This window comes from Chlorocebus sabaeus, chromosome 9, assembly GCF_047675955.1.
Source record: "Chlorocebus sabaeus isolate Y175 chromosome 9, mChlSab1.0.hap1, whole genome shotgun sequence".
Lineage (NCBI taxonomy): Eukaryota > Metazoa > Chordata > Mammalia > Primates > Cercopithecidae > Chlorocebus > Chlorocebus sabaeus.
In genome coordinates, this window is record NC_132912.1 from 22,900,001 (window position 1) to 23,188,358 (window position 288,358).

The 288,358-nt window shown below is 40.0% G+C and overlaps 2 protein-coding genes, 1 long non-coding RNA gene and 2 pseudogenes across 4 annotated transcripts; 4 read left to right on the forward strand and 1 right to left on the reverse strand.

Moving 5' to 3' along the window:
- Positions 1-26,774: 26,774 nt before the first annotated feature.
- ARMC3 (armadillo repeat containing 3) lies at positions 26,775-148,309 on the forward strand. Of its 2 annotated transcripts, none has more exons than XM_008002495.3 (19): positions 26,775-26,857; positions 30,599-30,647; positions 44,831-44,948; positions 65,040-65,165; positions 68,302-68,370; positions 68,631-68,806; positions 71,188-71,382; positions 77,601-77,784; positions 90,857-91,009; positions 91,113-91,218; positions 107,859-108,108; positions 111,610-111,746; positions 113,208-113,376; positions 116,248-116,345; positions 117,960-118,058; positions 118,499-118,615; positions 140,323-140,523; positions 142,572-142,734; positions 147,052-148,309. In XM_008002495.3, the coding sequence occupies exons 2-19, from the start codon at positions 30,600-30,602 to the stop codon at positions 147,259-147,261; spliced, it is 2,619 nt and encodes an 872-aa protein (XP_008000686.3). In that variant the 5' UTR covers positions 26,775-26,857; position 30,599; the 3' UTR covers positions 147,262-148,309. The 2 variants fall into 2 exon arrangements, with proteins under 2 accessions (XP_008000686.3, XP_008000688.3); XM_008002497.3 differs by having other exon boundaries at positions 118,520-118,615.
- A 57,908-nt stretch (positions 148,310-206,217) lies between these two features.
- On the reverse strand, positions 206,218-210,167 carry LOC119618763 (uncharacterized). The gene is made up of 2 exons (XR_005235114.2): positions 209,650-210,167; positions 206,218-206,413 (listed from the first exon to the last, which is right to left on the reverse strand). It is a non-coding gene; the product is annotated as an uncharacterized lncRNA (long non-coding RNA).
- Positions 210,168-210,357: 190 nt separating this feature from the next.
- Positions 210,358-242,624, forward strand: MSRB2 (methionine sulfoxide reductase B2). Its single transcript, XM_008002499.3, has 5 exons — positions 210,358-210,537; positions 218,947-219,047; positions 225,020-225,096; positions 235,643-235,790; positions 237,070-242,624. The coding sequence occupies exons 1-5, from the start codon at positions 210,420-210,422 to the stop codon at positions 237,172-237,174; spliced, it is 549 nt and encodes a 182-aa protein (XP_008000690.3). The 5' UTR covers positions 210,358-210,419; the 3' UTR covers positions 237,175-242,624.
- Positions 242,625-252,310: 9,686 nt separating this feature from the next.
- LOC103238003 (14-3-3 protein zeta/delta pseudogene) lies at positions 252,311-255,038 on the forward strand (annotated as a pseudogene).
- A 31,709-nt stretch (positions 255,039-286,747) lies between these two features.
- On the forward strand, positions 286,748-286,864 carry LOC119618860 (small nucleolar RNA SNORA40; annotated as a pseudogene).
- The last annotated feature ends 1,494 nt before the right edge of the window (positions 286,865-288,358 follow it).

Genomic DNA, 288,358 nt, shown 5'->3' on the forward strand with positions numbered 1-288,358 from the left:
GACTGTCATGTGGTCTTCAGAAGAATATAAATTCTTAGTGGAGTCAGAGGAAGCTAGCTGTGGTCTATCCCTGCGGGGAGAGAGAGTTCAAATGGTCTTGCTCAACATTTGCCTCTTTTTCTTCTTTCAGAGCCAGGCCACAGCTGGGCAGAGGAAAACCCATCAACACCCAAGTGAGGTTTTTGCTGGCAGATTTTATAAGCCCAAAAAGGACCTGAGATTAAGGTTCTTTTATCTTGTGGGATAATTAATATTCCCCAAAATTGGCTATATAAATAGATCTTAGTCCCCAAAATCCCAGTCAACAGTTTTCTGGTGCTGTACTACTTTAGGATGTTTACTAGAACACCTGAGTAATAATATTTTCATTTTTTATTTTTTCAAAGGTTGCTTTTATTCCATCCCAGTTCAATGTGGTTTAATCTGGGGAGAAAAACACATGGCAGTACTTGGAAAGGGCTTACTTCTGTTCCTAGTGCTTGGCTGCTCATTGAGCTTTTGTACCAACAGAGAGAACAACTCTCCAACTTTCTCTTAATGCTCCTTCCCTCAAAAAGACCATGTTTAGTGGAAGGAGAAGGGATCCTTGTACTGGTGATACATACATCTGCCTGTGCATGTAGGATTTCTTTGGTGCAAACTGGTCTAATTTTATGAACTTCAGTTGTTTGCTTATTTTATAAAGTAGTTTCCCAAAGTCTGAAGTATGAGTCTCATAAAACTCAAAATGCTTCCACAAACCCCTTGGGTATAAGGTACCATCCTGTCTCCCCAGCCACATCTCCTGTCCCTTCTCATGGGCTCCATCAGCTCATGTCATGATGACTTTCTTGCCATCTGCAAAATGTATTTTGTCAATATTATTTCCTCTGCCTGAAATAAGATATATCCATTGTTAACCTGGCTAAAATGTGATAATTTCGTGGAATTCAGCTTAAATCACCTCCTCCTAAGAGCTGTCTTCGGAGCTGACTCTTTCTTTCCTGAAGCTGGCAGTTTTCTGTCTTCTTCTCTGACTCTTCTCTCCTCTAATCATCTAGACTGAGAACTGGTGACTTAGTGATAGGGTTTATATAAAAGACTAAAATTTTCTTGTAAATATGGTACATGTATCTCTAGCCCTGTTCATATCACTCAAGTGAAGTATGAAACATTTATAAAATGACAATGCTTCTTAAATAAAATACTGTATTAGTCTGTTCTCATGCTGCTAATAAAGATATACCTGAGACTGGGTAATTTATAAAGAAAAAAAGTTTAATGGACTCAGTTTCACATGGCTGAGGAGGCCTCACAATTATGGCAGAAGGCAAAGGAGGAGCAAAGACATGTCTTACATGGTGGCAGGCAAGAGAGAGAGTGTGCAGAGGAAAGGCCCTTTATAAAACCATCAGATCTCATGAGACTTATTCACTATCATGAGAATAGCATGGGAAAAACCTGCCCTCATGATTAAATTACCTCCCACCAGGTCCCTCCCACAATATTTGGGGATTATGGGAGCTACAATTCAAGATGAGATTTGGGTGAGGACACAGCCAAACCATATGAAATACCTTACTAAAACAAAGCAGTGGTATAAATATCATAATTGCTATTCTCTTTAATAATATTACTGAAAAAGGAGGTATTTAGTTCAGAAATATATGATGGGCCAAAATCCTGGAGGAGAAATGAAGAGAGAAATTTAATTAATCAAATTTAAATTTTCAAGACTCTTTCTTGGTTTTATCAAAATTTTGCTTCTGAATCTCTATTTATCTAATGAAGGACTAGACTAACTTTCTAATTCCAGAGATAGAGTGTGGGCAAAATACAAGTAAGTTTTTTGCTTTTTCTTATCCTCCTGAGATGCAGAGGGGAAAAACAAGAAAGGTCACTGGCGAAATAGACAGTGGAACATTCAACTTCCTTACAGTGCGGGATAGGGTAAGTGCCCACTGGCCGTAGAGAGATGGGGATAGATTTGTTTCCAAAATTCATAGATTTCTAAGGAATTACAGTCTTTCTTGATGGTTGGATCAGGAGAACACTGGCATGGTGGTCTCAGCAGCAGAATGGGCTGGCTGTGTGTCCTATCACCTTAGACTGCCCCTACGGGGGAGGACCATTATTCCTGCGTTATGGAGTCAACTGGATACACCCCTGGTTTTGTCAAGGCTGGTGGGGTATTTTGGGTACAGGCTGCCTACACACAGCCTGTTTTGCTTTAATTTTCAATTTAAACATTACTTTGTTTATCTTTACATAGGTAATAGAATCATGTTACACAAAAGGTACCAAATATTATACCATAAAAATCAGTCTCTTTCCTACTCTCTGTAGCCATCCAATTCTCCTCCCAAGATGGGACAGCTGTAATTACCTGCTTATGCATCTTCCTCTCCACCAATGGTAGCATAAATATTCACATGAGTCTGCACCTTGTGTTTTTTACCTAATAGCTCTGTGAGATTATTCCAAACCGATACCTACATGTCATTCTTTTTTTTTTTTTTTTTTGAGACAGAGTCACATCCTGTCACTCCAGCTGGAGTACAGTGTCTCAATCTCAGCTTACTGCAACCTCTGCCTCCCGGGTTCAAGCGATTCTCCTGCCTCAGCCTCCCAAGTACTCCCAAGTAGCTGGGACTATAGACACATGCCACCACACCCAGCTAACTTTTGTATTTTTAGTAGAGACGGGGTTTCACCATATTGACCAGGCTGGTCTCAAACACCTGACCTCAAATGATCCACCCACCTCGGCCTTCCACAGTGTTAGGATTAAAGGCGTGAGTCACTGTGCCCGGCCTGTCATTCCTTTTTTTAAAACAGGTGCATAGTATTTCATCAGTAAATAACTCATTTATTTAATCAGTCCCCTCTTTAGAGATTTTTTATGTCAATTTTGTTCCCTTGCAATTACAAATAATGCGACATGAATATTCTCGAACACATGTCATTTCTTATATGTGTAGGTATGTGCATTTAATCTTTGATATTAGCAATTTATTCTACAGAGGTTGTACCTATTTAAAATCCCACAAGCTTGAGAGTGCCTGTTTTCCCACAATCTACAATCTAACAGAAAGCATTACCAAACTTTTGATTTTTGATGTTCTGATGAGTGAAAAATGGTATCACATTATGGTGACAAATTACATTTCTCGTATGTACAGGGCTGCCATATGGTTGTGCAAGTTGTGCACTGCATAAATCTGGGAAGATTGTTTTAAATGCACCCCGATATGAATAGTGCCTTCTCAAATTCTTGATGTCCAATTTGTATAACCATGGGCAGTGGCCCTATTTCACGTGAGGTTGAAGTTAAGTCAACTTCACATGATTGAAAGTCATTATGTAGTAGCTCCTTTTCTATTAACTGGCGTATTCCTTATTCATTTTCCATAGGTTGTCGGATTTTTTAAGTTGTAGAAGTTTTGCATATATTATACAATATTACCACATAGGTAGTAGTATACATTTGAAATATATTTTTCTAGTTCGTTGTATTTTGATTTTGTGTATGAATAGTGCTTTCATGTAAGGTTTTTTTTTTTTTTTTTGGTTATATGCTTAAACTTATCAATCTTTTCATTTATGGCTACTTTTATTTTTGGCCTTGTTTAGAAAGCTCTCCTTGATTCCAAAATTTTTGTTCAATATATATTCTCCAATATTCTTATGTAAATTGAGGAAAAAGGAGAACTCTTTTTTTTTTTTTTTTTTTTTAACAATACAAGTCAATTAATTTGTGGTGAAGAAATGATAGAAATAATTTATTGTTAGGCAAACAAGATAGTAATAATTGTAGGCAAGAATCACTGTTTGGTGCTAAAATTAAGGGTAAACTTGTGATGAGAAACAGGATATTGCAGAGATTCAAAGTATCTCTCAACAGGTGCTCACTAATTACAAAGGGAAAAAGAGTAACTTTATAGTGGAGATGCCACCTTAACAAGTGATTAAATGCACACTATCCATAGAAAGAAACTGACACCACGTACCTCCTGATACGATGTGCTGAGAAGGGCACCTCATCCCTTCTGTGGGATTCTTGCCAAAATTACATAATCTCAATCTAATCATCAGCAACCGTTGACAAACCCAAACTGAGAAGCATTCTACAAAATAACTGGTCAATGCTCTTCATAAGTGTCGTGGTCGTGAAAGACAGAAAAAAAAAAAAAAAAAAAAAAAAAAGCTGGGTAATTGTTTCATATTGAAGGAGACTCAGGGAATTTGGCAACTAAGTGCAATATGGGATCTTGGAACAAAAACAAAGGACGTTAGTGAGAAGGAGACCCCTTCCAGTTTGTGAGAAGCCCCTGAACAACCTTGTGTTTTTCAGAGACTCTCTGCTTTTTTCTTTAAACCCAATCTGCCCTCTTTTTTTTTTTTCACAGAGGACACTGAAGTTCCATTAAGTCTGGATCCTGAATCATTAGTCCCCAAAAAAACAAATTTCCCATTCTCCAAGGGTAAGGAAATGTTAGCATTCAACTTTCTGAGGTCAAGGGCATTCCAGTGCCTATATATTTCTATTTCTTCTTTATAAGGCAAATGGAGAATAAACAAACAGAACAATCTGAATGATAATATCCTGTCACTCTCTCTTCTTCATAAATATTTGTGTTTCTACAAAGAAAACTTATTTCCCATGTGGAAGTTCTCTTCTCCCTAACTGCTGGGGTTGAGATGTTGATCTTTGCCTGAATTAGAGTTTCAAAGACAATAAACTTCTCATATTTAAAACAGCACCTTTCTGCATGTGATGTTTTCTAGGGATACCCAAGAGTTACACTGAATAAGATTTTAAAATAGAAGTAATGGCTTTAATATCAGTTTTGTGTCTACTGAAACAACTCATGATTAATTCTCTCTTTAAAAAATGATGGGCTCACGTTTATTAAATAAGTAAATCTAACTCCTGTAAAAAAAAAAAAAAAGAGCAAGAGATGCAACTGCAGTCTTCTTTAAAATAATAAAAACAGAAACAAACACAGCTTTCAAGATATGAATAGCAGAAGATAAGTTGATGAAATTCTCCAAATGAGAGATTCAGGTTCCCAACAAAGAGAACCACTGGTTCTCTAATGTATATAAAAAAGATGTTTATGAATGAAAAGAGAAAAGAATTTCTGAAAAAATATGATGGCTTTTCATTGTTTATTCTCTCTGAGGTTTTTCAGTTATTTCCTTGATTTCAGCTATTTCCTATGATCCAGTAGTATCAGAATTCTAGAATAAATGAAGGGACAAGTAAATAATCTCTCTTGAATTACATACCAATAAACTGTGGAAATTATTAGGGACATATGACATGCTCAGATAAGTTTTAATTTGTACATTTTAGGCATTATTCTCATGACTATTTGCAACTTGTACTTGGTTCTATAGTGAGTCATTTTTATCTGAAAGTTCTTTACACTTCTATTGATATATCCTTTACTTAAGGAGGGTTGGCCAGGTGTGGTGGCTCATGCCTATAATCCCAGTAGTTTGGGAGGTTGAGGCAGGAGGATTGCTTGAGCTCAGAAGTTCAAGACCAGCCTGGGCAATATAGTGAGACCCCATCTCTATAAGAAAAATTTTAAAAAAATAGCCAGGCATGGTGGGACACACCTGTGGTCCCAGCTACTCAGGAGGCTGAGGTGGGGGGACTACTTGAGCCTGGGAGGCTGAGACTACAGTGAGCTATAGTTGTGCCACTGCACTCTAACCTGTGTGACACAGCAAGACCCTGTCTCAAAAAAAAAAAAAAAAAAAAAAAAAAAACGGGGGATGGGGGGGAGAAAAAAGCAAGCAACAAAAATAACCTCCCAAACACAGGGTCAGCAATTGTATTTTCAGCATTTATTCAGACCAGCAGTTCTAATAACCAAAGAGTCAGTCAGTGGACCCTATTTTTACTTGATCATTTAAACTTTCAGTTCATCGTTTCTTATTTGTCAATAAAAATGTTTATACATTACTTAGTATTTTTATATGTTTATAGAAAATCTTCAAAATTCAGTTCTTTTACCTTAAGGCATGGAAATGTGTATAAATTATAGAATATGAATATTATTTTAAAGAATTTTTGTTTCTCTAATATTTCTGGTATTACACAACAATGCTTTATAAGGTAGTTTTAACCATCACATAATTTTTCTAATAGTTATAATATTGGCAAATCTACATTCATGCTTAATTACATATTGACATATTTCTACCAGTTACATATATCCAAAACATTGGATGCTTTGCTTGGGTCATGGGGCAAATTGTCATGGAAATGGAATCTAGTGGCCTTGGTTTTAAGGCCAAAGTAATAAATGACAGCTTGACTTTAGCTCTTAAGGTGAGTTTTGTCTTGATTGAAGATACCTGGAGGATCATCTTAGATCCTTCACATCCTAAGTTGCTGTATTCAGGACTAGTGGATGATGGAACTTCTAGTGTCAGCTGCTTATTGTTCATTTTGATGAGCCAATTACAATTCAAGATTTTGTAGTTAGAGTATAGAAATTACAAATATTTATTTTCACAAAACTAATACTCTTTAACACAGTTAATTTGCATAAGTACAAAGTATGCATTCTATTCATGTTAATTAGTTTCCAAGTGATGCAATTAGTAATGCCAACCTTAGAATAATATTTTTTGAGTTGTATTATGTTCACTGAAGTGCTCAAAGATGTGTATGGGAGGTTGAGTTGGGAGGATGCTTTGAGTGCAGGAGTTCTATACCAATCTGGGGAAACAGTGAGACTCAAAAAAAAGAAAAAATGCTCAGCAATGTAATGAACATCCAAAATTGCAAGCCCACATGAAAAATAATGTGTACAATCAACATTAATCGACTAAAAAAAATCACAAGTGTTGTTTAATGACTGTTAGAATTTGAATGTTAAACAGTAAGACCAGTGTATTAGTCTGTTCTCATCCTGCTCATAAAGACATACCCGAGACTGGGTAATTCATAAAAGAAAGAGGTTTAATGGACTCACAGTTCCACATGGCTGGGGAGGCCTCATAATCATGATGGAAGGTAAAAGAGGAGCAAAGGCATATCTCACATGGTGGCAGGCAAGAAAGAATGAAAGCCAAGCAAAAGGGGTTCCCTTTATAAAACTATCAGATCTTGTGAGACTTATTCACTACCACGAGAAAAGTATGGGGGAAACTGAACCCATGATTCAATTATCTCCCACTGGGTCCCTCCCACAACACATGGGTATTATGGGAGCTACAATTCAAGATGAGATTCGGGTGGGGACAGAGCTCCATATCATTCTACCCCTCACCTCTCCCACATTTCAAAGCCAATCATGCCTTCCCAACTGTCCCCCAAAGTCTTAACTCATTTCAGCATCAACTCAAAAGTCCATAGTCCAAAACCTCATCTGAGACAAGGCAAGTCCCTTCTGCCTATAAGCCTGTAAAATCAAAAGCAAGTTAGTTACTTCCTAGATACAATGGGGATACAGGCACTGAGTAAATACAGCCATTGTATATGGGAGAAATTGGCCAAAACAAAGGGACTTCAAGCCCCCTAAGTTCAAAATCCAGTGGGGCAGTCAAATATTAAAGCTCCAAAATCATCTCCTTTAAATCCATGTCTCACATCTAGGTCACACTGATGCAAGAGCTGGGTTCCCAAGGCCTTAGGTAGCTCCACCCCTGTGGGTTTGCAGGGTACAGTCCCCTCCTGCTTTCATGGGGGGTGGGCATTGTCTGTGGCTTTTCCAGGTGCATGGTGTAAGCAGCCGGTGGATCTACCATTCTGGAGTCTGGAGGACGGTGGCCCTCTTCTCAAAGCTTCACTAGGCAGCGCTCCAGTGGGGACTCTGTGGGGGATCTGACCACAGATTTCCCTTCTGCACTGCCCTAGCAGAGGTTCTCCATGAGGGCTCTGCCCCTGCAGCACACCTCTACCTAGACATCCAAGTGTTTCCATACATCCTCTGATATCTAGGTGGAAGTTCCCAAACCTCAATTCTTGACTTATATGCACCCTCATATAAAGTGTACATTGGCCCCTTTTAGCCATGGCTGGAGTGGCTGAAATGCAGGGCACCAGGTCTCTAGGCTGCATGCAGCAGGGGGACTCTGGACCCAGCCCATGAAACCATTTTTTCCTTCTGTGCCTCTGGGCCTGTGATGGAAGAGGCTGCCATGAAGATCTCTGACGTGCCCTGGACACATTTTCCCCATTGTCTTGGTGATTAACATTTGGCTCCTCATTACTTATGCAAATTTCTGCAGCAAGCATGAATTTCTCCTCAGGAAATGGGTTTTTCTTTTCTATTGCATAGTCAGGTTGCAAATTTTCTGGACTTTTATGCTCTGTTTCCCTTTTAAAGCTGAATGCTTTTAACAGTACACCCAAGTCACCTCTTGAATGCTTTTCTGCTTAGAAACTTATTTTGCCAGATACCCTAAATCATATCCTTTAAGTTCAAAGTTCCACAGATCTCTAGACCAGGGACAAAATTCTGCCAGACTGGTTGCTAAAACATAGCAAAAGTCACCTTTACTCCATTTCCCAATAAGTTCCTCATCTCCATCTGAGACCACCTCAGCCTGGATTTCATTGTCCATATCACTATCAACATTTTCGTCAAAACCATTCAGTAAGTCTCTAGGAAGTTCCAAAGTTTCCCACATTTTCCTGTCTTCTTCTGAGCTCTCCAAACTGTTCTAACCCCTGCCTGTTATCCAGTTCCAAAGTCACTTCCACATTTTCAGGTGTCCTTACAGCAGCACCCCCACTCCACCAGTACTGATTTACAGTATTAGTCTGGTCTCATGCTGCTAATAAAGACATATCTGAGACTGGGTAGTTTATAAAAGAAAGAGGTTTAATTGACTCACAGTTCCACATGGCTGGGGAGGCCTCGTAATCATGGTGGAAAATGAAGGAGGAGCAAAGGCATGTCTTACATGATGGCAGGCAAGAGAGAATGAGAGCCAAGCGAAAGGGATTTCCCCTTATAAAACCATCAGATCCCATGAGACTTACTCACTACCACAAGAACAGCATGGGGGAAACTGCCCCATGATTCAATTATCTCCCACCGGGTCCATCCCACAACATGTAGAAATTATGGGAGCTACAATTCAAGATGAGATGTGGGTGGGGATACAGCCAAATCATATCAACTAGTAGCCCAGTATTGTATGTATAAGGTCTCATGTATAAGGACTAAGTAGTCATGCTGTGACTGCAATGAAAAAAGTTACGTAAGAAGTGGAATATATGTAGAACTACATTTTCCTTTTGGCAGAGGTAGAAATATGTTTACAAAAGGTAGAGATGAAATTTGAAGTAAAAATCTCACCCTATTTTGAGTAACAGAAAATGAAATCTCTTTATTTTGGTATTTTTTTCTTTTTGGACTTTTTCTTTATTTCAATATATCAGTTTCATGATGAAAAATGGATTAATGTGATATAGAAAATTCTTTCTATTTAATAGTTTGTTTTGTTACTTAGTCTTTGTGTGAAGTTGGTCTCAGTCTTTCATTAAAGAAACATTGCAGAATATTTTATTCCTCTTTAATTTTTTAATTCTTACAAGAGTCATCTTTAAAATAAATCCTCCATGCCTGCAATCAACTGTTCAAAAAGTTATTAACTCCTTCAAGATGCCTTGAAGTTTGAGGTCTATTAAAAATTTAACAAGTTTTAACCTTTTGACTTGGCAACTAATCTCTTGAGAGTCATAATTTTCATCACCTTATTTCATTTGTTAATATCACACATTATACTCTTCTTGAAACTAAAAATTAAAACTTTAAATACTTAATAATTAAAACTTTTCACTATTAGATATATCTAGCTGCTATAATAATAATAAAAAAAAACAGTGGGAATCTTTCCCTTCCACTTATTTCAAAAGATCCTATAGTTGATCATCACACATCATCTTTGCTTATTTTTTCTATTGTACAAGTATTTGAGTCAAACCTTAGTTAATTGTAAGTGTTAAGTGTTTGCATATGTTTTAAAATCTTGAAATGGTGATGGAAAATATAACAATTTTGAAATGAAAGTGTATTAGTCCATTCTCACATTGTTATAAACAAATACCTCAGATTGGGTCATTTGTAAAGAAAGAGGGTTAATTGACTCACAGTTCTGCAGGCTGTATAGGAAGCATAGCAGCTTCTGCTGCTTGGGAGGCCTCAGGAAACTTACAATCATCACAGAAGGTGAAGGGGAAACAGGCACATCTTACATGGTCAGAGCAGGAGTGAGAGAGAGAGTGGGGAGGTGTCACATACTTTTAAACAACCAGATCTCATGAGAACTCACTATCGTGACAATAGCACCAAGGTGGGGATGGTGTTAAACCATTCATGAGAAACTGCCCCCATGATCCAATTACCTCCCACCATGCCCCACCTCCAGCATCAGGGATTACATTTCAACATGAGATTTGAGTGAGGATAATTCTGCACAATTTTAGACCCCAAACTCTAATAATTTGTGGAAACAAAACTTACTATGCCCCAAATAATGCTGCTTTGTAACCAGATGCAAGCAGACTGGCCTGGGCCTTCAAACACCAAGGGCCCTCTAAAATCAGGCCATAGGACCCTCTCTAATCAGGGTGATAGTCACCACATGTTACTGGAAAGACTCAAGCCCAGACTTCCTTTTCTAGCAGTAATCTTGTATCGTCTTGATCAAGCCAAAATCTCTGGCCCAATTTGGCCAGAAAACCCTAGAGAGACCAGACCCAGGATCCTGGCCTCAATAGTTCCACATGCTATAGAATTACCTTACAGCCCACCACAACAGGCAAAAAGAAGAGCTTATTGATCCATTCCCTCTACTTTCAACACACTGGCCTTCTTGGGGGAGCCCCTCAACCACATTCTACTCAGTATGGTTTATTCCGCTGGTTCGGAACTGGGTTTTAGATCAACCTAGTTCTTCTCAGTTCAGGGGATCCTTTCTTAAACAAGCACAATTATTCTGGGTTTTGTTTGTTTGTTTGTTTGTTTAAGACAAACTAAATTTCAGAAGCCAATCTAGGGGAATCACTTTTTACCAAGACGTTGCTCTGACAGGAGTACCTACTGTTTATCCACCAGTATGGATTACACATTCCAGGTAGAAGGATTTCTTCCACCACTGGAATAAGCCATTTTGGAGCATCCCTCACAGAAGATATTATCTCAAAGGAGTAGGTTGTCTCAGACATCTGTTTTCACTCTTTTTCTAAGTGAAATATACCCTATTTTCTCTTAAACTTCACAATCACTAGCAAACAAGCTGCTATCTCCACAATGCAAATTACAGAAACCAAGTTCAGAGTCAAAAGAAGGTAAAAACTTGTCTAAGAAGTAAATGATTGCTACTTAGGGACCTCATCCACTAAGTTAAGCTGATTTTAAAGGCCCAGAGTCAAGTACACAATGAGCCTTATTTACTTTGAAACTCTATCATTCAGGCTTTTAAATGATCTTTTTTATAGAGTGGTTGCCTCTCATTTGAGGGGATCTTATTTTTCGCTGTGGGCACTTGGTAGTCTTATCCTTCTGAATAGCCAACAGGGCTTCCCACTGTTTCATGACCATTTGCAGAGTAGTGTCAGTCTTTGGAGCTGTTAATTTTTTTTTCTCCTTGGTACAAGAATACAAACACTCTGAAATTGTGCCAAGATTTTGCTTCCCCCATAGCATGAGGTAAAGAGGATTTACAGGCAAAGAGCTCCCTTGAACGGCAGCCAACAAAGCAGATAACTTTTAAATAACACAATGTAGTGGAAGAAACTGCCTTGTGGCAATCTACTGTTGAGAGAAATAGCAACTATTTATGGTACATGTTAGCAAACTATGTATGCTTAAGCTCTAGAAATGGTGAAAGGTTACCATACTGTTTATGGCTTTCCTTTCATAGGTAACATTGAACTGAATGTGAAAGAAGACAGAAGTCTTTACATTTTTATTATGTATCTTTGACTAATTTCAGTTGATTTACAACAATAAACCATATGACTAATTCAATTTGGATGGAAATGAATTCAAAGACTGCATTAAAAGGAATGTATTATGATCATCTACCTAGTATTGTACAGATGTACCCTTTCACTTGAGGCAAATTTAGATTTCAAAAGTAGATAAATAATAGACAATTGCTTTCTTTACTGAAGAGTTATCTTAGTCAGTTCAGGTTGCTATAACAAATACCACAAGTGCCTTAAACAACACACATTTATTTCTCAGTTTTGGAGGCGACAAGTGCAAGATCGAGATGTGAGCAGATTCAATATCTGGTGAGGGCTCTCTTCCTGGTTTGCATACAGCTGCCTTCTTGATGTATCCTCATGTTGCAGAGAGAGATCTCATGTTTTTTCTCTCAAGGGCAGTAATCACATCATGAGGGCCTTACTCTAATGACCTAATATAATCCTAATTATCTCCCAAAGGCACCACTTCTGAATACCATTGCACTGGGGATTAAGGATTCTACACATAAATTGTGGGGGGACACTAACATTCAGTCCCTAGTAAAGGTTCTTTGCTTTTTGTCTGTGAAGTAATTCATTCTCAGATTTCTCTAAATAATAAACTCTCTTACTGCTCTCAAAGTATAATTAGATTTCAAAAATTCTTTTTTAAAAAAACCTATTTTCTAGAGCATATCTACTGAGTCAAATGAAGTTTTTTGTGCTAAGACTCTTGGGTTGCTAAAAATGGGAGAGCTGATACGATCATGTGGTTTAATTAGTTTCTGAAACTAACAGCACCAAAGTACTTGTGGGTAGTGCATAGGAGATAAAACATCATCTAGACATGGAAATACATATGTGGACTATGACAGTCTAGGGGAGAAAGATGCTGAGTCTGAAGGTCCATAATAACTTAGATGCAGCAAGAGTGTTTTCTGGGGTGGGGTAGGAAAATCCATCATTATTTCTCACCTCCTCTAGTCCTAGTTTATGTTCACCTACAACTATAACATTGCAAAATTAACATGAATTAACATAGTTAATTTCCTGCTCAAATACTTCAATATCAGGAAAGAAAATTGGCTGATTTAGGGAAGGTAAGACTAAATTTCATTAAAAATTACATAAAAGACACATTTCATTATTTCTGCATGTATAGATAATGCTAAGTTACTAGACTAGGACTGTCGGGAACAAAATTCTATAGATCCAACCAGGAACTTAATGGTGGTTGGTAAGGCTTTAGATGAGTGTCTCTCAAACTTTTTCACGCCAAGACACGATAATATTTGTAAGTCACACTAAGCCTTCCAGTCAAACTGGAAGAGATTTGGGGAAGTCAATAGGTTAGAGTGCAGTGGCACTATCATAGCGCGCTGCAGCCTCAAACTCCTGGGCTCAAGTGATCCTCCTGCCTCAGCCTCCCAAGTGGCTAGGACTATGGATGCAGTAATTTCTCATCAAAATCTTGCATATTCTCAATAGTCACCTTGCTCACTCCAGCCTGGGCAACAGAGCAAGACTCTGTCTCTGAAAACAAAAATATAAAAGAAAATAAATTATATGCTGCAGTTTCAACTTGTAAATGAGATTGTGTGTGTGTGTGTTTGTGTAAAATATTTGCAGGGGCAAAGCCAATGATCTCATTTAAAAATATGAGGCTATTTGTATTAGTAAATGTTTTACAAAATCAGTATTTAATATATCCACACTAATTTTTATTTCATTTTCTTTATCATAAATATATAACAAGCAATATTAAATAATTTTTTTCACTAAGGTGATTTGGTCAGAGACTTTACACAAGTAAATGTAAAAAGTTGCAAATTCTTGCTTTGTCTTTAATAAATTAAAACTGCTTTCTTGCTCTTACCAGATCATTTGTTCTCTGATCTTTTAAAATCATATTTCATAGGCTTATCACTTTTAAATACAACTCCTTTCTTTGACAAATCCAACATTGAAATAGTTTGTGATAACAAACGGTTTTGAACCTTTTAAAATGTTTGCTTATTATTTCAAAATTTTAATAAAGTGTTTTTTCCAGCAAAAATAGATACTGCTTAACTGGTCTAATTCTTTAGCATACAAAGTCCGACACTTATTAAACATCAGTAGTAGTTTCTTAAATCCATGGATATTGACAGTGCACATTACTGTATTTCTTGTGGTCCTTCCAAACTTGGATCATGTGTATTAAAATGCTCAAAATGTTAGTTAACACATTTTTTTAAGCTGACAACTAATCTTCGACTCTGTAAAGTAAGAATAATTTATACTCACATAAATTTCAATTGTTATTTGAGCTCAGCTATTCTTAACAAAAAATTTCATTGGTTATCGTCTGTGCTATGAACCAGGAAAGAGTGGTGTTTTTTTTTTTTTTTTTTTTCTTAATTCTTTGCATAGAGCTGAAAACAGATATAACTATAGTGGCTTGGATTCACTATCTTGAGAATATCATTTAATGTGGACTGTAGATTCACAGAAAAATTTTTACACTAACATTTTTGTGTAATTAAAATGATGGATTCTTTTACTCAGAGTATTTGAAATAAACTTTTTATGTAAAGCCTCTAACCTACCACAAAAGTGGTATCATACCCATTTCAACAGTGTTTCTAACATATCTTATTTGTTCTGGCATATTCACGTAGTACTTTAAATATCCTATTTCAAGAACTTTGTTTTGGTACCTCTTTGTAGGACAAATAATGTTTTTTTCCAAGCATTTCTCTTTAGGCAGTCCTAACTAGATTTATTACCTGCACATTACTAGAAATGTCCACAGAGTCATTAGTCGTTCTTTGATTTAAATATTTTCTAGAGTAGTAGCTTCCTCTGTGTCAACTCACATGTCATAAATGCATCTACTAATGGTACTATACAAAAGTGACATCTTTTCTATGACTTTGCCTTGCTGTTCTCAAACAAATTTTCACATAGGCTGTTAAGTTATATGATTCTGCAATTATGCATAGAACTTCGCTTTAGCTATGAAATTAAACTTAATATAATACTGGTGAATCTGATTTCACAAGAGAATTTTGTTTCTTATTTTGAACTTGGCACATGCTTTAAGAAGTTCAAAGCTTTTTCTCTTTGAGATATAAATTTTGTGGGGTGGAGCTGGCCTGATTTGCTAGGCACTATTGTTTCACTTAACTTTTCCAAGACCAAAAAAATAAAAAAAATTAGCCTAATTAGGGTGAGGAGGAGAAAAATTAGTGAACATAAATGCCAAATCAAGATTATCTTCATTATTCTGCTTGAAAGTGACTTAAGCCCCTAATCTCTTGGCTTTCTTGGTTGACCATTTCTGCAATGTTATTTTGAAATTCTTCTCTCTGGCCAAGTGCGGTGGCTCACGCCTGTAATCCCAGCACTTTAGGAGACCAAGGCAGGAGGATCACGAGGTCTGGAGTTCGAGACCATCCTGGCCAACATGGTGAAACCCTGCCTCTACTAAAAATACAAAAAATGAGCCAGGCATGGTGGCATGCACCTGTAGTCCCAGCTACTTGGGGGGCTGAGGCAGGAGAATCACTTGAACCCGGAGGCGGAGGTTGCAGTGAACCCAGATCGCGCCACTGCACTCCAGCTTGGCAACAGAATGAGACTCCGTTTTAAAAAAAAAAATTCATCTCTCAAGCTGAGCCTAGAAACTGTTCCTCCAGCCCTTGCAACCATACTACAAGTTTAATTCCCTGCTAGTTAGAATTGATTTTGTTTTCTGCAACAGAATTATATAATACTTGGAACCAGAGTGGTTTTTGACCTTAGAAGCTCAAAGACAGAAATCCAGGACTGGTCATTTGACCTGCTTGAATTTGAAAACAGTGAGAATCTGCTTAATTTAAGAGAATGCCTTTAAAAATTGGAAGTCATCTGTGGTTTTCTGGGAAGAAGTACCTATTAGACACTTTTTTTTTTAAGAGACAAGGTCTCACTCTGTCACCTAGGCTGGACTGCAGTGACATGATCGTAGCTCAGTGCAGCCTCCAACTCCTCAGCTCAAGTAATCCTCCCACCTCAGCTTCCCAAGTAGCTGGGACCACAGGCATGTGCCACCACACCTGGCTAACTTTTTTGTAGTGATGGGGTCTCGTTTTGTTGCCCAGGACATATTGGACACAATTTTGAAAGACCCAGTGGCTACTGCCATAGCACAATGTAGTAAACAAAAGAACTACAAGGGACATGGGATGGGCAGATTACTTCTGATTATACCTGTTAGTTCTGAGACAAAAAGGATAGGTTTAGAGTTTTAAATGCCTAGTAGAAGCCATGGCTACAGGACAAGAGAGTTCCTATGACTTCCACACACTGATTATCTTACCTCTCGTATCCAGAGTTTGGACCTGTGGATTTCTGGTTTATAATGTGTGCTGAATGTACTGCTTCACCAGGCTTCTGAAAAGGCTTAGAAGCAATGATTGACCTCGGAGCAATGAGCAACCTAGTGTCTAGATTATGGTTTCTAAATGTCATTTTCCAGTATAATGAACCTAGGTTCTTTGGATTCCAGTTTGGGGACATAAAAGATGTAAGAAGAGCTGGAAACGTGTTTCATACTAAAGAACTGGGAAGCTATCAAAAGCTACTGGAGTCACATCAAAAGGACACTGGAAATTAAAGGGGCTCTCAGGCTGGGTGAAGTTGTTCACACCTGTAATCTCAATACTTTGGGAGGCAGAGGCAGGAAAATTGCTTGAGGTCAGAAGTTTGAGACCAGCCTGGGGAACAGGGTGAGACCTTGTTTTCGCATTTTTTATTTTTTTTTAGTGTGCCTATAATCCTAGCTACTCAGGAGGCTGAGGTGGGAGGATCGCCTGAGCCCAAGAATTTGAGGTTGCAGTGAGCTATGATCACACTACTACCTTGCAGCTTGGGTGACGGAGCCAGACCTTGTCTCTAAAACAAACAAATAAATAAACAAAAATTTTAAAAAAGGGCTCCCACTGACCAATATAGGACAATTTATCAAAAAGAATAGTGACTATGATTGATTTTAATATATCTGTTAGAAAAACATGTGCTCATATTGCTAATAAACAAAGAACCAAAACTCATTAATTACCTTTGGAGGTTCTGGGTAACAATGCATTACCCCAAAAAACTGGTAAAAATAAGGAAAGAATTGAACATTTATCCTGCCTTTCCTATATGAACTATATTTCCTGTTAATCAGATAGTTGATAAGAAAAGATCTTAGAACTATAACTAATAAATTCAGAAGTAATGGAGGACATAGAAGATCACCATTCTGCAGACATCTAATGAAATAATGGACCCAGAAAATTATGCTCAATGGCTACTCAAGCTAATAGATAAAAAAGAAAACTGAGTGGAATTTTATAGTGGAAATATCAGGCTAATAACACCTGAATCCACTCATTAAGTCATTAAAAGGGAGATATCCAGAAATTTTATGTTTTCTGACGTGACACAGTAGGAAATATATAGCATTGCCTGTGATGGGTTAATGTCAAAAATTGCACCTGAATGTATCACCCTCTGGATATAAACACCCATTTATAGAATAAAACAGCCTACAGACCACCATGTTAAATGGCATTATGGAAAACAATCAGGAAAAAAAGGACAAATAAGTTACCCGGTTTCTTTAATAAATAGATAGCAAGATTTAACAAAGAGCAGGGTGAAATTGCTGTATGTTTTTTAAAACAAAATTTTAAATTTAGAATAGTTTTAGAGTTACAGAAAAGTTGTAAATATAGTATGGAGAGTCTCCATATGTGCCTCACCCAGTTCCCATTGTTTGCATTTTATATTACTATGACACGTTTGCCACAACAAAGGAACCAACATTGCAACATGACTGTTAACTAAACTCCATAGTTTGTTCAGATTTTACTAGTTTCCCCCTAATGTCTTTTTTCTGCTTCTCAGAATGTTTCTTAATTTGGGTTTTTCTGATGTGTTTCCATGGTTAGACTGGGGTCATGGGTTTCGGAAGGAAGACTGCAGAGGTGAAGTGCTGTTCTCATCACATCTTTGTTGCTTTATTATTATTATTATTATTATTATTATTATTTATTGAGACAGGGTCTTGATATGTCATCTAGGCTGGAGTCCAGTGGCACAATCACAGCTTACTGCAGCCTCAACCTTATAGGCTCAAGTGATCCTCCCACCTCAGACTCCCTAGTAGCAGGGACTACAGGTGCATACCACTGCTCTTGGCAAATTTTTTGTTTTTAGTAGAGATGGGGTCTCACTATGTTGCCCACACCAGTCTTAAAGTCCTGGACTCAAGTTATCCTCCCACCTTGACCTCCCAAAGTGCTGGGAGTACGGGCATGAGCCACCATGCCCAGTCACCATAACATCTTATCAAGCTACATTCTACAAACATGACTTATCATGGATAATGTTAACCTTGACTACCTGGATGAGGCATTGTTTGCCAGGTTCTGTACTCTAAAGTTACTGTCCCTCTCTCCTTTCCATAATCTACTCTTTGGAAGCAAGTCACAAAGAGCAGCTTACACTCAAGAGTGGGGATATAGGAAGAGTTAAGCTATACCTCTGAGGAGGATTATCTAATAAAACATTTGGAAGTCTTCTGTAAGGCAGATTTGTTTCCTCATCCCCATTTCTTTATTCAATTATTTATTTAAATCAATATGGACACATGGCTATTTATTTAATACTTTGTGTTACAGTCCAGTATTATGCTATTTATTTGGGTGCTCAAATGCTGCCAGCTTTGACCTCTAAAATCTCCTTCAGGTTGACTCCTGTGTCCTTCTAATATATCCTCATCTTTTTGTTTTCTGAGCACTTCCTTACATTCTAGGAATACAAGATGCTCCAGGTTCATCTTGTATATATCATGCCCCAGACTTAGAATAAACTATTTTTCTAAGGAGTCTGGTTTCCTTTGTTGGAGAATGGTATTAGAAACAAAGACCTGGGTGCTAGATGTACTTATTACTGGAATGTCACTGCCTCTAGGTCCTCTTAGTAGACAGCGTTACGGAATATATGAATGTATACTGACCCATAGAAACACATTTATGATTATTTCTGTATCTATTCATCTGTGCATATGTTAGGCTAAAACATGAGTTTGCACCGATTCTGATCCAATTCTACATAGTTTGTTCTAGTCCTCTGCCTTGCTTATCTGTAACTTTTCTTTACAATAGTAGGAAACATGGCTCCCACCACTTAGCATATATTTATTTACTTGCTCAACCCCAAAATAAATGCACAATCACTCCAGAATTATTAACCTTCATAAACTCTATGAGAAACAACTTTTCCTGGTAGAATACACTATTTATTTACTGTTCCATTTGCTTTTAGTCTTAGAGTTTCCATTCAAAACATGGTTTCCCAAAGTTAATTAGATCAGTTCATTTTCCCTGCCTGCTTCAGTGAGGTTATGTCAGACATTTGTAACACAGTTAAGTTCTTTTATCACAGTTTGTTTTCCATCCTAGGCTCTTCCAATCCCCTGATTACTTTTTTTAATTTGCATGCATTTAGGTTCACTTCTTATGCCGTAAAGTTCTATGGGTTTTGACAAAAGTATAGCCTCATGTATCTACAACTACAAGATCATGTTAGTTCAATCACCCTAAAAATTCCCCATTTCCCTGTGCTTCCCCTAGTCAAATACTCTTCCTGCTATAAAACTCTAGCAACCACTAGTCTGTTTTCATCCCTACAACTTTGCCGTTTTAAAAATGTAGCATGAATGGAGTCATAGAATTTTGTAGCCTTTTTGGTTTGGCCTTTTTCACTCAGCAAAGTCAATTTATGATGCACCAATTTTATTATGTAAATTAATAGCTCATTACTTTTATTGAGGAATAGTATTCAATTGTAAGAATATACCAGTTTGATTATTCAATCCCCCTTGGCTGCTTCTAGTTTTTAGTGATTATAAATAAAGCTGTTATAAACTTTCATTTGCAAGTTGTTGTATGGATATATAATTTTGAATCCTTTTTTTATTATACTTTAAGTTCTAGGGTATATGTACACAACGTGCAAGTTTGTTATATAGGTATACATGTACCATGTTGGTTTGCTGCATCCATCAACTCATCATTTACATTAAGTATTTCTCCTAATGCTATCCCCACTCCCAGCCCCTCAATCCCTGACAGGCCCCAGTGTGTGATGTTCCCCTCCCTGTGTCCAAGTGTTCTCACTGTTCAACTCCCACCTATGAGTGAGAATATGTGGTATTTGGTTTTCTGTTCTTGTGATAGTTTGCTGAGAATGATGGTTTCCAGCTTCAGCCATGTCCCTACAAAGGACATGAACTCATCCTTTTTTATGGCTGCATAGTATTCCATGGTGTGTATGTACCACATTTTCTTAATCCAGTCTATCATTGATGGGCATTTGAGTTGGTTCCAAGTCTTTGTTGTTGTGAATAGTGCCACAATAAACATATGTGTGCATGTGTCTTTATAGTAGCATGATTTATAATCCTTTGGGCATATACCCAGTAATGGGATCGCTGGGTCAAATGGTATTTCTAGTTCTAGATCCTTGAGGAATCACCACACTGTCTTCCACAATGGTTGAACTAATTTACACTCCCACCAACAGTGTAAAAGCGTTCCTATTTTTCCACATCCTCTCCAGCGTCTGTTGTTTCCTGACTTTTTAATGATCACCATTCTAACTGGTGTAAGATGGTATCTCATTGTGTTTTTCATTTGCATTTCTCTGATGACCAGTGATGATGAACATTTTTTCATGTGTCTGTTGGCTGCATAAATGTCTTCTTTTGAGAAGTAACTGAATCCATTTTCAAATTAGCAATATCACAAATGAAAGTGGGACATCACTATAGATAATACAGATATTAAAAGAATAAGTTGGGGAAATACTATGAAGAAATTCATACCAATAAATTTGACAACTTATGTACACTGAACAAATTTCTCTAATTACATACACTACCAAAGCTCACTGAAGAAGAAATAGATAACCTGAATAGCTGTGTACCTACTAAAAATAAAATTCATAATTAAAAACCTTTCCACAGAAAAAATAAGATAGCTTCACTGATATATTCCACCAAATATTAAAGGGAGAAAACTTACCAATTCTACATAAACAATTCCAGAGAATTGAAGAAGAGGACATGCTTCCCAAATTATTTTCTGAGGCCAGCATTATCATGAAACTATGATCAAAGACATTATGAGAAAAGAAAGCTACAGACCAAAGTCCCTCACGAGTATAGTTGCAAAGATCTTTAACTGAATATTACCAAATCAAATCCAGTTTTGTGTAAAATGGTAATGCATAATATCCAAGTGGGACTTTACCCAGGAATGCAAGGTTGGTTCAACATTTGAAAATAATTCCATGTAATATCAGCATGTTAACAGACCAGAGAGGAAAAACCATGTAATTATTAAAGTAGATGTTAGCAAACACAGTTGACAGATTTCAACTTAATTCACACAGTAATTCACCAGCAAACAAGGATTGGAAGGAAATTTTCTTGACTTGATTAAGGGCACATTTTAAAATCTTATAGTTCATGGTGAATGCTGAATGCTTTCTCCCTAAGATCTGGCATGAGGCAAGATGTTCTTTTACACCACTTCTATTCAAAATTGTATTAAAGATTTTACCTTGAGCAACAGGGCAAGACAATTTTTTTTTCAAAAAGAAAGATAGCCAGATTGGAAGAAAAATGTCTTTAATGGTAGATAACATGATCATCTACACAAAAAATCCTAATGAATCTACAAAAAATTTTCCTAGAATAAGTGAGCTTAACAAGATCACAGTAGACAAGACCAATATAAAAATAAAATGTATTTCTTATACTAGAAATAACCATTTCAAAATTGAAATTTAAAAAATACTCTTTACAATACCGTAAGAACTTACAAAAATACTCAGATGCAAGCTTTTAAAAATGTGTGAGAACTGCACATGAAGAAATAAATTTTAAAATACTCAAATAAATAAGGAGCTATACTATGTTAATAATTTGGAAAACTCAATATTATTAAGATGTCAATTCTTCCTGAATTTATCTATAGATTAAATGTAATTCTTATCAAAATTCCAGCAGATTTTCTGATGAAAATTAACAAGCTAATTTTAAAACATGTAGGAAAATGCAAAGGACATACAATGGCCAAAACAATTTGAAAAATAACAAATTTGTTCTTTTTGATAACTCCTGTTATTTGATTTAAAGGCTTTCTGTAAGCTACAATAAGCAAAAGGTGGTGATGTTAGTGTGAGGGCAGATATATTGATCAAGGAAGCAGAATAGAGTCCAGTAATAGATCTACTTACAAAGGGTACATTTATTCTTGACAAAGATGCCAAAGTAATTCAATACATACAGAACAGTGTTTTCTTCAAGTGGTACTAGAACATTTGGACATTCATATGCAAAATTGTGATTCTCAAACCATCTCATACCATATACAGCAACTAATGTGACATGGATCATAGACCCAAATGTAAGAATCAAAACTGGAAGACTTCTAAAACAAAACATAAAAGGAAGTCTATTTTTTTCCCTTTGGACTCAGCAAAGATTTCTTAGGTAAGGCAAAAGCAAAATGAAATAAAACAAAACAAGACTAACCTTTGAAACAATGAATGAATTGAACTTTATCAAAACTGAAAGCATCTGGTGTACAAAAGACATTTTTTAAGAAACAAAAAGATAAGCCACATACTGTCAGAAAATATGTCCAAAATGGAGATATGACAGATGACCTGTATCCAGGATACACAGGAACTCTTACAATTCAAGAATACAAACAACCCAATTAAAAGTAGGAAAAATATTTGAACAGGTACTTCACAAAAGAAGGTACAGAAATGGCTAACAATCACATAGAATGGGATCATCATCGCTAGTCATGAAGGAAATGCAAATTAAACCCAGAGGGAGATACCATTACACTCCCACTAAAATGGCTAAAATTAAAAGGACTGACAACATCAAGTGCTGTAGAGCATATGAAGCAATGGCCTCTCTCATTTTTGCTGGTGGAAATGCAAATACAGTATAATTCCTTTGGAAAGCAATTTGGCAGGTTGGTATAACATTATGCATACACATGGCATGAGACCCAGAAATTCCACTCCTGGGTATTTTTCCAAAAAGGAGAAACATGTTCACACAAAACTTTGTATATTTAACCAGAATTATTTATAACAGGCCTAAACTGGAAAGTACCAGAATGTCCATCAATCAGCAGATGGATATTGTACATCTATGCAGTGCAATACCACTCAGCCATAAAGTGAGACAAGCTATGGATAAATGCAACACCATGGACAAATCTCCTAAACTGTGCTAAATTAAAGAAGCCAGACACAAAAGGCAGTAGATTGCATGGTTCTGTTTATAAGACATTCTGGAAAAGTAAAAATGATAGGGAGAGAAAACAGAGCAGTTGTTCCTAGGGAAGTTGGTTAGAGGGAGAGATTTGACTTCAAAGAGGCATAAGGGAAATTTGGGATGATGGAGATGGTCTCTGAAACTTCCCTGGGGTGATGGTTACACAACTGCAAACCCTTGTCCAAACCCATCCAACTGTATATGTTAAAATAAATATGATCCCCTGCCCAAATTTGACAAAGACTAACTCTAAAAAACAAGAATTAAAGCAGTAGTTTTAATTATTTAATAAAAACACACCACAACTTGTTATAACACTGTAATTTCAGGATGGGCTGGTATAATGTATTGGTGCAGAACATAGCTATAAAAGTCAAACTGACTTTAGTTCAAGTCCTGTCTTTACCATTTACTAGTAGAGTGACCTTCTGCTAATCACCCTGTACTTCATTCAGACCTCGCAGGATTATGGTGTGAATTTAATGGTGCGCTTTAACCACTTCATAATTGCCTGTCTCATAGTATTAAAAAAACTTTAGTTACTTGAAAAACATTTAGAAACAGCCAAGGTGGGGAGACATACATGTAAACAAATAAATTACAATATCTTGTGAAAACAACAGAGCAAGTGTAAGGTACAGCTATAGCAACAAATGAGAAATGCTTCACTCTGTCTGAAAAAGCTAATAAAGACTTTTTGGAGGAAATGATGACTGAGTTAAAATTTGAAAGATGAATAAGTGGTTTTCAGGGTGATTAGGGGAGTGAAGGGCACAAAATGTCATGGTGTACTTGGAGAATGCTGAGCAGTTTGCTATATTTTTGAACAATGACAGAAGCTATTGTAGTAGGAGGCAGTCAGAACAAGAAAAGATCTTGAGTGTCAATTTAAGAATCTTGTTGCATTTCATCATTTGTGTGTTAGAGCTATTGGAGCCAGCAAGGACACAGACAAATTAAATTTGCATCTTAGAATGATTACTTTGATTGCCTTGGAGAAGATGAATTGAAGCTAGGATGAGTCTAGAGGATAGAAGACCTGCCAGAAGGCTTGTTAGATGAATTCAGGTAAAGGACAGTGACTTTCTGTACTTGGGCAATGGGAATGGAAAGGTAAGAATAAATTCAAAAAACTTTTAGGGGAATCGAATAATTAACTGTATGAAAAGGGGAATAAGTCTAGGATGCCTGTCAGACTTGGTGGTCTCTTTGGGTAGATCATCTGTTGGTACCCCTAGATAAATGGAAGAACATGTCTATACTGGGAAAATGATAAGTTTAGGTAGGTAGTGTTGACGATTGAAGTGCCTGTGGGTATCCAGGTGGAACTGTGTAGCAAGCAGAAGGATATATGGGTCTAGAGTTCAGTATCAGAGTCTGATGGGGAGCTACATATGTGCAATAGTTGAAGTCACAAATATAAATAAGATCACCTAGAAAAGCACATAGTGTGAAAAGAGAGCAAGGGACAGATCCCTCAGAAATTTCAACATTTAAGATACTGTAAAAAAAAACCACAACTGGGCATATGTGCCTGTAAACCCAGCTACTCAGGAGGCTGAGTCAGGAGGATTCCTTGAGGCCAGGAATTCAAGACAAGCCTGGGCAGCATAGAGAGACCCTGTTGTATAGAAAAGATCTTAAATGATGGTCATAAAAGAAAGTAGAAGGAAGATCAAGAACAAGTAGTATCAAGGAAACTAAGAAAAGGGTTTCAAGAATGAGGTGTCATTGAGTGTTATATACAGCAGCAATGTTAAGCAACATGAGGACTAAGAAGCATCCAATGGATATGGATAGTTTTAGTGCTGGGACAAAAATAGGTCACTATAGTCTGAAGAGTGAATAGGAAGTTAAAAATGTGTAAGTATCTAATGCTGTCTACTTTTTTTTGAAAAGTCATGACCAAGAAGAGAAAGAGAACAATAGAATAATGGTTAGAAGGAACAACAAGATCAAAGGGATTTTATTTGTTTTTGCATTTTAGATGAGGCATGGGAGAGGCTTCCACATAATTATATACTGACAGAAAAAAACATGGAAGACAGAGAGCAGCTGGAAGATACAGGTGTATATTTTTCAAAGTCCAATCATATAACACTTGATGACGCTTATATTCTTGAAACTCCCTCTTTGGTTTCCTTGATACTCCTTGGTCTTAATCCTTTTCCTACTTCCATGACCATTACTTAAGATCTTTTCTATACAGAAATCACACCGGGCATTTGACCATGGAAAACTGAAAAGAAATAATTGTTATAAAGCTGTTTATCAGGCAATTTAAAGGACGAGAAGAGAACATAAGATACATAAAAGTAGCAATTATAAGAAGCATCTATCATTCTTAGGACTGGGAGACCAACAGGGGTCAGTAGGAGATGGAATTTGCAAAGTCAAAGAGGAGAGGGAGAGACTCTTTGCTAAAAGCAATCAAAAAGTATTTTATGAAGATGGCATTTGAGCTGGGCTTAATTAGCGGAAATGAAAGAATATTCCAGGTGTTGCACATGACCTGGAAAATAGAAGCTACTTTATAAGCATTTGTTGAAAAATGAAGTGATGAACAGATAAGCAAAAAAATCTAGAGAAAAGTGTGGAAAATTTTGGTAACAGTAAGTTTGGCTGGAGCTTGGGTGGTGGAGAGCGGTTGAAAATGAGGTTGCACAGATGGAACAGAGATGGAGCAGACAGTCTTGAATTCCAGGCCAATGTGTTGAAAATTTATCTTAGGATGCCGCTGACATTTGATTAGGGAAGTGACAAGACTGAGACGATGATTTCTGGAAGGCCAATTTGCCTGTGATATTTAGAAAGAACTGTAAGGAGAGAGGAACTCAAGTCATCAGCCAGAAGGCCAAAAAATGACGAGCTGGATTGAAGTGACAGTAAGGATATGAAAAAGAGAACAAGCAGGAAACAAAATGTAAGCCGCCAAGAAGTGGCTGAAGTGATGACTGTGGTTGGGGGGCATAGGAGGACGAAGGGAAATTGAAGCTCCCTCTGAGTCAAGGCGATTGGAAGAATGGCAAGAAGAGGAAAGAAAGAGGAAGAGAATGGGCTCTGAAGGGCCATGAGAAGTTCTGTGGGAACGGATTGGACATCCTAGTGCAGGGAAACGTGGCAGTGCAGGTCTACAGCTTAACGGAGCCTGGGCGGGAGGTGGCTGATGTGGGTTTCATCTGCACAAAGATTCTGGCTGACGCCTGTATTTGGAAGAATGCAATAGTGTTTGCGCATTTGAACCTACAGCCAGTCCTCAGGCCAGAAGCTGAGGCTGAACTGCCTCCTGATTTACAGCTTCCACCCCCAGTTTCCATTCTCCCCTAAAGCACTGGATTCAGTTCATCGCGGACGCACTTGGCTCCTCCCACACTGACTGCTGCCCTCGGCGAGACAACCGGTGCCCTCGCAGCCCCGTGCGTTTCCAGGGCTCAGGCGCGCAGGCGCGGCGCGGCGTCGCCTAGCAACGAGGCACAACAAGGGACTGGGGGTTCGCGCCCGGGGCGTCTGCTGGGTTTGTGGAGCAGCTACTCGGCGGGATCTCCCGGCAGGTAAAGTTAGCCCTTCAGGGTAGGGAGGCCCAAGGCCTCCTACCTGGGAAAGGAGAAGATGCCACGTGGGCGCAGACTGCTGGGGTCAGTGAGGCAACACCTTGCTGGGCGTTGTTGGTTCCTGCCCGTGCCCGCAGGGTTAGACGGGGCTTGGGGTGGGTTTCGTAAGCATCCCGCCACCTCCCATTCAACAGGTGACAAAACTGAGGCCCAAGAGGGGATCTGAGGTGAGATCAAGTCAGATTCCGTTACTTGACCGTGAGCAACTCAGAAGTAGCCTCGATTTCTCGAGCCCTACTCCTCCTTAAATCTTCTCAAAGCAGAACTCATTAGAAAATATTTAAAATCATAGGCTGAACGTTCACGAGGAACAAATACAAAGGACCAATCAACTCGTGAAAAAAAATGGCTCCAGTAGTCAAGAAGATGCATTTTTAGAGAAGAATTGTTTGCATATCCAATGCCCTGAAGTTTTCACACAGTTAATTTACTGTTAGAGATTTATCCTAAAGAAATAGTTGGGGATATGGATGAAAATTTTATGTTCAAGGACGTTCTTTGCAGCCCTGTCTATATTTGCAGAAAATTAGAAACAAATTTCAATAATCAGAGACTGGCTAGATAGCTAATGGATTTTAAAATATTTGAAATGGCATGTTACGCTAATCCACTGGAGATGACTGAAGAAACGAAGGGAAACTGAGACTTCATGAGTTTGTTAATTTAAGAATTTAGTAGGAATATGAACCCAGGAAGGGAAGGTGAAAGTAGGGGATAGAAATTCAGACAGAGATGTTAAAATTGCTTTAGAAAAACACACAAAGCCGGGCACAGTGGCTCACGCCTGTAACCCCAGCACTTTGAGAGGCTGAGACAGGTGGATCGCCTGAAGTCAGGAGTTTGAGACCAACCTGGTTAATGTGGGGAAACCCGTCTCTACTGAAAATACAAAAATTAGCTGGGCGTGGTGGCAAGTGTCTGTAATCCCAGCTACTCAGGAGGCTGAGGCAGAAGAATCACCTAAACCTGGGAGGCGAAGGTTGCAGTGAGCTGAGATCAGGCCACTCTCCAGCCTGGGCAACAGAGTGAGACTCTGTCTCAAAAGAAAAAAGAAAAAGAAAAAATAAAAGAAAAGAAATAGTATTGATCTCTCTGAGCTTATCTTTAGGTGATTTTTATTTTATTCATTGTGCCCTTGTTTTCCAAATTCTCCACAGTGAAATGTATTACCCTCGTAAGGATCATCTCCGTAGCTCATTGCCACTGGCCTATGTCAGCTGTTCAGTCTCTCCTCCATTAACTATCATACCCAGTATGGTGATAAAACACATAGGCTTTTTTCTGGGGGGGAGACAGAGTCTCACTCTGTCACCCAGGCTGGAGTGCAATGGTGTGATCTCAGCTCATTGCAACCTCCGCCTCCCGGCCTCAAGTGTTTCTCCTGCCTCAGCCTCCCCAGTAGCTGGGACTACAGGCACATGCCACTGCCACTCCAGGGTAATTTTTGTATGTTTAGTAGAGACAGGGTTTTGCCATGTTGTCCAGGCTGGTCTTGAACTCCTGACCTCAAGTGATCCACTCGCCTCAGCCTCCCAAAGTGCTGGGATTACAGGAGTGAGCCACCATGCCAGGTCATGATAAAACAACTTCATTCTCTAGTTTAGGAGACATTGTATCATTGCAATACTGTCTGTGTAAGCTCTTCTAACCTCTGCACTATGCAATTGCTCAAAAACACTATCTCGAAGTAGGAAAAATTAGTTCCTACGTGAAAATCAGATGATTTAAAACAACTTTATGCAGGTGTAATTTAATTGCTTCCTGAATATTATTCATAAGCAATTCTTTTATAAATCAAAGGCTGCTCTGTCTTGGAACTGGTTATAGAGTGCTATAAACTCTTTTTTTTTTCCCAGAGATTAACTGTAGGATAGATTCTCATTTGCCCAGAATAGTTTCTGCATGTCTGCCTGAAATATTATAGGCACAAGGTCTAGGGCCTGTTCACTTTTCAAGCACCTAAGGAAGATGTTTGAGATTTGGAAAAAAATGCTTATACTGACTCTAAAATATGAAAAGAGAACTGAAAAATTAAGGTTAATTAAATGTTTTATTAATATAAATGTTTTATTACATTTGAAAACAATTTTCTCATTTTACAAGAATTTCCAGGTGTATGTACTGTTTGCTGAGTAATTTTGAATACAAATTTCAAAAGTTTTTATGATGCAAATGACATTTAATGGGCGATGCAGGCACATTTTAATATTTTAGTATATTGGCTATAGTGTGAATAAGCTTGCACAGATCCTCAAAAATCTTAAAAGTAGTGTGGTCTGAAGTTAGAGACCTGGAATAGATGCCTTTCAGAAGCATCTAGGAGTTTCTATGAAGACGTGGCTTTTTAATGTATGTGATAAATTCTGGTGTCTTTAATGCTAGGGGTTGCTTTTGATCCTTGACATGCAATTTGAGCTAACCCTGACACTGTAGATTCTCCCCAAGGATTTTCTACTTCCTAGGATTTCTACTGAGACTATAGTAATTTCCTTAAGGCTACGATATACCATTTAAGATGGCTCTGATGCCGAACATAATTCCACAAACTCTCATTGAAGAAAACTAGATAGATTTCCTGGGTTATTCTAATAGACATTAACATCTTGAAAAAAAATTTTTTTTTTTTTTTTGAGACAGAGTCTCACTCTGTTGCCCAGGCTGGAGTGCGGTGGCACGATCTCGGCTCACGGCAGCCTCCACCGCCCAGGTTCAAGTGATTCTTATGCCTCAGCCTCCTGAGTAGCTGGGACTACAAGGCACATGCCACCACACCCAGCTGATTTTTGTACTTTTAGTAGAGACAGGATTTCACTATGTTGGCCAGGATGGTCTCAAACTCCTGACCTCATGACCCACCCACCTCAGCCTCCCAAAGAGCTGGGATTTACAGGTGTGAGCCACCCGCCCGGCCTGAAAAGTTCTTTGAACCCTGGCTGGGTTACTCCTCTGTGGTATGTTAACTAAGAATAAATCCCATTCCTTTCACTTTTTCCACACAGACATGGACACATGAGGACAAGTAGAAAGGAAGTAACCTCAGTTTTCCCAGGATGTATCTCTTCAGATTTTTTTATTGCTTTTTTACTGAGCTGTGGATTATATGAGAGAAAACTTTTTATTATCCAGGGAAAGGACAAAAATGTTGATTCAGATCTGGTAGATTTTGTATACCATTTATAAGATCTTTACTCCTAGGAAAAATGGAGTTAATGAGGTTTATAAATATCAAATGCCGATTATGTACCAGACACTGTTGTAGGTGTTTGGGATACATCAGTAAAAGAAAATAGACAAAAACCTCTGCCTTGTGGCACAAACACTCTTGCAGGTCTCAAAAGTAACTTGATGGGCTTAGTCTCTTAGGCCCATCATAAGCAAGCTATAAAAAAGCTAAATGATTTCTTGTTATTTAACTTATGCCACTAATATATTCACCTCGTTTCTAAACTGAAAGCCAGGCCTAACGCTCAATGATCTTATCAATAAGTTCCTTAAAATTGCAGAGTTTGAAATTGGGATGTAGGTGACATATTTGTATATATGTGATAATTTCTACACGTATTGCATTGTGTTTTAGGAGGTAAAAATTTAAAGGAGAAAAGAAACCTCCTGTCAAGGGCACAGGTAATTGAGAAATGTATGTGCAAATGTCACTTTAACATATATTGCATCTTTTTCCAGGATGGGTAAAAAGATAAAGAAGGAAGTAGAGCCTCCTCCTAAGGATGTGGTAAGTTTCTGATTTGAATATTAGTAGCACTTTAACAACCAGTTATAAAAATAAATTGTTCACACAGTTTGGCATGTACCAGTATATACATGAATACGCGATGGCAGAAGTCCAAAGTCTGACTAATGATAACATTAGTCAGAGAAATCTAACATTATATAAACAAACATTTACAACATTGTCATTATATAATTAGCACAATTAGAGAGTAATTATTAGCTTTTCTAGTATGTAGATGGCAGGTTTATAGCCTAGTTAATGAATAAATAGTTTGGGTTGTTCTTTTAAATACTTACCATTTACATTTGCCAGCCTCTCATTTATGTTAATTAATGAAGTGAATTTTCAAAAATAACTGGAAGTTCTGCGATAGCTATTAGATATGTGTATAAGGTTGTCTGGTGATGACCATTGCACATGAGAAGTCCCTATCCTTTCCAGTTCTATCGAGCGACTAGTCTGGAATCCTCATCTTTATTCCAAATGCTAATTCATTCCCCACTAAAAGTTCTTCTCTCCCTTTAAAAACAGGATTTTATCTTATCTCTTTAAAGTTTATCAATTATTGAAAGGTTGTGTTAAAAGTGAAAAATGACCTTTGATAATTTTCAGTTTAGAAACTTATTTTGAAACGGACATTTGGTGTGATTTCCTTCAGATAAAACAGGATTAGAAAAGAAATGAGTGAGTCCACAGACTCACAGAAATTTCAAATTTGAAGGAAACTGGGCTAATGGCAGAAGTGTGCCCCCAGCCTTGAGAGCGTTGTGGTTAAGACCCTGGGGGCCTTGAGCCAGCTCTGCCTCTTGCCAACTGTGTTATTGTGGCCAATTTGCCAAATTTGGCCAAGTTATTTGTTTTTTTTTTTTTTTTTTAAATAGCTCCAAAATGGGAATCGTAATATCCAACTCATTCCTGTTGTTGTATGATTTAAAACAGAATAAGTTACATAAAGGTCTTAGTGCCTGGCACATAGCACTTGGAAAATAAGATCTATTATCATGAGAATCCTCTGGACTCTGCTTCCGAGACACACACACACACACACACACACGCGCGCGCGCCCCTGTGCAATCCTCTAGGTATGATACTTCAATACACAGTTGGGAACAAAATCTACAGAAGTGCCTGTCTTCCTGGGTCCAGGAAGCCTTTGCAGGGGTAGGCATTGTGATCTCATGATATTTCATCATTCTGGCTGCTTCTCTTAGGACACATTCCTAAAATGTTGCAGATTCTCTTATTTTTTTCATCGCATCCAAGGTTTGTATTACCCCTCTTTTTGCTACCAAATAGCATTATTGGCATATTATTAGCAAAAACATATTCTGATTAAAATTAGAATTACGGGACTAATAAACAATAGATGTATGTGTCCAACACACTTTCTATAACTTCATAATGTCTTGCTGATATCCTCCTCTGGACTCCAATCCTTGGGGACACAATGGAGAACCTGAGAAACACAGTCCTAGTGGTTAACAAAATAGAGCTCTTGCTCCCTCAGCTCCCAACAGCCTTGGAGGTAGCCAGTGGCGGGTGTAACATTGACCAATGGTCCTTACTTTTCCTTGTCTTTCCCAGGGGACTTTCACCCTTCTACTCTGACTGTAAAACTGACAGAGTGTTGGGAGGCCCGGGCGGATCACGAGGTCAGGAGATCGAGACCATCCTGGCTAATGCAGTGAAAACCCATTCCACTAAAAATACAAAAAATTAGCCGGGCGTGGTGGCGGGTGCCTGTAGTCCCAGCTACTCAGAAGGCTAAGGCAGGAGAATGGCATGAACCTGGGAGGCGGAGCTTGCAGTGAGCCGAGAGCCCGACACTGCACTGCAGCCTGGGCGACAGAGCAAGACTCCATCTCAAAAAACAAACAAACAAACAAAAACTGACAGAGTGGTATTAAAATAATATATAAGCCCTTTTCTACAGTATTTGTTCTCATACTTCAAAGCAGTATGCCACAATTTACAGTATCTTAACCTGGAACTTGTTCCAGAATATACCTCTAAAGTCAATAAAGATTTCTTCTATACATTGTAAATGAAAACCACATTTAAAGAGGAATATAACTACTTAAGAAAATAAACTTTTCTCTGTCAACTAATGGTAATTTGCTTCTTATATGTTTCCTAGATATATTATTTCCAAAGACTTTAATTTTTATCAGGCTTTCCTCTACAGGTTAAAATGAGTAATAAAGACAGCAAGAAAAGTGTTGGCAATAGGATTAAAACAAAAAGCTCCCTTTGCTTTTCTTAATATTCTCATTTGTAGTAACATTAATATGTGCATATATGGTACTGATTTACATCTTCTTCTCATGAAAGAGACACTAACAAAGAAGATGCCTACATATGGAAAAGATATAGCTTGATCAACCAATACAACTATATTCTTCCTTTCCAAATCATTTTCATATCTGGCCAAAAGGCTGTTTGTGATGCTTTAATAAAAGGAAAATTTACGGTGGAATATTGCATAAAAGAATTCCTAACAGAAATGACTCTACTAGGCATGATTTAGTATAAGGCAAGATATCCAGTGACTAAGAGTACAGGCTCTAGGGCTATCCCACCTGAGTTTGGGTCTTTACTCCATTATCCACTTCTGCCCATCTATGAACTTGGGTGAACTTTCTCACCTCTGTGCACCACAGTGAGGATGTGACACTGCTTAATTCATAGGAAGACCCACTCACATCGGTGAAGTAAGGTTAGATAAATGTAAGATGCTTAGAACAGTGCCTGGCATTAGGTAAGAGCTTGGTAGATGTTGTTATTAACGACGTAGTCGAGGGTGCTGTTCATCATTCTACAGAACTGAACAAGTTTGTATGAACTGTCAAAGGAGACAGGGAAGTCAGGGATGAAGCATGGAAGACCAGCTGGCCACTGAAGTCCCCTGAGGCCTGGTGTGTGGCCATCATAATTTATGGTCAGATCTTTGAGTTTGCAAGCATGGAAATTGTAGTCTTTTAATATTTCAGAGGTGATTGAGCTTCAGTGGATAAAGCCACAAGATCTAAACTCCCAAGAGACGATGACCTGGCCCTGGAACCATAATGATTAAGTATCAAGTTAACTGAATATTTATGCTAATGAGTCAGGACTTTCTTTCCTTAGTTAAATGCACACAGGAAGCTAAGCAGGGTGAGTATAGAATCACAGCAATGGAAAATAGTAGAACATGCCCCCTCAGCCGCACAACCAAATCCAATTCCTGGGAAGAGGGTAGGTCTCCTGGGTTTTCCTGGGCCTCCTTCATCAATCTCAGAACTCAACCTTTCATTCTTTGTCATAGACTGACAACAGTACTGTGGACTTTAAAAGATAAATAAATAAATGGCCTGTGCCTGCCCTATTGGGCAGCACAGAATCAGAACATTTTTATCATTGAAAGCCTATTGGACAGCACTATTCTAGATAGTATTATTCCTTAACAGAGACATAAAAATATTCTAGAAGCCTATGGCCACTCAAATTGACTGGGCTTAAAATTCAAAGTTTAGCCAGAATGTTTCCATTTATTTTCATTCTTCTTGTAAATAATTTTATCATTTATTTTGCTATGTAAAGAAGTTGTACGACTTCTTTTCCCATCTTTCTCCCTTCTCACAGTTAAACACTATGAATCAATAAAAAATATAAATTCATAAACAATATACATATATAAAACCATATAGATAATTTTCAGCTTGCTCATCTTACTCTAAAAGTTTGCTACTTTGATCAGGTTATAAAGCAAACTAAAAGCTATTTTAGCCACTTTCATTTTAATCTTTAGACATTTTAGCAAATTTTTACTGATGTCCAGATATTCTCTACTGAAAGTTCCTATTAGATGAATGCTGTCTACCTCCTCCTGTTTATCTATCTCTCTTTCCCTATATAATTAGTGCCTCATGATCTGGGACCACTGCTGTTGTAAACACATTGAAATTGAAATTTTAAAAGCCTTTTATTTGTACTTATTGGCACCGTAAAAATCACTCAACTGTGATGATCTCTCTATTTTCACTGAGGTCATCTTTGTAATTTTGTATTTTTTTTAGACCTGTGCCAATACTACAACCACTAGGCACATGTGGTTATTAAAATGTGAACTTATAATGATTAAAATTATTAATTTTAAAGGCCAGGTGCAGTGGGTCACATCTGTAATCTCAGCACTTTGGGAGGCTGAGGCGGGAGGATCGCTTGAAGCCAGGAGTTCAAGATCAGTCTGGGAAAAATAGCAAGACTCTGTCTCTATCTTTTTAAAAAGAAGTTAAAAATTCAGATTTTCAGTCACGTTAGTTACGTTTCAAATGCTAAAGAATAAAGAACCGCTTGTGACCTGTGACTACCATATTGGGTAGCACAAAATCAGAACATTTTCATTGCTGAAGTACTATGGGACAGCACTATTCTAGACAGTATTATTCCTTAACAGAGACATAAAAATATGTCTAGAAGCCTATGGCCACTCTAATTGACTGGGCTGAAAATTCAAAACTTAGCCAAAATGCTTCCATTTTCTTTCATTCTCTTTGTAAATAATTTTGTTTTATCATTTATTTTTGCAAAGAGTGTGAAATTATAGTTTCTCAACAAGCTTGTTGGTGACTGTGACTTTCTTATGGGAAAGCAGATGGGATATGTAATGGCAGCACAGTATTATTTATTTAGTCCCGTGGCACTCTGTTATCACTATCATTTTATTCTCAGTGCCCTTTTTAATAAAAAATTACTATAATGGTGCAGGCTCTGTAGGAGAAACAAGTGTCATTCCAAGTTTCTCTACTCTCTGCCAAACATTGGTATTTCTTCTTCTTTGTCAGCCCATTGGATGGCAACTCTTATAGTCTCAAGCTTCCCTTTAAGCTTCTCATCCCCCATATTATCTTTTTCTTCTTTTTCTTTTTCTTTTTTTTTTCTTTTTTTGGAGACAGGGTCTTGCTCTGTCTCCCAGGCTGGAGTGCAATGGCACAATATGGCTCACTGCAGCCTCCACCTCCCAGGCTCAAGAGATCCTCCCTGCTCAGCCTCTTGAGTAGCTGGGACTAAAGGCACACACCACTATACCCGGCTAATTTTTGTATGTTTTGTAGAGACAGGGTCTCACTCTGTTGCCCAGGCTGGTCTCAAACTCCTGGGCTCAAGAGATCTTCCCACCTCGGCCTCCCAAAGTGCTGGGATTACAAGCATGACTCACTGCACCTGGTCTTTAAAAGTAATTTTAATTATTATAGAATCGCATTTAAATAACCACATGTGACTATTACATGATATTTACTAAAGCTTATGTTTAAATGTATTTTCGTGTACTCTACCTACTCCTCTGAGACTTGTTTTTCTATGGCGATCATGACATACCTGTGCTTAACCATTGTATCCTTATTCACATGCTTATATAATCAGCTTGAAAAATATAGAAACATGAGAGGTCTCTGGGATGAAAGTTCCAAGAGGGAAGGGAAATCTGTTTTGGATGTGGGTTGGTAGAGAAGATGGCCAGCTGGGACACGAGGGAAGGTGCCGTAAGTGGTGAAGACGATCTAAGGCTGTGGTTTTTAGGAGTTTGCGGGGCAATCAAGGAGCCTTTTGGAGGTAGGTTGGGAACTGTGGACCCTCCTCCCTCTGAAATGTATTCCAAGTGTTTTACATGTAATTTCACATAGAGAATGTACCGCCAAAGCCTACTGATAGCCCCATGGACCTCAGATTCAGAGCCCTCTCTCCTGACATCAGCAAACAGTACACAGTTAAGGCACTTTAAGGTCACAAGAATAGAAAAAGTTTCCAGGGGCACTTTAATACATTCCTTTACAGACATTTTCCAAGTACTTCCATCTTCCAGGTATTGTCCATAGGTGATGGAGACAGAGAAACAGCATGGTCCTTTGCCTGAAGAAATGTATTTATTTGCTGAACAAATATAGAGTGCCTACCATATGCAAGCATTCTTCCACATCCTGGGCATAAAGATGGGGAGAAAGGAAAGTTCAGGCCCCAAGGCAGCTTATATTATAGTGGGAGAAACAGTCAATTAATAACAATATAATTCAGGTAGTGAGACAATGAATGAAGAAAAATAAAGTCGGATATGGTAAGGAGTGTGATGGGGCCTCTTTAAATAGAATCTTGGTCAGGGCAGGCCTTCTTGGTGGGATCTCAACCAAAACACACTTAAATGAAACGAGGGGGTATTCTGTGCAAATATCTGGGAGGGGACCCCAGCCAGACCACACTGCCTTATGCAGTGTGTTTGAGGAATGCCAGGAAGGTTAGTGTGGCAGGAGATTAGTGAGCAAGGTGTAGGAGGGGGTCACAAAGATGGCGAGATGGTGACGACCATGTAGGACATTAGGCTATGTTAAGCAAGTTGGATTTTTTCCTAATGTGCACAAAGGAGAATTCATTGGAATGTGACAAAGAGAGGAGTAGTGACATCTGATTTGTATTTAAAATGAAAAATAAGATTGTTCTAGCTACAATGTGGGAGAAACATGAAAACTGGAAGAGCAGCTTGGAAGTTGTTACAAGTCAGATTGGATATGTGCAGTTAAGATCTAATGGCAGCTCGGACCCAGGAAGTCGCCATGAAGAAGATGAGATGTGGCCAGAGTGAGGAGGAGCTTTGAAGGTCGAGCTGGCAGGATGTGCTGATGGGTAGGACGTGGAATGTGAGAAGGGGACAAGTTGAAAAATCAAGCCTGAGCAACGGAGCGAATGGAAGTACAATATACTGAAGCAGACATGTAAATCAAAGACATAATGCAGTGTGTTAAACTCAGAAAAATAACAGCTGTGGAAGAAGAGAAAGAAAAGCAAGCAGGCAAGCCCAGTCATCCAAGGAATTTCAACCCCCAAACCACCATGAATAAAAACAATAAAAAGAGAGATGGAGGCCTGACAATTAAATACACCCTAACTCTCTATAGTTTCAAGTATTATTGTATTATTTTCTTTAGAAATGAAATAAAACTCTCAAGAAGTCCTGGGTGACATGGTGCTCCCACATGGTGGCTTTAGTGAGAACTATTTTGGTAAGTTAATGAGGGTGAAAGTCAGATTGGATATGTGCAGCAAGGAGTGAGAGTGAGACAAGTAAATATTCGTAAGGTTTTTGATTGTGAAAGACAAGGATGTGTAATGTGGTATATGGAGGATGATTACTATCTAAGGAAAGTTGGTTTTTATTTTAAAATAAAAGAGTTTCAAGAAATCAGAGTTCAGGGAGGATAAGGTGGCTGCAGTTTGCAGGGTAGAGTACCAAAAAGAACAGACCAACATACCGCAATAGCTCCAGAAATCCGGTTAATGGTCCTGTGGATTCTCTGAATTCTAATTTGTATGGGATGAAACTCCACATGGCGAAGGACATGCATGAACAACTCTCAGGGTGCTATAAGTCACATCCTTTCTAGAGCTCGCACCAGTCTGGGAAGCACGTAATTTGCTTGGAAGGTATGGAGGGTCTTACTGAATACCTGGGGCATTGAGAAGAGTCCCCAGAAAAGTCATGCCTTAATAGTCGTGTGGCTAAACCCAGCCCCACAGTAAAGGTTTCTCTAGTCCTGCCCTACCTAATAAAGCTTAAAGACAGGCTTTAAGTAGATTAACCTGATCCATAAGTAAAACAACTGCCTGCCAGAACAAACTTCAATATACTTTAAGGAACACTTCTCCTCCCCCAGCCCCCAAAAGAATCTAGATGCTCAGTTACATAATTTTCACAACGCCCAGTATCCAATATAAAATTATTAGGTATGCAAAAAAGGAAAATGTGACCTATAACCAGGAGAAAATCAGTTAATAAGCCAACAGAGGAGGTAAAATGGGATACTAAAAAATACCAAATTAACTGAGAAAAGGCAGGATAAAAGGAACAGGGAGCAAATGTGACAAAGTGAAAACAAATAGCAAGGTGATCAATTAAAACCCAACCATATCAATAACCACATTGGATATAAATAATCTAATATTCCAATAAAAAGTGATTGTCCAACTGAGTAAAAAAGCAAGACTCAACTCTAACCTGTCTATAAGAATCCTCCTTTACGTATAAAGGTACACATAAAAATAAAAACATAATAAAAGATATATACCATGCAAACACTAATCATAAGAAATCTGGAGCACCTATGTTAATACCAAATGAAATATATTACAATTGCAGGACAAAGAATATTACCTGAGAAAAAGATGGACATTTTATAATGATACAAAGGTTTATTTTTCTAATGGTCCTAAGTGTTATTCACCTAATAACACAAGTTTAAGATACATGATGGCAAAAAAGGCTATGTGATGGCATAAGAAACAATGAAATACTTAGACATTTGTTTAACAAAATAAAATAAATACCTATATGCTGAAAACTGTGAAACATTCCTGAGACAAATTAAGACCTAAATAACTGAAGAGATAAAAGTACTATGTTGGATACAGATACATTGCTGATGGGAATGCAAATGGTAGAACTACTTTGGAAAACTAAATTGTATTTTTTTCTTTTTTGAGACAGGGTCTCACTCTGTTGCCCAGGCTGGAATGCAGTGGTATGATTGTAGTTCACTGCAGACTTGAACTCCTGGGTCAAGCAATCCTCCCACTTCAGCCTCCCAAGTAGCTAGGACTACAGGTGCGCGCCACCACACCTGGCTAATTTTTAAACTTTTTGTAGAGATAGGGTCTCACTATGTTGCCCAGGCTGGTCTTGAACTCTTGGCCTCAAGTGATTCTCCCGCCTCAGCCTCCCAAAGTGCTGGGATTACAGCCATGAGCTGCAGTGCCCCAAAATTATATTTTTTTACAAAGTTAAACATGCACTTGCCAGACAAGCCAGAAATTTTACTTCTAGGCATTTGCTCAAGAGAAATGAAAACATTTGTCCATAAGAAGACTTGTATAAAAATGTGCACGGCAGCTTTTATACATAATGGCTCCAACCTGAAACAACCCAGAGGTCCATCGACAGTTGAATGGATAAACAAATTGTGATATACAATGGGATACTACTCAGCAGTAAAAAGAAAGGCAAAAACAAATGAGATCCCTGAAACATGGATCCCAAAAATATTCTGCCACATGAAAGAAGCCTACACAAAGGGTCCCTATGTAGTAATTTCATTACTACTAAATTATAGAACAGGCGAAACTGATCTGTAGTGAAAGAAAGGAGATCAGTGGTTGTCTGGGACCAGTCATAGGAGGGGAATTAACTGCAATGAGTCAAGAGAGAATGTTTTGGGGCATGGAAATCTTCACATATTGTTTGGAGTGGTTGGTTACACAGATCTGTTTCTTAAAATTCTATACAGATGTATACATTCCTCAAAACTCATCAAACTTACACTGAAAATAACTTCATTGTATTGAATCTAAATTGGCCTTCTGTAAGTTGGATTCAAAAGAAGTAATGGAGGAATTTAGTAGACAGGGAGGAGTTGACTACTCGTGAGACAAAAGGGATGATTAATAATATAAAGTATTATTAATTTATATTATATTAATAATATAAAGTATTATAAGACGAGAATGTGTCCATTCTGTGAAAATAGGAGATTGAGTTATCTAATGTGCTAGTCTTAGTGTCTGGCACTTAATAGGGATTCAATAAATGTTTATTAAATACATGAATTAATTAATGAAAGTGAGTGAGTAAAAAAAAAGCCAAAGCACCTATTAGGGATTGGCCTTGGATATTTTCTCTGATGTAATAGAAGAACATGTGCAGATATAGGTAGATTTGAATTTGCAAGTTGGAAGTTGATGGAGTTTCCGTCTGGTAACTTTATTTTTTCTGAAAATTTTGCTGGGTGAGGAGGAAAGAAAGGGGGAAGTAGGAGTGTTAAATGTTCAAGGATAGTATAAATGTTTGAAATAATTTTGTTCTTTTGAGAAGGAGAAATCAAGTTTACAAAAGAAATGTAGAAACCTGGTGTGCAGTGAGGCCCTCTCAATTGCTGGTCATGAATTTACAATGATACTAACTTTCTTCTAGTTTAACATTCTTTGAGAATGGTTGGACACTTGGGTACAAATGCAAAGAAGAAAATACTAGTGTTCACTTGTGGTATGGGTTTCAGAAGATTCATCTGATGATAAGACAGACAAGGAGGTTTAGGGTTTAGCGGAAGTGTTATTCAGATAATAGAACGTACAATCTAAGCAACTTAAGAGGGGAAGAAGGGAGAAAGCTGATAAAGGGAGAGAAAGCAGAGGGAGTAAATGGACTGGGGATCCAAATGCAATTGAAGAATCCCTGTAGTGGGAGTAGTTGAAAAAGTCAAGCTATATCTCTCACCACTTGCTGGTTGGCTACCAAGAACCCCTCAGAACCTGTACACTGTGGGTGCTGTAGGAAACCAATCTATAGGCAGATAGAGAAAAATTAATGGGTTCTCAAGCATAATAGCAGAAGACAAAGCTGAATGATAGATGAATGCTACTGAGTCAGAATTAGCGAAAGAGACAGGAGAGAACTTTCAAAAGTGATGAGAACACTTCTCTTCTGTCTAGATATAGTGGTAGCAGGTAGCAGGTAGCAGCAGGCATTTCTCCAGCTACAATAACTATGAAAAGCAGATGGACTTAAAACTACAATTGAAGAGCTTTGGAAAGGCAAATTAAAAAGACTGATAATACCAAGCACTGGTGAGGATGTAGAGCAACTGGAACTCTCATTCATAGCTGGTGGGAAAGTAAATTGATAAAACCGCTTTGGAAAACTGTTCAACAGTACCTATGAAAGGGAAATATATGTCTACCCTATGACTCATCAATTCCATTCCTAGATATATACCCAAGAGAAATGAATGTATATATCCACAAAAAGACATGTAAAAGAATATTCATTGTGATTTATGATTTCCTCAAACTGGAAAGAAAAGAACCCAAACTGGTATATTTATATAATGGAATACATTATATAGCCATAACAAATATGACTTAGCTATATAAGCAAAAATGTGAAAGAACTGCAATAGGTATTGCACTGAGCTAAAGAAAACAAATAAGAAGGAGTGAATGTTGTATGATTCTTTATATGAAGTTCAAAAATGGAAAATTAAGTGATTATTTTAAATAACTGAAGAGATAAAAGAATAATGATTCTCATGGGGGCAGGGTGGCTTAGGAAAGGAGTGTGAGGAAACCTTCAGAGATGCTAGAAATGTTCTATATCTTAGTTGGAGAGATCTGAATTAATATTCTTTAATAAAATTAAAGATCAAGTGGAAGAAATACCTAATAACACAAACAAACTGAGTCAATTTTGCTTTTTAATCCAATCTAACAGACTTAGTTGGATTTATTTACCCTAGTGATGTTTATTTTGATCATTGACATATTTTATTTTATTCCTATCATTCTATTTGAAGTTGTGGTTTTTCTTTGCTATGTTTTCATCTTGTAATTTCTTTTGTATTTTCTGTCCCTTTTCTGAATTGAGCAATTTTCCTTTGTTTCCCTTTCTTTCTGGCAGTGTGGAACTTTGGTTACTTGTTGGTAGCCTATCTATTAAATACACATTTTAACCTGCATTTTTTCTATTAATGTAAAAATAAAAAATAGCTAGGCAACATGCCTCCTTTTTAAAAACCAAAAATTTTATTTACCTGTTTTGTTGAAAAAAAAATCTGTTTTAATTCCAAGCTGCTATTAGTTTTTTTTTTTTCCTTATAAATCATTATTACTTCAGGAATCTTTTCTTAAGAATTGCATTGGCCGGGCAAGTTGGCTCATGCCTATAATGCCAGCACTTTGGGAGGCTGAGGCGGGCGGATTCCTGCAGTCAGGAGTTCGAGACCAGCCTGGAAAACATGGCAAAACCCCATCTCTACTAAAAATACAAAAAATCAGACACCTGTAATCCCAGCTACTCGGGAGGCTGAGACAGGGAGAATCGCTTGAACCCAGGAGGCGGAGGTTGCAGTGAGCTGAGATCGCACCATTGTACTCTAGCCTGGGCAACAGAGCGAGACTCCATCTCAAAAAAAAAAAAAAAGAAAGAAAGAAAAGAATTGTATTATGATTCACAACATCATCTGCAACATTTAGTAAGCTAAACAGCAGAATACATTTTACTGCATTTTTTGATCTACCACTGTTGTTTTTATATTTTGGTCCTCCCAAGTTTTGGCTGGAGATTTTGCCTGAGCAATTTGTTTAAGAGCGTATGGTTGATACACTTTTTGAGTTTGTGAATGCCCGAACATCTGAAAGATAACCTAGCCAGATATAAACCTTCCAGAGTCATAATCCTTTTCCCTTGGACCTTTGTTGATTATCTTCCATAAATAGTCAGGAGAAGGAAAGGTATAAGGTCATTTGCTGAGGTCTTTTTTCTTATTATTCAATATTATTTCTGCTTCTTGTTGTATATTTTCTGTTTGGTCAAGCTAATATTTTATCCACCATAAATAAACATTTATTCCCATTTTAAACCATCTTGTGTTATTTTCCCCATTTGCATATCCTTCCTTCTTATCGCCATCCATCCCATTTTATCTGTTCTTCAAATCATATCTGAAGTTCTATCACATCCATGGAGCTTTCTCTGTTTACCCCAGTTTCAAATTAATTTCCCCACTCTCATCATAGTATTTATTGTCTCTGCCATATGTTTTGCACTTCATAAAATCCTAGAATTTTATATCTGGAAGAGATCATACTCCAACTTCCTAACTTTTCAGATTGAAAAAAGCTGTGGTCAGTGAGCCACACGTGTCACTTGGGTGATGTGAAGTCCTCAGGAATTCTGGGGCTACCCTTTAAGACCTAAAGAAGATGGTTCTCAAGCCACAAACCCTAACTACATTCAGAAGTCCTTCCTTAAGATTTCTGTGGATTTCCAGGGCCTTCAGCTCTCCTGATCAGTGTTGCAGCCAGCATCCCAGCCATTGCTCTTGGCTCAGCTAGAGGCCAACTTTTCTCATTGGATCATGTCGAGAAACACAAGTGCCACCAACCTGTTGTACACAACTGACTTTTTACTGAAGATTTGTCTTCTCTAAAAGGGTCTAAGAGGTTTAAGAACAAGCAAGACTTTCGTAACTCTTATAGCTTCTAGTTTAGAGGGAGCCATAGAAAAATAGCAGCTTTACTTTCGGTGTTAGACAATGCTGTTCTGAAATTCAGCAGCCATTTCTCTCCAAAAGGGAAGTTTTATCCTGGCTATGTCCTTTCAGGTCATTGTTTCTTGCCATCTTCTTTCTTCTTTACTCTTCCAAACTCACACAATTATGTTTCCTTGGAGTAATCAGAGTAATGTATTTCTCCATTCTCTACCTAAAATGAAACAATCTTAAAAATATTCCATGACATAGTAAGATGTCTATCCAACACAAAGAACCAGCTAAAGCTTTGAAAAACAGTTTTTTCCCCTTATCCTAAGGAGAACTCCATCCATCATTAGTCTCTGGAAATGGAAGAAAAATAGTGTAATAATTTGCTTTCTCCTCAACCACAGAAAGCCTCTATGTGCTATGAACAACAGTTCATTTCAGTTACACATTTCGTTTCAATTACACATGAATTCTCAGGACACAGGTCTTCCTAGAGTCCTATACTTTTCTTTAGACTATATTATCATTTTCCCTGTTCCAGGTTTTATTCAATTTTACATTTTGTTATATGCTCTTTTCTAGTGCTTTATTGTTCTACATATGTAATTCCTGCTTTTCTAGAGTGTAGTGGTTGGAAAGCAAGTATTAATTATTGAGATGGTCATGAAATAAAATATATACAGGTATTCAAGGATTTTGTGTATTGAATAAGCATTATAATATGTCATTTGGTAAACATCTCTCATGCGCCAGATGACATGCTAAGTGCTTTACATACATGGCCTCTACTCCTTTCCTTGCTCCTTTGAGATAGTCATCAAACAGAAAAAGAAATTAACATTCTAGGAGCATAATTCACTTGATTCCACATGGCTAAATTGAGAAACTAGACCTGTCAGATTCCAAAACATTTTGCTCTTCCCACCATACCCCAGGCATTCCAGTGCTGACAATTGTTTCTCTAGTGGCTGATGTTTTTTAAATGAAAAACTTTGCGGTGCACTTATTGGGCAGTGACCACATCCTTTTTGCAAGATTACATTCTCTCTAAGTTTTAAGACCCATTCATTTTTAATGTGATTTTTAAAGCTCATATGTGAACCTGATAGTTTTCTTTCTGCCTTTCAGTTTGATCCATTAATGATTGAAAGCAAAAAAGCAGCCACTGTGGTGTTAATGCTTCGTTCTCCAGAAGAGGAAATTTTGGCTAAAGCATGTGAAGCCATTTATAAATTTGCTTTAAAAGGTTTGGACTTTTTTCAGTTTATCTTTCCATTTCATTAATTTCTTAAAATATTTACTACCTCTTAGGCACTTTTCTTCCTAGTCTTTAACTTATTTGCTGTCAGATGAATTATTTCAGATAACCAGAATATTATTTAATGCATTACCTAAAAGCAATCTCTCTCCCCGAGTGCCTAGCTTAATCTTAAGGAGTAATTTAGTCACTGGGTAGAACAGTCATTCTGAAAGTTTCATTGTGGTTTTAGAAATTGTAAATGTCAAAGAAACTAAAAGAACTCCTAATAGTCAAAGCTGGAACAATTAGAACAACAAAGTAAAGTAGTACTGGCTTATAATCCAAGTGGAAAATATGTATCCATGAGTCCATACTGATATAAACAAATGAATGAATAAATGGAAGAGAAGAGACAAATGATTCCTAAAAGTTTATGTAGACACTCTTGACTTCAAGAAGGTGAAATATAACTCCCCACTCTTTGAGTGGGAGATGCACAGAGTGATTTATATCCAAACAGTACAACATAGAACTGGGGGAAAATAAGCTTATAATGGATAAATCTGACAAACACTACACCTCAGCTAGGTGATCAAAATCAACACCACCCATCTGGGCATGGTGGCTAATGTCTGTAATCTCAGCACTTTGGGAGGCCAAGGTGGGTGGATCACTTGAGCCCAGGAGTTTGACACCAGCCTTGGCAATGTGTCAAAGTCCCCTCCCTACAAAAAAAAAAAAAAAAAAAAAAAAAAATACAAAAACTAGCCATGTGTGGTGGTGCATGATTGTAGTCCCAGCTACTAGGGAGACTGAGGTGGGAGGATCACTTGAGCCCAGGAGTTCAAGACCAGCCTTGGCAACATGGCAAAACCCCACCTCTACAAAAAATAAAAACATAAGTCATGTGTAACGGCACATGTCTGCAGTCCCAGCTACTCAGTAGCCTGAGGTGGGAGGACTCTTGACCCTGAGAGGCAGAAGTTGCAGTGAACTGAGATTGTGCCACTACACTCCAGCCTAGGCAACAGAGAGAGACCCTGTCTCAAAAAACAAACCAACCAACCAACCAAAAAAAAAAAAAAAAAAAAAAACCCACCAACTGTGATAAGTCCTAATAATAATAAGTGCCCTTGACATGTGATAAAAATGACACTTTATTTCTGTGTCATTTTTCTTAAAAATCCATAACCCCAGTCTAATAATGATTTTTAAAAATCAGACAAATCCTGGTTCAGGTACAAAATACCTAGCTGATGCTCCTCAAAACTGTCATGGCTATCCACAACAGCCAAGTTTGAGAAACTCACATAATGGAGGCATTATGACTAATGACATAGGACCCTGGGACAGAAAGAAGATGATAGGTTAAAACTAAGGAAATCCGAATAACTAAGTACTTTAGTTAATAATAGTGTCTTCATATTAGTTCATTACTTGTAAAAAATGTACCATACTAACATCAAATGTTAATAATAGGGGAAACTAGGTCTGAGGTATGTGCAAACTCTTGGTACTGTTTTTGTAACTTTTCTGTAAAACTAATGTTATAAAACAAAGCTTAAACACTGTAAACATTACATATCAGGTTCTATTGAAAAGTTTATTCATAGAGGATTTAAAAACATACAAGATGCTTATATTTTAGTGCTCATATTACTACAAATGGTAAGATTAGACTTTTATTATGTTGCATGACAGTTTAATTGAGAATATTAATTTAATTGAGAGTTTAGTGTAACTAAACTGATTTTTGTAATAAAACATTTCAAACTAATATAGGGACAATTTTGTTTTAAATAAATGATATTTGACATATTGTGTTGGAAATTGAATTAGAGAACAACAAATCATTCAATTAGCAAAGGGTACAATACTCACCTTGCTTTGTCACTCAGGTTATCATTGAGGATCCAGATTTAAACCAGAGTGTTTCTGGAAGGTACTATATCTTTTTGAATGGATGGTGTAGAATCCTGGGTCAAATTTCAGGGAGATATTGGATTGTGCATCTATGGCAGCATGAATCCCTTTCAGTCTAATAGAGTCATTATACATCATCTGGCTATCACATGTATCTAATTATATATCTCTTTTTGCATGACATGAAGAAATAAATAGGAATGTATTTCCTATGAAATCAATACAGAAATAATTTTAAATCTGATGTTTTATACCAGTAATGTTTTCTAAAATTAAAAAAAATATGATAGGACTTTGGCTTCTGGCCAAGATGGACCACTCTACTGCCTGAAACAATGAATGAAACAGACCCAATATGTGAAAGTAGAGTAGACTTACTCTATTGGTGGAAACAATGAAGGAAATAAACCAGATACATGAAATAACAGTTGACAAGACTATCAACATCAGACAATAAAGGGCAGTGACCACTGAGAGGCAGGAAACAAGGGAAGTAAACCCTATAATTGCTTCAGATTCTTGACTTCAGAGAGCTTTTTGGCCATAGCACTGGAACTCTCTGAGTTAAGAAGACAAACATGAAAGTCCAGAGAAATAAAGGCATTTAGAGTTTTCAGAACAGAGTAAAGGAGAGGAATGAGTTTCACAGAGGGAGAACTCAGGAGATCTGTAAAGGGTCCCATTCTTGTATTTAGAAGAGTAGTGAGCAGCATGTATATGTAAGGTAAATAGTTGGACAAAGAGGCAGCCAAAGGATTGGGGTAACAGTGCCTGGTGCTCACAGAGGTCTAGGAGTAGCGTGCCTGTTCCATTAGTCAGGCAGAAACCTCAGAATTCATGGAGCATTATGTAGAATACACAAAGGAGTCTTGCCTCAGTATGAGAAATAATTAGTCCTAGATTGCGCACTGTTCTAGTACCACCTAGTAAATATTAAAAGCAAGACTTGAAAGGATCAGGTTGCTTCCAAGTAACTTAATTTGTCCCTGAAAAAAATCTTAAGAATACAGAAATATCCATTGCCCAAGAAGGTAAAATTCACAATGTCTTGCATCCAATAAAAAAATTACTAGGCATGAAAAAAAGCAGAAAAAATGCATAAGATATAAATCAATGAGTAAATCAAATTGACCCAGATGTTAGAATTAGCAGGAAAAGACATTGAAAGATTAATTACAACCATGTTCTATATGTTTAGAAAGTAAAAACATGGAAGACCCGAATACAACTTCTAGAGATGAAAACTTCAATGTCTGAAATGAAAAATACATAGGCTTTGATTAAGGCAGATTAGACATTGCAGAATAAAAAGATTAATGAACTTATATGTGTAATTGGAGTCTCTGAAAAAGGGAGACAGAGACAGAAAAAACATTTGAAGAAATAATGGCCAAAGTTTCCCTAAGTCTGATGAAAACTCTAAGTACATGGATCCAAAAAGTTTGTCAAAACCCAAGTGCAAAGAATATGAAGCAAACTATGCCACAGTACATTAAAATCAAATTGCTTAAAACCAGTGATAAAGAGAAAATCTTAAAAGCAGCCAGAATCAGTAAAAACATGTTACATTCAAAAAAGATAAGGATGACAATAGATATTAAATAACAAATTATAAATAAGGATGATTTATCATCAGAAATTTCACAAGTGAGAACTCTATAGAGCAACAATCTTTAAAGAATAAAAGAAAAATAAAAACTTTCAACCCAGAATTACTATCCAGAAAAAAACTTTCAAAAACTTAGGTGAAATGAAGTTTTTTTTAAACATAAAAAAACTAAAATAATTTATTTCCAGCAGATCTACACTACTACTTATAATAAAAACAGGCCTTTTAGGCAGAAGGAAAATAACACTAGATGGAAATATGGATCTACAAAAAAGAATACAGAGTGCTAGAAATGACAACATATATGTTTTCTTTGTTATTTGAATCACTTCAAAAGCAAATTTATTATTTTAAAACAAAATAATCATATATTGTACAATTTGAAACATATGTATAAACAAAATATATGGCAACACCAGCCCCAAGGCAGAAAGGGAAAAAAATGGAAGTATACTATTGTTAGGATCTCATATGTGAAGTGCATTAATAGCACTTGAAAGTAGACTGTGATACATTAAAGATGTATACTGCAACCCTAATGAAACCACTAAAATAACAAAATAAAGGATAATATTAAATAAGAAAATGAAATAAAATGGAATAAGTAATATTCCTAGAATACATAGAAAAGAAGGCAGAATATGAAGAAAAAAGAAAACATAGAGGGGGCGGAGCAAGATGGCCAAATAGGAACAGCTCCAGTCTCCAACTCCCAGCGCCAGCGACACAGAAGACCGGTGATTTCTGCATTTTCAACTGAGATACTGGGTTCATCTCACTAGGGAGTGCCGGACAATTGGTGCTGGTCAGCTGCTGCAGCCCGACCAGCGAGAGCTGAAGCAGGGTGAGAGCTGAAGCAGGGTGAGGCATCCCCTCACCTGGGAAGCACAAGGGGGAAGGGAATCCCTTTTCCTAGCCAGGAGAACTGAGACACACAACACCTGGAAAATCGGGTAACTCCCACCCCAATACTGCGCACGTGGGCACACCAGGAGATTATATCCCACACCTGGCCGGGAGGGTCCCACGCCCACGGAGCCTCCCTCATTGCTAGCACAGCAGTCTGCCATCTAACCGCAAGGCAGCAGCGACGCTGGGGGAGGGGCGCCCACCATTGCTGAGGCTTAAGTAGGTAAACAAAGCCGCTGGGAAGCTCGAACTGGGTGGAGCTCACAGCAGCTCAAGGAAACCTGCCTGTCTCTGTAGACTCCACCTCTGGGGACAGGGCACAGATAAACAAAAGCAGCAGAAACCTCTGCAGACGCAAACGACTCTGTCTGACAGCTTTGAAGAGAACAGTGGATCTCCCAACACGGAGGTTGAGATCTCAGAAGGGACAGACTGCCTGCTCTAGTGGGTCCCTGACCCCTGAGTAGCCTAACTGGGAGACATCCCCCACCAGGGGCAGTCTGACACCCCACACCTCACAGGGTGGAGTACACCACTGAGAGGAAGCTTCCAAAGCAAGAATCAGACAGGTACACTTACTGTTCAGCAATATTCTAGCTTCTGCAGCCTCTGCTGCTGATACCCAGGCAAACAGGGTCTGGAGTGGACCTCAAGCAATCTCCAACAGACCTACAGCTGAGGGTCCTGACTGTTAGAAGGAAAACTATCAAACAGGAAGGACACCTACACCAAAACCCCATCAGTACGCCACCATCATCAAAGACCAGAGGCAGATAAAACCACAAAGATGGGGAAAAAGCAGGGCAGAAAAGCTGGAAATTCAAAAAATAAGAGCGCATCTCCCCCGGCAAAGGAGCGCAGCTCATCGCCAGCAACAGATCAAAGCTGGACGGAGAATGACTTTGACGAGATGAGAGAAGAAGGCTTCAGTCCATCAAACTTCTCAGAGCTAAAGGAGGAATTACGTACCCAGCGCAAAGAAACTAAAAATCTTGAAAAAAAAAATGGAAGAATTGATGGCTAGAGTAATTAATGCAGAGAAGGTCATAAACGAAATGAAAGAGATGAAAACCATGACACGAGAAATACGTGACAAATGCACAAGCTTCAGAAACCGACTCTATCAACTGGAAGAAAGAGTATCAGCGATTGAGGATCAAATGAATGAAATGAAGCGAGAAGAGAAAACAAAAGAAAAAAGAAGAAAAAGAAATGAACAAAGCCTGCAAGAAGTATGGGATTAGGTAAAAAGACCAAATCTACGTCTGATTGGGGTGCCTGAAAGTGAGGGGGAAAATGGAACCAAGTTGGAAAACACTCTTCAGGATATCATCCAGGAGAACTTCTCCAACCTAGTAGGGCAGGCAAACATTCAAATCCAGGAAATACAGAGAACGCCACAAAGATACTCTTCGAGAAGAGCAACTCCAAGACACATAATTGCCAGATTCACCAAAGTTGAAATGAAGGAAAAAATCTTAAGGGCAGCCAGAGAGAAAGGTCGGGTTACCCACAAAGGGAAGCCCATCAGACTAACAGCAGATCTCTCGGCAGAAATTCTACAAGCCAGAAGAGAGTAGGGGCCAATATTCAACATTCTTAAAGAAAAGAATTTTAAACTCAGAATTTCATATCCAGCCAAACTAAGTTTCATAAGTGAAGCAGAAATAAAATCCTTTACAGATAAGCAAATGCTTAGAGATTTCGTCACCACTAGGCCTGCCTTACAAGAGACCCTGAAGGAAGCATTAAACATGGAAAGGAACAACCAGTACCAGCCATTGCAAAAACATGGCAAAATGTAAAGACCATCGAGGCTAGGAAGAAACTGCATCAACTAACGAGCAAAATAACCAGTTAATATCATAATGGCAAGATCAAGTTCACACATAACAATATTAACCTTAAATGTAAATGGACTAAATGCTCCAATTAAAAGACACAGACTGGCAAACTGGATAAAGAGTCAAGACCCATCAGTCTGCTGTATTCAGGAGACCCATCTCACATGCAGAGACACACATAGGCTCAAAATAAAGGGATGGAGGAAGATTTACCAAGCAAATGGAGAACAAAAAAAAGCAGGGGTTGCAATACTAGTCTCTGATAAAACAGACTTTAAACCATCAAAGAACAAAAGAGACAAAGAAGGCCATTACATAATGGTAAAAGAATCAATTCAACAGGAAGAGCTAACTATCCTAAATATATATGCACCCAATACAGGAGCACCCAGATTCATAAAGCAAGTCCTTAGAGACTTACAAAGAGACTTAGACTCCCATACAATAATAATGGAAGACTTCAACACTCCACTGTCAAAATTAGACAGATCAACGAGACAGAAAGTTAACAAGGATATCCAGGAATTGAACTCATCTCTGCAGCAAGCAGACCTAATAGACATCTATAGAACTCTCCACCCCAAATCAACAGAATATACATTCTTCTCAGCATCATATCGCACTTACTCCAAAATTGACCACATAATTGGAAGTAAAGCACTCCTCAGCAAATGTACAAGAACAGAAATTATAACAAACTGTCTCTCAGACCACAGTGCAATCAAACTAGAACTCAGGACTAAGAAACTCAATCAAAACCACTCAACTACATGGAAACTGAACAACCTGCTCCTGAATGACTACTGGGTACATAACGAAATGAAGGCAGAAATAAAGATGTTCTTTGAAACCAACGAGAACAAAGATACAACACACCAGAATCTCTGGGACACATTTAAAGCAGTGTGTAGAGGGAAATTTATAGCACTAAATGCCCACAAGAGAAAGCAGGAAAGATCTAAAATTGACACTCTAACATCACAGTTAAAAGAACTAGAGAAGCAAGAGCAAACACATTCGAAAGCTAGCAGAAGGCAAGAAATAACTAAGATCAGAGCAGAACTGAAGGAGATAGAGACACAAAAAAGCCTCCAAAAAATCAATGAATCCAGGAGTTGGTTTTTTGAAAAGATCAACAAAATTGACAGACTGCTAGTGAGACTAATAAAGAAGAAAAGAGAGAAGAATCAAATAGACGCAATAAAAAATGATAAAGGGGATATCACCACCGACCCCACAGAAATACAAACTACCATCAGAGAATACTATAAACACCTCTACGCAAATAAACTAGAAAATCTAGAAGAAATGGATAATTTCCTGGACACTTACACTCTTCCAAGACTAAACCAGGAAGAAGTTGAATCCCTGAATAGATCAATAGCAGGCTCTCAAATTGACGCAATAATTAATAGCCTACCAACCAAAAAAAGTCCAGGACCAGATGGATTCACAGCTGAATTCTACCAGAGGTACAAGGAGGAGCTGGTACCATTCCTTCTGAAACTATTCCAATCAATAGAAAAAGAGGGAATCCTCCCTAACTCATTTTATGAGGCCAACATCATCCTGATACCAAAGCCTGGCAGAGACACAACAAAAAAAGAGAATTTTAGACCAATATCCCTGATGAACATCGATGCAAAAATTCTCAATAAAATACTGGCAAACCGGATTCAGCAGCACATCAAAAAGCTTATCCACCATGATCAAGTTGGCTTCATCCCTGGGATGCAAGGCTGGTTCAACATTCGCAAATCAATAAACATAATCCAGCATATAAACAGAACCAAAGACAAGAACCACATCATTATCTCAATAGATGCAGAAAAGGCTTTTGACAAAATTCAACAGCCCTTCATGCTAAAAACGTTCAATAAATTCGGTATTGATGGAACATACCTCAAAATAATAAGAGCTATTTATGACAAGCCCACAGCCAATATCATACTGAATGGACAAAAACTGGAAAAATTCCCTTTGAAAACTGGCACAAGACAGGGATGCCCTCTCTCACCACTCCTATTCAACATAGTGTTGGAAGTTCTGGCTAGGGCAATCAGGCAAGAGAAAGAAATCAAGGGTATTCAGTTAGGAAAAGAAGAAGCCAAATTGTCCCTCTTTGCAGATGACATGATTGTATATTTAGAAAACCCCATTGTCTCAGCCCAAAATCTCCTTAAGCTGATAAGCAACTTCAGCAAAGTCTCAGGATACAAAATTAATGTGCAAAAATCACAAGCATTCTTATACACCAGTAACAGACAAACAGAGAGCCAAATCATGAATGAACTTCCATTCACAATTGCTTCAAAGAGAATAAAATACCTAGGAATCCAACTTACAAGGGATGTAAAGGACCTCTTCAAGGAGAACTACAAACCACTGCTCAGTGAAATAAAAGAAGACACAAACAAATGGAAGAACATACCATGCTCATGGATAGGGAGAATCAATATCGTGAAAATGGCCATACTGCCCAAGGTTATTTAAAGATTCAATGCCATCCCTATCAAGCTACCAATGACTTTCTTCACAGAATTGGAAAAAACTGCTTTAAAGTTCATATGGAACCAAAAAAGAGCCCGCATCTCCAAGACAATCCTAAGCCAAAAGAACAAAGCTGGAGGCATCACGCTACCTGACTTCAAACTATACTACAAGGCTACAGTAACCAAAACAGCATGGTACTGGCACCAAAACAGAGATATGGACCAATGGAACAGAATAGAGTCCTCAGAAATAATACCACACATCTACAGCCATCTGATCTTTGGCAAACCTGAGAGAAACAAGAAATGGGGAAAAGATTCCCTATTTAATAAATGGTGCTGGGAAAATTGGCTAGCCATAAGTAGAAAGCTGAAACTGGATCCTTTCCTTACTCCTTATACGAAAATTAATTCAAGATGGATTAGAGACTTAAATGTTAGACCTAATACCATAAAAACCCTAGAGGAAAACCTAGCTAGTACCATTCAGGACATAGGCATGGGCAAAGACTTCATGTCTAAAACACCAAAAGCAACGGCAGCAAAAGCCAAAATTGACAAATGGGATCTAATTAAACTAAAGAGCTTCTGCACAGCAAAAGAAACTACCATCAGAGTGAACAGGCAACCTACAGAATGGGAGAAAATTTTTGCAATCTACTCATCTAACAAAGGGCTAATATCCAGAACCTACAAAGAACTCAAACAAATTTACAAGAAAAAAACAAACAACCCCATCAAAAAGTGGGCAAAGGATATGAACAGACATTTCTCAAAAGAAGACATTCATACAGCCAACAGACACATGAAAAAATGCTCATCATCACTGGCCATCAGAGAAATGCAAATCAAAACCACAATGAGATACCATCTCACACCAGTTAGAATGGCGATCATTAAAAAGTCAGGAAACAACAGGCGCTGGAGAGGATGTGGAGAAATAGGAACTCTTTTACACTGTTGGTGGGATTGTAAACTAGTTCAACCATTATGGAAAACAGTATGGCGATTCCTCAAGGATCTAGAACTAGATGTACCATATGACCCAGCCATCCCATTACTGGGTATATACCCAAAGGATTATAAATCATGCTGCTATAAAGACACATGCACACGTATGTTTATTGCAGCACTATTCACAATAGCAAAGACTTGGAATCAACCCAAATGTCCATCAGTGACAGACTGGATTAAGAAAATGTGGCACATATACACCATGGAATACTATGCAGCCATAAAAAAGGATGAGTTTGTGTCCTTTGTAGGGACCTGGATGCGGCTGGAAACCATCATTCTTAGCAAACTATCACAAGAACAGAAAACCAAGCACCGCATGTTCTCACTCATAGGTGGGAACTGAACAATGAGATCACTTGGACTCGGGAAGGGGAACATCACACACAGGGGCCTATCATGGGGAGGGGGGAGGGGGGAGGGATTGCATTGGGAGTTATACCTGATGTAAATGACGAATTGATGTGTGCTGACGAGTTGATGGGTGCAGCACACCAACATGGCACAAGTATACATATGTAACAAACCTGCACGCTATGTACATGTACCCTAGAACTTAAAGTATAATAAAAAAAAAAAAAAGAAAAAAGAAAACATGGAAAAATGGGGCATATAAAAAACAAATAACGAGATGGTGGATTTAAACCTAACCATATCAAAAATCAAATTAAATATAAATGTCCTAAATACCTTAACAGGGAGAAATTGGTATACTGGATAAAAAGCAAGAGTACACCACATGTCACCTTCAAAAATTGCACTTTATAGTTTTAGGTCTAACATTTAAGTCGTTAACCCATCTTGAATTAATTTTTGTATGAGATGTAAGGAAGGGATCCAGTTTCAGCTTTCTACATATGGCTAGCCAGTTTTCTCAGCACCATTTATTAAATAGGGAATCCTTTCCCCATTGCTTGTTTTTGTCAGGTTTGTCAAAGATCTGATGGCTGTAGATGTGTGGTATTATTCGTGGGGGCTGTATTCTGTTCCATTGGTCTATATCTCTGTTTTGGTGCCAGTACCATGCTGTTTTGGTTACTGTAGCCTTGTAGTATAGTTTGAAGTCAGGTAGCGTGATGCCTCCAGCTTTGTTCTTTTGGCTTAGGATTGTCTTGGCAATGCAGGCTCTTTTTTGGTTCCATATGAACTTTAAAGTAGTTTTTTCCAGTTCTGTGAAGAAAGTCATTGGTAGCTTGATAGGGATGGAATTGAATCTATAAATTACCTTAGGCAGTATGACCATTTTCACAATATTAATTCTTCTTATCCATGAGTATGGAATGTTCTTCCATTTGTTTGTGTCCTCTTTTATTTCGTTGAGCAGTGGTTTGTAGTTCTCCTTCAAGGGGTTCTCCTTCACATCCCTTGTAAGTTGGATTCCTAGGTATTTTATTCTCTTTGAAGCAATTGTGAATGGGAGTTCACTCATGATTTGGCTCTCTGTCTGTTATTGGTGTATAGGAATGCTTGTGATTTTTGTACATTGATTTTGTATCCTGAGACTGCTGAAGTTGCTTATCAGCTTAAGGAGATTTTGGGCTGAGACGATGGGGTTTTCTAAACATACAATCATGTCATCTGCAAACAGGGACAATTTGACTTCCTCTTTTCTTAAATGAATACCCTTTATTTCTTTCTCTTGTCTGATTACCCTGAACAGAACTTCCAATACTATGTTGAATAGGAGTGGTGAAAGAGGGCATTCCTGTCTTGTGCCAGTTTTCAAAGGGAATACTTCAAGTTTTTGTCCATTCAATATGATATTGGCTGTGGGTTTGTCATAAATATCTCTTATTATTTTGAGATATGTCCCATCAATACCTAGTTTATTGAGAGTTTTTAGCATGAAGGGCTGTTAAATTTTGTCAAAGGCCTTTTCTGCATCTATTGAGATAATCATGTGGTTTTTGTCTTTGGTTCTGTTTACATGCTGGATTACGTTTATTGATTTGTTTATGTTGAACCAGATTTGCATCCCAGGGATGAAGCCAACTTGATTATGGTGGATAAGCTTTTTGATGTGCTGCTGGATTTGGTTTGCCAGTATTTTATTGAGAATTTTTGCATCGATGTTCATCAGGGATATTGGTCTAAAATTCTCTTTTTTTGTTGTGTCTCTGCCAGGCTTTGGTATCAGGATGATGTAGGCCTCATAAAATGAGTTAGGGAGAATTCCCTCTTTTTCTATCGATTGGAATGGTTTCAGAAGGAATGGTACCAGTTCCTCTTTGTACCTCTGGTGGAATTCAGCTGTGAATCCGTCTGGTCCTGGACTTTTTTTGTTTGGTAGGCTATTAATTATTGCATCAATTTCAGAACCTATTATTGGTCTATTCAGGGATTCAACTTCTTCCTGGTTTAGTCTTGGGAGGGTGTATGTGTCCAGGATTTTATCCATTTCTTCTAGATTTTCTAGTTTATTTACATAGAGGTGTTTATAGTATTCTCTGATGATAGTGTGTATTTCTGTGGGATGGGTGGTAATATCTCCTTTATCATTTTTATTGCATCTATTTGATTCTTCTCTCTTTTTTTTTTAAATTTATTTATTATTATTAAACTTCAAGTTGTAGGGTACATGTGCACAACGTGCAGGTTTGCCACATATGTATACTTGTGCCATGTTGGTGTGCTGCACCCATCAACTCGTCATTTACATCAGGTATAACTCCCAATGCAATCCCTCCCCCAGATTCTTCTCTCTTTTCTTCTTTATTATTCTTGCTAGCAGTTCATCAATTTTTTGATCTTTTCAAAACAGCAGCTCCTGGATTCATTGATTTTTTGAAGGGTTTTTTGTGTCTCTATCTCCTTCAGTTCTGCTCTGATCTTAAGTTATTTCTTGACTTCTGCTAGCTTTTGAATGTGTTTGCTCTTGCTTCTCTAGTTCTTTTAATTGTGATGTTAGGGTGTCGATTTTAGATCTTTCCTGCTTTCCCATGTGGGCATTTAGTGCTATAAATTTCCCCTACACACTGCTTTAAATGTGTCCCAGAGATTCTGGTATGTTGTGTCTTTGTTCTCATTGATTTCAAAGAACATCTTTATTTCTGCCTTCATTTCATTATGTATCCAGTAGTAATTCAGGGGCAGATTGTTCAGTTTCCATGTAGTTGAGCGGTTTTTAGTGAGTTTCTCAATCCTGAGTTCTAGTTTGATTGCACTGTGGTCTGAGAGACAGTTTGTTTAATTTCTGTTCTTGTACATTTGCTGAGGAGTGCTTTACTTCCAACTATGTGGTCAATTTTGGAATAAGTTTGATGTGGCGCTAAGAAGAATATATATTCTGTTGATTTGGGGTGGAGAGTTCTGTGGATGTCTCTTAGGTCTGCTTGGTCCAGAGCTGAGTTCAATTCCTGGATATCCTTGTTAACTTTCTTTCTCATTGATCTGTCTAATGTTGACAGTGGAGTATTAAAGTCTCCTATTATTATTGTGTGGGAGTCTAAGTCTCTTTGTAAGTCTCTAAGGACTTGCTTTATGAATCTGGGTCCTCCTGTATTGGGTGCATATATATTTAGGATAGTTAGCTCTTCTTGTTGAATTGATCCCTTTACCATTATGTAATGGCCTTCTTTGTGTCTTTTGATCTTTGTTGGTTTAAAGTCTGTTTTATCAGAGACTAGGATTGCAACCCCCCTCTTTTTTTTGTTTTCCATTTGCTTGGTAGATCTTCCTCCATCCCTTTATTTTGAGCCTATGTGTTTCTCTGCACATGAGATGGGTCTCCTGAATACAGCACACTGATGGGTCTTGACTCTTTATCCAATTTGCCAGTCTGTGTCTTTTAATTGGAGCATTTAGTCCATTTACATTTAAGGTTAATATTGTTTTGTGTGAACTTGATCCTGTCATTATGATGTTAGCTGGTTATTTAGCTCATTAGTTGATGCAGTCTCTTCCTAGCATTGATGGTCTTTACAATTTGGCATGTTTTTGCAGTGGCTGGTACCGGTTGTTCCTTTCCATGTTTAGTGCTTCCTTCAGGAGCTGTTGTAAGGCAGGCCTGGTGGTGACAAAATCTCTCAGCATTTGCTTGTCTGTAGAGGATTTTATTTCTCCTTCACTTATGAAGCTTAGTTTGACTGGATAGAAAATTCTGGGTTGAAAATTCTTTAAGAATGTTGAATATTAGCCCCCACTGTCTTCTGGCTTGTAGAGTTTCTCTCAAGAGGTTTGCTGTTAGTCTGATGGGTTTCCCTTTGTGAGTAACCCCACCTTTTTCTCTGGCTGCCTTTAATATTTTTTCCTTCATTTCAACCTTGGTGAATCTGACAATTATGTGTCTTGGAATTGCTCTTCTTGAGGAGTATCATTGTGGCATTCTCTGCATTTCCTGAATTTGAATGTTGGTCTGCCTCACTAGGTTAGGGAAGTTCTCCTGGATAATATCCTGAAGAGTGTTTTCCAAGTTGGTTCCATTCTCCCTGTCCCTTTCAGGTGTGCCAATCAGATGTAGATTTGGTCTATTCACATTGTCCCATATTTCTTGGAGACTTTGTTTGTTTTTTCACTCTTTTTTCTCTAAACTTCTTTTCTTGCTTCATTTCATTCATTTGACCTTCAATGACTGATAACCTTTCTTCCAGTTGATGAAATCGGCTACTGAAGCTTGTACATGCATCATGTAGTTCTTGTGCCGTGCTTGTCAGCTCTGTCGGGTGATTTAAGGGCTTCTCTACACTGTTTATTCTAGGTAGTCATTTGTCTACTCTTTTTTCAAGGTTTTTAGCTTCTTTGTGACGGGTTCGAACAGCCTCCTTTAGCTCGGAGAAGTTTGTTATTACTGATCACCTGAAGCCTTCTTCTCTCAACTCGTCAAAGTCATTCTCTGTCCCGCTTTGTTCTGTTGCTGGTGAGGAGCTGCATTCCTCTGGAGGAGAAGAGGCACTCTGATTTTTAGAATTTTCAGCTTTTCTGCTCTGGTTTCTCCCTATCTTTGTGGTTTTATCTACCTTTGGACTTAGATGATGGTGACATACAGATGGGGTTTTGGTGTGGATATCCTTTCTATTTGTTAGTTTTCCTTCTGACAGTCAGGACCCTCAGCTGCAGGTCTGTTGGAGTTTGCTGGAGGTCCACTCCAGACCATGTTTGCCTGGGTATCACCAGCGGAGGTTGCAGAACAGCAAATACTGCAGAATAGCAAATGTTGCTGTCTGATCCTTCTCCTGAAAGCTTCATCTCAGAGGGGCACCTGGCTGTATGAGGTGTCAGTCGGCCCCTGCTGGCAGGTGTCTCTCAGTTAGGCTACTTGGCAGTAAGGGACCCACTTGAGGAGGCAGTCGGTCCATTCTCAGATCTCAAACTCTGTGCTGGGAGAACCACTACTCTCTTCAAAGCTGTCAGACAGGGACATTTAAGTCTGTAGAAGTTTCTACTGCCTTTTGTTCAGCTATGCCCTGCCTCCAGAGGTGGAGTCTACAGAGGCAGGCAGGCCTCCTTGAGTCGTGGTGGGCTCCACGTAGTTGGAGCTTCCGGTCTGCTCTGTTTACTGACTCAAGCCTCAGCAACAGCTCCTTCCCCAGTCATGGTGTCACCTTGCACTTCGATCTCAGACTGCTGTGCTAGCAGTGAGTGAGGCTCTGTGGGTGTGGGACCCTATGAGCCAGGCACGGGATATAATCTCCTGGTGTGCCATTTGCTACCACTGTTGGAAAAGTGCAGTATTAGGGTGGGAGTGTCCCGATTTTCAAGGTACCATCTGTCACAGCTTCTCTTTACTAGGAAAGGGAATTCCTTGACCCTTTGTGCTTCCTGGGTTGAAAAATCTTAAACAGTTATGTACCAAATATGAGATCTTCAAAATACATGGAGCTAAAAATGCAAGGAGAAATAGATATCCACAATTAGAGCTGGAGATTTAAATACTCCTCTCAATAAATGAAAGAACAAGTAGACAGAAAATATATAAGTATATAAAGGATTTGACAATATCAATGGATTTAACCTAATTAATATTTATAGAACACTTTAAGAGCAGTAGAGTACACATTTTTTTTCAAGTGCATACAGAACATTTATCCAAATAGATCATATTCTGGGCCATAAAATAAGCCTCAATAAATTTTAAGTGATTCCAATAACACAAAATATATTTTCATACCACAGTGGACTTAGAACTCAATAATGTAGAAAACTCTGGATAATTGTTAAGTAGTTAGAAAATAAATAACATACTTTTAAATGACTCACAAATCAAAGAAGAAATCAAAACAAAAATCAGAATTGAAAATTAAAATACAGTAAAGGATGCCACTAAAAGTATTTAGAGAGAAGTTGATTGCACTAAATGCCTATACTGGAAAACAAGGAAAGTCTCAAACCAATAACCTCAACTTCTATCTTAAGAAAGTAGAAAAAGAAGACCAAGGCTGGGTGCAGTGGCTCTTGCCCGTAATCCTGGAACTTTGAGAGGCTGAGGTGAGCAGATCATGGGGTCAGGACATTGAGACCATACTGACCAACATGGTGAAACCCCATCTCTACTGAAATACAGAAAATTAGCCAGGCGTGGTGGCACACGTCTGTAGTCCCAGCTACTTGGGAGGCTGAGGCAGGGGAATCTCTTGAACCTGGGAGGCAGAGGTTGCAGTGAGCCAAGATCATGCCACTGCACTCCAGCCTGGCAATAGAGTGAGACTCCGTCTCAAAACAAAAACAAAAAACAAACCAAAAGTTAGTAATAAGGATGTAATAGATATCTCAGTATAAATCAGTGAAATAGATAACAAAAAAAATTGATGAGCCATAAAAATGAAAAGCTGCTTTTTGAGATCAGTAAGAAAGATAAACCTCTAAATGGACTGATAGACAAAATAAGAGAGAAGACAAATTATCCATATCAGGAGTGGGAGAAGGGACATCACTAGAGATCCTACAGATATGAACAGGATAAAAGGAATATTATCAATAAATTAATACCAATAAATGCCACAACTTAGATTAAGTGGACAAGTTTATTTCAAGATATAAATTTCCAAGCTCACTAAGAAAAAGATAGTTTGAATAGCTCTATATTACAAAAACTGAAATTTATAGTTAAAAACTTTCTCACAAACAAAACTCCAGGTCCAGATGATTTTACTGGTGAATTCTACCAAACATTTAAGGAAGAAATAATACCAATTACACACAAATACTTTCAGAAAATTGAAAAGGATGGCGTACTTCCCAATTCATTCTGTGAAGCCACCACTACTGTATAAAGGCCCAAACAGAAAAAGGCAAGAAAGAAATCTGCAAGTCAATACGCCTTAGTAACATAGATGTAAAAATTCTAAACAAAATGTTAGCAAATTAAATTCAGCAATGTATAAAGAAAGCTAACACATCATGACTAAATGACTCTTATTCCCAGATTGCAAGATTGGTTTAATAACTGAAAATCACTCAAGGTATTTTACCATGTGTGGTAGGTAGAAAAATAACCCCAAAATATCTACATCAGAATCCCTGGAAGCTATGAAAATAGTGTGTTACCTGACAAGGGAGAAATAAGAATGCTGATAGAATTAAGGTTGCTAATCAACTCTCTTTGAGATGAGGAGATTACCTTGGATTATCTAGGTTGGGCCAACACAATCACAAAGGCCCTTATTGGTGAAAGAAGAAGGCAAGAGAGACAGAATTGGAGACAATATGATGGTGGAAACAGAGGTCAGAAGGGTGTGATTTCTGGCTTTGAAGATGAAAGGGACTCAGTAACCAAGGCATGCTACCTGGAAAAGAAAAGGAAATGGATTCTGCCATAGAGCTTAGCTCCCAAGGAGCATAGATAAGCCCTGTCAACATTTTGAATTTCACCTACTGAGATATATATCAGGCTTCTGACTTTCAAACCATAAGATAATAAATTTGTGTTGTTGTTAAACCACTAGTTTCGTTATTACAGCAGCAATAAGAAAAAAAAATTTTTTTAAGAAAAAAGAAAAACCATATCATCATCTTAATACATGCAAAACAACCTTTTTGGCAAAATCCAACATCCACTCCTGATAAAATGTCTGTAAAGTAGGAATAGATATAAACTTTCTGCCTAATAAAAGATATCTACAAAAAAACCCTATGCCTTACATCACACTTAATGGTAAAAAACTGAATGCTTTTCCCCTAAGATCAGGAGCAAGAGAAGGATGTCTTTATTCAACATTGTATGGGAGGTTCTTGCCAATGCAATCAGGCAAGAAAAAGAAATAGAAGGCATCCAGAAAATTTGTAGTTAAAAACTTTCTCACAAATTAGAAAAAGAGGTAGAACTATCTCTATTTGATTTATAGAAGATGATATCATCTGGCTCTGTTCACGTACCTTAATTATTTTGAGATTAATTCATATTGTAGCATTTCTTTTTATTGCTATTCCATTATATGGATTTACCACAGTTTGCCTGGGTCATATGGTAGGTGTACATCAACATTTTAAGAAACTGCCAAACCATTTTCCAAAGTGATTTGTACATTTTATATTCTCACCAGCAATATATGAGGGTTCTAATTTCGCTCTACACTAGCTGGCACTTGTTGCTGTTCATCTTTTTGATTATAGTAATCTTTGTGGCTGTGAAGTGGTATCTCATTGTGGTTTTAATTTGCATTTCCCTAATGACTAATGATGCAGAGAAAATGTACTTTATCATCATTGTATATCCTCTTTGGTGATGTATCTGCTCAAATCATTTGTTCATATATATTTTAAAATTTGCTTGTTTTCTTATTCAGTTTTAGAAATTATATATTCTGGATACACATTCTTTATTTCTGTATCAGACATATATTTGCAGAATTTTTCTCACAACTTATAGAATATATTGTTTTTAAAAATTCTAGACTTTTTCCGTAAGCAGTTTTAGGTTTATAGAAAAATGAGGCCAGACACAGTGGCTTGTAGAGCCTGTAATCTCAGCACTTCGGGAGGCTGAGGCAGGAGGATCACTTGAGCCCAGGAGTTTGAGACCAGCCTGAGAAACATAGTGAGACCCCATCTCTACAAAGATGCAAGCACATCCATGCAAAAAGAAAGTTGAAAAAAAAATTAGCTAGGCATGGTGGTGTTTGCCTGTAGCCCCAGCTACTCAGGAGACTGAGGTGAGAGAATAACTTGAGCCCAGGAGGTTGAGACTGCAGAGAGCCATGATCATGCCATTGCACTCCAGCCTGTGTGACAGAGCAAGACCCTGTCTCAAGAAAAAAAGAAAAGAGAAATGAGAAGTAGAGTTCCCATAAACACCCCTCCTCAATTTCAGTTTTCTCGATTATTACAGTTATCTTTTGCATTGTATTAGTCAGGATTCTCTAGAGAAAGAGAACCAATAGGACATATGTAGAAATATATGAAAAGATTTGTAATGGGAATTGGCTCACATGATTGTGGAGGCTGAGAAGTCCCATGACAATACCATGTGCAAGCTGGAGAATAAGGAGAGCCAGGGGTGTAATTCAGTCTGTGTTCTAAGGCCAGAGAACCAAAGCTGCTGTAAAGTCCTGGAGTCCTGAGGCCTGAGAACAGGAGCTCCAATGTTCCAGGGCAAGAGAAGATGGAAGTCCCAGCTCAAAAAGAGAGAGGATTTTTCCTTTTTACACTCTCTGTTACTCAAGCCCTCAACAGATTGGATATTGCCCACTCACACTGGTGAGCGCACGTCTTTACTCAGTTTAGAGATTCAAATGCTAATCTCTTCCAGGAACACGCTTACAGACACACCCAGAAACGTTTTAGTAGCTATTTGTGCATCCCTTAGCTCAGTCGCTTTGGCACATAAAATTAATGTGATGTGATGATATCTATAAACAATTCTATCAAATCTACAGAAAACGGCTAGAACTAATTAATTATGCAAGGAAGTATTTGTTGAGTTTCTGTTACATGACCGGCACCGTGCTAGGCATCAAGGTTATGAGAGAATAGGGCAGAAAGGGCATCTGTCCTTATGGGGAGTTATTGTGGAGTAGGTAAGCAAAACACAGAGGTTGTTAAGTGATATGACAAAAATACAACAGGATAAAAAGGGATAAGAAAGACTTGGATGTGGTGACAGTAGATAGGGTGATTGTGGGGGACTGCTCCAAGGAGGTGCAGTGTGAGCTCAGAACTGAAGACAAGATGAAGCCAGCTTTGTAAACAGGGGAAGGAAGAGGAGGAAATGTCCGGGATGCCTGTCCTTTAAGTTTATTCTGAGGGAAATACGAGTGTAAGCCAAGAATAATGTGAAAGGCAAATGGCAAATAAGAAATTGGAATGGCACAAGGCAGAATGCTGATGAGATCGATAATATCCATGTATGATTTTGTTTTACGTGTGATGTCAGGTGAGGAAAATAAAGTAACCCTCCTTGAACTTGGAGCTGTGGAACCTTTAACTAAGCTACTCACCCATGAAGATAAAATTGTAAGAAGAAATGCTACTATGATATTTGGAATCCTGACTTCTAATAGTAAGTATCAACTTTAAAAAATAATCAAATAATCCCATGTAATGCATTATCACTTTTAAATTTAACATTAAGGAATTTGTTTCAATTTTATTTAAACTGACTTTAATGTTCACAAAAACATTTTATCAGTATAATGCAGCAAATGTGTGATTTCATATTTTAAGGGATAATTTTAAAATAGGAAAATATGTGCAAGCACATCCATGCAAAAACTCCTCTCAGAGTTGGTGAGGTAGTCCTACAAGCTGAGATAGCAATCATTTTCTCTTAAAGTTTTTTTCTTTAGTGTAATGTAATTTGCCTGCCTACATGTATGTTACATTTCATATATATTTCTTAGTGAACAAAGCCTAAAGAGTTTTGATAAACTGATTTTTTTTGAAACTGCAAACTATATTTTACAAAAGATAAATTTAAATGCGCATTTACCAAGGTAGGCAGATCACTTGAGGTCAGGAGTTCGAGATCAGCCTGACCAACATGGTGAAACCCTGTCTCTACTAAAAATACAAAAATTAGCCAGGCATAATGGCAGGTGCCTGTAATCCCAGCTACTCGGGAGGCTGAGGCAGGAGAATCACTTGAACTCAGGAGGTGGAGGTTGCAGTGAGTTGAGATCGCGCCACTGTACTCCAGCCTGGGCGACAGAGTGAGACTGTCTCAAAAGAATAAATTTTAAAAAGAGCATTTACTTCTTAGACCTATTACTTGCTTGGAATCATATATGTCATATTATTATTCTCTTAATATATAATATATACTATGTAATATTAATCATGTGTACATGATTAATATTAATATGTGATTAATATCAAGAATACAATTAATATCAATTATATTATGTATCATTAGTATAATATATTAATATGTAATTATACATTGTATATCAAATAACATATTCGTATCATACGATATGACGGTATAATAATATTAAAAGACACTATTAGGTCCATTAGAATATCAGTTTGACCACCATGCCAATAAAGGCAGTCTCTGACTTATGAACAGGATATGTTTTCCTTGTCATTTTCTAATGGTAGTTTTTGAGTCAGCCACCAAAAACCCTGCAACTCATAATAAATTTTAAATGACACTCTTAGTGGAGACTGAATTCTAACATTAAACGTAGGTAGCTATGAATAAACACATGCCTATCATGGTACATGGCTAAAATCATTATACTTTCCCATCTTATGATAATCTCAGCAAAACACAAGCACGAATTCTTTCCTAGTTTTCCTGCCTACCCGCTGCTCGCCATTTTCCCTGGACCCCGTGTGATGACAGTGAGGCCTCCTTATTCCATGTCCAGCAGGGATTTGTGGTGTGAGTGTGTTCAGGGACAGTTATGAATGGAAGTTGGGGAGAGACGTGGAAGGGCGGTTTTATGTGGCGTCTGTGCCATTACAGCCTCAGCTACAGAGACTGCTTTTGCAGGCAGCTGCGGTGCTGGAAGCAGATGGGACCCTCTGCCAGGAGTCAGTGGAAGGCAGTGACTTTGGGAGCTCTGATGGTAGTTGTGCTCTAAGGCAGCGGCCTGGGAGTGTTTCCCGAGATAGCAATAGGATGAGGACAGTCATGGCAGAGTGCATGTCCCACCGACTTAGACTATGATAATAATACTAGATAACACTTACATGCACTGACAAGGGGCCAGGCACTGTGCTAAGTGCTACTGATATATTAAATCATTTAATCCTATCTAACAGCCCTGTGAAGTAGGTACTATTATTATTTCCTTTACATCTGAGCTAACAGAGGCATAGAGAAGTTAAAATAAGGCAGTACTCAATTGAATTATGGGCCCTCCTAAATTTATCACAAGGATTATCTGTGTAACAATTCTATATTAGTATCATATTGAATGTTTACCCAAAAACAAAAAAGGAAAATTATAACCAAAAAAGGGAAGTTTTTTTTATTTCTTATGTTTTATTCTATTTACATACCATGGAATTTGAGAAACAAAAATGTTTTGTGGCCAGGCATGGTGGCTCACGCCTGTAATCCCAGCACTTTGGGAGGCTGAGGTGGGAGGATTGCTTGAGCCCAGGAGACTGAGGCTGCAGTGAGCCATGGTCACACCACTGCACCCCAGCCTGGGTGACAGAGTGAAACCCTGTCTCAAAACAAACACACACACAAACCTTTGTAATACCTCTTATGCAACTCTTTATTTTAAAAGTAGAATAGATACCTCAAAGCATTCGTTTATTTGCCCAAAGTCATGCGGGTGGTTAGTAGTGGCACTGAGGTTAGAGCCCTGCACACAGGCATACCTGTCTAGCTTTAATTAGGCTGACAAAAATAGTATAAAATGTACTTTACAACAGTCAATATACTTATTTTTAAGCATTTTTGGCATTTCTAATAATCAAATTGAATATAAGCAATCAAGATGTATTAATTGAAATAAGCTGGATAATTCTTATTTGCATTCTGTACAAGATTTATTAAAATCAGAATTTAAAAATACCCTCCCAGCAAAACACACACACACAAAGATTACTATTACATAATAAATAAATGTAGGACACAGTAACTCAACTCTTCTGATATGTGTTCTAGGCACATTTTGCACTTTTATGGTTATTGTTTCTAGTGTCTTAGAAGGAAGTACAGCTCAGGATCGAGAAATATAGCAGGCTAGAGAATGTGTTGGGTTGGCCCCACCTAGGCAAGAAACCTACCCCACCATTTGCTGTGTGGTTTTGAGCCTCAATTTCCTCATCTGTAAAATGAGATAATAATATTACCTATCTCGTAAGGGAGTGTTCAGTAGATACTGCCATTATCATTATTATTTTGAGACAGGGTCTCACTCTGTTGCCCAGGCTAGATTTCAGTGGCGTGATCTCAGCTTACTGCAACCTCTGCCTCCCAGGTTCAAGCGATTCTCCTGCCTCAGCCTCCCAAGTAGCTGGGATTACAGGTACAAGCCACCACACCTGGCTAATTTTTGTATTTGTAATAAGGTAGGGGTTTCACCATGTTGGCCGGGCTGGTCTTGAACTCCTGACCTCAAGTGATTCACCTGCCTCGGCCTTCCAAAATGCTGGGATTACAGTCATGAACCACCATACCCGGCCTATTATTATTATCAATAAACATCAATATTCTGTTTCTTCCTTTGTAGATGATGTTAAAAAATTGTTAAGGGAGTTAGATGTCATGAATTCTGTCATTGCCCAGCTCGCTCCAGAAGGTAACTTTGCATTCTATATCTGTTTTAAAAAATGGAACTGATTTTTTACAGTTGATCAAACTATATATTGAAAATCATTCATGAGCTATTGTGAAGTGTTATTAAAATCTCTCAAACCACAACTCAATTTTGAGTTTATAAAAAAGGTGAGCTATAAGCAAGATACAATTTGTGGAGCTTTGGTTTCCAAAGCATATTTTAAAGTAGTGACTGAATAATAAGCAGTTAGCATACTTGTGTTATTTATTTTTGATACACAGAAGAAGTAGTTATCCATGAGTTTGCTAGTCTTTGTCTAGCAAACATGTCTGCAGAGTACACCAGTAAAGTGCAAATATTTGAACATGGGGGATTAGAGCCACTCATCAGACTACTGAGTAGCCCAGACCCGGATGTAAAGAAGAATTCTATGGAATGCATTTACAACTTGGTGCAGGTAAGATTAATTTCTAAAAAGTGTTCAGACGAAAGCTGATTTTAGAATTTATTTTCCCATTAAAAATAGAAAAAAGCTTTTAAAAACTCACCAGTTTTGCATCATTAGATCTTCTTTTTACTGGTATTTATCATTCAGAGAAAAAAATAACGGAAGCTTAATGTAGATATCTTTCAATTTTCACATAAGTCATTGTTTCCTATGAAAAAGTATTTTGGAAATATATTTCTATTTTTAAAGAATAGAATGGCATGCAAATAAAATGTACTTCTTTTGAAACAAGAAATCTAATATGTGGAACCTGGGCAGTTACTATTGATTGAACCCTGGTGGTCTAAGCACATCAGATGTAATATATCCCCTATTCAATGTACTGAGATTTTGGTTTAGGCTTTTTTGTTGCTAAAAATCTAATGATCTGAGTGTGCAGAACAGAATTCATTGTCCACAATAGCAAGACGCCACCTCACTGTGCTGTTTTCCTTTGTCATGGAAATAAACTGTCAACCTTCCCCTCCCCTACAGTCCTGTCCTTTGAACCCCCACCCCGGGAACACACACACATACACACACACACACACACACGCACGCACGCACACACCCTAACGCCCACAGCAGGTCAGCTTCCTGATACTTTGAACAGCCTTCTCTGCTGCTTAGATTCCTTAACAATTATCATGCACATTTGATGAACTTTAGATCACCTGAAATTGGAAAGACACAAATTTTAAATGGCCATCAATAGAGTAAGAAATGAGGAGATATCAAAACGAGAGTGAAGAAGAGGATTAATGGAGAGGCAACGTATCCAGGCAGAGAGAGACAAACAGGCTCATGTCAAAAGGCAGCAAAAGCAAAATTCCTGGCCCAGCATGCAGTTGCCACTCCTCCTCCCTCCCTAAAAAAGACATCCTAAAGAGGAAGCTTAGTCCCTCTTTTCCCTTCTCCCATTACTTTGGCTTTACATCATTTGATTAAATATTCCTGTAAGCATATTTGTGTTTTAAATCCAAAGACTCCTTACAGCAATATTTCCCTATTGTTTTAATCAAGAAGAAATAAAAATAATTACCTCCACGGTTCTTAACAGCAGTACTGGCTTAAAAATGTGTATTAGTTTCCTCGGGCTGCTGTAACAAAGTACTACAAACTAGGTGGCTTAAAACTACAGACAGTCACAGTTCTGGAGGCCAGAAGTCCAAAATCAAGGTGTCAGTAGGACCACATCCCCGCTGAGACTACATAAGACCCTTCCTCTCCTCTTCCCATCTTCATGTAGTGGCCATCCATTGGTGGCATCCCTGGGCTTGTGGTTGCATTCCAGCAAGCTCTCCCTCTGTCATCTCTCTCTCCTAAGGACACTAATTGTACAAGGACACCACTAAAGGCCCACCTTACTTTGGGACGACCTCATCTTAACTAATTACATCTGCAATGACCCTGTTTTCAATAAGGTCACATTATGAGGTACTGGGGTTAGGACTTCAACACTTATTTTGGAGGGATACAATTCAATCCATGACAAAAAGCAACCTACAATTGTGTCTAAAGGAAGCTGAATATTAGTGATCAACTGAAGGATGGACAGGGGAAAGCTAAGCTACAATTGGAGCCTTTTCTGCCTTATAAATATATATAGTAAAATAGTAAAATATAAAAAATAGTATAAATATAAAATAGTATATTTTATATATGTTTTGATTATTTATAAATGTTTTGATTAAAGGTGTCATGTCTTAAAAGAGTTTGGGAGCTTTTCATGGCTTCTTGGCTTGTTTTCTTAAGCTCCCCCAACCACCCACTTCTTCACTCACACAGAATCACAGACATACAAGCACAACAATTGTCTGGATTACAATGACCTCTTGATTGTGTAAATGTCTTAAATAAAGGTCATGTATCTGAATAAACCTGCTTTAAATTTGCATACAGAGGGCCTGTCAACAGTACTGCATGCTAATAGGTATTTCATAAATAATCCATTTGAATGAGATAATAAGGAATCAATGCCATATCATTGTATTAATTACTATTTGAAGCAGTGTATCCAAGTGTGAAAAGAATTTTATTATGCATAGATTTTATTATAATGCTGTTTAGAGTAATCAGAATTTGCTGTATAATAAACAATAGATACTACAAAAGACATAGACCATGTATATTTTGTTGTAGACAATGTCTACATATTACAGTTAAAATAAATTTTGGTGTTGTCAATGGAAAGATTTCTTATTTTTGTGAGTTATTTTGGAAGGGAATCTGGAATAAAAGATGGGAAAATTATAACTTACGTTCTTGTGTTAGAAAATAGAATTTCTCCATTCTTGAGAATGTATTTTGCTTAAAAAAATATTGTTTTGATTATCTGTATTTTGTGGCAGGATTTTCAATGTCGAACTACACTTCAAGAACTAAATGCAATACCTCCTATCTTAGAGCTCTTGAAGTCAGAATATCCAGTGATTCAGTTGTTGGCTCTCAAAACCTTAGGTGTTATTACAAATGATAAGGAGTCTCGAACAATGCTAAGAGACAATCAAGGATTGGACCATCTTATTAAGATCCTAGAAACTAAGGTATTTAGTTTCATTCATTTGACTCTCTATGAGGAAATGTATCTCTCCCAAATGTTTAAAATGAAATTTTATTATATTTAATGTGTATTAAGTGTAATGGATTAATTTGCTTATTGCTACATAAAGGTTATTGGCCTGTTTAAATCAGGCTAATTGTAGGGACCATTATAAACTAATTTTAAAAGCCTTCTGGTTTATCAGACTTAAGATTTTTAAATTCTTGTCTATGATCTTCCTCTTGATTTCCTGAAACCCCTAGGGTGAGTCTTTTAACCTTCATTATGGTTTTCTCTGGGATAAAGCAGAAGCATAATTTACCTTCTATATACATTTTAATAATATTGGAGTTAAATGTCCACAGTTGCTAATAAGCCCCTTAAGAATCAAACTTTAAGAATATCTGTGCCTTCTAGGATCTCTTGGTTACAAAAACTCATCTAGCAGTTTATTGAAAACCATTTAATTGACTTGAGTGGTCCAGATCGCTTCTGAATGTGTCCAGTGTCTTTAGCCACTAACTCCTTAGTGAAACAGTAATAAACAGATTTCAGATCCAGTATCCCTACTTTAATATTTAGTAAATTAAGTTAATTCTAATAACAGAAATCTGCTTGAAGTACCTCTTAGAGATTCCAGAGATAGGAACATATTGAAGGAGTACAATAGAGTAATAACTTTGTATTATGTTTCAAACTATCTAATTGTTAAAATTTTTCTAAAAAACCAGAACTCAGTTTGACTATACAGCACTGGGAAAACGAAGTACAATATAAAAGAGCAGAGATGGCACAAGCATGTTCCCAGTCATGTGGACCTACCTGCCTTTGATTTGTGGATCCCATATGTGATCCCCTATAATTACATTTGTGATGCAAAATGCTAGTAACACTGTATAGCAAACATTTTATCCTGTTTAAAAGGGGAACTGAAACCAGAAATGTTACTTAATTTGCCTCATGTCACACAGGTAGAAAGTGACAAACCACAGGGTTTATCTGATATGCCACATATTCTCGCCTATCTGATATTTTACCTGTCTTTTTTTAATTAGGAAAAGGGATGGAAGCACCTACTAGGTGGCAGGCATTGTGATTTTATTAAATTTGTAATTCTTTGAGGAATGTGATGGTATTTTTATCCATGAAATGAAAGTATTGGTAATAATTGTATCATTACGTATATAATCATATATAACTATTATAGCATTAATCCTATTACACCAATAAGGAAAATGCCTCTCAAAGAGGTTGAATAACTTGCCTATGGTTAGAGCTAGGAAATATGTGAGAAGTATTTTTTAAGAACTGATATGTATATATTCTAATGGGAAAAACTCAAAGAACACAAAAATATAGAGAGTGAAAAATAAAAATGCTCGTCCCCATCCTCACCTAAGAGTAGGTACAAGGCACAGGTGTCTGCTCCCATAATTTTTATTCAGCATTGTCCTGGAGGTTGGAACAAGGGCAATAAGGCCAAATAAATAAATAACACAAAAGACTAACAAACTGGGGCCAGGCACAGTGGCTCACACCTATAATCCCAGCACTTTGGGAGGCTGAGGTGGGCAGATCATGAGGTCAGGAGATCGAGACCATCTTGGCCAACATGGTGAAACCCCATCTCTACTAAAAACACAAAAATTAGCTGGGCATGGTGGCAAGTGCCTGTAATCCCAGTTACTCGGGAGGCTAAGGCAGAAGAATCGTTTGAACCAGGGAGCTGAAGGTTGCAGTGAGCCGAGATCGCACCACTGCACTCCAGCCTGGCAACCGAGCAAGACTCCATCTCACAAAAACAAACAAACAAACAAAAAGACTAAGAAACTGGAAAGGAAGAAGTAAAACTGTATTTATTCACAGATTGCATCTATATTTATTCAGATTGCATGACCACATATACAGAAGATCCTAAGAAGACTACAGAAACTTACTAGAACTAATAAATAGATCTATCGAGGTCACAGGATGAAAGTTCAATACATAAAAATGTATCGTATTTCTATATGTGAGCAATGAAAAAAACAGCAAAACAAAAAGTACAATTGGACTTATAATACATTCCTAAAATATGAACTACATGGAGATAAATTTATCAAAATTTTTGCTAAATCTGTACACTAAAAAATATAAAATACTTTTTAAAAGGAACTAAAGAGATAATATATGTATATGGAGTGAACACATATTAATATGTCAGTTTCTACTTAATTACCTTTTGCTTAGTTTTCAATTATCATATAATGATTGATTTGGTTATATTTAAGCTTGCCATTTGTTTATTTGTCTGACCTGTTGCTTTATTCCACAGTTCCTCTCTTCCTGCCTTTTGTAGTGTTAATTTTTTTTTTTTTTTTTTTTTTTTTTTTTGAGATGGAGTCTTGCTCTGTCACCTAGGCTGCAGTGCAGTGGCACGATCTTGGCTCACTGCAACTTCCACCTCCTGGGTTCAAGTGATTTTCCTACTCAGCCTCCCAAGTAGCTGGGATTACAGGCATGTGCCACCACACCCAGCTAATTTTTGTATTTTGGGTAGAAACGGGGGTTTCACCGTGTTGGCCAGGTTGGGTCTCAAACTCCTGACCTCAGGTGATCCTCCTGCCTTGGCTTCCCAAAGTGCTGGGACTACAGGCATGAGCCACTGCACCTAGCCCCTGTAGTGTTAATTTTTTTAGTGTTACATTGTAATTCTTCTCTTGGCTTTTTTGCTATATTTGTTCTATTTTTAGTGGTTGCTGTAGTGATTACAATATGCAACTTAACTTTAACTTATAATAGTCTAGAGTTAATATTGAACTACTTGAAGTAAAATACTAGAACCTTTTAACAATACCTCTACTTACTTTTCCTACTGTTAATATTGTTACATATTTTATGTCTGTGTCCATTATAAACCCAACCACACAATGTAATAATTGTTTTGAAGAGTCCCATATCATGTGTCCTCAAGATATTAAGGATTATACATTCATATGTGTTTGTCTAGTACTTATGCATATATTCATCTGTCCATCAATATTTAATATTTTATATTTACTCACATATTTATGATTTCTGGTTTCATTTTTTCCTGTAGATCCACGTTGTCTTCAGGGTCATTTCCTTCTGGAGAACCTCATTTAGCATTTCTTATAGTGTGACTATAATGGCATGAATTCTGTCTTTTAAATTTATCTGGAAGTAGCTTCCTTTTGCCTTTAATTTTGAAAAGATATTTTTGCTTGATATAAAATTCTTGGCTGCTAGTTTTTTCTTTTTAGCATTTTAAAATTTCTTCTGAATGCCAATATTTCTGATGAAAATTCAGCCATTAAGCTTAACTATCTTCCTGTACATGATGTGTCACTTTTCTTTGGCTGCTTTTAACACTTTGCTCTTTATCTTTGGCTTTCTGCATATCTCTTCTGCATAGAAGTGATATAATTGTATCTCCTGCTTGGGGTGCTTGACCTTCTTAGATCTGTAAATTAGTGTTTTCTGCCAATCATGGAATTTTTCAGTCATTATGTATGCAAATATTTTTCCTATTCCTTCTTTCCCTCTGGAGCCCAATTACACATATGGTGTCTCGCTTGATATTTTACAAGACTCTAAAGCTTTGCACATTTTTCTTCAATTTTTTGGATTAAATAATGTCTTTTTATCTCTATTCAATTTATCTGATTCTTTTGGCATCTCTACTCTGCTGTTTAGTCCATCTAGTGATTTTTTCTTTCTAGTTTTTGTACTTTTCAAGTCTTAAATTTCCATGTTTGAAGTGTCATTTCTCTATTGAGCTTTCCTCTGTTAACATATTTATCATAGCTGCTTTAAAGTCTTTAACTACTTAATCCACCAACATCTGGCCCTATCAGAGTAGATTTCTATTGACTGCCTTTTTTTCTGACTTTGAGTCACACTTTCCTGTTTCTTTTTTGCATGGTTAAGAATGAGCATTGTAGATAATACTTTCTAGTGATTCCAGATTCTGTTGTGCCCGTCTGAGGATTGTGGCTATTTTGGTCTAGTAGGTGGTGAACTACACACTTTGTCTCACTAGTGGTGCAGCTGGTATCTCTGCTCAGTTCTTATAGTTTCTGGTTGCTGCTGTTTTTAGCCTGACTCCATGGAGGTCTCCCCAGAGCTTCTACAGTTTGGCAGTCACCTGTGGCTCCTCTATCAGTCTCAGGCTCTGACCTCTAACACCTCAGACCAGTAAGGTTTCAGCACTCCGCCAGACGAGCTGCACATGGATTGAGGAATGCACCGTATTTAAAAGCAGTAAATTAATAAATCTCACCTAGCACAGCTCCCTCTTCAAGGATAAGATATAATGCTTTGTAGTCCTTGCCTCTTTATTTTCACCAGGGTTCCTGGGATATCTTCCATGCATGTATAGTTTAGTGGTCAGTCAGGGGTCTGGGAATAGTTTATACTCAGATTTTGAGTTATACCATATATTAGAGTTCTCTAGAGAAATAGAACCAACATGATGCATGTATATTGTACATGTGCCTGTGTATATGGGTGTATTAGTCCGTTTTTACACTGCTATAAAGAACCACCTGAGACTGGGTTATTTATAAAGAAAAGAGGTTTAATTGATTCACAGATCCTAGTGGCTGAGGAGGCCTCAGGAAACTTATAATCATAGCAGAAGGAGAAACAGGCTCATCTTACATGGCAGCAGATGAGCATGTGAAGGAGGAACTGTCAAACACGTATAAAACCATTAGATCTCATGAGAACTCACTGTCACGAGAACAGCATGGGGGAGCTGCCCCCATGATCCAATCACCTCCCATCAGGTCCCTCCCTTGACACATGGGGATTATGTTAGTTAATTTGCCTGGAGATCACAATTTGAGACGATATTTGGGTTAGGACACAGAGCCAAACCATATCAGTGGGTGTGTGTTGGAGGGGGGTGGGCGGGTACTTGTTTTAAGGAATTGGCTCATGTGATTTTGGAGGCTTGGCAAGTCCCAAATCCACAGGTTAGACCAGTAGGCTGAAGACCCAGAGAAGTGTTGTAATTTGAGTCCAGGGGTGCTCTACTGGCAGGATTCCCTCTGAGGCCAGGTAGATCAGTCTTTTCCTATTAAGGCCTTCAGCTGATTAGATGAGGTCCACCCACATCATGGAGGGTAATCTGTTTTACTCAACGTCTGTTTTAAACATTAATTTCATATAAAAAGTACTTTCACAAACATCTAGGATAATATTTGGCCAAATATTTGAGTACTGTGGCCCAGATAAAAATTCATCGCAAGTTTTCTCCTTGTCAATTTGGTACCCATATGCATCTTAAATCATAATCTTCAAATAAAGACAATGATGAGATCATACTTTTACCTAACATGATACAACTATCCTATACACAACCAAATATTTCCCAATGCTTACCCCAGAAGAAGATGCAAAATTCTTAGGTGATGTTTACCCTTCCTGGACCCACAAATCCTGGCTATGGGAGAAACGGCACCATATGGTAGACACTGATTCAGAGCATATACAGCATTCTGGAGAACCCTGCCCAAGCCCTGCAAGGTATTGCCAACTAGCTGGTGCTGTAACTGAGTCTTCAAAAGGCCAGTCTATCAAGACAGCTGCTTCAGGATGGTGGGCAACATGGTAAAACCAGTGAATTCCATGAACGTTGGTCACAATGTATTTGCTTTGAAAGTGAGTTCCTTCCCTTCATGATGGTGGATTATCCTTCCGAACATTTCTCACTTTTGGGATTTCCCCTTTACATTCCTAGCTATTTAGGTAAAACTGCAGTTTTCCATAGCTGTGGGGATTCAGTAGATTTCCTCAGGCAAGATGGCCACACACTCGCAATACTTCTCTTACAAGTCACAAATTATTTTAAAGTATATATTTTCATCAGCTTCTGTCTTGCTTTTAAAAAACTGTTTTCTCCAGATTTCAAAATTGTTTTTTGTGGAAGACTGTATGAGCAACTTCACTGGCTACCATTTCTGGAAGTTTCCTCCCTAGCATTACTTTTTATCCATAACACATTTTGGAGTAAGAGAAAGGAGAAAAGACAGGGCACACGGCCAAGAAGAGTGATGTTACTTTGATAAGCAGAACTCCTGTTCCCTGGGGCCTCTGTCACAACAAAATTCATTACACTGTGTTCTGACTGACTTTATTTCCTCTTGTAGTCAAATTTGGGAAATGTACCTTTCTTTTAGTACAACTTTCTAAAGTTGTATTTGCTTTTGTTATTAGGAATTGAATGACCTTCATATAGAAGCACTTGCAGTGATAGCCAATTGCCTTGAAGACATGGATACTATGGTGCAGATTCAGCAGACAGGGGGTCTTAAAAAGCTCCTGTCATTTGCAGAAAACTCTACAATTCCTGATATTCAGAAGAATGCAGCAAAAGCCATTACTAAAGCAGCTTATGATCGTATGTCTCATTTTATTTTATTTTATTTATTTTGAGACAGGGTCTCGCTCTATTGCTCAGGCTGGAGAGCAGTGGCATGATCACAGCTCACTGCAGCCTCAAGCTCCCCAGGTTGCAAGTGATTCTGCCACCTCAGCCTTCCTAGTAGCTGGAACTACAGGCGTGCACCACCATGCCTGGCTAATTGTATTTTTTGTAGAGACATGGTTTCACTATGTTGCTCAGGCTAGTCTAGAACTCCTGGGTTCAAGCAATCTGCCCACTTTGACTGAGTTACAGGCATAAGCCACCGCACCCTGCCATGTCTTATTTTATATAAACAAAGCATATATAATTCCTCTTGTCTCAATTTTGATTAGTACTAACAAACCCTAGAGTATTTGTCTGCTTTTAAAAAACCATTTGAGAATGGTGCTATATTTACTACTTAAGTCCAAACTCATCTCACACTTCCAATGAGTTAGAGATTTGTCAGGGATATGAAGAACTCAATATGATTTCATTATCCTATTTTTCAAAAAACAATTCATTTCTATATTAAGTTTTAAGCCTTTATTTTGCTTGAATTTGGAATTATACAGAATGTATGTATTGTTTGTGAACCTGAAAGCATTGAAGAAATCCCCATTCACAATGATATCTATAAAGTAATTTCCAAGTTTCAGCTGGAGTCTAGTAGCACCATGTTACATAGCTGTGAAAAACAATATGCTCATACTATATACATAATACAATTTGCATTTCAGTGACAAGTTGACATAAATCTGTAAAATATGAGAGATTAGTTACATCACAAGTACAGAAGATGAAATTATAGTTTTAATTTATGTGTATTTGGAGTCTTTTATCTAATAAAAGATGTGATTTTATTTTTCCCCTTCTGCACCACTACTTTTATAAATGATGACAGCATTGACTATTTTAAGTGATTTATATCTAAACATATACTCACATCTGTATATCTATCTATGTGTATACTATGGGAAACACTTCCTTTTCAGCACACACTGGATTTCTTCAAGGAAAAGCTTTAATGCAGTAAGCAAGATTTCACTGTCCAGTATGTAGTGTGCATAGAGGGGCCTCATGAGTTACAATATAAATGCCTATTTGAGAGACTGGTTATGAAATCAAGGTTTTTTAATATTGGCAAAAGTTGGTTTATCCAGTATTCTATCAAATGGAACTTAGACATTATCATAGCTGGTCAGTTCTCTTTTCCTTCTATCCCAGTCCTTAGCTAACTGAGACCCAAAGAGAAGTAAAATGGGGAGACATGGGCAATGTCACACCTAAAATGTTTGCATATCACAGCGTCTCTTTGGAGAGTATTTATATGTATCAAATGTGGCTGGGTCATTCTAAGTCTGTTCTTACTCATTTTGAGGTGGTAGTTTGATGATGCCTACCATAGTGCCATAGTACTGGAAAGTATGCTGGACAGAGTTCCTGGTACTAGAGTTCTAGTACTAGTTCCACTACTGGCATTGTAATGACCTACTTAAGTGATTTTGGGTGAACTACAACTTCTCTAGAACAATGTATATATTCACTTACTCATGATTTCTTATTGAGCCCTCGCCCAGAACAGGAAAGTAAACAGGCAATCACAATGCAGTGTTCAAAGTGATTAATGATGGAAACACAGGATCACCCAGGAAGGCTCCCGGCACAGATCTGGATCAGAAAAATATTCCTGAAATCAGTGATTAACAAGCTAGGACCTAGAGTAAATAAGATAAATTGTCTGGTCAAAGAAGGTTCAGACGGGATGGAGGAGGAGAAGTGGTTCTGAGAAAGACCACTGTGTATAAAAGCCAGAGGAGGGACAACATGGTAAGTTCCCGAACCGAAAGCTTTCAGAATGGCTAATGACCAGAATGCCACAGAACACGGAACACTCAGGCTATGCATGTAGTGAGGAGCCCAGTGCTCATGGACATTATTAGCCCAGTTAAGGATTTTGGACTTTATTTTAATGGCAACAAAGAGCCATTGAAGTTACTCAGAGAAGGGAGGGAACTTCACAGATTTTCACTTAAGAGAACTTGTGTTGCAAAGTGGAGAAGAGATTGGAAATATTTAGCACCAGACACAGAAGACCAAAAGGGGGTTGCTGTAGTAACCTGGGTGAGATGTGAAGGTGCCCTGAAACAGAGATGTGGTGTTCAGGATTGGCTCGAGGCACTTTGCAAGGAGAACCACCAGCACATGTGTGAGTATTTTTGAATGACTATGTTACTTGAAAAACGAGGAAGGCCACACTAAGGATGAGGCCAAGTTTCTGGCTTAGACAGCCGCAAGTAAAATGGTGCCATTCACAGGAATGGAGAACCCAAGAAATGGAGCGGTTTTGCTTGAAGAAAAGGAATCAATCCTATTCTTGCTTTTAAAATTGTGGTGAAATACAAATATGAAATTTACCATCTTCATCATTTTTAAGTGTAAAGTTCAGTGGCATTAAATGTATTCACATTTTTGTGGTGCTGTCCATCCATAGAAATCTTTTCATTTAGCAAAACTAAAAGTACACCAATTAAACAATAATTCCCACTCCTTCTTCATGCAGACTCCTGGCAATCACTATTCTTCATCTCTATGAATTTGATGACTCTAGATCCCTTATATATGTGGAATTATACAGCATTTTTCCTTTTGCAAATGCATTGCACTTAGCATTATGTCCTCAAGGTTCATTCATGTTGTAGCATGTATCACAATTTCCTCCCTTAAGGCCGAAGAATATTCCATTGTCTGTAAAGACCACATTTTGTTTATCCTTTCAACCCTGGATGGACAGTTGGTTGCGTCTGCCTTTTGGTTAACATGAATAATGTTGCTAAGAATGTGGGTGTACAGATACCTCTTTGAGTCCCTGATTTCAATTCTTTTGGATATGTACCTAGAAGTGGAGTTACTGAATCATATGGTAAATATATTTTTAGGTTTTTTTTTTTTTTTTGGAGACAGTCTCACTCTGTCACCCAAGCTGGAGTGCAATGGTGTGATCTCGGCTCACTGCAACCTCCACCTCCTGGCTTCAAGCGATTCTCCTGCCTCAGTCTCCTGAGTAGCTGGGACTATAGGTGCGCACCACCACACCTAGCTAATTTTTGTATTTGTAGTAGAGACATGGTTTCACCATGATAGGCAAACTGGTCTCGAACTCCTGACCTCAGGCAATCCACCTGCCTCAGCCTCCCAAAGTGCTGGGATTACAGGTGTGAGCCACCACACCCATTTTCTATTTTTAATTTTTTTGAGAAACTGCCATATCTTTTTCTGTAGCAGCTGTACCATTTTATATTCCCATAACCAATGCACAAGAGTTCCAATTTCTCCACATCCTGGCCAACACTTGCTATTTTCTGTTTGTTGATAGTAGCCATCCTAATGGGTGTGAGGTGCTGTCTCATTGTGCTTTTTATTTGCATGTCCCTAATGATGAGCAACTTCGAGCATCTTTTTTGTGTGCTTATTGGCCACTTGCATATCTTCTTTGGAGATAATCCAAGTCCTTCTCCCGTTTTTTGATCGGGTTGTTTTCTTGATGCTGAGTTACACAAGTTCTTCATATATTCTGGATATTAACCCCTTATCAGATATTATTTGAAAATAGTTTCTCCCATTCTATGGGTTGCCTTTTCACTCTGTTGATTGTGTGCTTTGATGCACAAAAGTTTTAAATTGTGATGCAATCCAATGTATCTATTTTGTTGCCTATGCTGTTTGCTGTTGGTGTCATATCCAATAACTTATTACCAAATATCATAAAGCTTTTGCCCTATGTTTTCTTCTAGGAGTTTCGTAGTTGTAGCTCTTACATTTAGGTCTTGATACGTTGAGTTTATTTTTATATAGGGTATAAAATTATGGTCCCAGTTCATTCTTTTTCCTGTAGATATAAATTTTTCCTAGCATCATTTGTTGAAATTGATTCTTTATTTGTAATACAAAGGAATTCAAGCAGATGGTCTTTAAATCCTTTCTGGCACTTAATGTTTTCTGATTCTACCTTCTTATGTTAGTTCTAAAATAACTACGTTCCAGTTTCAAGTTGTGTCTCCTCAGTCTTTATGTTAGAATCTAATAACTAACTGTATTTACTTCATGTATGTCATCTGTGATTGTATTATGTTCCCTTCAAACATCACTTTTTCAGACTGAAGAATTCAGATCTTATTTAGTCTCTCTCCACACATGTCCTCAGGCCATCCTGGGATCATTCTCTTGCCTCTTCTGGACATCCTCTTGTTTATTATACCCTCCTTGAAATGTGTTGATAAGTATTATGAAAGCTATAAGTATGCACCATCATTTTATATTACTATAGATAGGTTAATTTATCATTATTTCCCATTTCAGTCTTATGCAGCAAGTATTTTAGTCTCTTAACTACATTAGCATATTGGGCCAATGCTTTGAGGGAAGGACCTGCAGGGAGCCCCCAGATCATCTTTCTCAGTCAGGACCCAGAGCTCAAAGTTCCTCATTTTAGTTTGTAGCATTTTGGGGCTGGGTATGGTGGCTCACACCTGTAATCCTAGCACTTTGGGGGGTTGAGGTGAGAAGATCACTTGACACCAGGAGTTCAAGACCAGCCTAGGCAACAGAGCAAGACCCCCCGTCTCTACACAAAATTTTTAAAAAGTGAGCCATGCATGGTGTTGTGCACCTGTAGTCCCAGCTACTTGGGAGGCTGAGGAAGGAAGATCACTTGAGCCCAGGGGTTTGAGGCTGCAGTGAGATGTGATCATGCTACTGCACTCCAGCCTGGGTAACTGAGCAAGACCCTTAATAATAGTAATAATAACAATAATACATCCTAATATTTTTCATTTATAGTTAAAAATGCAAACTTTGCTTTGGACTAGTATTGCATTTTCTTTGAGGCCTGGTACAGGATCAATTTGTACAAGTGTTCTATTAAATCTTGGAAAGGCACACTCTGCTTACTATTTAAATAAACATTTATCATATGCATGCTATATGCAAAGTGTTGTTCCAGAAGATAAGGATAAACAATGGATGGAATGAATAAATATTTTCTGAATAGACAAAAAGATATATTTCCTGTAGAAAGCAGAGTTTGATTATCTTTTAGTTCAATTTTATAAATTATATTGTACAGTTTTATCCTTATTCTTTTTTTTAGCTATATGATCTATCACAGATGAAGAGTAGTATGTTAGAAGTTTCCCACTATATTATTTTTATTTTCTCTTGTAATTTTCTCTTGTCGCCCAGGCTGGAGTGCGGTGTGGTGATCTTGGCTCACTGCAAGCTCCGCCTCCCGGGTTCTCCCCATTTTGCTGCCTCAGCCTCCCTAGTAGCTGGGACTACAGGCACCTGCCACCAAGCCCGGCTAATATTTTGTATTTTTAGTAGAGAGGGGGTTTCACCATGTTAGCCAGGATGGTCTCGATCTCCTGACCTCATGATCCACCCGCCTCGGCCTCCCAAAGTGCTGGGATTACAGGCGTGAGCCACCGTGATCGGTCTTTGACTTGCAATTTTATATTAAATAACTTTGCTTTATGTTTTATATCCACTACTGATTTTTTAATCTCACTTTTATTGCTCTTTAGCTTTTGATCCTAATTTGATATTAAGATTACCATGTATTATCAAACATGGTCTTGGCAGAAAAAAAATTCTAGACACTCTTGATAGTTTTAAAAGAGACAAACGAAGGAAATACTTTCACAAGTATAATTAGGGTTAAGGGAATAAGCAAGAGATGATGAGGTCCCCAGAGATTAGCAATATTGGGAAACCTTCACTACCACTAGGTCCAAAAAGCAAGGCAAAGAAATAGATTTTTAGAGCTACTATATTTGCCCTTATTTCTGACATCATGTTTTATGTTTTATGCTTTCTGCTTATTTTTCTATGCTGTTCATTTCTTTGTATAGATTTTAAAAACTTTCATAAATAGTTATTTTAAAGATAAAGTTACTATAGTTATTTTAGATATTTAGCAATTTTGCTTCCACAATTCTTTCCCTTTCTGATGTTTCTAAGATCAATAAGAGGTTATAGATTCCCCTCTCTAATAAGCTTTTTTTTTTTTTTTTTTTTTTTTTTTTTGAGACTGAATCTCACTCTGTCGCCCAGACTGGAGTGCAGTGGAGTGATCTCTGGAGTCACTGCAACCTCCGCATCCTGGGTTCAAGCGATTCTCTTGCCCCAGCCTCCCAAGTAGCTGGGATTATAGGTGCGTGCCATCATGCTTATCTGATTTTTGTATTCTTACTAGAGACAGTATTTCACCATGTTGGACAGGCTGGTCTTGAACCCCTGACCTCAACTGATCCACCCGGCCTCCCAAAGAGTTGGGATTACAGGCATGAGCCACCACACCTGGTCAAAGTCTCTCTTTTTTAAGAATCACTTTGTCATTACATTCAATTTTAACCACATTTGTCATTTAGAGTTATATACATATTGAATCTGTTTCAGTAACTGCTGTCAATTTCTCATAATAAAGCTTACCTGTCCTTATGATTTTATTTGATTCATTTCTCAAATTAACCAGAGTAGATTTTTCAGTTAAAATTTTTTTGTACACAGTTAATTTTTTTTAAGATATATCCAATAGTGATATGCTTTGAGACTTGACTACCTGTGAATAGGTTTGTTGCCTTCAAACATACATGACAATTTAACTGGGTTTGGAATTGCTGCATCATAATATTTCTGCTTAAATATCTATAGAAGTGATGCTGGGCACGGTGGCTCACACCTGTAATCCCGGCACTTTTGGAGGCCGAGGCAGGTGGATCACCTGAGGTCAGGAGTTCGAGACCAGCCTGGCCCCAACATGACGAAACCCATCTCTACTAAAAATACAAAAAAAATAGCCAGGCATAGTGGCATGTGCCCGTAATCCCAGCTACTTGGGAGGCTGAGGCAGGAGAATTGCTTGAACCCGGGAGGCAGAGGTTACAGTGAGCCGAGGTCACGCCATCGCACTCCAGCCTGGGCAACAACAGCGCAACTCCATCTCAAAAAAACAAAAAACATATCAATGAAGCTTGCTTTTGTAGTGTTCAAGGCTGATTTCCATTAGTTTTGCATATATGATTTTTTTTCTATATTAAGGTAGAATTTTTTATCCCGAGTTTGAAATTTTTGCCAAAATATGTCTAAGTCCCCCTCTCCACTCTACTACCCAGGCAAGACTTTTGATCTCTAGAGTCATGGTTTTTTCCCTTGATTCAGGAAGCTAGTTTTTTCCATTATACTTTGGATTCTTGTTTTTGTTTCACTTAATCTTTTTTCCCCATGAATACTTATTTTTAGACCATCTCTGTTCTCCTTTCTATGCAGTGTTTCATAATTTTGGTTTTTAAGGCTCATCATGGAATGCAGAGGACTCTGCCTTGGCCTGGTTTTAATGAATAGATGAAGCCTACAGGGTGCCCTTTGCCTGTTTTCCCATCCATTAAGAGGGCAATGGACTCCTTTAGCCCAATTTTGGATGACGAGGAGACTTTCCCATAATGCAGTATTTCAACGCCAGAGTTCTATCTTCTCCTGATCCCACTGGTTTATATAAGAAGAAGGTGATAGAAGTTCACAGCTTTCTAAGGGGCCCTTCATTGTCTGTGGCCTGGGTGACTTGTGGAAATTTGTTTCTTCCTCTCTTCCCCTTGCCCCAGGGTCCTCTTTTTCTCCTTTTCTTATCAACCTCTTTGACCTATCAGTCCATTTTAAATAGCCCCATCTACTCAGCTCATCTCCATCATTTCACCTGCTGCACCTGACTTCTGTTTCCACCATTCTGCCAAAATAGTCCTTGTAGAATTTGACATTGACCTCTCAACTCCTAAATCCTGCAGAGGCATTTTCAGTTCTTTTTAACTTGACCTCTGGGTGTGAATCCACACTGTTGATTGCCCCCTCTTCCTGTAAACTCCTTTATCCCTTGGTTTCCAAACCGCCCCCCTCTGTTTTCCAAATTACCAGACCAACCTTCGCCTTTACCAGTTTCCTCAGCTTATTTCAATACTAAACTTGCCTTCTGTTTTCTGTCTTGTTCTCTTGAAAATCTCCCTGAGCACTCTCACTCATGACTAATGTTTCAGCTGCCTCCTTATTTGCTTATGAATCCCAAATCTGTTTCTAATTCTGACCTGTCTTCTGAATTCCTGCTTGTACTTCTGACAGCTTCCAAGCACATCCAACTATACTGCCCACACTCCACTTTGGGGAGTGTTAAGTTTGAGAATCTGAACAAAGAGTAACCTTCCGAAAATGTAGAAATACACTACATTCTGCATACAATTGCAGGGAGTTCATGGACTGCCCGAAGCCCACCTGTCTTCTGAATCCATGGACCCCAGGTTAATAATGCTTGAGCTAGAATAAGCAGGATCAAATCCAGACAGCCCCACCTGGCATTAGAGATTCTTCTGTTTTACACAAGCACATGGCCCTTGGTTATCAATTTGTTCTTCCTCATATACTCTCCCTTGTGCTCTGGATTGTATAACTTTGTTAGACCATAATTTTGCACTCATTTGCTCTGGTTTGGGCCTTTTGTCTGGATTCTGGTTTGGGAAATGCTGTTTTGACCTATTGGTATCCATGTTCTTCAAACGGCTAGATTTAGAGGAAATCTCGAATTTTCTAATTCTGTTAATTTTCAAGGTGTCAATAAAATAACTTGTTTCTCTTTATGTCCTTAAGAAATTAAAAAACCTGCTTCCTCTTGCTTTAACCTAGTATAGCCCACTCTGCTCTACATCTGCTACCAGTTTTCTCACACTAGACTTTCACCTGTTGCCACCACGGTAGATTAAAGCAACAACCTGTGCGTGAACTAAAGTAACCTGACCCTCATTGGAATACTACACAAGCACAGCACAAAAGTTAACTTCCATTGCTGAGCAGAACCTCCATTTCCCAGCTCTACCTTAACATCATTCAACCAACTGCCCATCTGTATTACAGTTGGGCTCCTTCACTGTGGTCTTGCAGGTTTCCTCTATTACTATGAAAACTTCCATTTTATAATTCAACTTATTTAACTGGTAATCTTCCTCCATCCCTTCTCACATAGCCTCCTTCTTAAATTGTTTTCATCATTGGCAACTCTACAAAAACTGAAAAAGTATGCCAGGTGGGTCTTCCAATTCAGTGAATGCAGAAGTGGTTTAATTTTCTTATAGCCTAGGAGATATCTGGTCTGAAAGCTTGATTCTTGGAACCTCTAGAAAGATAGATGATTCCATGAAGATTCAAACTTTCTCTCTGTTCACATATCCCAATAAATTATTACAAGTGAACACTCTTTTGATTGGAAGTGCAGGGTTTTGAGAAAATCTGTCCATTCCAGAAGCAGAATTTCCCCCAAGGACTCTGATCTGCCTTAGCCATGACATTTTTGGGCAGTACTGCCCACTTCTGACCAGAACACAATATTAGGGCAGAACTAGTATCTTTGAGGCCAGTGCTGGAAGATAGGTTAAATCTTTTTCACTGCCTAATTATTCTCTATTTTGGTTGATTTATTTACCTCTTAACTCTTATTATCTAGCCAGATCTACCATATCCACCTCTTCCTCCTGCCTGGATTCTAGATTCTGCCATCTTTTCAGGTGCTACCTGTATTTCTTGTTGTATTAGTCTGTTCTTACATTGCTATGAAGAAATAGTTGAGACTGGGTAATTTATAAAGGAAAAACGTTTAATTGACTCACAGTTCTGTGGGCTGGGGAGGCCTCAGGAAACTTACAATCACGGCAGTAAGCACCTCTTTGCAGGGCAGCAGGAGAGAGACTGAAAGCCCAGCAAAGTGGCGGGGAAGCCCCTTATAAAACCATCAGATCTCGTGAGAACTAACTCACCATCAGGAGAACAGGATGGGGGAAACTGCCCCCCGTGATTCAATTATCTCCACCTGGTCCCTCCCACAATATGTGGGGATTATAAGAACTGCAATTGAAGATGAGATTTGTTTGGGGACACAGCCACACCTTATCATTTGTCTACTTTGTATATCAACTCTTGCCTGCCTTGACCTCAGCCAGCTTAACCAGACATGTCTTATTTTATATTAGTTACAGTGGCAAACTCTTAAAAACTTAACAATGAATAAGAAAGCTATCTCCTAATATTCTTGTATTGAAAGCATATAATCATGAAGAAGTTTAAAAAATTTCCCACAGTTAGAAAACTCCATTTATATGTAGATTTTGACAAAATTGCTCCGTATTCTGTTATTAAAACAATGTAACTATCAATAGCAATTTATATACTTATTTTTACTTCCCATCATCACAAGAATATTTTTTTAGACAAGGTCATGCATTGTCATTGTATGTCAGAAACACAGTTGAAATATCCAAACCCGTAAACACACTTTATTTAAGTTTTGTTTATTGAGTAAAGTTTTAACATGCATCTCAACTGTGGAAAGCCCAAATCAATATGCCTTTGACCTGGTACCAGTAGGAGGAAGGTGTTAATTACCGTGTTGCCATGAGGTTTATGAACTGGCATTAACATCTCAGCAGGAGCAAAAGTGGCACAATAGCAACTTCTGAGAATGGATGAAGGAAAGCATCATTACATAGAGATTTGTTTCCAGTAAGAAAACGTTATGCGTTTTATTTTAGGGATACTGAACAAACATTATTTTTAAAGAACATTATGCTACTAGTAGCATAAATATCTTGCCATCTTTATGATCTGTGCAATTAAAACACAAATACTTCTTGGTGTAGCAATTCAAGGAAAGTATTTAGTTAATATGTTAATTCATCTTTTAAATCTATTACAGCCACGCTGCAGTCAGCATTTTTAAGGTTTAGTGAACACAGCTGCATTTTGAGAACACTCCCAGCAAGGTTGAGAAACTAATTGTCCTCAGTGTCTATTTAGATTATTTTAAAAAATCTTTTCAATAATTGTAAATATACTGTTTTCTGAATGCAACAACTACATACTCCAAAGTTCGTTTTTTCAAATTAATCATTTTGGCCAATTTTCCTGATAGCATCCATGCTGAGAGGGTTTTATTTAGAAAATTTGGTTTAGAGCCATCGGGGAAATCTAAATGAGAAATCTAAGCATTTTAGGTCAGAGACTCTGGAAAAGTTTTGGATATTACTTATTCAGAGAAAATTGGTAAGAACTGTGTATATTTAAAACATTTTCGGAGCCACATACTTTAGAGTTAAGTATTAACTGAAACTTTTTTATGAAAAATAGTTATGGCCTGCCTGAATTCTAATGGTAAATGAAAGGAAGGAACCAAGAGATTAAAATGATAGGACTACAGGATATGGTTCATGATTGGTTTAAAGTGAATGAGCAGGAGCGTTAATAAGTTAGCCTATTCCAGTTATTGCCAGATTGCTTAATATATATTTGTGTATCAGGTGAACAAAGGCCAAAAGTATTTGCAAATATGCTGCCATCTAAATGTGATACTGCTTCTGTGAAAAAGGATGGTTTTTTTGAGTCATCATTGAAGGAAGGGATAAATCATAACTTTACAATGGAAACCTAACTGATGTTAATTTCTGAAAATATTTCTGAAAAAAAACCAAGTTAATTAACATACCTGTAAGTAATGAACCAGTTCCACATGTAAATATTGTAATCTAAATTATTATCAGCATTTTTGCAAAGATTCTTATTCTAATAGAATATTCTTTTATATATCTTGAGTGCATATCACACATTCTTCCATTTTAATCACAAAAATAGAATTTATAAAGGTTAATTTTATAAACTTTACAAAGGGTACTCATAAATAATCAAGTCAATGACAATTTTTTGAAGGAAACAAATTATTTAGCAAGGAATTATTTGTAGGTTGTTTCTTTTTATACTAGTCTCTGGTACCTCTTTATTTCATCAAAACAGTTTGATTTAATATATTTTTTCTAGAACATACTTTAATAAAGAGGAACTTCTTTAGAATCAGCTAGAACATTAAAAAATTAGAACTAATAGAACAGAAAACAAAAAATTATTTTAATGTTCTCATTTAGCTTAATGCAGTATTTAAATTAGTATAGTAATGAGATTGTTATTTATTAAAAAATCAAACGAAGCCAAGAGAAAACAATGTTTAGGGAACAAAAGAGCATTAAAAATACTTTGGTTTCAAACTTAGTGTTTTAAATGGGATGAATATAATGGTATGTACTTAGACATAACTTTATTTAATTAAATAATAATAATAATTATTATTATTTTTTGAGACAGAGTCTTGCTCTGTCACCCAGGCTGGAGTGTAGTGGTGCGATCTCGGCTCACTGCAAGCTCCGCCTTGTGGGTTCACACCATTCTCCTGCCTCAGCCTCCCGAGTAGCTGGGACTACAGGTGCCCACCACCACGACTGGCTACGTTTTTGTATTTTTTAGTAGAGACGGTGTTCACCGTGTTAGCCAGGGTGGTCTCGATCTCCTGACCTCGTGATCTGCCTGCCTCGGCCTCCCAAAGTGCTGGGAATTAAATAATTATTTTAATGTTTGCTACTTAAGTATGTATTGTCGTTTGAGAAAAAAATGATGATTGTATTTTGATATAAGACTATAAATTTCTTAAGACTTGGATCATACTTTACAACTCATTTTTACTTTCTTCTCTCCTCTGCTCTTCTCCTGAAGGTTGTAAGCATCCAGCTCACCAGTTTGCACATCTTAGGCATTCTTCCAATATTGGGTTTTATATTTAAAAGAACCATCAAATAAACTGGATTTTGTCCTTAGTGAACAAATAGCCTGTGTGAACACTGAGTACCAGGTCAGGTACATGACGGGTGTTAAATCAGTGCTTTCTAAATCCAAAAACTTGCCTTTTTCCTAGTATAGAATTTCCTTGGCCCTAATATTGATCTCATACAAGGGAATAGGAAAAAAATCCGTGATTCATTTTGCATAATTAGTGTATTCTAAAGTTAAGCCGTTGTGGATTTTGTCTAGTTTAGACTCTGGTACTAAAACTAGCAAATGGTTTGAATTCCTATTAGACTTTGGATGGAAAAGTAATAATACTTCACAGTTTTTGCATTAAAATTCTGATTTTTTTTTTCTCTTTGGTGTATGAAAGCTGAAAATAGAAAACTTTTTCACGAACAAGAGGTTGAAAAGTGCCTTGTAGCCCTTTTGGGTTCGGAAAACGATGGAACTAAAATTGCTGCTTCCCAAGCTATTTCAGCAATGTGTGAGAATTCAGGCAGCAAAGATTTTTTCAATAATCAGGGTAAGCCAACTGGAAACAACTCTTTTGAGCATTTTTAGGTTACCATATTCTAGTGCACATGGGCATTTTAAAAGTCACATTTTTTACCTTTCTCTTTCTGTAGGGATTCCACAGTTAATTCAGTTGCTAAAAAGTGACAATGAAGAGGTACGGGAAGCGGCAGCTCTAGCCCTGGCAAACCTAACCACTTGCAACCCTGCTAATGCAAAGTAAGTTCAGAGATCCTCACCCAACACTGACTTGTGGAACAATTCGCAGTCCAAGATGTTCTCATGCTAAATTATTGACTTTCATGATAGTCTGTGAATTGCTTCAGATGATCTATCTTGGGGTTATTCTTCAGAATCCCTTATGAAAATAGAATCATCAGATGGGCCTGTTTTCCACAAATATCACAAAATCTTAACCGTTTCTGAGTTTGCTGGGAAAATGTGCGGGCCATTTGATTTCAGGGACCAGGAAGACTCTTGCAGAAGCTTCTACAAATAAGACTGAATAATGCTGGAAATGTTAAAGACAAGATCGGATGAGCATTTGATAAATCTGGAAAAATGCTTAAAGATCCATCTTAAAAGGGTATAAACATGAGATAATATAGAAACATTTAAAAGGGCAGTGGCTCACACCTGTAATCTCAGCACTTTGGGAGACTGAGCCGGGTGGATCATTTGAGGTCGGGAGTTCAAGACTAGCCTGGCCAACATGGTGAAGCCCTGTCTGTACTAAAAATACAAAAAATTAGCTGGGCGTGGTGGCAGGCGCCTGTAATCCCAGCTATTGAGGAGGCTGAGGCAGGAGAATCGCTTGAACTCGGGATGTGGAGGTGGCAGTGAGCCGAGATCGTGCCATTGCACTCCAACCTGGGCCACAGAGCGAGGCTCCACTTCAAACAAACAAACGAACAAATAAACAAACAAACCAAAGCATATTATGAGCAAATACTGTGAAGAAAAGGTAAGGAATAGGAATGCCTTCTGTATCCCAAGCACTCTGGTATGTAATTTATACTCATTTTTAAAATGATCAGAACAATCTGCCAGGAGTTGAGGAAACTGAGACTTTTCAAGCTTACTTAATTTTCCTGGGTATGTATTTTTATCAAAATAGCTGAGCTGGAAATCAATGCAGGTCTGTCAGACTCCAAAGTCTGTTCTTTCCTCTATAGGAGATAAAGACCACCTTATAAAACAGTAAGAATTTCTTGAAGACAACTTCCATAAATAAAATAATTATTTGCCTTCCCTCCATCTCATTTGGTATGTTAGTTAGCTTTCATTTATTATTGCTTTGTGATATCGTGGCTAAAATTATCCTTTTCTAACTTGAAATAAATCTCCCTCGGCCTCCATCACATACTTAATAGTTCTTAGCCTTTCTTTCCCTTTCTGTTCTCCCACACAAATATTTTATAAGATCCTAATGGAATGACTGCAAATCTAACGGCCTGATAAAAACATCACAGAAATGCATAAGTGTCAAAACAAAACTGTGTTCCTTTAATAGCTACAATCTTTGACATAGTAATTTCCTAAATTAAGGGTCATCATTATCTCTATGAAAGCACATACACTTCTGGAATATTGAGTCCTTGTAAGTAGCAATTTGAAAATAGCATATTCAGTGATTTTTCCAGTATGGTTGCACGGTGCAAAAAAATCTTATCAGAGACACGAAACCATTTCTCTCTGCAGTCCAAATTAGATTTGTATACGATCTAGAATACTTTAACAGGCCTCCAGAGCATATAGGTGTCTTGATTTGATGTGAGTTTGCCTGGCTTATATTTTTTGTTTTATTTTACATAAAATCATAGAAAATTAGGATAGTAAGTAGTTCTAAAAGGGGCTGCCTTCAGATTTGCTCTCTCAGTTTAATTATCTGTTTTACAGATTTTTGTCATCTAATTCATAGTTCCATTTTGTTACCATAGAAAGGTCAGTCAGGACTAAATGATGCCTGACTTCTCTAGTACAGTCAACTTTATTTACATAATTTAACTTTATTCTTTGTAAATTTTTAATTGCAGTTATTTCTTTAACCTATTATATACTGTCCATTCTGGTTTTTTTTTTTAAATTTTGTGTTTTGTAAGGGAAATGGGACATGAATGAAAGTGGCTTTCTGAATGTTCCTTGAGGTCTGTATAATTTTTACTTGGGATTTTCTGAGCTAAAAAAATATTGAAGATGAATACTTTTGAAGAGGATGTGGAATCAAATTTGACAGATTTATGCCAAATGCTGAAGACTGAAGTTGCAAAAGATTCTAGAGTCAATCAAAAGGAATGAACACGAATAAGCCACATAGTCCTTCTAGAAGCCTCCTTGAGTTTAATTAGTAATGCCAAATATAACGGAAGTGACAACAAATGTGATTGGTTATTTTTAATAAAATAATTTTCTACTCAGATCGTCTTTTAAAAACTGTTAGCTTAAACTCAGCATTGGTGAGTATTTCTGGCATCACTTTTAGTAGCTGTCCATTCAATCATCTCCGCAGGAAGCATCGTGGCTTTGCTGCTGGGGTGGTTGGAATCAAGATTTTCTAATTATTTTTCTGTCACACATAAGTAGTATAGGAGGCAAGAACCCAGAGTTAACTTCCTCCAGGTGCACTTGGTAGCTCTTTGAATATTTGATCATTGCTATCCTAATTTTTAAAAATGCACGTAAGCATTGCAAATACCAATTTTGTGTATGTTAAAATGTAACCCTTCTCCTACAGCCCTTCTCCTACAGCCCTTCTCCTACACACATATCTTAATGTGCCTAAAATGAATTTTTAAACTCTAATTCTTAGATTCAGGGCATCTTCTGGAATTGGAGGCTCATTTCATGCATTGAGTAATCGCTGGTGTTGTCATGGTAACATATAATGTTGGTGCAATTTCCTTTATGTAATAGATTTTTGCTTGGAAAATTGTGGGTAGATCAAAATTTTCTAAATTAAATAATCAACCCAGGGAAGGAGAAATGTACTTTGTGGCAACCCTTTTTGTAAAAATAATAAATGCCTTTTTTTATTAAAAGCTTTTTATAATCCAAAAATTGAATTTTATAATCTTTATGTAAATTAATTTATAGTCTAATGTATCTGATTTCAGATTTTCACACATCTTGCTTTCTCATAACAAGAAAATACACTCAAATGTAATAAGATAGTATGATGATGAGCAATTTTAGTAGCAATCATAAAATAATCAGACCATTCATAGCCCTATGTAGAATATTTTCAACTTTATTAAAGTAATCTGAGCATCACCTTAATTCATGCCAAAAGATCTTACCTATTTGGTATTCTTTATGAATGAGGTTTCCTAGATACTCAAGTTTAGTGGGTTTTTAAAAATTTACTTTTTTAATCCAAAAAAACTTTTAAAAATTTGTGATAAGTTTGAATTTAAATCTTCTAAAATCCTTCCTTCTCAACCTCCTTTTTTTTTTTTTTTTTTTTCCCAGATAGGATCTCACTCTATTGTTCAGGCTGAAGTGCAATGGTGCAATCGTAGCTCACTGCAGCCTAAATTTCCTGGGCTCTAGCGATCCTCCTGCCTCAGCCTTGCAAGTAGCTGAGATTACAGGCATGCACCATCCCACCCAGTTAATTTTTCTTTTCTTTTTTTTTTTTTTTTTTTAGAGATGGGGTCTTACCATGTTGCCCACGCTGGTCTCTCAAACTCCTGAGCTCAAGCAATCCTCCTACCTTGGCCTCCCAAAGTGCTGGGATTACAGGTTTGAGCCTCTGCACTGAGCTCCCTCTCAGCCTTTTGAACCAATTACGCTGTTATTGAACTTTGGTGGGGAAAGTTATGGTTGCCATTTTGACTAAGTGGCTGCCATGTGACCCTTGGCGGCATTCTCATGGCCCCTCGGGGAAGGGGGTCTGCTTGTCCCACTCACTGGGTATAAATTCGGGGGGACAGCTCCTTTGACCTTCGATGCATTTTGCTGATTCCTTATCAAGCTTCTAAGAGCTGTCAGTTTTTCATTTTCGCTGCTATCAGTGGATCTGACTGGCAGAGCTCTAACTTCCTCCCTGCCAGAGTTCCTTTCAAATCCTTTCTGTCCATGAAAAGCTTGGATACCAGCTTTATCAAATTTTACATAAAAGCCATACAGGAGGGCCTGATGCCTCTTCTGTAAGTACATCGTTTTTGCTTCTCAGAGGCCATTCCCCACCCCGACAGATAATTCTCATGTTGTGGTTATGTGAAATTTCCAGGTATTTGAGTTATGGATGTGTGAGATGATAGTTTAAAAGTTACTAACAAAAGGAATCCTTTTACTTACAAATGGGCTAATGTTGTAGAGTAAAACAGACATAAAATATATCCTGGAAGTAAATTCCGCTTCCAGGAGTGTTTTGCATTAGGTCTTTGTAGTGACACCCTCTTGCCTGGAAAATCTCTTCCCAGGTAGCCTGTGGTTCCCTCCCTCACCCCGTTTACATCTCTGTTACAATGTCACCTTGGTGAAGCGACTTAGCATTACCACACGGCTTAAGATAGCACCCCACACATGCATATTCTCAACACTCCTTCCCTGCTGCCCTTTTCACATACTCATCATTTTCTAACATAGCAGGTAACTCACCTAGTACACTTATCATCATTTATTTTCTGTACCACCCACCTCCCTGCACCGTCCGCCCCCCACCCCCACACACACACCAACGACTAGCATCCATGAAGGGAGCAGCCTTCATCTATTTAATTCATTGATGCATCCCAAGCATCTAGAACAGTGTCCATCCCGTAGTAAGTATTTGAAGGAAAATAGGCTTACATAAAAAATAAAACCAAAAAATGACCAGGCAAAGGTGGTTTACATCTGTAATCCCAGCACTTTGGAAAGCCAAGGCGGGTGGATCACTTGAGGTCAGGGGTGCAAGACCAGCCTGGCCAACATAGTGAAACCCCGTCCCTACTAAAAATACAAAAATTAGCCGGGTGTGGTGGTGCATACCTGGAATCCCAGCTACTTGGGAGGCTGAGGCATGAGAGTCGCTTGAACACTGTAGGCAGAGGTTGCAGTGAGCCGAGGTCACGCCACTTCACTCCAGCCCGGGTGACAGAGTGAGACTCCATCTTTAAAAACAAAACAAAACAAAAAACAAACAAACAAAAAAACGAAAACAAAACCCCCAACAGTAAAAGGACAGTGAGGAAAACAAAGTGTTTTTGACAAAGTCTGTTGTCAAACAATCAATAATGGCCATTACTTAAAACAGAAAGCAATCATCAGGGGTTGTTTTCTTTGTTTTTATATAACTTGGAAAACAGAAGCAACAGTGGAGGCTTCCCTGTAAGAGCCTTCTATTGATACTTCTAATTCTTTATTATCTACAGAATAAAGATTACTGAAAGTGGGTAAAAATATGAAAAGGCAATGAATAAGAATAAAAATAACTATGCCTTTTATAAAGGCATAGTCAAAGGAGACAAGAGCAGCCAGATTCACTTATTAGCAGTGAAAGGAGAAAGCAAAGTAAAACTATTTTTAAGTGAATAAATAAAAGGTGAGAAGGCTAAAACAATGCCCGTAGAAAGGAACAGATAAAAATGGAAACTGAGAAGCAATAGTGAATTTTATAGAAAAATGTAACCCATTTAGTTGGTTTGGACACATAGCCTTTCTTGGTATATGGCTAATCTCTTTGACAGTTATCAATTTGTAATGCCTTTTGGAAATGAGAAAACTGTTTATTTTTGACATAGGAAATATTATTTTCAGCTAAATTTCATGTTATATTTATCCTGTATGCTTCTATCTAATTAATCATATCAAAGTTCCAGATTATTTATGCAAGTACTGAGAGAATTGTTCTCCGAGGAGCAGACCCTACATATTAAAAGAATGTTTTAAACTATTAATTTATAACATCACTGCCATCTGTTGGATCTGATCAGAATTAGAGTTTAAGTTATTCCAAGAAGAAAAAGGGTTCAGTGTTTTTCACTTCCCTTTGGCAATGCTAACTAAATTTGGCCACTGGTAAACCATGAAAAAATTAGAATAAATGTTCAGAACTAATAAAGATTAGTATAAATGTTGGCTAGATAGTTTTCAAAAGATGCAATTATCTTAGGAAATAAAATGCAATTAACAAAATAAAAATATAAACAGTAATAACTACAATTATTTTAATACCTATAGAAAAGTGAGAACTGACGTTTTGTTACAGTAAATGCATGATCATAAGTCCCTTGCTTACATATAGATCACATTAACCCTGATTCTTCAAAATTATTCCATGCTATCCCCACGAAGAACTGAGTTATTTCCCTAAATCTTAGAGACCCTTTTCTTTCCATTTCTTTGCTTTTTATTTTTAAATTTTTGTACCCCTTTTGACTTTCCATGACAGCAGTGACCCAAGAAGGTTCTAAATGTTAGCACATAGATGGTGACTAAAAAAATTAATTGATTGATTACTGGCACATTGCCAGCTTCTACAATACCAGAGACACAAAGCTCTTCCCCAGAAACTGTCTTGCTGTTGTTTTCCCTATGGTCAGGACCGCACAAGGGAATATGAAATTGTAAGCAGTACACTCCAAAGGGACTCCACAAACAGACAGAATGCCCCCAAATTATATGGATGTGCATTTGAGCGCTTTGGAAACCTTAGAATGTCCTCGTTATATATGGATGCCTTGTCATTTTGTATTCTCAGTGTTAAACATTCTCTTCGCTAACATAGAAATAAAGCATTGACTAATTTTAATACTTATTAGAATTATTCATGGAGTATCATGCCCAAGAATGCCATGCAATTCATAAAGAAAACTTTAGAACATATGCCACATACAGAACTTCACACAGTGTTTCAAGAAAAGTCAATACTTCATCTAGTGCTTCAAGAAAAATCAGTGCTGCATTTACTCACAGTGACCAAAGTCCTTATCAGTCATTTCAGTATTGTCAGGGAGGGGCATGATCTGAAATGATTTCCTGGAATGTTAAATTTCTCCAGCAGAAATAGAAAGCACTTTTCAAACCTTTTGAAAAATCTCTCTCCCATTGAGTAAAGTTGGCGGGAAGGTAATGTATTTGTGTATTTATTGTTACCATTTCTTTTATTCTATTGATTTTAGGCTATTGGTTATTCCTTAGAATTGCCTATATTTCATGGTGGAATGAAGGCTGAGTGCAGGGAATGACGATGGCCATTTTGAAGGGGGGAAAATCTCTTAAAGTTAGCAAAATACAAACCACAAGTTTCACTTTTCCTTCTCCATCCCTGTACAGGAAGAGATGAAATAGCTAGACATGTGTCCCATCACCCTTTGAAAAACAAATATTAACACCCTATTCTTAGAGCACACTTCTTGGCCAGTTACACAGACCCACTTACATAAGGAGTCCTGTCATTTAGAATACTTTTTACTAAAGAAGCATTGGCCATAGAGATAATCCACAGTGATTTACAAAATTAAAACGTAGTCCCATGAAAAATGCAAGTTCATGTTGTAGACTTGATGTACAGGCTGCACTTAATGTTGCTGAGGTTGTACAGCTATTGTCTTTGTTGCATAGGGTTTTTCGTTTTCGGAGAGTTCCATTTTCCCTTCTAACAACGCAAGGAACTGCGTCTTCATACTGACCCCTAGTGGCCATTTAGGAGGATGTTGGGGGAGGGGCAAAAAAGGTAATGGAAGGACTGCTCTGTAGTTTAATGAAACATACGTTAATTTAATTTGAAACACTCTCCAGTGTACCTGAGATAATATTTTCAAAACATTTTTAAAAGATTCCGATCTGAAAATCATTTCAACATGGTGCTTTTAGAGATAATATTCCACTGCTAAACGTGTGTTTAACAGATGCTTGTGTTTGACTTTGTCCTCTATTAAGGTGTAGTCATTTACAAATGTTTTGACGCATTCGTTGTACTGGTAGCTGGACATCTTCTGTGCTATATAACCAGATATGATAAATGTAATACTCTTGGACAACATAACGTAAGAAATCTCATTGCTATTATGGTTACTCTAGAGTTGATTTTTTGCTCTTGACTTTGTATAATAGATTTTGTTTTACATTCTTATTTATATCACTTTGTTGCAAAATTCTAGATTATTTGAATTAGAATACTCATAATATGAGTATCTTGCAAGATAACATAGCTAATTTCATACCTTTTTAGGAGGTTTTGTTTTGTATTAAGGATGACCTCTGGAAGAACGTATTTAGCATGTTACCTTAAAAATCCTCTGGAATTAATAGATAAAATAAATGGGAGAAGTCCTCATGGTAAACCTGAGCATTATTCTTGCATTATTTCCGTCCAAGTTTACTGAGTGGATGCTTTTCATTTCTGCCCCTTAGAGCCTAGATTCCTCCCTGTCTGATGGAATCTTTTTTTTTTTTTTTTTTTTTTTTTGAGACGGAGTGTCACTCTGTCACCCAGGCTGGAATGCAGTGGTGCGATCTCTGCTCACTGCAAGCTCCGCATCCTGGGTTCATGCCATTCTCCTGCCTCAGCCTCCGGAGTAGCTGGGACGATGGAATCTTATTCTAAACATTGGTTATACTGGATTGGAAAATTCATACTGAATTTGGAAAACACAGAATGAAAAGCTGAATTTTGCAATAGAACAAGTGGATTCCCCATCCCCATTTCATGTCAGTGGATGCCCACCTGACCTTAACCAACAGTTTGAATTTGATTAGCTACTGATTTTGTGAGGCCAAATGAATCCCATAAAATGTTCAATTAGAAAATTATCCATGCTACTTTTATTACCTACAGTGCAGAGACTGATATTTGCATAACCTCTTTTTAAAGTTGCTAGTACTCTCTCTCAGATTTCATTTCGAACATTACTGATTTTCAGAGGAAATCTTTATATTATGTGATTCCCCCCCTTTCAATTTGAAGCATACTTAAACCTATATAAGTTTATTTTTACCAACCCTTGACTTTTTATGTTAATCATTTATCTTGATTTTTCTTCAGTCTGGAAATGGTCCTTACCGCTCATTGATGACACTTGAGTGGAAAGGCTTGAGTAGGATTCCTGAGGAAACTGCCCCAGCTCCAGCCCTGCAGGTGTAGGAGATTTGGCTGTTTAGCTAAAAATTGTCTGAAAATGAAATTTTCCTGCACACACACACGTTTTGCAATATGATCTTACGTTTACATGATCTGAAACTCTCTACCCCTGTGGCTCACTCAATGTTAAGAGGAGGAGGAGGATGATGTTGAAAACTGGTAGTTAGGGGCCACGTATTGAGCTAAGTCCTTGAGTGGAATATATCATTAAATCCCAGAGCGGTCCTATGGGGGAAGGAATATTATTGTCATGCCCATTTTGCAGATGAGGAAACCAAGGCCCGGTGCTTACTCACAGTTCACAGAGATGGTCTGTTCTGTAGATCCCCAGGGAGCTGGTAGGAACTGAACCTCTTACTCTCCACCCTGGCAACTTTTATCTCATTCTTTCCTCATCAATGCCTCCAGCACCCTTAACTTCTCCACATTTTCCCCACCAGAAATTTCCCTTGTGCTGAAATTCATGATCTCTTTGAATTCCTCCAGACTAAATGGCCAGCACTCCTTGTACTCACTCCAGTAGGCACCTTTGGAGTCGTCTTTCATCCCTTCCTTTCCCTTTCTTTTTGCTTCTGACCCTCCCTCCACCTTTTTCCCCTGGGTTCCTTTCCCCAGTCTCCCCTCTCCTCCTCTCTGCTTCCTCTGCCTCCTCCTCTCTGCTTCCTCTGCCTCCTCTTCTTTCTTATTTTCCATTCCCTGAGGAATAATGTCCTAAAGCAAGGAAATTCTGTTGATTTTTGTTTTCTTGAAAATACTATATTTTTTAAAGCTGAAGAGGTTGAAAAATGTAAAAAGTAATAAATTAAAGATCAGAAAACCATGTGTGTTTATTTTCCCCGGTCTCTGTTGATTAACTTACTTTTGAGCAAGTTTTAGTCTCTCTGCATCCTGTCTTTTTAAACTATGAAACAAATGATCTACTGTATTTTGTGCATGTAAGCAATCGCCCCCTAACCGTATCACGGGGAGTCTGGAATCCAGCTTCCACTGGGGGCCAGATGTGATTCATCTTTATAGCTGTTATCATTTCATCCCTAAAGGTAGGGAACTTACCACCTTGAGTGTAGGGTTTTTTTTTTTTTTTTTTTTTTTTTTTTGGTTTGGTTTGGTTTTGAGGTTTTTTTTGGTAACGATTCTACCATTATCTAGGTATTCTTTACCTGCTGCGCACTGTGCTAGGCTCTTGGGTACCATAGGAAAGGAACGCATCAGGCCTACATTTCAGTCAGGGAGGCCAGCAGTACACGAGTAATTTTAAAAAGATAATTGCAGAACTATTACAGTATAGGTAAACTTAAAACAGCATAATGTGGAGAGAGGACCATGGCCCCGGGTTAGGAAAGGGGCCTAGAGAATGATACATGGCTTGTCAAGGAAGGGCTCTCTGAAGAAGTGACATCTGAGCTGCTCAGAATAAACCAGTCCTGGCAAGCGCAGGGAGTTTTGTTTGTTTGTTTGTTTGCTGTCGCACTAGAGCATTCGGCGTCCTTATTACTTAGTTAAGAATATCAACAACATGGTGTCTCTAATTACTTTGGGATTGTATCCCTTGTCATCGACAGATACGTAAACAGGCTGATTTCCAGGCTAAACAGAAACATTTGGTAGCTGCAAAAGTCATTTATTATGAATATCCTAACTCCTTGACCATCATTCCTATTTTATTAGGAGACAAGTCAGCCATGCAAAGGAGAGTTGTACTTTGCTGATGGCAGATAGTTAATTACGAGTAGGGCATTCTAGCATTTGAAACAGAAGGTAGCATGTACGGAAGTGAAGTATTGTGATTGAACAGATAGGTCAATAAAGGCTCCGTGTCACTTGGGAGGAAATTACATTTGATTTCCCCAGACTTTGATTGACTGCCTCAAAATCGGTAGCAAAAACATGCACGCTCTTTGTGGAAGTGCTGGGGTAGCACTCGCTATTCTCTTTGCAGTCATGCTGTTCTCTTTGAGAAAGCATAATGTCACCGTGGCTGCAACATCAAAGCGAATTCTGAAAGTCTCAAAATGAAACCTGCTAAGGTGCATCAATATGATGTAATCAATTTGGTTTCACATATTTCCTAGCATTTTTTGGCATTTTTCTTATTTTGCTATAGATGCAAACACATTTTTTCCCCTGTGGCTAGGTTTTACTTTAATTACGTTAATTTTAAACCCTTCATTTTAAGCATTTGCTTACAGTTAATTGGTTCTCTCCCTTAATTGTGAAAAACTTCTTAAATAATATTTCTTTAAAAGAAGAACGTTCTCTTGGCTAGTTTTGTCAGTCCTGGAGTTCAGCCAGAGTTTGGGGCACATATACTAGCGTCCTGCAGCTGTGGAGCTGTGGTGGGATGATCCTTGTTCTGGACTCAGAAATTGACCAATTTAGCAAACACACTCCACTTCTTGGATCATTACCTTTGTTGAGAAACCGGCTGGAACAAGAGTCAGGAATTCTGTTTATAGCATTCCAAATCTGACTGTGACAACTGGGAGACCTGTTTGCCATGACGTCCAATGTTCCACCTGTCCAGACTTCCCGCAGCCGGCAAGGCTTAAAAATGCCAGCTCTGAGCCGCTGCTGCGTACACACCGCCCCTGACCACTTGCAGCGTGTCTGCCACCAGTGTGTCTTCCTTGGTGTGACAAAACTCACGGAGACATATGAAAAGTCATGCTGGTGGGAATGGTTGTAATCACTGTTAACAAACAAGGTTCTTATTGCCAATATCACCATCTGTTCCATCGGGTTCCACATATTACCCTGTATGTGGGCTCTGTTAAACAGATTTCTGTTCTGCCCAAGGTCACCCCTGATTCATGTTACCAGACATTGCAGATGGGTTGAATGTGAACCTCAAATTGCAGCAAAGATTCAACTCTGAAAGGTACAAAATGGTGTCATCTGGTGCACACTCAAATAAACAGAGTCAACAATGTCTGCAAAGACAAAATAGAGACATCCCTTGATAAAAGAGATGAATATATTCCCAAGAAGTCTAAAGTGCAAATTTTTATTTCTTGAATACCATCTAAAACTTACCTCACTGTATAATTGGAGAAGTACGAGGGCAGGGAGGAAATGGACCAATTTCAAGAGCAGCTGTAAGTGATAAAACTGGAAATCCCAGGGTTGCTGGATCCTATCCCTTCTTGCAAACTTAAAGCTGAGCTAAGCACTTTCCCCCTCCCTCCTCCTCAATACCGGCAGTGGATTTCTGCTCACGCACCTTGACTTGATTCGAGTCAATTAAAATATATTGATTTCTCAGCACCGAAAATATATATAAGACTCAAATATTACCTCTAAGAGGTATGTACCAGGTACAGACATAGCACAGAGGAGGGAGTGATTAACAAGGAGGGCCATGATGGTCACAGATGACTTTGCAGAGGAAGGGACAGGTAAGCAGAGAGTGAAGAATGAGCTAGTGTTCTCCAGCCACAAGTGCCGGAGGGATAGGGAAAGGTGTTTGGGACAAAGGGGCCACTAGTGCAAAGACACAGACATGAAGTTGCACAATAGTTTTAGTGAACCATAGACGCTATTTGTGTTTGAATTTTTCCTCAGTGATGTTCTTAATGTCCTTTCTGTAAGTGCTCTTTTATTGTGGGGCTTGGGCATTTGAATGAAAAATCTGCTGAATTCCATTCATGAGTGCTGCAAAATAACATTTTTAAATTGTTACTTTTTTCTGATGTAAACATTTATGCCAGAACATCATATTTTTAAACAAAAAGAAATGTGTATATTTAGCACACAAATGCTCTGAGCTCACGTTAAAAAGAAATCCAGTTTGGGGATCCAGAAGTGCCTCCTTGAGGAAAAGACATATATGCTGAGTTGTGAAAGAGGGCTGGGCATTGTCCTGGGGCAAGAGGATGTCAGGAAATGGGAACAGCCCTGGGGAGCCCTAATGTGGGAAAGAGCCTGGCCTATTGAAGGCTGCAAGAGAAGCCTAGAGCACGGAGCAACAGGAAGAGGCGGCCTGGGGCGGGGGAGGGCAGAGCGGGGGCTGGGGATGCATGGGGCTGGCGTGAGAAGTGGGGGCTGCTTGGGTAAGGCCTCAGAGGCCATGTCAGAAATTTGGGGATAGGCCAGGCGTGGTGGCTCACTCCTGTAATTCCAGCACTTTGGGAGGCCAAGGTGGCAGGATTGCTTGAGGCCAGGAGTTCAGGACTAGCCTAGGCAACATAGCAAGACTCCATCTCTAGAAAAATAATTTAAAAATATAACAAAAAAGTTGGGAACTTTATCATAAGCAGTGGGAAACTGTGAAAGTTTTAAGGAGGGGAGCAATATGGTTATAATTTTAAAACATCACTTTAGCTGTAAGACGGAGGAAGGACTGGAGTGGGTGAGGAGAGACCTCTTAGGAGATTGTTTATATCAACCCACAAGAGAGGGTGCTGAATTGGATTCTGTGGGAGGATGAGAGAAGGGAGAGATTTGAGAAACATGGAGGAGGAAAAGAGTCAGGACTTGCTAATAGATTGACGTCACATGGCATGTCAAGCTTCACCTCTGTTTACATATATCAAATGATATAAACAGATGTTTTTATACATTCCCATATTTGTTTTTTAGTTTGTTTTTTCCCCAATTTACATGTTAAACTCTTACTTGATTAAACTCCAACTGGATGGAGACTAATGATAGTAAATATCAGAAAATATTTTCAAATTATTGTGATGACATATGGCCCTATAATTCTGGATTTTAAAACAAAGCAGTTTGACTTCCATCCCATTCATTTGGATAATGCTATACTATTTGGGAAACCAAAATGTGTTTTAAAAATATGACAGGCTGCAGCTTGTGTACAGGGAAACATACAACAGAACGTCTGAGGTTTGAAATAAACAGAATTAATTCAATTCTTTTTTGTTTTTTAAACAATTTTGTTTAAAAATAATTTTGTTCAATTCTTTTTTGTTTTTTAAAGTACAAATTCTGCACTCTACTTCTATATATAAAATTAGTTTTTTTAAGGTAAGAATCATAGTTTAATGTTCCACCATAATAAGTTAATCTCAGTTATTCTTTTTAGACTTAGTGCTGCATATAGCAAATTATGGGCAAATATGTACATATAATGCAGGTTGTGCCAGCTGTGCCTGCACGATTCATCTTTCCGTGCTGGCATTTATGTTCAGTTTAGTAAAAGCTATATTCCACTGTGTACTAGAATCTTTGGTTTTTTAAACAGCTAGGTTTTTATGCATTTCCCTTTACTATCTCCATGAAGAGCAAAGAAAAGAGCAGAAGGTAGAGATATAAATGAACCAAGTCAAAACATGCCTTTGTAGAGGAGAAAAAAAGAAACAAAATCAAAGCAGAAAGGCTGAGTGTTCAGATAAACCTGATGTAAATTCCTGTATCTCCATGATCTAATTTTTCTTAGTTTCTTAGTTTACAAGACAAGCGAAAAAGATGATGTATGACCCTGTGAACTCCCTTAGTTTTCCAGAAACTCCCTGGTACACACAAAAGACAAAGTCTTTGAGAATTTATTGTATGCATTTACTTAAAATACTTCTGCCTCTATCCTGGATGCCATTGAAGTACCCTGCAATTGTACGCTTTTTCTTAATTCTCCAGGATGTTTTAAAAAGTGAACATTCTCAAGGAAAACCACCAAGTGACAAAGGAATCATGCATTTTGGCCAAGGCATGTTTACAATGATTAAAAAATACAAGGTATTTGGTTTAAGGGGCTGATTGCATTAAATACCTGAAAAATAAGTTAAAGGAAAAAAATGATTTTTGAGGAGGTTAAGTATATATTATTAATTAGAAAATATGTATAATTTAACATTTTTGCTGGCAGTTGTAAAAAGTATTCAATATTTCCGTTGTAAAAATATGAGATGTTTCTGATAAACTAATATATTAGAACCTCCAACTTTTCCCTCTTTCATAAAACCTAGTGAACACCATGCCAATTAATAATAGGAGAGAAGATGAAAAGTGAAATTATCTTAAGAATGCTTATTTTATCCCCTAGGAAAGGAAATTAAATGCTGATCCCTGGGCTATTATAGTGAGTGATGCAGTGCCTTTGGATATTTTTGTAGAGGTAAATTTTGGTTATATGTCATCTAACCAAATTTTAATTTTAAGGAATGTCATCCTAGAGAAAGAATGGGAGATACCAAAGAAAGGTTAAATGTAAAAGGACTGGAGAATGAGTGGAAATGAAGCGAGGCTCTGCTTTTGCCTTTGTGGGATGTGGTGTGTTTGATGGACTGGTTTATATAAGCCAGGTTGGGAGGTGGTCCTGCGAGGGTGACACCAACTGAACCCTTCATTCTCCAGAGCTGTTGTCCCTCTTCATTACGTTCCTGCCCAGTCACTGTGGTTCAGTTTCTTTCAGAGCTGATGCCACAGCCACAGCCTCCTTACACCTACGGCTACCAGTCTTTTTATGGAGATTTCATTTACCTCTCTCTGATGGACGATTGTCATAACTTCTTTTCTTGAGGTTGTGTGTCCTCCTTCACAATAAGCAAATTGAGGTGACAGTACCAAATTTAATTCATCACAATACAGGGTGATGGGCTGAATCATATAGCTTCAATTGTTTTTTTTAATTTTGGTTATTCTTATATAATCCTAAATGAAAAAAAGTGTCAAAAACGTAAAAGAGATATTCATATTATTGACATCTAAGTATTTTTACTGTCTTGACTTCTATTACTGTGATGATTTAAATGGATTTTGAAAACAGAATTTTGGGTCTCCCTTTAAAACCAGGATGCTGTCTTTACCTTATTGCTTGGACCATCTCCTATTTATAGCACTTCCAAACATTAAAGAACATAACTAGATGATCTCCCACTCATTAAAATGCTCTCATTTTTATTTTTACTACCTATGAGCTTTAAACTGATTTAAAAACCAAGACAGCTGGTGTCTGGAGCCCTTTGACCCTGGCTTGATCTTGGAAGCTAAGCAGGGTAGGGACTGGCTAGAACTTGGATGGGAGACTGCCTGGGAAAACTGGGTGCTCAAAAACAAGGGCTATTCTGTGCTCTTAAAAGAAGATTCAGGTTACCTAATTGTGAAAAAATGTTAGTATATTAATAGTAACTGTAGTCTTTTTATACTAGAGACAGGAAATTTAACAACTGAATATGCCTACATTACTAAAATTATCTATTTATATCCATATCATGACTTTGATCTTTAATGTTTAATTTGTAAAAGCAGTATTCTCATGCAGAATGATTTGCTGGTTCTGTTAACCTTTGCCTACAGTTAACAACCTGATTTGAAGAAGAGGAAGACAGGCTAATGAATTTTAACTTAAATCAGGAGTTCCCATGCTCACTCATTCCTACTTTGTAAGGCTTTTGTTTTCTTAATTGGTAGGAATATGTTATCTTCAAGAAAACTTTCTAAGAATTTTATGGCTCATGTGTGGAATTATATAAGAGTTTCTTTAAATAGAATTTCCTGGTCTTATAAGTAAATAAAAATAATAATAATGGCTGTACCATTTTTTTAAGAAGTAGTAGTCATCTATTTCTGAGGTTTCTAAAAAGTAGTAATGATATATTTTTCTATAACCAAAAGCTGTACAAGTAGAAAGAGAATTATTTAAATTCATTCATAGCTCAAAATTTTCCAGACTCCATTTAAATCACTAGCGCTTGATTCTGGGTTCACTGCATGGCAAATTAATTTATTTCTAAAATTGTATTTCTGTACTCATTTGTTTTAGCAGCTCAGTTGCATGCTCCAAAGATAATTTTTTGAATTCAGATGAATCACATTCGTTTCTCCTTCATTTACTCAGCGTTGCTGCTGAAGCTGATGGTATTGATCCATTAATAAACGTCCTGTCTAGTAAACGAGATGGAGCCATTGCCAACGCTGCTACGGTATTAACGAACATGGCCATGCAGGAGCCCCTGCGCCTGAACATACAGAATCACGACATCATGCATGCCATCATCAGCCCACTGCGTTCTGCAAACACAGTCGTGCAGAGCAAAGCTGCTCTCGCTGTCGCCGCAACTGCGTGTGACGTCGAGGCCCGGACAGAGGTGAGGATTTTAATAACATGTGTTCTCGCATTTTTCTGGTTAGTACCTATTGGTGGATTCATCTGAAACATTTTTAAGTGATTGGACCTACCTATCATTTAAGTCCTTCAACACTGGTAAAACAGTGGAAAACAAATTGGCATTGTCTTGTCTTGTTTGGTGTATTAGCAAAGAAGGTGGCCATGCCTTGTAAACCCAGCAATTCTGTTTCTAAGTATAAACCTAAGAGAATCTGTTGCCTCTGTGTACCAGCAAGCGTTGTTTATAATATCTAAACAACTGAAAACAAACCGATTGTCCAGTTGTTAAGAAAATGGATAATGCATTGTGCTGTAGCCATAAAATAGAATCTCATGTCAGGGAAAATGAATGAGCTACAGCCCCACATGTCAACAGAGATGAGTTCACAAGCATTATGCCAAGCAAAAACAAATTGTAGAAAAATACATACTTATGATTCCATTTATGTAACGTTCAAAAGGATGCAAAGCTAAGCACTATGCTGTTTTGGCATGCATACATATAAGTTAAAACTATAAAGAAAATTGAGGGAATGCTGAATCCAAAATTCAAGAAAGTGGTTGCTTCTGTAGGGAGAAAGGGGGGCATGTAATCAGGTAGAACACCCAGGGGTTCAGTGTCATTGAAATGGTCATCTCTTAAGCTGGGTAGTAGATAAACAGGTGTGCTTTTTACTAGGACTCTTTAAATTATACATGTGGGTTATATGTACTCTTGTGTTTCTCTTATATTTCTTATTTTTAAAACATACAACTGCATTTATCTGAAAATGTATTATATAAAAATGTCCTTGATAATTATGGTGATCCTATTAAATCTTCAGAAAAACTTTATTTAGGCCAAGTGCGGGGGCTCACGCTTGTTATCCCAGCACTTTTGGAGGCTGAGGAAGGTGGATTGCTTGAGGCCAGGAGTTCGAGGCCAGCCTTGGCAACATAGGGAGATCCACATCTCTACAAAAAGACTCTGCCTCCTAAAAGAATAAAAATACAACTGAACTTAAATCAACAAACACATTTTTATTTTTCTCAATTTTCTCACATTTTCATGTCACCATGGCACTCATTTAACAGCCTGGGACTTGCTTCTTCTCTGTCCCATAAAAATAGCAAAACCAACGTTTATGGGGCATCTGCTATGTGCCAGTGCTAAGCACTTTACATGTATTTAAGCCTCATTTGAGATAGGTATGTTTGTAATCCCCATATTACAGATAAGGAAAATGAGGCTTAAAGAAATATGCTCAAAGCAGAGTTGGTAAGAGGCGAGTCAGGGATATGAGAACACATCTGGGTCTAGAGCCCATGCTTCACACTATGCTGTCTGCTCAGACAACTGCCTAATCTTTTTCTTCTGTCTCTTTGATCTCTATTCCGTCTCCCTTGTTTGTTCCCATTGACTCACTTCATTTGTGACCACCCATTCAGGTAGTGGTAGACACCAGATATGTATTTACCAACTACTGCGTGCCAGGTGCTCTGCTGGGTATCAGGAGCACAGTGACAAACAAGGGTCCTGCTTATACCTCCATGCAGCCTGCAGGGGCACCCACCTAGTTCCTGGAATATGCGGGAGACCCTTTACTTTTTTCCCTCCCCTCCTATTCCCCTTTCTGGCTCCAGGCTGATCTTTCTAACCTGTGACCCTGGTCACAGCATTGCACATCCTCAATGGGAACGTTAAGCTGCTCAGTGCCATCTGCAGGGTCCCTCGTGACCTGCACCTGCCTACCTAAAGGTGTAAGCTCCAACACTGTCCAGGTGGAACTCTTCACTCCAAAAATGCCACACTGCTTGTAATTATGTCAGACTGCTCTGCTCTCACAGCTATACCTGCTTGATCTCTCTGCTTTCTCCCTTTTCCCCCACCTGATAAATTCCTATTTCTCCTTCAAAATCCAGCTCTACCCTCCTGTCCCCTAGGAGGCCTTTCTTCAGTTTTCAAACTAGGGTGCATCTTTCTCTATGCTCCTATTGCAACTTTTGTCTTCCTTTTTAAAATTTTATGGTTCTGTGTAAACGACTACAAGCTCCTTGAGACTTTAGGGAAGGGAACTGAGATTTTTCATCCCTGTGTTTGTGTCATTAATATATACCTGGCACATAATATATGCTGAATGAACAGTTGTTAAGTGAATGAGTGAACATATAAATGGAGGAATTAATGAATAAATTAAATATGTGCCTAAAAGACATGTGGTGTTAGATTACTAGCTCATATTATACCTTATCCTTGCTAAGCATGAGGATGCTTCAAGTGAACTTTCTAAGCTGTCCAAGTAATGTGTGATAACACGTAAGCCCCACCAAGGCCCCTGTGTTTGCGATGAGAGTGACTGAAAGTGGAACAGATTCCACGGGGATCTTGCCTTAGGATACTACACATTCAAGCTGGTAGAATAAGAACATTCTTTTTATCCTCCAGGTGCATAGATAATGCAGCATTACATTTTAGACATGAGACAAGAACTCTGCCCAATCGTTTTTTTCTGATTGGAATAATTTTATACATGAATGATGTCTTTTAATTATGTAATTAATGGAGTTCTATCCAATTCTTTTCTTTTTCTTCTCCTCTTCAGTCCTTTAAGAAATGAAGAGAAGACACTGTGTATGGATAGCAAAGATGGGTCTTTCCCTGGAGAATTGCTTGAGCGTTGCTTTGGCTGTGGTGCTGACTTAGTGGCCATGCACAGTGACATGGGGGGTCCTGGCTGGCATCGGTTCATCCAGCCTCAATCTTAGGGACTGTGTTAACTTCCTATTGCCACTGTAACAAATGACCACCACTTAGTGGCTTAAAACCATGCAAATCGAATATCATATGGTTGGGGAGGTCAGAAGTCTGAAGCTGTGTCTGATGTCCTTGCCCTTTCAGCTTCCAGGGGCTTCTCACGTTGCTTGGCTTGTGACCCTCCTTGGATCTTCAAAGTGCATCACTGCAACCTCTACTTCCATCGTGTCTCTTTTTTCTGCTTCCAGCACCTTCTGTCCCCCTCTTGTAAAGATCCTTGTGATTACACTGAACCCTCCTGGCTAATCCAGTATAATCTCCCCATCTCAAGACCCTTAATCATCTCTGCAGAGTCCCTTCCAGGGATGAGGACATCTTTGGGGGCCCCTTATTCTGTCTATCACAGAGTCAGATGAACAGTCAGTGTTCAGGAGCAGAGCGAATAAGCATCGGGCATCCCACGTGTGGGCAGTGAGAAGATAGACTCCTGCTGCAGTCCCCGTCCCACGTAAAATCAGGATGACCTCCCTGGGATACTTTCCTGGGGCCCAAAAACCGGGCTCCTGTGTGTAAGGGTTTGCAATAGATTTTTCCCCACTGAATTTAATAAACCTAAAGATAGACACATTCTAAAGCATTTTTACATAGTTAAAACTCTTTAGCAATCAAATAATGAGATATTTTCAGAAGCACAAATAGTTTACATTCTATACTCTCAATGTGTAACATTTTGGTTTCTGCTTTTAGTTAAGAAATTGTGGTGGGTTGGAGCCCTTGGTAGAGCTGCTACGCTCCAAGAACGATGAAGTGAGGAAGCACGCCAGTTGGGCAGTGATGGTCTGTGCTGGTGACGAGCTGACGGCCAATGAATTATGCAGGCTCGGGTGAGTGGGTGCCATCTCAAGTTTCTGGCTCACATGAAGAGCAGAAGATGGAGAGGCACACTCTTCAGGCCCAAAGAATTCCAAGCCAAGTCTCCACTGCTCTCTCAGTCCACAGAAGCTCTGCATGTCCCCAGGGCATGCCTTGGCTTGGAAGGCACGCCTTGGCCTGGAGGCAGAGGAGTCCCCATTCATCGCATCTGAACACTCCCTCACTGCCCTTGAAAAAAACACCTTCAATATTTTTTTCTAACCCCTTTACCTTGATGAATGCTTCTCTTTTACTTTCTTCTGCTACTGCCAAACAAATTCTATTTGTCTCCCAACTTTCAAGGCTAAAATTAAATGGGCAAGCTGTGTCTACCACCTCTATTTCTTTCTCACCCATCTCAAACCTTCACCAGAATTCCACATTTCACCACCCTCATCAATCAGTTCTGTTGACCAAAAGCAGATGAATTTATTGCCTTTAACACATCGGCGAATAGAGTTTTAAGTTTCGCTTCGTTTCTTTCTTTCTCTCTCTCTCTTTCTTTCGCCTGCCTGCCTGCCTGCCTTCCTTCCTTCCTTCCTTCCTTCCTTCCTTCCTTCCTTCCTTCCTTCCTTCCTTCCTTCCTTCCCTCCCTCACTTCCTCTCTTTCTTTCTTTCTTTCTTTCTTTCTTTCTTTCTTTCTTTCTTTCTTTCTTTCTTTCTTTCTTTCTTTCTTTCTTTCTTTCTTTCTTTCTTTCTTCCTTCCTTCCTTCCTTCCTTCCTTCCTTCCTTCCTTCCTTCCTTCCTTTCTTTCTTTCTTCTTTCTTTCTTTTTTCTTTTCTTTCTTTTTTTTCCTTCGTTTTTTTTTGGCAGAGTCTTGCTCTGTTGCCCAGGCTAAAGTGCAGTGGCACAATCTCAGCTCACTGCAGCCTCTGCCTCCTGGGTTCACAGTTCTGCTGTCTCAGCCTCCTGAGTAGCTGGGATTACTTTTTTGTATTTTTAATAGAGATGAGGTTTTGCCATGTTGGCCAGGCTGGTCTCGAACTCATGACCTCAAGTGATCAGCCCACCTCAGCCTCCCAAAGTGCTGGGATTACAGGCATGAGCCATCACATCCAGTCCCAGGTTTTAAGTTTCTATAGACAGGTTTCATTTATTAATTTCTAAACATTTGGATTCTTTGCATATATTGTCCAGTTAGATGAAAAAGTTGAGGTCCAATACTAATTTTGCTTTTAGATGAACAAAGAACTTTTTCCCCCAAAAGCATCCTTTTCACCTGTTTGAACATGAGTTACTACTTGGCATATGTATCCTTAAGAAGGGCAGATTTGTCTTCATAATTCTGTCAGTATTACTTTATTTAAGAGGGTGGGGGAGGCTTTAAGCTCCATCTTCATTCTTCCTTCAGGGTCTGAAGTCAGTATATAAATGGAGACTCAGTATTCGATGGCTTGTATAAAGCGAGTAATGCTTTTTGCTTTTATTGACAGGGCTTTAGATATCCTTGAAGAAGTTAACCTATCAGGAACTCGGAGAAATAAATTCAGTGAGGCAGCTTATAATAAGTTGCTCAACAACAATCTTTCCCTGAAATACAGCCAGACTGGCTATTTGTCATCAAGTAACATAATTAACGATGGATTCTATGATTATGGTCGGGTAAGTGACAGCACTTATTTGCAGTTTAGTATGTACGATAATAATTTTTCTTTAATCCTGATGCCATTACATTGCAATTTCATAATCACCTAATGTAATTTATATATTTTTACAGGCAGAAACTTGAAAATCAGCACTTCATTCTTAACTTTAGTTATAAGATTTTGCATTTTTTGGTTCAGTTTTCACTAGAATCTGCTTACTTGTAATTAAATCAGCTTGCTAGTGGCAGTCTCAAGTTTCAGATAATACACAAAAAAAGAGCTGGGTGGGCATGGTGATGCATACCTGTAGCCCCAGCTATTCAGGGGGCTGAAGCAGGAGGATTACTTGAGACCAAGAGCCCAGGAGTTTGAGGCTACAGTGCACTATGGTTGTGCCTGTGAATAGACATTGCACTCCAGCCCAGGTAGCATAGCAAGACCCTATCAAAAAAAAAAGTATAAAAGAAGGAGCAGGTGACATGGCTCATGCCTGTAGTCCCAGAACTTTGGGAGTCTGAGGTAGGAGAATCACTTGAGGCAGGAGTTCGAGATCAGCCTGGGGAACGTAGTGAGACCCTGGCTCTTTAAAAAACTTTAAAACATTAGCTGGGTATGGTGGCATGTATCTGTAGTCTGATCTACTCAGGAGGAGTTAGGAGGATGACTTGAGCCTAGAGTTCCAGGATGCAGTGAGCTATGATCACACCACTGCCCTCCAACCTGTCTTTTTTTTTAAAAAAAAAAGTAGCATTCAAAATTTGGGGGTTCTATTATTTCTATTACATGAATGTTGAGAGAAGTGAGAAGCTAGAAATTAAAATATTGAGGACCCTTTTTACATGACTGGTTTAGTCAGTATTTTCTACTTCTTCTGGAAACCAAAAGCAATGAGGAGAATGGGGAAAATGTTTAAAACCCACAAATCCCATGTTAAGCAAAACTAGGAAGCAGATATGATCTGCAGACTTCAAAATATGTTAAGGGTTGCCAAAAGCTCCCAAGATCAAGCAGAAGCTATGCAGGAAGAAAAAGGAAAAGGAAAAAAATATATCACAGAGAGGAACAAGGGAGCTCAAGATGGCAGAGCGCAGAAAGCAAGCACCACTAACACTGTATACTTCCTAAGGTCACGGGAAAACTCAGAAGTGCAAAAGCTGTAAGTGTGGTTTGCCAGGCAGGTGCAAGAACTCAGGACACGGGGAGTGAGGCTGACAGCAGAAGCCTTCTTGGACCAATTTGGTTCTAAGAAGCAGAGGAGACAGGGCCATAAGTCACATCACTGAGTCCCGGTTGCAGGAAGCACTCAATCGTGGTAGTGGAGAACTAGAGAAAATTTGAATAATTCAAAACAGCTTGCCTAAAACTTGACTCTTGCTCTCCCTTCTGCCTCCCTCACCTTCTGCCATCACCGCCGTACCCTGTAACACACATAAACCACTAAGAAATCGCTCCCAGGAAGCCCGTCTCCTTCAGTGATAATTTTAAAAGAATGTTGCAGCATCAGAACAAAGCAGCTTTAAGAAAACCACGGTGGGGCCGAACGCGGTGGCTCACACCTGTGATCCCAGCACTTTGGGAGGCAGAGGCAGGCGGATCATGAGGTCAGGAGATAGAGACCATCCTGGCTAACACGGTGAGACCTCATCTCTACCAAAAATACAAAAATTCGCCGGCCATGGTGGCGCATGCCTGTAATCCCAACTATTTAAGAGACGGAGGCAGGAGAATCACTTGAACCCTGGAGGCAGAGGTTGCAGTGGGCTGAGATGGCACAATTGCACTCCAGCCTGGGTGACACAGTGAGGGAGTCTCAACTCCATCTCAAAAAAAGGAAAAAAAAAAAAAAAAGAGAGAGAGAGAGAGAAATGAGAGGCGCCATAGAGGGAGAAGAGAGCAGGCAGAGGCAGGATGAGGGGCTCTGAAATGCTGGGGATCCCTGAGGCGGTGGGCGGTTGCCATTTTAGAAGTTGTGGTCAGGTGGGTCTCACTGAGACGGTGATCATTTCCAAGCCAAAACTTGCAGGAGGTGAGGGCCTTATTCCCGGGCAAATCTTGGGTTAGGGAAGTCCTGGGCAAGTCTAGGGTTGTTTTCTAGGCAGAGGAAACAACCAGTGCAAGTGCCATGAGGTGAATATATGCTTGGCATGTGCTAGGCACAGCAGGAAGGCCAGTGCAGCTAGAGCTGGGCTAGCAAAGTGGGAGGAGAGCAGACCGGAGACCAGAGAGCTAACAAAGGCCAGGTCATGTGAGTCCTGGAGAACATTGGAAGGATATGGCCGTTACTCTGAATGGAACAGGATCTGTGGCAGGTCTTGGGCAGAAGAATGACAGGATCGGTCTTATTTTAAAAGGCTCACTTTTGCCTTCTTGCCAAAGGACCATGAAACGTATCTTGGATGAGAAAGGGATTCAACTATAACTTAATTGGAAAAAGATCTCAAAAGTGATCTAGTTTAGCCCTCTTCCTCCAGGCTGGTGAAACTGCCTGCACAGGGCTTTGTCTATCCTACTTTTAGATACACTCAACACTTTTAGTCATCTCTTCCAGTATTCAGTTACTTATGCAGGCAGTCAGTTCTCCCTTAGGTATATAGATGGATTTGCCAATCCAAATACTTCCAGGGGCCAAGATGATAATGATGGGATGAAACAGCTGAGTGTAAACCAATCGAGACGATAAGGAGCTGGATCTGTCCTGCCCAAAGGCAAGAACATCCACAGGCTTCAGGTTCCTATTTCTAATTTTGTGTATGTATATTGTACATGTGCGTGTATGTGTGTGTGAAATGAGACAGCGCAAACAGCTGAGAACATATTCTGTCTGTATTCATTTTCAAAAATATGACCCACGCAGATACTACTTTTTGGTCCTTAAATTATCTTACAGATAAATCCCGGCACCAAACTGTTGCCTTTGAAGGAGCTCTGCTTACAAGAACCAAGTGACCTACGGGCTGTACTCTTAATCAACAGTAAATCTGATGTGTGAGTCTTTGCAGGGAGAGGGGAAGCAGGGAAGCACACACTGCTTGTTGTTGTTGTTTCTCCATCAACATGTGAATATGCGAAGATTCCCAGACTCTTTTCTCCTGTATCTAGCACCTCCATGAAAATAAACACCAGCTCATAAACTCATAGCCTGACATGGAATAACCATGAAATAGCCACCACTGCAAATCAATGTGCTCTCTGCTCTCTCTTTGACTCCATACTGCCAGTCAGTTTCAAGTGTGTTCTGAAGTCAAGGCCTCTTACCATGGAGTCATTGAAGAAAGTGTAAATAGCAGCAAACTGAGATGAATCCTGTTTACAGTTCTCCAGGACTATGTGCTGGAGTACAGTTACCACCCAACATTTTTCTTCTGAAATAAGAAGTAAATGGTAGAGCTAAAAATTAAAGCTTCCATGGTGTTCTTTAAAATGATCATGGCTGGGCACGGTGGCTCATCCCTGTAATCCCAGCACTTTGGGAGGCGGAGGCAGGCAGATCACGAGGTCAGGAGATCAAGGCCAACATGGTGAAACCCTGTCTCTACTAAAAAATACAAAAATTAGTTGGGTGTGGTGGCACACACCTGTAATCCCAGCTACTCGGGAGGCTGAGGCAGGAGAATCGCTTGAACCCAGGAGGCGGAGGTTGCAGTGAGCCGAGATTGCACTGCCACTGCTCTCTAGGCTGGCAGCAGAGCAAGACTCCGTCTCAAAAAAAAAAAAAAAAAAAAAAAAAAAAAAGAGATCATGTATATCCATATATCCATATAATATTTATGTGATACATTTTATACAAATAATTTCTGTTCTAGCTTATGAAAGGCTTTATAATAGTCTTTTTGCAGTGGCTCACACCTATAATCCCAACACTTTGTGAGGTTGATACAGGCAGATCCTTTGAGCTCAGGAGTTTGAGACCAGCTTGGACAACACAATGAAACGCCAGCTATACAAAAAATACAAAAATTAGCCGGGTATGGTGGTGCATGCCTGTAGCCCCAGCCACTTGGGCTGGGTGGAAGGATCGCTTGAGCTTCGGAGGTCAAGGCTGCAGTGAGCCATAATCGCACCACTGCACTCCAGCCTGGGCGACAGAGTGAGATCCTGTCTCAAAGAACAAACAAAGAAAAAATAACTTCTCCTTTATCCTTCAAAAATCATATGTCACTGTTAAAAGTCAGCTCCAGGCCGGGCTCGGTGGCTCACGCCTGTAATCCCAGCACTTTGGGAGGCCGAAGTGGGTGGATCATGAGGTCAGGAGATCGAGACCATCTTGGCTAACACGGTGAAACCCCATCTCTACTAAAAATACAAAAAATTAGCCAGGCGTGGTGGCAGGCGCCTGTAGTCCCAGCTACTTGGGAGGCTGAGGCAGGAGAATGGCATGAACCCGGGAGGCAGAGCTTGCAGTGAGCGAGATCGCGCCACTGCACTCCAGCCTGGGTGACAGAGCGAGACTCCGTCTCAAAAAAAAAAAAAAAAGAAAGAAAAAAGTCAGCTCCAGTTATGACTTTTGGAAAAAAAATCTGTTTTGTGGACTAAAACCATAATCTATTGACAAATAGATTATTTAAATCTATATATAATTTTAAATGTGTAAAATTTTAGTTCTCCACCTTCATCTATGGAAGATAAATCAGATGTTGGTTATGGACGAAGTATTTCTTCTTCATCTTCCTTAAGAAGATCAAGTAAAGAAAAGACCAAGTAAGAAAATGATGTTTTATCTATATGCAAATAACTTTCCCTTTAATTTGAGTGTGAAAAAATGTTTTAGATTTTAGATTTGGGCAACTTGGTTTTTATTCTTCTTATGGTAATACAGTTGCACAATTGCCTTTTACATTGCTATAGGAAAGATCTCTGGAATGGGAGCCAGGAAATCTGGTTTCACATTCGATTTTGCCCTGTGGACCTGCAGTGATTTGGGCCACATGACTTAGTGTCTGTGTGGGTTTCCTTTCCTTAGCTGTGGATGAAATAACGCCGAGTCCCTGGCTTCATGATGGGGAAAGGAATCAAATTATATAATGAAATAAAAATTGTATAATGAAGTAAAAATGCCTTGTAAGCTCTAAATGCAAATGCAATGTATTGTTATTTTCCATATGATTGAAATTGGTTGTGGTTTTTTTTCAAATGACAAGAAAAAATAGTTATCATTTTAGTGCTGGATTTGGATCTCCCATAGAAGACAAATCGGAGCCAGCTTCTGGACGAAATACCGTTGTCAGCAAAAGCGCCACCAAAGAAAAAGGATGGAGGTAAGAAAGTGTCCTGAGTTCCTCATTATCCAGCCAGACTGGTGGAAGGGAGGCGTGGCTCTTCAGTAGGAAGCTTTCTTCTAACATCACTGTGTTGAACCAGGCAAGACTCATGAGATGCAATTAAAAAGGAACTTGATTTTTGTCTCTTACCATCTCTTTAAAACTTACCTGGAGAGAATTGTCTTCTGGCTCTGGTCAAAAACTCGGGTCACTTGGATCACTTGTAGGAACAACAGAGTCCTACAGTCGCTTTAACTAAAACATGACAACAGGGACAGCAGTCTTTAGACAGCCCTTTGAAAGCCTAACCCTGGGTAACCAACTTGGTGTGAGGGTTTCTGCCTCCCGCTGCTGCCTTTTGCAGGTGGGGAACCCCACACCCAGGTGTGTGGTCCTGCTCTCTCTCCTCCCGCCCCACTTTTGCTTCCACGGCCCTCCCCGCCTCCCTCACTGTCTCTGACCCTCCATGGGAAAAGGGACAAGGAGGAGGAGAGGCAAATATGGCAACACTCTTACTTGGTTGGGACAATCATAATGTCCTTTTAAGTCTGTGCATTTTTTTTTTTTTTTTTCCTGAGGCGGAGTCTTCCTCTGTCACCCAGGCTGGAGTGCAGTGGCACCATCTCCTATCTTGGCTCACGGCAACCTCTGCCTCCCGGGTTCAAGCAATTCTCCTGCCTCAGCCTCCTGAGTAGCTAGGATTACAAGTGTAAGCCACCATGCTTAGCTAATTTTTGTATTTTTACTAGAGACGGGGTTTCACCCTGTTGGCCAGGCTGGTCTCGAACTCCTGACCTCGTGATCTGTCTGCCTTGGCCTCCCAAAGTGCCGGCATTACAGGCATGAGCCACCCTGCTTGGTTCTACATGTTTACATATTTTTAAAACATACTTCTCCTGTGAGAACTTTCCTGGATTCTTTGAAAAACTGTATTGAGTTATGGTAGACTTAAGCCTGTAAGGGCCATGGTGGCATTGGAGGCTGTGGAATGTGGATACCAGACCCCTGCTTTCCAAGGAGGCTGGGCCCCAGGTCTCCCAAGGCGTAGGCAGTGGTTTGCCCTCCTCCTTAGACTGCTTTATTTTCTGCTCTGACTTTCTTCTCTGTTGTTACAGTCTCTGCTGCTCAATATTCTCATCACTGCTTCTCATCTGCTCCTGTGGTTCCAGTCCCATAGCTTCTGCTTGCTCTCTCCTCCCCTTCCCTGTCCTTCCCTGTCCTTCCCTTCCTTCCCTTCCCTTCTCTTCCCTTCCCTCCAGCTTCCCTCTCCTTCCCTTCCCTCTGCTTCTTTTTTCCTTCCCCTCCCTCCCCTCTCCCTTCCCTTCCCTGTTCTTCTCTTCCCTTCCCTTCCCTCCTGTCTCTTTCCCTTCCCTTCCCTTCTCTCTTCTTTCTCCCCTTCCTTCCTATTCCCTGACCTACCCTCTTCTCTCTCCTTCCCTTTCCTCTCCTCTCCTTCCTTCCCCTCCCCCCTCCTTCCTTTCTCTCTCCTTTCCTTTGCTTTCCCTTCCCTTTCCTTCCCTTCCCTCCCCTCTTTCCCTTCCCTCTCCTCTCCCCGCTTTTCCTTCCCACCCTTTCCCTCCCCTCCCCTCCCCCCTCCTTTCCCTCCCCTCTCCTTCCCTTCTGTGTTCTTCCCTTCCCTCCTCTCTCCCTTCCTTTCCCTGTTCTTCTCTTCTCTTCCCTTCTCTTCCCTTCCCTCTCTTTCCCTTCCCTTCCCTTCTCTCTCCCTTTACTTCCCATTCCCTGACCTACCCTCTTCTCTCTCCTTTCCTTTCTTCTCCTCTCCTTCCTTTCCCTCCCTGCTCCTTCCTTTCCCTCCCCTTTCCTTCCCTTCCCTCCCCTCTCTTTCCTTCCCTCCCCTGTCTTTCCTTCCCTCCCCTCTCTTTCCCTTCCCTCCCCTCTCTTTCCCTTCCCTCTCCTCTCCTTTCCTTTCCTTCCCTTCTCCTTCCCTTCCCTACCCTCTCCTTCCTTTCCCTCCCCCTTCTTCCCTTCCCTTCCCTTCCCTTCCCTGTTATTCCCTTCCCTCTTCTCGCCTTCCCTTTTCTCCTCTCTCCTTCCCTTCCCTCCTCTCTTCTTTCCTTTTCTTTCCTTTCCATTCCTTGTCCTTCTCTTTTCTTTGTTTTGCTCTGCCCTACCCTTTGGCCTCTCTGAGCTTCTCCCCACTGGACTAAAAGCTCCTCAAGAACAAGGACATGTTCTTATTTGAATAATTTCTTTTCATCCCCTGTATTTAGTGCAGTGCCTGACTGGCACTCATAGGCATTCACATTTATTCAAAAGAACAGAAATCCAAACTTTGGCAGGAAAAGGTTATTTCTGACAAGTTCCACACTTGTAAACGATGCATCTGGAGCAAGTAGGTTACCTTCTCTTTATCTCTGTTTCCTCATCCATAAAACTGAAATAAAAATAGAACTGTTTTCATAGTGCTGTTGTAAGCCTCAAGTAAGTCACTACGTGTGAAATGCTTAGCGCAGTGCCTGGCACGTGGGAAACAGTCAACAAATGTCAGCTCCTGTTGCTATTATTATTGTTGTACTAAGCAGTTGCAAGGAGCCAAAACCTACTCCAACTGTACAAGGATATAAAGGAATTCAGTGCAGGGATGCAGAGGGTCCTCAATGGGACAGGTGACAACTGCAGGGCCCGCCCATCTCTCTTCCTCTCTCTCTTTCTCCCCCCACCTGCATGGTAACTTACTTGCACTTGCTTCCTTGCTTGCTTTTTTTTTAACGGCCTCACCTCTAACTGTTGCTTGCATGTGGCCTTGGTTTGCTAAGGAACCAAATCTGGCCCCAATTCCAAAACAGCCTTGCAGTTCAAAAGCCTGGCAGCAATCAAGTACAATCTTTCTCTGTCTCTTCGTGCATTTTCAGGAGACTCAATCTCATTTTCACAGGCCATCCGGAACGTTGGCTGCCTCTGAGACAAGTGTTCCCCTTTAGTCCACCCAGCTATGGCCCTGGGAAAGACTCAGCCTTCTGCTGCCTTGCTAGGGACAGGCCACTTGACTGATGAGCAGCCACAGGACCCTGTTGTACATATAGTGCTTCAATCAAAGCGCACCTTTCCCTCTGGTCCTCACCCAGACGGGTGAGCACATCAGCTTTCATCTTTAGTTCTTCTGCTCTTCTTGGCTTTTTAAAATTGTCTTATTTTTCTTACAGCTCAATCTGGTTCTTAATCCTAAACCTTTTGGGCAGTCCTTCTGGGTGGGAACTCACTTTGTGTACTTGCAAATATCAAGCTGCTAATCTTCACACAGCTATAGTTTGCTTTATTGTGATATTTGACACCGACATTTTCCATAACACTGTGAAGCACTCACATCTTGATCTCATTAGATCCATGTCACTTTGTTCTATGGATAAATCCCTTCATTTTTGGCCCTTGGTGTTATCTTTTCATCCTTTGCAATACCGTAAATATCAGTGTTCTCCAAAAGTAGTACTCCTATTCCTACTCTCCATAGTTTTAGCTCCCATTCCAAAGCTGAGATCCTTCTCTTGAGTCCAGACCTGTGTGTCCAGTTGCCTGATGGAGTCCTCTGCCTTGTCACTCTGAAGGCACCTTAAGTTCAATATGTTCCAACCTGCACTCATTGTTCACTGCAGCTCCCAAGCTCCCTCCCCATCTCTTCCCTATGCTTGCTCATGTTAACCATATTCCCATACAATCACCCATGCCTAGGAATCATCTTGAAGTCCTTCTTATTTATCCCCAATATGGAATGACCAAGACAGTCCTATCCACTCTATGTCTTAACTCTCCTACATCTATTTCGTCCCTTCATTTTCACTTTTACTTCCCCGGTTCAGGCCTTTTTGTTGTATGTCAATCACAACAACCTCCTTATTGTACTGTAAATCCTCACACTTTCACATAGCCCTACATAAACCCATCCTCCATGTATGCGCCCCCAGAGGTGCGAGCCCCCACCTTTTTTTTTGAGACAGAGTCTCACTCTGTCACCAGGGTGAAGTGCAGTGGTGTGATCCCGGCTCACTGCAACTTCTGCCTCCCGGGTTCACGCAATTCTCATGCCTCAGCCTCCTGAGTAGCTGGGATTACAGGTGCATGCCATCCATCATGCCCAGCTCTTTGTTTTTTTTTTAATTTTTATTAGAGACCATGTTGGCCATGCTGGTCTCAAACTCCTGGCCTCGTGTGATCCGCCCACCTTGGCCTCCCAAAATGCTGGCATTACAGGCGTGAACCGCCATGGCCAGCCACTACACACCTTTTTAAATGAAAGTCAGATCATATGACTCTGCCTAAAACAAAGTTCCCTCTCATCGTATAGGTGAAGCCCAAACTCCAAGCATGGCCTACCCTGGAATAGCCTTTCTTGTTTTGTGGCAAGTTCCTCAAATTTGTGGATTCGTTTCCATTCTTTATTTTCTTTCCAGCTTTGTTTTTGTGAAGCCTTCTCTGATCACACCAGGGTAAATATTTACTTTGTGCCCATTTTTTGTGAATTTGGGTTTTTAATTATTTATTTAGCTATAGTTTTTTCTCACTTTATCGAGGCTTAATTGACAAATGAATTATTATGTACATTTAAACATGATGTTTTGATATCTGTGCAAACTGTGAAATGTTTACCACGATTAAGTTAATCAACAATTCCATCTCCATCACCTCACAGAGTTCCCTTTTGTTTTTTGTAGTTTTGTGGTGAGAACATGGAAGCTCTACTCTCTTAGTAAATTTCACGTATACAATACAGTACTTTTAGATATAATATAATGTCTCCATGCTGTACACTAGATCTCCAGAACGCAGCCATTAGTCATCCCATGAAACTGAAACTCCGTTGTGAATGGATTCTATCTCATCCATAGCCTGCACTGATTTGTGTTGATTAATTCTCTTTCTTACTAAACAATGAGCTGTTTGAGATCCGGGACCATGCCTTTTTTTTTTAATCTTTATATCCATAGAGCCTAGAATAGTATCAGGCTCATCAGGGGCAGTAAAAAATTATTTATCGATTAAATATTAAAAATTACTTTAATTATTGAACGCTGCTTGTTGAAAGGAACAGATGTTTGACTCCTTTACCATATGCCCAGGGAGAACAAATATAAACAAATGAGAATAATTATTCCTTCTTTGTACTGTCTTCACTCTCCCTCTTTCTCCGCACATTCTGGCAGCTCACTCCCCACTTCAAGATAAACCCTGATACACTCCTAGGATTTAAGAGGATTGTTGGCATGAGGGTTAACTCAGAGACTTTGGATTCAGACACAACTGCCTTGGTCTTTTGAACTGTAAATGAAAATGATGGAAAAATCCTTGCCTCAAAGAGCTGCTGTAAGAGGCGATATGGTGTCAGGAAAGTGCCTGACCATCGCCTAGCACACTTAGGAGCTCAATGTGTGTCCCTTCTCTCTTCCCTTCTTAGCCTTTGGTCCACTGAGGGGTAGATTAGCCATAGCCCTGTTGTCCTGTTGTCTATCTTTTGGTCAACCCTTCTTGTCTTGTGACTATTAAAACGTTGGACTCCTAGAAATAAAATAAAATATTTTAACTGCATTCATCTGGTAAGCCATTGAAAATATTTTATGTTAAAAAGAGTGAGACAATAGCAAAGACATGGGATCAGCCTAAATGCCCATCAGTGATAGGCTGGATAAATAAAATGTGGTACATATACACTATGGAATATTGTGCAACCACAAAAAAGAATGAAATCGTGTTCTTTACAGGGACATGGATGGAGCTGGAGGCCATTATCCTTAGCAAACTGATGCAGGAACAGAAAACCAAATACTGTGTGTTCTCACTTATAAGTGGGAGCTAACTGACGAGAGCACATGGACCCATAGAGGGGAACAACAACACACACTGGAGCCTACTGGAGGGTGGAGGGTGGGAGGAGGGAGAGGATTAGGAAAAATAATGAATGTCTACTAGGCCCAATACCTGAGGGGTGAGATAATCTGTACAAAAAAAAAAAAAAAAAAACCATGACACAAATTTGCCTATGTAACAAACCTGCACACATACCCCTGAACTTAAAATAAAAGTTAAAAAAAAATTTTAACAGAAGGTCATAAAGGAAAAAGATAAATACAAAGACTGAGAGATACTGACAAAGAATAATGAGACATCGAGAACCATGGAGTGGCTACATTTTTGAAAGGGAGAGGACAGAAGAGATGGGAAAGAAGTAAGATCAATTACATGTGAAGTGTTCAGAAAGTATGGATTTCTTTTTCCTGATGGATATCATTACCATGCAACATGTAAACTCAAATCTCTGCCTCCTGGGTGACCAGGCACCATATTACTTTTGGTTTCGAAGGCTTTAGTTATACTCCCCTTCGTAGCAAAACACTCATAGGAGATGTGATTAATTCGTTTCCTGGTTATCCACTCTCCTCCTTCCTTAATCTTCACTGAAATCAACATATCTAACATTTCTTCTAAAGCTTTTCCTTATAGAGGACACTTGAATGTAAACACTTAAAAATAGCATTCACTAGACCTGTTTGTGAAATGTATGATAAGTTCTATCTACACTATTCTTTCGTATTCAGACCAGTTTTCATGAACGTTCACTTGATTGAACATGAGTTTATTACACATATTTAAAAGTTATTTTTCTGTCTCCTTTTTCATATCCTCTTTCCACGCTGTTCATATCTAGAGCCTTTTAGATATTTACAGCGAATGCTTTAACACTTCTGTTACTCAGACAACCTTGATCTACAGGATAATGATTTCCTAAAACATTTTTGTTTTTAAAATAATTTCCCACTACCTTCTTTTTACTCATAACTTAACTGTTGTCACTTGCTTCTTCCCCCAAATCTTGACTACTAAAGTCTTTCAGAAACAGATATTATCTCTTAGTCACATGTAAACACCTTCTCACCTTCTTTTCTACAATTCATTCATTCAACAAATACTTATTGATGCTTGGAATTTCTTCTATGTGCCTGGAATTGTTCCAGTGCTGGAGATACAGCAGTAAACAAAAACTTTTGCCTTCGTAGAACTTACATCCTAGTGAGAAGACAGACAATAAAGAAATATATACACTGACACCATCAGACAGTACCCAGAACAAATCCTATCTCTACTTTGAATGATGCCTTGTTCCCATCCTTTTGGAATAGATTGGGTGGAATAGGACACCCGATCTGAATACATTTCTTTCAACATTGAACTCCTGGAGACTTTCATATCTTTATCACTCATGTGGAATTTATTGAATGCTGCCTAGTATTGTGATTATTTTCCACCTAACAAAATCTTCTTGCTTAAATTGAAACCCCAAGTGGGCTGGGTTCATGACCTGTATTTCTCCCACCAGCCTTGTCCTATAATTATGTGTTTAAATAGTCAATGGTATCAAAAAGGAGCAAGGGATTAAACTTTGAAAATGTCAATACATGATTTAGAGTCAGCCAAATATTCTATATGTTTACCTGCTCCCCTTTTCATCCACCTATGAATGTAGAAAAATAACCTTAGAGCTTTGGATCCCACAGTAAATCCCTGTTTCCTGAGGTAGTTTTGCTAAAGTTTCTGCTGCAGAGGTAAAAGTTCTGCTGTCTTTAACCAAAAACGGATGCTCTGAGAGTTAATTTTACCGGAGTTAATTTTATAATTTCCAAGTGTTTATTTCCATATGCATGAAATGTATTTAAGTACTGAAGCCCTTCTTAATATAACCTGGCAGCCTTCAGGGGAAAGAAGTTCAAAAGAAATGCTTCTATTTATAGCAATAAGAAACTACAGTTCAGGAGTTCCAGGAAATTCTTTTTAATCATTCATAAGACTGCCTTTCCCGAAGGTGTATCAGATATTTTCTCCTTCATGCCAAATGATTCCTTGTTCTTACATCAGGCAGCACGCTCTCTGAGAAACACTCCTGCCTCTGTTTTGTAGGTAACTCTGAATAGTCACTCTATTCAGTGACTGGGTATTGGACTGACTATTGGAACTGAGCTCTCCAATCTTACAATGCCGCCTTGCAATTTCAGAAAACAGGTGAACCTATCTGTGCTTCCAGCACTTCTAATTGACCTTCCTACTATTGGTTTCCAATTTACTAAAATCTTAACTATGTATGTGATGATGTCCAATTTATTATTATTATTTTTTTTACAAATAAGAGAAGGGGGTTAAGATGATCTCTCTGGGAAATATTAACTTTTGCTTAGAGATTTTATCAGAATATATGGTGGGTGCATTCAATGATATATGATTAACCTCTCTACTTGGCTGCAGCAAATACAATATTTAATTAGAAAGTATAAAACTTTTAGTACTTGTTATAACTAATATAGAGCTTTGTAATTCTCAAATAGCAGTTGACAGGATTATTTTTCTCTTCTTTTCTTCAAAATAAAAAGAAAATTTATCTGGACCTCAGGCAATTCTTCCCTCCCACCTTGTGCTTCAAGTAATACTTAAAGATAAATAATTCCCAACCCCCCCTAATTTACTGCTGGTGTAACAGATGCTCAATACGCGTGAGTATATAACAAGTGATTGACCAGGCATGGTGGCTCATGCCTGTAATCCCAACACTTTGGGAGGCTGAGATGGGCGGATCACTTGAAGTCAGGAGTTTGAGATCAGCCTGGCCAACATGCTAAAACCCTGTCTCTACTAAAAATACTAAAATTAGCTGGTTGGGGTGGTGAATGCTGGTAATCCCAGCTACCTGGGAGGCTGAAGCAGGAGAATCTCTTGAGGCTGGGAGACAGAGTTTGCAGTGAACCAAGATTGCACTACTGCATTCCAGCCTGAGCAACAGAGTGAGACTTCGTGTCAAAAAACAAAACAAAACAAAACGAAACAGGTGCTTCACCTGCTTTGTCTGGCCTAGCCCCATTTTCTTGATTTCTTGACCCTCTGACACAGTTGTTGTTTTAAGTTCCTTATTCTCAAGAAGCAACAAAATAAAAGCTGCAATCAAAGCTACTGTTTGTTTAATCTTAGTATTGTCCAATCCTATTATAATGAACAAGGTGCGTAAGAAAATCTGCCCTCAGAAAACACGCTAATGCCACGGAGAACAGTGTGGTAGATATGTAGATATTTAGATAAGGCAACAATTCTTTTTAATAATAAACAGAAGCATTTATTTACATATCACTGGTTAATGGACAAAATTCTGCTGGAAAAATGGAAATGAACTAGCAGCAGCATTGACCGCGAGTCAGGAATTAGAAACAGCACTGTCCTCGTTGGAACTCCACCTACTCAAAGTCCCACCCAGGCCTGTTCTAGAGACTTCTCTCATCATGCTAAAGAGCTAAAGTCCTTGGGCAGGGAAGCAGGTCTGTGGTCCCGGCTGGGGTTGTAGGACAGCCTCCCAACCCACACTGGAGTCACCAAACTGTGGGGAGTCCTGGAAACTTCTGTTCTCATTTCATTCGTTTTTAGACCCTCTGCCCAAGGTCATGTTTGGCCATAGATGGTGCCTCTTGATCTGTCTCTGTGTGACTGTGCGTCAGCCGAGAGCCTGTGTACTTTAAAACCAAAAAGGCATTTTTATGTCATCATTTATTAGACTTGCATCTTGGTAATTATTAAGGAAAAACAGCTAAAACCAAAAACTGGAAAAGGGTAGGCTGCATCCTGGCACAGCTGTGAAGTGAGGAGGCTGTGACTCCCCTGATCGCTGCATCTTCCCCTTCTAGATTTCCCTGAGTTCCTTGCAAAGCTGCTCTAGTGAGTGGCCGTGGACATCCTCCCCACTGCCTCCCAGAGGGCTGTCCAGCCTCACTGCCAGTTCTCCCAATGTGGACTCTCAGCTAGCAGTGGAAAGTAGAGAAAGTAAGCCTTGCCGAGGCACAAATGATAGATAAGCCGTTATTTACCAGCCCAGAAGTATTTTAACAAAACGATGATTGCCTCCTTTGATACTGAAAATGTTCCAGTTTGTGTCAAGCTGTTTAGGGGTGTTTGGTGCAGAGTAAAAAGTGGGGTGCAGGTCATCAGGTCACACCAGCATCCCCTAGGGTGAGATGCAGAAAGTGAATAAAGACAGACATTCCATCTATAGTGTTAGAATATCATTTGTATAAAAGTAAAATCATAACTCTCATGTAAATATAAAATGAATACACAGCAAGGTTTATTTTAAAATTGATTTCTGTATACAATTCTATGAATTTTAACGAAAGTGGAGATTTATATAACCATCATCACAACCAGGATACAAAACAGTTCCACCACCCCAGATAATCCTAACCCCTGGTATTCTCTGTTTGTTCTCTGTTACTGTAGGTTTTCTGTTTTGCTTTGTTTTGTTTTTTTAGAGAGAGGTTCTCACTTTGTAGAGTTCAGGCTGGAGTGCAGTGGCATGATCTTGGCTCACTGCAACCTCCACTCACTGCAGCTTCAACCTCCTGGACTCAAGTGATCCTCCCACCTCAGCCTCCCAAGTAGCTGGGACTACAGGTGTGCACCACCACACCCAGCTAATTTTTGTAAGGTTTCGCCATGTTGCCCAGGCTGGTCTGGAGCTCCTGAGCTCAAGCACTTCGCCTGCCTCTGCCTCTCAAAGTGCTGGGATGACATGCGCAAACCATCACCGCACAGCCACACCTGTTCGTCTTTTTGAGAATGCCACATGAATAGGATCATACAGTGTGTAATCTTTGAGACTGGCCTTTCCACACAGTGTAATGCCTTTGAGATTCTTCTGAATTGTTTTGTGTATCAGTAGTTTATTTCAGAGTATTATTTCATTGTATGGGTATACCACGGTATATGTCCATGCACCTGTTAAAGGACAATTGAGTTGTTTCCAGTTTTTGTTGATTATGAATAGAGCTGTTATAAACATTCATGTGTGTGTGAATGTAAGGGTTTTGTTGTTGTTGTTGTTGTTGTTTTGGTGGAGTCTCACTCTGTTGCGCAGGCTGGAGTGCAGTGGTGTGATCTTCTTGGCTCACTGCAACCTCCACCTCCTGGGTTCAGGCAATTCTCCTGCTTCAGCCTCCCGAATAGCTGGGATTATGGGCATGTGCCACCACACATAGCCAGTTTTAATTTCTCTAGGGTATATACCTGGGAGTGGGATTTCTGGGTCATATAGTAACTGTATGTTCTACTTTATAAGTACTAGCAGACTTTTCCAGAGTAGCAATAGCATTTTGCATTCTCACCGGCAATGTATGAGAACGCCAGGTGCTCCACATCCTTGCTGGCACTTGGGATTGTTAGTATTTATTTATCCATTCTAATATGTAAATAGTGGTATCTCATCATGATCTTAATTTGCATTTCCCTAATAGCTAATGATGTTAACATTTTTTTTCATGTGCTTATTTGTCATCTTTATATCCTCTTTGGTGAAGTATCTGTTCAAGTATTTTGTCCATTTTTTAAAATTGGGATTTTGTTTATGCTTTTTCTCAACTTTTATTTTAGGTTCAGGGGGTACAGGTGCAGGTTTGCTATGTGGGTAAATTGTGTGTTGCTGAGATTTGGCATATGAATGATCCTGTCACCCAGGTAGTGAGCCCAATTCCAATAGGTAGGTTTTCAACCCTTCCCCACCTCTCAGCCTCCCCTACCTAGTAGCCCCCAGTGCCCTGGTGTCTGTTGTTCTCATCTTTATGTCCATGTATACACAATGTTTAGCTCCCACTTATAACTGAGAACATGTGGTATTTGGTTTTCTGTTCCTGCATTAATTCACTTAGGATAATGACTTCCAGCTGTATCTATGCTGCTGAAAAGGACATGATTTTATTCTTTTTTATGGCTGCATTTTATTCTATGGTGTATACATACCACATTGATGGACATCTAGGTTGATGCCATGTATTTGCTATTGTGAATAGTGCTGCAATGAACATAGGAGTACATGTGTCTTTTTGGTACAATGATTTATTTTCCTTTGGGTGTACACCCAGTAATGGGATGGCTGGGTCAAATGGTAGTTCTAAGTTCTTTGAAATCTCCAAACTTGTTTCCACAGTGGCTGAACTAATTTACAATCCCACCAACAGTGAATGAATGCTCCCTTTTCTCCACAACCTTGCCAACATCTGTTATTTTTTATGTTTTTAGCATTAGCCATTCTAACTGGTGTGAGACGGTATTCTCATTATGGTTTTGATTTGCATTTCTGTAATGATTAATGAATTTGCACGTTTTTTCATGTATTTGTTGGCCGCATGTATGTCTTCTTTTAAGAATTGTCTGTTCATGTCCTTTGCCCATTTTTAATGTGGTCATTCATTTTGTGCTTGTTGAATTGTTTAAGTTCTGTATATATTCTGGATATTAGACCTTCGTTGGATGCATAGTTTGTGAATACTTTTCCCCATTCTGTAGGTTGCCTGTTTACTCTGTTGATAGTTTATTTTGCTGTGCCGAAGCTGTTTGTTTTTTTACTGTTCAGTCTTGAGCATTCTTTGTCTTATATATGAATCTTCTGTTGACCATGTGGCTTGCAAATATTTTCTCCCACTCTGTAACTTGTCTTTTTATTTCCTTAGCAGTATCTTTCTCAGAGCAAAAGTTTTTAATTTTGATGAAGTGAAATTTGTCAAAATTTTCTTTTATAGATTGTGCTTTTGGTGTCATGTCTAAAAACTCCCTGCTTCTTAAAGAATGCCTTGAAAAAATACGTATATTTATATTTATATCTATAGAGTGTTTACATATATATATAGGCTAACCCTAGATCAAGAAGATTTCCTCCTTTGTTTTCTTCAAAATATTGGATGCTTTTAGGTTTTCTATTTAGGGCTAGCATTAATTTTGAGTTAATTTTTACATTAAATGTGAGGCTTATGTTGAAATTTACTTTGCATATGAATATATAATTGTTCCAGGAAGATTTGGTGAAAAGCGACATTTGTCTCTCTTGAATTATCTTTGTATCTTTGTCAAGAATCACTTGATGACTTCCTGCAGATCAAGTTGACACAGACTAGTTTTTCTTTTCTCCTCCCTACTAAATAGAACTATTAACCCTGGAAATAATGCAAGAGGCAAACAAAGGAGAACTCCAAAGGAAGCAGGAAGAAGGTGAACTGGCTGGGGACCCTATGACTGGGGGAAAAACACAGCAGCAGGGCATCTTATATTCCCTCATCTAACAGAAGGTCCCCCAGCCTAGCAACAGAAAGCAACTAGTAGTCATTTGACAACACTAGGCAAACTCAGTGTCAATGACAAGGGGGTTGATTGGAACCCCACTAATGCTAGGAGTCTAGAGTAAGCAAACATCTCTTCTGACAGCCAGAGACCCCTTCCCTTTTCCCCCTGTCCACTCCTAGACCTACCAAGACCTATCAAGGCAGCTGGGAAGTAGTAGCAAGAGGGACCCAGACACAGTGAGTGTACCTGAGGGCCTGAGACTTGCTTCTCCCACCCAGAGATACTGGAGTGGCCAGAAGGGACCTGCTCAGCCCAGGATGTGGCCAGCCTGGGAAGCTGCTTTGTCCCAATAAGCGTGAGACTCCCTCTCCCACTGAGAAACATTGGGCAGGTGGGTGGAACCTGCAAGAAAGACCTAAGCACAATAAGTACCCTGGCACAGGCCACTCCTTTGTCCCCATGGCGTTGAGGCTACCTTCCCTCACCAAGAGACATGGAATGGGGGATGACAGTAGGGAGACATCTTACCACAAAGGTCCTCTCCATCTTACACAGGCTGGGGGAAACCAGACACAACAAGCCCCTGCCTAGGGAAGCCTCTGGGTCCTTGTAGGCCTGAAATACCTATCCTTCACAAAGAGTCCCAGAATGGGGAAACCCCTTGTGTTCCTTCAGATACACCAGGAAGGACCAGTGGTAGTCCCAGCAGCCTAGTTAAACCAAGCAGAAAAACACATACACTCACTGAAAGTGTCTGAAAATTAAAGTGTCATTGGAATCACTGCCTACAAAAGTAGTCCAGGACGTCCATGCAGAACTCCAGGGAGACTGCTTGCTAAAATAAATAAATAGACCCAGAGTTTCCCAATATAATGGACAACATATCCAGATTATGACCAAAAAAAGATCTATCATATCAGGAACCAAGAAAATCACAATACCAATGAAATGAGAATCAGTTAATGCCAGCATGAAGGTAAATCAGATGTTGGAATTATCTGACCTGGATTTTAAAGCAGTCATCATGAATGTGCTTCAACAATCCATTACAAATTTTCTTGAAATAACTGAAAAAAATAGAAAATTTCAGCAACAAAAATAGCAGTTATAAAAAAGGAACCAAATAGAAATTATAGAACTGAAAAATGTAATACCAAATAAAAAATCTCACTGGAAGGACACAATAATAAAGTGGAGATGACAGATGATAGAATCGGCTAACGTGAGGACAGAGCAGTAGAATTCACTCAACCTATATAACCAAGAGAAAAATTAACTGGCAGAAAAAATGAACAACACCTCAGGCACTTACGGGACAATAATAAAAGATCCAACATTCATATCATTGCAGTTCCAGAAGGAGAGGAGAGAGGGTAGGACTGAAAGAGTACTCAAATAGGTAATGATTGAAAACTCCCCACATTTGGTGAAAGATATAAACCTTTTGATTAAAGAAGAGAAGATTCCAAATAGGATAAACCCAAAGAAGTCAACACTAAGTTTATTATAATTAAACTTCTGAAATCAAAAGACGAAAATCTCTTGAAAGCAGCCAAAGAAAACTATGCATTTCTTGTAGGAAAACACCAATTCAAGTGACAGTGGCTTTCTTATTTGAAACTATAGAAGCCAGGTGGAAGTGGCATATTTTTCAAGTGCTGAAAGAAAAGAACTGTCAACCACAAGTATCTGGTGAAACTATTCTTCAGCAATGAAGAAGGCAAATAAAGCCCTCCTCAGGTAAATGAAAACTAAACAACTTACAGTTAGCAGGCCTATCCTAACAGATTGGCTAAAGAATGTTCTTCGAACAGAAAGGAAATGATGAAAGAATCCAGAAGGATCAGGAAGAAAGAGGAAATATATGTGTGTGTGTGTGTGTATATATATATATGTGTGTGTGTGTATATATATATATATATATATCTCCATGCAGTAGACGATCCATTTCCTCATGAGTTTTATAAGTCACATTTGATGATTGAAACAAAATGTATAACATCTGATACTCAAGACAATGATATTTTAAAGTAAAGGAAGTAAAGACACCTGAAAGGAGGTGAGGCTTCCATACTTTACTTGAAGCAGTAAAATGTGGATACCAGTACACTGTGATAAGCCATATTTGTATATTGTAATATCTACTGTAACCACTAAAAAACCTATACAAAAAGCTATGCTCAAAAAACCATAAATAAGTCAAGATGGAATCCTAAAAACAATGTTCAAGTAACATACAAGAAGGTAAGAAAAGAAGAGCAGAGGAATAAAAACCAATCAAAAGACAGATTGGCAGAGTGGATAAGAAGTTATGATCCAGCTATATGCTGTTTAAAGAAACTCACTTCAAATTCATTTGATGTAGGTAGGTTGAAAGTAAAAAGATGGACAGGAGTGGGTTTTAAAATATCTTATGAATTAGACTACAGAGCAAAGAAAATTACTAGAGATAAAGAGGGACATTATATTAATGATCAATTGAATTAATCTATGAGGAAGACATAATGATCTAATGTGTGTGAACCAAACAACAAAGCCTCAAAATAAATGAAGCAAAAAAAAAAAAAAAAAAAACAAAAACAAAACCTGGTAGCACTAAAAGGAGAATTTGACAAGTTCACAATTATATTTGGGACTTCAACACTGCCCCCGACCCCCAGCAACTAGTAGAACTTCTAAGTGGAAAATTTGCAAGGATATAGAAGATTTGAGCAACAGCAGCAACCAACAAGATCTCATTGACATATGTAGAACACTCCAACAATAACAGCAGAATACATATTTCATTAAAAGTGCATTTGAAAATTCACAAATATCCTGAGCCATATAAAAAACCTCAGGAAATTTTAAAAACTTGAAATTATACATAATATGTGCATTAATCATGATAGAATCATACTAGAAATTAATAACAGAAATACAACAAGAAAATCTCTAAACATGAAAATTGAATGATGCACTTCTCAATAATCCATGGGACACAAAAGGACATCTCAAAAAAAAATTAAGAACATAGGACTGAAAGAAAATTAAAGCATATCAAAATTTGTGGGGCCCACTTAAAGGACTGTTGAGAGGAAAATCTATTGTACTAAATGCTTACATTAGAAACAAAAAGAGGTCTCAAATCAATAATCTCAGCTTCTACCTCAAGAAACTAGAAAAAGGAGAGCAAAACACTCCCAACACAAACAGAAAGAAGGAAATAATGAAGGTCAGAAATCAATGAAATTTAAAACAGAGAAACAATAGAGAAAATCAATGAAATAAAAATCTGGTTCTTTAGAAAGTTAAATAACGTGGGTAAACCTCTGCAAAGATGACAATTAAACAAAGAGAGGGGACACAAATTGCCAAACCAGGAATGAAAGAAGGAATTATTACTACAACCCCTCAACACACAATAAAGGATTATAAAGAAATGCTACAAGCAACTTAGTTCAGCAACTTAGATATAATGGATGGACCAATTATTTATCAAAAATTACAAACTACCCAAACTCACCAAAGATGAAATAGATAACAGCCCTGCAACTATTAAATACATTTAATTCTTTAAAATTTTTTCAAAAAAGAAATCTCTTGATCCAGATAGTTTCATTGGCAAATTTCACCAAACATTTAAAGAATTAACATCAATTCTACACATTTTTTTCAGAAAATAGGAAAATAGAGGACACTTCTCAGCTCATGAGAATCTAATGCCAATCTATTTGCATTAGGTTACTCTAATGCCAATACCAGACAAGGACATTACAAGAAAATTACAGATCAGTATTCCTCATGAATGTAGATCCCTAAATCCTGTATGAAATATTAGCAAATCAAATTCAGCAATATATACAAAGAATAATTTATCTGAGCAACTTGAGGGCTTTATCCTAGGAATGCAAGTCTGTGTCATGCTTGTCAATCAGTGTAATCCATCATATTAGCAATATAAAGAAGAAAAACCAACTTATATTAACTGACGCAGAAAAAGCATTTGGCAAAATTAAACATCTACTTACGATGTTGATATGATAAAAATAAAAATAAAATATAACTGTTGAAAATAGGAATAAAAGGGAATTGCCTCAACTTGATAAAAGGCATCTACAAACTAATTTATGGATCACATCACACTTAATGGTAAAAGACTGCAAAGATCATGAACAAGACAAAATATCATCTGTTTTTACCCCCCGTTCAACATTGTATTGGAATTCCTAGATATTGCAATAAGGCAATTTTAAAAGCTACACAGATTGGAAAGTGTGGGAGAAAAAAAACCTGTCTGTATTTGCAGACAACATGATTGTTTAAATAGAAAATCCTTAAGAAATCCACTTAAAAAAAAAGGTCTTGGAACTAATAGATGAGTTCAGTAATATATCAGGATATCAGGTCAATACAGTCAACATACAAAAATCAATCACGTTTCTATATGCTAGCAATAAACAATGGAAAACAAAACATTTTGTAAATATTTTAAATAGCTTTCAGAAATGAAATATGAAATAAAAATGGAAGTGAAACAAAACATGTCCAAGACTTGTATATTGAAACTACAAAAACACTTACAAAACAAATCAAAGAATCACTAAGTGAAGAGACATACCATGCTCAAATATTGGAAAATGCAAAATAGCAAAAATGTCGATTTTTCCCCAGTTGCTCTAAAGATTTGATGCAATTCCATCAAAATTCCAGCAGGATTTTTTGTAGATATAGACAAGCTGATTCTAAAACTTTTATGGAAAGGTAAATAAACTATGATAGCCAAAATAATTTTGAAAAAGGATCATAAAGTTGAAATAATCACTACCTGATGTTAAGACTTACTATAAAGCTACAATAACCAAGATCATGTGGTACTGGTGAAGGGACAGACAGGTCAATGAACAGAATACAGCCTAGAAAAAGGTGACAAAAGTAAGGCCAAGGGAGTTTTTAACTGAAATGTTTGTGAGGTAATAACATGCTGTTACAAGAAGTAATATAGAGCAATTCCAGGTACCCTAATTATACAATTTTGAAAACTATAGAACAATATCATAATTAGGATATTGACATTGATACAATCCAATCATTTTATTCAAGTTTATTTTTCTTCTACATGTGTGTGTTTAGTTTTATACAATTTTATCACATGTGTAGGTTTATGCCTTTACTAACACAGTTAAGATAATGAATAGTTTCATCACCACGTGGACCCTCAAGTCGCATTGCCCCAGTACCATTTGTTAAAAAGGCCATCCTTCTTCCATTGAATTGCTTTTGCACCTTTGTCAAAAATCAGTTGAGCATATTGTTTTGATTTCTATTTCGGGGTCTTCAGTTCTGTTACATGCATCCATATGTCTATCCCTCTACTAGTATCACTCTGTCTGAATTACTGTAGCTATATAGTAAGGCTTGCTATCAAGTACAGTGATTCTTCCCACTTTATTTTTCTTTGTCAAGATTGATGTAGCTATCCTAAAACCTGTGCCTTTTCATATAAATTCTAGAATAAGATTGTCTATGTCTAGAAAAAACCGCTGGGATATTGATAGGAATTGCATTAAAACCAGAGATCATTTTGGGGGAGAACTGACTACTTTAATAGTTACATCTTCAAATCCATGAACACAGTATGTCTCATCATTTATCTAAGTCTTCTTTGATTGCTTTCCTTAGCATTTTTAATATTCAGCACACAGATCATGTAGGAATTCAACATGTTTTGCAAAGTTTATCTGTAAGTATTTTATTTTGAGCAATTGTAAATGCTTCAGTTTTTTGGTTTTAATTTTGATTTGCACATGTTCCTTGTTACTTACTATATGAAACACAATTGGTTTTTGTGTGTTGATCTTATATTCTGACCCTTTGATGAACTCATTTATAGTGGTTTTTTTTTGGAAAATTCCTTGGGAGTTTCCACATAGACAGTCATGTCATCTGCTTTGTGTTTAGTTTTCAATAGTTTGATTTTGATGTATCTGAGAGTAGACTTCTTTGGGTTTACTTTATTGGCATTCACTGAAATTCCTGACTGTGTAGATTTATGTTTTCAACCAAATTGAGGGAGCCATCTCAGCCTTTCCTTCTTTATTCAATGTGTTTTTTCTATACTGTACCCTTTCTCTTCTCTGTCTGGGACTTGATGACACCAATCTTAGACCTTTTTAACTATGCCACAGGTCCCTGAGCGTCTGTCAATTGTTTTTTTCAATCTTTTGTTTTCTTTCCAGGTATGGTGGCTCAAACCTGTAATCCCAGCATTTTGGGAGGCCAAGGCAGGAGTTTCACTTGAGCCCAGGAGTTGGAGACAAGCCTGGGCAACATAGTGAGACCCTGTCTTTACAAAAAAATAAAAAACAAAATTAGCTGAGCATGGTGGCACACACCTGTACTCCCAGCTACTCAGGAGGCTGAGGTGGGAGGATCGCTTGAGCACTGGAAGTTTGAGGCTGTAGTGAGAAGTGGTGGCAGCCAGCGCACTCCCAGCCTGGGCAACAAGTGAAACCCTGTCTCAAACAACAACAACAACAATAACAACGATTTTGTTCTCTGTGTTGTTCAGATTGGATGATTTTTATTGTTCTATCTTCAAGTTCATTGACTAGTTCCTCCTTTATCTTCATTATGCTATTAAACCCATTTAGGGAGTTATGTTCGTTTAAACTTTTGATTACATATTTCTCAGTTCCAAAATTATATTTTTATGTCTATTTATTTTTAAGATTTTTAAACTTCTATTCATTTCAAGAGTATTTGACCTTACTTCTTGAAGCATTTTTAAAGTCTGTGTAATCAACATCTGTGTCATCTAGGCAGTGGTGTCTATTGATTGTCTTTTCCTATGAGTTGAGATTTTCTTGGTTCTTCATATAATAAGTAATTTTAGATTATAATAAGTTATAAGTCCTATGGGTCTTATTTATGGGTTGCATTTTTGGGTTGCATTATTATGGGTTGTATTTTAGCAGGCAATTGACTAAGTTGAGTTCAGGCTTCCAATTCCAACCAGGCTCTTGTGGATTGTCATTCCCATGTCAGTTCAATTTTCAAAGTCTTTGCAGTGCTATTTGGATTGGTTCTGCATGTATGCCAACCAGTATCCACTTTGGGGCTTGGATGGCAGTCTATCCCATAGTTCAGTTTTCAAAGTTTATGTATGTGTTGTTGAGGGTCAAGCCATGTATGCACAACTCAGGATAAGCCTAGGAATTTATAAATAATTTTATGGGGTTACTTTTCTGAGCTCCTTCTTTTTCATAATCTTCCTTGCCTTTTCTGATTCTTTGGGGGCTTCCCTTTAGGTCCTCCAGCCAGAAAACTTTATTTACCTTGATCTACTGCACTCTTGCCATGACTGCACCCATATCTACAGCCAAATAGCAGAAGGTCTGAGAGATTATAAAGCAATTTTAGGCTCTTATAGGATCCCAGTGCCACCACTGTCACAGGATTCCTTATGGGCTTAGAATGCACAAGAATGAAGAAAAATTAGAAATAACAAAAATTAAAACTGAGGCTTCCTTTATTCTCTCTTTTTCTGTCTCTCTTTTTCTTCTTTCTTTTTCAATCTTCTTGAGCCTTCTCTCTCTGTGCTGATGTTCACTTCCAGTTACTGGGCTAAGTTTAGTTCAGCATGGGGAATTGTGGAATTCAATAGAAGGATAAACTGTAACCTTTGAGAGTATCTTTTCCATTGGACAGAAATTATTTGTATCTTTACATGTAAAAATATACATGTTAACTAGTAATTCTCTAAGGCCAGAACTTTTAATTAAAATTTCATTTTTATGAAGTGCTAAACTAAGTACATTTCTCTAGATAAACCTTGGATGAGTCTTTGTTCTTGTACGTCATGGAGATTACATGCCATTCTTATTTTGTGGGGTTTTTCTTTTTTGCTTTATTTCCTTGTTTTGAATAATTTTTCTTAAAAATAGCAATCCATATTATTCCTGCAGAGGGTCTTAACTGAAGTAAAAGATGATGTAGTTGGCTTAGACTCTCTGAGGAGGCAACCTAATTGTTTCCAATTCAATAACTATGTATTACATACCTACTACTATGTGTCAGACACCTTGCTAGGCAATTGTGCAGAAGACCAATATATGATTTTCATAATATATATCAATCACACAATGTTCTCTTGAAAATTAGTTTGTTCTGTGTAATAGAGACTCTGTGAAATTCTCCAATTGTCATTGAAAAAGAAAATTTGAAAACTTTATGTGTGTATAAAATACAGTCATTCCTCAGTATCGATGGGGAATTGGTTTCATGAAGCCCTATAGATACCAAAATCCATGCATACTCTAGACCCACAGTCAGCTCTGTGGAACCCATGTACATGAAAAGTCAGCTTTCTGCATCTGTGGCTTTTAGCACAAATACTGTATTTTCAGTCACATTTGGTTGTGGAATGCAGAACCCAGGGATAAGAAGGGCCAACAGTATTTACTGAAAAAAATCCACATGAGTGGATCCACACAGTTCAATCTTGTGTTGCTCAAGGGTTCACTGTGATATCTTATTTCTGTGATGCTCTTCTCAGAAATGCAAGAGCATTTGTTTGTTTGTTTGTTTGTTTGTTTAGCAGAAGATGTGATCTTGATTGCCCTTGTTTACTTTCAAAGGAAAGGCAGAGGAAAAAAAGAAGAGGAAAAAGTGAAAGAGGAGGAAGAGGTTATGGTGGTACCAAAATTTGTGGGTGAAGGAAGCTCTGACAAAGAATGGTGTCCTCCCTCTGACCCTGATTTCTCTATGTACGTGTATGAGGTTACCAAATCAATACTGCCCATAACCAATATTAAGGAACAGATTGAGGTTCTTGCAAAGTAAGTTGTCTATGTATATATGTGTTTTTAATTTCTGAAAAAAAATTAGTGACATATATGTTTTAGCCATGTTTTAGACAAATACACCATAAATAAAAATGAAGCTTACAGCACTCTGACTCTGACACAGAAACACAATGAATTGGAAAAGTCCTCAATTTCTATTTAGGTCATATGTTTACTAAGAATCAGAGATAGGAGCTGGAAATTGCTTCAAGAAAAATGCCTGTCATTTTCTTCAGCTAAACCATGAAAAGCATCTTTCAATGTGATCCTGCAGAAGTTATGAATCAAAAGTTTGAAAATTAAATCATCCCTCAGGTGGATGGGGTGTTCATAAGTTAAAGGAATCCTACTGTGAATTATTTGTAAACTGATAAATTTTCTAATACAAATGTCCAATGTCTCTTTTTCTGATCTGTTTCTGATCTTTTGTGTTTCATGTTTCTCTAAGTGGGGTGTGAGCATTCTAAACAACGGCTGCTTAGGCGGGCTCAGGGCTCTGTATAAGCCAGTGAAGTTGTCTCCTTCATTAGAGTGTTTAATTACACCAGGTAAAGGCTGGAAATTGACTCGGTAGCTGTAAGGGGTTAGGAATCACCAGAAGTGAGGACAGGCTTCGTGACTGACACCACTCAGTAGGTAAGCTGCTGGCTTGTGCAACAGCTGCGGTCTCCATGGGAGCTTGCATCTCCTCCAAATAGCAGTGAGTTGCTATCATGAAACCTGGATGTGACAACTGCAAGTAACACAGCTGCCAGATCATTGCCTTTTTGTCAGCCAGAACTGGAAGAGAACATTTTTGGCTACCGAAGTGTTCCTGATGTCCTTGAGAAGTGATGGCTCAAGCGGAACTCTGTCTTGGCTTATGTGAACATTTGTGAAATCTCCTCATGCTTTGTTCCTATCAGTAACACTTTTCATCATTCTCAAATAATTGTCTTTTCTTAACCTGAGCCCACACCAAGATACAGAGAGAGGCAGAGATATGTCCCCATGGCTCTGGTTCCTTGGCATTCACTAGAGTACCCCTGGCTTGGTGGAACTGCAGTCGTCAGTTCAACAGCTTTCTCCCCAACTCTTTCTCTCTCTTTTTTTTTTTTTTCTTTTTTTAAACCATTGTTCTTCTTTGCTTGGTTTCTCACGCAGCAAGAGGAATTTCTTTAAAGTTCGCAATTTGGGCCAGGCACACTAGCTCATGCTTGTAATCCCAGTGCTTTGGGAGGCCAAGATGGAAGGATTTATTGAAGCCAGGAGTTTGAGACCAGCCTGGGAAACACAGTGAGACTCCCATCCCTCTTTATAAATACAAATTAAAATAAAAATTGCAATTCTGCCCTTACTCCAAGAATGTAGTGGTCTTCATAGACAAAGGGTATTGTAGGTGTGTTTACTGACTTCTTCAGTGAGAGCCTAATATTAGGAGAAATACACAAGCAAAGTATACCACATTTATCCTGCCTTGCCCGCAGATCTGTGACTTTATTTTTCTTTTTGCCTTGTCCTCTTCTTCCTTGCTCCTCTGACTTCAGTGTTAAGTCACACCATGTCTTTGTCTAAATTAAAATAAATTTTAAAAGAAAACAAAAATATAAAACTTGAAAATGTTCATAAATCTAATGGGAAAATTTTCTGGGTGTTTGTCTTGTCTCTGAGTTTAAATTCCTTGAAAGAAGAACCATATGTTAGTTCAACTCCTTCCTTGGATTTCAGATTAAAACATTTAAAATACTTTTCAAGAGTAAGAAAATTTTAAAACTGCATTGATACTTAGTGTTATATTGATTTTATCTTTTTATAAGTATTGGAAAAAATTAGCACTCATTTTCTCCTTCAAATTGAATGAAATTGCTAGAATTTCAGTTTATATGTGATGGTTTGCATACAGTAAGCATGCTAACCTACTTATGGTAAGTACTTTCTCAAAAATAAAGCACGATGAAAATCACCGCAAATGTCATTTTTACATGTATATTTACATGTAATTACACTCAAAGCATCCTGAGTTATTAAAATTGACTGATTTGATCTCAATGTAATTGACACAGGTATGTGGCAGAAAAAATGGGTGGTAAGATTACAAAAGAGAAAATACCTGATTTCAGCTGGGAACTTCACATAAGTGAACTAAAATTTCAACTTAAATCCAATGTCATACCGATTGGACATGTCAAAAAAGGAATCTTCTACCATCGAGCTTTGCTTTTCAAGGTGTGTAAGGTATTTTGCCTCATTTGCCGTTAAGTAAAGATGCTTTGTCTTTATCATATTGGAGTAGGCCAGTTGCTGACATTTAACTGAATATTATTCTACCATTTAGATTTATTTATATCTGGCATATATGTGTATATATACATATATACAAGTATACACATACATATATACGAATATATACATGCATACACACACATACCTGCCTATATATTCACCAGACTACTAGAAGCATATTTATTCAATAGTGACCATACACCTACTATAGCGAGGGCCTCTGCTAGGGCCTGAGAGTACAGAGATACTAAAATCACAGTCCCTGCACTCAAGGGGTACCTAAACCAGACTTGCCACTTCCAAAGTAAAGTCAGGGAAAATTCCAGAGAAAGAGCTGATATATAACCCAAATATGAGAGGCTGCATAGGGTTTCATCAAGTAAAGAAGGAAAACAAGAGTATTCTAAACAGAGAAAACATCTTATGCAAAATAATACAGGTATGAGAGTCAGTGGTCTATTTGAGAAAGGTAGAATAGTTTGCGTGCATGAGGAAAAGAGGAGGGGTGAATGCTAGATCATAATGCATCATGTAAGCTTGGGCATTATTTTATTACCCTAAAATATAACAGTAGCCCCTGAAAGTTTTCAAGGGGGTAACATCATTTTGAACCACTATTCAGGCAACAGAATGGAGAATGAATTAGAGCAGGGGCAAGACTAGAAACAGGAAGACCAGTTAGAAGGTGACCGAGCAAGAAGAGTGGTTGATCCACACTAAATCCTGACATGTAGATGTGGAAGAGCCAATGAATTTAGAGGACATAATCGAAAGGAGTTGGTGACTGCCTAGGTGTGGTGTGAGAGAGTCCATGAGAAGAACAAAATGATTTCCGGGCTTTGAGTGGGGCAACTGGTAATGATGGCATTATTCCCTGAAATGGGGACATCAGAGAAGGATCAGGCTGAAGAGATGGGGTGATCTTTTGCTCCATTATATCCAGTGTCTGGCATATAATAGAAGCTGGGAAAATGTGAACTATAGACTAAATGCATAAATTTCCTACCCTTTCCCAAATACTTATAAACATCATTGCATTCACATGCATCTTACCTCCAGTTCCAAGCTAATTCTATTATCTAAGAGCTAGCCTTTCCTATTCCCTTGGATTGCCTGCTCTATCAATTCTTGCTTCTCTCCTGTCTTAACTCTCTTCTCTCTCTTAGCTATTTCCCCCTTTAAAATCTAAACATGCTTAACTCTGCAGTATATAAAGAGAAAATATAAAGCTCTTATCATAATAGCTACAATTACTACCTTAAATCCTATTACCATGACTAACATCATTTTGAACTATATGCCAGGGACTTGTTACCTATAATTGTGAAGAGTTGCAAAAATGCCAAATATAGAAATTACTACCCTTACTTTAAAGGTGACCAAACTGATAACCTGGAGAAATAATTTTACCCAAGGTCAACCATAGGTGGAGCTGAAATTTGAGCCCATGGCTACCTGAATAAAAGACCTACCACACTGCTTCTACCCATAGATACTTCCCATTCCTGGTCAAAATTCTGAATCATCTTAGCTCCTTGTCACTCTTTGGCACACCTCTCATTTTTGTCCTAACTCACAGTCATCTGGCTTTTGCTCCCACTCTCTCAATAAGGACCTTAGTGATCTCCTTATTGTCTGCCTTGCTTAATGGGTCAAATAATTGGAGAACACTTCCAGGTCTCTCTTAAATATTGGGGTTCCTCAAGGTTCTGACCCAGACACTTTTCTGTTCTCCCTTTATGTACTTCACAGGGTGAGGTTTTCCTTCATATGGCCTTAAATAGTACCTAAATACGTAAAATCTACAGATCATGTCCTTCATCCTTCAAACCTCCCCTGATTCCAGATCTATGTATGTCATTAATATCCAGGCTAGCTCTATATGAGTGTCTCATAGGCACTGAATTTTTCAAGTTGAGCTGCTATAACAAAATACCATAGACTGGAAGATTAAACAGCAGTGATTTATTTCTCATAGTTCTGGAGGCTGAGAAGTCCAAGAGCAGAGTGCCAGCAGATTCAGTGTCTAGTGAGGGCTCCCTTCCTGGTTTGCAGACAGCCACCTTCTTGCTGTATCCTCATATGACAGAGAAAGGCTCCCATTGTATCCTCACATGGTAGAGAGCAAGCATGCTTTCCTGTCTCTTATTATAGGGACACTAATCCCATCGTGGGGTCTGCCCTCATGACCTCATCTAAACCTAATCTCCTTCCAAAGACCCCCACCTCCAAATACCATCACATTAGGGATTAGGGCTTCAACATATGAATTTGGGGGAGTACACAAACATTCAGTTCACAATAGGCATCTTAAGCTTATTATGCCAAACAGAATTACCCTCACATCTCAAATGAGTCATACAATTAATTACCCAGAAATCTCCCACCACTGAAATTCTGAACACCAATACTCACTGATAAAATATCTTATCCTTCCCCTCCTCTTAAATTCTTCAGCCCTCCTATATATGCTCTTTATCTCCTCTATTTTCTTCCAGTTTTTTGGCCTGTTTGGCTTTACTTTCTTCCCTAGGCAGGATAGACAAATAGACCACAGCCCTAGTAATTCACTCACTCACTAATATCCCCCATTCCGTCTCCTTCCATCCTTCCACCCTCTGCCTTGCCAACCAGGCCTTGTTCTGATTATCTGTCCTTTTCACTCATACATGCCACCTACAGGCCACTCCTATAGGCCACTCTTTCCCAACTCCTAGTGGCAGGCTTTTTCCTATTTTCTTCAGCTACTGGGCCCCACATCTGCCCTTTGCCAAGCCCTTCCATCGGCACTGCTCCCCTCTAAGCAGGTGACCTTGTGTCCCACTTCACAAAGAAAACAGGGAGTTTCAGATGGGAATTGCTTCACCTCAGTCAGCAGCAGTTATTACCCTGACATGAAAAACTCAGACTCCAGAGACAGATGCCCTGGCTCTCACTTTCAGTCACCACATACTGTGACCTTGGGAGAATTATGAGACCTCAGTTTTACCCTCTATAAAACGGGGAAAACAATAGCATCTATTCCACCGGGTTGGTTGTTTTGATGATTTACAAGGCTTTGACAGGGAGTGTTACTTTTGGAAACATCTTATAATTATATATTTATTTTTGTCTTTCTACCCCACTGAACTATGAGTGCCATACATTCAGATACTGTTTGTGTTATACTTGACTCTTTACCAGTAGGTCTGTGTAGAATGTAAGGCTCTAAAAATGATAACCATGTCTTAATCATCATGGTTCACCCAAGACAGAGGGACCTAGTGCAGTCATTATATTGTAAGTAATCAATAAATTAATATATATATATGTGTGTGTATATATATATACACACACACACACACACACACACATACAGGGTACTAAAACAACACAATTCCTGCCTTCTGGTGCTATGCAGTATTAACTGAGTATGTAGCCTTGCTGGTGTTCACTGCTGTAAGCACTGGACAGATAATTGACTTCATCTTCCTAACACCTTATGAAGGAAGTACTGTTGCTCCCCTTATTTCTCAGATGAAGCCATAGAAACCCAGAGATGCCAAGTCCCTTGCTGTGGCGCACGGCTAGTCGGTCTCAAGTCTGGGCTACAATCCAGACCCAGGCAGACTGAGTCAGTTCTCCTGTTCACTATAAAGTGGCTGAGTAGTCTCCAGATTAGAGATGTTTTGTTTTAATAACCTCAAAATCAGGAATCATTAGAAGGCAAATTGAAGAGACAATGTCCAAGGAACCTAAGCAGTCTCTGGTGAGGTGGCAGCAAGGAGCCCTGGGACCAGGCACACACAGTTCTGCCTCTCCTGCCCCATGGCACGCAGAATAGTTTAGCTGGAAAGAGCCCCCACCCCAGGGTGATGCCTCCATTCAGTCCCACTGCATTTCACAGCCAGGGAGAGCCCAGAAGTTTGGAAAGATGGATAGATGCACCAGTGCCAAGAATGTACAGAATAGCTTTTTTCCAACTGCCTTCCTCATCTGATACAATAGTGTTACTACCTGAAAAAGGTCACTTCCCAGCAGGACCTACACAGAGATTTTGCATCTACAGAATCTTGAGTGAATTTATCACATTTGATAAAGGGAATTTGTCACATTTGATTGGCCCCTATACCAGTAGTCCACATCTTTCAGCCTCCTATCTAAACATTTCTTTGCAAGACTTGTGTATTTCACCTTCAATCAAGGTTGGCAATTACAAATAGGATATTCCCCACCCCTCTCCCACATCACCTTTGGTTGATCTCTTGTTTTCTCCTGCAGGCTCTGGCAGACAGAATTGGCATTGGTTGCTCCCTAGTTCGCGGAGAGTACGGTAGAGCGTGGAATGAAGTCATGTTGCAGAATGAATCTCGGAAGGGAGTGATTGGGGGCCTCCCCTCTCCTGAGGTGTACGTGGTTGACCTCATGTTCCATCCAGGTGGACTGATGAAGTTGAGAAGTCGAGAGGCTGATCTTTACAGATTCCTTTAAGCCATCAGACGAATACAAGAGAGGCTCAAACAAGAAATTCACTGTGTACACTCTCTAAGACATTCTCCAAGTTGATTTTATCTCTTTAAATAAAAACTTTAAATAAAAGTATTAGAAATGTTTTCTCTGCATAGAAATTAGGAAACTTGGAGTCAACTTTGCTCTGCTTCTGATTTCAGGCTTTTGGCAAGAGTTCTGTCTTATTAGGTCATTTTCTGCTCACTGACCCTCACATAAAGCTGATTGTTGTTGAAATTCATCTAGCCCACTGTGTCCTGAGGAGCACCTCTGTCACTTAGGGATCACATGTAGCACTCAGCTGCTGCACCCAGGACAACACTGTGGCCTCATGATTGTCATCCTTTGTGCCCAGAATGCTTCAGACACGCTCAGTTAAGCAAACTAAGTGAATTTTTAGTATTTGCAGTCACCTTGTCTCAGTTTCATTTAAGATTTTGATAGTTTAGATAGAATAAACACAGATGTTTGAGTATTACAAATTCCTTTCTAAAAATTTTTGTTTCTATTTTTAAAAACTCATCATTAAAAACACTTTAATATAGTGAATTACAAATATTTCTAAAGTACATTTCCATAAAATGTTTTTGTTTTCATCTTGTCTGTGTTAGCGTGGAAACAAAACTTCAGCTAAAAATAATTCTACTGTGCTCTTCCACATCTTAATGCTGGGCCATCAATATATTATTTTCCATTCATATAACTAAAAAATTTTTATTTTTTGGAAAACTTTGAAGCATAAAGGTAGAGCAATCTTTGCTGAGAAATTGTGTTTTCAGTATTGAGCACAAAATGGGGAGTAAATATACATTTCAAATAAGACAAAAACTACTAATGTGGTGTGATCTCATGAAGTATATATTGCTTAGTCATGCTTAAAGTCCAGTGTTGACCTGTATAGTCATTTTCCTAGAAGGTGTTTTAAAGTGAATTTGATTTTAGAAATTAAAGCTAAGATTATTTTGTATTACTTTGTAAGTTCAAAGAATATAATTCTTTATTTCAGAATAAATTTCTTTATTTCAAATGGTGTGGTAATTATATTTATCATAGAATTTTATGAAGTTAGAGCATGGATTATAGGATACAAACCTATTTGTAGGTTTTCTCTCTGCACTTACAGGTCTGTTTTGATCCAGAAAGGATTTAAAGTAGATTACAAAGATCCATGGGATATAAGAAGGAAAAAAAATAAATGAAATACAGGCATAAGTGTAGGAAAGTCCAACAAAGCAGGAATAAGATTTGGATCCAAAGATTAGAATTCACAAAAATGCAATGCATTTGTTAGAGATGAATGGGAATTTGAGTCTGTACTCATTGGCAGCCAGTTTTGGGGGGAAATGTTACCCATTATGTGATTTACACTAGGATCTGCTAGATAAAAGCACAGACCAGTTTCTCAGGTGGAACAAATATTAGGGGAATTTCTCTTTGGTAGATTCAGAGATGGCAAAATGTAACACAGAAAATAACATCGTCAAAAACCAACCTCCTAGTAAGTTCTGAAAAGAAGTTTCACAGGCCAAGGCCCTAACATCAAAGTGGAATCAGGCAAACGTTCTACGCAGAGCCACCAGGATAGGGACCAGAAGAGCCACCAGGATAGGGACCGGGAGAGCCACCAGGATAGGGACCGGGTACACACCACTTTTTAAAATCTGGTGCATACCAAAGATCATTTTTTTTTTTTTAATCTTTGAGACAATTCTGTACAATGTCTCTTTTAACAAGTTTCTAGATAATTACTGAACAGATATAGTTTAAATTTAATTCTCATACAGGTTTCCAAAGTTCATTTCTTCTGTTTTACTCAGTTTAAATGTAGAGCCATAAAATTTAAAAATCAGCCAATTGTACAAAGACAATACATTTGCAATGGCAACAAAAGTTATAAAATACATAGAAATAAATGTAACAAGAACTATGCAAGAAAAACTACAGAATTTTAATGAGACTTGAATAAATGGAGATGTCCTTTCCAGGAATAGCATACTCTGTGATGGGAAATTCAGTAGTATAAAGATTTCAGTCCCCCATATTAAGATATAAAATTAGTATAATTTCTATTAGAATCCCAACACATTTCTTTTCTGAAATTGACAAATGGCAAAATTTATTTAGAAGAATGAATGTATATAAAAACTAAGAATATTTTCAAATAGAAAACTACAGAGGAATTGTCTCGCTTATCAGAACATATATTAAAAAGCAATAAAAAGCAAATTAGTATGGTACAGGCATAAAAATTTAAAAAAATTAAGACTCCAGACACAAATCCATACAGAGAGGTAGGATTTAGCATTGTTAAAAGTAGCTTTTTTGCCCAGTGGAAAAATGATAGCCTATTCAGTAACTGGTTTGGGAAAATTATAATCTTCACAAGGGAGATTCTATTTATGCCAGAAAAACTAGAAGTCATAAAAGAACATATATGACAAGTTTGGCTACATAAAACTCTTAAATTCCTGTCAGCAAAACACACTGTAAGCAAAATTATTGACAAGGAGAAAAATGCAGCATATTTAACAAGCAAAATGTTAACATTCTCAATAAGCAAAGATCTTCTAAAAATCAGTAAGAAAAAGACAATACACTTGGAAAACAGATGGAGATGACAACAACTTTTCTATAGGGGTAATAAACAATCCTCAGATCTCGGTGGCTTAGGTCTTTTATCACACTACATATCAAACACAGGTCAATAGAGGGAGCTCGGTTCCACACTGTCATTCAAGCACCCAGGCTGACAGAAGTTCCTCCATTTTGTACCTGCACCATCTGGAATGTAAGATCTCCTCAGCTGCTACAGCGAGAGGGAAAAGTGCTAAGAATCTCCTTCAGGAATTACATGCTTTGACCTGGAATAACGTGTAATTTGGTCAGAACTAGACCCAAAACATATGGGGTAATACCTGAAACTACAGAAATTTGAGTCAGAATCCTGAGTTTCCCTTAAACACACTGGAAACCCTGACAACTGTTGTGGTTGTGACATTTCAAGAAAATTTATATAAAGTAACTTGTAGTTGTTCTGTCAGAGTCAAAAGCCAGAGTTCCACTTCTGGAGATCAAAACATTTCATTAAAATTAATATCTAACTTTTCAAAACAGCTATTAATTAAATGGAAAATGGACAGTTAAATAAAATCTGTTTCACAAGCTTTGATCTTTAAGTAAGCATCATAAATGAGAATTCAAGTTTGTGCTGTGCTTTTTATAAGTACACATCAAATGTGTTTAATACTTTTAATAAGTACACATCAAATGTATTATTTCCTTGCCAAAGAAGCAGGACTTAATCCATGAAAAATACTTTTCCAGAAGCTCAAAATAACATGTAAAATCAAATGGATTATTATTTTCTTGAGGCAGGGTCACTCTGTTATGCAGGCTGGAGTGCAGTGGCACAGTCATAACTCACTGCAGCCTCGACCTCCCAGGGCTCAGGTGATCCTCCCACCTCATAAGTAATTATGGTTTTTGTCATTACTTTTAATGGCAAGTAACTTGTTTCTCAGCAAGATATCTCTTACAGCATTCCCCTGCCACAGTTGGCAATCTGGAGATGAGGAATGGGGTTTCAAGAGATGGTGCATTTTCCTTAGAACTATCTAGAGAGAGGCCGTATTTACATACTCTTTTTTTGTTTATTTGTTTTTTGAAACGGAGTCTCACTCTGTCGCCCAGGTTGGAGTGCAGTGGCGCCATCTCGGTTCACTGCAACTTCTACCTCCTGGGTTCAAGCTATTCTCCCGCCTCAGCCTCCCAAGTAAGTGGGATTACAGGCGCCTGCCACCACACCCAGCTAATTTTTATATTTTTCGTAGAGATGGGGTTTTGCCATATTGGTCAGGGTGGTTTTGAACTACTGACCTCAGGTGATCTGCCCACCTTGGCCTTCCCTAAAGCTCCAGGATACAGGCGTGAGCCACCATGCCCGGCTGCTCTTTGTTTTTAAACTCAACTGAACACGGGGTTGGATGAACTTATTAAAGACTATACGGAAAAATATAACTGTTCTTGGTATATTCTAGGAGCAATACAATAGTGTCAAGTCCCTTATTTAGGGATTAATATTTAAAAGTCCTATTCTTTATTTAAAATTACCTGAGTAGTATTATATAGATCACTAGCAAAAGCTTTGCTTAGGTTTATCATTTTAAAACCATGAATATAATTAGTTTAATAATAAAAGTGGACTTCATTTCCAAGGACAATCATCAAAGTGTCAGGCGGGAATATATTAATATAGTGAATTCAAATAAAGTTCTTGTGGAATTCACACAGTACAAGAGACCTGTAAATAAATAAATAAACCATAATAAATAAACCACAAATCACAATTTAAAAAATAAAAAGCATTGTTGGAAAAGGTAAAGAAATTTTCTTGTGGTGATTTTACTTACAAATTCAATAAGCCTTTATTATTGAGAATTAATATAATAGCAGGAATAAAAAATTCAATAAGCCTTTATTATTGAGAAGCAATATAATAGCACCTCTTTAAAATCAGAGCTGAGATTAAGTTCTGTCTCTCACTTTTTCCAGCCGTGTGACCTTGAGAAAATTACTTAACCTCTCTCTCCCTCAGTTTAGTCTTCTGGAAAGTAAGGAAAAATAATAGCAAATATTTATATATTGTTTACGATGTGCCAGAGGCTGTTCTTTGTAGTTTCAACTCTTGGAGTAATCCTGTGATGCATAGGCAGGACTACCTACAGTTAACAAGTGAGAAAACCCAGGCACAGAGAGGTTAAGTAATTTACCCAAGATTGTCCAGCTAGTAAGTGACAAAGCTTTTAATTTAAACACAGTTTGGCTTCAGAGGCCATGCTTCCAACCTACATGTCTCATAAAGCTGTTATGAGGGTGAAATAAGACCATGCATATAACTGACAGGTGGGGAGTGGCATATGCATTTGTATATGTGAGTGTGTGTGTGCACGCGCACGCGTGTGTGTAGCTCTCTATTCTATGCACACATAATGTTCTGTTCTGTTTGCCTTTAGCAAGTTTTAAGGGAATTCCTCATTCTTCGTGCATTTGTCTCTCTCTTTAGATCCCTCTATAGGGCCAGAGAGTAAATATTTTAGGTTTTGCAGGCCATTCCATCTCTGCTGCAACCACTCAACTCTGCGATTGCAGCACAAAAGCAGCCATAGATAACACCTAACCAATGAAACTGTATCTATTAAAATAGGTGGGGTCCAGACTGGCTCATGGACCATAGTTGGTCAACCCTTGCTTTAGACAATGAACACTTTGAGGATCAAGACATGGAAAGGCTTCACTTTACTTAGTATAATCCCTGGGCACCTTAGCTAAGTATTCAGGGGAGACTCCCACCCTGGCATTTGCCTTTGCTGGTTTCTCTGGGCTCTAAGATGGATCTGCTTGATGTTATTCCAATGGATGCCAACACATATGCCTTTTTCAATAGGAAGAGGACAGATTTGACCAATCTACATAAGCAAATAAACCCCCTATCTTCTATACTTCTGTCAAGAACTGTGAAGGGTCTGAGATTTTATCCTACTTGCAAGCTAACTGCCCATTTTATTGTTGCTGGAATGAGACATGAGATAATCTGGGTAAGAAACAAAGGACTTTATTACTCACAGCACAGCAAGCAGCATCAGCCAGGCTATTTGTGTCAAATCTCCTTGCTCCCAAGTCTCATGGGGAAAACATGGATAGACCCAGAGGGATGCCCACCAATGCAGTGGTTTGTGTTACAGAAGAACTCTGAGCTTAGAGAACCCAAATCCTTTATAATAAGCAGCAAGGGGCAGGCGCAGTGGATCACACCTGTAATCCCAGCACTTTGGGAGGCTGAGACAGGCAGATCACTTGAGGTTGAAAGTTCGAGATCAGCCTGACCAACATGGAGAAACCCCATCTCTACTAAAAATACAAAATTAGCTGGGCATGGTGGTGCATGCCTGTAATTCCAGCTACTCAGGAGGCTGAGGCAGGAGAATTGCTTGAACCTGGGAGGTGGAGGTCACAGTGAGCTGAGATGGCACCACTGCACTCCAGCCTGGGCAACAAGAGCGAAACTCTGTCTCAAAAAAAAAAAAAAGCGTGTAATGAGCAGCAAGAGAGACACTGTATTATTTGCCAAAGCTATTCACCAACACCTTTGAAAAGATAGTCTGGAACAAAAGTCAATCAGGAAGATGTGCAGAACAAGGGAGACCCATGGAGCATTACCTCCCAATAGCTTCATCAACTCTCAACAGTCTTTAAGGAATCTCTCATCTGTAAAATAGAGATGACTCATACATGGTTATGTGAACTTACCCTAGACAGTATCCCTGTAATATGTATAAATATAGATATTCAGATGTTTTATACAGACATATAAAAGCTTATTATATGTATATTATTTGTAATTACATTAAAAAGGTCATAATAGATTGGCCTCTTAAGTCATTAAGGCCAGTTTTCTTTTCTGGCAGCCCCAAAGGAGTATTTGTGAAAAAGCATAGTGGTTTTCCTCTATCTCATACTACATTGCCCTACTAATCTTTTGTCTACAAGTTCAAGTCCAAATTCAGATCAAGTCTCACTTTTATCCTTAAGCTTCCCCTGATGCCTTATACTTTATTGGTAACCTTCTATCATAGCATCTTTGGCACTCATTTTGCATTTTTTCTTATGCTTACTGCCTGGGGTTGCTGTTTTCTTAAAGCACACGTATGTGATATCATGGTTAGAAGCATGCAGATCCTTGGAGTCAGAGAGGCTCAGATTGGAGTGTCCTACTTACGCCATTCTTAGCCGTGGGATCTTTAGCATTTGCTAAAGACATTTTCTTGGTTTCTACATCTCTAAAATGGGGACATAATAATAGTAGCCACTTCATAAGGTTGCTCTCAGGAGTAAATAAGCGCATGTACAGTACTGAACATAGTGTCAAAAATAAAATCAGATCCAGTTAGAATGTTAGAGTTTATCCTGAATACAAAACTATAGTTCACAAACTAGGAGACCTCAAACAATGTTTCAATTTTACAGCAGTAACAGGGCAGTTCATAGAGCACGAAGGAGGAAGCATTTTGGTCTTTTTCATGATTGGCTGTCATACAGTCTTTATTAAGGCAAACCAAACTGTTTAAGCTGATTTATTGATAGGTAATTGGTTTAATTTCACTGAATCAGGCTGATAAAGACAAAAAGCTTACATTTGTGTGATGTTTATCTTTATGGTGAAAGGTTTGGGAAAATCAGGATGACTTGAGTTTTGGGCAGTTGGGCTTTGGGTATACCTAAACTGTGGTCTCCATTTTTATTTTGCTTTAACAATTGTAAGCATTTGACACCTATTAGCTACTATGCTTTGATCTCTCCCAATGAGATGGAAAGGAATTTTATGTCGGGCATACACCTTATTATCAGAGCTCCTTGCAAAGGGATAACTTGAATAATATTTGTTGACTATCTGAATGCCTTAAACTAACTGATCTTAAAGACTAAAATGGAATTCTAATTCATTTTTATTTTCTTTTGGATATTTTTGAAAGTAGTTGAGTGGTAAAGAAAATCACTCCCATTTCTGATTAGGTACTGATTTCCTTTGGCCTTTCAGTGTAGCAAATATGATGACCACATGGTTACTTTTTTTTTTTTTTCTTGAGACAGGGTCTCACCCTGTTTCCCAGACTGGAATGCACTGGTGCCGTCTTGGCTCACTGCAACCTCCACCTCCCAGGCTCAAGCGATTCTCCTGCCTCAGCCTCCCAAGTAGCTAGTATTATAGGCGCACACTACCACCCAGCTAATTTTTGTACTTTTAGTAGAGATGGGGTTTCACCATATTGCCAGGCTGGTCTTGAACTCCTGACTGTAAATGATCCACCCGCCTCAGCCTCCCAAAGTGCTGGGATCACAGGTGTGAGCCACGGTGCCTGGCATCACACAGTGACTTTTGAATTTGTAGAACAGATGTCAAAACGCAGAAATTCTGTCTTTGGAGCTAATGTCTGAAATCATTCCCCATCACCAACACCTTGGCTACCTGTGTGTGAGTGTTTCATTAAGAGAGGATACAGCATTACTTCCTATGGTTATATGACTCCGTATTGCTGCTTGGCGGACAGAGCTTGCCTGTGACTTTGAATGCCTCCCCTTGGTTACTGGCATACTTATTACCTTTTCTTGTTCTGTTTTTGAGACAGAATCTCGTTCTGTCACCCAGGATGAAGTGGTAGTGGCGTGATCTTGGCTCACTGCAACCTCTGCCTCCCAGGCTCAAGTGATTTTCCTGCCTCAGCCTTCCAAGTAGCTGGGACTACAGGCATCCACCACCACGCCAGGCTAATTTTTGTGGTTTTGGTACAGATGGGGTTTCACCATGTTGGCCAGGCTGGTCTCGAACTCCTGACCTCAGGTGATCCATCCGCCTCAGCCTCCCAAAGTGCTGGGATCACAGGTGTGAGCCACCGCACCTGGCCTTATTACCTTTTAAAGTATGGTTGTTTGTGTAGTTAAGATTACTTGAGCTCTTGTTAACCTGCTAACAATGTATAAAGCTCCATATAGGCTACGATCTTTCTTCCCACCAGAACTTGGAAAGGAGCAGGCTCCCATTTTGACAAATCCCCAGTGAGCAGCATCTGCTTTAGGTATATTTCAGTCACAAACGTCTGGGTCTGACCTCAGGGCGATGAGCTAAGAGTCATTAATTTCCTTTTCCAGCTCAAAGGTATCAGCCCCCAAATTCTGCAGTCAGGCTCTGATTATCTTGAGAAAGTCCCAGTTTGTTTTACACAAGGACAGCTGGCATACAAATGGAATCAAGCACTTTTAAGTAGTCGTTAATCAAACTGATGAGAACAGCTGAAGCAAAGAGCGGCCTCGTAAGTACTCAGATATCTGACACACAAATCGAGTGATAGTCCAATTATTTTATTTATAGGTTCCTTTCTTTGAAAAATAAGAGTTTGTGTCTAGCTGGCCTTTTGATTCTATAGTCTTTACTTTTAGAAAAACTTTGAAAAACCCAGATGAATGCATTTATATCTGTATTATCAAGTAATTTATCTGCTAACTCATTGATAGTCATTATCTGCATACACAATTTTCTAGCTCTGTGATTTCATTTATTTAGCTTTCCAGAAAATTGTTTTATTAAAAGTCTCATTTTATTAATACAAATAAGAGAGAGATAAATATGCTAGTTCCATAGACTCTTGCAGGATAGAAAGCTTAGCTTATTTTTCTTGTATGCAATTATTTGCTCCTTTGAGGATTAGAATGAAAAGAAAAATTAACTGTTGAATGAGGAGATTTTTTTTAGGCAGTTATTATTTTCCTTAGCTAAATAAGATAATAATAGAATAAATAATAAAAAGGGAGCAATGAATTGCCAGCAACAGACTTCAGAGTCCCACTCAGAAGTAACAATATGAAACCTATCCTAGCTGGCTTTAAAGAGCATCACAAAACTTAACAACAGTAAAACTCTCACCATGCCTGAGAGCCATGATTACTAGCTATGTAAACATTACTGCTGAGTTAAAAAACATTTACAGGATCATTAAAATGCCCCTTTTCAAACACGTTCCTTACAAAATAAACACCCTGAGACTCAAGTTCGCTGTATCTGATGCTGCTAAACCATTACATTCAGAGAATGTACTCACTAATATGAAATCCCCAGAAAGGAGATCAAGAAACGAGAAACGTCTTGGTAAATCTCTTAATATCAACCATCTGATTTCTTTTAGGCTTAGATTTAGTCTCACCATCAAGTTTTTGGCATAGTTGTAAAATGCTAAGTTTCCACTCTTTCAAAGGCCCCAAAATGCAGGCTGGGTGGGAGCAGGGGAACGGCTTCCCCCCAGGAATCACAGTCCACAGCTTTAAAGTAAATCATTGCAGAAGAGAAGCCAGTTCTTGCCCTCAGCCTGTCACTGGTTGAGTTTCAGAGCCCTCAGAGTCAGAAACATGGTAGAGAACGCATTGAGAGTAGGTCCACCATGGGCATGTTCTATTAGTTTTCATATGCAGTTGACATCTCTCAAAGACACCATGCAGAAGGGATACAAAAGCCTGTAGAGCTCAGATAAGAGCTAGGAACTGCCAGGGAGAAGGTCAGAATGGATCTTAGCAGATGTTCTGACAGAGAGGAAATGTTTCCTCTAACCTCGTAGATTCTGTAATTGGGGGCCTGTGAATTAAACTGACAGAAAACAGATTATCAAAACACAGACTTAATCATGTACTTATGGGAGTTCACAGAAAAGTGTCACTCGAAGAGACACTTTTAGAATTTGTGGCTTCTATACTTTAGAATTTTATACTTTAGGAATTTGTTAGAATTTGTAGCTTCTGTACTGCCTCAACAGGGGATGACGAGGGAGAAAAGGGAACTTAGGGAAAACAAATGACTTTTTGGAAAAATATATAGGCCCTTAGGAGAACGGATGGGAGATATGATAGTTTGGTCACAATGGCTATTTAGGTGTGGTGCTGACTTCTAGCCTCTGGTGATGAGTCAGTCTTCTCTGTTTGCTTCCAGGGAGAGAATTTAAGATAATTGAATTGTTTTGAGTTATCTTGGGTGGCTCTACTTTTAGACAGATTTCAGGAACTCAAATGCCTCTGCTCAAAATAATTTATGTGCCACAATAGCATATTCTGGGTTCTTTCAGCTCCAAATTATTCCCCCAGGTGAAGTGTACTTGGAAATCTCTGCTCAGATTAAGGTCTCAATATCTACACTTAACCTTAAATATGGGATTGTTCTTTAAAACAAAATTGGAGCCATTGTTAATGGGTGTACATACACACACACACACACACACACACACATATATAGCTCCCTCCTCATATGGTTGTTTGAGAATTAAGTGGATGAACGAACATAAAGCAGTGCAGTGAATATATATATAGTTGTATATGTATGACAATTAGCCAGGTGCAGTGGCTTATGCCTGTAATCCCAGCACTTTGGGAGCAGAGGTGGGAGGATATCTTGAGTCCAGGAATTTGAGACCAGTGTGGGCAAAACAGTGAGACCCCTTCTCTACAAATGATTTTTAAAAAAATATTAGCCAGGTATGATGGTACATACCTGTAAGTCCCAGCTACTTGGAGCCTGAGGCAGGGGAATTGCTTGAGCCCAAGAAGTCAAGGCTGCAGTGAGTCATGAGCATGCCACAGCACTGAGCCTGAGTACCTGAATAAGACCCTATATCATAAAAAAGACATTAAAAATACATGAAATAAATTGTCTAAAAAATTTGAGACCCGGTCAGGCACAGTGACTCATGCCTGTAATCCCAGCACTTTAGGAGGCCAAGGTAGGTGGATCATCCGAGGTCAGGAGTTCAAGACCAGCCTGACCAACATGGTGAAACCCATCTCTATTAAAAAGATAAAAAATTAGCTAGGCATGGTGGCGCATGCCTATAGTCCGAGCTATATGGGAGGCTGAGACAGGAAAATCACTTGAACCCAGGAGGTGGCGATTGCAGTGAGCTGAGATCGCGCCACTGCACCACTCCAGCCTGGGCAACAAGGGCAAAACTCTGTCTCAAAAAAAAAAAAAGAAAGAAAGAAAAAGAAAATTTGAGACCCATGTTGTACCAAATGACTTGGTTGAAAGATGCCATCAGCTTGAAGGTTTTGTCACTCCAGTTTTGCTGTTTGCAAAACAATGAAATGAAAAGTTTTGGGGACATGCTTGAGTTGGTTGTCCCATCTCCTTGCCTTTTTGTTCTTATGCCACTGGAATAAGCACTAAAATTCTTGGGCCTTGAAGATATTTAGATGATGGGTTTCCTTTGGGCACCAGTACCCAGTGGTACGCTATTGCTATTCTTGGGACTTGGCAATATGGTTTTCAGAAGGAATAATAACTGAATCGTCTCCTTCCAAGCTACAGAATCACTCATTCCCTTCCCTAGATTCACACATAATTACAGATGTAAATTGTTACTACATTATAATTAGCATAACACCCGGAAAGATACTTAAAAGAAACTTTAAAAAAACTGCTACATATAGATGTGAGCAAAATCAGAAAAGACCCTGGTGGGGGGCAGGATGTGCAGTGCTTTTCAGCTGACACGCCAGCCGAGAACAACCCAGTTCAGATCCTAGCTCTGCTACTAAATGAGTGGCCTCGGACAAGTCACTCCCTGGCCCTCAGTTTCTTTGCCTGGAAAACGGCAATGACGATAGCTCTCTCCTCATATGGTTGTTTGAGAATTAAGTGGATGAATGAACATAAAGCAGGAAACGGTCCCTGACACAGAGGTCACCCCTGATGAGCATCATCCATCCTCAGCCCATTCATGCCATTCCCTGGTTAGACAGAGCAGGGATGGAACTTGGCACCAACCCCACTAATAATGTATTTCTTCCACATATACCTGCTGACCATGAGGCCTTGCAAACATGTGAGAAAACTAATATAAGCAGCATTCCACCATACACCTTACTCAAGGGAGTTAACTTCAATCACCTGCATGCACGCAGGACCAGGATAATAACTGATCCTGACTCTTTGCCTTATTATACTACTAAAATTCCCACTGCAGGAGGGACTGATGTGCCATTTTTTGATCATGCAATGTATGTACTAACATGGTTTCTCCCTGCACCTGCACCCCCTTGCTCTATCTTGCACATGTAATGATATTCACATACCTCATGATCTTCATATCACCCTCCGTAAAACACTGCAAAGACCTACCCTCCAGGAGCCAGCTGAGGAATTCTAGCTTCTACGCTGTCTGCCTTGTGCTTGAGCATAAGCCTCAATAAAGCCTCTCTGGAAAACTTTCTCAGCCTCCTGTCAATTTCCACTGCATGAGAGCCTAAGAATCTGTGATCAGTAACACTGGGATCCTGATTTTCAGACATAAAAATAAAGGGGTACAAATATATAATTTGATAGAAGAAATAAGAGCTAGTGTTTGATAAATCAGTAGGGTATGATTTACAATAATCTGTTGTACATTTCAAAGTAGCTACAAGAGAATTCAAATGTTTCAGCATAAAGGAAAGACAAATATTTAAGGTGATGGATATCCCAAGTACACTGATTTGATCTTTACAAATTATATGATTATATTAAATTACCACATGCACCCTGAATGTATATACAGCTTGTAGTTATTAATTAGAAAATAAAATTAATTTTTAAAAGCTAAAAGAATTATTTGGTAACTGATGGAAAAAAACAGAAATAATTCATAGCCTCTCTCCTTTTAGCTAGGGCTCCGCTGGAAGTAAAGAGAACAGTCGATCAAACCACTTTTGAGAGGGAGCAAGGAGCCAACCCTCTTAGGGGCATGCTGGGAAACACCCGCAAGCATGGAAATAAACAAAAATCTTGAGTTCCTTCAAGGGAAAATTCCAGGTCCCTAAGCGACCCCTGAGAAGTAAATGAACAACTTGATAAGCAAGAAGATAATAGTAACTTAAAAGAATAACCAAGGAAGTTAGAGTCACAAAATGTTGGATTCCCTATAGAAACTAAAGATCTTAACATATGTCCCTGAGCTGTTTTTCAGAAACCCAGATCCTACTAAATGAAAAATACTCTTCGCTAGGCCTGGCCCAGTGGCTCACATTTGTAATCCCAGCACTTTGGGAGGCAGAGGTGGGCGGATCACCTGAGGCTAGGAGTTTGAGACCAGCCTGACCAACATGGTGAAATCCTGTCTCTACTAAAAATACAAAAATTAGCCAGGCGTGGTGGCGCATGCCTGCAATCCCAGCTACTTGGGATGCTGAGTCATGAGAATCACTGGAACCTGGGAGGTGGAGGTTGCAGTGAGCTGAGATGGTGCCACTGAACTCCAGCCTGGGTGAACTCCAGCCTGGGTGACAGAGGGAGACTCTGTCTCAAAAAACAAACAAACAAAACTCTCCACTGGCATGTAGACCTTAGATAAGGGGGGAATTAACGACTGCATTCTGACTGTAGTTCTTTGTTCTAAATTTCTTCCTGAGGGGCCGGGAGGAGGTCACTTCCATCAGCCAGAGCTAACATTCTTTTCTGTTGATCCGAAAAGTGTAGACAAAACATCACCTCTTTAACCAGTTGTAAATCAGAAAAATCTTTGAATCCACCTATGGTCTGTGCCCCGTCTGTTCGGGTGTCCTGCCTTTTAGGTCAAACCAACGTATAGCCTCCATGTATGAATTTATGACTTTGCCTGTAACCTCTGCCTCTCTGCCTTTGAAAACCCTTACCTGTATACCATCTGAGAGTTTGGGTCTTAAGCATGAGCTGCTAATTCTTCTTGCTTGGTGCCCTGCAATAAATGTTTTACTTTCTCTTGCTGCAAATCCCAATGTCAGTGTTTGGCTTTGCTGCACTGGGTAGGTGAACCCAAGTTTGGTTTGGTGACACTTTCCTGAGCAAATTGAAAATTCTCCTCTCTTGTTCTCGCTGTGCTTTGTAAGAGTGAGCCGAGGTGAGGTATGTCCTCTGATGGGGTTCAGAAAGTGCTACTCCAAAACATGGCACCTTGGAATATTGAATATTTTAAGCCAAAGGAATTTGAGAAAGTGGCAGAAGCAGATAGGTCCCTCTCACTTTCCCTTGAAGCAGGTCATGAGCTCTCCCTTTGTCAGAGGCATTTGAACTAAAGCGACTCCATCTTGAATAGGGGCTGGGTAATACGAGGCTGAGACCTACTGGGTTGCATTCCCAGGAGGTTAGGTATTCTTACTCACAGGAGGAGATAGGAGGCCAACACAAGATACAGGTCACAAAGTCCCTGCTGATAAAATAGAATGCGGTTAAGAAGCCAGCCAAACCCAACATAAACAAGATGGCGACAACGAGTACCCCTGGTCACTTTCCCTGCTCCTTATATACTAATTATAATGCATTCGCATGCTGAAAGACACTCCCACCAGTGCCTTGAGAGTTTACAAATGCCATGGCAATGTTCAGAAGTTACCCTATATGGTCTAAAAAGAAGAGGAATTCTCAGTTACAGTAACTCTCCACCTCTTCCCCAGAAAACTCATGAATAATCCACCCTTTGTTTAACATAAAATGAGGAAATAATCATAAAAATAACCAACTAGCAGCCCTCAGGGCTGGTCTTCTAAGGAGCAGCCATTCTTATTTCTTTACTTCCTTAATTAAATCGCTTTCACTTTACTGTGTGGGCTTGCCCCAAATTCTTTCTTGCATGAGATCCAAGAAACCTCTCTTGGGGTCTGGATTAGGAACCCTTTCTGGTAATACTTCTATTCAGAGGAAAGGAGAATCCTTATTTCTGAAGACAGAGGGATGCTGAAAAGAATTTGAATGAACAGGTCTTGCCAAGTTTCCTCCAGTTTGCTACTTTTGTTCACACACCTTTGTCCTATCCCATTTTTCTAGGACTTTCCACTCTTCAGCAAATCTAGCATAAAAACACTCAGGTTTAACCATTTCTTCGAGTCTTCATTTTCTCATGAAGGTTCCCATGTCTTATAAAACTTAGATTAAGTAAATTAGTATGACTTCCTCTTGTTAATCTATCTTTTGACAGCCTAATGTTCAGGGCCTCATCCAATGAACATAAAATGGTTAGGAGAAAAAGATTTCTTTCCCCTCCCGTTCACCTCCCATTTTTGCATGTAAAAACAAGAGTAGGAAATCTGCCCAAATGGTTTCTGACAGCCCTAGGAGTATGACAGAAGGCTTCTTTTTTCTTAAAAGAAAAATCACATTTAATCGCTCAGTGGCAGGAGCGGGACTTTCTGTTGTGCAACACCCAAAGACTCAAGACTCACCGCTTCCCTTTCTCCCAGAGACAGGGTAAGAGCAGAGCTCAAGACTAGAGCCCTGGAAATTCAAGGGTGAGGGAGGGGCTCAGAAGAGCCAGTGTTTCCTGATCTTGAGGGCTCCAGGCAATAGCTGGGCTTTCTAGGAATTCCAGTATTGTTAAGTGGGCAGGGTGTGTAGAAGGAGGGTTGCTCGTCAAGTTTGAACTTAAGATTCAGAATGTGCTGAGTCACAAGGTTCCACCCCTGGCAAACCCTGTGATGGTTAAGCTGATTTTCCAACTCACCTTCCAGCCTTTTCTCCCAGTCCCCTGCATCCTCCTGCCACACACCTCCTCAGGCTTATCAGAGCCTGCTCTCTCATGTCCCTCAATTCCAAAACCTTCATTCTAGAAGGAAGAACTCCACTGCATGACTGTAAAAGACCTTCTAGGAGAATCTGCATCATGAAAGCATAAAAAACTTGAAGTCAAATGACTGACTCCTTCATTGTGGAATTCACGTATGGGTGAACAAATAGAAAATGTATATTTTGTTTAATAGATACACGCTCATTGTGGACAATTTGGAAGATACAGCAAGGAAGGAAAATATTTTTCTATCAACCACAGAGTATGTGTTTTGATCTATTTGTTTCCAGTCTATTCATCAGGAGCTTTTTTTTTTTTTTTTTTTTTAAACTTCACGGCCTACTGAATATGCAGATTTTGTTCCTGTCCAGAGTATAGAACACAGGTATTTATTGAGGAAAGGCATGGTGGGAGAGGGGCTGGGGACACCCCTGTGCTCAGAAGTCACACTATCCTCAGTAGCTACCATTCCCAGTTCCCTAGTGTTGTCATTTGTTCAAAGGAAAGCTGAGCAGTAAGAAGCAAAGTGGGGAGTTGCATTTTGGACCTTCTTCCTTCTCCTGTGCTTTGAGTCACTGGTGCTTTCTCAAAGGCCTGAGCTTTGTGGAATAGCAGCCATAAGCCATGAAAAGCTGGGTGATAGGATATTGATGAGAAATCACCCAACACCAAATAGTTTCATAAATCAATGTTCTGGAAGCTGGTACCACAGTCAAGGGCAGCTGTAAGGAATGCACTGCAGCCCTGCCAGGTGAAGATGGGGAGCAGAGGCAGCTCTTCTGACACCTTGCGGAGAATGAAAGTTTCCTTCATGGGGAGCAGACACCCCCTAAATGTACCATGCTGTGGCCAGTACAACTCTGCAGAAGGCAGGTGGCTGCCTGTACAGAGCTGGGCATCTCAGGATGAGGTTCCAGCTAAAATGGGGCTCACTCCTGCTGATAACCAGCTAGCTCCATGCCTAATACCTCTCGACCTTCTCCAGAATGGAGAGCTTTAAAAATACTTGACACTTTAGGATTATCCAAGTAATACAGCCTCATTGTGGAGTCAAATGTAGACAAGTATTTAAAGAAGCAGCTAACAATCACTCATAGTCCCATGACCAGAGATAACTAACTACTGTTAACATTTTGTCCCCTTATAGGCTTAAAAAAAAACAAAAAGAAAAGAGATGTACCCATAGTTCTGTTACAGGAAGGGGTTCCTGATCCAGACCCCAAGAGAGGGTTCTTGGATCTCAAGCAAGAAAGAATTCAGGGTGAGTCCATAGAGTAAAGTGAAAGCAAGTTTATTAGGAAAGTAAAGGAACAAAAGAATGGCTACTCCATAGACAGAGCAGCCCTAAGGGCTGCTGGTTGCCACTTGTATGGGTGTTTTTTGATTATATGCTAAACAAGGGGTGGATTATTTATACCTCCCCTTTTTAGATCATATAGGGTAACTTTCTGATGTTGCCATGGCAATTGTAAACTGTCATGGCGCCAGTGGTGGTGTAGCAGTGAGGACTACTAGCGGTCACTCTCGTGACCATCTTGGTTTTGGTGGGTTTTAGCTGGTTTCTTTACTGCAACCTGTTTTATCAGTAAGGTCTTTATGACCTCCTGTCTCATCCTGTGACTTAGGATGCCTTAACCATCTGGGAATGCAGCCCAGTAGGTCTCAGCCTCATTTTACCCAGCTCCTATTTAACATGGAGTTGCTCTGGTTCACAAGCCTCTGACAGTTCTGAATGCTAAGAAGGGGTGCATTTTCATCCTCAAAGCTCCCCTTCTACCTCCTCAATCCGATGGGTCAATTCAGTTCTCCTTGTTGAAAAGGCAGAGAGCTCAAATTCCAAGCAACCACCTTCTCGCCAAAAGATGGCTCCAAAAGCTTCCAGCTCCCCTGACAGCTGAGCTGCAAAAATCCTCCCTGCTCAGTCTCATTCAGATATAACAAAAAGTGTCATCCCAGCCATGAAATATCAACACAGACAGGAACAATATTTTCCCGTCAAAAAACCAAATTTTAAAAACTCATCTGAAAGCCAGGGAAATCTGGTCTTAAGGATACATATTTCAGGCACTCCAAGCTGAACTGTTTATCAAAGAAAATGGCAAGCCCAATGTCATTTCCAAATGTCACCAGAGGAAACCTTTACTAACCTCTCTCCAGTAAAAGAGAAAAAGAGGAAAGAACAAAGGCTGTATTCTCTCATTTTTAAGGGAGTTACATTTAGATACAATAAATTGAGTTTGTATGATCTAATAAACTTCTAATACAGTCATTTTGCAGGTAATCTGAAGCTTTTTAAAATAAATGTCAACAATATTTTAAATACATGAGAGAAAGAATTGCTCAAAATTAATATTCCTTGAGATGTCCTCGTTTTTTAGCCAGCATCTAACAGACCAATCCAGAGCACAGAGTTTTTGTTGTTGTTGTTGTTATGATGATATATCTCATTTCACGTATGGTTCCTTATCAATTACTGCCTAGATGGAACTTACCCTTTGTGTTCATAGCCACACAAGCGTGTCTAAATGAAAAACACACCTTCTCCAGGCCCTCTAAACAAATCAATTCCTCAGCAGGAGAGTTGAAGGTTTGTCATGATTGTGCATTGAAATGCTCATTTGCATGCTAATTACCCAGAAAGCTCCTCCAGTTCACAGAGTGTTATGGAAACACTAGGTCAGAATTCTAGGAAGGGAGAGAGCAGGAATAGAAAATGCAGAGGAACAGGAAATGAGGGTGGTTTAGATGGAAGCAACTGGGATGCAATCTACTTTTAAAGTCATTTTTTAAAATCCACTTTAGTTGAATCAGTCATGTCAGATTAACCGGAGAACTTGCTCTTGGAGTTGCTCTGACTGGATTTCCGTGTCAAAAGCAAACAACTTATTTTATGCTGTGTCATTTACAGCTTAGGGGGAAGCCTTTTCACTCAGGTTCTGAAGTCTCTGTGCCTGAGTACAAGAAAATACTGTAGGGGAAAAAGAAATATCTTTCTTTCCCATGGCTGGATTCATGGCTGAGGCCCCTATAACAAAGAACAGATTAACAAGCGAAAAGTGTACAACTTTATTTAATGTTAGTTTTAAGAAGCTTGGGAGCCTTCATAAGGAAATGAAAACCCAAAGACAGAGAAGCCTGTTATTTTTATGCTAAGTCTGATGAAAACCTCAGTAGATAGTTGTGAAGTACGATTGGAGAAAGGGGGAATGATCTAACTATCATAAACTGTGGGGCAAGTTGTTATCAAGAAAACGGGCTCGCTGTCCGATGTGCACAGAAGTCCATAACTATGGCACCATCTTTTAAGAAAAGAAAGGCTTTATTAAAAAATCAGCCAGACTGGCTCAAATCTCTCTCTGAGATGTGGGATCTGGGGCAAGTTTTAAGGGATCAGGGAGAATGGGAAAGGATTTAGGAATGTTGGCTTGGCAGGGTCTGATTGGAGGGCTTCAAGTTCGACCATTTATGATAAGGTATTGTATTAGTCAGGGCTCTCTAGAGGGACAGGGCCAACGGGATAGATGTATACATGAAGGGGCATTTATTTGTGAGCGTTGACTCACATGGTTATAAGGTGAAGTCCCACAATAGGCCGTCTGCAAGCTGAGGATCAAGGAAGCCAGTCCGAGTTCCAAAACCTCAAAAGTAGGGATGCCAACAGTGCGGTCTTCAGTCTGTCGCCAAAGGCCCCAGGGCCCCTGGCAAACCACTGGTGTAAGTCCGAGAGTCCAAAAGCTGAAGAACTTGGAGTCTGATCTTCGAAGGCAGGAAGCATTGAGCACAGGAGAAAGCTGAAGCCTGGAAGACTCAGCAACTCAAGTCCTTCCACGCTCCTCTGCCTGCTTTTATCCTGGCCACGCTGGCAGCTGATTAGATGGTGCCCACCAAGATTGACAGTGGGTCTGCCTCTCCCAGTCCACTGACTCAAATGTTAATCTTTGGCAACACCCTCACAGACACACCCAGGAACAATACTTTGCATCCTTCAATCCAATCAAGTTGACACTCTATGTTAACCATCACAGGGATGTCGAGGCAGATTTTTGCCCCAGATCTTCTGAAAGAGTTCCAGCATTCAGGTTCGGGTCATGTCCTGGCCTTTTTGGTTCTGAGGGGAGGAATCATTGGTTCCAGGTGTTGTTAGAGGGCAAAGGTTTGTCTATTGTGCATGCCTGCAGTTTTTGGCCCTGTTTTACCTACAAAGTACATGGCTTGCAGTTTTGGGCCCTGCTTTACCTACAAAGTAACTTGACATTTTGTTATCAACAGACTAGGCCCAGTTTGGGCTGGTCATGTGGTTGCAAAGTTAGCAAGACCTGTCTGTTCAGAGTGTTCTCTGTGTTCCTGTGTCTTCAGAGATAAAGACAGGTATAGAGTGGGAACTTCTCAGATGAAGGTCTTATTACCTGTTTCGGGGGAGAAGGGCGAGAATGAGGTGAAAGAGACCTTCCTGCTTCTGCTGTTTTCTCAAACGTCAGTGTATCGTATATGGAGCAGTGTGTTCTGACCTCCATCCACGCAAACACCGAAACTCACGGACTGCTCCAAAAACCACTTGGTCACAGCTCCAAAAGTTCTGTTTAATGGCTAAAAATATATTCTTTTCCGATTGTTAGAATAGAAAAGGATTCTTTTCTGATGAAATCAAAAGAAGTTACGTCTATTCCAAAAAGTCAATCTGTGAATACAATTTGAAAACTTCGTGCTTCCACTAAAAGCAACAAGATAAAACTAAGGTTTTACTCATGCACGTAAGTGAAAAGTAAAAAGCCCTTTGGTTTTCTTAATTTTCTCCATTCTCTAGATAGGACAATGAGTGGCCAACAGTTTTTTCCTTTTTCCTTTTAAAGAAAATGCTCTGTTTCTTTTGTTTTGTCATTTTTTTTTTTTCTGTATTGCTTTAGAAAGGTTCCAAAACCCTGAGAATGCCAAACAAAAGTGAAAATATTGCTCCCAGTTTCCTGCACTTTGAAAGGTGGTGTTTAAGGCTCTGATTCCTTTGTCTATGTTTGCCAACCTTTCTTCTATTCTGAATGTTCTCTGACGCACCTGTCCCAGTGATTCTGTGCACCTCAGGACAGCGTTTTCGTATTAACCAGAAACTCTTGGACAGCAGGTCCAATGCATCTTCCCGGGCATATCCAAACCAGCCCCAGGCAAGCCCATGGGGCAAAATGCCTGAGGCCAGAGAGTAAGTAATAACGGACACCTGATTTGCTCTCCTCCAAGTTCAAAACCTTTCTTAAAAGTGTTTGAACTCTCAAATCATTCATTAAAAAGAGAAAGAAAACTTATGTTAATCTTTAAATTGAAAATAGAAGAAAACTTGTTCTCCTGTTTGAAATACTCTAGACAGTATCACTGAGCTTCTGGAACAGTATCCTAAGTGTGCATGCAGTTGAAGCAGAAAGAGGGCAGGTATGGAAGCTTGCAGTATAGACAATGTGATCTGTGGTGTTTCCTGAGCATGTGTTGAACACAAGTGAACAGTACACAGGGTTATGAAGACATTTTTCTTATACAAAATGATGGAACAGTGAGCAAGAGAAGAAACATTCTAGCGCTTATCTTTACAAGTTAAACATTATGTGATAGAGGCTGTTTTTACAAAGGTTAGCCTAGCCTAGGTGGTTGACTCTGATGTAGTTTCATCCTGTATCATGTAATCTGAGATTTCTGAACAAGCTGCAAATACGGGTGTGAGACCAATCTGAGGATTGTATCTCATCAACCAGTGGAACTTACCTTCTCACTACACCCTCTCCCCTCTTTCATCATTTATTTGCAAAACAACTCTGAAGAACTTATCTGATAATCACACTAAGAATTCACTTAAAAGGGATTATACTGTCCTAGAAAATAGATTATTCTCTCTGCTTCAAATAGTCTACTTACGGCTTATTCAAAGTTCACTTATATGAATGACCCATTTACTTTTTATTTTTTATTTTTCCAGAAAGAACTTTTATTATCTTTCCTATTGCATAGATACCATCACTAAAGGTAGAAATAGCAAGTTATAAGATTCTTACAGCAACCAAAGGATTCCTAGAGCAAATGAGGGTTTCAAATCTACAGTTAATGAAACAAAGGCTTGTGCTACAATTAGGTTCAATAATATTATAACAGAGTTTTAGGGCTTGAAGGATTCCTAGAGTCCATCTTGTTCAACTTTATTTGATAGCGAGGGAAAAACTGAGGCCCAGAGGAGCAAAGTGATTTTTTATAAACTCCTGGCAATGCTGATTCAGAATACAGGTCTCAGCACTCCCAGGGAAGTTCTTTTCTTACTGAAACTGCCATTGCAAAAATTATGACAGTGAGGAAAATCTGACACAGGAAAATCATGACAGTAAAAGAAATCTGACCTAACCAGCTCCATCTTGCTTCTAATCTCCAAGCAGCCCTTGTTTGTTCCCGGGCATAAGCAGAACTAACTTTGGGAGGAATTGAGTTTTTAGTTTAACTTTGCAACAAAGATGATAACAGCCCCTCCCCAAACAAACCCCCTCCTTGCTTGGTGACCAGACCACCTTTGCAAAACCAACAAATTAGCCACAAGATGAGAAGTTATGGCCCAGGAGTCATGCAACCTGTGTTAGGCCATTCTTGCATTGCTATAAAGAAATACTTGAGGCTGGGTAATTTATAAAGAAAAGAGGTGTAATTAGCTCATGGTTCTGCGGGCTGTAGCAGCACAGCTCCAGCATCTGCTTCTGGTGAGGGCCTCAGGAACCTTACAATCATGGCGGAAGGTAAAAGGGAAGCAGGTATATCATAAAGCAGGAGCAGGGGAGATGGTGCATAGTGCCACAAACTTTTAAACAACCAGCTTTTGGGTGAACTCAGAGCGAGAACTCACTTATCATCAAAGGGATCCCATTCATGAGTGATCCACCCCCATGATCCAATCACCTCCCACCAGGCCCCACCTCCAACACTGGGAATCACATTTCAACATGAGATTCGGAGGGGACAAAAATCCAACCATATCACAGCTGGAAGCCACAAGATTACTAATCTCTCCAATTATTTCTGTGGATACCATTACTATTGTAATGGTAAGATTGGTGGTTCAGGTATTCTTCAGAACCTGAATTCCAGTGGATCAGTGGGTGCCAATTAGCCCAGCAAACTGGTTCATCTGGTCCCAACCCAGGGGAACTGACTCAGTGCAAGGGGATAGCTTTAGCACCTTATGATTTCATCCCCAAACCAACCCATCAGTGTTCCCCATTCCCTGACACCCTGCCCACCAAAGTGTCTTCAAAAAACCCTGGCTTTCAAAGTTTTGGGGAGACTGATTTGAGTCATAATAAAACTCTGGTCTCTTGTTTAGCCGGCTCTATGTGTATTAAATTCTTTCTCTATTGCAATTCCTCTGTCTTGATCAATTGGCTCTATCTGGGCAGTGGGCAAGATGAACCTGTCAAGCAGTTCAATTACTCCTGAGGGAGGGGTGAAGAGGACCAACCTGCTCCTCAACAGCAGAGAAAGTGTCTTCTTGTTTTGTGGATTACACCAGAGCTTGTACCCTCCCTACCCTACACCTCTCCTCCACTCTCCTCCAGCAGCCAGCACAGTCCTGGATCCCAAAAGTGTGTCTAACAGCTCCTGGATCACTGTGACTGCAGGGGTTAAATGCGAAAGCCAGGGTCTCGTCTTAGCCCTGCAGGATCTTAGCCATGAGACCAAGCCAGGTACCTCTCTGGGCCTTGTTTTCTCACCTATGAACTGAAAGGTTGGGTCAGGGAGGCAGGACAGGTGCTGCTAGATCCCACCCACACCTAAGAGAATTGAGGCTCAGGGAGGGTGTCACCTGCTCTGTTTTTACATAACCACTGCGTGGCAAAGCACAACAGAAATCTAGAGGCAGCCCTGACTCCAAATCACTCATTCCTGTGCACCATGCTGCTGCTGCTGCTACAGTGATGGATAAGGTCTTCTGCGTTAGAGACAGAAGGCATAGGAGGAAAGCTAGGAGAAAGGGAGGAGGAGGAGGAGAGGAAGAAAAGAAAGTTCACATCTATGACTTTGCATGTGCACAGACCTTTGTACATCCCCTTACTAAGATAATTCATGATAAACCATTGTAGGAGAGAAACATATCTTTTTCCTCTGTCCATATTAGGTATATGGCTGAGGTCCCTGTAACAAAACACAGATTAACAAAAAAAAAACCATATAAATCTATTTAAGTTTTACACGACAAGGGAGTCTTCAAAAGGAAAGGAAGACCCCATCAGAAACAGCTAAAGCTGTGTGTTTTTATGGCAGACTTGATGAAGCATGGACACTTGTGGAGAAACGGGATCAGGCAAAAAGAGAAGATCTAATAGTGATAAACTGGGGGAAAGCTAGCCAGCCTGTTCAGATTCTTCCCTGTGACGCTGTGTCTGCAGAGATAAGGATGTACCTTTCCTCCGGGTACAGGAAGGGCACCTATCACAGGAGGATCTTATGCTTCAGGCGAGAAGGGCCGTGAAAGGCCAGGGAGACCTTCCTGCTCCCGCTGTTTTCTCAAGTTCCTTCAGCTTAAAATATTCAGTATGCCGGCCAGACGCGGTGGTTCACGCCTGTAATCCCAGCACTTTGGGAGGCCGAGGCGGGTGGATCACCTGAGGTCAGGAGTTCAAGACCAGCCTGAGCCACATGGTGAAACCCCGTCTATACTAAAAATACAAAAATTAGCTGGGCACAGTAGCACGTGCCTGTAATCCCAGCTACTTGGGAGGCTGAGGCAGGAAGAATCGCTTGAGCCCTGGAGGCAGAGGTCACAGTGAGCCAAGATTGTGCCACTGTACTCCAGCCTGAGCAACAGAGCAAGACTCTGTCTCAGGAAAAAAAAAAAAAAGAAAGAAAAATTCAATATGCCAAGGTGCTGCTTTTTGGGGTAGGATGTCCTGAACACCATCATTCTCATCATTTCATCACTGGCACAATTGAAAAGAAAAGAACTGTTATTTCGTTTTTTTAGAGACAGGGTCTTACTGTATCGCTCAGGCTGGAGCACCATCATAGCTCACTGCAACTTCCAATTCCTGGGCTCAAGTGATCCTCTTACTTTCACCTCCCACCTCAGTCTCCGGAATAACTGAGATTACAGGCATGTGCCATCATGCCTGGCTAATTTTTTTTTTTTTTTTTTTTTGAGATGGAGTCTCATTCTGTTGCCCAGGCTGGAGTGCAGTGGCACGATCTCAGCTCACTGCCACCTCTGTCTCCTGGTTTCAAGCAATTCCCCTGCCTCAGCCTCCCAAGTGGCTGGGATTACTGGTGCCTGCCACAACACCCAGCTAGTTGTGTGTGTGTGTGTGTGTGTGTTTGTGTATTTTTAGTAGTGTATGTCAGACTGGTCTCAAACTCCTGACCTCAAGTGATCTGCCCGCCTTGACCTCCCAAAGCGCTGAGTTTACAGCGTGAGCCACCATGCCTGGCCAATGCCTGGCTAATTAAAAAAAAATTTTGTGGAGATGGGGTCTTCCTATGTTGCCCAGGCTGTCTTTGCACTCCTGGCCCCACATAATTCCCACTCCTAGGCCTCTCAAAGCACTGGGATTACAGGTATGAGTCACGGTGCCTGCCTAAAAAAGAAAATAACTTGTATTACAGCTAGACTGATAGTACTGTGTCCACATTATATATTTTGCCAAGAAGTTGAAATAATCTAGAGATCAAGGCAGATTATTGGCCTTGAGTTGTAACCACAGCGGCTGCCTCTTTTGTCAGAAGCAGCATGGGATGTGTCCCATGCTCAGGACCAGCTAGCTCCTTGCCCTTTGCAACTTTTTATAATAATTCTCCCACAGTCAGGGCAAATCAGAAACTGGCCAAGATGAGGGGACTCTCTCAACACAGGAAACAAGCAGTTTCTCTCTGACTGGAGTGTGTAAAACACGCTCCACGTAACACAGAGCAGCTCTTAAATCACTTAGATTTTCCTCTTTATGATGCCATTGCAAATTAGCTATTTTTTGCATTTGTAATTAGAGGGTAGAACAGATGGAGAGGCCGTAGTTGGGGAGATAAATTTGCAGCAGTAACTAGGGCTGCAGCGGCCAGCGGCTGCTCCGTACCCCCTGCTGTGAGTCATCCAAGTGCCTCCCAGGAAGCCAAGGCTGCAGGACCCCCTCCTGTTCAACTTCTTTCTCATTTGGGGAGACTCCTCCTTCCCACCTACCGCGGAAAAACATCAAAAGTAGAACCTACAATTCTCGCAAATCCCCTCAGCTCCCATCGTTATCTGGCACGAATCACACAATCTCTGTCCATCAGAAATAAACACTGGGCATTGGTTTAAGAGTCACTAAAATGAAGCATTTTCCTACAAGACTCAATCATAAGTCAAGAAATGCTTCGGAGAGGGCTACGGCTTGTGGCTAATCCATCAACACTTCCTTTTGCCTGGAAAACAAATTCCGAGGAAACAATTGGCAAGTGTTTCCAAGCACAATGTCTGCTGATGGTAGGTGTTTAATAAATACTCATGAGAGGACGCTTGACTGGGAGGATAAAATATGGAGAAGTCGAAAGGTTGTTTTGTTGAATGAAGCTATTTCTGGAGAATCTAATCAGTCCAGGGATCCTGCCATCCTCAGCCGGGCCCTGGGGCCAGGCAGGACAGGTGGGCTGTCCCTGGAAGGCTCTGCCGTCGCTACCCCAGTCTGGGCTGGATGATGGGGTACCCCTTCTCTTTCCCAGAGTGTCTGATCTGCTCTGAGAGCACGTCCAGCTGCAACCAAGAAATTGGAAGGCTTCAGCAAATGAAAGGTGAACTTTCCAAAAGCCTTGACTTCTTTTTCAACCGCGCAGGAAGAGGTTTACGTTTGGGATATTGGATAGCAGTTCGGGCCCGGTTAACACAGCTCTCCCACCACAAATCACCCCGTTGCATTCTCAGATGACACTGGCCATATAAGCGCCGCTGGGTTTGCAAGACACTGTCTTTTGCTGAAATGTAAAACGAGACTGGGGAACTGGATATAAGACATTGGCATGAGGATCCGGAACTGATCTGAGACCTACTTGGAATCCTGCTTCTGTTCTGCCTCCGTGAAAACATAATTTTGATTATATGGCATATGGATAATACCACACAGCCCCTAACTACCATTCCTGTCCAACTTCAACCAGTCTGCAAAAAGTCGTTGACAGCCAACAGCTGAAGGAAGATCTTTCCACTGGTCGCAGAGAGCAGGTGTTTGTATGGTGTGGTCTTAGATGGGGTAGGACACGTTATGCTCTCTTTGTAAACTAAAACCTTACATTTGTCACCATGTAGAGAAAACAACATTAAAAGAAATGAGTCTCTAAGAAAGAACAAACCATTCTCTGAATTGGTTGGAATTTTTTCGGGGGATGGGGTGGGCAGAATCTTGCTCTGTCACCCAGGCTGGAGTGCAATGATGCAATCTTGTTCACTGTAACCTCTGCCTACAATCGTTCAAGTGATTCCCCTACCTCAGACTCCCGAGTAGCTGGGATTACAGGTGTGCACCACCACATTTGGCTAATTTTTTGTTTTTGTTTTTGTTTGTTTTTTAGTAGAGACGGGGTTTCACCATGCTGCGTAGGCTGGTCTTGAACTCCTGACCTCAAGTGATCCACCTGCCTCAGCCTCCCAAAGTGCTGGGATTACAGGTGTGAGCCACCGTGCTCAGTATGGTTGAAACTTCTTAAGAGTATTCACCACCATACCTAGCATAGGAAAGGAAAAATTTCGGCTTGCTGCTTGTCAGTTGCTATTTCTTTCTGGATAATCTCTTTCAGAAAAATAACTGATGTGGCAGACTTCTTTCTTCCCTGCCAGGCCTCCCACCCAATGTCTCCCCAAGATGGCATCTGGTGACTAGGGGTCTGTAGACTACCAGTCCCCACGAAGAGACCAGTGAGAGAGAACTGCTGGCACCTTGCCTTCCTTCAAGGAGGAAGGGAATACGATGTTGGTATCATAGTCCCAGCCATTTGCTTCTGTCCATAAATTCTGTGTGCTCTCTGGCTTCTCTGTTCTAACCCCAGGCTTCTGTCAGTCTGGTGACCCCCCCTCTAGGGGACACAGTAAGTTCTAGATTCCCTACAAACTCTCCGAAGGCTGTGAGAGCCAGAAGCAGTAACTGCCACAGGCCACTGGCCCAGACACTTCTCCCTGCCAAAGTTCTGTGACAGTTCTCTGGCATGTGGAACTTGGCATGGAGTGAAAAGGAGGCATCACGTGATGTCCTGGGAGGCTCAGAGCTGTTGTGCCGCAGGGAGACACAGAACGAGAAATGATTGGCCAGGAATTACTACCAGGCAGCTGATGACCCCTGAGTGGGCTTTCGCTCACCTTCCCTGAACCCCACCCCCTCATACCCAGCTTTCTCTAACCCAAAGTTCGGGAGGAAATGGCCACACCCTCTCCTGGTACCAAACAGGCAGGTGCAAACTTGGGGCACTGAGAAACACCAATTGCTCTCTGCAATTTAATGCATGTTTAGCATAAAGCAGTGAAGGGTTTAGCTTTGGCTCCTGGGGCAGGAAACAAAATTTATTAGCTAGATCATTTGCCTTTGGTGTGCGCTTTATACTATTAATAAACTAGAATGGGCTCTGAGCTCTGTGCTCTCCAGTGAAGTCTAGAAATACGTGGCCAAGGGTCACTGAGACCCTCTCCAGGTCCTGGTGCAGCCTTAAGATTTCCTACGATGATTTTATAGGCGCTTTAAAATGGCCACAATTTAAGGTTACTATTTCAGTGTCTGGAAGGCACGATGTCTGGAATTCATAATCTTCCCAGGAAGCTGGGACAATATATAAAACAAAATTCACAGTCGTTCCCTCTTAGGTGGTGGCATTTCAGGTGATTTTGTTTTTGTCTTTGTGCCTTTCTAGATTAAGTTTTCTGTATCAAATAATATTACACCAACATGTAGCAGAAAATGAAAACATTTTTTCTCTTGATAATGTTTTCTTTTTTTTTTTTTTTTGAGATAGTGTCTTGCTGTGTCGCCCAGGCTAGTGTGTAGTGGTGTGATCTCGACTCACTGCAACCTCTGCCTCCCGGGTTCAAGCAATTCTCCTGCCTCAATCTGCCAAGTAACTGGGATTACAGGCGCCTGCCACCACGCCCAGCTAAGTTTTGTATTTTTAGTAGAGACGGGGTTTCACCATCTTGGCTAGGCTGGTCTGGAACTCCTGACCTCATGATCCACCTACCTAGGCCTCCCAACGTGCCAGGATTACAGGAGCGAGTCACCGTGCCTAGCTAACAATGTTTTCATAAAGATGTTTATGTTTACATGGAGTGGATTTATTATTATTGTTTCAAATGAATTAATATTTAAATTACTTTGCTTTAATTTATAGTGCTGTAAATAGCAACACATAAAACCTACAGAAATGATATTCTTTAGAGTCTTCAATAATTAGCGAATAAAGGGGTCTGAGACCAAAAAATTTAAGAACAGTGATATAGAGGATTCAATAGGATTTGGAGATAGAGGATCTAAATTCAAGTTCCAGTTCTGTCACTTAACTGATATTAATTTCTGTTAAGTTACTTAAGGGCAGCCTCTGAAGTCAGACTATCTGGGTCCCTAATTTTAGCCTCGCTGCTTGCTGGCTGTGTGGCTTTGGGTAAGCCATTTCACTTCTGTCAATAAGGATGACTATAGCACCAGGTTTCTGTGTGCCTTAAATGGCATTAGATTTCTAAAAGGTGACACCTGTTACTAGAACACAGTAAGAGCCCAGTAACTGTTAGCAATTATTATTAGTCTGAAATATTTTTAAGTGGGAAAAAGTCCCTTCCTTTTTTATTATCTCATGGTCCAAAATAATAATAAAGTGTGATTCTTTTTCTTTTCTTTAGAGTTGGGGTCTTGCTCTGTTGCCCAGGCTTTAGTGCAGTGACACAACCACGGCTCACTGCAGCCTCAACTTCCCAGGCTCAAGCAATCTTCCTGCCTCAGCTTCCCTAGTAGCTGGGAGTACAGGTGCATGCCACCTCGCCTGGCTAGTATTTTCAAAATTTTTTTGTAGAGATGGGGGTCTCACTGTATTCTCCAGGCTGGTCTCAAACTCCCGGGCTCCAGCAATCCTCCCACCTGGGCTTCCCAAACCGTTGGAATTACAGGCGTGAGCCACTACACCTGGCCGGTAGTGTGATTCTAAAGGGCTGGAAGTGATGACCAAATCCATTGTCTCCATCCTCCCCTCCTGCTTCCACGGGGAGGTACTGACATCAACACGTATCGTTGTTTTATAGAAAGACGTGAGCAAGGCAAATTGTGAACCTAATGCAACAGGAAAAGTATGAAGTGGGCAGGTTGGCACAGGTGTCTGGGGAGACACTGGGGAGACCCAGATAGCCTCAGGCACACAGATGCCTAAGACCTCCTGAACCAGAGAGACTCCCAGCATCCCGAGTTAAGCCCAAACCTGGCTCCTTCCCTGTCCCCCGACGCACCATAGGGTCCAAAAAGACAGCAGTGTCCCACTGTCTCTGGAGCTGCCCAGTCCCGCAAAACGCAGCCTCCCCTTTCCCTGCCCTCCTCGTTTCCTCTTCTCCAGGCCTCTGCTCTCTTCCTTTTCTCTCTCCCTGCCGCCCTCTTCAGTTTCCTCTTGCCCCTTCCGCCTTCTCAATTGCTTACCTTCTCCCCGACCGGTCTCCTCACTCCCATCTGGGGCTGGCAGTGCTCTTCTCTGTCCAACCAGTAATGACACATGAAGGCCTTCCAGGAACCTCAGTGGAGCCTGGAATCAGAGCCTCCAGCACCAGGCCTGGCCACCTGCCCGCCTTCTTGCTTAAAGGTGGACTATTCTGAGGCACTGGGCGCCCCCTAGTGGTCCCTTCATGACACCAAGTCCCACAGGATTGATAACGATAACCTTTTTATCCAGAGCGGAAGGTGTCTTTAGTTAGGCTAAGTGGAGACTGAAACAAGGAACGGGCCTAATAATGCATCAAAACTGTAGAAACCTTCCCTGATCCCTTACTTTCCAAAATATTTTTTATAAGAAGGTAGGTGGAATAAAAAGCAAGTTAAGCACGGAGCCAGTGCACTTCACGACAATGCTTAATTTGTCTAGAGCCCCCAGTAAGATGCACCAACTCAAAACCAGGGTGAGACAGATGGCGGAGTCTATAGCAATGCAGAGATGATCCTGGGAAAAGCCATGGGCAGAAGAGATGTCGATCCAGCAATAGTGGAGGCTTGACAAAGCCCTGGCACTTACACCTGCTGATTTTTATTTAAGGATGCTCAAGAGACCAGGCAGCTCATGCCTGTAATCCAAAAGCTGTGGTAGGCTGAGGCGGGAGGATTGCTTGAGCCCAGGAGTTCAGCCTGGGCAACATAGTCAGATCCCTTTTCTACAAAAAAATAAAGACAATTAGCCAGGCATGGTGGTGCATAACTGTAGTCTCAGCTACTTAGGAGTCTGAGGTGGAAGGATCACTTGAGCCCAGGAGTTTGAGGCTGCAGTGAGCCATGACTGCACCACTGTGTTCCAGTTTGGGTGACAGAGCAAGAACTTATCTCTAAAAAAAAAAAAATTAAAATGCTCAGGAGTAAATGTCTCTATTCTGAGCATGACACGCATTCCTCTGAAAAACTATACTGTGACAGGCTACACAGCTACTCACTCAGGATACCCCAGAAAAAGTCCCAGCCACAGATTCTGGATCCCTTAATGACTAGAGACCTCATTCTCTTTAAATGGCAGATTGTCCCAACCGCAAGTCTCTTCCGCACAGTCAGCCTGAGATGCAAGCAGATTGCTTTAACGTGTAACTTTGAAAGTCAGGTTGTCATAACCTAGAACTAACTCTGGGAAGCCTCATCATGAAATCATAAAAGCTTGTGCTTGGCTAAAGCAATGTGTTCATGTGTCAATAATTCATGCAATCCTGTACAAATGCAATTTTAACAGATGTTAGCACATACCTGAGCTGGTGGAACATTTCCATTAATAACTGTCTGCTTGTTCCGGGAGGCTGGGGAGCCTGATCCTCATCTGCAGCCTTAAGTTCAGGTTAGGGTGGGGATAGAATTTCCATGTAGACTTTTTTAAAGTAACAGTAGTAGACGCTTGAAAGTTTCTAACAAATGGCAGGACATAAATATGCGACCAGCGTGACTGTTTTTGCACGGGTTTGCCCAGGCAGTAATTACTCCTCAGTCTTATTTGATACATGCTAATTTCTACCTTGCTCTAATTGATTTGTTTTCAGGTCCCTGGGTCTCAGAGTGACAACAGAGAAACTAAGAAGAATGATGGCATTTCCCAAAAAGGAATAAAAGTTCCCACACGTGTCCAAGAGGAAGAACCGGCCATGGTTGGGGCAGGGTAGTAGCGGGTTAGGTGGTAGCAGTGTCTCCATGTATAGGGAGAAGCCCAGGGCAGGTAGGCTTTGGCTGCAATCCTCTGGCACAGAACTTTTCCTTAGCAATTGCCCATCTCATCAAGAGAAAAACGCATGAGAAAGGGAGAAGACTGTCCTGGTCAGGCTGGGTGCACACACACTCTTCTTCTGGCTATTGCTGGAGGTTAAGGCCCAGAAAGATCTATTCAGAGTGTTAATGGGTCAGGCACGGTGGCTCATGCCTGTAATCCTAGCACTTTGGGAGCCGAGGCAAGCGGATCACTTGAGGCCAGGAATTCGAAACCAGCCTGGCCAACATGGTGAAACCCCATCCCTACTAAAAATACAAAAAAATGCCGGGCTTGGTGGAGCATGCCTGTAATCCCAGCCACTAAGGAGTCTGAGGCAGGAGAATGGCTTGAACCTAGGAGGCAGAGGTTGCAGTATACCGAGACTGCATCATGGCACTCCAGCCTGGGTGGCAGAGCAAGACTCCATCTTCAAAAAAAAAAAAAAAAAAAAAAAAAAAAATGCTGATGGCAGCACTTAGCTTTCTGATGGAACGTTCTTGTCACAATTTTATAGGAACCATTGTAAAATGCAGATATAGACATGCACTTAAAACAAGGGTCACGGAGGCTGTTAAAGGACACAGAAAAACAGGGGAGACAGAGATTGGGTGACTCAAGTGCTAATATACTTCTGTCTGGAGAATCAAGGTTGTTGCAGTTCAAGAAATAATGTGTTCTATAGTATCTGGTTATCTGTCTCCGATGTGCCCTTTGTCATGGTTGGGTACTCAGCCATGGGCTGTGCCCATGTTCAGGTGGCTCCCCAGAAGATTGGCTACTAACTAACCAATTTGTTGACACCATTATCTAATTGTAAGCAGTCGAGTAATTACTGACGCCATTAACTAAGGCTAAGGAGTGGTGTCCCCAAACCACAAGCCACTTTAAAAGAGAAGTGGTCCTCAATGTCCCATCTATTAACTATGACCCTGCATTTGCTAACCTGGCTAGACTGAAGTACAGGGAGCTGAAATGTGCTCTCTGTACTCATAGCATGATTCGATTCAAGGCACCTGTTCTCGCACTAGACTGATGGAGCGGCAGTTCTCAAACTTCCGTGGGCATCAGAATCAGCTGGATGCTGGTGAGTCCTGGGCCCCATTTTCAGAAATAGCCATTCTATTAGGTCTTGGATGAAGCCTCAAAATTTGCACTGTTAACAAGCTCCCAGGTGAGCCTGCCTCTCTGGTCTGGGGCCACGCTTTGAGAACTACTTGCCTAGACTCTGAAAAAAAATCTCCCACTTAGGCTAGCCTGAGTCCCTCTGTTTTTTTTTTTTTTTTTTTTTTTTGGTAGAGACAGGGTCTCACTCTGTTGCCCAGGCTGGAGTGCAATGGTGTAATCATAGCTCACTGCAACCTCAATCTCCTGGTCTCAAGCAATTCCCCCGCCTCAGCCTCCAAAGCAGCTGGGACTACAGGTGTGTACCATCACGTCTGGCTAATTTTTGTATTTTTTGTAAAGATAGAGTTTTGCCATGTTGCCCAGGTTGTTCTTGAACTCCTGAGCTCAAGTGATCCTCCTGTCTCAGCCTCCCAAAGTGCTGGGATTACAGGCATGGGCCACTGCACCTGGCTAGTTTCACTCTTTCTTTCCCAATATTGGTGTAGCAAGAAATAGGACAGATGCTACTTAGTCCTGAAAAGCAAACTATCACCTTGGCTTACAACCAAAAGAGATGTGCAGTTTTGTGAATTTCTGAATTAAAGTTTCTTTTTTTTTTTAATTTTTATTTTTTGTTTTTGAGACAGAGTCTTGCTCTGTCACCCAGGCTGGAGTGCAGTGGCACAATCTCGGCTTACTGCAAGCTCCGCCTCCCAGGTTCACACCATTCTCCTGCCTCAGCCTCCCGAGTAGCTGGGACTATAGGCGCCCGCCACCACGCCCGGCTAATTTTTTGTGTTTTTAATAGAGACGGGGTTTCACCGTGTTAGCCAGGATGGTCTCGATCTCCTGACCTCATGATCCACCTGCCTCGGCCTCCCAAAGTGCTGGGATTACAAGCGTGAGCCACCGCGCCCAGCCAAAGTCTCTTTATTAATAACCCATGCAATTTCCATTTTAGCCTTCCTAATGCCCTGGAGAGATTAGCGCTAGAAACAAGAACACAAAATTGCAAAATGAATAACCTTCCAGTGACAGCTGTGACCACACTGAGGTCATTGGAGCCAAATAAAAGTATACTCAACCGCTTGTTTATCTCATTTTGAACTCTGAATATATTCAGTCAGCCGAAACTCTGAGATGACTGAGACAAGGAACGAAAAGTAAGGAATTAAGATCTCAATGCAACAATTCAAAACTGAGAAAAGAAAGTCAGGCACAGTGGCTGAGGCCTGTAATCTCAGCACTTTGGGAGGCCTAGGTGAGGGGATAACTTTAGGCCAGGAGTTCAAGAACAGTCTGGCCAACATGGCGAAACCCCGTCTCTACCTAAACTACAAAAATTAGCTGGGCATGGTGTTGGGCGTCTGTAATCCCAGCTACTCAGGAGGCTGAGGCACAAGAATCGCTTGAACCCAGGAGGCAGAGGTTGCAATGAGCCGAGATGGCGCCACTGCACTCCAGCCTGGGTTACAGAGTGAGACCCTGTCTCAAAAAAAAAAAAAAAAAAAAAAAAAAAAAGAGAACAGAGATTTAGAAGTGATAGCTTTATGATTTTAAATTGCCCATTTTAGCACAGGGTTTTTAAATTAGAAAAGAGATCATAAATTTTACTTATGTCTGTATCAAAACAGCTCTCCATCCACTCACTGACCTCCAGCCCTACGCGTTGTAAGCTGATGACGCAAATGGGTCAACGTGTAATTACATGTGTGTGAACAGCATGCAGCCTTAGCTGTGTCTTTTGTTTCAAGAAGCCCTCCCCTATGAGCTCTGCAGCCGCGGTCTTGTAGATTTGGCTCTCTCAGCAAAATGCTTAGCCCCAATCCATGTTTATTCAGTGATTACTTTCTATTGTCATAGTTAACGATGGCCATGATATACCAAGGGCCATCTCTATAACTGCCTAGGTGTGACTCTTAGTGATTGTTTGAGAAAATAAAAAGACAGACTGCATGCATCCAAATTCACCTGTATTCATAACTTTAAAAAATTATTTTACGTATTTGTTTTTGAGACAGAGTCTCACTCTGGCACCAAGCTGGAGTGCAATGGCGTGATCTCCGCTCACTGCAATCTCCGCCTCCCAGGTTCAAGTGATTCTCCTGCCTCAGCCTCCCAAGTAGCTGGGATTACAGGCACCCACCACCACGCACAGCTAATTTTGTATTTTTAGTAGAGATGGGGTTTTGCCATGTTGTCCAGGCTGGTCTCGAACTCCTGACCTCAGGTGATTCGCCTGCCTCGGGCTCCCAAAGTGCTGGGATTACAGTTGTGAGCCATGGTGCCTGGCCCCTTGTATTCATAAGTTCTGTGCCTGTTAAAAACTCTATCACACTATTTCATAGTTAAACTTTATGCTGTTCAAAGTGCTTAACTTACATCATGGTGAGATTGGGGTTTTAGAGAGTAATGGCCACATTCTCCTTGAGTTTCAAGATTTTAGGTGTCGCCTGTAGTCCCAGCACTTTGGGAGGCTGAGGCAGGTTGATGGCTTGAGCCCAGGAGTTTGAGACCAGACTGGGCAACATGGTGAAACCCCGTCAGTACAAAAAAAAATATATATATATATATACACACACACACACACACACACACACACACACACACACACACACACATACATATATACAAAAAAAAAATTTAGCCAGGCATGGTAGCACGCATCTGCAATCTAAGGTACTTGGGAGACTGAGGCGGGCGGATTGCTTGAACCCAGGAGACAGAGATTGCAATGAGTTGAGATCATGCCACTGCACTCCAGCCTGGGTGACAGAGGGAGACCCTGCCTCAAAAAAAAAAAAAAAAAAAAAAAAAAAAGACAAGACCATTGTTATAGGCACGACATGAGGTATGAAAACCTGGCTCTTCAGAACTGAGAAGCTGAGAAGAGGGAGGGGAAACAAGAAATATCAGGATTCCAGGAAAGGAGCGGATGGAGCTCTGAGCTGGCATTCTCCCCTGGCACAGATGGGGCAGGAACTAGAAGGGCGTGAAAACTTACAGATGAAACAACTCTCTACAAGCAGGTGTTTCTTCCCCTAGTGTGGTTATGTGCAAAGTCCAGACTTAATGCTTCTTCCCAAAGGGAATTTCCTCAGTGATGAAAGGAGACTATGCTTCCTGTCTAAAACCAGAGAACATGCACCCCTCTCCTGGTGCCCACAGCAGTGCAGTGCTCACAGCTCTCCATAAAACACAGCTGTTATGATTATAAAATCTCTGTCAGGCACTGATGCTTGAATGGTTTGCAACATCACTATATATAGCTGTTTATTTACCCAAGCACAGGTAAAAAGATGGCTGTTTAGATGTTGTTTTATAGAACTCAGAATGATAACTCTATCTCCAGAAATTAGAGCTGTCAAATGTCACATATTGGCTTGTTTGTTTATATATTTATAGCCTACCTTGTTCCACAAATAATTTGAAGAGGCTCATGATATACGTGACGCTTTAAAATAAGAAACTATGAAAAAAAAGGTCAAGGTGACAGATAATATGGGTAGAATTGGAAAATATGACCAGAAGGTTATATGCAATTTCCCAAATTAAAGACCAGGCCAGAAATTGGGCCCTGGGCTTTTCAGGAACAAAAATAAAAAAAAAAGAAAAAGAAAAAGAAAAAGGAAAATAGGAGAAACGCAAAATTCATAAAATTCATAAAATTCATATTGTGTATAAAAAGAAAACATTCCATCTCATCAGAAGAAAGCCTGTTCCCAATTTTGGGGTTGAAATACCTTTCAAGCACATACAGTCTCATGGGAGATGCTCTGGCCATGCTGGGGTAACTGCATGTTTCTGGTTGAGCCCATCAGGGACAGAACACTGGAGTTGGCGTCGGAAGACGTGGTTTGAGTGTTGGCTTCAGTTAGAGGATCCTGGAGCAGTCACCCACTTATTATAAACTAGCAAAACATACTCCATAGCTGGCATCAGAATTAAGATGCAATAAACAAAGATAGCAACCTGCTATCTAAAGGTAAGGCTTTTTTTTTTTTTTTTTTTCCTTAAACACTTCCTTTATTATTGTTTTTGCCTTTCTTACCATAAAGATCATGCTGTCTCACACATCCTCCTGGGTCTCAGTTGTCCACAGAGGTGCTCTAACTATATGGATCCAAAATCAGTCTACATCCAGGAGAGCTGATTTACTTTGGGGGCCTTGCTCTCAGTAATCAGTAACTGTGAACAGTCTCTGACTTATTACTGCCCTTTTCAAGTTCCATCTTTTGATCAGCAAGTCAGAGATTAATCTGAGAAACCCATTTGTTTGTTCGTCACAGTTTCTACTTTTTGCCTAGCTTACTCCACCCAACCCTTTTTCACCATCCTTTCTTCCTAATGTAGCCTAACACAATGTTCCATGAAGACTCTGCAGGTGCAGCAAGATCTAAAGTAGAATATTGGTAATGAAGGATCATGCAAGGTTTTATTTTGTATACTCAGTTTTTAAAAAGTCATTACCTTTCTTTCCTCAAGGCATGTAGAGATAATGTTGATTGCTTATTTTGTTTTATTTCATATATATATATTTTTTGAGATGGGATTTCGCTCTTGTTGTCTAGGCTGGCGTGCAATGGCATGATCTTGTCTCACTGCAACCTCCACCTCCCAGGTTCAAGAGATTCTCCTGCCTCAACATCCCAAGTAACTGAAATTACAGGCACCCACCACCACACCCAGCTATTTTTTGTATTTTTAGTCGAGACAAGGTTTCACCATGTTGGCCAAGGCTGGTCTCGAAATCCTGACCTCAGGTGATCCACCCACCTCGGTCTCCCAAAGTGCTGGGATTACAGGGGTGAGCTACTGTGCCTGGCCATTGCTTATTTTATTTTTGAAAAGCGGTCTTTCTCTGTCACCCAGGCTGGAGGGCAGTGCCGCGATCATAGCTCATTGCAGTCTTGAACTCCTGGGCTCAAGTGATCCTCCTGCCTCAGTTTCCTAAATGGCTGGGACTACAGGTATGCACCACCATGCCTGACTAATTTTTGCATTTTGGGGGGAGAGATGGGGTCTTGCTATGTTGCCCAGGCAGGTCTTGAACTCCTGGTCTCAACTGATCCTCCTGCCTTGGGCTCCCCAAATGCTGGGATTACCGGCATGGGCCACCACGCCTGTCCTCAACTGCTTATGGGTTCAATATAATGACAGATTGTTTTGATCCCAAATCCCCAAATACCAAAGACAGAATACAAATTAGGAAAAAAGTGTTACAAAATTGATATGAAAATTTTATCAAATGGATATAAAAAACAGAGACTCAGACTTGTAAAATAATATGCCAACATCATCAGAATTAGTCTATTTTTACTTTGGGCTTGGTCTTCGCTTAAGATGCTTAAGATGATAAAACCTCTTTACTAAAACACAGGAACTCACACAAGACAAAAGAAGAATGGGTTTTCCATTTCTTGTCCTGTAATTTTTCATCAGTTCTGCTTCCTCTTCTCGTGTCACATAGGGATGGACCCTTCAGGCGAGAGGAACTCAATGGCTCACATTTTAAGAAATACGATTCACTTTGTGCAGAAGGTCACCATTTGGAAAATTGCTGTCATGGGCACTAACCATAAATGAATGAGGGTGGTACTAGCTTCTTACTTAAAGAGATAAGATACCTCCTATTTAAAGAACTTCTGCTTATGACCATTTTTCTCCCAGGTTCCAAGAATTTTCCTCTATCTTTTATTGAAAGACAAGGGAGGAAACAGAAAGTATACTAATACCTTAAATATCTGAAAAAAATTACGGTAGCTCATAAATTATTTTTGTAGAGGGAAGAATCTTGCTTCTTTAAAATCCCAAACTTAGGAAAAGAGCAGCCACTTTGTTTCTGTTTTGAGATATAGTCTCACTCTGTCACCCAGGCTGGAGTGAAGTGGCGTGATTTTGGCTCACTGCAACCTCCACCTCCCGGATTCAAGCCATCCTCCTGCCTCAGCTTTTCAAATAGCTGGGATTATAGGTGCCCACCACCATGCTTGGCTAATTTTTGTATTTTTAGTAGAGACGGGTTTTCGCCATGTTGGCCAGGCTAGTCTTGAACTCCTGACCTCAGGTGATCCACCCACCTCAACCTCCCAAAGTGCTAGGATTACAGGCATGAGCCACTGCGCCCAGCCAAGAGCAGCCAGTTTGGATGGCAATCTTTCTAAAATGAATTATCTATATAACTGATTTACTAAGTCATTTAAGTTATTTGAGAGTATAAAGATATTATTCTTGCCTTAACCACAGCTTTCAGTGGTGCTATGTCAAATGAATTTCCCCTCCACTAATGACATCTTAGTCAGATTCCATATACCTAGTTTACTTCTAGTTATTAAAGCATAGTCTGACGGTGGGCTGTAGCTCATTGCTGTAATCCCAGCACTTTGGGAGGCCAAGAACGGGAGGATCAGTTGAGGCCAGGAGTTTGAGACCAGCCCTGGCAACATAGCAAGACCCCTGTTTCTACAAATAAATAAAAAATAAAAATAAATAAATTAGCCAGGTGTGGTGGTGTGCACCTGTAGTCTCAGCTACTCAAGAAGCTGAGGCAGGAGGATTGCTTAAGCCCAGAAATTGGAGGCTGCAGTCAGCTACGACTGCATCACTGCACTTCAGCCTGGGCAACAGAGTGAGAGACTCAAAACAAAACAAAACAAAACAAAAAGCTCCATAGTCTGCTCAATTCAAAGCTCTTCTTTGATACAGGCTACACTGGGGAGACAAAGGCTTGGAGTGCCATATGGGGCATGGATTGTTTTTCATTCTTTCTCCCACCCTAGCATGTTGGATTTGGTTGGCTGATGGGGAGGATGCTGGCTCCACTCCTGGGTCCAGCTGTTCTCCAGTGAGGAGGTAGAGGAAGGGTAAGGAAATACCACTACTAAAACACTAAGCTCACAGCACTTGGTAAATAGCAGTTGTTGCGATAAAGAAATATTTTTCAGGAACGGATGCTGGAATGCCTTGCAATAACTCTCTGCAGAGCTGGATCTTTATCCGAGTGCAAGCGAACAGATGGATTTGACATGTTGTTTTGTAAAACTCTGAATGATAGCTCTCTGGCCTGCTTTTGGTTTGCTCCAATATGGTGACCTAGACTCATGTGGTTGACTCAGCATAGGGGTTTATCATCTTTCCTTTGATGGTGTTTAGTTTCATCCCAGCCCCCTTGGTCACTGAAGACCAAGACCATCTCTCTTTAGCCTCACATGGCAGCTCAAAGAATGGGGAGCACGCCATCATTTGTTTGGTGCCCCCTGGGAAAGCCCATAGCTCTTACCTTTCTCTAGGTTCCATATTCCTTCATGAGCAGCCATGGGATACTTTTCGCTTTTCTCCAAGGAGCACAGAGAAGTTGGTTGGGGTGGGGCTGCACCCCACTTCTTCCCAGGCCACTACCATGCTTTAAGACTTCTGGAATGTGGGCCAGGCACAGTGGCTCATGCCTGTAATCCCAGCACTTTGGGAGGCCAACACGGGTGGATCACCTGAGATCAGGAGTTTGAGACCAGCCTGGCCAACAAGGCGAAACCCCGTCTCCACTAAAAATACAAAAAATTAGCTGGGCATGGTGGCAGGCACCTATAATCCCAGCTACTTGGGAGGCTGAGGTGGGAGAATCGCTTGAACCCAGGAGGTGGAGGTTGCAATGAGCCGAGATCTTGCCATTGCACTCCAGCCTGGGCAACAAAAGCGAAACTCCATCTCAAAAAAAAAAAAAACAAAACAAAACCCAAAAACAAGCAAACAAACAAAAAAGACTTGCTGGTGCAGAGAGAGCTCTCCACTGGACCTTCCTCTTTCAGAACACTCTAGAACAAAAATTGGCAGCAGGCCCTATGTGCTTGTATGCCCCAAACTCCAGAGAATTCATGTCAGGTATTCTAAAACATTCTCTCACCACTCTTTAGTCTGGCTCGTTAAGCCTCTGGCCAGGGGATCAGAGGCAAGTCTTCCTTCTTGCAGGCACTCTAATTTCCATAAATTCTATCTTGGAGAAAAGGAGAGAATTTAAAGAAAATAATAAGGACGGCAGGGTTTTCCAGAACACTTTTTACCTGATCAGGAAGTGGAATAGAATGAAAGTCCTCAGGAAAAGAACTAGGATGTCATTTCCCTTCTCTAAAGGACATTTTGTGGTTCGTGTCTGTAATTCCAGCAATCTGGCAGGCTGAGGCAGAGGATTGCTTGAGCTCAGGAGTTCAAAACCAGCCTGGGCAACACAGCAAGACCCATCTCTACATAAAAAAAAAAAATTAGCCAGACATGGTGGCATGCACCTGTAGTCCCTGCTACTCAGGAGGCTGAGGCGGGAGGATCACTTAAGCCCAGGACCTGAAGGCTGCAATGTGCTACGATGGCACCACTGCACTCCAGCTGGGGTGACAAAGAGAGACCTTGTCTCAAAATAAATGAATAAATAAATAAAATGTTTGTGCCTCAAAATTCTTAGAATATTGACTTAAACTAGGATGAGATTCTGATTTCCTTCTTAGTGGAGCTCCCAGAAAGATTAACTCCTAAAAATTTACTTTGAAGAGGAAAAAGAAACACATAGGTGTACATGACCTTCTAGATGCCTATTGTTCATCATGGTGTGAGTGCTGTGATGTTCTCTTTCACTGTTTGGGAGCCACACTATCCCTTAGCCTTGCAAAAGGAAGCTCCTTCTGCCTTCTGTCTTACAACACAGGAAGACAGCACCTCATGGACCAAAGAGCGTCTTCAGCAGGCTTGACTTGTCAGGCATTCATGTGTTAGGATTGACAGAGCATTCCTGGTGGGCACTTAATGAGCGTGCATGCCTGACTAAAGCTTTCCATTAGTGGCCTGTGTGTGCGCTGGGTTGTGTGTGGGGAGTGTTAACATTTTTGACTTACAGAGTTTGGCAAACGACACAAGTGTTGTTAAAAAAACTAACAGATCCCAAGTGCAGTGTATTATGCCTATAATTCCAGCACTTTGGGAGGCCAAGGTGGGAGGATCACTTGAGCCCAGGAGTTCGAGACTAGCCTGGGCAACATGGCAAAACCCCATCTCTACAAAACATGCAAAAATTAGCTGGGTGTAATGGTATGTGCTTGCAGTCCCAGGTACTTGGGAGGCTGAGGTGGGAGGATTACTTGAGCCTAGGAGATAGAGGCTGCAGCAGTGAGCCAAGATCACACCATTGTACTCCAGCCTGGGTGACACAGCAATACCCTGTCTAAAACAAAACAAAACAAAACAAACACACAAAAAGAAAAAAAAAAAGTACAGGGATCAGTAGAGTTCCTGGAATTCAAGGAATGTTAGATATTGGTTCTTATTTATAACCTAACATAGTCCTCATAAATAGCCTGCTTGCTCTTTTCTCTATGTCTGTCTCTTTGCTCTGGTATTCTGTTTTTATTTTTATTTTATTATTATTGTCTTTTTTGAGACAGGGTCTCACTCTGCTGCCCAGGCTGGAGTGCAATGGAGCAATCATAGCTCACTGCAGCCTCTAACTTCCGGGCTCAAGTGATCCTCCCATCTCAGCCTCCTAGATAGCTAGGACTACAGGTGTGCACCAGCACGCCTGGCTAATTTTTGTATTTTTTTGTAGAGATGAGGTCTCACTTTGTTGCCCAGGCTGGTCTTGAACTCCTAGGCTCAAGCAGTCCTCCTGCCTCAGCCTCCCAAGTGTTGGGATTACAAGTTGCACTGCTACTCTTGCTTCTTCCAGCTTCCCCAATTCTCTCTCTATCCATACTGCCTTCAAATCTCACTCCTAAGAAACTGTCCTGGACTTTCCCAGCTTATCTCCAGTAGTGTTTCCATTCATGTGAATCTACATAGTAAATGCCAAACTTGGTTAGAGATGCATGAAGATGGAAATAATACCTTGTCCTTCATTTTATGACCTTTCACAAACACGTAATAAATATTTGTTAAGTCCTTAAACGAGGTAACAGTCACAGTATTGTGGGTTTACAGATGATGCCTCTTTAATTCATAATTTGAAAGTATAACGTTCTATAAAATTATAAATAATAAGTAATCAAGAAGTAGATGATTTTTATTCAAGTGAAGATTATTTATTAACAAAAGCATGAAAATAGATGCTACTCTGTGTGGATAATTACTAGATCCACATGAACTTGGCTTTCAGAGAAGTGGAATGTGATGTTCTGATTTTTCGTTTGTAAGTCAATCATCCAAAAACCCAGACAGATCTAGGCAAGGAAAGAGAAGGGAGGTAAAATGTAATCAACATAGGCTGCAATGACCTGCTTATTCAGCTGTTAAGACATGCAGTAAAATGGATACTTTTAAATAAAGTGTATGCATTCATTACAAGGAAAAAAAATGAATACGTTCAATCAAAACGTGGGCCTTTAGAATAATAAATGGAGAAAGAAAAATAGAATGTGTCGAGATGATCAAGACAAAATAGATATGATCATTTTGATCATCTCGATTTCACCATGGCCCTCCTACAGAGTTCTGTAGCGCAAAAAACTTGTTGAAAAAACAGCTCTGTCTCTAAAACAAAACAAGGGAAATCAAAAGAGGTCATTCTTGCATTTGCATAGTGAAGCATAAAGAATCTGCATTAGGAGTCAGAAAATACAAGTTATTGATCTGTGTCTAATCCTTTAGGTGTGTGAAACTGGGGAAAGTATCAGCCTCTATGGATCTCATTTGGCTAAAATGCAAATGAAGAGTTTGAATTTGATGACCTCTATGGCCCCTTCTGGTCTAAAATTCAGCACAATGCTTGCAAAGACTTGGAAGAATCAACTCTTATTACACTATGTGTTCAGTTCTTAATTATGAATGGTAAGATGACTGCATCTTTAAAACATTGTCATTTCATGAACCTGTAATGGGTTGACTACTCTCTAGCTTTGCCATGATGTGGATAGGCATGAGGGTGGGGTTTCACCTTATCATGACGAAAGCCACAGTACAGACCATACATTTTCTGCTATATACTTGGAAACAAGACACTTTCTCAGACTAGAAAATGAATCAGAAGATTGAGGGAAGTTAAGGAGCATGAATTAGGGTTCCTTGGCCTTGTCAGAAAAAAAAACATAATTTTGAAATACTCTTGAATGAGAAGTGAGACTGTGCTCACACAGGCATAAGCAAGTCAGGAAAATAAGGCAAGCAAATTTTATGAAAGGGATGTTTTCTGGCTGGGTGCCGTGGCTCACGCCTGTAACCCCAGCATTTTGGGAGGCCGAGGCAGGCAGATTACTTGAGGTCAGTAGTTCATGACCAGCCTGGCCAACATGGCAAAACCCTGACTCTACTAAAAATGCAAAAATTAGCCAGGCCTGGTGGCAGGTACCTGTAATCCCAGCTACTCAGGAGGCTAAGGCACAAGAATCACTTGAACTGGGAGGCGGAGGTTGTAGTGAGCTGAGATTGTGCCCCTGCACTCCAACCCGGGTGACAGAGTGAGACACCATGTCAAAAAAAAAAAAAAAAAAAGTTATGTTTTCCTAAGCTGTTTATTTGTTTTATATACGTAAATCCCTCTCTATTCCTCAGAAGTAAAATTCTAGTATTTGCAGATTTAGTGCTGTATAAAACTTTTCTGTAGTTGCCAGATTTCCAGTTTGCATATAAGCAAACGTCAAGTCACACCTATTAAGGATAATTAGAAAAAGAAGGAGCTGGATATAGAGAAGGGGAAAAGAGAGAAACATGAAAACAGTAGAAATATTTTTTCAGTGCCATGTTATAAAAACAAATAAACAAATTAAAATATAATATTTCTTCCCCTAAACATGAAGAGTTGTAGCTCTAAAGACTCCTGAGCTGACTTTTTGTCCTGGTCATGATGAACTAAGAAGCATCAGACTTAACATTTCCAAAATAATAAGCACAAAACTGGACAAAATGCATGAAGCAGCTGTTTTCAGTCATAGACAATAGACAGCAAAGGGTTGTGATCTTATAAGAAAGGAAACAGTACATTTGCCATGACAGGCTTGGAAGGTATCCTGGGGCACCTTCCACACTGTGCAAGAGGAAAATCGAGCCCAAACAGATAGCAGTGGTTTCATTGTGCTAAGGAAACAGAGATTTGATTCAAGGCTGTTAAGGCAGCTAGAATTTGGGGATTAGAATGCTATAGAGGAGAGAGCATCTCAGAAGAGGAGCTGCAGAAGTCCTGGATTCACAAAGGGTCTTTAAATCCTTAAATCTTTGGCTGAAGACAAAGTTGCACACATAGAAGGTAAGACTTTGTGGGGCAGAGAACAGCTACTGGGGACCTCTGAGCAGAGCAGAGGTTCCAGAGGTCACCTGGAGCTGGAAGATGTCAGAGTTCCAACCAGCCAGAGTGGACAGAACTTGCTGAACACCTCAGGTATTCAGTTGAGAGCCTAGAAAGGCCACACCTAAAACACGGACTACCCAAGAACTGCCCTAACAAAGCCTAAAACAAGTCTTAGCAAAATCAAACTAATCCATCAGCAAAGTAACTGGATGCCAGAAGTGAACTCAACATACTTTAAAGAAAAACATCAAAATCCAGCACTGGCAGCATTCTCAAAGTCCAGCATACAATAAAAAACTACTAGCTGTGACAAAAAGGAGGAAGAAAGTGGACCCCAATCAGGAAGAAAATAAATTACTAGAAACCGACCCAAAGATGACACATGTTGGAATTCTTGGACAGGACTTTAAAATAGCTATTATAAATTTGTTCAAGGATTTAAAGGAAAAGATGAACTTAAGGAGTTAACAGATATGGAATCTCAACCAAGAAATGAGAAATATGAAAACAAGGAAGCAAATAGAAATTATAGACCTAAAAAATAAAATGTTTAAAATACAATATTTAATTATATCGATTTAACAGTAGATTAGACATTGCACCAGAAAAGGTCAGTGAACTTGCAGACAGCACATCAAAACTGAAGCACAGAGAGAAAAAAATAACTTAAAAACATGGACAGAGCCTCAGTGCCTTGTGGGACAGCATCACATAATCTAATAAACACATAATTAGAGTCACAGACGAGGAGGAGAGAGAGATTGAGACAGAAAAAAAAAAACATTTAAAGAAATAATGGCTGAGCAATTTTCAAATTTTGGGGAAAATTTCAACCCACAAATTGAAGAATTTCAACAAGCCTTAGTCAGAACATAGTGATTGATATTCACATCTAGGCATCATAGTCAAAATGCTGGAAATCAAATATTAAAATCAGCTGGTGGGACTGGGGGAAGAATCACTTTACATGAAGGAGAATAAGATAATTGTTGACATCTCATAATACAGTATAAGCCAGAAGTCAATGAAATAACATCTTTAAACTGCTGAAGAGGCAGCAGGGGGTTCTATGGGGAAATGTCAATCTAGAATCCTATAAATGGGAGAAACATCTTTCAAAAATGAAGGTGAAAGAGACATTTTCTAAAAAACAAAACTGAGAGACTTTGTTGTCAGCAAGCCTACACTACAATAAATGTTAAAGCATGTTCTTTAGGCTGAAGGGAAATAATACCAGTTGGAAACTCAAATCTGTCAAAGAAATAAAGAACACCAGAAATGGTAAATATATAGATAAATGTAGAAGAACTTTTTTCATTTTTAAAATGTTTTCACAGGTAAATTAACTATTTAAAGCAAAAATAGGGCTGTGTCTGGTGACTCACAGCAATAATCCCAGCACTTTGGGAGGCCTAGGCAGGTGGATTGCTTGAGTCCAGGAGTTCGAGACCAGCCTGAGCAACATGGCAAAACCCTGTCTCTAAAAAACATTTAAAAATAAAAAATAAATAAAGCAAAAATAAAACAATGTGCTGCGGGGTTTATGGTGTATGTTGAAGTAAGATGTTTACAACACAAAGACAAGAATGTGGTAAGTGGATGTGCAGTCATCCCTCAGTATCCTTGGGGAATTGGTTCCAGGACCTCTTACGGATACCAAAGTCTGCAGATGTTCAAGTCCCTTATTAGGAATGGCATAGTATTTGCATGTAACCTACTCACATCCTCCCATATACTTTAAATCATCTCTGGATTACTTCTAACACCTAATACAATGTAAATGCTATATAAATAATCGCAATCCTGTATTTTTATTTGTATTTTATATTGTTATTATTGTTTTTTAAAATATTTTCTGTCCATGGTTGGTTGAATACCCAGGTGCAGAACCATGAATATGGAAAGCCAACTGCATATAGTTTAAGATTTTATATGAGAAGTGGTATAATAGACTCTAATAAGGATGTAATGGTAACCTCCAGAGCAACCATTAAAAAAAAATACAAAGAGGCATAACTCAAAAATTCAACACAGGGAAAAACAGAGTGCTAAAATGCCAAAAACTCAATTAATGCAAAAAAATCAGGGAATGAGATTTTAGAGAAAACAAAAAAAATTGGGGACAAAAAGAAAACAAATAGCAAATAAGCCTCTGAGTCAAGTGTAACGATTCCTGGCGGGACTTAGCTCCTATGTGAAAAGCCCTTATAAATATTATTATAGTCACTAAATCACATAGCCATGGCAGTCCACAAGCTCAATAATAATATCTATGATAATTTATACACATTAAACTTTTATGAATGGGTTATTAATAATTTCCATTTACTATCTTGTAATCAAGAGAAAATTTTTAGAACCTTCTTATCCAGCAGTTTCAACAAGAATTCTGCTTTGCTGCAGCTAAAATACATTTTAAGACTAAGAGCTATTTCCGCAATGATTGAAGTATTTCTGATTCTATGACTGGGAGTTGCTTGAGACAAAAAGTCTTGGGGATAGACTTTTATTTAAGCTGCCTGGTCCAGACATTCTGAGTATCTGAAGCCCTAGCTTCCTGAAGGAGGCAGTAGGGGAGAGGAGACTTTAGCACACAGACCTGCAGTGGGAGTGTTGAACAGTCTTCAGCATGAACTCTGAGGTCGCCCAGCTGCTGGGCTGGAGAGAAAGACACTAAACCAGGCACAGATGTCTCCAGTGAATGCGGGAGAGTGACCCAAAGGTTGACAGATGGCAGGACTGAGACACAGGTCGTGGGTGTTTGTAGACCTGAGTAACCTGAGCCTCAAAGCAGGAGTTTGTTTATGGCAGAAGTGGAATTCCAGAGGACTCGCTGGGGAAGTTTACATGGAAGGGAACCTGTGGGAGGAAGGGTGAATCTAGGGTACCACAAAATCGGATTATGGGAGGGGATAGGTGAGTGGAGGAGGCTTAATTCACTGTTTGTTTCCTTCTGGTTTTCCTTTTGCAAGGATTCATGTTGTTTAGGAATTGTCAGTCTGCCTGGGGTGGGCTAAAGGGAACACAGTAAATTCGTTGTTGCTGTTGTTATTTACAACAGAGCAGGACACTGGACACTGACTGCTTCCAAGACGAAAGGATGGAATTGAGACCTACGTGTGGACGCTTTCTCCAGTTTTGGAGATGCTCTTTCTAGAGCTCTTTCTAGCAAAACACTTTGAGGGCTCTGGATTTCATATATGGGGGCAGATTCTTCCATTACTGAGAATGGCTCAGATTTAATTCCATCACTGCTGCTGTAATGTGAACACGAGCAGCCTAACCTCCACATGGTTCATTTTCCCCACCTATAAACTGTGGAATGGGATATTTACAATGTACCCAACTGATGGGGAGTCTCATAAAACAAAGTAATTACAAAGACTTTTATGTAGTGTGTGTGCGATAAAACAAAATTGACTCCATTTCTACAGCTTTTAAAATAATCCGTAATGAAGTCAATGTGCCATTTTACAATGACTAATGAAATTTAATTTAAATACAAACTTTAGTAATTTATAAAATTGAAAAAAAAAAGCCAAGGATACAGTTGAATGATGAACACTATTTTCTTGTTTTCTGTTGACCTCTTGATAATCATAAAAGCCAACTTATTACCTACATCAAAAATTTTGTAAGTCTATTAAGTTTCTAGAGGTGATTTTTACTCCATTATCTTGGTAGTATTTCTGAAAAGGCATTAAATACGAGGAGTAGTTTCTCCATCTGCTCTGCAACTCTGATTTCCTCGTTTCCGGGGAAATTTACAAAGCTTCTCTTTAAAAACAAAACAAAACTTCTCCATAGCCATCAAATTAAAGAAAAACGTTTGCTCAACTCCTAATTTTTTTTTCTAAGGTAAAACTTCCTTTTCAATCCTGCAGTACAAATTGGACTTTTATGACTTACTAAAAGCAGTGTCAGGGGGTCAGTTTCCACTGTAGAGTTGTCCTTATAAGCAGCTCTGGAAGCATCTTGCTTTGTGTTGCCTCGGACCAGATGCCAGTCAAACCGGCAAAAAAGCAAGCCCAGTTATGTGATTATTTTCCAAACCCAATGTCTTGATGCTCTGTTTTACTTTTAAATGTGGCCAATTTCAAACGCCTCTGGGCTCATGGGCAACATTTAAACAAATACACTCACTGACGCAGAGCAGCAGGCAGCCTCTTTCTTACTCAATCAGGTTTCAGCTGTCTGCATGGCAAAGGTCCTAAAAGAAAGATTTTGCACAAAGCTTCTGAGGTCAAGAAACCCAAGGCTATGTGGAATAATTTGCTCTTACTTCTTTTTCCATGGTTCTGATTTTTAAGTACGGGGGATTACCCATTGCCTGTAGCTCATTAATCACGGTAGCTTTTGATTATGAAAAGTGCTATCCAAAAGATAGGACTCTGAGGACTTGGCAGGGAGGTTCTCTGCCCGTCCCTTGAACGTGCCAGAACACCCTGAACTCTGCCAACTATGATTACACTTGGCATTAATTGAAGATGCTGAGAGATATAAGCCTTCCTGAGTTTAGCCACCTGGAGCAGATTAAAATCTGGGTCCTGCCGGTGAGGAGGTCTGAGGGATTGGGAATACAAGGCTGTTTTAATCTTTTCCAAGTCAGGCTGTTTAGAAATATCCATACATCAAATGTTCATGGATCTCATACAATTTCCTTCTCAGGGGAGAATTCAATTACCAGTAACATGAAGTGGGATTAACTTGTTGTGGTGAGCCATCTGGAGAGAGGAGATTCACCATCCCCTCTAAATATGTTCTGAGATTTGCCCCCATGGTTTCGAAGAACTTGCTGAAGGTGCTTGAAGGCACAAATGATGTTTGCTCTGAAAGCCTTGTTCGGTGGACCCGGTGAAATTAAAATGCAACTAGAGGATAATCTAGACCTTCCTCCGTGCTGAAATACTTCTCTGCCACAAGAGGGTGATACTCGGGTTTCAAGGACCAGACTATTTGTAAAGATACAACAAAGAGCCAGTGGAGGCTGGGTGTGGTGGCTCACACCTGTAATCCCAGCATTTTGGGAGGCTGAGGTGGGAGGATCACTTGAGCTCAGGAGTTCAAGACCAGCTTGGGGAACATAGTGAGACCCTGTCTCTACAAAAACATACAAAAATTACCCAGGCATGGTGGTGCGTGTCTTTAATCCCAGCTACTCAGGAGGGTAAGGCAGGAGAATCGCTGGAATCTTGGATTTGGCCACTGTATTTATGTAGTTAGCCATGATTGCATCACTGCACTTCAACTGAGCAACAGAGTGAGACCCCGTTAAAAAAAAAAAAAAAAAAAAGGCTAGTAGAACTGTCCTGGAACAATACTTCATATGTAAACAATGGGACTGGAGGACTAGCAGGGAAATTACCGAGTTAGAATTCAGCTTTCTAGATTTTTATTCTAGAGTGCCAGATAAGGATTGGTTCCCTTGAGGAAAAAAGGAACACATTTAGATTAGCCTCAGAAAGTAAAGGACCCAGAGGAGCACTAGAGGCAGCAAAAGTCTTCACATTTTAATGGAAGAAAACTAATTGGCGGAGTGTGGGGATAAAGACAAGATGCCTCACACATGAAGAGCCCAGGAGATCAATGACAAGAGCTGAGTTCCCTGGACCAAACCCAGATTCATCTTGAAATGATGCCAGTCTGTGGAGTGGGAAAGATGCCAGACCTCTGGAGGGGAAACTCACCTCTGCTAAAAGGTAAGTGCTAGCCTAACAATTTGGCCAGGAAACCTCTATGATTTGGGAACAGAACCAGATAGATCAGAACAATAAAATATTATTTTTATATTGGTTTTGCTAACTGTTCATCATATTTACAATTAAAATCACCAAAAAACTATACACAAAGTATCTTCTTTAACTTGCAAATAAATTACGATACATCCAAACAACAGTGAAGCCATTAAAATTACACACACACAAACACACACACACACACACAGATTGATTTTTGAGCAATATACACAAGGCTTCAAGATGCATTTGGTAAGACTAGAATAAGCTTAATTTTTAAAAAGCAGGCAATGGAACTAGGAGAAAGGAAAATTATAAACTAAACTCGGTTTTGAACATAAATGCAAAAATCCTAAATAAGACATTGGCAAACCAAATTAAATGCATGTTTTAAAAGAACAAATCACATCGTGACCAAGTATGGTCATGAAAATGACCTGAAAATTTCAATGATGGCTTAGCATTAGTAGAAACTCTATTAATATAATACATGACATTAACATAGTAAAAGAGAAAAATTATATGATTATCTCACTGCAGCAGGAAAGTCAACGAATAAAATCCAATGCTCATGCATGACAAAAACTCTTAGTAAACTAGGAATTGGAAGGAACTTGTATATCCTAATAAAGATTAACTACCAAAAATTTCCAACAATCTATGCTTTGTATTGGGGAAATGTTAGAAGCATTTCCTTTAGAGTCAGGAACAAAACAAGGGCACCTGCTATCGCTAATTTCTACTCAACATTGACTGGAGGTCTCAGCCAGCACAATACGGAATTAAAGGTATTGGACAGGAAAGGAAGAAAGATGATGTGATAATGAGATCGTTTTCAGAGAAAATCTAAGAAATTCTTCAAGACAGATTGTTCAAAGCAAGAAGGGAGTTTGGCAAGATTACTCGGTAAAATACAGTGATATATCATATAATGACGTATCTTTCAACAACAGACCACATATACCATGGTAGTTCATTAAGATTATCATACTGTATTTACTGCACCTTTTCTATGTTTATATATGCTTAGATACACAGATACTTGCCATTGTGTTAACAATTGTCTACAGTATTTAGTATAGTCACATGCTGTACAGGTTTGTAACCTAGGAGCAGCAGGCTATACCATATAGCCTAGGTACGTAGTTGGTTATACCATCTAGGTTTGTGTAAGTACACTCTATGATGTTTACACAATGACAAAATCACTTTATGACGCATTTCTCAGGACGCCTCTCTCTTCATTAAGCAATACATGATTGTATCAATATACTAAAATTACACTCAAATACACAATGAGAAATTAGAATGTTTAACACACACACAATGGCAACAAAGGTTACAAGGTTTCCATGAATAAATGTAAGAAAAGATGTACAAGCCCTTTATGGACAATAGCATAAAACTATAGAAAAATATAAAAGAAAACCTAAGTTTTCTTTTAGTACTTCATTATTTTAACTTATTATCTTAATATCAAATATTATTTTAAAAAGCAGCAACTGTCTGCCTCTTACTCTATAAACTCAAAGCAATTCCAATCAACATTTCAATAGAATTCTTTTTATGCTACTAGATTTCACATGGAAGGTGATTCTATATTTCACTTGCATAAATGGAGAGCCAAAAATAGCCCAATACATTTTTGAAGAAGGAAGATTTATATTTGCCAAATACTAAGGCTTAATATGAAATGATATCCAGCTCTCTCACTTCTGAGTATATATCCAGAGGAATTGAAATCAGCATGTTGAAGAGACATGTGCATTCCCATGTTCATTTCAGCATTAGTCACAATAGCCAAGATATTAAAGCAAGCTTAGTGTCCATCAACAGATAAATGGGTAAAGGAAATGTGGTATATCTACACAACAGAATACCATACAGCCTTTAAAAAGAAAGAAACTCTGTCATTTGCAACACGGATGAACCTGGAGGACAGTGTGCTAAGTGAAATAAGCCAGGCACAGAAAGACTATATGATCTCATTTATATGTGGAATGTAAAAACATTGATCTCATAGAAACAGAAAGTAGAATGGTGGTTATCAGAGCGAGGGAGGAGTAGGGGACAATGGGAGAAGGCAGGGAAAAAGCTGATGTTGGTCAAATGGTACAAAGTTTAATTGGACAAGAGAAGTAAGTTTTGGGTATCTTAAACCACAGCATGGCGACCATAATTAACAATAATATATTGTATATTTCAAAATTACTTAAAGAATAGGTTTTTAAACATTCTTACCACAAAAAAAGTGATAAGGTGGTGAGATGATAGATGCATTAATTAGCGTGATTTAATCTTTCTATACTACATCATTTTTAATCCCATAAATAGATGCAATTATTGATTATTAATCAATTTTAAAATTACAGTATTGAAACTGTGGTATTGGTACAGAGCTAGAAAATTGATCAATGGAACAGAATATACTTTTTAATAAATGGCTTATTAAATGGACATTTAATAAATGACTCTGACAACTAGCTCTCGATGTGGAAGAAGACTAAATTAGACCCCTATATCACACTATACCCCAAATGTAATTTCAAGTGGACTAAAAACTGAAATGTGAAACTTTAGAAGACAACTTAGGAGCATATCATTATTACATAAGATTCATTAGAATAAATAAAATAGATTTTAAAAATCCATAGAGGAAAATTTTTTAAAATCGAGTGAGAAAGCAAGGTGGAAACGGATACCTACAGTATGATGATAAGAATATGTACTGTTTGTAGAAAATTATATGCACATATATGGGAATAAACATAATAAAAGCACATAAACTTTAAGTGTAAAGCTAGGCAAATTTAACTACTTAAAAAACAAAACATCCGTAGAAAAAAATATCATGAGCAAAGTAAAACTCCAATCCATTGCAACAGAAGAAAATAATTGGAACCCATATATTCAATAAATAGTTGATATGCATAATAATAAAAGATTCCAGTAAGGCTATAATAAAACAGAAATACTCTGAAAGAAAGAGACAAAATGTTCACAATTCAGAAAGAAAACCACAGTGACCAGTAAATATCTGAAAAAATTCTAAATCCCATTAACAATCAGGGAATTGAAAATTAAAATCAATGAGACCCCATTTCGTACCCATCACATAGGCAAAAACTAGTAAATCTCATAACATCAAATATTAGTGAAGATGTAGGGAAAACAGGAACCCACAGACACTGTAGGTACAACTACTTTGACAAATGATGGGGAGTCCTAGGAAAACTGAAGATGAGTGTATTCTTCAATCCACGAATTCCATTTCTAGATGTCTACTCTAATGAAATCTTGCATGCACAAGAAGATTTGTGTGAAGTTGTTCATTGTAGCATGGTTTGTAATAGCTAAAGAATGAAAGCATTTCAATTTTCTGAACTAGTCCATTTTCTCACTGCTGTAAAGAAACACCTGAGCCTGGGTATTCTATAAAGAAAAGAAGTTTAATTGGCTCACAATTCCACAGGCTGTACAGGAAGCATGGCTGGGGAGGCCTTAGGAAACTTACAATCATGGCAGAAGGTGAAGGGGAAGCAGGCATGTCTTACCTGTCCAGAGCAGAAGAAAGAGAGAGAGGTGGGAGGTGCTACAAAATTTCAAACAACCAGATCTCACGGTAACTCACTCACTATCATGAGAACAGCACTAAAAAAAAATCCACTCTTATGATCCAATCCCACATTGGGGATTACAATTGGACATGAGATTTTGGGGGAGACACAGACTCAAACCATATCATGTCCATGGATATCCATTATCCTCTTTAGAGAGGAGTTCATTCTTTCCCCATGGGTTCAGCAGAAGATTGATTTCTTGCTCCTTAGCGGTTCTGTTTGGCTTGTGTGTCCATCTCTGATCAGATCCTTGAGGGTAATAGGATGGAATCAGTTAAGTGGCTTAAGTCAATCAGGGTCTAAGTCTAGAACAGTGGTTCTCAACCAATGGTGGGTGATTTTTCCCCTAAGGGGACATCTGGCAATGTTTGGAGACATTTTTAATTGTCACATGGGAGGAGGATACTACTGGCATTTAGGAGGTGGAGACCAGGAATGCTCCTAAACATGCTACAATGCACTGGACAATTAAACCTATGCCCCCCGACCCACCCATACGCTCACCAAAGAATTATTTGGCCCAAAATGTCCATAGTACTGAGGTTGTGAAATTCTGCTCTGGAGCCATCTTATCTAAATCTCATGACTAAGAATGGGAGGGGGAGTTGTTTCCCAAAGAAGAATCAGAGTATAGTTCAGAGGGAAGGGAAAGTAATTAAAGTATCAGCCATCAATCACAGTATACTTAAAAAAGATTGAATAAATATATACACCAAATATTATCAGTAATGATTTCTGAGACAGTGTTCAATAATTTCTTTACATGCTTCTGCTTTCCAATTTATCTAAAATGAGATTCTGTGAAATGTAAAAAGTCATTTGAAGAGAAAAGTACAAAAGAAGTGTCTTTTCACCAAACAATATTAACCTCTTCCAAAATGGTGTGCCTCAGTAGAGGTTGGCTCCATGTGCATGCTTATACCCACTGCTACTGTCAAGTATGAATTATTTTGTATTCTACTTTTTTCTCCTTGACATTATTTCATGTAGACCATTCCACAAATCCAGGTAGTCCTCATATTTGACATTTTAATGGTTATATAATGTTTCATTGTATTGCTATGTCAAGATTTACTTAGTCATTTCCTGGCTGTTAATGATTTTTGGATTCATCTGCCATTATGAAAAGCATAAACTTCTCTGCAAAACTGGAGCTTTCTTTACTATTGATTTTTTTCCTTGGGATTTGCTCCCCAAAGCCAACTTGCCAAATTGTCATCTTTAGTACATGTTGTCAGATTTCTTTGCAGAAAAAGTATGACACTATTTCTACAGGCAGTGTATGAGTTCTTAAAGCTCTGGTAGCTTTAGTTCCCCCCCCAAAAAACTATTATTAATAATTTAATATGCATGAGGCAATATATTAGGCCATTTTAATTTTTAATTCTTTAATTATTATGGAAGCTAAACATTTTCCCAAGTGTTTGTTTGCTATTTGTATTTTTCCTTGTGCAGACCATCTGTTCATATTCTTTAACCATCTGTCCAGTCAGACCTGAAATTGGCCATATAGATAATATTAATTTCTCTAATATATATAAATGTCAAATGTTTACTGTTATGTGTATTACAATGCTCTCGTATTTTTATCATTTTAATTTTTGTAATTTGAGACTAATCATTTTTTGTTCTTCATCTTGTGGTATGTATGTATGTACTTAAATTTCATTCACTTGAACCTGTCAACCTTATCATTTGTTCAGTGCTAACTCCTTTTATTGCTTCTGTTGTCCAAAAATTCTTTTTATTTCAAAACAGATATGCAGCATTGTTTTATTTCATGTATGTGTGTATGTGTGTGTGTGTGTGTGTGTGTGTGTGTGTGGTAGAGAAGTTTAAACTTTCCCTCTGAAGTAAGACTGCTGAAATAAACTGACAGTAGAGTAGCAGAAGAAAAAGCATACAAATGTATTAAAGTGCACATGGTCACAGGACCCCCATAAATATGAGACTCGAAGAAAGGCCAAATTGTTGAAACTTATATATCTTCTTCATAGGAAAGAGGGTGATGGCGGAAATGTAGGCAATTTTGAGGGATTATAAATAATTTTCAGGGAAATTGAATAGGCCCAAAGAGCAGACAGTAGTTTTTGAATTATTCTCTTTGGAAGAAGGATGGGACCCACAGTTATGGGAAGGTAAGGGGCAGAACTGTACTGTGAACAAAGGTTGTCTTATTACGCATTTAATTTTTATTTAAATAGTAAATATTTAAATAATCTTAAATAAATCTTAAATAATAAAGTAATCCTCAGAGGTGCCCTCAGAAGAACAGATAAAAAGTGTTTCAGGGCATAGCGATGACTTTTAGTCTTTCCTCTTCTCCAGTGGTTAATCTTTCCTGGTTATCTGATAAGATTCCTAGTAAAGAGATCTTAAGACAATTGCATTTCTTTTGGAAGACTCAGTGGGAGAAAACCCTTCCCTTCACTTGTGGGGAAGAAATAAAAAGTTAGAAAGTCCTTGTTTCTGAGGCAGCTTCTAAAGCCTTCCTATTTCATTTAATTCAAAAATGCTCAGCATACCAGAACACCATACTTTGGGGTATTGTACTCTGAGCTCTGACATGATATGCATACACACACACTACTTTTAACTCAAAAAATAATTCTTTTGGTTGAAGTGAATTTTTAATCTAAGCCTTAGACTCCAAGGTTATTTCCCCTGTATTGATAGTCAGTTTCCCCCAAAATATATACTGAATAATTTTATATCCCCTTGTTTCTAATAGGTTAAATATGTATTAATTTCTGGAACCTCTTATCTCCTTGGACTATTTTTTGGTTATTATTTCAATCAGAACACTGTTTTCATACCTACTCTTCCTTGATAAGCACTTTTAATATGTGAGAGGCTACTTCTGCAATATTATCTTTAACATAAAAGTATATTTTCATCCACATTTATTTCAGTTGTTATTTTTTCAATTCCTATAAAGTAATCCATTGGAATTGTAAGTGACATGGCTTAAATCTTTTAAGTTGAATATTATTTTAAACTTCATAATTTCAGCTCTTTGGTCAGCAAGTATCTTTCCATTTTTCACCACACGTCATATAATTACAGAGTGAAGAGAGTTTAGATATAATTTGAGTTCTAGTTCTAGGCCACCCTCCCCTGTATTGGTGTCATTTTCCAGATGATCAAACCAAGGCCCAGAGACTGGTTTGTCCGAAACATTTGTATCTGCTTAGGAGAACACCTAGAAATTGAACCCAGGGCGTATCTCATGCTATTTTTTTTTTTCTATCAAACCATTTATTGAAGTCTTCATTCACTGCCTTTAGAGCTTTAAAACTATATTTTATATATATTAGATATTCCAGTTGGTTAGTTTCTGGGAATTCTCTAGATTGAGGTAGAACAAAAATGAGCATCGATGTTGAACTTTGGGCAGATGGAAGCAGATAAAGTCTCTTCAGTGCAGAGAAATTGTGCAAAGCTTATTCCAGTCCCTCATTGTTTACCAAACGGCTTTTTGGTAGGGAAAAACAAATTGGCTTTTGCACTGATCTCCCATTTTCTGGTCATTCTATCTTATCTTTTAGGGCTTTTATTATCAAACTTACAGTTTCCAGGGAAGTGTGTTGGACATACAAAGAGTCAAAGTTATAGAACTTTGCCTTTCCTGAAGATTCTCACAATTGAATTCAGGACATCAGTTACACACTGTATCAACTTCATGAAACAGAAAATCCCAGTAATAGTGATTTAAACAAAATATAGATTTATTGGTCTCTCATGTAACTGGAAATCTGAAGACAGGCAATCCAAGGCTAGTATATTGGCTCCACACTGTCTTCAGAAACCTGGGCTCCTTCATGTCTTCTACTTCTTTAAAATCAAGATGTGGGTCTCATCTTCATGTATACCAGAAGCTTGCCAGTGCTCCAGCCATCATGACTAATTTCCAAGCAGAAAGAAAAGACAGAGCAAAAGTCCAGTGCTCAGTCAGCTCCTCTTTAACTAGTTTTCCTGGCAGCTGCCAGTGATATCTGCTCCTATCATTGCCCATAACAGCATCATATGATTGCCACCAACTACAAGGGAGCTGGCAGATGTAACATTTTAGGTAGGCATATTGCTACTGTTAATAAAATCAAAGATCTGTTTGTAAGTAGAGAGAGTGGATACTGGCCAGGCAACAGATAGTCTCTACCACTCAGTGTACGAAGTAAAAGGGAAAACATAAAGTAGAGTTTTGTTCAGGCTAAGACCATGTGTCCAAGAATGTGAGGTTAATGCATGGCCTTGATGGTTAAGTTGGATTTAGACAAATGGTGGTGAGAAGAGGGGACATTTTAAGACCAGTAAGGGCCTGGGCACAAATGAGGTAAAGGTCCTCCCAGCAGGTGTAAAGGACAATAGTGGTAGGGAGGGAGGGACTTCCTCTGCCCTTAGAATGACTTTCTGGGAGTGTGAGGATATGCAGAAACGCAAGGATAGATTGGTTATCTGCTCTGTTTACCAATTACTGTTGTCCTCATTAAATCTTCAATAACAACTAACGTTCATTAAAACCAAGTATGTACCAAAGGGTTTGCTAGGTGTTTTAACATATGTTGTATCTGATCCTTACAATAACCCCATTTTGGGGTTAAGAAAACTGATCTGTCACAGGTTGAATACTTGATCAAGCTCATGCATCTTTTAAATTTAAGATATTCTGACTTGGGTATGTTTTACACCAGACTTCATGGTTTTTTTTCCCACAATGTCACAATGTTACATTAATTCATTAACTTTGCTTGGGATTGGGGGTGAAGGTGGGTGAGTTAAACTGGTATTCCTTGATATTTTCTAAATTCTAAACTTTAGGGGAACTTTACAAACTCTTCAGCTAACTAGCAGTGTGATCATAGACAAGGTACTTAACCTCTGTGGATTTGAATTTGTTTACTTATTACTTAGATACAAAACCAGACAGATACTATAAGAGAAGAACATTTCAGTCCAACATACTTCATCAACACAGACACAAAAATTCTAAAAATTTTAATCCATGATACATAGAACGTAATCCAACAATACATGAAACAAATAAACCGATAAAGCAGGCTTTATTGAAGAAATACTAAGTTGGTTTAACATTTGAAAACCAAGTAATGAACTAAAAACAGAAAATAGGAAAAAACATATTATTATATCAATAGCAGCAGAACAGCATTTGACAAAAATCCAACATCCCTTCCTGATAAAAACTCTCAGTAGACTACAAATAGAAATTTCCTTAATCTGATAGAAAATTTATGAAAAACTTAGAGCTAACATGATACTTAATGGTAAAACACTGAATGCTTTCCTCTAAGATCAGGAACAAGACAAGGATGTTCACTCTCACCATTTCTATTCAACATTGTGCAGGCTCTAGCCAGTGCAATAAGGCAAGAAAAAGAAATCAAAGACATCTGTATTAAAAAGGAAAGAGTAAAACTCTTTCTACACAGATGACATGATTTTTCTATGTAGAAAATCTGATAAAATCCATCAAACGTTACTAGAACCAAGAAATGAGTTTAGCAAGATTACAGAATACAAGATCAATATACAAAATCTACATACTAGCAATCAGAAATTGAAATTGATAAAACAATACCACAGCATCAAAAATATGAAATTATTTAGGATTAATCTATCAAAAGATGTGCAAAACCTATACACTGAAAACTACAAAATACTACTAGTAGATGTTAAGGAAGACCTAAATAAATAGAGAGGCACATCTTTATTCATAGGTCAAAATATTCAATATTTTATGATACTAATTTTCCCCAAACTTATGGATAGAATCAATGCAATCCCAATCAAAATTTAAGTAAGCTTGTGTTTAGAAACTGAGAAACTGAATCTAAAATGTATGTTGAAAGACAAAAGACCTAAAATAGCCCAAACAACCTTAAAAAAGAACAGAGGTACAGTACCAATGCTAGCTAGTTCTAAGTCCAGTCATCAGGATATTGTAATATTGATGTAAAAATAGACAAATTAATTAATGGGACAGAATAGGAAGTCCAGAAATAGACACAACACATTGATAGGAAACTGATTTTTGACACAGATTCAAAAACAGTTCAGTGGAGAAAGAGTAGCTTTTTAAAAATTGGTGCTAGGAGCCTGGTGTGGTGGCTCACACCTGTAATCCCAGCACTTTGGGAGGCCAAGGCAGGCGGATTACCTGAGGTCAGGAGTTTGAGACCAGACTGGCCAACATGGTGAAACTCTGTCTCTACTAAAAATACAAAACTTAGCCAGGCATGGTGGCACATGCCTGTAATCCCAGCTACTCGGGAGGCTGCGGCAGAAGAGTTGCTTGAGCCTGGAAGATGGAAGTTGCAGTGAGCCGACATCGTGCCACTGCACTCCAGCCTGGCCGACAGAGTGAGACGCTGTCTCAAAATAAATAAATAAATAAATAAATAAATAAATAAATAAATAAATAAAATAAAAATGGTACTAGAACAACTGGATATAGACATGCAAAAAACAAAACAGATAAACCAAACAAAACAAAAATTTTGGCCGTATGTAAAAATTAATTTTAAATGGGTCAGAGACCTAAATGTAAAACCTAAAACTATAAAAATTTTAGAACAAAACATAGGCGAGAATCTCTGTGATCTTGGATTAGGCAAAGATTTCTCAAATATGATACCAAAAAAAGAACAATCCATTAAAAAATTGATAAATTAGGCTTCATCAAAATTAAAAACCGCTCTTCCCAAGACACTATTAGGAGACAGAAAAGACAAACAAGAGACTGGGGAAAAAAATCTTTCTAAAGCATATGTTTGATCAAAGATTTGTATCCAAAATATATAAAGTGTCCTAAGCTCAATAATTAAACAACTCAACATTAAATGGGCAAAAGATTTGAACAGACACTTCACCAAGAAAAATACACTCGCTGCAAATAAGCACATGAAAAGATGCTCAACATCATTAACGGCTAGAGGATGCATAATAAAGCCACAATGAGCTACCACTACGCAGGATCGGAACATCTACAATTAAAATCTCTGGACTTTCAAGTGTTGACAAGGATGAAGAACAACTGGAACTCGCATAGACTGCTAGTGGGAAGGTAAAGAAAAAACCACTTGGGAACACAGTATAGTCGTTTCTTAAATGGTTACACCTACCTTATGACCTGGGCATTCCACTTCCAGGTATTTACCCCAGAGAAGAAAAACCGTATATGTCTGTAAGAAGATTTGCACAGGAATGTTCCTAGTAGTTCTAACCAGGAAAACTGAAAGCAGCCTAAATCAAGTGCTGACTAGATAAACACACGGTGGTATATCCATAAATGGAATACTGCTCAGGAAGGAAGGAATGATTGTTGCATGCAGAAACACGCAGGCATGTCAAAGTAACTATGTTGAGTGAAAGAAGCCAGACAAAATCAAGTACATATGGGATGATTCCATTTATGGACGCCTCTAGAAAATGCAAACTAAAACAGATTAGTTTTTGGGCTGCGGATGGGGGATAGGTGGGGTGGGGTAGGGCGAGGGAGGAGCAGGAGTGGGAGGAGCTGGGAGATGCAGAGATGGGTTGGGGAGGTCCTCGGGAAAGGGAAGGGAGAGAGGAAGGGGGAGGAAAGGCGAGGGGAAAAGGAGGGGAAGAGGGATGGGGAGAGAGAGAGGCAGAGTGGGAGGGAAGAGGGGCGGGGACCTGTGAGGGCACAGGGCGCATAGTGGGAGGAGGTGGGAAGGAGGGAAGAAGGGAGGAGCAGGGGAGTGAGAAGAGGTGGCGGGCGGTGTGGGCGGAGCGTGGGGAGGGAGGCAGACTAGCGCCGACGGAGGGGAGAGAATGGGGGAGGGGTAGGATGGGGGCAGGGACAGAGACGGGCAGAGACGGGCAGAGACGGGCAGAGGGCAGAGGGCGGAGCGGCGCAGGAGCGGGCGTCATGGCGCGGCTCCTCTGGTTGCTCCGAGGCCTGACCCTCCGAACTGCGCCTCGGCGGGCGGTGCGGGGCCGAGCGGGCGGCGGCGAGCCCTGCACTGGGCCGGTACTGGGGGAGGCAGGTAGGACGCGGGTCCCGCAGGCCCCACCGCTGCCTACGGCTTTCGGCGTCATTTCACCCGCTGCACCCGGGAGCCTAAGGCCGGTCCAGGCCGGGCGCTGCCCGGGCAGGCACCCCTGCCCCCCCCCGCCCCCCCCCCGCCCCGAGAGTCTGGGACAGTGGATTGTAAACTTGGTGGCGGCGGGGTGGCGACTGACCCCTGTGAGAATTCGAGGAAATGAACACATGAGCCCCCTAAATGTGCGCGTAATTTTTTTTTTTTTTTTTTTTTAATCTTGGCGCGGGGAGTGGGGGCATAAATAGGGCTCGGGGGCCCCTGACCCCTATCCGGGACTCCAGGCGAAGGCCCGCGGTCTGGGCTGCAGCAGCCCGGCCCGGGCGCCCCTGTGAAGGCCTCCAGTATTTTGCACTGCAGCCCTCTTGGTAGTTCCGCGGGCTTCCTTCCAACATCTGAGAAGCAGGCAGTTCACACTAGGGATTCCTGGGGTGTTTCCTGCCCTGTTGTCTTCCCGTAAGTGTGTCTAAGAGCCAGGGAGACTGGGTTGATCATTTGTTCTTTCTTTAAGGTGACAGCCATTGTTAATGACTGAGACAGAGACCAGGGCGAGAGAGAGAGAGAGAGAGAGAGAGAGAGAGAGAGAGAGAGAGAGAGAGAGAGAGTTTTCTGCTAAATGCCTTTGGATCCTCTCTTGGATGTGGGTACCTGCACACTTCACCAAGCAGGAAGGAGTCACCTCGGGAGACCTGTGCCAGCTACCCCTGTATTTCAGGTCTATTTCAGGGGAACTTAGTGCCCCAGGGGATTGGCTTCCTGGGTGGTTGCCGGACTGACCCACTCTGAATCCAATTTTATATATGTTCACTGAAGACATTCACCCAACTGATGAAAATGTACCAACTCATTCTGAGCTCTTTTTAGCCCCTGAAGTTTTCAAAATGTAGTGTTAAAAGAATACTTAACTAAATAAAAGCGTTGGCGTTGTGAAATGTTAGCTGATCCAACATGACTTCCAGCTATGGCCTTTCTAACCACTGGTGTCTCTGGTCAGTCAGTCTGATGACCTTTGTGAGCCCACTGTATGCCAAGCATTGTTTTGCTGAGAACCACAGGTAATAGAAACAGATCACAGTTACCGACGAGCTCTCTATAACCTCTTGATACAGGATGGTGGTTATAGCGGTAACTACTTCATGGCTATAATTGCTGCTGTCAGAAGCAGCCTAATGAATTGCCCTGGGATCTGAAGTTCTCCACCAACATTAAAATTTGGCCAGCCACCAGTAGGTAACAGGAGCTATGTACCTTATCAGATATCCCTCCTGGGAATTTATTCGAAGGAAATAGTTCAAAAGAAAAACAAGGAGATATATGCAAAGATGCTTTAAACACTAGTCTCTTACAAAATGGAAACTGGCTGTAACCCAAATCAGTTAAGAAATACTTACGTAAATCATGAAAATTAAATTCAACAAACTTTTAGGCAGTCATTAAAAATGATAAACAGGGAGTAGTTCTGTGATGAAGGGCTTGGGCATGAATAGATGCAGATTTTGAGTCTTGGCTCTCTGTTACTTCCTGGCTGTGTCTGAGCTCAGGCTGCTATTGCAAAACACCGTGGACTGGGTGACTTAACCAACATTTTCTGGAGTTCTTGAGGCTGGGAAGTCCAAGATCAAGGTGGGAACAGACTTGGTTCCTGATGCAGACCTGCTTCCTGGCTTGCAGTTGACTGCCTTCTCAATCTGCGTTCACGTGACTGTCTCAGGAAGGACCACTAATGCCTCAAAGGAGCCTCACCTTTATGATCTAATCTAAAACTAATAACCTCCCAAGCTGCATCTCCAAATACCATCTCACTGGGAGTTAGGGCTTCAGCATATGGGAGTGGGGAAGAGGAGCAGGGAGAACACATAACATTCAGTTTGTAACAATGTCTTTGGACATATTTCTTGAATTTGGTAAGTTTAAACTTCAGATTCTTTTTTTTCCCTCTATCAAATAAGGCTAATGATAACAGTAGGGTTGTTGTACAGAATAACTTTTTAATTAAATATTTTGTTACAATGTTTGACACTTAGCAGGCACACAATAAATGTTAGTTATGATTACATAAATAAGTGGAAAGGACAAAAATGTAGCTACATTTAAGTTAAATCGTGGGCTTAGGGAGTGTTGAGAGAGAGAGAAATTGGGAGGGGGGAAATGAGAAGATACTGAAATGACAGTATTTTTCTCCAGTGCTGCAATTTCTCATATGCTCAGAGTGATTTTTTTTTTTTTAATCCAGGTTGACAAAGAGCAAACTGAAAAAGGAAAGTAAGAAATATTCTGGAGCAAAAAATCTGTTGCTTCAGGAAAATATTCTTTCTAGAGATAACTATGCTAGGAAACCATCCTGGGCATAGGGTTAAAATAGTCCAAGCACTGTGATGGGAGAGGCTAGTTCTGCAGATCAGAATGGGCTGGGGATTCATTTAATACCAGTTTCTGATGAGTTCCATTAGATTCAACACATTATTTATTGAAATGAAGTGGGCTTATGTGTGACCATTGGCAGTATAGCAACTGTGGCCAGGAAGATTAGGAAAACCCGAAGAAGGCACCCAGTAGGTAACGATAGGACCAATAGTGGATTTCCTTAGGGATGAAAAAGTTGAGGCCCACCCCGTGGAACTTCTGGCCAACAAGATATATGACCTGTGCAAATCACAGCACACAGAGAGAAGGGAACTCCAAGGAATTTGAGTTTATTAAGGTATAATTCAAAGTAAAGTTGTGTAGCTATCTCATGCAATAACAGCAACTGATAAATGTTTTCATAGTGAAGATAGCAAGAGAATGTAGAGGGAATCTGGAAAATGTGTAGCCCCCAAAGGATGAGCACGTGATGCAGAGGACAGAAAATACCTGCACACACACACAAAAGGACACAATCAGTGTGGAAACCTCTCTCTAGCCATGGTGGCCAGAAGACTTGGCTCATTCCCAAGTGAGAGAACTTGTCGTGTATCTAATGCACACGTGCCTAAATTGCTGTTTGATAAAACTGCTCAGAATTTACTCATACTGCAATTTTTATTTAAACTTTGGTTGTTTTCTAAAACCCCAGTGTGTTCATTTGCTAGGGATGCCATAACAAAATACCACAGGCTAGGCAACTTAAACGATGGAATTTATTTTTATATTGTTCTGGAGGCTGGAAGTCCAAGACCAAGACTTGTCCTGAGACCTCTTTCCTTAGCTTGGGGATAGCCACCTTCTTGCTGTGTCCTCAGGTGGCCTTTTCCCTGCTGTCCCTTCCTCTTATGAGGACACCAGTCTTATTGGACCAAGTCCCCCTCTTAATGGCCTTATTTTAACATGATTGCCTCTTTAAAGGCCCTGTCTCTAAATGCAGTCACATTTTAAAGTACTGGGGATTAGGACTTCAACATATGAATTTGGAAGTTGGGGGGCAGGGAATGTCATAATTCAGCTCTTAACATCCAGGTCAAAGAAACCTCTTAAAGTGATACAGCACACATATATCCTGACCTGGGTGTACCCAACTGAGCGTTTGTCATTGCGCTATTAAAGCAAAGTCTGTGTGCCCTTGACTGAGCCTTCTAGGCTGGCAAATCTGCAGCTAAATGTTGCATAATTGGTGCTTGAACAAGAACTAGTCTAAACATTATTGCCTACCCACTAAAGCTTTCACACACATTAAAAATAGTGTAAAAGGTCCACATTGATAAAGATTAAAAGAACCATTAAAAATGTTCTTTCATATTGTACTTAGATGAAGGCTAAATTCTTTCGGTTAGCAATTTAAATACTAGTTATATATTTTAAACTTAAAAAGAAAACATTACAGTGTGGCACTGTATCATGAACCTGTAGTCTCAGCTACTTCGGAGGCTGAGGAAGGAAAATCACTTGAGCCCTGGTGTTCAAGGCTGTAGTGTGCTTTGATCATGCATATGAATAGCCATTGTGCTCCATTCTGAGCAATACAGTGACACCCGGACTCTTAAAAAAATTAGGGCAGAGGGAGGAGGTGGTGTCTGAAGAACAGATAGTCACTCTCTAATAGGTGTAACAAAATACAGAGGTGTGGGAGAGGTAGCTGGGAACCCAGACAAACTCAAGCCTTAGGTTCAAAGCGAAGGAAGTACCTGCTTTAAAACAGGTACTTGAGAGTCCCACTCTCAAATTCATGAGAGTCCCACTGACTTTTAGCCCTTCTCTAATTCCCACTTTCCAGTGTCAGCTACTATAATGTGCTGCCTGTTGAGTCACACTAAGGACAGTGCTTCCAGGAGACAATAGGGTTTTTTTCTAAGCCCATTCCACTTCCTCCCTGAAAGGAGATAGGAAGATAAAGCCAGCTTCACAGACTGTAAATTCCAACCTTAGTACCTGAAGTTAGTCCTCTTACCTATCCACAGGAATAATGCAAGATCTTTGCCACAGCCAAGAGGAGGGTGTTTTATCATGATGCTGTTTACTCCTTTCCTTGACAAATGTCAGTGATAGCCAGAGATTAGGTCTCACAAATTCCCCCACGGGACCAGAGTTTAAATATGGGAGGAGGAACCCAGGACATTCACTCTTACTAGCAAAGCGTGTTCTTGCTCTTTTTAGTGCCTCTGGCTAAAGCATTCCCTTTTTTCATCATTTGGGGTGGCCAAAAAGAGATAGGATCCTGAACAGAAGTGGCAAAAAAAATAGACAGGAGGAGGCTTGTATTAGTTTGTTTTCAAAGTGCTATAAAGAAATACCAGAGACTGGGTAATTTATGAAGAAAAGAAGTTTAATTGGCTCACGGTTCCACAGGCTGTACAGGAAGCATGGCTGGGGAGGCCTCAGGAAACTTACAATCATGGTATAAGGTGAAGAGGAAGCAAGCACATCTTACATGGTCAGAGCAGGAGGAAGAGAGAGAGGGGGAGGTGAACTTTTAAACAACCAGATCTCTCAATAACTCACTATCACGAGAACAGCACCAAAGGGCCCCCATGATTTAATCACCTCCCACCAGGCCCCACCTCCAACACTGAGGATTACAATGTCACATGAGATTTGTGTGGGGACACAGAGCCAAACCATATCAGAGGCAGTCACTTGTTCCATTGTGACAAGATGGAAAAAGGGTAGATGTAGGTATTGTTAAGTGTGATGGTGTGGTAGCAAGAAGGTTTGTGGCTTTTGATTTTGCAAAAGTGGAATCTGTTGAGAGGAAGGGGAGATGTAGTAGAGACCATGGTTTGAGGAGAATGGAAAAGTTTTTTTTTTTTTTTTTAATTTCAGTAGGTTTTTGGGGAACACGTGGTGTTTCATTACATGAATAAGTTATTTCTGTAATGGTTATTTATCAGATTTTGGTGTATTCATCACCCGAGCAGTGTACATAGTACCCAATGTGTACTCTTTTATTCCTCATCCCCCCTCACAGCCTTTCCCCTCTGAGTCCCCAAATTCTATTGTATCATTCTTATGCCTTTGCATCCTCATAGCTCAGCTCCCACTTATAAATGAGAACATACAATGTTTGGTTTTTCATTCCTGACTTACTTCACTTAGAATAATAGTCTCCAATTCCACCCAGGTTGCTGTGAATGCCATTATTTTGAGTGGTATTCCTAGGTAAATATATACCATCATTTCTTCATCCACTAGTTGATTGATGGGCATTTGTGTTGGCTCCATATTTTTGTAATTGCAAATTGTGCTACTATAAATGTGTGTGCAAGTATCTTTTTTCATATAATGACTTATTTTCCTCTGGGTAGATATCCAGTGGTGGGATTGCTGGATTAAATGGTAGTTCTACTTTTAGTTCTTTAAGGAATCTCCACACTGTTTTCCATAGTGGTTGTACTAGTTTACATTCCTGAGAGTGGAAAAGGTTTAAAACACCCATTGCAGAGAAATGGGAAGAGAGCTGACTGGGGAAAGATAATACTCACCATGGTTCACTGAAACCCCAGTGAGATGAGTAACTTTGAGTTTATAAGGACAACTCTCTCCCCAGGTGGGGGATTTTCTCCAGTAGTGCTTGATGGTACCTGTACCATGGAGAAGATAGTTTTTTAAATAAGCTTTTTTATTTTGGAATAATTTTAGATTTATAGACAATTCATAAAAATAGTGCAGAGTTCTCAAAACCCCTCACCCATGTCCCCCTGGTTATCCACTGACACCATCACAGTACATTTGTCAAAACTGTCTCTGTCTTTCCTTGTTTTTCATGACCTTGACAGTTTTGGGGAGTACTCGTGGTGTTCCTTGTAGAATGTCCCACGGTCTGGGATTGTTTGATGTTTCTCCTCACAATTAAACTGGGATTATGGGCTATTGGGAAAAATCTCATGGAGATGAAGTTTCTTTCTAGATTCATGTGCTCTTCCCCATCTCTCCCCCCAACACTGAGACACACACACACAAACATACACTCACACACTCACACTTACTTATTTATATTTCTCTTACTAAACCATTTGAGAGTTGCAGACGTCATGACACTTTACTGCTAAATATTTCAGCACGTTTCCTAAGACCAAAGATGTTTTCCTACAAAACCGCAAGACGGTTTTCCTCTCAGGAAATTGAGCACCCTTGTCTAATACATAGCTGATATTCAAATTTTCCACCATATACCAACAGTGTATTTTATAGCTCTTATTTTTTTTCTGGGATCTAGAATTTAATAAAGGGTCACACATTGGTTTCAGTTGTGGAGAGTCCTTGCTTTCCACAGGAAAGTGAAAATTTCCCTCAATTTTCACTTATGTGATTGTTTCTTCATGAAACACAGATTGAATGTTTTCGGCAGGAAAACTTTACTGGTGATGTTGTGTCCTTTCCAGAGCATCACATCAGGTAGACAGGATGTCACCTGTCCGGCTGTTGGTGATGCTAGCTTAGCCTACTTGGTTAAAGTAGTGGCATTTTTCTTCTTTGTAATTAATAAATTCTGGGGTTGTATTTTGGGAAGATGTGACTATTCTGTTCCCCAGCAGTTGAAAGGGGTTTTGGAATCCTCTGATGATTTTTACAAAATGGTGATTTAAAAAATTCTATAATTCCTTCTTCATTTATTACTTGACATTCTGCAGGATAACTCTGAAGGCCATTGAGCAATAGTAATTATCACATAAATACATTTTGTTTTGTCCCCAAAGTGTCAAATACCCCCAAAATTATGTGTTAACTGAGGTATATTCCATAGGAATTTCAGATATATATTTCCATAGTAAAAAGAAACTCCTGTAGTCTTATAAACAGTATATTTAATAAAAGATACCTCCTAGGGGAGCCCTTGTGTAAAAATAATAACAGTAATAAAAAGAAAGAAAAAAAACTTTTAATATATTAAATAGTTTAAAAACCTTTTAGCAAAATGTAAACAATCAGCTATATGCATCACTGGAAATGCAGTATCGTTCAGTATTATAAACTGGAGAGAAGATAAGTCTTTTCTTGCCAAAGGACAATTTAGGACTTTTTTTTTGTAACCTAAAATGAATTTCAACTGTAACTTCTGACATGTTTGATATATAGATGCTGGCATCACGGGCATTTAACATTTCATCTTCAGTGCCATAGTCAGATTACTAACCCTTTGGGCCTCTGTTTCTCATCTGTAAACTGAAGAGTTGGACACATTACAAAATCCTTTCCAATTCTTAATGTTGGATGATTAAAAACATTTATTATAGGAGTTGGACTTCCTACTCCCTTTGGCTAAAGAGAGTATTGCACTAGTTACTTGGTTGATGCTCATGTGAATAAATGTAGTAATATAGATGCTAATGCGAGTAGGAAAGAGGAAAACAAAATATGGACAAAAACCATGAAGCATCATAATAGATTATTGTAGGTCTGTTTCCCTTTCAGGACTGTATGCTATGGGAGTTTCTTCTTTTGTTCCATGCAAGAAAATTTTTAAAATAGAGACCTCCCTTGACAAAGAAAATCAGAGCTATCCTTATAAACCAGCAAGGGAGAAGAGTTTAATAACCGACTAGCTCACGGTTCTTTTCTGTCCAGTGCCTCAACTACTTCCGGCTAGATCCTGACAGCAACTGCTCCTCTGAAAGTCATCAGAGAAGAGAGGATCAGTTTCTACTCTTAGGTACCTGAAGGGAATATATTCCGCATTCTTTCATATTTCAGCTATCTCTTTCACTTCTATGCCCCAGGAGGACTAGAAAACTGGCTCTCTACTTCTTATTAATTTGTTATTAAATTAAATTGTCAATGAAGGCATTAGCCTTCTGGTCCCCATGAAGAATAAACTCGTGGGAGAGAGAGGAAGGGACTGGATTATTCTGCTGGGTGACAGTGCACTTAGGGAAAAAAGCCAAGGAAGAAAAGTCCATCAGGTGTTTTTGTTTTAATTTTTAAAACTCCTGTTTAACAATACAGGGTCTCTTGCAACGTGTGAGCTGCCTCTTGCCAAGAGTGAGTGGCAAAAGAAACTAACACCAGAGCAGTTCTACATCACGAGAGAAAAGGGAACGGAACCGGTAAGCTAAGCTGGTTTACAGTTTTCTGATTGCGTGTGTTGGCAGTGAGGGGGCAGTTGGAATAGGTCCAGCTATGAAACCCAACTGCCCAGCAACACTCCTCTTCCATTGTCCCCTTCTCGGAGTGTTGATATCCATCAAGTAGAAACCTGAAACTTTTCCCTGGACACATCATCTCTATTCTGACTCCTAAATAACCTTCCTATCATTTCAATTTCGTGCACCGCTATCACCTCCCCTTGGGGCCAAGTCACTGTCACCTTCTCCGCGCATGGCCATTCTTGCTCCAGCCAACCCATTCTCCACACTGCAGCCAAAGAGTTCTTTGGAAAACACAAATCTGACCATATCACTCCCCAGCTCAAAATCTTCGGTGGCTGCCCAGTGCTTTCAAGGAAAAAGAAAACTATGAGATGACTAATAAGGTCCTAACGGCCCCTGGCTCCCACCCCTATCCTCAAATCCAGCCATCTTCCCTCTTGACCCGGTACTTTGGCCACACCACCCTTGAGCTCTCACACACCCTGGGCTCCCTTCTCTCTTAGGGCCTTTGCACCCAGCATTCCTTCTTCTCTCCCATCACCCCTCCCCATACCCTCCACCCATTCATTCAGACCTACCTTGTAGCTCTCAGCCCAAATCTCACTTTCTCTGGGAAACCTTCTCCTAGCTCCCAGCTAGGCTTGCTTCTAGCAGAACTCTTCCTTCATAGCATTTGCCATCGCTGCTATAACCCCTGGCACCTAACGTGGTGGCTGGCCATAGTAGGCATCCAATAAATCAACTTTTGTGAATGTTGAATGACTGCCAGGTAAGAGGTGCAAACGTTATTTAAACTGCATTTGGCAATCTCAGCTTTCATTCATTTTCTGAGGAAAGCAACCCTCAGTGGTTCCTCATTATAACATCACTTTTTACAGCACTGCATTTATCTGTGTGTCTGTGTGTGTGTCTGTGTGTGTGTGTACAAGTTTCTGGGGTACATGAGAAAATTTGTTACACATATATAATGCATAGTAATTGAGTCAGGGTATTCAGGGTGTCTGTCACCCGAATACAATGCATTTTGTTAAGTGTCATCCACCTACTCTGTTGTCAGACACTGAGCATATTCCTTTTCTCTTACTGTATGTTTGTGGCCTTTAAGCCACTTCTCTTCATCCTCCCCCTACCCTCTGCTCACCCTTCCCAGGCTCTGTTATCCATTTTTCCACTCGCTACCTCCATGTGTTCAAATTCTTTAGCTCTCACATATAAATGAGAGCATAGTGCTGCATTTCTTAACCAGTGATCTTAGACCCAAATATAGCTGCTGGAATGTAGCTTTTCTGAATTGAACTTTGTTATTAGATACTTTTACTAGTGAAGCAGATCTCACAGAGTGGACCCCAGCCCTGTGGCTTCAAGCATAGTAGAGTATGAATGTTTTTTCCTTTGTCAACACCTGCAAAACTCATATCACTACCCACGTGCACTGCCATTGTAATCACGGTGTCACCCTCAGTTTCTCCAATGCTAAAGTCATCAGAAGGACCAGCACATCCCAATAGAGTCCCCTGAAATGCTGGTATTTTTGAAAACTTCCTGTAGGTGGGATTTTACTAAAGCCCTCGTTCGGTAAGAGACTACATTAGCCATTTGTGTAGATTGCACAAGGGAACCACATGATACTCTGTGAGCAGTTGTATGTATTCCCAGAGTATTCTAAGCCAACCCTAATTCTCAGGTGCAGAGCCAGGCAGGGCTTGGTACGTAGAGAGAACCTAGAGATGAGCTGCCAGATGTTTAGGAAAATAAATCTGTGGGCTTCTCAAACAGATGGTGCAATATACTCTCTGTATTTGGCCATTTGACAAAATGAGCATCATTCATTATTTTAACTAATGTTATAAATCCCTTTCCATGGATCCATTTCCACGTTTAACTTTTTAGAATATTGCAGAAATGTAAGCCTTCATTAGCTTTGTTCACCTAACAGAAGAGAAATAAAACATCGAAGGTGTCTCTTTGGTGACTCTAAATTAAAATTCAGTCCCACATGGTTTTTCTCGGGCAACAGTAATATGCTAGCACTCTGCTAGACCAATGAATAAATTTACAGGTTGGCTGAGCAATAACTGAAAGTCAAGTATCAATAGAAGGGAGGTTTTGTGCAGGTCATTCTCTGTCTAGTCTCCAGATCCACTCTCCACGGGATTCCCCTGCTCTGAGCTCTAGGAAGAGTGAGCAGTTCCTCTTCCCCGCAGCCATTGATTCAGTTTAGCCAGTGGGAGACACCAGTGAGATCTAAAGGTGGGATGGAGAAATCACTAGGGCCCACCATTCTCTCTGTAGGGCTGCAGGTTGGCAGTGGCTGTGTTCCTGTATTGCAGGTGGCAGCTCTTGCAGGCAGCCCTCCCCTGCAGGTGCAGCCTCACCAGGTTCTGGCCACTCCCTCTTCCTCTGTCCCACAGGCCTAGTGGAGGCCATGGCTTCTCAAAGTAATTAGCCTAGGATGCTTTGCCCTCACTTGTGGATTTCCATTGGCCCTGTCCGCACCTTTGTAAACAGTCCTGTGTGAAGTTATCCGCAGTCATCCCTCTTGAGTGTGTCACCTGTTTCCAGCAGGTGTGTTGTATTGACAAGATGGAATGGCAAACTGCCGTTGGTCCAGCAGACCTTGCAATCCCAGGGGAATCTGGAACGTCATTCTCTCTCTGACCCTGGCCCCTCCCTGTGCAGCCAGGCATTTCAGTTCTCTCTTCTAAGTATTCTTGAATCGCTTTCTTTTATTTCCACTGCTCTGCCTGAGCAGGAGCACACTCCAGGCCTGCATGTGTGAGGGACATTGGATTGCTCTCTGCCTTTGGTGGCATCTTGCCCCATTCCAGCTCATTCTTTACCTGAATGTCAAGTGATCTTTCTAAAAACCAACTCCAATCAGGCGTCCACCCAGTTTACAAGTTTCCAGTAGCTTCACATTTCCAGTAGGACACAGTTTAAGCTCTTCATCACGATCTAACCAACCCCAGCTGGCCTGGTCTCACCCGCCTTCCAGCATCATCTCTCTCCATCCTCCTCTTTGCCCTCTTCTCTCATGTGGGCCTTGCCCAAGGTGTTCTGCCTGCCAGAAATACTCTTCCATTTCCTCATTCAAAAGTCAGCTTAGTGTTGGCATTTTTCTATAATAAACAACGATCAGTTGTGCAATTTAGAATAATAATAAAAGGTTAAGAAATAAAAAGACTCCCCCCCACCATCTCAGATAATATCTGATACAGACAGCCTTTGTGGAAACTCCCTTCATAGTGAAGGGTACAGCGCTACCTGAACTCCATGCCATCTCTATCATAGCTGTCACCACATGGTATAAATTGTCAGCTCACGTGTGTCTTCCTCCCACTGAAGTAGCAAATTCTTTGAGTGCAGAAACTGTTTTGCTGCCCACCTCTGCAACATTAGCACCCAGCTCAACCTGGGTTTATATTAGATTATCAGGTAAATACTAGAAATGAGATAGAAGCTGAGTTTAACCCTAAATAAGTTACAGGACTTGTATAAAATTGGAGAGGGAAGGCACATCATGAAGCTAGGCAAGGAGAGAGTGGGTAGATGTCATTTCAGAAACTATATTGGCTGAGTATTCCTTTTCATTGATTTTTTTTTTTTTTTCCTTGAGATGGGATTTTGCTCTTGTTGCCCAGGCTGGAGTGCAATGGTGCGATCTTGACCCACTGCAACCTCCACCTCCTGGGTTCAAACAATTCTGCCTCAGCCTCCCAAGTAGCTGGGATTACAGGTGCCTGCCACTACCCCCGGCTAATATTTTGTATTTTCAGTAGAGATGGGGTTTCACCATGTTGGCCAGGCTGGTCTTGAACTCCTGACCTCAGGTGATCCACCCGCCTCGGCCTCCCAAAGTGCTGGAATTACAGGCATGAGCCACCGCACCTGGCCTTCACTGATTTTTTAATTTTTATTTTGCTTACTGTGAGAGCAGTTATCTGTCACTTCCTCTGTCCAACTGCCCCCCTGTAATAATGAAATTATGTTTTGAGTCTTCCCAGGCTATCTGGATCCTATGAAAAGGCTTTTGTAGATCAGCCTTGGAACTGGCAGTCATGTTTTGCATGCATGCATCTTCAGCCCAGGTGGGAAGGATGGGAAACTTCCTCTTCTTTTTTTTTTTTTTTGAGATGGAGTCTCACTCTGTCACCCAGGCCGGAGTGCAGTGGCACAATCTCAGCTCAATGCAACCTCTGCTTCCCAGGTTCAAGCAATTCTTCTGCCTCTGCCTCCCGAATATCTGGGATTACAGGCATGTGCCACCATATCTGGCTAATTTTTTTGTTTTTAGTAGAGATTTCTACTAAATCTCTTTCACCACATTGGCCAGGCTGGTCTTGAACTCCTGACTTCAGGTAATCCACCTGCCTCGGCCCCCCAAAGTGCTGGGATTACAGGCATGAGCTACCATACCGGGCCAACTTCCTCTTCTTTACAGCTGCCAACTAGTGCCAGTGTTGGGAGCAGGCATTTGAGGGGACTGGCCATAAAGGACCAGCTCACTACCATTCGGATTTCTGCAGCTAAGTTTAGGGTTTTAAAGAAGGAAAACATCCAAGTGTGCCCAGATGGTAGGCTCAGTAGGTTAATTTGAAATTGTCTGTTATGCAGCTCACTGAAAATGTGCTGTTAAACTACCACAGGGAATTTGGATGTTTGACCTGTGAATTTTTTGAGTTGGGAAGTCTGGAGGGGTCTGAAGATTTCCTGAGTCAGCTGTGTCACTTGATGAGCTGTTCTGTGTTTTGGCTTTCCTCTGGCCCATAGGAGGGGATGGTGCCTGCTGCCAGGCCCTGTGATAGTGGATCTTCATAGTCAGCTTGTGCAAGGGTTGATTTTTCTTTAATTTTCTTTGACAGAGGAGATGACAAAAGAAATTGGGCAAAAATGGTCTTTAAAAAAAAGTCATCAGCCGGGTGCAGTGGCTCATAGCAAGTGCCTGTAATCCCAGCACTTTGGGAGGCTGAGGCATGCCGATCACTTGAGGTCAGGAGTTTGAGACCAGCCTGGTTAACACGGTGAAACTCCGTAAAAGTACAAAAATTAGCTAGGCGTGGTGGCATGCACCTGTAGTCCCAGCTATTCGGGAGGCTGAGACAGGAGAATCACCCGAACCCGGGAGGCAGAGGTTGCAGTGAGCTGAGATCATGCCATTGTACTCCAGCCTGGGCAACAGAGTAAGACTTCATCTCAAAAAAAAAAAAAAAAAAAAAAAAAAAAAAAATATATATATATATATATATATATATCAAGTTTGAGAAATAACATTTAAACAAATATTGACTTGGCTCATTCATTGACTTGTCTCCTGTTTTCCGCTCAGAATACCTCTGAAAACTTGCAAACCCTGTAACTCACAATGAACGTAGTAATTTCATCTAAGTAGTAACCTGGGTTGGTGGGGGGAGAATCTAGCTCATTATTTAACATTTATTAAGTACACTGTGTCCTAACCATTATGTGAAGCATATTAAAGGCAAAATCCCTGATCTCACTGAACTATGCTTTTTATGTATTTATATTCTGTCTTTAACTGGAGATTTCAAAGTATGTTAGACAGTGGACTAGATTCCTGTTGTATTAACTCTTTTAAAAGGGAGAACGAAATCTCACAATCACAGAGGACAAGACTCTGTTCTCTTGCTTTTTCACCAACTTTGATGCTCTTGGATGAAAAGTCCTGTATGAATACAAAGATTATCAATGTCATAATTTGAATATTGGGTGCAATAAAGGCCCGGCTGTAAATACATCTGCAGGCTGCTTCATTGGGTGCATTATAATTTTCTCTCTGGCGTTACTTGCACTTCGTCAAATTAGTACAGAAATTCCTTGATTTGGGGACTTACCCAGGATTTAAATCTGCTGTATCATCTCCTGCCAGTAGTATGAGAAATCTGAACGTGACATATCTAATTTACTTTCAGCCTTTCAGTGGGATCTACCTGAATAACAAGGAAGCAGGAATGTATCATTGCGTGTGCTGCGACAGTCCACTCTTCAGGTAAGATAAAGAATCGAGAGCTAAGGAAGGAGAGCAAACCTCCAGGTTCTTACTGCTCTGTTTCATTTGAGATCTTGGATAAATAAATACCCATAATACCCATTTTGTTTTTTAAATTGCCCTTCTCATTTTGCATTGTTGCTGTAAGGAGAGCTATTCATATGAGATACTTGCATGTCTTGATTTTTATTTCTAGCATTTAGAGCCATTAACAAGACTTCTTAGCTTATATTCTTCCTTCCTCTATCCTCAAGAAATAGCAAGGAAATAAAACTTGGTGGGCACCTTATGATAAAACTATTAGAGTTTTTTTTTTTTTTTTTAGAGGGAAAGTATTTAAAGAAATCTAAACCATGATTATATTTGCTGGGCCATGTGATTAAAACTCTCTCCCAGGGAAAATGGGTTTATAATTTAATTTAGGAAATGTAGAATTTTATGAGGATAGATTCCCCACAATGCTTGACAGTAGTGAATACCATGCCCTCTTCTATATAGCTAAAAGTAAATTTAATTGTCCCTTGATTTCAAAGCCTCTTTTAAGTCAATCAGGATCTGAAATCTCTCAACAAAGGCTTTCTTGTTTAGACATGCAGGAAACAGTCTTAAAAAAAAGTAGATTCGATGGAGAAGAAAGGAAAATATCTTTGAAGTCCTATTTTTCAGAACTTCAAAGATGTTTTCATTTCTTTTGCATCAACCCTAAATTAGTTTAGAATAAAATATAAATCAAGCCAGCTCTGTGCATCACCCATTAGGCAGTGCTTCCTTCTGTCCTCTGGGCTCTGAGCAGTCTGGGCCTTCCTGCCCGAATGGCTGCTAATGTGGGCTGCGTTAGGAAGCCGGACCCGCCTGCAAGGATGAGGAGCGATTAGCATCGATTTTCCTCCATGCTCACAGATGGGCAGGACTTTGCCCAGATGCATTCACATTGGCATGGGGGAAACTAGAAGGAGGTTAATTTTTACACAGTAAAATGTGGGACTCAGGTTTCTGAGACAATAGTTATTTCTTGACGTTTGGTTCTGTTAAAGAGGAGAGGTAGGACTTTGAGATGGCCCATGAACTTTAAGCCATAGAACCATGCTGCCAGCGTGTCAAAGGCTCCCTTGTTACTGCAGGCACCAGGCAGTCCTCTGTCTCCCTCTTCACACTGTGAATACAGAAGATAAATCATCCTTGCAAGAGCATTCTCCTAAATCATAGTCTTCACTCTTCCCCTTCCTTGATGTTCCCGTTTCTGCATCTGAAAAAGAAGGGGCCTTCTTCCCTTCCTCTCACCTTGCAGGCTTAGTTGTAGTGTCAGAATACTGGAACCAGGAGGGTCCTGAGTCCAGAGCACAAACCTCTGTCCAGTAGAACTTCCTGTGGTGATGGAGATGTCTGTATCTGGCCATGTGGTAGCCGCTCATCACATATGCTTGTTAAGCACTCAAGATGTGGCTAGCATGGCTGAGAAGCTGACTTTTTCAATTTAATTTTAATTAATTTAAACAAATTTAATGTTTCATTTAAACTTAAATTTAATTGTAATTAATTTAAACTTAGAAGGCCACATGTGGCCAGAGGCTACTATATTAGCACAATGCTAGTTCAAATTAAGGAAGTTAAGTGACCAACCCCAGGTCCTGGAGGAAACCAGCTGATTCTCCAAAAGCCCACTGACCAAGTAGCCAGTTTAAGGGACTGCCAGTTCACCAACCTTACTTGTTTTTGTGTAACCATTTAGTTTCAGTTGAAAAGTTTCCATTTTGCATTCTTAAAGACTTCTGAGTTTGTTTCTGTTCTTCTTTCTTGTTGCTGCTACTGCAGCTGAAGGAAATAATATATTCCTGAAGATTATTTATGTTCCAGAATATACTCTTCTTAAAGATGCACTCATTTATGGGAGAGGCAGTAGAATAGTTAAGATTGCCAAGGTATACATCCTGGCTCCATTGCTGTGTGACCTTGAGCAAATTTCTTAACCTTTCTGTGTCTGATTTCCTTACCTGTAAAATGAAGATAATAGTAACCAATTCATCAGGTTGCTGGAAGGATGATCTGAGTCATGAGTTAATACACGGAAAAGCATAGAACAATGCCTGACATGCCTGACTCAGGCCAGGCAGTTGCTGCAAGTTAGTAATGATTTTTTTTTTTTTTTTTTTTTTTTTGAGGTGGAGTCTCGCTCTGTTTGTCCAGGCTAGAGTACAGTGGCGTGATCTCGGCTTACTGCAACCTCGGCCTCCCAGGTTCAAGTGATTCTCCTGCCTCCTGAGTGGCTGGGATTACAGGCGTGTGCCACCACGCCCGGCTAATTTTTTGTATTATTAGTAGAGATGGGGTTTCACCATGTTAGCCAGGATGGCCTCAATCTCCTGACCTCAGGTGATCCGCCCGCTTTGGCCTCCCATAGTGCTGGGATTACAGGCGTGAGCCCCTGCACCCGGCCATAATGATGTGTTCTTAAGCAACAGACCCCTCTTAGGGCTGTATACATGAATGTGCTTTTGATCCTGAGGAATTCTGGAAGATATATTCTAATTAATGAGAATATACAAATGCAGACTATATTCCTGAGCCTTCTTCCTGTTCAAGAGGAGTTTTAGAAATATATTCTTGTTTTGCCTCTCATTTTCCTTCTCTTTCTGTCTCTGGTCTCCAGTTTCTATAGTAGGAAGCAGAGGTACAGAAAAAAAAATTCCTTCAAATGCTTGTGTAGAATGAAAGTGAAGGGAAAGTTGGTCAACCAAAACTAAGTAGTACTTTTAACAAGTAAATGCAGGGCCCGCTCCTTTGAGCTGCCTGCTCCAGCTCGGCTGCTTCCTGCCTGGGACCCCCCCTTCATGCTGTGCTGGCCTCCTGGGATCTGCTCAGCCCCACTAATGCTAATTGAAATTCCACTTATTTTTGGATCCCAGATTTATCCTGAAACGTCCTCTGATAGCACACACTGTGGGTTTTTTTTTTTTTTAAATCTGCTTCAAATTCCTATTTATCAATATCACACAATTTAGGACCTAATTATTCTCCTATTGGTTCAAGCATTTTATTTAGTTAAGGAGAGAAACTTGATTAGCTCTCGAGCCCCTTGGCCATCTTATCCTTCTTGGACAAGCCTCATGGAAGTTGCTACGGGTTGAATTTTGTCTCCCAAAAAGACATGTTGAAGTCTTAATCTCCGGAAGCTGGGAATGTGACCTTATTTGGAAATAGGGTGGCTGCAGGTATAATTAGTTTACATAAGATCATATTGGAGTGGGGTCAGCCCTAGTTCCAAAATCACTGGTGTCCTTCTAAGAAGAGGAGAAGTCGTCCAGACAGAGAGGAGACAGCCATGTGAAAACGGAGGCAGAGATTGGTGATCCGCAGCTATAAACCAAAGATTGCCTACCTTAGAAGGTAGGAAGAGGCAAGGAGGGATTCCCTAGAAGCTTCAGAGCCCTGCGGACACCTTGACTTTGGACTTCTATCTTACAGATTGTGAGAGAGTCCCACCCATTTTGTGGTATTTTGTTGTAGCCACCTTGGAAACGAATACTTAGATGCTCCCTAAGTACTTCTTGATTCGTTAATAACATCCGTCCTGCTGCTTAGAAGCCATAGCAGTGTTGGGACTATCAGAAACTGTGGTTATGGGCTGGGCATGGTGGCTCACGCCTGTAATCCCAGCACTTGGGGAGGCCAAGGTGGGTGGATCACTGGAGGTCAGGAATTCGAGACCAGCCTGACCAGTATAGCGAAATACTGGCTTTTCTAAAAATACAAAAATTAGCTGGGCATGGTAGCACACGCCTGTAATCCTAGCTGCTAGGGAGGCTGAGGCAGGAGAAGAGCTTGAACCCAGGAGGTGGAGGTTTCATTGAGCTGAGATTGAGCGAGCCACTACACTCCAGCCTGAGTGACAGAGTGAGACTCCATCTCAAAAAAAAAAAAAAAAAAAAAAAAAAAAAGAGCAGAGCTGTGATTATGAAATCACTGTAGAAATGTGAGGGAAGTGGCTGCAACTTCTTGAGCACTTACATGCCCGACACTGGGCTCCAATGCTTTGCAAACAATCCTCACCTTCCAATAAGGAGCTATGAAAACCCCCATTTAACAGATGTGAAAACTGAGGCTTAAAGAATTTAACTAACTTGCTCAAGGTCACTTATCTAGTAAGCCATAGTGCAGGGATTTGGATTCCACTGGAGCCTGTACAGTGCACTCTTCTTGAGAGTACAAAGCACCCCAGCAATGAAGGAGCCCTCTGGACATGTGGCAGTTGCCATACCCAGGCTCTTCATGTGCATCATTTCATCAGACCTCTTGGCAGCTCCCCGTAGTGTTGTTATTATTCTCATTTCATGTGAGGAAACTGAGAGGAAGATGAAATAACTTGTCCAGGGTTCCGCAGCTTACAGGTAGCCAGCCAAAATATGACCTCACAGTTTTGGACTCCAGAGCCCACATTCTTCACTAGCTGAGTTTCCATTAAGCCACGTGGGCAGCACCGTTGACATAGGTGCCATCGCCTTCTGGTGCCTGCATTCTGAATTACAGGTGTAAGTTTCTCAGAAGACATAACCAGTCTCTGATGGTGATCCCGGCCAGTGTAACTCATGAGGTCCCTTTCCAGAGCCTTGTTGCTAGCCTCATCTGCCAGACTTACCGTCATTCTCCTCATCATCCTATAGTTGTTGGAATGAGTTTGGTGCACAGTTTTTGAGAGCTTCTGCCTCTCCAAATCAGAGACCTTTAATCAAAGGTATCTGGGTGAAGAACACTTTCCAGAATATGTTGCCACACTCCTAGGGACTCCAGACTCTCATTTCGCTAACTTGGAATGAAGTGACATTGTCCCCCACTGCCACTTCCTCTCCTCCTTCTCTCCTTCCTTCTCCCTTTCTTCTTCCACATAAGCCTATTGGGAAAGTGTTTATTAAAATCTATTGTGGGATCACATACTTCACGATCATAAATCTTCTTAAAATAAGAAGAAACAGAGCCTGATACTAGTTCACCTTTTACGTAACTTCCTGATGTCTTATGCACCATGGGTAACCAAGTAATATTGTTAAAAACCTTTTGTGTGCCCCATTCCCTCAAAGGAACAGAAATTCTTCTAAGAGGTTAGGGCTGTCAGTTATCGCCAAGTGCCCGTGCTGTTGGTTTGGGAACTGTAGAACTTCCAGAAGTCAAGGAAAACCAAAGCAAATAAAATGAAACAAAGTAAAAATCCCTTAGAGTATATGATTCAGAATGGCTTTAGTTCTTCAAGGGCAAACCTTACAATCTGTTAATCACTTAAATATGTATATTGGAATTTCTGATTGGCTTTAATATTTCGGTTCCCAGTCTTAACTTATATACGTTAGGCCTCTCATATTACTGGGTAAAATCTCCAGATTCTGCTAATTGCATCAATAAAGGTTTATTGTTTCCCATAAAATGCTTTAATGAGTTTTTATTAGTCATAGGTTCATTTATTTAAAAAATTTTATTGTAGTCGTAATTCTCCATCAAAATTCATTTAATGATCACTAGTTTATATATAATGTTGAGGATGGAAAGACTGGGATTAAAAGCTACTTAATGATGTTTTTCCCTGAGCAGAGTGGTCAGATGAATGTTTTCGAACCCTTGAAAGAGGATTGCAAAGAACCTGACCTGAATATGCAAACATTTCTAGTTGGACCCACAACTGCTCACATTTCATAGATTTCTGGTATTAATAATAAAAAAATTAAAAAATAGCTACTAACTTATGTGCCATGTGTCAGGTACTATGCTAAGCATCCATACAGAAAGTGAGGTGATAATGCCATTGCTATTGTTAGCTTTAAAAAATCATACAATCTATAAATGTAGCAAAGGAGACTTTATTTCTTCTAAAGGGTTACAGTCTTCAGGGTGGCCATCCCACAGGCTGGGAAGCAAGCTCCCAGCCAAGAGCAGACGCAGGCACTTGGAAGGGGGAGCAGCTGGGGTAGGAGCTTTATGCTGAAGGGGTTGGCTAAATATACCTATTTAACAGATCACAGGAGGGGTTATGAAAATTCGTGAAGATGGTCCTGACATACATATATTGAACAGACATGCATGTAACATATGACCTATGTTTATTTGGGGGTAGAAACTTAACATTTAAATGTATTACAATTAGACCCTGTACATCAAAAGTCTTTCAGGATACGAAGGCCCGCAAGTGCACAGCCTCTGTAAACCATCCAGAACCAGTTCATGGTCTTTTAATCAGGAGAAAGTTACTAAAATCAGTCTCTTGTGCAATCAAAGCTGTAGTTATGGCTGGTGGAACAGAGGGTCTCAGCTAGTCAGTGTCTGATGGTAGATGAGCTGCAATTGCTTCAGCACTGCTTATCTCAAGGCCAGTGATTGTTTAGCTGCTAGAGAAAAAGAAAACCCTGTGGCAGTTATAACAGAGTTGATTCTTTAAGTGTAGGGGTGTGTGACTTCAGCCTCGCCTGGCATGGCCTTAGGTCCTGTTTATAATGTGGTATAGTATTGCTACAAAGAGTCTATTCTGCCAGTCTTATGATCTCCATTTAAACATTAGTGCTGGTCATTTGTTGTGTCTAAACCATGAGAGGGAGAGGGTATAACGAGGTGTGTCTGACCTCCTGTCCCATCATGACCGGAAACTCAGTTTAAAGGATTTTCTGGAGTCCCCTTGGCTAAGAAGGGCTCTATTTAGTCAGTAGGTGGCTTAAAACTTTTTTTTAGTCTATGCTTATCTATAGATTAGGACGCTGAGGCTTCAAAAAATTAAATGACTTGCCAAGGTGACACAGATGTAACAGACAGATCCCAGATTCACACCCAAATCTTTCAGAAATCAAAGCCTTTCCTCCTAATGGCTATACTTGTGCCTAGTCTGAGGACTCCAGAGATTCCTGAGGGGGGACCTTTCCAGGGGCTTTTCCAACCACACTTGAGGCCACATCCTCTTATACCTCAATCAAAACAACATAGCAACTCCAGAGTTGCTGTCTTTTTTTCTTTCTTTTTTTTTTTTTTTAGACGGAGTCTCGCTCTGTCGCCCAGGCTGGAGTGCAGTGGCCGGATCTCAGCTCACTGCAAGCTCCGCCTCCCGGGTTTACGTCATTCTCCTGCCTCAGCCTCCCGAGTAGCTGGGACTACAGGCGCCCGCCACCTCGCCCGGCTAGTTTTTTGTATTTTTTAGTAGAGACGGGGTTTCACCGTGTTAGCCAGGATGGTCTCGATTTCCTGACCTCGTGATCCGCCCATCTCGGCCTCCCAAAGTGCTGGGATTACAGGCTTGAGCCACTGCGCCCGGTCCTTTTTTTCAAGCCAGATGTTAAAGAGCCTTGCAAAATTGTAAAACAGTGCAAGTCTTCTCATGAAACGTTTGTTTCATTTTGAAAAGTATAATTATTTGTCATAAATATATGTGATGTTAACATGTAATAAATTTATTTCACGTTGAGCATCTCTACTCTGAAAATTCAAAATCTGAAATGCACCCAAATCTGAAACTTTTTTATTTTTTGAGACGAGTCTCGCTCTGTTGCCTGATCTCCACTCACTGCAACCACCGCTTCGTGGGGTCAAGATATTCTCCTGCCTCAGCCTCCCGAGTAGCTAGGACTACAGGCATGCACCACCATGCCCAGCTAGTTTTTCTATTTTTAGTAGAGAGGGGGTTTCACCATGTTGGCCAGGCGGGTCTCAAACTCCTGAGCTCGGCCAGGTGCGGTGGCTCACGCCTATAATCCCAGCACTCTGGGAGGCCAAGGCGGGTGGATCACAAAGTCAGGAGATCGAGACCATCCTGGCTAACACAGTGAAACTCCGTCTCTACTAAAAAATACAAAAAATTAGCTGGGCGTAGTGGCGGGCGCCTGTAGTCCCAGCTACTCAGGAGGCTGAGGCAGGAGAAAGGCGTGAACCTGGGAGGCAGAGCTTGCAGTGAGCCAAGACCGTGCCATTGCACTCCAGCCTGGGAAGATAGAGCAAGACTTTGTCTCAAAAAACAAACAAACAAACAAACAAAAAAACTCCTGAGCTCAAGTGATCCACCCGCTTCCACCTCCCAAAAAGCTGGGAATATAGGCGTGAACCACCATGCCCAGCAAAATCCGAAACTTTTTGAGAACCAATATTAGACTCAAAGGAAATGCTCATTGGAGTATTTCAGATTAAGGATGCTTAACCATCAAGTAAAATGCAAAATTCAAAAATATCTGAAATCCAAAACACTTCTTGTCCTAAGCATTTCAGATAATGGGGTACTCAACCTATATTAAAAAAAAAAAATTAATGCACACATGTTTTTAAATTCTCAGTTATAATTTATAATTTGTTAAATGTTGGCATATGTAACTCATAGACATGAGTTACATATTTATAATTTGTTAAATGTTGGCATATGTAACTCAGCAATCTCTATTAATTTTGGGGACACAGAGGGGACATGAGGGGTGCCGAGACCAAAATGTTTGAGAATTGCTGCATTACACAGTTGTTTCTGTGGGAGTTTGTGCTGTCAGCTAGGCTTCCTTCTGTGGGTGGCACACAGGTGCTGAGGCAAGAGACCGAGGACATGAGCTGTTCCAGTATAATAAAATATATAAAATAAGAATAGTAATACTAGATATAGATAATAGATTACATATGAATATCATTATTCATTAGTTTGTAGCTATTACTCTTCATTCCAATATTACAATAATCCTCGCTCTACAATCATAACCTAGGAAAAATCAGGCCATACAGAGATAGGAGCTGAGAGGACATAATGAGAAGTGACCAGAAGACAAGAGTGCGAGCCTTCTGTTATGCCCGGGTAGGGCCACCAGAGGGCTCCTTGGTCTAGTGATAATGCCAGCATCTGGGAAGATGCCAGTTGCCAAGTGGACCGTGGTCTAGCAGGAGCGTCAGTGTCAAGGAAAAACACCCGCTACTTAGCAGACGGGGAAAGGGAGTCTCCCTCTCCCCAGGGGACTTTAGAGAAGACTCTACTCCTCCACCTCTTGTGGAGGATCTGACATCAGTCAGGCCCGCCCACAGTTATCCGGAGGTCTAACCGTCTCCCTGTGATGCTGTGCTTCAGTGGTCACGCTCCTAGTCGGCCTTCATGTTCTATCCTGTACACCTGGCTCTGCCTTTTAGATAGCAGTAGCAAATTAGTGAAAGTACTAAAAGTCTCTGATATGCAGAAATAATGGCATAAGCTGTCTCTCTCTCTCCTCTCTTTCTCTCTGCCTTGGCTGCCAGGCAGGGAAGGGCTCCTTGTCCAGTGGACACGTGACCCAAGTGACCTTACCTATCATTGGAGATGGCTCACACTCCTTACCCTACCCCTTTGTCTTGTATCCAATAAATAAGAGTGCAGCCTGGCATTCGGGGCCACTACTGGTCTCCGCGTCTTGGTGGTAGTGGTCTCCCAGGCCCAGCTGCCTTTTCTTTTACCTCTTTGTCTTGTGTGTTTATTCCTACAATCTCTCATCTCTGCACACGGGGAGAAAAACCCACCGACCCTGTGGGGCTGGAACCTACATCCTTCTGTGTTCATCGTCTAGGGAGTTCATTCTTTACCACTTTTCCTTCTTAGTTTGTTTTGTTCGTTTGTTTTTTGGCTGGGTCTAACATTCAGTTCTTCTCTTTCTTCCTTAGAGAGAGAGCGAGCCATTTCCTTGCCATAGCAATTTTTGAAGTCTATTTTCCCAGTGCCATTTAAGGGGGCTTATCCATCAGAGCACTGAGAGGGTGGGTCTTTGGTGAGTGGATTTACCTGCTTTCCTTCTTCTCCTTGTGCCAGCATCATGAGTCCTTGGGAGACTTCGGGAGGGCTAGGTTTCACTGCAGTTATTGATGCCAGGTACCTGGGTGTATTAATTAATCATCATCATCATCATCACCATCACAGCAAGAATTCTGGGCACTTACCATGTGCTCAGCCCTGTGCTAAGCTTTATATCACACTTCACAGAGTTCCCCTCAAATCCTCAAAACAGCCCTGTAGTGTAGATATTATTCCCATTTGCTAGGTGAGCAAACTGAGGCTTCAAGAGCTGTGGTTTCACACAGCTAAGAAGTTGCCAGAGGCAGCTTTTGAATCCCTGGTCAGGCTTCTGTGTTTAGATAACCTGAAATTCCTGTTGCTAAGCATGACTTTCTCATCAGACCTTACACTTCCGTGTTGCACCAAGATGATGATGACTTCCTCCGACCATTAGTATTTCGTTTTGATTTCTCCTTTTTTGACATTTTCAACACATGGGTTTGATCTATGTTACCTAACATGCAACACAGTTCACAAAGCACCACGTGTTTTTAGATCCTTGTTGGACATCCAGAAAGAAGGCTTTAGCATCAAAGGATCAAGAAGTCCTTTCACTTCGAGAGGCAATGGCTTCAACAGTGAAGGTGCAGTGAGGATGATTCCCGGGGGACTGACTGTCACATAGCTGGGTGTGGGATCTGGCAGAGGAGGGTTGAAATACATCCTGTTCCCTGGAACAACACGTTGGGGCATGAAACCCTCTTGGCATGTTAATGACGGTGTCATTAGCAGCTGTAGTATCGTTTATGTCTTCCACAGTTCTGAGAAAAAGTACTGCTCTGGCACTGGGTGGCCTTCATTTTCCGAGGCCCATGGTACGTCTGGCTCTGATGAAAGCCACACAGGGATCCTGAGACGTCTGGACACCTCGTTAGGATCAGCTCGCACAGAGGTCATCTGCAAGCAGGTGAGATTTCTTATTTTGTTTTACTTTCCCTGATGCTGCCCCAAGTACCACGAACAGCTCTCTTGTTCTTGGCAAATCTGGTGTCTTTTTCTAGGGGTACTTTTGTCTTCAGAACACATGGGATTCCCTTTTTGTTTTGTGTTGTTTTGAGACAGAGTCTCGCTCTGTTTTCCAGGCTGCAGTGCAGTGACACGATCTCAACTCACTGCAGCCTCTACCTCCTGAGTTCAAGTGCCTCAGCCTCCCAAGTAGTTGGGATTACAGATGCCTGCCACCACACCCAGTAAATTTTTGTATTTTTAGTAGAGACGGGGTTTCACCATATTGGCCAGGCTGGTCTCAAACTCCTGACCTCAAGTGATCCACCTGCCTCGGCCTCCCAAAGTGCTGGGATTACAGGCCTGGGCCACCGCATCCAGCCCAGAACACATGGGGTTTCTACATATGCCAGTAATGATCACTCTCTCCCTTCTGGGCACTGCAAAAAAGAGAAAAGGCTTCTCCAGCTTCTCTCTAATGTGGCTTTTCCTAGTTCTAACCTTCCACAGAGATGAGAACAGAGGTAGGATCTTCACCTTCTTTTGAGCAGGGATAAGGAGCAGGAAGCCCTTATCCTGCCATAGTGGCTGGCATCTCATCTTTGACTTACCCAGTGTGGCTGGCACCTCCATCTCCCCAACCTCCTTTTGCACCCAGCAGCATGTCACTGGCCGGCAGAGCCATGCTGTGGGTGACATCAGCATCTGTGCCTTCTGTTAGCCCAGTAGGGGAGAGTGGCTTAAATCCAGATCACAAATTCATTTTGATATCCTTAGCTGCTCATGTTTTCTGACTCATGGGTTTTGTAAAATACTAGAGGCAAGCTGATTAAGATAGCGTGGTTTTGCTTTATGTGACAAATAATAATAATACACTGGGTACTACGATATTCTTCAGTACTTACCCAGGAATTATGTTAATGCTTTGCGTGCAATATATCAATCAATTGTCCCCACCGCTCTCTTATGTAGGTAAGATAATTATCCCCATTTTTAGATGAGTAACTCTAAAGGCCCAAATTTAATAACTTGCTCACATCCTATTGATAAAGTAAAACTATTTGCCGTGACTGTGTTCTGCTTTCTTTCATTTCTTAATTGAATTCGGATGCAATAGACTTTTCTCCTAACACAGATGTCAGACTCCGGAGTGGAGTGATTTTGGGGGGGTTCATCTGTTTGGTTTTACATAAAGAGCTTTGTTTGCATTTGAAGATGACGGAGGCTTCTGTCCTTTGCAGTGTGAAGCTCATCTAGGTCACGTGTTTCCTGATGGACCTGGGCCCAATGGTCAGAGGTTTTGCATCAACAGTGTGGCTCTGAAGTTCAAACCAAGGAAACACTGACCATCTTCAAGAGTCCCGTTCCCTTGCCACCCCTTCATGTGCACTCTCAATTTCCATAATTCACTTGAATAACTTGCTTTGTTTGCAGTAAAACTGGCCTGAGTTTGCCGCTGTCTCCAGCGAGTCACTGCTTCTCTTAATTGATTTACCTGGAATCAACTTAATCCTGTGTGTTAGGCTGTTCTTGTGTTGCTATAAAGAAGTACCTGATCAGGATCTGGAAGAATTTGGAAAAAGAAAAAAAAAAAAAAACTAGAAAAATAAACAAAATTAAAAAGAAAAAAAGTTTCGTTTCCCTTAAGGGATACTTTTAGTTAATTTAATATCTATAGAAACAATGCTAATGACTGGTTTGCTGTTGATAAATATGTGGGTAAATCTCTGTTTGGGGCTCTCAGCTCTGAAGGCTGTGAGACCCGATTTCCCACTTCACAGCTCTATATTTCTGTGTGTGTGTCTTTAATTCCTCTAGCACCGCTGGGTTAGGGTCTCCCCGACTGAGCTGGTCTCGGTAGGGATCCACCCTCATGAGCCAATTACCTCCCAGCAGGGCCCAACTCCAGCACTAGGAATTATACTTCAACATGAGATTTGGAGAGGGTAAACATCCAAACCATATCACCCCAACTGCCACTTGGAGTAGAACTTCACAGAATGACAGAGGGACAGCTGTTTCCATCAAACACTTCCACAGCTTCGCCTGGGACAAGGGCGTGACTCTGGGAACATCAGGAGGCTGACTGGACTACTAAGCCAAACAATTCCTACAAAAATTCCCTGCACCTGCCACTGCAGTTCAGTCCTTGATAGACATAAGTGAGGGATCAAGTGAGAAGAGGAGGGAAAATACAGGATCCAAGGAATCAACAATGCTAGCACTGAAGAGCAGGATTGCGGAGGAGCTGTGCTCTGGGAACGCAGATGGTGATCGATCAGATGCATGACTTCTTTTCAAAATTTTAAATGTGTTGAGCATGCTACTTCCAACCGTTCTACCCACAAATAAACTGCAATAGGACTCGGTTAGATTTCAATGATTATGAATAAATGTTCACCTTCATACCTTCTGGTTACAAAGCTAAACTTTAAAATGTGCAAATAAAATATTCACTAAAATTTATGTTTGCTTTTAGGCTAAGTCAATGAATGTGCTCTTTTATAAAAAAGACTCTAGCCAGGCCCGGTGGCTCACACCTGTAATCCCAGCACTTCGGGAGGCTGAGGCAGGTGGATCACCTGAGGTCAGGAGTTGAAACCACCATGACCAAAATGGAGAAGCCCTGTCTCTACTAAAAATACAAAATTAGCCGGGCATGGTGGCACATGCCTGTAACCCCAGCTACTCGGGAGGCTGTGGCAGGAGAATCGCTTGAACCCGGGAGGCGGAGTCAAGATCACGCCATTGCACTCCAGCCTGGGCAACAAGAGCAAAACTCCGTCAAAAAACAAAAACAAACAAACAAAACCCCTCTAAATTAAAAATGACAAATAAGAATTGGCTCACATGGTAGCAGGCATTTGGTTATACCAGGACTAATATCTACTCAAGTATTTCACAAATCAAGAGTGTTGAATCATTTGTTACTGAAAGTATATAAATCATTCTCTTTGTGACTTTATGGGCAAAAAGGAAACTTCTTTATACTATTTTTCTCTTTATAAAGTTCTTATATATTCTTTTACATTTCTTTTAGCAGCTACTATGGAAATTACAACATGCTTCCTTGTTACCATCATATGAATTATTGCTTATTTTGCGTTCTCCAGGAATGTTAGCCTTAGAACACTTTATTTACATCCTCTCATATTTTGTTTTACTATTCTCATGTATTTCATTTCACACACATTTTACAGTCCCCAAAACCATTATAATATACTAAAATATGTACTTATACTAATAATTAGTATATAATAAATTAGTATAAAATATATAATATACACTAATATATATTCTAATAAATATATGCTAATATATAATATATAACATACTAATATATAATAATATGTTATTAGTATATATGGTTGATACTCATTTATATTTACCTACATATTTGCCCCTTTTGTTACTCTTTTATTTCTTCCTATAATTCTGTGTTTCCCGGTGTGATTATTTTTCTTCGGCCTGAAGAACATTTTTTTGTTTTTTTGAAATGGAGTCTCACTGTGTCACCCAGGCTGGAGTGCAGTGGTGCGATCTCGGCTCACTGCAACTTCTGCCACCCCCGGTTCAAAAGATTCTCCTGCCTCAGCCTCCTGAGAAGCTAGGATTACAGACACCTGCCACCACACCCGGCTAATTTTTGTATTTTTAGTAGAAAGGGGGTTTCACCATCTTGGCCAGGCTGGTCTTGAACTCCTGACCTTGTGATCCACCCGCCTCAGCCTCCCAAAGTGCTGGGATTACAGGCGTGAGTCACCATGCCCAGCCAAACTTCTTTTATTTTGCCCATTAGTTCATATTTCCTAGTGATGATTTTTTTTCAGTTTTTGTCGGTGAGAAAACGTATTTATTCTCCTTTCATTCTGAGGAATATTTTCCCTGAGTATAGAGTTCTAATTTGGGGAATTAGAATTTTTTCCTCTACAGATAGCCAATTATCCCAGCATCTTTTACTGAAGACTTGACATTTTTCAAAAAATTAATTTCCATATTAGCATGGGTCTATTTCTGGACTCTCTATTCGGTTCCATTGATTTATCTATTCCTATGGCATTTACACCACACTGTATTGATTATTATAGGTTCATAGCAAGTCTTGAAATTATTATAGGTTCATAGCAAGTCTTGAAAATCTTATGGCATTTATACCACACTGTATCAAAATTCTAGGTTTATAGCAAGTCTTGGCTAGTTGTTTTATGCTAAAACAATTTTGAAAAAAGAACACAGTTGGAAAACATAACCAAAACATGTGCATTTCCATATAAATTTTAGAATTTGCTTGGAAATTTCTACAAAAAGTCTTGCTGGGATTTTGATTGGTATTGCATTGATATATCAATCTGGGGAGAACTGGAATCTTAAAAATATTGAATGTCCCAGTCCATGAGCCTGGTATGTTTCTCTGTTTATTTAAGTATTCTTTAGTTTTTCTTTAAATATTTTGTAGTTTTTAGTATGTGTGTCTTGCACATATTTTGTTAAATAATGCCAAAATATTTTAATTTTCTTAATACTGTCATAAATTGAATTGTTATTTACATTTTTTTCTATTTTTCACTATATATAGAAATACAATTAATTTTTGTGTTTTGAACATGTATCCTGCAACTTTACTAAACTGACCTATATTAATCCTTGTAACTTTTTTCTGGATTTCTTAGAGGTTTGTATATACAAAATCATGTTGGCAAATAGGACAGTTTTACCTCTTCTTTGCAATTTGCCTTCTTTTTCTTGCCTTATTCACTATCTGGGTCTTACAATACAAATTTAAATGCAAATAGTGAGAGTGGATATCCTTGCTTTGCTTTGTTTGTGATTTTAGGTAGAAAATATTAAATCTTTACCATTGAGTTTGACATTAGCTGTAGATTTTTTTTTATAACCTTAATTGGATGAGGAAGATTTCTATTCCTAGTTGCTGAGAGATTTAGTCATGAAAGAGTGTTGATTTTTATCAAATATTTTTTCTGCATCCATTTAAATAATTATGTGGTTCTTTTTCTGTTTTCTATTAATATGGTTGATTATATTGATTGATTTTCTGTCAAGCCAACCTTGCATTCTGAGATGAACCCCACTTGGATATGATAGATAGTATTCTTTTTACATGTTATTAGTTTTTATTTGCTAGTATTTTGTTAGGAACTTTTTGTTTCTATGCTCATGAGTAATATTGCTCTGTAGTTCTATTATCTTGTGATGTATTTGATTTTATAATAAAGGTAATGTTAGCCCCATAAAACGATGTGGGAAATGCTCCCTCCTCTTTTATATTTTGAAAACGTTGGTGTGAGATTGGTGTCATTTCTTCCTTAAATAACTGGTGGAATTCCCCAGTGAAGTGATTTAGATCTGGAGTTTTCTATTTGGGAAAGTTTTTATTATTAATTTAATTTCCTTAATTTATATAGGGCTGCCAAATTTTCCTGAAGCAGTTTTGGTAAATTTTGCTAGATTGTCAAGCTTATCAGTATGGAATTGTTCACAGTATGCCCTTATTGTTCTTTTCATGTCTGAGTACATGTAGAAAAACCCCTTTTTTCATTCCTAATATTGGGGATTTGTCTCTTCTGTTTTCTTCACTAGTCTGGCTACAGCTGGTCAGTTTCATTGAATTTATTTCCAAAACATGGCTTTTGGTTTTATTGATTTTTCTCTTTTTTTATTTTTATTTTTTTTGAGATGGAGTCACTCTGTTGCCTAGACTGGAGTGCAGTGGCATGATCTCGGCTCACTGCAAGCTCTGCCTCCCCAGTTCACGCCATTTATCTTTTCTATTTTATTGATTTTTACCCTTTATCCTTTCCTTCCTTTTGTTTACTTTGAGCATAACTTGCACTTATTTTTGTAATTTCTTAAGGTGAAAGCTTAGATCATTGAGCTTTAGACTTTGTTTATTTTCCCACATAGGGATTTAAAGCTACACTTTTCCCTGTATGCTCTGTTTTACCCTACATCCCACAAATTTTGATATGCTTTCATTATCATGTGTATATGATATACTATCAACATATTTTCTAATATTACTTGTGACTCTTCTTTGATCTAGTGATTACTTAGAAGTATGTCAAAGTCCAGATATTTGAAATTTTCCTGGTTATCTCATTATTATTGAATTCCAGTTTAATCCTTTGTGGACAGAGAACATAGTCTGCGTGATTTTAAACTATTCAAATTTACTGAGATGTGTTTTGTGCCCAAAATATGGCGTGTCTTGACAAACACACCAGGTGCACTTGAAAATAATGTGTATTCTGCCAGTTTTGGTGAAGTGTTCTATAAATATCAAGTCAAGTTGGGTGATAATATTGTTTGAAACTTCTATGTCTTTACTGATTTTCTGGTCTAATTGTTCTAGTAGTTGCTAGGTAGAGATGTTAATATTTCCAGTGATGTTTGTGGAACTGTCTCTTTTGCCTTTCTTTCTGTCAGTTATTTGCTTCATGTATTTTTGCTTCATATACTGGGTGCATACAAATTTTGATTGTTGTGTTGTCCTTGACAATAAGACTTTTATCATTATGGAGTAATGAAATTATATGATAAAACATTTCTTATTGTGATATAATTGACATAACATAAAATTTCATATAATATAAAATTCTCCACTTAAAAATATGCAGTGTACATTTTGTCTTAAGTATATCTTATCTGATATCAGTATAGCCAGGCTAGCCTTTTGATGTCTGCCATTTGCATGGCGTATTTTTCCATCCATTTTCTTTCAACCTATTTGTGTACATATTTGCAGGATCTTCTCTAATAAACATTATTATAGTTGGGTCTTGGTGTTTTTCGTTTTTTGGCTTTTTTCCGTCCATTTTGACAATCTCTGCCTTTTAATTGAATTGTTTAGTTGATTAACACTTAATTCAATCATTCATATGCTTGCATTTGGGATCTGTTTTATTTTTTATTTTTGTCTCTGCTGTTGTTTTTCCTTTGTTCCTTCTTTTGTGATTTTTATTTTTGAATTCTTTGAATATTTTTCAGAATTCCTTTTTAATTTTCCTGTTGTCATTTAGCTAGACTTCTTAATTTTTTTTCTTTTTTTAGTGGTTGTGGAAGGAATACACACACACACACATACACTTAACTTTTCACTGGGTGCTTATAATGATTACTTCACTACTTCACATAAAATATAGAAATTTTGCAACCCCATTAGTCCATATTCCTTTTAATAGTTTTTATATGTAGTCATCTATAACATTACAAACCCCACAAGACCATGTTATAATTTTTAAAATGTGGTTTATTAAAATAATTAAGAGGTAAAAAGCAAAAAGGAAAAAAAAAACAAACTTGTGTTTAGCCAGGTACTTGCCATTACTCATGCTTTTTATTATTTTCAGAGAATCCAAGTTTCTATGTGATTTTTCTCCAGACTGAACAACTTTCTTTAGTATTTCTTATAGTGCAAGTTTGCTGGTAACTAATTCTGTAACTTTTTTTTTAAATGAAATTGTCTGTTTTTTTGTTTTGTTTTGTTTTCATTTTTTTTGTTGTTGTTGTTGTTTTGAGACAGGGTCTTACTCTGTCGCCCAGGCTGGAGTGCAGTGGTATGATCACAGCTCATTGCAGCCTCAACCTCCCAAAGTCAAGTGATCTTCTCCCACTTCAGCCTCCCAGGTAGCTGGGACTACAGGTATGCACCACCACACCTGGCTACATTTTCTATTTTTTGTAGATATGAGATCTTTCTATGTTGCCCAGGTTCATCTCAAACTCCTGGGTTCAGGCGATCTGTCTGCCTTGGCCTCCTAAAGTCCTGGGATTACAGGCATGAGCTACCATGCTTGGCCTATTCTTGAATGTTATTTTCACTGGATATAGAATCTTGGGTTGACAGGTTTTTTGCTCCACTCTCTTCTGGCTTCCATGATTTTTGAAAAAGAGTTGGCTGTTACTAGGATTATTGCTCCTCTGTACAATCTGTCATTTTTCTCTTGCTGCTTGCAAGTTTTGCTTGCTATCTCTGGTTTTATCTTTTGTTGTTGTGCTGCTATAACAAAATAACAAAGACCAAGGAACTTATAAAGAACAAAATATATTTTCTCACTGTTCTAGAGGCTGGAAAGTCCGTGATTGAGGCACTGGCTGTTTTGGCATCTGGTGAAGGCTTGTCTGTTCCATGGTACATAGTTCAGCAGTCAGTCAGAAATATGGACACACAAAATGTGGGGATCCCCTCTCTTGCCTTTCCCTTGTAAACTTCACCCCTCTCTTTTCAATGTTCACAATTTCTTGGCTTCACTTTTCTGGCTTCTCAGACCAAAAATGCTGCAGGTTTTTTTCATGTCTGCACCCCCACTTCCACTGTGTGCACCACATGGAATTCACTTAGCCTCAGGCTAAAGTCTGGACAGATGAGAACCGATCTCTTCGGCTCCCCATCGTCCCTTCTTCACGCCAGCTCACACTCTTCACGAGAGACTGTCTGCTTCTGTTCACTCAGTACTTCAGAGTTACTTTTGTATTGAGTCCAGGTTTTGCAGTTGTTTTCCGAGGAGCATAGTCCTCTGGAAGGGTCTCAGTCATTGCTCCTACAAGTGGAACCTAAAAAGCGTCATGGCCTCTCTGTCCTAGTACAGTGCACAGAGGCACATAGGCCTCCCCCAGATTCATCCCACAAGAGAGCCATTGAGTTCATGGGACTCACCCTGTGGTCATTTTGCTGGTCCCTGAGGACATTATTGGGATGGATAGACTTCCAAGATGGGCAGATCTCACATGGTTTACCTGACTGTGGAGTAAGGACAACTGTGATAAGAAGGATCAAGTGGAAACCCCTAAAACTGTGCCACCTCAGCCAAGAGAGTAAACCAGATGTATGACATCCCACTGGGAATGGCAGAGATTAAATTTGGAAAAAGTTAATTAGGATAAAAAAATGAAATAGTGAAACCAAGGGGACACCACTGCTTTTCTTGTCCTGAGTCACAAAGTTATGCTTGGCTTTAAAACTAAGTTTAAAATTTGACCCAGTAGGCACTTAAAAAGCTGCATACCTAAGCTGGGAATGGTGGCTCACACCTGTAGTTCCAGCTACTCATAGCTGCAAAGCAGGAGGATCACTTGAGCCTGGGAGTTCAAGTCCAGCCTGGGCAACATAGCAGGACTCTTAAAAAATAAAAAATTAGGCCAGGCGCAGTGGCTCACACCTGTAATCCCAGCACTCTGGGAGGCCGAGGTGGGTGGATCATGAGGTCAGGAGATCGAGACCATCCTGGCTAGAACGGTGAAACCCCATCTCTATTAAAAAAGACAAAAAAAAAAAAAAAAATGAGCGTGATGGCGGGCACCTGTAATACCAGCTACTCAGGAGGCTAAAGCAGGAGAACGGTGTGAATCCGGGAGGCGGAGCTTGCAGTGAGCCGAGTTCTCACCACTGCACTCCAGCCTGGGCGACAGAGCGAGACTCCGTCTCAAAAAAAAACAAAACGAAAACCATAAAATTCAAAAGTGCCTACCTCAGCCTATAGGTTGATTGATGGTTCTGTAAGGTGTTCTTCCTATAATTCACAGGCATGTTAGAACTCATCATCAGTCTGTGGGATTTTAAGAAGCCTGTCTAATAATATCCCAAGATGGGTCTCCAAGGTCATCATGGCTGGATTCTGCCTCTGCATGGGCCTTAACAGTATGATCCATTCCCCATGATGCAAGAAGGATTTGAACACCCGACATGGCCAGTGACTTAGAAATTCTCAAGTCTATTAACACACCGACACCACAAGATGTCCCGTGAGACACCAAAGGGGCTTTGGGACTCCAGAAAAGGTCTTTTTCTCAAGACACCCAGGAGTGAGGAATTCCGTAAGAATGGGTAGTCCACACAGGCTTGCTTTGTATGTATGTATGTCTTATTTCCTCCCCTCACAGTCTCTAGCCTTTTCTCCAATTAAAACTCACTGTCCGAGGCCCCTGAGTCTAGTTCTGAAGAGAGGACAGGAGGCAGCCTCCACAGCAGACCCAGTGCAAGGCTTGGTCTGTGCAGCCTTCTGCTTCCTGGTCTCTGCTCATTTTCTACTAAATGGAAGCATCCCACGTGGCTGCCTCCCCAGCGCTATCATGGTGGTAGATTTGTGTCTATAAAGTTATCTAAGATGTGGTTCTGGGATCTCTGAGCATGGCCTGACTCTTCATTCCCTTCCCTCAGAGTTATGAACAAAAGAATAATGCATGTGACATTTAGATGCTGATTATGGAGCATGGGAGTTGGTAAGAGATGAGGGTGGAGGGAATATTCCTAGCAATTGGTGTATTTGGCTGGTTGGTAACTGTTTATAGACTTGTTTCTTTCTAGCGCATACCCCTTGAAATCATTTTCTTTGTAAATGTTAAAAGCCATATGAAAAAAAAAAAAAAAACCCCATCTTGATTACTCTTCTTTGTACTTTAATCAGCAGCATGTCAGCCTCTGAATAAACTGTAATTCCTTCACTATGCCTGTCGAGGGGAGCATTTAGGCCACATTAAAAAATATATCTTGGTAAAGGTCTCCAGAACAATTAGCAATTAAAATAATCTATTTTGTACCTTTTACTATATAAACACAGCTGCTTGACTGATTTCACAGTCTAAGGTATCGCGCTGCTGGGGAGTCCCATCTTTCCTAATTCCACAGCTCTTAGACACACTGGAGGCATCTGAAGTGTTGTGAAGTAACTCTTGATGGTCATTAGTGCATCTTTTTTATTTGAGACAGGTTTTCACTCTGTGCCCAGGCTGGCATGCAGTGGTGTGATCTCTGGTCACTGCAGCCTTGACCTCCTAGGCTCAAGTGATGCTCCCACCTCAGCATCCTGAGTAACTGAAACTACAGGTGCACGCCTCCAAGCCCAACTACTTTTTTTTTTTTTTTTTTTTTTTTTTGTATTTTTTGTAGAGATAGGTTTTCACTGCATTGCCCAGGCTGGTCTCAAACTCCTGGGTTCAAGTGATCTGCCCACCTTGGCTTCCCAAAGCTCTGGGATTACAGGCATGAGCCTTCTATGAATTTTTAATTTGCTTTTTGTTTCCAAGTAAATCTCTAAAAGAATACTTATTAAAAATGAATCTTTCAAATCCTTAGTATTTGTATCACTTACATTTACACTCCAGGATGATTTTCTATTAAAATATATTTTCAAGTAATTTTGTCCACTTTCTCCATTATTTTGCCTGTTACACTGATTTAATAAAACCATGATGAGATACCATCTCACACCAGTCAGAATGGATATCACTAAAAAGCCAAAAAATAACAAACGTTGATGAGGTTGAGGAAAAAAAGAAACACTTATATACTGTTGGTAGGAGTGTAAATTAGTTCAGTTATTGTGGAGAGCAGCATGGCAGTTCCTCAAATAACTCAAAACAGAACTACCATTGGACCCAGTAATCCCATTACTGGGGATATACCCAAAGGCATACAATCGTTCTATCATAAAGACACATGCACATGTATGTTCACTGAACACTATTCACACTAGCCAAGACATGGAATCAACCTAAATGCCCATCAGTAGTAGACTGGATAAAGAAAATGGTACATGTACACCATGGAATACTATGCAGCCATCAAAAGGAATGAGATCATGTACTTGGCAGGAACATGGATAGAGTTGGAGGCCACCCCACCTTAGCAAACTAATGCAGGAACAGAAAACCAAATATCACATGTTCTCACTTATAAGTGGGAATTAAATGATGAGAACACATGGACACATAGAGAGGAACAACAGACACTGGGGCCTGTTGGAGGGCAGAGGGTGGGAGGAGGGAGAGGATCAGGAAAAATAACTAATGGGCACTAGGCTTAATAGCTGGGTGACAAAATAATCTGTAAAAAAAACACCCCGACTCAAGTTTACCTATATAACAAACCTCCATGTGTACTTCAGAACTTAAAATAAAAGTTAAAACAATAAAACACTGATTTAAGGTCATTTTCTTGGTCTTTTTTTTCTTTTTTAGAGACAAGGTCTCTCTATGTTGTTCAGGCTGAGCTCTAACTCCTGGGGCTCAAGTGATCCTCTCGCCTCAGCCTGCTAAGTATCCCAAGTAGCTGGGACTACAGGCTTGCGACTTTTACATCATTTTCAATCAGTGTTTCCTGCCCTACAGTCAGCTGATTGTATATGCATACCCGTGTGCTAGCAGGACATTCAGTGTTCAGGGGATGCCGTGAGTGCAGCTAAGATGCCAGCATGATGTATCATGTTCCTGTGTCTGCTTGCTTCATGGATACCCATGTTTTGTTTGATAGAGTGAAAGAAGGCCTCAGATCTCCTTCTAGCCCCTTAGATGGGATTTGAACCACCCAAGGAAGGAACTATTTATGAAATTCTCTATGGGATACTGGATAAGGATCAGAAACTGGAAGAAGGCTGACTGAGCTTCCAGTTTTTGGAGACTTCCCAAAATAACTAGGAGACATAAGAATGGCTATGTCCCTTTTCAGATATGTCTACTGTAGTTTGGGCATTGAAAGTTAGTAAGCCCATAGAGGTGGCTTACCCCCATAATCCCAGCACTCTGGGAGGCTAAGGTGGGAGGATCACTTTAGCTCAGGAGTTCTTACCTGGGCAACACAGTGAGACCCCCATCTGTACAAAGAAATAAAAATTAGCCAGGAGTGGTGGTTTGTGCCTATTGTCCTGTCTACTTGGGTGACTGAAGTGGGAGAATCACTTGAGTCCGGGAGGTCAAGGCTGCAGTGAGCCATAATCACAGCACTGCACTCCAGTCTGGGCAACAGAGCAAGACCCTGTCATTAAAAAAAAAAAAAAAAAGGTAATGGGACTTTGTGTTGTAGCCACAGGCTTATCAAGCCTGGATGTAGCTTGTATACCTATGATGATTGTCATGCTAAATTAAAGAAAAAATTATCAAGATAAAACAATTTATACCTCTTTATTCTAATTTCAGTGGTAAACAGAAAATTGCATTTAGCAAATTAAAACTTCATAGAGATATTATTTCTTACCTATGAGATTGCCAAAAGTTCAAAAGTTTGCTAACATACTCCATTGGTCAAATTATAGAGAAATAGATGCTCTTATACATTGCTAATCAGCACGTACAATGGTATAGTCCCTATCCAGGGCAATTTGGCAATACCTACCAAAAAAATATACATTTACACATGGACCCAGCTATTTTATTTCTAGGAATCAATCCCAAAGATAATACTGGCAAAAATAAGCAAAAGAGAAGTGCAAGGATATTCATCACAGCACTGTTTGTAAGAGCAAAGGATGGAAATAATCCAAATATCCATCAGTAGGGTACTAGTTAAATATAGTACAGCCACATAATGCAGCACTATCCAATTATGAAAAGAAATGAAGCCTACCTTGATAGTCTTCTAATAAAGAGGAGATTTCGCCAAATAAACTTTCTTTTGTAGATTTGCCTTTGAAACTATGGAAATATTTCACAGAACTTTAAAACAAAAATTAAATTTGAAAAAACAATCCCCAAACAACCAAAAGCAAAATGAGACAGTCAACCCAATTCTACATCATGTTAGTGGCATGACCACACACAGAGTAGGAATTTTAAATAATTTAAAAACATGGTAATTCCACTGTATATTCATAATGGGCTGTTACCTCGGACAAAAAGAACTGTAAAAGAAGAAAAAATTAAACTGTTTTCACTATCTTTTACTTTTGGTAAATAAGTAATTATGTTAATATCATTGGGAACTGGGACTTGCAGTATGGGTTTTTCCGTAAGAAAGGAGAAACTGAAGGAAGATTTCAAAAAGTTAATTTAAAAACCTTACAATTTTCCATTTGAGTTGAAAATACTAGTATGTAATAATATAAAACACATTTTATGTTTCATCTTTCAAAATTATTTCCTAACTCTGCCCATGAAAAGACCTTAAATCAAAGAGCAATCCAGGGACAGTTAGCAGTTTGTGATCCCTAAATATTTCCCCACGAAAGGAACCAGGGCTCGTTGAAGAAATGGGTTTCTCCAGATAGCAGATGGGAAATGTATAAGATGAGCCTGGGTCAACTAGGCTCATACTAGAAAGCAAGGTAGCTATCAAACACTTAATTAGGGCCAGTTGGGGTGGCTCATGCCTGTAATCCCAGTGCTTTAAGGGTTACAGGTTGAGGAGGGCAGATTGCTTGAGGTCAGAAGTGTGAAACCAGTCTGGGCAATGTAGCAGGACCCTATGTCTACAAAATTTAAAAAAAAAAAAAAAAAATAGTGAGCACGGCAGCTCATGCCTGTAGTTTGAGCTACGTAGGAGGATTGTACAAGCCCAGGAGTTCAAGGCTGCAGTGAGCTATTGTACCACTGCACTCCAGCCTGGGCAAGAGTGAGACCCTGTCTCAAACAAAACAACCACTTAACTAGAATCATGTCAAAAGAACTCAGGATCCAACTTGCAAGGGCTCACAGTGACTAAAAATGGGACAATTTGGGGATCAATAGGAATAGTATCGACAATATAGTGAACCACTTTAAATATGTTTAAGTCCATTAGTTCTTAATAGAAAGAAAACCTTTATTGGCTCACTTTTGTGGCTATTAGATAACCAAATGATTATTTTGAAAATTGGGGCTGGGTGCAGTGACTCATACTTGTAAACCCAGCACTTTGGGAGTATGAGACAGGAGGATCATTTGAGGTCAGGAGTTTGAGACCAGCCTGGGAAACATAGTAAGACCCCATTGCTATAAAACTAAAAAAAATAAAAATAAAAATAAAAAATAGCTTAGCTGCCATACCAGCTCTTTGGGAGGTTGAAGCATGGGGGAAGCTTGAGCCTAGGAGGTTGAGGCTGCAGTAAGTCATGATCACACCACTGCCTTTCAGCCTGGGCAACAGAGCAAGACCTTGCCTCAAAAAAGAGAAGGGAAAGGAAAGGAAAGGAAAAGAAAGGAAAGGAAGAGAGAAAGAGAGAGAGAGAGACAGAGAGAGAGAGAAAGAAAGAAGAAAGAAAGAGAGAAAGAAAGAAAGAAAGAGAAAGAAAGAGAAAGGAAGGAAGGGAAAAATTGTGGTAAATAAAAGGAAAAATGGGAGCAATTTTTCTTTATAGAAGTAATACACATAATAAATGGTTTGATCTATCATTCTATATCACCATTTCACAATCCCTACTGAAATAATGGATCTAGGCAATGATCATCACAAAAAGAGAAGCAAGTAGTCTTACCAAAATATTCTAATCAAGCTCTAGCTAGAGTTGCTGGTCTATCAGAACAAATACAGGGGACAGAGGAACATGTTAAATAATACAACAGGGCTGCAGTTAGGAAAATGTAGACTGATTTCCTTCATAAGTAATTTGTAAGAAGAGAGAAACGACCCAAAGATTTTTAAAAGTGTTAGGAAACACAGCAACCAATGGCAATGTATGGGACCTTACTTGGATCAGTATTTGAAAAAACTATAAAGAATTTATGAAAGAACTGGAGAAATTTGAATATTACCATATATAATGATATTAAGAAAATATTGTTATTATGTTGTGTAAAATAGTGTTTTATGAGGTTTTGTTCAAGATTTCTTACTGTTTAGAGATGCATGCTGAAATAGTTATAAATGAAATGACCTGTCTAGGATTTGCTCTAAGTAATTTGCACAGTGATTTAGATTAGAGATCAGAGATAGTGTCTATATTAGAGGTAGTAATCAAGATCTAGTGATACAGATTGAAGAAGACTGGCCAAATGTTGATGATTTTGAAGCTGGGTGATACATAGGTCAGAAGAGTTCATTACACTAGCAGCAAGAGAAGGGAAATTTCACAAGTGAGCCACAGTCACCCAACTCTGCCTGGGGATGACAGAGAGCCAGACTCCAAGTAGAGCACAGTGGCCTTGCTGAGCTGAGGAGGCAGAGATCAGAAACTAGAAGTTGGATCAGCTGAGATGTTTGGAATCTGGATGAAGAGGCATCAGAAAGGAAGGAGCTGTGCAGATGAGACCCTTGGGAGTTCAGGTGGGTGCCTTCTGGGAATATGTGGCATGGCTGGATGGTACATGCACAGGACACAGCTCCCTATGGTAGAAGCAACAGTGTACTTACCAGACAGCAACTTCTTCAGGATTGAAGGTGATGCCCATAGCAGAGGGTTAGCAGTCCTGGGGCATTCTGGAATGCCCTGTCTGAGAAATTTCGTTACCTCTCATTAATGTATCTGGCACCCAGGTGAGATCCCAGATAGGCTTTAAGAATAAGGACATGCCGACCAGGTGCAGTGGCTCACGCCTGTAATCCCAGCACTTTGGGAGGCTAAGACAGGTGGATCACGAGGTCAGGAGATGGAGACCATCCTGGCTAACACAGTGAAACCCTGTCTCTACTAAAAAAAAATACAAAAAGTTAGCCAGGCACAATGGCAGGTGCCTGTAGTCCCAGCTACTCCAGAGGCTGAGGCAGGAGAACGGTGTGAATCTGGGAGGCAGAGCTTGCAGTGAGCCGAGATCATGCCACTGCACTCTAGCCTGGGTGACAGAGCAAAACTCTGTCTCAAAAAAAAAAAAAAAAAAAAGAATAAGGACACACCCTGTCAAAGCCTAAGTCAAGACCTAACATCTCTTCCAAACTTAAGCTCAGCTGGGGAAGGAAATGCGATTTTAGTAAAAAAGAGAACAAAAGGAGAATGGGTGCACTGGACCAATTTTACCTAATGTTTAATTTTGCTGAAGATGGATGTGGGGGATGTTATGAGGATAAGGGGGAGTGTGAGGAAGGAGGAAGAGGAAATAGCACATGGGGAGGCCCAGACATGATGGAAGCTGGTTCCACAGAGCTAAGAAAAGAACTGTTTCACTGGTACTAAACCCAGATTTTCTCTCATTTCCACATCTCTGAAATTGGACATCCCTTGCAATGTAAGTTATTTTATCATTTTAATTGGCAGAATTGTTTTTTCTTAATGTCACATAAAATAATGGTGCATCTTATGGTGGATATTTCAGATTTACTGAAATATGGTAGTCGTGTTAGACTCGAGAAAAAGCATCAGTTAAGAACTTATAGGAAAAAAGGCTGAAGAACTCAACAGGTGGGCACACCATGCATCTAGTATTAAAGGGGTTGAATTTTATCCCAAGTGCAATGAGAAGCCATTAAAGGATTTTAATAGTGGACTAGCTTGATCAGATTTGTATATTTTGGAAAATAACTGATATGGTTTGGATAGCTGTCCCCTCCAAATCTCATGTTGAAATTCCATCCCCAGAGTCTCAACCTTGCTGCCGCCCAAAGACTGCTGAGTCCCTGTCCATCTGCTGCCACCACCCACTCCGGACACAGAACATCCAGTCATGGACAAAAATGAGCTGGTTCAGAAGGTCAAACTGGCCAAGCAGGCTGAGCAATATGATGACATGACAGCCTGCATGAAGTCTGTAACTGAGCAAGGAGCTGAATTATCCAATGAGGAGAGAATCTTCTCTCAGTTGCTTATAAAAATGTTGTAGGAGCCCGTAGGTCATCTTGGAGGGTCATCTCAAGTATTGAACCAAAAAGACGGAAGGGGCTGAGAAAAAACAGCAGATGGTTTGTGAATACAGAGAGAAAATTGAGACGTAGCTAAGAGATATCTGCAATGATGTACTGTCTCTTTCGGAAAAGTTCTTGATCCCCAATACTTCACAAGCAGAACAAAGTCTTCTATTTGAAAATGAAAGGAGATTACTACTGTTACTTGACTGAGGTTGCCGCTGGTGATGACAAGAAAGGGACTGTGGATCAGTCACAAGAAGCATACCAAGAAGCTTTTGAAATCAGCAAAAAGGAAATGCAACCAACACATCCTATCAGACTGGGTCTGGCCCTTAACTTCTCTGTGTTCTATTATGAGATTCTGAACTCCACAGAGAAAGCCTGCTCTCTTGCAAAGACAGCTTTTGATAAAGTCATTGCTGAACTTGATACATTAAGTGAAGAGTCATACAAAGACAGCACACTAATGCAATTACTGAGAGACAACTTGACACTGTGGACATCAGATACCCAGGAGATGAAGCTGAAGCAGAAGAAGGCAGGCAAGATTAACTGGCCTTCCAACTTTTGTCTGCCTTATTCTAAAATTTACACAGTAGACCATTCCCATTGTCATCCATGTGGTCCCACAAATAGTTTTTTGTTTACAACTTATGACAGGTTTATGTTACTTCTATTTGAATTTCTATATTTCCCATATGGTCTCTATGTTTAATATTAGGGGAGTAGAGCCACTTAACATTCAGGGAGTTATCTGTTTTCATCTTGAGGTGGCCAATATGGGGATGTGGAATTTTTATACAAGTTATAAATGTTTGGTATAGTACTTTTGGTACATTGTGGCTTCACAAGGGCCAGTGTTAAAACTGCTTCCATGTCTAAGCAAAGAAAACTGCCTACATATTGGTTTGTATGGTGGGGAATAAAAGGGATCATTGGTTCCAGTCATAGGGTGTAGTAATTGTGGGTACTTTAAGGTATGGAGCACTTACAAGGCTGTGGTAGAAACAGATACCCCATGGATACCACATGTTAAATCATGTACATCTGTTGGAATAGTCAATCTCACAACCTTTGACTACAACTGCAGAAGTGTTCCTTTAGACAAAGTTGTGATGTATTTTACTCTAGATAAGGGCAGAAATGGTTCACATTGCATTATTTGTAAAGTTACCAGCTGTTAGCTTTCATTATTTTTGCTACACTCATTTTATTTGTATTTAAATGTGTCAGGCAACCTAAGAACAAATGTAAAAGTAAAGATGCAGTAAAAATGAATTGCTTTGTATTCATTACTTCATATATATCAAGCACAGCAGTAAAAAAAAAAAAAAAACCCATGTATTTAACTTTTTTTTAGGTTTTTTTGCTTTTGTGATTTTTTTTTTTTTTGGATACTTGCCTAACACATTGTGCTGTAAAAATAGTTAACAGAGAAATAACTTGAGATGACGGCTAGCTTTGTTTAATGTCTTATGAAATTTTCATGAACAATCTAAGCATAATTGTTAAGAACAGGTGTATTAAATTCATGTAAGTGGAATAAAAGTTTTATGAATGGAGTTTTCATCTACTTTCTCTACAGCTTTTCATGTAAATTAGTCTTTTGGTTCTGAAACTTCTCTAAAGGAAATTTTACATTTTTTGAAGTTTATTCCTTATTCCCTCTTGGCAGCTAATGGGCTTTTACCAAGTTTAAACACAAAGTTTATCATAACAAGAAAAATACTACTAATATAACTACTGTTTCCATGTCCTATGATCCCCTCTCTTCCTCCCCACCCTGAAAAAGAAATAAGTTCCTATTTTTTCTGGGAGAGGGGAAGATTGATTAGAAAAAAAATGTAATATGTTCCATTTAAAATTTTGGTGTATGGTGAGAGGTTCCAAGATGGCTGAATAGGAACAGCTCCAGTCTACAGCTCCTAGTGTTAGTGACACAGAAGATGGGTGATTTCTGCATTTCCAACTGAGGTACCAGGTTCATCTCACTGGGGTTTGTCGGACAGTGTGTGCAGCCCACGGGGGGTTAGCTGAAGCAGGGCGGGGCATCGCCTCACCTGGGAAGTGCAAGGGGTCGGGGAATTCCCTTTCCTAGCCAAGAGAAGCTGTGACAGATGGTACCTAGAAAATCGTGACACTCCCACCCTAATATTGCGCTTTTCCAATGGTCTTAGCAAACGGCACACCAGGAGATTATACCCCGCGCCTGGTTCAGAGGGTCCCATGCCCACAAAGCCTCACTCACTGCTAGCACAGCAGTCTGAGATCGAACCGCAAGGCGGCAGCAAGGCTGGGGAGGGGCGTCTACCATCGCTGAAGCTAGAGTAGGTAAACAAAGCAGCAGGGAAGCTTGAACTGGATAGAGCCCACTGCAGCTCAAGGAGGCCTGCCTGCTTCTGTAGACTCCACCTCTGGGGTCAGGGCATAGCTGAACAAAAGGCAGCAGAAATTTCTGCAGACTTAAACGTATGTATCTGACAGCTTTGAAGAGAGTAGTGGTTCTCCCAGCACAGAGTTTGAGATCTGAGAATGGACAGACTGCCTCCTCAAGTGGGTCCCTGACCCCCGAGTAGACTAACCGGGAGACACCTCCCAGAAGGGGCCTACTGACACCTCATAACACCTCACACAGCCAGATGTCCCTCTGAGATGAAGCTTCCAGAGGAAGGATCAGGCAGCAACATCTGCCATTCTGCAATATTTGCTGTTCTGCAGCCTCTGTGGGTGATACCTAGGCAAACAGGGTCTGGAGTGAACCTCCAGCAAACTCCAACAGACCTGCAGCTGAGGGTCCTGACTGTTAGAAGGAAAACTAACAGAAAGGACATCCACACCAAAACCCCATCTGTATGTCACCATCATCAAAGACCAAAGGTAGATAAAACCACAAAGATGGGGAGAAACCTGAGCAGAAAAGCTGAAAATTCTAAAAATCAGAGCACGTCTTCTTCTCCAAAGGAACGCAGCTTCTCGCCAGCAAAAGAACAAAGCTTGATGAAGAATGACTTTAATGAGTTGAGATAAGAAGGCTTCAGATGATCGGTAATAACAAACTTCTCCGAGCTAAAGGAGGATGTTCAAACCCATCACAAAGAAGCTGAAAACCTTGGAAAAAATTAGACAAATGGCTAACTAGAATAAACAGCATAGAGAAGACCTTAAATGACCTGATGGAGCTGCAAACCATGGCACAAGAACTACATGATGCATGCACAAGCTTCAGTAGCCAATTCCATCAAGTGGAAGGAAGGGTATCAGCGATTGAAGATCAAATGAATGAAATGAAGTGAGAAGAGAAGTTTAGAGAAAAAAGAGTAAAAAGAAATGAACAAAGCCTCCAAGAAATATGGGACCTGAAAAGACCAAATCTATGTCTGATTGGAGTACCTGAAAGTGATGGGGAGAATGGAATCAAGTGGGAAAACACTCTTCAGGATATTATCCAGGAGAACTTCCCCAACCTAGCAAGGCAGGCCAACATTCAAATTCAGGAAATACAGAGAATGCCACAAAGATACTTCTCGAGAAGAGCAACACCAACACACATAATTGTCAGATTCACCAAAGTTGAAATGAAGGAAAAAATATTAATGGCACCCAGAGAGAAAGGTCAGGTTACCCACAAAGGGAAGCCCATAAGACTAACAGCGGATCTCTCGACAGAAACTCTACAAGCAAGAAGAGAGTGGGGGCCAATATTCAACATTCTTAAAGAAAAGAATTTTAAACCCAGAATTTCATATCCAGCCAAACTAAGCTTCATAAGTGAAGGAGAAATAAAATCCTTTACAGACAAGCAAATGCTAAGAGATTTTGTCACCACCAGACCTGCCTTACAAGAGCTCCTGAAGGAAGCACTAAACATGGAAAGGAACAACCAGTACCAGCCACTGCAAAACCATGCCAAATTGTAAAGATTATTGATGCTAGGAAGAAACTGCATCAACTAATGAGCAAAATAACCGGCTAACATCATAATGACAGGATCAAATTCACACAAAACAATATTAACCTTAAATGAAAATGGGTTAAATGGTCCAATTAAAAGACACAGACTGGCAAATTGGATAGAGTCAAGACCCATCAGTGTGCTGCATTCACGAGACCCATCTCATGTGCAGAGACACACATAGGCTCAAAATAAAGGGATGGAGGAAGATCTACCAAGCAAATAGAAAACAGAAAAAAGCAGGGGTTGCAATCCTAGTATCTGATAAAAGAGACTTTAAACCAACAAAGATTAAAAGAGACAAAGAAGGCCATTACATAATGGTAAAGGGACCAGTTCAACAAGAAGGGCTAACTATCCTAAATATATATGCACCCAATACAGGAGGACCCAGATTTATAAAGCAAGTCCTTAGAGACTTACAAAGAGACTTAGACTCCCACACAATAATAATGGGAGACTTTAACACCCCACTGTCAACATTAGACAGATCAATGAGAAAGAAAGTTAACATGGATATACAGGAATTGAACTCAGCTCTGCACCAAGTGGACCTAATAGACATCCACAGGATTCTCCACCCCAAATCAACAGAATATACATTCTTCTCAGCACCACATCACACTTATTCCAAAATTGACCACATAGTTGGAAATAAAGCACACCTCAGCAAATGTAAAGGAACAGAAATGATAACAAACTGTCTCTTAGACCACACTGCAATCACACTAGAATTCAGGATTAAGAAATTCACTGAAAACCACTCAACTATATGGAAACTGAACAACCTGCTCCTGAATGACTACTGGGTACATAACAAAATGAAGGCAGAAATAAAGATGTTCTTTGAAACCAATGAAAACAGACACAACATACCAGAATCTCTGGGACACATTTAAAGCAGTGTGTAGAGGGAAATTTATAGCACTAAATGCCCACAAGAGAAAGCAGGAAAGATCTAAAATCGACACCCTAACATTACAATTAAAAGAACTAGAGAAGCAAGAGCAAACACATTCAAAAGCTAGCAGAAGTCAAGAAATAACTAAGATCAGAGCAGAACTGAAGGAGATAGAGACACAAAAAGCCCTTTAAAAAATCAGTGAATCCAGGAGCTGGTTTTTTGAAAAGATCAACAAAATTGATAGACCGCTAGCAAGACTATTAAAGAAGAAAAGAGAGAAGAATCAAATAGATGCAACAAAAAATGATAAAGGGGATATCACCACTGATACCACAGAAATACAAACTACCAGCAGAGAATACTATAAACACCTCTATACAAATAAACTAGAAAATCTAGAAGAAATGGATAAATTCCTGGACACATACACCCTCCCAAGACTAAACCAGGAAAAAGTTGAATCCCTGAATAGACCAATAGCAGCCTCTGAAATTGAGGCAATAATTAATAGCCTACCAACCAAAAAAAGTCCAGGACCAGACGGATTCATAGCCGAATTCTACCAGAGGTACAAAGAGGAGTTGGTACCATTCCTTCTGAAACTATTCCAGTCAACAGAAAATGAGAGAATCCTCCCAACTCCTCTTATGAGGCCAGCATCATCCCGATACCAAAACCTGGCAGAGACACAACAGAAAAAGAGAATTTTAGACCAAAATCCCTGAGGAACATCAACAGAAAAGTCCTCAATAAAATACTGCCAAACTGAATCCAGCAGCACATCAAAAAGCTTATACACCACGATCAAGTTGGCTTAATCCCTTGGAGGCAAGGCTGGTTCAACATACACAGATCAATAAACATAATCCATCATATAAACAGCACCAAAGACAAAAACCACATGATTATCTCCATAGATGCAGAAAAGGCCTTTGACAAAATTCAACAGCCCTTCAAGCTAAAAACTCAATAAACTAGGTATTGATGGGACGTATCTCAAAATAATAACAAAATAAAAGCTATTTATGACAAACCCACAGCCAATATCATACCGAATGGGCAAAAACAGAAGCATTCCCTTTGAAAACTGGCACAAGACAGGGATGCCCTCTGTCACCATTCCTATTCGACATAGTGTTGGAAGTTCTGGTCAGGGTAATCAGGCAACAGAAAGAAATAAAGGGTACTCAACTAGGAAAAGAGGAAGTCAAATTGTCCCTGTTTGCAGATGACATGATTGTATAATGAGAAAACCCCATCGTCTCAGCCCAAAATCTCCTTAAGCTGATAAGCAACTTCAGCAAAGTCTCAGGATACAAAATCAATGTGCAAAAATCACAAGCATTCCTATACACCAATAACAGACAGAGAGCCAAATCATGAGTGAACTCCCATTCACAATTGCTACAAAGAGAATATAATACCTAGGAATCCAACTTACAAGGGATGTGAAGGACCACTTAAAGGACAACTACAAACCACTGCTCAACAAAATAAAAGAGGACACAAACAAATGGAAGAACATTCCATACTCATGGATAGGAAGAACCAATATTGTGAAAATGGCCATCCTGCCCAAGGTAATTTATAGATTCAATGCCATCCCCATTAAGCTACCAATGACTTTCTTCACATAATTGGAAAAAACTACTTTAAAGTTCATATGGAATCAAAAAAGAGCCCGCATTGCCATGACAATCCTAAGCCAAAAGAACAATGCTGGAGGCATCATGCTACCTGACTTCAAACTATACTACAAGGCTACAGTAGCCAAAACAGCATGGTACTGGTACCAAAACAGACCAATGGAACAGAACAGAGCCCTCAGAAATAAGACCACACATCTACAACTATCTGATCTTTGACAAACCTGACAGAAACAAGAAATGGGGAAAGGATTCCCTATTTAATAAATGGTGCTGGGAAAACTGGCTAGCCATAAGTAGAAAGCTGAAACTGGATCCCTTCCTTACACCTTATACAAAAATTAATTCAAGATCGATTAAAGACTTAAATGTTAGACCTAAAACCATAAAAACCCTAGAAGAAAACCTAGGTAATACCATTCAGGACACAGGCATGGGCAAGGAATTCATGACTAAAACACCAAAAGCAATGGCAACGACAGCAAAAATTCACAAATGGGATCTAATTAAACTAAAGAACTTCTGCACAGCAAAAGAAACTACCATCAGAGTGAACACGCAATCTACAGAATGGGAGAAAATTTTTGCAATCTACCCATCTCACAAAGGGCTAATATCCAGAATCGACAAAGAACTTAAACAATTTTACAAGAAAAAAAATCAAACAACCCCATCAAAAAGTGGGCGAAGGATATGAACAGACATTTCTCAAAAGAAGACATTTATGCAGCCAACAGATACATGAAAAAGATGCTCATCATCACTGGCCATCAGAGAAATGCAAATCAAAACCACAATGAGATACCATCTCACACCAGTTAGAAAAAGTCAGGAAACAACAGGTGCTGGAGAGGATGTGGAGAAACAGGAATACTTTTACACTGTTGGTGGGACTGTAAACTGGTTCAACCATTGTGGAAGACAGTGTGGCGATTCCTCAAGGATCTAGAACTAGAAATATCATTTGACCCAGCCATCCCATTATTGGGTATATACACAAAGGATTATAAATCATGCTGCTATAAAGACACATGAACACGTATGTTTATTGTGGCACTATTCACAATAGCAAAGACTTGGAACCAACCCAAATGCCCATCAATGATAGACTGGATTAAGAAAATGTGGCACATATATACCATGGAATACTATGCAGCCATAAAAAAGGATGAGTTCATGTCCTTTGTACTGGAACCATCATTCTCAGCAAACTATCGCAAAGACAGAAAACCAAACACTGCATGTTCTCACTCATAGGTGGGAATTGAACAATGAGAACACTTGGACACAGGATGGGGAACATCACACACTGGGGCCTGTCGTGGGATGGGGGGAGGGGGGAGGGATAGCACCAGGAGATATACCTAATGTAAATGACGAATTAATGGGTGCAGCACAACAACATGGCACATGTATACATATGTAACAAACCTGCACGTTGTGCACATGTACCCTAAAACTTAAGGTATAATAAAAAATCAGTAAATAAAATAAAATTACAGTTTCTAGCTTAAAATAAAATAAAATTTTGGTATATGGCATTTTCTAACTTAGGAAGCCTCAATATTCTTGGCCCATCATGACATTGGGTAGCACTGACTATAAGTTTTGTGCTTCCAAATCACTTTTCGGTTTTTAATAATTTCTTGATACTCTTATAGCCTGCCTTCAATTTTGATCCTTTATTCTTTCTATTTGTCAGGGGCACAAGATTACCTTCCTTTTTTTGCCTTCTGTCTTGTCACCAACCATTCCTACTTGGTGATCATGTACTTGGAAAAAGGCCTCATGGTCTGTTTGGCTCCACTCAATGTCTAGGACACCCGCTTCCTTTGCTTGCATCCCACAGACTATTTCCCTCATCCTATTTACTTGCAGCAAATCTCTTCTTAGTTGATGAGATTGTGTTTATCTCCCTTTAAAACTCTACCTATCCTGAATGATTTGTCATTGTCTGCCTTTAAAATCCTTCCTCTTTCTCTTCCTCCATTCTCTAAATAATGATGGAGCTAAGTTATACCCAAAGCTCACTTTACAAAATATTTCCTCAGTACTTTGCAGAAAACAGCAAAAACGCGATTTAAAAATAGGTGTATTTTTTCTTTTAGAATGTAAGCTCCTCAAGAGCAGGGACAGTGTTTTCTGTATGTTCTGTTGTGCCTAGTACACTGTAAATGCTCAATAAATATTGATGATGGGAGGCAGTGAGTCTTGATAAGGGTGAGAAACTGACATCCCAAACACTGTTTTGTTGCTTGTTTTATTATGACCTCAGATTAAATTGGGAAATATTGGCCCTTTTGGATAATTGTCCCAAGTATTATATTCAAATAAAAGTGCAATGGAGAAAACAACAACAACAAGGAAATCCATCCCCAGTTTGGAGGTGGGGCCTAGTGAGAGGTGTTTGGGTCATGGGGGTGGATCCCTCATGAATGGCTTCATGTCATCCCTGTAGTAATGAATGAGTTCTTGCTTTATGAGTTCCTGGAAAATCTGGTTGTCTCAAAGAGCCTGGCACCCCTTCCCTCTCTCTATTTCTTTCTTTTATGCCATGGGATGCCTGCTCCCCTTTGCTTTCCACCATGAATGGAAGTTTCCTAAAGTCCTTGCCAGAAGCAGATGCCAGCACCATGCTGCTTATGCATCCTGTAGAACTGTGAGCCAAATAAACCTTTTTTCTTTATAAATTACCCAGGATCAGGTAATTTATAGCAATGCCAACAGACTAAGACAATAACTTTATCCATAATGGGAAGGATGGAACTGAAGAGAGCATGGGGAGAAGATTTAAGAGGTTTTTGGAGTAATCCAGAGGGAGATGATTATCTTCTTGACTGGCGTTGCAAGTGTGGGATGGAGAATGTGGAATTGAGAAAAATTTAGGATGTCAAATCTTCAGTTCCTGTTGATTGTCTGAATGTGTGGAAGGGGACAAGGGAGAATTCATAGTTGATACCCAGACATCTGAATTAGGCAACCAGATAGGTGGTGGAGCCATTTAAGAAGATAAGGAACAGAGGAGAAGGAGTATTATTACGAGGGGAAGATGGTGATTTCTATTGTGTTTGAGGTTCTTGGGAGACACCCAAGGGAAGATATCCAAGAAACACTTGAATATATGGGTCTGACGCTCAGAAGGCAGATCCAAGCTGATGCTCTAGACATGGGAATCATCAGCCTATAGTTGTAATTGAATAGCTGAATTAAGGGAGGAGACGTGGATTGCCTAGGGAGGGTGTGCAGTGTGAGGAGAGGTAAGACCAATGACAAAAGCCTGAAGATCATGGGCAGAGGGGGCATCCCACAAGGAGAATAAGAAGGACCAGCCAAAGAAGGAGGAGAAAAAGCAGAAGAGTGTGATGTCATGAAAGCCAAGGATAAAAGAATGACCAGAGAGGCCATAAATGGTCAATTCTGTGAAATGCTATGGAGAGATCAGAGGAAGAGATCAGAAATGCCTGCTGCATTTACTTGGTAACTTCTGTTTTTATTCAGCACAATTGAAAGGAAAAAGACAAAATGGGGAACACTTTTGTGGTATAAATAAGGAACTCTTATAATTTAGTAATAAAAAGACAAATTCTATGGAGAAATGGACAACAGACATTGACAAGCAATTTTCAAAAGCAGAAATTAAAAATGACCAAAATATATTAGAAAATAGCTGCAGACTGATTACTAATAATGAAATGCTAATTGAAACAATACTGCCTCAATCCCATTTACAATAGCCATACAAGAAACATTTTCTAGGAATACATCTAACTAAGGAGGTGAAAGATCTCTACAAGGATAACTACAAAACACTGCTGGAAGAAATCACAGATGACACAAACAAATGAAAAAATATTCCCTACTCATGGATTGGAAGAACCAATATCTTTAAAATGGCCACACTACCCCAAACAATCTACAGATTCAATGCTATTCCTAACAAACTACCAATGTCATTTTTCACAGAATTAGAAAAAACTATTCTAAAATTCATATGGAACAAAAAAAAGCCCACATAGCCAAAGCAATCCTATTTTAAAAATAAAAGCCAGAGGTATCACACTACCAGACTTCAAACTATATTACAAGGCTACAGTGACCAAAACAGCATGGTAATGGTACAAAAAAAGACACATAAAGAACCCAGAAATGAAGCCATACATCTACAACCAACTGATCTTTGACAAAATTGACAAAAATAGGCAATGGAGAAAGGCCTCCCTATTCAATAAATTGTGCTGGGATACCGGCTAACCATACACAGAAGAATAAATCTGGATGCTTACCTCTCGCCATATACAAAAATTAACTCAAGATGGATTAAAGGATTAAATATGAGACCTCGAACTATAAAAATACTAGAAGAAAACCAGGAAACACCCTCTGGACATCAGCCTTGGCAAATAATTTATACCTAAATCCTTAAAAACAATTGCAACAAAAACAAACATTGACAAGTGAGATCTAATTAAACTAAAGAACTTCTGTACAGCAAAAGAAACTATCAACAGAGTAAACAGACAACTTACAGAATGGGAGAAAATATTCACAAGCAATGTACCCGATAAAGGTCTAATATCCAGAATCTATATGGCACTTAATTCAACAACCAAAAACCAAATAACCCCATTAAAAAATGGGCAAAAGACAAAAACAGACACGTCTCAAAAAAAGACCTGCAAGTGAGTGATTAACAGCAGTGTCCTTTGGTTCATCACTAATCATCAGAGAAATGCAAATCAAAACCACAATGAGATGGCATCTTGTACCAGCTATCATTAAAAAGTCAAAAAACAACAGATATTGGTGAGGCTACAGAGGAATGGAATATTTATACACTGTTGGTAAGAATGTAAATTCAGCCACTGTGGATAGCAGTTTGGAGATTTCTCAATAAACTTAAAATAGAATTGCCATTCAACCCAGTAATCCCATTACTGGGTATATACCCAAAGGGAAATAAATCACTCTACCAAAAAGACACGGATTTGCATGTTCATTGCAGCACTATTCACAGTAGCAACAATGTGGAATCAACCCAGGTTCCCATCAACAGTGGAATGAATAAAGAAAACATGGTACATATATACCATGGAATGCTGCACAGCCATAGAAAAGAACAAAGTCATGTCCTCTGTGGCAACACGGATGGAGCTGCAGGCCATTATCCTAAGCGAATTAATGCAGAAACAGAAAATATTGTGTGTTCTCACTTATAAGTGGGAAATAAATAGTGGGTACTCATGGACAGAAAGATGGGAATAACAAATACTGGACAAAGGAGGAAGGAGAGAGGGAGGGAGGCAAAGGTAGAAAAACTGCCTATTGGGTACTATGTTCACTACCTGGGCGACAGGTTCAATTGCTCCCCAGACCTCAGCTTTACACATCAAACTGCAAGGATTTTTAAAAGTGAGTGCAATAGTATAGGCCTGGTATAGACAAGAAGTACCCTATGCACTACTGCAGGGATTCAAGGGAACCAGCCCCTGGCAATATTTGTCAATTCCTTTTATATATAGCATAGCTTTGCCAGTAATTCCTTGAAAGAATAATCTGAAATATATGCAGAGATGTATATGTAGATAACTTATATAGCTACTGTTGTATATAATAGTAAAATATTGGGAAAAGCACGCAAGTCCAGCAATAGAGGATAGGCTAAGTAAAACGGTGGTATGTCCGTCAGCTTTTAGAGTCGCAGATGAATGATATGACGATATAGGAAAATGTTCAAGGGAAACTGTGAAGTTAAAATAAGGAGGGGGATGGGTTGCAAGCCAGCATGTTTGCTGTAGCTTCAACTTTTGTACACCACCAAATAATGAAAGCTCTGGGTAAGGGCATAGAAAAACACTGAGAGGATATACATCACATTATGAACAGCCATAGCCTCTGGATGGTGACATAATAAGACTTTTTCACTTTGCACTATTTAGTTCTTTTTTTCATTTTTCTTCATCAAATATATTAATTTTGTAATAATTTTTAATATGCACATAGATTAAATGTAAATAAATTAAATGACTACATAGAGTTATCAGCTAAAGCCAGTAAAATTTCAAAAATGAAAATTTTGTTTTGTTCAAAAATGAAATTTTGTTCAAGCATTGCCTTTGTAGCCCTTTTAGTTGGCAGTACTTGAACACCAAGGTGAGTTATTTTTTTGAGATCACTCTTTGTTCACGCCAGGAAAATCCTGCTTTCTGTGTTTAAGAAAATGCCTCGCCATCTATCCACCCCCGTAGGAGGGCACGAATGCAGCCGGCCCAGTCAAAAAGAATGAAGACGAGAACACATCCCACAGAAAGTTGCTAACAGATCCATAAAATATTTTTTATTGATCTTTATTTTACAGTCCTCAAGTTCTGATTCCACGTGAGCATCACCCCTGGGTACTTTTATAACTTTTTAAATCAACTATACCCCGTGAGACAAATAACTGAGACCTAGGCTGAAAGCTAGGGGGTTCCGATGGCTTGTTTCTCTTGCAGATGGCAACCAGGGTTCACCTTCCGCGACCTCACTCTGCACATTTCATGCAGACCATGGGACTCAGCCCATACACCTAGCTCTGGTCACCAGAGGCTGAGACCACCAAGTGGATGCCTATCATAATAACCGAGTTTGGGTGGAGCTTTTTAAACAATTATTTTTGAAGCAATAAGAAATGTACAAGATTCTCCAAATGTTATAACATCTAGATGGCCACCTCTTTTCATTTTTACTTCACATCTCACCTCAATAACCTGGCTGGGACAGGGAAGTTTTGTTTGCTTTTTGTCATTTGGAAGACCTGATCAAACGAGACAGAAGGAAGTGGCAGTCCACTGATTTGGGGTTTGAGGAGACCAACTCCTGAAAGTTCCCTAAATCAGAGGGTTTTGTTGTTGTTGTTTGTTTGTTTTGAGACAAGCTCTCGCTGTATCTCACAGGCTGGAGTGCAGTGGTGCCATCATGGCTCACTGCAGCCTCTACCTCCCGGGCCCAAGCGATGCTCCCACCTCAGACTCCCAAGTAGCTGGGACTACAGGCATGTACCACCATGCTTGGCTAATTTTGTCTTTTTGCAGAGACAAAGTTTTGCCATGTTTCCCAGGCTGGGCTTGAACCCAGCTCAAGTGATCCACCTGCCCTGGCCTCCCAAAGTGCTGGGATTACAGGTGTGAACTACTGTGCCCAGCCTAAATCAGAGTTCTAAAAGCCCATGGACTGTAACAGGTAGAGTGTGAAAGCCTTTGGCTGTATTTTGCCATCACAGCCCCACTGTCCCTGGTTCAATCTTCAGGCTGGTGACCTCCAACACCGTTCTGCTAAGAATAATAAGGGAGAAAAACAATTTTCTCCCTAGCTCAGGCAGTTACTGAGAACATACTACCTGTCAGGCAACATGCTAAATATTTGATATACATGATCTCATATAATTCCTACAACCACCCTATGAGATAGATATTGATACTCCCATTTTACAGTTAAAGAGTTCAATGACTTGCCCAAGGTTACCCAGCTAGCAGGGTCAAAGTTAAGATTTCAACCCAGATTTTTGTTTTTCTTTTCCTTTCTTCCTTCCTTCCTTTTTTTTTTTTTTTTTTTTTTTTTTTTCCCCCATAGGGTTTTGCTCTGTCACTCAGGCTGGAGTGCCGTGGCTTGATCATAGCTCACTAAAACCTCAAACTCCTGGGCTCAAGGGATCCTCCTGCCTTAATTTCCCGAGTAGCTAGGACTACAGGCATGCGCCACCATGCCTGGCTAATTTATTTTTATTTTTGTAGAAATGGGATCTCACTATTTTGCCCAGGTTGGTCTTGAATTCCTGCCCTCAAGCAATCCTCCCACCTAGGCCTCTCAAAGTGCTAGGATTATAAGCATGAGGCACCAGGACCAGCCTCAAACCCAGATTTTTCTGATTCCAAAATTTGTGGGGCTTCTTTTTTAGCACTACTTAACTTATAAGTCGTTTTGTTTTAGATGGAGTCTTGCTCTGTCGCCCAGGCTGCAGTGCAGTGATCTGGGCTCACTACAACTTCCGCCTCCCGGGTTCAAGCGATTCTCTTGCCTCAGCCTCCAGAGTAGCTGGGATTACAGGTGCACACCACCACGCTCAGCTAATTTTTGTGTGGGTATATATATACACATATACAAATTTTATTTGTACATATAAATTATATATATATAAATTTTACATATAAATTATATATATAAATTTTATATATACAAATTATATATATACACAAATTATATATATATATATATATATATTTTTTTTTTTTTATTAGAGACGGGGTTTTGCCATGTGGGCCAGGCTAGTCTTGAACTGCTGACCTAGTGTGATCCTCCTGCCTCCACCTCCCAAAGTGCTAGGATTACAGGCATGAACCACCACGCCCGGTCAACTGTCATAATTCTTTAGCACTACTATTGTAATTTTCCCCTGTGGAAGCCACAGAGACACCATCAGAGAGACAGCCTGATGAAGTTGGCAGCCACACCCATCCTGTAACCAGTCCTTTCGCCCGGCGGCTGGGTGGGGAGCGGCTGCTGATAGAGCCTGGTTTCAGCGCATCTGCAGGAACAGGGGTGTCAGCCATTGTGCTGACCCCAGGATGCTGGTCCCAGCTCCCAGAGCTCCACTCATCGTTCTGATGGACCCTCTGCCCCCATCCAGTTATGTGTCATGGAATCAAACATCCTAGGTTGACACTGCTTCAGTTCCAGCTGTACATACTCAATGGAGGGAAACTGCTGTCCCAGAAAAAAATGACAAGAGCCAGCCACGCCGAGGCAAGAAGCCTGCCTTTCTCAGCGCCAGATTTGCCTCTGTCACTGTGATCAGCCATTTTTCTCCTGAGCTGGCAGCTATCGCTGTGCTGGCCCAGGGACGCAGGATTTCTAGGCCACTTGAAAGATAAAACCCTAACCCACGAAGCAGGAAGAGGGAGTTGGGGACGTAAAGACCAGCAAGCTCCTAAGAGTGCATAGAGGGTCCCTGACCGCACACAGCTCCTCCGCCTGGGCTACTGTGGAACTGTGCCAGGTCTTACCTGGCTGGCGCAGAAGTGGGTTCTCACCTCTGCACCAGCACTGAGAAGGGCTTCTGTTACTCCCGTCAGCCATACCACTTCCTGTGCACTTCCCAGGAAATAAAGTGTGTCTGTACAGAGCTTCACTTGAAGCCTCCAGAAAGCCTTTCATTGCTGGGTAAAATGCTCAGAGTGAAGTGTGGTTTTTAAGAACAGGATATATTTTAAATATATAAACATACACACACACACACGAAACTAGAGAAATAAACCAAGCATATGAACTTCTCTTCTTTGTTCTCTAGCCACATTGGCCTCTTTTGGATCCATAAATGCATTGTGTTCCCTCTTGCTTTTAAGTATGCAGGGGCTCTGCACAAAGCCCCTTCCCTCTTATCCAGTTAAATCCTATCACTCTTTAGGTCTTGGCTTGACACCACTTCCTTGGGAAAAACACTGAGCTCCTAAACCAGGTCAGATATTCCTGTTACACACTCTGGGCTCTCAAATCACGCAGTACACGTGCAATTCGTGAATTAGGTAGTTACTTGCTTAACAGCATTATTCCCCGCTAGACGATGGGCTGCAAGTGTCCCAGTACAGTTTCCCAGCTTCTCCTTAGTGATGCTCCCCGCCGCTCGGCTCCTGCCACCACCTATGCAGGAATCAATGCAGCTTTGAATAGCATGTCTCAGGTGTAACTTCAAAAGCCAGGGTCTGCCCTGGCTCTGCCTCAGAGCGATTGGGCTCCGGTCTCTGAAAGCAGGGCTGGTCCTCTCCGTGGAGGTGATGAGCTCAGTGGAGGCCACCCAAGTCTGTCTTGGTCACTGATGCTTTCCCAGGACATGCATAGTGCCAGGTTCATGGTAGACGCTCACTAGACGCTCATTGGATGATTGAATGCATGTTGGATGCATAGCAGCCTTGGTGCTCTACTGCACAAAGTACTTCTGACGGTCATAGTTAGGATGACCTTATGTCCCATGCCTAGGAGAGTCCTGATCCATGTTAGCTATCCTTTCTCGCTCAAGAATGTCCTAGTTTAGATGACAAGTGATTTGGACGCGCTAGTAGAAATATCTGTCAATTCAAATTCTTCTTCCTATTAAATAAAAACATCTTAATGAAGAAATTAAAATCACTTCAAGGTATCCATATATATATGTATTTTTTGAGACGGAGTCTCACTCTGTGGCCCAGGCTGGAGTGCAGTGGCTGGATCTCAGCTCACTGCAAGCTCCGCCTCCCGGGTTTACGCCATTCTCCTGCCTCAGCCTCCCGAGTAGCTGGGACTACAGGTGCCCGCCACCTCGCCCGGCTAGTTTTTTGGTATTTTTTTTTTTTTAGTAGAGACGGGGTTTCACCGTGTTAGCCAGGCTGGTCTCGATCTCCTGACCTCGTGATCCGCCCATCTCGGCCTCCCAAAGTGCTGGGATTATAGGCTTGAGCCGCCGCGCCCGGCCGGTATCCATATTTTTAACCAATTTTTATACTGTCCAGGCAGCAGGTGTTTTAGACCTGTGCTCTAAGCTAGAAACAAAAATATAATTTTTTTCTCTTGTCTGCAGAAAGTTGTCTGTCACCAGCCTGCCGCTGCCCCATGCATTTTATGAAGGTCAGTACTGACTCAGCTTTTCTTTTTGCAGAAGGAGAGACTTCGTCACAATTCCATTTTCTTCCCTTAAGTCCTGAGTGGCAACAATGACCACCACAGAGGGCAGTGATGAAAATACCTCACTCAGGGGTCTAAATTCCTTCCTCACTTTGCTCCTAGATTCAACAAAAATTTGCATATAACTCACTTTTTGTCTTATTACAAAAGTGAAAAATGTAGAAAATACCGATACTTGGAGAGGGGAAAATCCACATTACCATAATTCCAACCTCCAAAAATAGCCACCATGAGTCTTTGGAGATCATTTCCTCCCAGGTAAATACATACTTTTTTATATATATAGAAATGAAATACTTGGCGGAGTTGAAGAGAATTAGTACAGAGTAATCTAGCAAACACATCTGTACTATTGACCAGCAGAATGAATCAATGTGAGCATCTGGTAATAATACGTGGGTGTGTATGTGTTTTTCTGTATGTGTGTGAATGAAATACTGCAGGGGAAGTTGGCATCTCCTTGGTTCCTCTCTCTGACGTTCCAGTCTCCTTCCTCCTTTGCCAGGAGCAACCAATAACATGAACTGATATATATCCTTCCAGGCCCTGTGTGTGTGCGTGCGTGTGCACGTGTGCAGTGTGCATGTTTATATAATTGACACAATGGTAATTACTATGCATACTGATTTGCAGCCGCTGATTTTACTTCTTGGTTTTTTGTTTGTTTTTTTGAGACGAAGTCTCACTCTGTTGCCCAGGCTAGAGTGCCGTGGTGTGATTTCTGCTCACTGCAACTGCCGCCTCCCAGGTTCAAGTGATTTTCCTGCCTCTACCTCTCCAGTAGCTGGGATTACAGTCAAACACAACCATGCCTGGCTAATTTTTGTATTTTGAGTAGAGACGGATTTCACCATATTGGTCAGGCTGGTCTCAAACTCCTGACCTTAGGTGATCCACCCACTTTGGTCTCCCGAAGTGCTGGGATTACAGGCATGAGCCACCACGCTGGGCCCACTGATTTTACTTCTACTCTACATGTCTGTGGTCTCTTCATGTTGATATATGTAGCACGGACTGACTGGTTTAAACAGCTGTGTGGCACTCTGTTGTGCCAATATATACAATTTGATTTCTTCTTCTATTGTTAAAATGTTGATAGTTTCCAATATTTTACTATTATAAGCAATGCTGCAAAGAAACTCCTCTACCAGTTTCCTTATGCACTTGAGGGCTTTTCAAGATATGTATTTAGAACTGGAATTGCTGGGTTGAAGGGTATACACATTTCAAGATTGACAAGTTGACTTCTGAAGTGGTTTTTGCCCATATACACTCACTCCAGCAGCATCTAAAAGTTCCCACTTACGGCCGGACCTAGTGGCTCACGCCTGTAATCCCAGCACTTTGGGAGGCCAAGGCAGGCGGATCACAAGGTCAAAAGATCAAGACCAACCTGGCCAATATGGTGAAACCCTGTCTCTACCAAAAACACAAAAATTAGCGGGGCATGGTGGCATGTGCCTGTAATCTCAGCTACTTGGGAGGCTGAGGCAGAAGAATTGCTTCAACTTGGGAGGCGGAGGTTGCAGTGAGCTGAGATTGTGCCACTGTACTCCAGCCTGGTGATAGAGTGAGACTCCATCTCAAAAGAAAAAAAAAAGAAAGAAAAAGAAAAGGTTCCCACTTCCACATATCTTCATCATCCCTTGGTATTGTTGGACTGTTCACATTTATCAACCGAATAGGTGAGAAATTGTATTTCACTTTTTTTCATTACCTTTTCCATGGTTGCATATGGGTTTAAGCCACACTGTTTTGTAACTGCTTTCCACAGTGTGTTTTGGATGTCCTTTCACACAAATAAATATTCTTCCCTATAATTTTTGTTTTTTAAGACAGAGTCTCACTCTGTTGCCCAGGCTGGAGTACAGTGGCATGATCTCAGCTCACTGCAACCTCCACCTCCCAGGTTCAAGCGATTCTCCTGCCTCAGCCTCCCGAGTAGCTGGGACCATAGGTGCGCGCCACCATGCCAGACTAATTTTTGTATTTTTAGTAGAGACGGTATTTCGCCGTGTTGGCCAGGTTGGTCTCAAACTCTTGACCTCAGGTGATCCACTCATCTTGGCCTCCCAAAGTACTGGGATTACAGGCGTGAGCCACTGCGCCCAGTCCGTCCCTATAACCTGAAGGCACATTCTTTTGTACGGCTGTGCTGCTGTTTAACAAATGTCTTGCCATTGAACGTTTCCATTTATGCTTCTGGGAGTCTGACATCAGTGACACTACAGTGGTGAAGAGGATTGACTTTACATTCAGACAGAAACTGGCTTTTTTGTCTGGGGCCACACCACTAGTCAGCTGTATAGCCCTAGACAGGTCCCTCGGGGGAAAAACAAGACTGACATCGACCCTTCTGGGTCTCATTGTATATAGCAGCATGGCTGAAAGTTAAGCCTCTGCAGGCAGCTGCTGTCTGAATCCTGGTTCTGCTACTTATGGGCTGTGTAACATTAGGAAAAGGCTTTAACTTCTCTTGGCTCAGTTTTCTTGTATGTAAAGTCAGGGATGACAGTAGCACCTCAAACCCACCCCAGAGAGTTATTGGAAAGAGTCTAGAATACAGTGGATGACTTTTGCACAGCACCTAGCACATAATAATATCTAGGACTCATTCTATGCATCCTATTCAAATTGAAATAAAATAGAATTTGGACGTCAAACAGGATCTTTCGGGTCCATTCCAATGTTCTCAGATGGAGAAAATGAAGCTCAGAGGAGTTAAGGATTGGCTGAGGTCCCACAGCTAGTTACTGTCAGCTCAAGGAGTGGGAATCAAATGAGGGCAGCCACTAGTGTGCCTTCTCTGGTGCTTTGAGCCACATTGTGATATGGAAAGCAAGAATTCGTAAACAGGAATGGCTTACGTTCCTTCGGCATGCTTTCACTCCACAGAGTCCCACGGCAGTTCTTCCGGCGGACGGTCTTGCAGCAAGTGATGGGCACCAGTCACTGCGCTGCGTGCAAATTTGCTCCAGGCCATGATAAGGTAGGTGTTTAACCTAAGGTTCGGGGACTTTGCAGATGTCAGAGCCTTGGGGTGTAAAGCTCCGTGTGCTCTGCTCACTGCTGAGAAACAGAAGCTTGTCCATCAGGAAAGTCTGTCATCATTTTCCTTTAGGGACCTGATCCATGACTGTAGTCACCAATACATCAAAAGCTCTAATTGTCTGTCAGAGAGTCCTCAAGGGGTGATGGAGGGTGGGTATGGTTAGGAGGTGCAAGTTGCCTGGCAGCACGTAACCCTTTCTGACCCACGCATCTTGTTGCTGTTCACCCGATTTGTCATTTTGCCTAGAGCCAGCTGGGGCACACCTAACCTTAATGCCTGCTCAGCCTTGGCCCAGCCCAACAGTAGGTGCAGACATTAAGGGGGTTTCCTGTGGCTGGACACTGCCAGCAGCCTGGATGGGCGAGAACTGGAGCTGGAGGGCTTCGTTTTCCATGAGACTCTCTCTCATTTCTTTTGCTTCTTCTGTTCCATTTTGGAATGACTCCTGGATTTTTTGTCACTGAGATGGACAATAAGGACATTTCCCCAGAAGCAATAAATACAGTTTTCCTTTGAGGATAAATTATTTGAGTTTCCAGAAGATTATCCAAACATAGGAATACGGCCAAAAAGATTTCTGGAGATTCTTCTCGATCCTATCTCGCTAATGTTAGAATATCTAGGAACGTGTTCTAAAAACCTGTAAACCACTAGACTTGTTCATCACTGACAGCCCTTTTCTTTATGGTTACAATAATAAAAAGTACTAGGACTCATATTTTGATAAATTTTTTTTAAAAAGTTTCTCTTTTTTAAGACCTTTTGGAAGAAAATAGGTTGTAGACTGGGTGGGGTGGCTCACGCCTGTAATCCCAGCACTTTGGGAGGCTGAGGTGGGTTGATTGCTTGAAGCCAGGAGTTCAAGACAAGACTGGGCAACATGGCAAAACCCTGTCTTTACTAAAAATACAAAAATTAGCCAGGTGTGGTGGCACGTGCCCGTAAACCCAGCTTCTTGGGAGGCTGAGGCACAAGAATGTATTGAACCCAGGAGGCAGAGATTGCAGTGAGCCAAGACTTCATCACTGCACTGTGGCCTGGGTGACAGAGCAAGACTCAGTCTTAAACTCAAAAAAAAAAAAAAAAAAAGACAAAAAACAAAATAGGTTGTTTAAAAAAAAACTATATATATATACACACACACATATATATACATACACACATACTTAGATACTAAATATAATATATATGATATCTAATATATATACTATAATAGACATTATATATATGTAATTTTTTTTTTTTTTACTTAAAATATCTCCCTCACCCCTTTCTTTCCTCTTAGGGCCCCTCCCTCTCTGTTGGATTGGAGATCAACTTCACAGTTCAGAGTTGATCACTAAAAATACATTAAAAGGGCAAACAGCTGAATGTGTCTACGTTTTTGATAATTTTTTAAAACAGTCCCATTAAGGGCTGCATTGGAGACAAAAGAAGCAGCAGAGTGGGAAAGACTGAAGGTTGAGGAAAGATGGGGTGGGTGGGGCAGAGTCGGGCTTGGGGAGGCTGAAGAAAGCCAGGGTCAGGGACTGGCCTTGGAGAGGAGCAGAGGTTTATTCTCCTGAGCCGGGAGGGAAGGAGCAAGGTGAGGACGTGGAACTGATGAATGTCTTGGCAAGGAGGTAGGAAGTTAAGCCAAGTAACTCAATCGCCTCAAGTTTCACCCTGTTGAGATTGAGGCGGATTCTTGAGAAGCAGTGAAAGCAGGTCTGTTCTGTAGCGGATGGAAGGAAAGAGATCAGGGGTTCCAGAGGCGTGCAAATGGCTTTGTTCATTACAACAAAAGTTTATATTACAAATCTCACCCTACCCAGGTGTGGTGATTCATGCCTGTAATTGCAGCACTTTGGAAGGCCAAGGCAGGTGGATTGCTTGAGCCCTTGAATTCGAGACCAGCCTGGGCAATGTGTTGAAACCCCATCTCTACAAAAAATACACAAAATTTGCTGGGTGTGGTGGCGTGCACCTGTAGTCCCAGCTACCTGGGAGGCTGAGAGATGGGAGGATTGCTTAAGCTCAGGAGGTTCAGGCTGCAGTGAGCTATAATCACATCACTGCACTCCAGCCTGGGTGACAGAGACCCTGTCTCACACACACACACAAAATCTCTCCCTTGCAGTCCCATAAATTACAGGAGTGTGTGGAAATTGGCATGACCACTTTGGAGAAGTATTAGAATCGCCACAAATCCTTCGTTCCTTATCCTATTTGGAATTAGGCAGAATCTAATTCTCATTCCTGTGAATCTGAGCTGGCCTAGGTGACTCGTGTGATCAGCAGAATGTGGCAGAGGCGATGCTGCATGCCTTCTGAGGCTCAGTCAGCAGCAGCCTTATGGCTTCCACCTCCGTCTCCTTGAACACTTGCTCCGGGGGGAGCCAGCTATGCTGTAAGATGCCCCACCACCTTGAGATGACCACGCTGGAGAGGCCTCATGGAGGACAATCTCGGCAGTCCCAGCTGAGCCCAGCCTCGCAGTTGTCCCCACTGAGGCACCAGATATGTGGGTGAAGCCATCTTGGACCCTCCAGATCACGTGACAGCCAAATACTTAAATGATCTTAGTCTGAGCCAAGTGGAGAGAAGAACTGCCCAGCTGAGCCTGCCTGAATTTGTAGCCCACAGAATAGACATAACAAAATGGTGGTGGTTTTAAACCACAAAATGTTGGGGTGATTTGTTAGGTAGCAATAGACCACCAGAACAAGTACCAGCCACCAGTGCTGAATGTACCCAGATCATACTTCTGGATAAATCTCTCACAAATATTTGTCTCTATGTGCACCAAGACACAGCAAGAAAGGTCATAGCAGTGTCACACACACACACACACAAAAAGCAAGATGAGAACGATCCATCTGCTGGGCTAGATTGCATGGAACAGGAAAGTCACAGAGGGTAGGAAGGAGAGAAATCTGGAGGGGACTTTGTGACCTAATTAGGTGCGTTCCCAATCACATGGGTGTGCAGTGCTGATGATGACACCCACTGTCACCACTTCCTCCACCCACACTGCGCATGTGAGCCGCTCCTTCTCCAGAGCCAACTCCACTTTCCTCCTATGTATTTGTTCTGGTCACTATAGGCTTACAGCATGCCAGGCAATGTGCCTGTTAAAAGAAAGAAAGAGAGAGGAGATGAAGGGAAGGAAAGAAGGAGGAAAGGGAGTGAGGGAGAAGGGAGGAAAGAAAGGAGAAAGAAAAAGAGAGAGAGAGAGAGAGAGAGAAAGAAAGAAAGAAAGAGAGAGAGAAAAGAAAGAAAGGAAGGAAGGAAGAAAGAAGGAAGGGAAAAGGAAAGGAAAAGAGAAGGAAAGAGAGGGAGGGAAGAAAGGGGAGAAGGAGCAGTAGGGAGAAAGGAAGGAAAAAAGGAAGAAAGAAAGGAAGAGAGGGAGCGAGGAAGGGAGGGAGGAAGAAAGGAAGGAAGGGAAAGGGAGAAAGAGAGGAAAGGAGGGAGGAAGAAAAATAGAAAGCGAGCAGGGAGGGATGAAGGTAGAGAAAGAAAGGGAAAGAAACGAACTAGCTATTAAAGTATCTTTCATTTAGGAATCACAGGCCTGTGGGCAATTACAATACGACAGAACAGCAGTGTTGTGCAGATCTGCGCACTTCTCTTGTGTGGATCAAAGGATTTTGCCTTTAACGCACAGCCTGTCTTCTCTACCAGACTAGAAAGGAAACTCCTTACCGGTAGGGACTTTTTACTGATCTGAACTTCCTGCAGTGTCCAGCACAAGGCCTTGTGCATGATAGGTACTTTTAAAACATTTTTTAAAATGGAAGAACTACATTAAACTGAGCGACCAACTCTCAGGTGGTTGGGTTTGCGAGGTCACCCATGAGATGACCTTGAGCGGATGTGAATGGTCCATCTTGCTGCAGTCAACAGAACTCAGCCTCTGAGTGCCCTCACTGCACGGCCGCACTAAGCACACTAAAGCCAAGGACTATGGGCAACCCAAGTGCATCCAAAAACAAATGCCCCTGCCTGACGGCCCCATGACTCTGTCATCATAATGAGCGGTGAGCTCCAGGCACGGGATGGTCCTGTGTAATTAATTACGCAGCGTTGTAAAAAGGCAGGCAGGAAATGTCCTCTGGTCAACCGGGGAGGGCAGAGTCCTGGGGGCTGAAGAGGGTCCCACAGGTGGAAATAAGCTCCCTAGACACCTGAGAGCCACAACATCCTTGTGTCAGGACAGGGCTAAGCTGCAAAGCTCCTGTCACCTCCCACAGCAAGAGCAGGTAAACCTCAGTGATCCATAGCCCACCGACCAGCTGTAGTTTAGAAATTGCACACACACACACACACACACACACACAGCGTTAGAATGCAAAGTACACATTAACTTCATGTGGTTTTAAAATTATTAAATAACCTTTATAAGTCAATTAGAAATGTGCAACTAATATTAGTGGTGGGAGGAGGGTTCTTGAATTCTAAAAGGCAGATTGTTTGAGGTGTCCAAACTAAGACAAAAAATATCACATGTGGGACTCATCCAAACCATTAGAGGGCGACCTTCACCTTTACAAGTCTTTTGAGCAATTGTAGGGGGTGGTGGGGGAAGGCAAGACCCTGACATGTATTGAATGGACTTTGTGTTGTAGACTAAGGCACTATGGAAGAAATAATGGTAGCTACCAAAATTAATATACAAACATTGCTAAAATGCCATTATCTATTTTGCATAGAGTGGAACTGAATCAATTTTATCTCTTGAATTTTGCTTTAGCTCTGCCTAAATTGACCTAAAGTCCTCAGTCAATTCCTTCATCCTTGGAATTTAGCCAAGGATTTGTGTTAACAGACTGTTTCGTTGCATTTTTCTATTTTCCAAATAAGTGAGTTGATGTGCGACAGGATTGTTTATGAGAGGGGATGAGTAATTCTGCAAGAACCCACCAGAGGGAGCCAAATGACTGCTTTAGAACCATTCATTCTCTGTTACTTTGCTTTTCCTCTTTGGGAACCTGCTTTATCAAACCCATTGAACACTCTTCTCTACCCTCCCACCACCCGAGACACTTAAAAAATTAGAAGTAATCCCAGCACTAGAAATGCACATTCCGTATTTTCTTAGCCTTCAGACTATGAACAAACAAACAATACTGCTGTGGCAAGGTATTTCAATAGTGTGAAAGTTGCCCAGTTAATAGGGAATAGAATAATTAAAGAGATCTTGGCTTAGGAAAAAAAGTGAAATGGCAGACACACAGTGAGAAAAAAATCCGGTCAAGTACAGTGACCTGCCAGGGGATAGGAGAGAATTCGAGAACCAATTAGGATTCTAAACAACTTACCCAACTGAGCAGATCACTTTTCTCCTATTCTCAACTAACATTTCAAGCATCTGCTTTCAAAGGAGCCTTGACAGTGACTGTTTCTTCTTATGCTGTAATGGGGGTTAGCTCTGGTTCCGTGCTGCTTCAGACCTATGAGACCATCTGTTCAGATCAACAGCATTTGCCCACTGGCATTTGTCATGATTGGCATTCTGAAGGCCAGGATCTACTGGGGAAATGGTGTGTTTGAATTTCAGCCATGTTCTTAAAATGTCCATCCTTGGCTGGGCGCTGTGGCTCAGGCCTGTAATCCCAGCACTTTGGGAGGCCGAGGAGGGTGGATCACTTGAAGCCAGGAGTTTGAAACCAGCCTGACCAACGTGATGAAACCCTGTCTCTACTGGAAACACAAAAAGTAGCCGGGCATGGTGATGCGTGCCCGTAATCCCAGTTACTCGGGAGGTTGAGGTGGGAGAATCGCTTGAACCTGGGAGGCGGAGGTTGCAGTGAGCCGAGACCGTGCCACTGCACTACAGCCTGGGTGACAGAGTGAGACCCTGTCTCAAAAAAAAAAAACAAAAAAAGAAAAAAAAAAAAAGAAAATAAAAGAAAAAGAAAAAAATCCAGCCTCTTTTTTGATATTCTTACCTTTCTACCCACAACCCGAGGGGGCTAGTGCATCTTTCCTCTCAGGTGGCACATACTTTGTAATATATTATAGCTCCAATTCAATTCCATAGTTATTTTTAATCTGACTTTCCTATTAAACTATCAGTTCCTTGAGGAAAGAATTTTGTCTTAATATTCTCCCTAGCCCCAGAACCCAGCAGGATGCAAAGCACATACTAGGAGTCATTCAATGTTATGCATAAATGATATCTTTATGAACAAGGTGTAAAATAATAAATAAGAACTAAGAACCAGCAGGTATTTACACGGTGCCAGTCTCGGTCTAAGCACTAGGTGTGTTCACTCATTTCATCCTCAGAAATGCCCTGTGAAACAGGGGATAGGCACTACAAGTGTCTACATTTTTAAACTGGCAAAACTAAGGTGATGGATGAGGAGGATTAAGTAACTTGCCCAGGGACACAAGTAGTAGAAGCTGAGACTGTGATTCGAACCCCACGAGGCTGAGGCCAGAGCCTATGCACACAACCATAAGACCATAAAGAGCCACACCAGAGAATGGAGACAGGATGGTTATGCAGGTCACAACCTGCTTAATGACTATACTCAAAGTGTGCTGATTAATTCACAACCAATAAAATATTGACTAGAGTAACATGCTACTTACCTCAGTGTGCTAGGTAGGGCAAAAAGCTGAGCTACTGGAACAAGAGAACACCCTTTCCAAATATAATGGCTTAAAGACCAAAAAGCATGTGTTTTTCACTCATGTAATAGTCTGGGGTGAGTATTCTGTGCCAGTGATCAGCTCTGCTCCATGTGGTCATCCAGGGACTCAAGATCTTCCATCCTGGGGTCCTGCCATCCCTGAGGGCCTTTCCTCTGTGTGACTGGGGCTGGGCCATACTGTGTCCAGGCTGCACCCAGCAGGAAGGCAAAAGAGACATGGGGAAGGCACATTCACTGTCTTAACGCCTCATATTTGGGGAGAACTTAGTCATGTAGCCACATTTAACTGCTGGGAAATGAGGTCTTGCTGACTGGATTAGTATTTGTCAAAAAAGGAGGAATAAAGTACTGATACATCTACAATGTGGATGAACCTAGAAAACATTAAGCTAAGTGAAAGAAGTCAGTCACATAGGACCACACACTGCATGATTCCCATTATATAAAATGGCCAGAGGAGGCAAATCTACAGAGCTAGAAAGTAGATTAGTGATTCTCAGGAGCTGGAGGGATGAGGAGATTAGGGGTGACAGCCAAGGGTACGGGGTTTCTTTTGAGGGTAATAAAAATGTTCTAAATGTGGTTATGTTCTAAACATGATTGTGGTGAAGGATATAGTATATTGTGAATCTACTAAATATACAAAGTCATTAAATTGTACACTTCAACTAGGTGAATTGTATGATGTGCTAATTACACCTCAATATAGCTGTTAAAAAGTCATCATCAGCTAGAACAATAGGCTCAAATCAACCTGATGAAATGTATCATAGCTCCAGGGAAGAGCCAGCGGTGTCAGTGAAACTCCATTTCACAAGAACAGGAAGGGAGAGACAGGGCTGAGCAGACCCCAGAGAACTGCAAAAGGATTTCGGCATGTCATGAGCTCAGGGTGAGCTGCTGAAAGAGTTAAAGTCGCTGAATTGAAGATTGTTCTCTTGCAGTTTAACCTCCAGGGGCTGTCAGGAGCTTTACAGAGTCAACAAAGCTCCAAACTCACTATTAGGAAAAATAAACACGAAAAATTGACATCTGCCTCGTCTCTTCTAAAAATAGAAAAAATTAGCCGGGCGCAGTGGCGGGCGCCTGTAGTCCCAGCTACTCGGGAGGCTGAGGCAGGAGAATGGCGTGAACCCGGGAGGCGGAGCTTGCAGTGAGCCGAGATTGCGCCACTGCACTCCAGCCTGGGCGACAGAGCGAGACTCCGTCTCAAAAAAAAAAAAAAAAAAAAAAAAAATTGACATCTTAACGCAGTGACTGACAAGGGTTCAGTGTCAGAAGAGTCTAGCTGGCCTCAGGTTTTCTGACTCAGGACGTCTGCTCTCAGGCCTGGCTGTGACTTTTTTTTTTTTTTTTTTTTTTTTGAGACAGAGCCAGTCACCCAGGCTGGAGTGCAATAGCACGATCTTGGTTCACTGCAACCTCTACCTCCCAAGTTCAAGGGGTTCTCATGCCTCAGATTCCCAAGTAGCTGGGATTACAGGCGTGCACCACCACGCCTGGCTAATTTTTGTATTTTTAGAAGAAACGGGGTTTCACCATGTTGGCCAGGCTGGTCTCAAACTCCTGACCTCAGGTGATCCACCCACCTTGGCCTCCTGAAGTGCTGGGATTACAGGTGTGAGCCACCTTGCCCTGCCCCCTAGCTGTGACTTCAGTTCCTGGAGTGTGCCCATCCGGGACAGCAGGGATCAGAATGAGAAATTTCTTTAGTTTGGGGCTTTTGGGGTTAGAGGCGTGGGGTGGGGTAGATATGTCTTCGCGCCAAATGGCCAGGGTTCCCGAGGACACACCGGCAAAAAAGAAAATGAGGCTGCAGGGGCCAGGAATCAAGCCTCAAGAGAAGCAAATCAAAATTGTAGCAGATACAGTATCGCTAAACACCTCTCAATCATGCTTCCTTATCTCCGGCTTTCAACACCTCCTAAAATGTCAGTTTTACTTTTCGTCATTTGCACTCCATCCCTTAACAAAAATAACTTGAGGAGGATAGAATGGAAAATGTGACTTATAATTATTGCTCTGACTAGGTTTAGATATTACGTTTGAGCTACCTGACAGAAAGACAGTGAGATTATTTAAATAGTTCTCTTTTTCAGAAAGAGGAAAACATACCAAATTCTCAAGATATAAAACATCTACTGACACAGCAGCTAAACAAAATTTTGACATGATTTTTTGTTTTAAAGGATAAAATCTAGAAATGGAAAAGCATTTTTGATAAAGCATGTTTATGATTCATATGTATTGCTCGGAAGTTTCTGATGCTTTATTTCTACCAGAGATCTACATATACTAGAAATCAATGTAAACAGCTTAATTTTGCTATAATTCAGCCAACTCCACCCCCTTCTTCCAGCAATTATTTATGTCCCTGGTAGACTGTAGCAATGAAGTGACTGAAGGAAGAGATATTAGAGGATGAGAATGGTACATCCCTTTAAGAAACTTAGTTGACAAGTCAAGTTTGAGACCAGCCTAGGCAACACAGGGAAACCCTATCTCTACAAAAAAATTAAATTAAAAAAAATATAGCAGGGCATGGTGGCACATGCACCTGTGGTCCCAGCTACTTGGAAGGCTAAAGTGGGAGGATCACTTGAGCTCAGGAGTTTGAGACTACAGTGAGCTATGATCACACCACTGCACTTCAGCATGGGTGAGAGGGAGACCCTATCCTAAAAAAAAAGGAAAAACGAAAGAAAGAGAGAGGAAGGAGGGCAGGCAGGAAGGAAGGAAGGAAGGAAAGAAGGAAAGAAGGGGAAAGAAACTTTGTTGGGAGGCAACACACATGAAATGATTTGAAATGGGAAATGGTAGAAACTGAACTACTGCCGTGGGTAGCAGTTAGTCACCTTAGCTTAGTTGTGGAGGATTCCAGGACAGATCAGTGAGAACCACAGTTGTAAATAAAGACTCAGAACAAAGGTCTGGAGAGCCCATCTCAAGAATTTGGACCAGTCTCCTTCATAAAGAGGGCATGAGGCTCCCACCCATCCAAGAAAGGCTGGTCCCGTGCCAACAAGGCCAGGGAGCAGAAACAGCCAAGCCACAGGCCTCATTACAGGACAGCCGTCCCCCACAACAGATGCAGCCCCACCCAAACAAGAGAGTTTGGGGACAAAAGAGAGCTAAATCCCCTGGCCATCCCTGATCCCCCACCCCCATTTCAGCATCACTGGGGCCTCAGAGGGGCCAGGTGGCATTGGGGGCAGTTCTGCCATCAGCCCCTGGGAACTGGCATTTTTAATCTGCTCAATTAGGAATGTAACAACGTCTCACTTCCATTCGCCAGGCTGGCAGGGAGGGCGTGCAGACAGCCCAATTCGCTTAGTGTTGCTGAGCAAAAGTGGAGGAAATTCAACAGAAATGCAACCTCCGGCCGGGCCCGGCAGCTCGTGCCTGTAATCCCAGCACTTTGGGAGGCCGAGGCAGGCAAATCACTTGAGGTCAGGAGTTCAAGATCAGCCTGGCCAACATGGTGAAACCCCATCTCTACTAAAAATGCAAAAAATTAGCTGGGCATGGAGGCAGGTGCCTGTAATCCCAGCTACTTGAGAGGCTGAGGCGGAAGAATCACTTGAACCTGGGAGGTGGAGGTTGCAATGAGCTGAGATCACACCACTGCACTCCAGCCTGGGTGACAGAGTGAGACTCCATCTCAGAAGCAAGAGAAAAGCAACCTCCTTCAGAGAGACAGCCACTGGCTGACAAAACACCCAGAGGTGTCCAGCTCTCCTTTCCGGCCCTCCATGTTTGACCATGACTGCAGGGCTGTGACGGTCAAGGGTGTCTCTCTTTTCCTCACCTCTAAATCACGATAGTAATAGACAATGATTGCTTTCGCAAAGATTAAGGCAATGCATGTAATGTGCTCAGGCCCAATACCTGTATAGAGCAGGCACAAGTTTAGCTGCTAGGATGCGGCTGATTTCCAGCATTTTCGTTCTTCCCTCTGGCATTTTTAGTCCCTCCACTCCTGGAGGCCACATTCAGACTAGGTCTCTCCTGAAATGCAAGGAGAGAAGGTTCAAATACACTACTGTGAAATCACTCTGCACATCAATGTCTCAGCAACAAGTCAAGCTGTTGCCTGAAAATGTCTGGAAGTTGATGGAGCTTTTTCATGAAACCCAAGGGTGTGGCTTCCAGGACTGCAATGTGCAGCGGCATCATTTACAGGGCTTGCTCACCCTCTTTTGTTCTGTGCCTCACCAAGAAAAAGTGGGGTTGTAGGGAAGCTGTTTTTATACCCTGGAGGCTCAACCTGTCCTCCCCTACTTCCACCCCGGTCTTCTCTTTCTTTTGCAGCTCTCAGCACATCAATTAACTATCCCGTTGCCAAGGGTCTGTGCCAGGCAGAATAACGGCCCCCAAATGTGGCCACACCCAAATCTCTGGAACATGTGACTATGCTAGGTGACAAGGCACAGGGAGATTAAGGTTGCAGATGGAATTCAGGTCGCTAATTAGCTGCCTTTAAAATAGATTATCCTGGGTGATCCTGGGGGCACTAAGAAATCATGGCATTCTTAAAAGACGAAAAGGGAGGAAGGAGGAGATGTGAGTGGGGGAGAGATAGTCCAGGGATGCAATATTACTGGGCTTTGAAGATGGAGGAAGAGGCCACAAGCCAAGGATTGTGAGAGGCCTCTAGAAACTGAAAGACAAGGAAACAGATCTCCGTGGGTCTCCCCTAGAGTCTCCAGATAGAAAGGCAGCTCTGCTGACACTCAATTATAGTCCGCTGAGACCCAAGTCAGACTTTTAAAATTAATTTTTTATTTTCCGTTATTTGTTTATTTATGTATTTATTTTTGTAGAGACAGAGTCTCATTTTGTTGTCCAGGCTGGTCTCAAACTCCTGGCTTTAAGGAATCCTTCTGCCTTGTCCTCCCAAAGTGCTGCAATTACAGGCCAGAGCCACTGCATCCCAACCTTCATGTCAGACTTTTAATCTACAAAACTGTAACATAAGGCCCCGGACTGTAATCCCAGCACTTTGCAAGGCTGAGGCCAGCGGATCACTTGAGTTCAGGAGTTTGAGGCCAGCCTGGCCAACATGGCGAAACCCCACCTCTGCCAAACACAAAAATAAGCCGGGTGTGGTGGTGCGCACCTGTAATCCCAGCTGCTCTAGAGGCTGAGGCACGAGAATCACTTGAACACGGAAAGCGGAAGTTGCAGTGAGCCGAGATCGTACCACTAGACTATAGCCTGGGCAACAGAGTGAGACTGTCTCAAATAAACAAACAAAAAACCTGTAACATAATACATTTGTGTTGTTTTATTTGTGGTAATTTGCTACAGAAGCTGCAGAAAACTAATACAAGTCTTTCATCATATGGTGACATCCATTCTGTCCCCCAAGATGTATTTCTTACAGAGGTGGCACGTGCCATCCCCTTGATGTTTCTTTTGCCTTGCATAACAGGCTGGTCAAATCCTGCTAAGCCCCTACGCCTGTAGACAGGGGTAAAATGTGTCATCCTCCACAGGACCCATCACTGAGAGCCTGTGCTAGAGAGTAGGGAATGGCCAAAGACAGCCAGGCATGATGGAACCTGGAATCCCAGCTACCCGGGAGGCTGAGGTGGGAGGGTCACTTGAGGTCAAAAGTTTGAGAACATCCTGGGCAACAGAGCAAGACTCCACCTCTAAAATAAATTTAAAAATTTAAAATTTAAGAAATGAAGAATGGCCAGGAAGGAGAGATTGAACAGACAGGTGCGAGTATGTTTCTGGGTTGCCAAGCATACCCACATTCCTCATGATAAACCTTCAGTGCTCCCCAGTATCTTCAACACCACAAACCCCATAGGCCCCAAGGTTTAAGAGACTATACATGTGTCCATTTAAAGCTAATTTTCCTAACTTTGTTACTCAGAGATACACATAACTTCCAACCAAAGCCTGTGATTAGCATGATGTTGCCAGAGCTATCACAATGAGTTCACAGAATTCCAGGTAAAAACAAGGCCAGGAAGCTTTAGAAATCCTGCCCAGTCCTATTCGCAGTAAACAGTTCATTTCTCTAAGTGTTTAATGTTGAAAATTATTGGTTTAGCCCCATTACCATCTCCATGGCTTCCTGAAGTTCCCACACTTAGAACTATTGAAAGGTATTTTATTTGTGTGATCCATTCACATCCAGAACTTTACTCTTTAGTACCTAACTCTTTTCACCCAAGTGTTATTTCTGAATGCCCTTCAACGCTGTGGCTGGTGGGATGTTTTTTTTTTTTTTTTTTGTTTTTTTTTTTTTTTGTTTTTTTGTTTTTTTTTTGTTTTTTAACTGTATTGGGAGATTCACTTCAAGGTCAGCTTAGATTCTGAGCTGGAGTATATAGCAATGTCAGTATCTATTGTGAGCCTTGGGGATCCTATAATCTGATAAAGAAGCTTTCTCCAGTCTGTCCCTGAAAGAAAAAGGCTAAAAACAAATCCCCCAGAGTCTCCTTTTATGGACCATATGCTTCCACTCCATAAAGAGTTAAAGCACATGCTTCTTGCCAATGGAAATGTAAACTCTTAGAACCACAATGGGGAATAGTTCAGCATTAAATCTACTGAAGACATCCACATCCTTAGACAGATGCAAAAAATAAATTCTCTTTTGCAACCCAGAGCTCATTGTGCAGTATGAGCTTTGATATATATAAGAAGGAACATTATGAAAAGAAGAAGAAAAAGATATGCATGTCCTATGAGCCAGAACTTCCACTCCTAGGTTTATCCTCAAAGAAATGTCTGCACACGCATGCACTAAGAAACGTATAAGACTGTTCACAGCAGCTTTATTCCTAATGGTCCAAACTGGAAACATCTATGGGAAAATGATGGATAAATAATGTTGCATTCATACAATGCAACACTATACAGCGATTAATGAATTTTGCCACATGCAACAATATGGAGGCACCTCCCATTTATAGTGTTTTTTTAAAAAAGAAAGCAGATACAAAGAAATGCTCTATGATTCTATTTCCATAAAGTTCAAAAGGTAGATAAAATCCTCATGTTTAAGGATTCAGACTTAGGAGACAACATTCTGAAGAAAAGCAAGGAAACAGTGACCATAGAAGCTTGACAGTCATTACTCTTGGAGACGACAAAGGGGATGGTGATTGAGGGGGATATAAGAGGGATTTCTGGGCACTGGCAGTATTCTAGCTCTTGAGCTTGGTGGTGCTTGTCTTGTGATAAATCCTTGAGTTGTGTATTTCATACATTTTTCTGTGTGCTGTATTTCAAAATTTTTTTATAGCTTAAAATTTTTCTTCTGAACTATTTCTCTAAAAGCAAATTCCTTATATTTAAATTTTCTATTTTTTGATTTTCCATTATAAAATATAAGCATGAGCATAATAGAACATTTGAAAAAAATTAGAAAGGTGGGGGAGAAAATTACCTCTAATTCTTTTTCTCAGAGACAAAATGCTATGAACATTTTGGTATATTTCTTTCCGTCTTTTTTCTATCACTAGTTTTTGATGTTCTTTTTTTCATTTTAGGTGGCCATTTTAATTCAAATCTACATTTTAATATTTTTCACTTAACATTATCTCTTCAACATTTTCAAAGTTATTATAAGCCCTCTGCATGATTATTTTCATGACCATGCATGTCATTTAATTATGCATCATTAAATGACTTATCCACTTAAACAGAATTTAGGTTGTATCCTCATTTTGTTTATAAATAGTGTCATCGTAGAGCTTTTTGCATACAGTGTTTTCCATATTTCAAATTATTTCCTTAGAACTGACCCCTAGAAATGGAGTTTCTGGGGCCAAAAATAGTACCTTTATAAGGTTCTTAGCAAAAAGCACATCCTTTCTCCCAGGTCAGAATTCAAGGAGCTTAATGAGTTTGAACAGGCTTACAATGGGTCCATTTAGAACAGTCCCTTGCAGAACTGAGCAAACTGGTCTACAGCATCGAGCACACCCCTTCCCTAACTGCTATTCCAGCCCAGTGATACCACTCAGATTGAGGTGATGCCCCTTCATCTGCCTTCCCACTGAGATGTATAGCTTAGGTGTACTTAGGTCACCCAGTCAAACTCCCTAAAAGGGCAGAGCTTTAAGTTCATCAGTAAGTCCCTAACGCCAGCACAGCAATTCCAACAAGATTTCAGAGTCTTCATTATAAAATGAGAATACTC

Excerpts from the sequence above, each read along its gene's own strand:
- ARMC3 (XM_008002495.3), top strand. The coding sequence starts at position 30,600 with ATGGGTAAAAAGATAAAGAAGGAAGTAGAGCCTCCTCCTAAGGATGTG. Across the intron at positions 65,166-68,301 it reads TGGAATCCTGACTTCTAATA|ATGATGTTAAAAAATTGTTA; the intron begins GTAAGTATCAAC and ends CTTCCTTTGTAG. Across the intron at positions 91,219-107,858 it reads TGCAACCCTGCTAATGCAAA|CGTTGCTGCTGAAGCTGATG; the intron begins GTAAGTTCAGAG and ends TCATTTACTCAG.
- MSRB2 (XM_008002499.3), top strand. The coding sequence starts at position 210,420 with ATGGCGCGGCTCCTCTGGTTGCTCCGAGGCCTGACCCTCCGAACTGCG. Across the intron at positions 210,538-218,946 it reads GCCGGTACTGGGGGAGGCAG|GGTCTCTTGCAACGTGTGAG; the intron begins GTAGGACGCGGG and ends TTAACAATACAG. Across the intron at positions 225,097-235,642 it reads TGCGACAGTCCACTCTTCAG|TTCTGAGAAAAAGTACTGCT; the intron begins GTAAGATAAAGA and ends TGTCTTCCACAG.